Source organism: Rhea pennata, chromosome 5 (genome assembly GCF_028389875.1).
Source record: "Rhea pennata isolate bPtePen1 chromosome 5, bPtePen1.pri, whole genome shotgun sequence".
Taxonomy (NCBI): Eukaryota; Metazoa; Chordata; class Aves; order Rheiformes; family Rheidae; genus Rhea; species Rhea pennata.
Window position 1 is genome coordinate 68,822,751 of NC_084667.1, and position 288,358 is coordinate 69,111,108.

The following is a 288,358-nucleotide window of genomic DNA, read 5'->3' on the forward strand; positions in this document are numbered from 1 at the left end:
AGAACCTTGCTGGGATAGCACTGTTCATTAGTGTTTGTTGTCTCTAACGTAACAACAATAAACCCATCTTCAGACTGCTAAGAAACATGCAGTAGAGTCTTTTGCACGCCAGCTGATGGAAACAGAAGAAACAGTAATGCACCAATAAGACATAACAAGATTCTAGATTCTTCTGCTGGGCTTCATCACAAGGAACAGAAGCTGTGGAATGATACAAGAGGAAATATTTTCCGGTCTCAAGAACTAGTCTGCAACTTCTTATCTGCTGTAGCTTCATTGAGGTCAGATGTGCAAATATCCCCACTTCACTTTCTTGTATCTCCCTTGTGGAAGAACAAGGATGTTGTTTTATACCCAAGTCAAACTAATAGAAAATTGACTTTTACACACAGTTTGCAGGTTTAAATCTCCAAAAAGGGCATAGCTAAAATAAAAAGCTAGAAGCTCATGTTATGATTTTGACTGTTGTGATTGATGCTCAAATAACCACTTGTCTTACTATAGTGTGCACTGTAGGACCCTTCTCAAAGGGACATTCTTAAGAAGTGGATTAGATATATTAGTCTAGCTATTCTTTTCCATACGACTAAGTCTTCCAAAGAAGATAGGCTGAACAGTGGAAAGGTGAAACTTTGCTCAAATATGCTTTATTTCATTCTTTGTAGGATACAGTACCGAGGACACCGCCCCCCGCCAATTTAACATCAGGGCTATGCATGCACCTAGTGAATACATACTGCTCACAGCAAACAAATAATATAGCCAGTTGTTCTGCTTGCTTTGGGCTACTCTGGACCCTGAAAGTGTACCCTGAAAGGCCACAGAGAAGCAAGCCTTCCTTCTCTCTCAGCTACGAGAGGGTGTCACCAAATGACAGGCAGATCTCAACATAGACCATATGTGATTATTGACAGAACTCACCAACAGCTGCTTCTCTTCTGAAATATACTATCGGTTTGGAGACATGGCCCATGCCAATGCTGGCTGCATCATCTCAGAGACAGAAAACATGCAGCGAGTGTGCGAGTATGACTGTCCTATCAGAAAGGGAATGCCCTACCACTGTACCATTATGGGGGGATACCAGTGAGATGGTCACTGGGCAAAGCTGCTATTCTTCAAAAAGCCCCCACAAAACTCCAAACCAATAACGATCCAATAAAAATAAAACCACTGTTGCACTTTTATTTTGGGGTGGAAAGAGAGTTGACAAACTTAAAAGGAAAATAATGATTCTGAAGAACAATGATACGGCAATAGATACCTGAAATGCTAATGATCTGCCACTTACTGTAAACACAGGATGGCTGAGCAACAGTCTCAGAGTAAATTTATTCCCAACACATCACCTCTCCATGTACTTCCCCAGGGGAAAAGTTATCACTGAACTGTAAGAATGAAAGCAAATATTAAACTGCAGAAAAGGGTTTATTATCCTCACAGTTGGAAAACCAATAAACTTCAGAAAGGCACTTTTAGCTTTAGACAGTCTCAGCTGAGAATCTTTACTCTTTTGTCCATTTTGCAAAGTAACTTCTCTCCACGAAAAAAAGTGTTAGATTTCAAATGTTTTAGGACAATGTCACTGACAGGCCAGTTACTCTGCTGCCTATTGTTGTATGCATCAGTGTTAGAAAGTCTGACCGAGAGCACCCCAGGGTCTCCTTCCCTACCTGCAGTAAGGAAATAAATTGATCTACGTTTAAGTTAATCTCTGTTCTATGCAATGATGCTGTTCTGAAGAGGAGAATCTACAGGTACTGATGTTCCTGAAGGATATGCTGTTCATTCAGACATGAATTTGAGATCACAAGATAAAGAATAACTAATATATTGTCCAAAAGAAACTGAAATGGTGCCTCCATCAAGGGAACACACCACATGCATTAAAACAGTGTCATCTGGTGATCATGCACCGAAGATATTAAATCCAGTACGGCATTACATTTCCTGTCTAACCTGATAAATGGGTCTCCTTCTATCTTTAATCTGCCAAAGAATTAAAGTCTCCAAGCTACCTATACAGCCACAAATAAATTACATGTTATTTTAACTTCTTTGAATGTTCCCCTCTGACAAATTCTGAATGTATAAATAATCTCAAAAGTCTTGCAGGAAGATAAACAGTCATGTTTAATAATAGTAATTCACAAAGCAAACTTGACACTTGGGTTTAAATGGAAATGCAGCATCACTCTGCCAAAAGAGAAAATATGGAATATAAGAAGTGTGGTGCTGATGATCCTCTAAGCTAGTCAGGTTCAGGAAGCACAGCATGTACCCTGAGATGTTTGGATACAATTCACAACAGAAGTCCCAGGGGTGGCTCTCTAGCCAGTTCCCCTTCATGTCAAAGGCTTTGCATTTCAGCTCAAGGGGAAGAGCACAATGGGATGGATTGCAGAACCGCATTTCACATCAAACTTGCAAAAACTAATACCTCACCATCACGGCTTGCAGGTATGATTCATAAGGCATTCTCTTGGGAAACACCAGCACCTCCAAAAACACCGCTCTGTCCTTACCTCTTTGATGATGCTACAGCCTCTACTAGGAGGAAACAGAAAAGCAGAGAAAGAAACTCCCTTCCTGGCCTTAAGGCCTTCATTTGTGTGTGGAAGGAGAGTTAGGGCCAATTTGGTCAAAAGGATATTTTTTTCGTGCATAAGAAGATGCAAGGCAGCATACCTCATGGAACAATCCTTAGACATTTCCCTCCCGTGCTGGCTAAACCAGGAACTTGAGTCCAAAACAAGACCATCCTGATAGCGAAGGGGCATAGACTCCAAAAAACCAATCTTGCAGCAATGATGGTTCTTCTAGGAGACTGAGTACCATCTGCTAGTGGAAGACAGGAGCACGTTGCAAAGCAATATACACACCAAATTCCTCCTTCCTTTCCCAGCTTCCTCACAACAGCTCTTTCCTAGTTTTGCACTTGAAGGTAAGATCAGAATGGACCTGACCACTGTAAACACATGTAATTCACTTTTCAAAGGCACTAAAGCCAAGGTGTGGCACAAACACAAGGCTTTCAAGAGATACTGCTATTCAACACAGAGATCAGGGCTGCAGGCTGCTCCTTTCTTCCCTCAGTTCCCGCTGTTGTGGAGCACAGGGGCCTTGCTGTACACCATAAAGGGGGCTGTGTTGCAGAGAAAGGCATTATCCCGTTCCCTGTTCGCATGCTGATCACCCAGCTACTGCACCATTCTCTGGGCAGCATGAGGTGCCCTAGAGCTGGGCCACACAATACAGAAGAATTCAAAATAATTTTCCTGAGGTGCAGCCCACTATTTGCCAGGTCTTTTTGCCAGGTCTGAGCAAATCTTTCCAAGTGTGTTGCATGTCTCTCAGCTGCCACACCACAAAGTAAACCTGGGATCTCCAGAGCTGCAAGACATAAATTTCTACCCTTTGCTATAAGAAATCATCGCTCCCCAAATGAGACCAATAACTGTAGGGACTGAAGATACTCAGCAACACACGAGACGCTCAGACTTACACGGGCAGGTGGAGTCCAACAATTGTTTCTCTTAGAATCCAGCTGTTTGTGGAATGAGTTTTCCCTACCCTCGGTCTCAAGCCACAGTCCTCCTTTCTGTCTTCCAGCTGTGAACACCTGACCAGCTGAAATCAACTTTTATGTTCAGTGAGGAGTTAATCCACAGGCATTAAAATAAAATAAAATAAGCAAGCTTAGTCTTTATGAACAAATAAAAAGCATTTCTTTCACTGTCAATGAAGTCAGTTTATCTCAATGACTGAGTTTTACTAACAGTTATCAGACTTGAGACTAATGGCATTATGTAACTTTGTTGCCTTTTACTTCTGTTTTTGAACCATCAAAAGGCAGAAAGAGAAATGAAAACAGCAGAAAATAAAAACTCTACAAAAGAGATAATGGTCCATTAAGCAAAATTTTAAACCAACTTGTCTTAGGTTCTCTTGCTCAAACACAATTCTTTTCCCTCCCTTCAGGCTGTTATTAACACTTTTATAATGAGTAACTAAAATAAAACTCAAGCGAATAAATATGCTTCAGGCATTTTGTTGTTTCTGCAATTAGAAGTTTACTGCCACGGTAAAGCTAAAAGCATTTGGGAAATGATATTTAGGGAAATCACCATAACTACAGTAATCCATGGGCTGCTCTTTGCAACAAAGAAGCCAGATCTCTGTCATTAGCCAGTCTTAAATTTATCATGTACTATGGCACTGTGCAGCATGGCAAAATTTAACTGTGAAGAGGATCTAAGTTCTACAAAATCTTGTACTGGCAGCAGTAATCACAACTTTCCATGTAGTTTAAAAAATAAACAAAAAAAATTATTTATCCCTCAGAAGGGGAAGACTAGTATGTGCTCAGGTGGAGAGTGCAAGGAGAGAGAGACCATTAATTAGGCCACAGGAGCTGCCCAGGTAAAATCCTTTCAAAGATCTCTCCACCACTCTATTCCTTAGCATCTTTGGTTGAGGTTATAAGGGACCTCTGGAGATCATCTAGTCCAACCCTCCTGCTCAAGCAGGGTCACCTAGAGCACATTGCACAGGACTGTGTCTAGACGGCTTTTGAGTATCTGGAAGGAGACTCCACAACCTCTCCGGGCAACCTGTTCCAGTGCTCTGTCTCTCTCACAGTGAAGTTTTTCCTCATGTTTTGATTGAGCTTACCATGTTTCAGCCTACGCCCACTGCATTTGTTCCTTATCATGTTTACACTACTGACAAACATTGCACCGTCTCCCCCTGCGTTCCTCCGCCTGCTTGATCGTTCACCGCAGGCCTCAAGCCCTCCTGCTGCACCCCAAGCAGATGACTGCCATAACTGCACAGCAGTTTGAAAAGAAAAGCCTCAGCATACCTCTCCTCACAAGGAAAGGTACCTCAGAGCCCTCTGCTATATCCCCAACATTCAAAGTCCATACTCTCAACAAACCCCAATACGCCAAGTATTGATTCAAATTCTGCCTAACCTTGTTGACAATACCTCTTTGATAACCGTAGTGAGGAGAAATAGGAAGAAGATGGCCTTTTTGGCACGGTATTGGTGATGAAGACTTGCCTCCACATGCAGAATGCCCTAACCTCTCAGCTGTGGGAGCTCTGAGGGTGCTCCTCTTCAGGCCAGACGCACAGAAACACTGCATGATGCCATCATAGCTTGTACCAGTCTACACATGGCTTGTGTCACTCTAGGTGACAAGGTCTTAACATTAGACCTCAGAACTCACTCTTGTGAATGTGGTGCTCTATGTCCACTGTACCATGCCCAGCATTGTAGGTAACTATTTACGATATTAACTTAGTAACTATTCATTACAGCAAAACTCAAAGGGAGTTTTTTTCTGGGGAGAAAGGATGGTAGACAAAGGGCAAGTAACAGGCAGCCTGGTTTTATAAAACCTAATTTTCTTCTGTGACAGGGTAACAGCCTTTTGGATAACAAGAGGCAGTAATTGTCATTTATTTTGACTTTTATAATACTTTTAATGTTCTCTTGCATGATATTCTTAGAGCAAGCTAGAAAAACAAGGTCCAAATGAAACTAAAAGAAGGTAGGAAGCCAGACCATCATACTGAAAGAATAGTAATCCATGATCCACAGGGGCAGGCCGAGCGTGCTTCTCCAGGGATCCCTCTGGGTCTGATATTTGACATCAGACATATTGAGATCAGACCCTTAATCACCTGGATGTGGTTAAGAAAGCTTGTGTATGAAATGCACAATTGAGACTTATCTGGGAAGAATCTGTAACTTCCTTGGCCAACCAGACTTAGAGTTCAAAAGGATCATGACAACTGGAAAACAGATTTGGAGGGAGGGAAGGGGCAGCAAACCACACTGAAGAGAGTTTGCAGGGGAGCTGAGAAAGGATGCCCCTTGCTGCTGCAGAGATACAATATTAGTCTCATGTGATGTGACCCAGCACCTGACACCTTTTATTTGGTATGTCGTACTTTCGCTCATGGAGGCTAACAAAAAAATCACAGCTGTCATCCACCTAAATTAAAAATAAATCACTTGACTGACCCTTAACCCAAGCTGACAAGTCCTTCCCTCACCCCATGGCACCGTGTTTGCTCTCCGCTTCCGCTCATGCGTTACTATCGCCCGGCTGGCGAGGCCCCTGCCCTGCTGCCTGTGTTGCCCCCTCGGCTCTAAGGGACACCTGAGAGCTCCCAGTCTGCCCTGTCTGTGTGCCCAATGTGTGCTGCTTCATCCAAATTCTCAAGCAGAAACCTCAAGCTTCCAAAAATCAAACTTTCAAATCCCACTGAAGCTACCATAAAATCTCTCACTAATATGAAATGGCTCTGCATCCATATTTAGATCCTGAATCCCTTTGAGACCACAAGTCAATCCAGACTTAAAACACTTGTCTCCTTGTATCAAATGGAAATATTTCAGTGTTCCAGTATAATACAGGTGCCCATGTGAGAATTAGTTATATAGCACATCCTGCTAAGATCTGGATTATTTCTCACTTTCCCACCGAAGTGGGAGAAACTTCAGCATACAGAAACACGATTATTTATATTTAACTCACCAACCAATCTCTTCCTGCTTGGGTACAGAATGAAGAAGTCCTGCTGCCCCACAGCAAGGAACTGCTTTTTTCTAACAATCTTCCACGTAGAGTTTTCATGTTTCCTCTTTGCTGTGATATATTTATGCAGTAGATGCACAAATGATGCTTTCAAACTGCGGTGAACAAACCCCAGACTGTAATCTATGTGGAAAGTCTCATCCAGGCACCTCTTAGGGCCACGTCTGTGCCAATTAGGAGCGACAGTGAAGTCCTGAGGGTTTCACAGATTCCCTGACCATCTTGGCCTGGGGTTAGAGACTGTCAGCTTTTCTTTCATTTTGTTTTCTCATCCCTGTAACTGTGTGTTCTGCACGCTGACTACAAAGCTGGGAAATGATTCAGGGCTACCATTACACACAGCTCCGAGCTGCCCTAGGAGCCCTCTGAGTCGTCACTGCTGCATACCAGTTCGGTCTCGGGGCAGTACCGCATCCGTCCCGTCCCCTCCTCGTTAGGGGCTCTGCAGCCAGAGCAGGACGGAGGGCACTCGCTCCCCTCCTGAACACAGGTGCTCACACAGCGGGTCCGGCCGGCCAGCCCCAGGGACTGCGAGTGAATATTGCCGTGCCTTCCCAGCACAAGTGACATTTCAATATCCTTACAGGACTTCCAGGAAACATGTAATCGCTACGGAAAAAGGCACAGTGTCGGTCTGTAAGTTGGCTACAACCAACAGAAACTGCTGTTAGGATGCAAAGTTTGGGCCATGGTCAGGCAGGCCAAAATTCGATGCAGGGAGCAGGCCTGAGTGGGGACTTTGGGTCTCTGCTATTAACACTACTGGATTTGATAAGAAAGAAGGCAGTAGACAACCAAGAAGGCAGAATCAACATCTGGAGCAACTGAATCAGAAATTAAATACGTAAAATATTTAATGAGTAAAGATTAGCTAAATTAGGGCTTCTGCATGAACTCCGAATGCAGATAGCACAACCAGCACCCCCGCTTTGTGCACACTCCTACTCTGTATTAACACTCTCCACTACTGCATACAGGATCTCATTTGGTCTATTTGGTGACTGAAATATTTCAAGTTTTAAACTAAGATAAATTGAGGTCTGCAGCATTAGCTCTTTTCCCTTACTCAAGCTTCTGCCAGAACACCTGGTGGCATCTCCTTGATGCCAAGACCATCAGTGCCAGTCACAGCAGAGCTCTACCTTAACACGACTGAAGCGTCACCTCAAGCTGACATAGTCACATAATGGCTGACCTTGGGCTGCATCTGAGGAAAATGAATTAGCTTACGGAGGTAGTCAAGTGGAAAGCTGAAACTATCATTTTCCAAAGATATTCAAGGTAAAAAGCCTCAAGGACAATCTTCTGTCACTTTCTGAGACTTGATTAACTGCCTTAATTCTGCATGATTAATAGCTCCCAAATCTCAGGAGTCCCAAGTCTCTCTACACATTGTATTACCGGAGTGTCTTTAGAAAAGCCTTTCTCCAAAAAATCCCATGAGCTGTTCAAGAGCCATAGCCACATGTGCCCCGACTCCTGTGCATCCTCATGCTTCAACATGCACGTCTGGAGGAGGATCTTCCTCCTCCCATCCCACCCACAAAGCATACAAAAAGGCATGCAGAGATCAGTTGGGAAATGTTTTTCTACAGTGACCAGTCTGCAGCATTACCTCTTTTTGCCTGCTGATATCCCAAAGGGAAATGATGTCTGCTGGAAAAATGACTAGTGACAAACCGTGCAATGGATCCCAGCTTTGACATACCTAACAATTTTCTCTGAGAGCATTTGCAAGCCAAATAGCTGATCCATCGATCATGTATCAGAGCACCATAGGCACAGCAGGATCACACAGTGGTGCACGGTACTGAGGCAAGGAACAGAAAAGGTAGGTATTAACCCAGCTATTTCCCCTAATAGAGCTGAAGAGACCCTCGTAAGTGAGGCTAAGATTGGTAAAAACGTCCAAGATGTGGCAGGGCTAGGAGCTGACGAGTTAAACTCCTGGCCTGCAGGTGAACAGAGAAAGGCATGGGCCAGACTAGAGAATCTGCTGGAAAGATTACCTCCTCGGAAAGGACACATTATTGCCCCAAGGCTGCTGTGGAACAGCTTTGCACCATATGCTGAAGATTGCCCATCACTTCCTTCCTTGCAGTGGTAACAAGGAAAGGGTCCTCTGCATGCTTGTCTCTCCATCTGAGCAGAATGAGCCAGTGCCCAGCAGAATTTGCTCTCTGGAGAGAAAAAGTCAACTGTTTGGCATTTTTGTCCTGAAGCATCAGATGGTTGCAGCTACACAGGGAAAGGGACAGATGCAAAAACTGAATCCCACCTCACGTGGATCACTGCCTATAGCTGTAACACAACTATGTTAAGTAACACCTCGGCATGCTTGGGCTTTGCAGAGAGAAAAAAACGTGTGTTTAGGGACACAGTGTTACCACTGCAGAAACACCAGATAGAATCACAGAAGTGGTGGCTCAGAGAGACCTCTGAAAGCTTCTAGTCCTACCTTACACTTGAAGTGAGACTGTCACCAACACTAGACCAAGTCAGCTGTGCCTTTGTCCAGCTGAGTCGGGAGGGGAAGGGAGGGAAGAGAGCTCTTTCTCCAAGGTTCAGTTTTGCTAAGACATGCAGTGCACTGCAAATGCTATCTCAGCACAAACAGGCTCTGCCAGTGAGATAGCGATTGCAGAGAAGACAGGGCTCTTGTTTTCCTCCATTTTGCCATTTTTTTATCTTGTGTGTGATAGGTTTAGAACTGGGAGACCTGGTTTCATTGCATCTAACTTCAGGCACTTCACTGAGTCACTCCTCTGTCACTCCAGGCTCTCTCAGGGCATACCAAGGTGATTCAGACCATGGGGGCCAGTTGCTCTGTGCAGGGACCACTTTCCCTGCACTATGCACAGAGGCCCATAAGACCTTGGTGAAGACAGGCGCAAAGAAGGCACTGAGTACCTCAGCCTCATCTCCGTATACTGTCACTAAATCACTCGCTCCATTTGGCAATTAGCTCGTTTTTCTTATTCAGCTTTTTACTACTCTTGCAACAGTAGAAGCTCTTCTTGTTGCCCTTGACTTTCCCTCCAAGTCTCAACTCCAGGTGACCTTTGGCTTTCTTGGTACCATCCCCACATGCCCAGGCAATGTTGCTGCATTGCTCCTTGGTAGCCTGACCCTGCTTCCACCCACTGTATGCCGCCTTTTTTCACAAGAGCTCTATCCTGACTTCCCTGCTTAGCCAAACTGGTCTCCTGATGCATCTGCTTGTTTTCCTGAGTATGGGGGTAGACGCTTTTGGGCTTGGTGGGTGCTATCCTTAAAGGCCTGCCAGCTTCCCTGGGACACAGCTCTGAAGAGCAATGGAGTTGCCTAAATAAACTGAAACAATTCCCTAAATAAACTGAAATCTTCTTTCCTGAAGTCCAGGGTCTGTATTCTGCTACTCTTTCCTCACTCTCCTCAGGATCATGAAAGTTTCATGGTCAGCACAGACAAGGCTACCACTGATTACCACATCCACATTAGCAGTAGCTGAGCTCTGTAACACTCTGGTCATAATCCGCAAACCTGAGCAGAGTGGGACTTGCACTGCCACATCAGTGGTTTTAATACGCATAAAGAAATAGTCTTTAATGATATTATCACCCTTTCTCTTGCACAGGATCGAGACTCTGGAGTGTTAAAACTGCAAGGAGTGAATGTTGTTATGTTGCACTCATCTCAAATCTACTAAGTTTTGCTAAAATGCAAACCAAAAAACCATAGAAACACAAATCAAAGACTGTAGACTCTGTAAAATGCCATTGCCTTCCCAATTTCCAGACACAAAGTTAAAAAGTGCATTTCATTTCTACTGGCTGGGGTTTGCAAGTCAAGCTAGGTTCTTCTTGACTCATGCATCTTCAGGGAATCATGACTACAAGTCAAATTCTGCTCTGTTTCACAAGCAAACTCTCAGCAGCCTTTGGAGACACCAGCAGAAGCTGACAGAACACCAATCCTGCACTGCCTGCTCCAGAAACGTTATTTGCAGCTACTTACTGCCTGATTGTGCCTTAGAAAACAGTTACCATAAACTCTTTTTGCAGTTCCTAGAATGGGAATGCTGTACATCAGCAGGAAAATGGCACTTAGTGGACATGCAGAAATATAAAGCTCTTTTCCCCTACAGCCTCTTGCTGACCACAGCACTGCCCGCAGGTTCTCTAAATTAGTCACATCAACAGCTCCAGCTCCTGCAAGAAGATATGGTAAATTCCTACTGTCTTAGGGCACTTTCTAATTTTGGAATGTCAGCTCCAATACAGCAACTGTCTCCTAAAACCAGCTAGACAAACGTTAACCCTTAGGTTTGCTGAGTCTTATTCCCTGTAGTTTGGAGTGAAACTAGAATGTTCGGCATGTCTCGCAATGGCCAGGAAAAGCAGCATTTGAACATGTTCAGGTGTAAACTTGTTTCCCACGCAAGGGGAAAACAAAGGCGTCCCCAAATAATTAATGACAAAATGAAGATGATCAGTGTGGCATGGCGGGAAAGGCAGTAATGTGTGTTGCCGCTGGCTTAGCAGATGACTTTGGGAAGGTCACACGTATCTCTCTAGCTTAGTCTCCTCATCTAAACAGTACTGAAAAAAAACAGTGATACCAAACTCACTTGTAACATGCTTTATGAATTACAGATGGTAAGTACTGTACAGATTCAGGGAGCTCTGTATTATAGAGCTCTTGACACTAAAAAATGCTCGTTACTTTGTGCTGCTGCCAAAATAATTCTTTTCCAATCCAACATTGATCTTACTGAGTCAAAAATGACTGTCCATTCACAGTTTTGAGTTATCACATGCTTTTTATGTCTATTGAGCTTCTTTCTGATCCTTGCACTGTTGAGTTTTAGTGCCAGTCCTAATTAAACTCATTTTACAATATATATTTATCTTCCTGATTTTAACAGAACAATTTGGAAACCTACTGGACACTTAAAACAACAATGCTATTTCTTCTTTATGGCAGTAGAATGGGTTCTTTGCCTGGTCTCCCTGAGGACAGAGTCAGTAAAGGCAGCACCCCAGCTTGCAGAAGAACACACAGATTACACACAAAACCATTCAGGAGTTTAGCATTTTACAAGTTGTCATTTTGCCACACTATTGATTATTAATTACATTTATAATTCCTTGTATGTGGGCAGAGGGGGGAACTGAATATTAAATGAAATTTACCTTGTCTGCCCTGTAGTGACCAAAGTATGAAGACATCACTTTATCTAATTGTAATTTCATGAACTACAACATGAGCTGGTGACAAATTCCACACTGATATTACTTTTCACTAATCACAGAGGGCTTGTTTTTGTTACAACTTAGACCGTAGAAAAGCTGTCTTGAATGCTCCAGAATGCATGGCTGGGAACACTGGCAGTTGCTTCCAAGCTGAATAGTTTTTGCACTGCTCTCCCTTTGCTCCTTTCTCTCCATACCTTAAGTATATCCATGTCTCTTAATTCCCAGTAACTGCTTCTACAGTTGTTTCCTGGTCTTAAAAGTCACAAACACATTTGTGATACTCTAGTCATTTCTAACTGGAACCCCAAATGATTTGGGGAGAGAGAATACACTGAGGATGGTGAGGACTCAAGGAAGAAATGATCTTAGCATTCCAGTTGCTACTGTGAAAAAAGATCTTGGATGACAAAGTATCATTAATGCAGCTTTGGAGATGTTGCCTATGCCAGTGTGCCAGCAGCAGGGGAATGGTTTTCTTCGCTGAGGAAAGACTAAAAAGAGTCAACAAGAGATTTTGGGGAAACAGTTTTCAGCGCTGCTTTAGAAAGTCTGCAGTAGGCTGTACTGATGTTCAGATGCACAGTCCAGAGGCAGTATAACTCTGGGAACCTGACTGGATAAATTAAAAGAAGGAACTTGTCCTATCATCATTACTTCATTCCAAAACATGCTTATTGTCATCACAGCGATGGATGATTCAGCTCAGAGTTCTGCTACACTGATGGCTATAAACACATAAAAAGACAGTCTCAATGGACAGGAATAAGGAAGTGATTTTTGCATTCATTTTACAGAAAGAACTGATGCACCAAGCAAAGAATCATTCAAAAGACACTTGCCTTTATGCATGAAGTTACTGCCTCTGTCTTATAGGATTGCTGATATGTATAAGGCATGCACCCATCCGTCCTCACATGCATAAGGTTATGCCAGTACAAGGAATCGAGTCCAAGATTCAAGAGTCCCAGAACTGCACTATCTACAAACCCATCCTTCTCCAACTTCCAGTCTGTGTAGCAAGCCTGAGGGCAGAGAACCATTTTTAAAAAATGCAAAGAAACTGCTTTGATTTTCCTGTATAATCTCTTGCAAAAGACGAGTCAGAAGATATCCTCTGTAAATCCAGAAATTCTGTTGGAGCAAAGAAGCATTCCTCAGAAAGGCAGTCAGTCCTTATGTAACGACACCCTCAGACAGAAGGGCAGCCACAGCCAGACGAACGGCGACCAGCCCTGGCAAGTGCTGGAAAGGCCATGCAGCTTCACAGCTTCCCTCCTCAGCCTCCCCCAGCAGCACTCTCTCGTGGTTGTGTGCCCAAGGGAAGTGAGGACATTGGCCCCAAGAAGCCACCAAACACTGGAACAGTCAGGGTTTGTCACTTCATCTTCCAGCCACCAGATTTGTGAATATGCTGCTATATGAGAAGAGTTGTTGGCAGCTCCACTTCCACGAGGGGGCTAAAACAGCAACATCATTTAGCAAAGCAAACTTTAGTTTATAGGATAGCAAACGTGAGGCAATCATGAAAAAATCTTTAAGAGGATCACTAACATTCACCACAATGCTAAGCCCTACTGTCACTGCACTACGAAATAAGATGAAAATAGATTGAATCTGGTGGCAGCCAGCATTGCCTGTGCAAGGCAGTTCTGCCTGCACTCTGCACTGTGTGGCTGGAGAGAGAACATGCTGGCATATTTCTGCTTCCTGAGCTCTGTTTCTACCGCTTCTTGTGTTTTGAAGGAATATTGGGAATGAAAGCTGAGTAAGGGCACAGTTGGGGGGTGAAATGGAGATTTCAAGGTTTTTCAGAGCAGTAATTTTAGAGAAAAGCATGTACCATCAAGTTACATGTTCTGAGATCCTTGACAGTTGCAGGGGAAGGTAGCTGTTTCCCCACTTTAAGTTATAAACTGTGAGGAAAGATATCTTAGAAGGGAAGCTCTGCTCTCAGAAGGAAAACACGGAGATTCTCATCTGTCAGCGTCTGTATCAATCAAATGACAATTCGTGCCTTAACTTCACAAGAAGAGACGATTCTGAGTAACTGAAAGAGCACCATCAAGCAAGTTTTTAGCATCTATGAAAATTAAGGCCTTCTTATTGCAAAAGATATCTCTAAAGAAAACAACTACTTTCAAAAAAATAATCTCTCATCACTTCCCAAAATAGAAGTCTTCAGTTCTGCAGCATCTAAAGGACTAAAATTCCAGGATCTCTTTTTATATCATGTTCTAATTCTTAAAAAGAAACCAGAAGAATAATTCAGTAATTTTCTACAGTTTCTCTAATATTAGTGTCTGTTTCTTTCTTTGGTTACCTACTCACATGCAGAGCCGATCTTGTCTGGTGAGAGCGCAAGAATGAGGCATACTCAAAAAAAAAATCCCAAAAGAGAAACACAGATCAGCTGATGGAATGAAAAGGTCTGGAATACTGTTCCAGGCTACTCAGTAAGGAGATTACCCAGGACCGAAAGTGTTTCCTATGCCTACATTTTAGAAGAGCATTGGGCCATGGCCGCTCAAGCTATACATCACGTATTCTCCGCTTCAGAATGCACAACCTCAGCCGAATCTGTAACTTGGACGACTGCTGTTTTTTCTCTATCTATCTAACTGAATAAGCCCCAAATTAAACTAATAACCATCACTATGCTGTTCTATAACAGAAAAATACAAGAAAACCAGAAGATTAGCCATCCGCAATGTACCTGGCTTTAGCAAGGCTCATAATTAAACAGTTCTTCAAAATGCATCTTGTCAGCCTTTACACAGAGACACACACATTTTAAAAAAATCTAATTTCCGCAGAGTAGCTCTATAGTAAGCAATGCAACACTAAAATTTTATTTGGTATTAATCTGATTCATTATAGAATTAAAAGTGCTACATGAACAAAGCTTTTCTGGTCCCAAAGTACAAAATGCTACAGCTTTCAACTGCGCCCATTTTGCAAACATCTTGGACTTCATTTCAGTAAAGAGTAACGCAAGATTAAAGCACACAGATATATTGCCAAGTCATTATTTCTGTCATCATTAAAGTAGAAAGTTGATACTTTTAGCTAACTTAGAGCACCAAAAATAATGACTGTTAAACTGTGTCCAATGAATAATTCATAAGCCCAGTTCCAGGGGGGGGTTTGGCAGTATGCTTGAAACAAACCAAAACACTGCAGGATGGTTACAAAGAGGCATCATCTCTGTTGTTAGGATGTGAGCCTCATCAGCTTAACCAGTTCATCTGTTCAGAAATAATCATTGTCTCATGGATGGTTTGTATTCCCAGTGCCCGCTCTAGGGGCACAGTGTTATTTAGATGCACACTCTCAGGTCTGAAAATAAGATACTACTGAGCTTCACAAATACATGATGCTCAGCCAAGCTGAGGCACAGCAAACAATCCTGCCTCTGTATCTTTGAACCAGACATTTCAGGAGCAGATGAAATAGATGAAAACATCACCAAGGCAAACAGATGTGATTTTGGAACAAGTGAGGCAATTCAAGAATTAGAGAATACAGGAGATTAGAAATGGAAGAAAAGATTGTTCTACACTTCCAGCCAGAAATCCTGGCTCTGGGGACATCAACAGAGGGGTTGCTATCAAATTCATGGCCAGAATGACCACAGCTGGACCACTTACTGATTAGTGACTACAAAATCAGGCTTAATCCTGTGCCCCATGGCTATCTTAGAGCATCTCTAGCACAGAGCCAAGTGCCAACTTTTCTCAGGACTGTCCCAGCTCAGGGAGTCGTCATTGCACAAAACTGAGACCCTTTAGAAAGTAGTTTTTGGGTGACTTCACTGCCTCAAGATGGCTTCCTAATGGGACTAATAGGATAAACGGTACAGACCATTTGCATCATTCCTTTTACAAGGCTCAGTCTTGTAACAAGATCTCTTGGTGACAACAGAGACTTCTAAATGGCTGTCATCTCCTCCCATTCAACTCACTGGAGTGACAAGGACAGGACACCAATGTCACTAAACACTGTCAATATTAGAACCGTAATAAAGTGTTATACATTGGTTCACTGTACAATCCAGCCTGAATCCAACTGACTTACGACATTCTCTGCATGATACTGTCCCAAAAATCTGTGTAAGTTGGGCTCTGTGAATAGAGGTCTATGTTAGTGACATCTTACTGATAGTGTGCATTTTCTGACTACTCATTCAAGATTTTATATAGAACTGTATTATCAAAGTCCTTCTTAGCATTTGCATGGCAACACATGGGACACATGGTGTGAAACAAAAACAGAAATATTCAAACTAGCTCCGAACAAACTTTTCAGCTGAGCAAATTAGCTTCCAAAGACCTCGGTGCTAACATAGCTTCCCTGTAACGTCACCTGAGTTCTCTTATTTAGAGCAGTTATCTTTGCCCGACACTGAACTGCATCTCTATACCATCACCTTCTCCACCTTCCCACCTACTCTGAAAATGCATTTCACCCGAGTTCCTTCTGTCTGGGAGTGGAGAACAAAGAGGAGGGATATATTGTGATGCTGCTGCTTCTTTTGGAAATTTAATAATAATGATAATTAAAAAAAGATTAAAGTGTGTTTTAATCAACTTCAAACAGATGACAAGTGCTGGCTTAATAAAAGTGAGTTAAGAAACAAAAGGGGATAACAAGAATTAATTAGAGGATGCTAAGCAAAGAAAACAAGCCCAGAAACCAGACATTTCCTCACAATAAGTTTATAGATTTGCATTTCATCAGGACAGAAGGTTGTTCCTTCTATACTTGTTTTTAATAAAGACAGTATCTCTGTGGTGTCACCAAACTATGCAAAAACCAAATTGTTGGCTCTGTATTTTGGTACTATAAACATAGCTGTTAAAGCCATCACTCCAGCTTCTAGGAGCTTCTCTTTTTAAAGCCAAGCACACCACCTGCAGCACGCACATCTTCTGAATGCCACGACAGCGGACATCAGTTCTGGTACTTCGGGGGGGGGGGGGGGGGGCAGCTGTAACCAGCAGAGAAAAAAATATTGCCAAGTGCATGATGTCAAGTGGACTGGGTGTCTTTTTTTGTAGCGTTAGCAACAAACCCCATTCTAGGTCTACAAACAGCCTCTTCCAGTACAGTAATTCCTATACAGCTATAGTGGAAGAAGGATCAGTAACAGGCTTTGATGAAATTGTGGACTATGTTGTTCTCCACGTAAGCTGTAATAGCCGCAGCAGTGCAGAGCTCTCTCCTCTGATATGGAGAAGCAGTCCATCACAAAATATTTGTGCAGGAAAACGTGTTCACAATAAGAGTGAAATTGTGTTGAGAAGTACCAGATATAAAAAAACAGTATGGAGAGCTAAACTAACTGCTTGCTCTGCTAAAATAAATGGACTTGGAACAGAATACTGAACAACTGTAAAATATTATGTGTAAAATCATGGAACGTGAGGTGCTGACAAGCCATTCAAAAGTACTTGAACCTCCCCCGATAGTAGGTGGCTTGTCCCACAGAAAGGTAGGCCGGTTTGGGATGACAATACTTGGACTAAAGAATCATTTTGCTTTAAGTCAACTACTGAAGCAGGGAATCCTGGCTGAGCAGCTAGCTATCTACGAACAACCTGCCCAAAACACCCAGGGACTCAACCAGATGTGCCCCAAAAGTGTAAACTGGGAAAAATTCCCACTAGTGAGCACCAGTGTCCTTTTGTTCTCGCTCAAGCACAGACCTCCTGGATAGCAGATGATTCTTTGAACATCCAGGCTTAGGTTCTGCATGGCATTATGTGGCCAGCGACATCAACGGCACTGGAGTAACCAGAACTAAGAGCTGCTAGAAGTGCTTGGCTAAAAGGTAGCAATGAACAGTAGTGCATACATAGGGGAAAACAGAGGAGAGGATAGGCTTACCCAGCGCTGCTGGGACAAGAATACAACCTCACACAGAAGCAGTCTCATTTGGAGAGGTCCCAGCTCAGGTATAAGCACAAGGCTCATTCTAAGAACAATGTTTACCTCCAGCTGAACAGGTATGCTTTCCATCACGAAGACCAAACATCAGTGGCTGGCTACAGCAGCAGTCAGTTACAATGGTTTATAAATGGCACTGAATTCCCTGAGATATAAGGTTTATACAGGCCTGACCTGCTTCACCTTTCGCATCCCAAGGAACTATGCCATTGATCACCAGCAACAGGCCCTGACTCAGAAATCCTCCATTTACACTGGCTGGGTCCCACTGCCAACCACCACATTGCCCTGGTGGATAACTCTAGCTAGCTCCAGCCATTCCAATAAGACCCTTGGAGACTAATATGGATGCTACTGAGGGTATCTCATTAGCATCTTCTGTTAAAAACGAATCAAGTTAAAAGTGTCAAGTTATACCTGGAACTGGCTATCTCAGACACGTAACGCTGTTAACAGTGACCACAACTCTGAAGCCATATAATCTAACTCCAGAATGAAGACATTCAAAAGGACACTGGAGAACAAACGCACCAAGTATCCATAGCAACCCACAATGGCTATCTATTTCCCTTCTTATTGTATTAGTGTTTTCTCCTATGCTACTGATTTTCTATCATACTGTATCATCAGCAGCCCCAAAAGATCTCCAGCCAGCTGAGATGCTAACATTGTTTGAAAATAATTTTATTAACAGGCTTTCTTCTTGCCATCTCAAAAGCACCGCAGTGAGTTTGGATTTTATTTTAAAAGAAGAAAGGGAAAAAGATGCCACCAGTGCTCAGTCTTACTGGACAGCAAGCTGTATAATCATTTATGTTACTCTCCTCGTCCAGCATTCTTGTATAAAAATGACTGGCAGTTTCACCTGGCCGGATTCCTGTGACTTGGACAGCAGTGTAGCTATCGGGAAAGTTTCAGTTTGGCCTTGTACTCAGAGCCCTGACCCCATGCAGCTACAGGCTTCTCCTTTGTACGCTCTGCGACCACCCAATGATCCTGTTAAGAGCACAGGAACGACGGTGGAAAGATTGCACCGAGGAGTGTTAGAGGAGGGCACAGGAACTCCTCCTGGCAAGTAAAGGAAGGACTGCAGGACCAAGCCTTTACACCTCTGTCGGTGGCGGAGAAGCCTCTGGAGCCAGCCAGCTATTTCTAAGCTTCACCCACAGAACTTTCTGGCTCTCTCCTCCTATCTCGTTTCTTCAGTATGGTCTTAGCATATAAAGGTCAGCCTTTATCTGTGGTCCAAGCATATTATTTTAGGATATAACTATGACAAGAGAAGAACTATACAACTGAAACTAAATTTCATTACTAATGGACTGATGAACCTCACCTTCACTTGCCAAATGAAGAGTCCTGTCAGGACTGGCTGCCTCCTGTAGTATCTTAATGCCTTTTTTATTATTATTGTTACTATGTGTGGAAGAGGAGGCAGAGGGAAAAAGAGCAAGAGAAATTTATTTGAAATTTATAATAACGCGTACTCCTTGTCATGCTGCATTAAAGTTTTGTCAGGCAAGCACTAAATTGTGATGCTGTACAACCAGATTTAATTAAATGCAAAGAAACCAATGTGCCATTTTCTATCAGTCATTTTCCATCAGAAACATAAAGTTTTTTTTTTAACTTGTACCTAAAGCGCAAGAATGCTTGCCTCAGCCAAAGCTATGTTGTCAGCACGTGTTTAACACTAGGAGTACACTGTGTTGCACGGAGTGCATGCCGACACTGCAAGAGCAAACTGCCACGTCCCTGAACCTCATCTCACTGTAACGGAACTTAACCCATGCTATCATAAACATGAAAGTCATCGATTTTTTTCTGTATTGCATACTTTTGCTGGAAATGAAATCTTCCATTTTCGGCATAGATTTAAGCTGCTTAGTTCTGGCAAAGAAATTACCATATCTCTACTACAAGGCAGGGGTGTGTGGGGGGTGAAATTCAGCTAGAAGAAAAATAACAGAGCATGCTAACTGGCTGCATGAGAAAGACATGCATGGTAACTGTGAAACCTGTGATAAGATACCAAACAGAATCATGTCAGTGACGTGTGGCCATGGCTAGGCACGTCAGAGAGACAAGGAGTTCTGAGAACTCCATCAAGCAAAACCTCAGAGCCAGACGTATCAGGAGAAGACCATTTTATCACACACTGCTGAGCGTGGCACTGGCTAATATTTTCCAGAGGAGAAAGTTAGCTAATACCATGTTCTGAAAGGGGTCATGAACTGAGTTCAAGAGTTTGTGCAGACCTTCTAACTCTTTACGACTTTAGGGGAATAGAAGCCTGAAACGTCTTTAGATCGTAACATGGGGTCACATTAGGGAAAAGGTTAATAACTACCACCACAGAATCATAACGTTGGTGTCACTGAAAGGAGAGACTGCTATCCACAGAATATTAATTCCCTCAGATACTTTATTACTGATAGTTTCTTTGTGCAGTACCAACGGCTAGTCTTCTGTATGACTCTGGGATCAAATCACATTAAAAGATATTTACATTTGCTCCACAAAGCTGCTTCATGCAGAGTAAATTGCCGAAGAGCATATTAGCACATTCATTTTAGAAACGACTGTTTGTATTCTGTTTCCTTGAAGGAACTTGCGCTCTTTCTCCCTTCCCTTTAAATGGCACTTTGGAATTAATATGCCATTGTGAAGATGAAGGCCATTTGCACAAATATAAAATATTTAATTAATAAGACTCTGGAATATTTAATAATGACATTGAAATACTAAGCACTGCATTAACATTTATTATGCTCTATAAAGGAAGGATCTCCAGCATTCTGCCTGCAACTGCTCTGTAATAGCTCTTTGGAGCTTGATGCGGGTTTTTGATCTCCTTCCTCAACCAATGTTAAAAGGCAGTAATAATGCAGATTAAGCTAAATTTCATAACCACTAGAGTAACATTCCAAGAGAGAGTGAAATTACTAGGTCTTGATTTGAAGAACTGTGAGAAACATTTTTTTTTTTACATTTCCAATTAGCAAAGCTGAGACAGCAGAGAATTATTTAAGAGTAGCTGAGTCACTCCATTACTGTCTTCTGCTGAAGAAGATGAAGAGCTGCTGATGAAGAGCTTTGAAATGCCAAATATTGCATATCTCAGTCAGAGCGGGCTTGTACCAGAGAGACCAGTCTGCTGCATTTCATCAGGTACTTCAGGTAGAGAACAGAATTAGCAGAACACACTGATTCTCCACATGTGCACGGCTGCTTAAATGTATCGCATACATGTTCCAAGCAGCCAAATAATTAGACACTATATAATCAAGGTCCTTGATAAAGCTAAATGTGCCCCCATCCTCATAATTTAGGCCACCAGAGAGAGAACATCAGCACAAGTATTTTCATTTGTGTAATCCAAGAATTGTCTGCCAAAAAAATCAAGAGTGACACAACCCTAGTGCAGGTAATTCTCCAGCGTAGATAATGCAAATGCAAATTTATCCACCTCCTTCTCCCATCTCTGCTCCACTTTCCCACTGCTGGACCTTCTCCCACACAAGCCCTGGCTTTCACCTTTGAGTTTGTCTTGATGCCCTGCAGAAGTGGTTTATCCAAATAACAGTATCCTGACAGGGATTTCTGACTATCTGTGAGACGGGCTATGTGTGGAAATTCAACATTAGTTCTTGAACCACTCAAAAGTCTGATTCTGTTGGTTCTGGAAGGTCACTTTGGAACAGAATTCTCCTAGATAACGCGACAATATTTTATCTTAAAACATGGACAGCAGAAAAGATGATCATCGGTTTCCTTCTAATTAAACAGAAGGATAAACAACAAGTTCATAAATACAGCTCTTGATTGCAAAACTCTGATGAGACTAGAACCCATAACCTAGAAAGCTGAAACACAAGTAGGGAAGGGCACAAGGCTATTTATGAGATAGCCTCTTCAAAAAGGGTATTGAAAATAGAGCACCTATAACTGCTGCTTTAAAAAGAGGTAGGAAAAATATGGACCGCCATATATCTTGGAGGGCAAAAAATACTTGGAAATGTGAGAACTGGAAAAAAAGTTGGTGTAGACCTTGCAAATGGCAGAAAAACAACAGCAAGCACCTCAGATAAAGTACAGGACTAGCCTGAGATAGGGAAGTTCTCATGGCCCAGTCCAGCATCAGGAAAGAACGTTTGACCAGTCTCAAAGCAGTCTGGCCACACTAACATTAATGCCAGGTCCGATCTTCTAAACCTGATTCTTTAGCAGGACTGATTAGCTTTGGGAGCAGTGTCCTGATGGATGAGGGATTTCTGCAGCACACTCCACAGCATGACCTGGGCAAAACCTCAAAGAGCTTGGCTTACTTCGGTTACAAAAACGAAGGCTGGGAGAGGGCATTTTCATTCAATGTGTTCAGGGACACAAATATCAGGGAGGGACTACAGCTGTTTGAATTAAAAGGCAAAAATGTTTGTGCAAGAGCAAATAAAACAGCCATATATTCAGGCTGGAAATCTGAAGACTTATGTATCATGATAGTAGTGGAATTCTGAGACGGCCTCTCAGCACTAGTGGCAGAGGCAAAAACCTCTCTGCCTTATTTTAAAATGCAGTTTGGCTCAGATGGCAAGGAGAATTATATGAGGAGGACTCAGTAAAAAGGCTGGCTGGGATGTACATACCAGAACTATCTTACAACAGTGCTGGCTTTAGAGAGGTCCCCACCTGGATAACAGTTCAGTGTGCAGTTGGTTACCTGTATGTTTACAGGCAGTCCCACTGTAGCAGAATGGCTCACAGAGTTTAAGCCAAGCACCTGCAAATGCCAGCTTTATGCCACCATGTATAACTAAACCAATAATTCAAGCTTACTGTCAAGAGTTTGAGGCCAGGAGGTTGGCTGCTTTTTGGATCACCAAACACCTCTCTCCATTTTTACTTCAGTTTTATGATCTGAATAGAGCTATTGATTGTGAAGGTCTCTCAGCTGCTTCCCGCTTTCATCCCAAGCAACCCAAAACATTTATCCCTGATTTTATTCTGGAAAAGAAAGAACTAAAATTCAGGAAAAAAGTAGATAGGAAAAAAGATGTCAGAAAATCCAGCTTTTAATCCTGCCTCTGCTGTTAACCTGCCAGCTGACTCTGGGAGAATGGTTTCTTGGTTCGTGCTTCTGCTGCTGCTCTGTGCCCGCTCTGCCTACCTAGGCTGAGCTCCTCAGGGAAGGGATGGTCTCCCGCTGTAACCTTGTACAGCAACTAATGGGATGCTGGTTCACTGAAACACACATGAGGAGAGAGCATTGGATGTTGTTTATCTTGACTTCAGTGTAAGGTTTTCAGCACTGTTTGGTTTTCACCAAAAAACATTCTCACAAACTCACAAACTATGGGCGAGACAAGTGGTCACTGAGGTGGACTGAAAACCGGCTGACCTGCAAGGCTCAGGCAGTTGTGATAAGAGGCAGTCCAGTTGGAGGCCTGTCACTAGAGCTCCCAGGTGTCAATACTGAGGCCAACCCTGTTCAATATCTTCATTAGTGACCTGGAAAAGGGAACCAAATGCACCCTCAGAAAGTCTGCAGACAATAGAGATCTAGGAGGAGTGATTAATACACCAGGATGGTTGTGCTGCCATGCAGAGAGTCCTTGAGAAACTGGAGGAATGAGCAGAGGAACCTCATGAAGTTCAACAAAAGGAAGTGTCAAGTCCTGCATCTGGGGAGAAACAACCTCAGGCACCAAGACAGGCTGGGGGCTGACCGGCTCGAAAACAGCTCTGCAGAGAAGGACCTGGGGGTCCTAGAGGACAAAAGGTCGACCATGAGCCAGCAATGTACACTCACGGCAAAGTCTGCCAACAGCATTGCGAGCAGGTCAAGGGAGGTGATCCTTCCCCCCTGTTCAGCCCTAGTGAGGCCACATCTGGAGTCCTGGGTCCAGTGCCGGACTCCCTAGGACAAGAAAAGCACAGACACACTACAGCAATCTAGTGAAGAGCCACAAAAACAATTAAAGGACTGGACCATTTTCCATACGAGGACAGGCTGAGAAAGCTAGGACTGTTCAGCCCAGAGAAGAGAAGGCTCAGGGAGCATCTTATCAATGTCTATAAGTATCTGATGGGGAGGGGGAGTAAAGATGACAGAGTCAGACTCTTCTCAGTGGTACTCAGGGACAAGACAAGAGACAATGGACAAAACTGAAATATAGGAAATTCTGTGTAAACACAAGAAAAAAAATGTTTTACTCTAAAAGTGATCTAACACTGCAACAAGTTTCCCAGAAAAGTTGTGGAGTATCCTTTGAGGTATTCAAAACCTGACTGGACACTGCCCTGAGCAATCTGCTTTGAGCAAGGGGTGGAACTAGACAGTCTCCAGAGATCCCTGCCAGCCTCAACCATTCTGTGATTTGTCAACTCCAGGGCACGGCTGCAATGTGCACTAGAAACTAAACAGGCTGGAGTGTCCCACACGAGGAGCTCCAGAAACACACTGCAGCTGCTCAGGAAAAATTGATCTTCCTGCATGGAACTGCTGGACAGCTTTTTGAAGGAGACTGAAAAAATATGAAATCTGGAAACCCTGAGTGTGATTTGGACCTACGTTGAATTGTAAGTACCTTCAAACTTGAAAGATGTTCCTTCTCAGGCAGATGCATGAGCAAGGCAGCACCACTGGCAAACATCCAATGGACTCGTAAAATGATGTACAAAAAACATTGCAACACCATTTTTAAATTGTTGTAAGTGCTCATCAATGAATAACCTGAAGATAGACAACATCTACTCTGCTAACAGCTTTATAATTTGTGTTAAGAACAAGCATTAGCATTGCCAGATTCCTCCATTTTGCTAAATTAAAATGTCTCCTTAGTGATAAAAATAGAAAGCAGCACTGAAAAACTTACCACTCACTCAAACAAAACAGACATTGCTTTCCCTTTTCTAATATACAACGTACATATTTTTTTAACATTTACAGTTAACATCTATAAATATCAAAGCTATTCCACTTTGAGATTGTTCAAAAGCAGCTGCATATGTTTTACAGGCTGTAAAACTGCCCAAGCATTTTGCCTTTAATTTAAATTGTTCCTGTTTAGCAAAATGCCTTTGGCAGGTTTCTCTAGAGGGCAACTTGGAACAATATCTGAGGAGTGGAAACTTCTCCATCCTTCCTGTGTGACAAGATCGCCAAGACTCATCGCTCTGGGAGCTCCTGCCAGCACCAGCACAGGACAGCACAAGAAGGACACAGCTAGCCACACCAGGCCTTGCTGGGGTCAGCGATGAGAAGCTGTTGTTACTCCTCAGCTAAGAGCGATCCAGTCACTGTTTACAGGGGAAGAGGACGTATGTGTTTTCCAACTCATTTTGTGCGAAAGTGAAACCTATCTAATGAAATGCTGGAGTCATGGAGTTCTGTTCTGCACCTCTTTCTATGCCAAAATAGCAAAGCTTTTGCTCTCCCCAGAGCCTCCACTCCACAGCCCATGCCCACTAACTGGCTGATTGCTTCCCCACGAGCAACACAAAGGCTGTCAGCTCCAGCAGTCAGCAGCATGTGTTACACGCAGTTAATTCCTCAGACCTAACTAGTTTACCTGTGATCATTCAAACATACTTTTCCATTTCTCTTCTTTTCTGAAGTGCATCTCAAGGCCACCCTAGCCCTTGGCCACAGGAGCTTGTGCTGTCCACACTTACCAAATCACAACACTTCTATTCTGGTTGCACCCCAGTCTTGTCCACTTCCCATGGTGTTCACTCTCAGCCTTTTTCCTAACCGTTGCTGCCTTCCCTGGACACCTCACTACCTACAGGGAAATACAGGTGCAGAGAGAGGTGCCTGATGAAGCTCTAAGCCAGCAGCAACTGCAATGCCAAGTCCCATGGGGCTTTCGCAGTTCTAGGAAATAGCTGATCAGTCAGAGAGGGTTCATCAAAGAGCCCGGAGAACCATTAAACAATTTGGAAGCGTGCTTACAGTAAGACACAGTAGGAGTTCATTTATGCAGCTTATTAAAGAAGATTAAGGAGAGAGTTGATCACAGTGTAAACAAATCAACATGTGAACAAAACCTGCACAGCAAACTCTCCCATATAACACAGTAGGAAGGACTACCATCTTGTTAGTTGGACAACTAGACTGTCTGACAAGAACAGCTCCTTCCTGCCCTCAGAATCCACGAAAAAATACTGCCCCATTCTTTGCGCTCCTTAGGAGTCAAAGCCTGAAAGCTGAAGTTAGAGAACTTCAGGACATAAATAGTGGGAAAATTCTACTCTGAGGGACACAAGTAGTCACTGCAGTAGTCATTGCACCCACGGATGCAATGGAGTCTAGGAACATGAGCACTGTCCTGCAGGTTGGGCCATGGCCAACAGCAGCAGGAGGAGATGCTCTCTACAGGGCCAGCAAACCTGGTCACTGCCTGCCATCCACCTCTCACACTCCCCAGCACCTCTGCAGCAGGAGCGTCAACAGCTGGGCCCTGCCTATTGCTCTTTGGAGCAGTCTCTATCACGAGTTATCATTTTTAGGTTGTCTGGATGTGTTTCTAAATAGATGAAGTGGAACAGATCAGTGGCCTTCATTACACAAGAGACTGGGCCATGTGATCAGAGTCACCCCTACCTGCCCTTCGTTACCAGGGGAAAACACGGCTGCGCGGTAAGTGCTCCTCAGTGACAGAGCAAAGCGATTGCGCTGATCTCCCAGGCAGAAGCAAAGTGAACGTTGCAATGCTGCTATACAGCTTACACACACAAGAGCATTCTCCAGAAACTCCCCACTGCCCCAAACCTCCTTTGGTAAGTATTTCTCAAGTGAAAAGAAATTATTTAAAAACACATAAACATAAAAACACATAAACCCATAACCATCATTTTCTCTCTGAGATTTTTGTAGTCTAACTTCTGCCTTTGCCGATACCACTAATGAAAACAGATATATCTGAACAGAAGGAGCTGGAAGCCTTTCCATCTATGCACATTTCAGGACTGGTTCTGGACAGGCAAACTGGTGCTTCAAAAATGTACCAAGCAAGCATCAGTGCATGCTTTTCTTGACATGTATTGTTACCTAAGCATTCACCAATAGATTTAGTCAGACCAAGGATACTGCCCCACATAGATCTTTGCACTGACCCAAAGTAGGGCCATTATCTCCATCTTAAAACACTGGCCTAAGACTTCTGGGTTTTCACAGTCTCAGGAGATCAGTCACTCAAACTCATCCGTACAGTGGGTCATGTTTCTTCTCTTGTTTGATTCAACAGGGCTGGAAGCTATTTGGACTAGGTATTCACTTACTGATCTACTTGTTCAGCATTTAGGACAAGTCAGTACCATGGTACTGAACTTTACTACAGAGGAATACAAGAATCTAAGTTCGGTGTAGCTCAGCACTGGCTCCAATGGTGGCCTAAGCAGATGTCTTGGAAAAAGGACAAACACAGAGGATCCTCGCCACAACACTATCCCAGTCCCTACCCTTTCAGGTCAGGGACTTCTTGAGTCATATGGGTTTTGATATGTTTGTTACTTCTGAGGTGATTTCTCTTCCATGAGCCAAAATACTGCAATATAAGTAACACAGCTAGGAAAGGAATATCACTGCAAAATTCTCATTCTGCAAGACAGCACCAGTCATAAGCCACATGAATTTTTAAACTCTTATGTTATTTTTGCATAATTTCTTGCAAGATCTTGGGAGAGGTTATGACACTGTAGCCATCTAACCTTCTCAGGGACATAACAACAAAGTCTATAATCACAGTGTGTTGTCCTCTAATAACAGCCATCACAAATCTGTCTCTCCTAACTAATAATCAGATGTGCTTCCTTGAAGAGATAAGCAGGATCAGCTCCCAGGAAGGGAAAGCATGAGTCTATGTATAAACATTTAAAAATGTGGTGTGGGAAAAGGCAATCAGCAACTTGGGCAGTGAGAAACACAGGCTAAAAGATACAGGTCATAAAGATATAGCCAGCAGCTACAGACAAAAGCAACTGTTTTCCCCCAAGCCACTGACCTACTGGGTCAGTTGACACCATATGCAGTGGCAGGAAGAATTCAAATCAGCTCACAGGATGGCTCAAAGGCCAAGACTGTAAGCATTTGTTTTTATCCTCCACCCAAGTCCACCTTCTCTAGCTGATTACAGAAAGGCTCTATTGCCACCAGCATGGCCCCTCTGTGCTTCTGAACTCTTTCCTGTTTTACAGCAGCCACCGCTAGCTTGCTGCTGAATATGAATGTGGTCTTCTCTGGAATTTGGGTTAGATTTAATGACACACGTAACATATGGAAAGGCAGAACTGCTTATCACTGCAACTCTGCAGCAGGTGTTTATCTTTAATCACCAGAAGCTCAACAGAGTTTGGTAACAAATATTTTGTTTTTCCTCCAAGACTATGGAGCACTAATTAGGGGGCAGAACTGACCTCAAGCACAGGTAGAAACAGCTATTGCACAGCAACTGTACCTCTTATTCTAGTCTTCCTGCCACTGTTCAACAGAGAACAGCACACATCCCACAGGAACATATGCAGTGTCTTTCCTAAACCCTCCCTTTGCTCAGTACTTAAACTTGTGAGCAATGTGCAAGTAAGTAGCACTGGAAGAGCACTGGTGACGAAGGCTGTATCCGTACTGCAGATGAAAGAAGTGATTGCAATACAGGGAGCACTTGCACTAACTTAGCAAGTACAGGTAACAACCACTATAAAACTAATTTTGCCATTACTCACCATTCTTACTAGCTAGAACGCTGCAGTCGTGCGTTTGTTTAGCTGCATGTGCATGCACGGAGTGAGCTCCGCTGCTTGGGTTGCTTCACATTCTGACTCGCTGCATGTTTAGCACTGTGCCTCATAGGGACGCAGAGAAAAAAGGCTGCAAAATATAGAGTTTTAAACAAAATATGAGTTAATTACAGAAAATAACCTCCAACGCCCAGAAGACTACCATTCTCCAGTGCACTGTTGGCTTTGATGAAGGACAGAGGAGTTAAGGCAGGGTTGGGCCATGTTGCACATGCTACTGTTACTTGCACTGAGGAAACACCTTGGAGCACTGGGACTCCCCTGTGCTGGGAGGTCTACAAAGGAAAATACAGAGACAGCTCCCACCCATCAGAATTATTTTCAAGTCATAATACACTTTGCAACAAACAAGCAGTTTAAGGCGTTAGGGGCACACAACACTGGAGTCACTCATCATTTCACAGAGCTAAGGTCAGCCACGTTTCGTGCTGAAGCAGAAATACATTTTGCCTTAAGTCACGGGCCAGGCAATGAACTCAGGTACCACAGCTATTTCACGTGCAGCAGAGCTCCTAAAAAAAGCAGAAGTTAATCCAGAGGTATACATGGTCCATTACTCTGCTTAATTCAAGAGGTTGGCTGCACTGATTTGTTTTGCCTTTCCTCCCTGTAGAAGAGCCCAAGCAACCAGAATTTGCCTTGAGTTTTTTTTTTCCTCTCCTGTCACCTGCTCTTTATTTTGTCCTAATGAGTACAGCAGCAACCAGGTGTTTTGGAGGAAAACACCATATGCAAACCATATGCTAAGAGCTGGAGGGGCCTGATGAGTGAAGTCATGAATGTGCCTTCCAAGGCTGTCATGTAACCTCAGGGCTTGGGTCATGAATGTGCCAAGAAAACAGGCCTGTTTGGTTGGTATCAGTGAGGACAGCAGGGCCGTGATCCCTGTGATCACCAAACAAGCACTCCCCAAGGTTAATTCCTTCCCTCAGTGAAGGGGAGAAACAAGCAGTGAGGTCGTGTATAGAAACAAGCTGCCATAGATTCTTGACCAGGAAGCAAAGCTGAAACCAGGGATGTTTGGAGAAAGTTTTCAGGGCAGTACCAGGCAGTACGACTCAGAGAGAAACAAAACAAAATAAAACAAAAACCATATACACTTAGCGCATGAGGGAAGCTGTAAGATACTGGAGATACTGAGGTGGATTGAGAACTGGCTGAAAGGCAGAGCTCAGAGGGACGTCATCAGTGGCATGGAGTCTAGTTGGAGGCCTGTGGTTAGTGCCATCCCCCAGGGCTCAGTACTGGGTCCCATTCTATTCAACTTCTTCATCGATAACCTGGATGAGGGGATGGAGTGCCTCCTCAGCAAGTTTGCGGATGATACCAAGCTGGGAGGAGTGGCTGACACGCCTGAGGGCTGTGCTGCCATTCAGAGAGACCTGGACAGGCTGGAGAGCTGGGCGGAGAGGAACCTCATGAGGTTCAGCAAGGGCAAGTGCAGAGTCCTGCACCTAGGGAGAAATAACCCTAGGCACCAGTACAAGCTGGGGGCCGACCTACTGGAGAGCAGCTCTGCAGAGAAGGACCTGGGAGTGCTGGTGGATGACAGGCTGACCACGAGCCAGCAATAAGCCCTTGTGGCCAGGAAGGCCAATGGTCTCCTGGGGTGCATTGGGAAGAGTGTTGCCAACAGGTCGAGGGAGGTGATCCTGCCCCTCTACTCAGCCCTGCTGACGCCTCATCTCAACTACTGCGTCCAGTTCTGGGCTCCTCACTACAACAGAGACATGGAGCTACTGGACAGAGTCCAGTGCAGGGCTACGAAGATGATCAGAGGGCTGGAGCACCTGCCCTGTGAGGAACGGCTGCGAGAGCTGGGCCTCTTCAGCCTGGGGAGGAGAAGACTGAGGGGGGATCTAATCAATGTGTACAAGTACCTGAAGGGAGGGTGTCAAGGGGACGGGGACAAACTCTTTTCAGTTGTCCCATGTGACAGGACAAGAGGCAGTGGGCAAAAACTAAACCACAGGAAGTTCTGCCTGAACGTGAGGGGGAATTTCTTCCCTGTGAGAGTGACGGAGCACTGGACCAGGTTGCCCAGACAGGTTGTGGAGTCTCCTTCTCTGGAGATCAAGATCCGCCTGGATGCAACCCTGTCTAACATGCTGTAGGTGACCCTGCTGAGCAGGGAGGTTGGACTAGATGATCTCCAGAGGTCCCTTCCAACCTTACTGATTCTATGAAAACTTGAGGAAGACCTAGTCCTCCTACATTCAAGGAAGAAAAGAACTGCTGTCTGAGGAACCAGGGACATGAGAACCACAATGAGACTGTCCCAGTCACTGACTTGGTGGGGGATGCCAGGCCCTATGATACTAAACTTGACAGGGAAAACTCCATCACACTCAGGAAAACCCTAGGGCTGAAAATAACCAAACCACTTCTTGCTAGTCCTCTCCTCCCTGAGCATCTGCTTGTGGCCACTACTACAGAAAATATACTGTGCTTAAGGGCGCATGTCAGACGTCTGACAGCAGGCAACAGCTTCCAAATATATTCTTTCCCATATACATTGATTCTATTTATTCTTCATGTGTTCCTAAGCTCATTGAAAATAAAGTAATGATAGATTCACCAACCTGAAAAGATGGTGCCATAAAATATAATGGAAAATAGCCAACTGAAAAAAGTCATACAAAATAAAACTAAAAAATAGAGAACAGGAAAATCAATGGAAATTACTTGAAGTGATCACTTATTAAATACGCACAAAAGATAAGGGAAACTACTGACACAAGTGAAAATAGAGAAACTCTTACAAATAAGGCAAAGGACAACAAGATGTCTTAAAGGGACAGTAACAGGGGAAATTCTAATTGCTTGTGTCCATTACTGGGAATGCACACTGTAACAGTGTTAGAGAAAAAGATTTAACAAGTACTTTTCTTCTGTACTCGTAAAGATATTGAACAAGGTATTCATGTTTTACAGTAATAATGAAATAATTTTTATTCAAAAAATTAATCACAGACAATCTGCAAGAAACTGTAAAGCAATTTTTGTGAGCAGTTCTTTTAAAGCAATTTACTGGCTAATTACATAAACGCTAACAAGTCTTGGCACCCTCATGAAATCATAGAGGAGTAGAGGCTTGGAGAAGCTGAGTGTTGTGATCATATAATCGAAAGGTGGAAGCTGGATAACCCAGAGAGCTCTAAAATAGTTAAGGTGGTAAATCTGACAGGCAAAATCAGACATAATTATGTTGTAAAGATGGCAGCATTCATTAACAGGATATTGTGAAATTCATTGGATTTTATAAAAACTGTACCTGAATAAGCCAAGTACATTATAGAAAGATCTTAGGCCAGAATTGTATTTATTAATCAAACTGGAGATTCATGAAGTAGAATCAAGTATCTAAGGACATGCAGAGAAAGCCACTCCCAGTAAGGGCAGGAAATTCTTACTGCTTCTGTACAAGCACAGAGCTGGTCTCATTAGAGAAGAACTGAGTACAACTCTGATTATCTGCTTCAAAAACAAACTCAGAGGCAAACTGGTCCAGAAGCAGCAGCAAAGCAGCATAGCTTAGTGCTTTCAGCTGAGACAAACTGCGACTGCTCTCTCCAGATACACAAGGCAGAAAGTAACAGCAAAAGAATTCAGTAAGCTAAAGGACAGGACTGGCAGAAGAATGAAGAGCTGTAAATTAGTTATGAATACATTTATACTGGAAATAAGAAGGCAGCATCATTACAGAAGGCAGGCTTTGGAATACTCTTCAGTAACAACAGCAGAGCAAAAGGTAAAATACGCAGCTAGTTTTACAAGTGAGCTCAGTTTATAAAAACAGTTGGGATAGGACTGAAACCTATTATTCAGGATTCTCTTCCAAGTCCACATTCTAAGAAAGAGTTAAGGCCAATCCCAAGTGAAGATGACAGCCAGCGAGCTCAACTGCCCAAGAGGGGAATGTGGACGCATAGGCAGGAGAATCGAGATTAAGGGAAGAGAGTGCTGCTATACCAGTGTACATGGCTCTGGAGACCAATTTTAATGAATGGGCTGGAAACTCAGGATTCAACCTCCAAGTAGTTTCTGAAAAAGTAATAGGAAGATCTGAGATCTAGAAAACCTCCTTAGCGTGGGAAGATGGGAGAAGCTTTTCGAGTTCCATTTAACAGAGTAAAAGGATGTGACCTATTCACCATCTGCATGGGGTGGAAGTTTCTGGTATTGCATCACTGTTCAGTCCAGCAGAGAAAGGCATTACCTATCGCAGCAGCTGGAAACTAAAGCTAAGCAATTTCAGATAAGAAATAAAGCACACATTTTTAACACAGATAGTAACCACCGCTGGAGCAACTTACTGAGGACTGTGTCAGTTTCTTAATCAGATCAGAAATCATCCTAAAGAAGGTACCAGGATTCTCCTACAGCCAATGGGTCCGGCTGAAAATAACTGGGAAAGTAATTTCTATGGCCCGCACTATATCAAAAGTCAGACTACATGGTCATATGCTTCTTTCTCATTTCCAGATCTGTAAAGCACAGAACGGGGAGGAGGCCCGCATTTCAAACTTGAGGGCAAGCTTAGCTCAGCTGCGCACCACACGACACGCTCTCCTGAACCCTCGCTCATGCTGCTGTTTCTAAGATCCACAGAGAGGGGGGCATAAATGTTAAATCGCGTAAGCACTATTAATAACTATGTTTTCACAGAAGCGCATTTCAGGCACAGCGCTGTGCTGGACAGGAAACCTCCCAGCTTCAGCTTTCGGCTTAGCAGCACCAGCACATCACTGCAAAAGGCAGCTCCTGCCATCTAGTGGATGCCAAACCTCCCCACTCTGCTCCCAGGCGCCCTTGGAAGTAGAAATCAAACTGGATTTAACAAAATTCAGTGCTTTTTCCTTCTTCAGAGACCTTATTCTGCAATAAGGTCAGTCAGTTGAGCCTTTCCACCTGGATGCATAAGAAAATGTTCTCTCGTCTTAGACACCCTCCTACCAACATACATACCGAGGACGACGTTGAGGGAGAAATGCGCTGTTAAAGAATTTTGTGAGAGTTAACACAGCCCAGTGAGGCTTGAAAGGTAATACTTGGAAGTTGGTGGCTGATCCTGAAAGCTAAGCCATTTATGCCTCTACACCTAAGACGACAGGAGCGTTTATAACAAAATCCAATTTTGAAATGTTTGTGGAGTAGTTAATCTCTCAACAACTAAATATTTTAAAGACTTTTCTTATATGCTACACATGAAAAATGTTATAAAGACCAATGAACAAACTGTCACCTTTTATACATTATTCTAATGTATCTCTGAAAAGAAAATTATGAAGCAGCTCCTTTTAGTTTAAAATCTTGATAACGTTTGAATAACAACAATAATTTCATTTTAAATACACTTAGCCAAATTACCATGTTAGCAGCTTAATAATGTAGCTGAAGCCATTTAGATCATTAATGGGATTTTAATGTACCAAACAACAAAACTGGATCACAGTCCACATCTTTTTTTTTTTTTTTTTTTTTTTTTTTTTTTTTTTTTTTTTAATCATGGCAATGAATGGGCCTTGGGAATTTTAATCAGTATATTTGTCCAAAACAATGTTAAGGTACTAATGTTTTTGCTTCTTCTTCAAGAAGTTAAAAATTGCCACACTACCCAACATCCCCTTCCTCAGCCTGCTTCTAGCTCACTAAACTTAAAGGATGAGAGGCAACGGGCACAAACTGAACACAGGAAGCTCCGCCTGAACCTAAGGAAAAACTTCTTTGCTGTCAGGGTGACTGAGCATGGGCACAGGCTGCCCAGAGAGATCGTGGCATCTGCATCCTTAGCAATATGCAAAGGGAGTTCTCCACCTTTTGTAGGTGTTGGATCATGGCAGCTCTCTCATCTTCACAGGAAAGGCAACATCCCCTCATTCCCACCTTCCCTCTTCCCTCTCTGCCTGTTTGGTTCCCAACGACACCAGAGCTCAAAGCCATACATCCTCCCGGATCTCTCTGCTCCTGTAGTCGTCATTTGTTGGCACCTCACTGGCTCTGCCTGTGGTCTCTGTGCAACACTAGTCCTATTCAGAAAACCAAATTCTGCTGCCGTTTCTATGCTGATAGCTCACAGGTCAGAGAGCAGATGAGCAACTGCCTAACACCGGGACCACTGGATCAGAGGTAGGTCATTTTCCCCCCATCTGCTCATTCTCCTTCACTCTCCCAACCAGAAACTTGAGTTTCCTGCTCCCTATCAAATGCAACTGAATGAGCCAATGAATCAAAAGTCACTGGCCATGAAAAAGGGTTGAGTTGGGGAAGGAAAAAAGACACGTTATAGGAGACGCAGCACTCAGGCACGTGCTGTTTCTTTACGAAACCAGTCTAAAACCTCTATATGAACATTAGTTTGCAGGGGAGCTGAAACCGCTGCTCACCATTCTGACCATTGCTGCTGCATTGCTTTCCTCAATCCCATCCCTGTTTATTCATGGATTATATGATTCTATAGCACTTTCGTACAGTGCCTGGCATAAGCAGGCCTAACAACTGCATTTTATAGCTGCCATATAAACAGAATTACACAAATACAACACATAAGCTCTAGCATTTTTGAGGACCTTTTTTTCCTATCCCTGGTTTGCTTAGTGGATGACTTGAAACAAGAGTATTTACAGTTTTTATATAATGTAATAACAGCTACCCTTAGTATTCCTCTAGAGGTCACATCTGTGCCTCCATCAGTATTCCTGTGACGATTCACCAAAGAAAACTAGTGAAGTGATGCACATCCAGCAAGTAACACCAGTGAGTATAACAACCTGGTGAAAGCAATTTCAAGATATGGTAGAAACATGTTTCTTATCTCAGTGTGACCCTGCTATCAAGTTAGTCTTACACTATTGCTTGGTTCTGAGATTCATGAAACGGATATTCCTCTTAGAGCAGGCAAAGGCCAGTAATCTGTAAATGTTCAGGCAAGTGAGGCTTCCTGTAGACCACATGTTGGGAGGAATTCACTTCATCTAACTTCAGCCATCTACAATACAGACTTCCATACTTGCACCGGTCATCTCTGCATATCCAGTGAAAAGAAACAGGCATTCAGACACCTACTTTCAGATGGCTTCATTAGTTACTTTGACTGCCTCTCCTTCAACTATAAAGGAAACCTGCAGGAACAGGCTCTGCTGTAGATGTCACTCCAGTAACTTCTATCTGCAGGGACAGTCTCAGTTTTTGAGAAGTCATACCATTAAGAGATAGAAGATATACGTGCAAAAGAAAAGGGGAAGGGAAAAGAGAAGCCTCTTCTAACAAGGGCTGTCCAGGCTTGCACTGGCACAGTGGTAAGGAGTACAAAGGTTTGTAAATGCAGTAAGTATTGATGGGAAAGGTGTGAAAGAGTGAAACACTGACGCAATTCAAATAGAAATTATCAATAGATAATTACATAAATCATATAATCAATAAATCAACAGACAAAGGAACATACTATGGCCATAGTACTAAACATAGAAATACAATCTTGTTATCAAAGGGAAAACTGCTGTGTTAGAAATCAAATCTAAGTAGCAGACCGATCAAGAAAGCATGGGGTAGGGCTATTCTATGCACGAGCTCCCTAAAAAAATAAAGAGCCGAAAGGTACTGAGAAGAGGTGTGAAGTCTTAACCATACAACACCAAACCAGGCTCCAGCCCTCATCCTGAGTCTTCACTTGAGCTACACTGCAGATACACTGGTGCCCAGCCATGTCTCCCGCTGATCACGACTCACAGCCTCAACTTTCCAACTTTACAGTGTAGCCTTGTCACCCCAGATTTGGCTAGAGAACTGGCTTGAGGCTGACCCTAGTTACCACCAACAGGGAGATGAATTGGAAAACCCTTACAAATAAGAAAAGGATCCAGCACAGAATGGGAAGCTTAAGCCAGGAAGTTCCTTGCATATACAGTTTTTCAAAGACTTACTACACAAAAGACTAAAGCACATGCACAAGTTATTGCAGGGTAAGCACAACTGAATTTACATGCATTAGCTGAACCATATAACTGTCTGTGCATAGTCTGACCCCAATCCATCGATGCAGGAAGAACAACATCTTTTCCACAGTATATAAACATGTTTTTCGGAAGCAAGTTATTCACTTGCTCGATTTGATGCTTAACAATCGTCTGCACCTGGTTATAAATCCAATGCTTTTGAGAGATGAATAAGAGAGCAGAAATACAAAACTGGTTTACAAGATTTATTTTGAATTTCTATAGGCTTCTGAAAAATTCTTTACAAAGGTAATGAAGGAACCTCAGTTACCAAAGGCAGTTATCACTGGCTTATATGACAAGGTAGCTCCAGATTCAGAACGTATCGATCAGTTTCACGATGTTCAATGGTTAAAGAAAGAGTCCTGCCTCCATGCACTGCGACTCATGCAGCCTCAGACCTTCTCATTAACTCCATGTACCCCAGTCAGCCACCTCCTGTATGTTTGCATTGTTTGCATTATTTTGCACTTAATTATCTTCTGATATCCCTAAACCATAGCCTCCTTCTCCGCTCTCTCTTCCCTCCTCCTGAGCTGCTGGCCAAGAAAGCAAGTAATATTCAACCATTCGGAAAAAGGCAGAAGAATAAAATAAAGTATAATCTGGCAGCAGTCATCCATTTCCACGTAAAGAAGCATAGTGTTTTGTCAGTGACAAGTACTGCCTTTAGTCAGAAATCTTTGTACAGAAAGCCAATATTTGTTTACTGCTCACGCTGGCAGACATACAGACTCACAGAAGACACTTCAGCTTTTCAGGTTCATAAACCACCTGTGGCAGTGAAGAGCTATTCAGTTGTTGTCTACTTCTGCACCACTCTCATCCAGATGGAATATTAGCAGAAGTTTTCAGAAAGATCAATACATATATTTGAAAACTAGGTAACTCCAAACTGTTGAATTAAACAAAAAAATTGAAAAGCACTCTTATTAGATACTTTATAAGCAGTTTCACGTGGAAGACAAATCTGGCAGACTGTTTCGATATCAAATTTTGGAATGGCTTCTTAAACCTGATTCCTTCCTCCGCTAACGACAAGCCCTTGCAGAATCTCTACTTTAGTCAAGCTCAGCATGATTGTGTCAAAGTTACAGGACTGGAAACTATAACATTAAGTGTTCTAAGAAGCAGTTTGTTTATTTTCTGATAAACCTGATAGTTCCAAACAGTGGAAAGAGCTGTTTTTCTTTTCTTATTTCCCCTTAAGAGAACAGTAATGTTACGCACCTCAAGATACAAAGAAACTCACTGATCTGTCAGTACTTTAGAGATCACAGAAATGTAAGACAGAGTCCTCTTAACACCTTAAAACCTGCTCTCCTATAGGATTTAATTCTCTCAGTTTTGGAGGGTTCTTCAGAATTTGTCTCAAGATACTCTGATTAACACTCAGACTAACTGACTGTTCATAGAGGACAAAAGATACAGGTGGAGCTAGGGGGCCAGCAACTAGAAATACCCTTAACCATTATTTTTAAAATGAGAACTTCAGATCCCAAACAGAAGAGAAAGGCTAACAGAATATCCTCGGAGAGTGTTCTCCAGTTGCAGACTTTCGATTGGATCCAATCCGAGACACTTGACAAGTGTCCTGCTCTCACCAGAAGAGGCTCATCTTTGTGAAAATTAAAACCTATAATGACTGTCACATTCAGGTATACAAGCATAGGAACAACTAAAAATCATCTTATGCTTTTGCAAGTTTTGGGCAACAGCTATTCTGTGTGTTTAAAATACGTTCTGCAGCAGAGCTTCACAATGTTTCAATGTCAGTGCAGCCTGCCCGCCAATTACAGTCAACGTGTGAAAAGCCAAGTAAATGCTGAGTTTAGACTATTCCACAGATTTTAAGGACTGTATGAAATACCAAAATGGCAAAGAAACACAAAACAGAACCATCCCACTAAAATAAAGAGTTCAGTACTAATGCTTGGCTCCAAAGTAGGATTCATCCCAACTAACATTCACACCTAATTGCTTTTGATGATTACAAACAGGTGGAATAACACTCTCCCTTTGGACATGCCTGTTCCTTATTGCACTGACACTAAAGTCTTGGACTAGGGACCAACTTTTAGACAGTTTAGGGAAAGCACTTCCACCTTTCATTATAATGTCACTAGTGGTTAAACTTATGCGTACCTATGCTGAGTAATCCCACTAATTTCTCATGGTTATAAAACTGACAGATACATATTTGCCTAGATTCGGTATTAATTCTGGATCATGTTGAGAAAAACAGGTGGTAAATGAGTTCAGTGGAAAATCATAATGTAACACAAAGCTCTTCTCATCTTGGAAAGAAGGAAAAGAAAACTTCCCTAGCTTTGGAAAACGGAGTACAAGATAATGCAGAGCTTTCCCAGGAATAACCCTTCCAGGGCTCACAGAGCATGTACAACCTTTGCGACCAAGCAAGCTCAGTTGGTCCAACAGCATTCAAGGACCAAAACAGCAAGTGTGATGGCAGGAAGGGCGGGGAGGATGCAGAACTTACGCTGCTATGTCTCTTTCTGACAGATTTAGAGGCATTTTCTGGAGAGCAGCTCTGCAGAGAAGGACCTGGGAGTGCTGGTGGATGACAGGCTGACCATGAGCCAGCAATGAGCCCTTGGGCCAGGAAGGCCAATGGTCTCCTGGGGTGCATTGGGAAGAGTGTTGCCAACAGGTCGAGGGAGGTGATCCTGCCCCTCTACTCAGCCCTGCTGACGCCTCATCTCAACTACTCCATCCAGTTCTGGGCTCCTCACTACAACAGAGACATGGAGCTACTGGACAGAGTCCAGCGCAGGGCTACGAAGATGATCCGAGGGCTGGAGCACCTGCCCTGTGAGGAACGGCTGCGAGAGCTGGGCCTCTTCAGCCTGGGGAAGAGAAGGCTGAGGGGGGATCTAATCAATGTGTACAAGTACCTGAAGGGAGGGTGTCAAGGGGACGGGGACAAACTCTTTTCAGTTGTCCCATGTGACAGGACAAGAGGCAATGGGCAAAAACTAAACCACAGGAAGTTCTGCCTGAACGTGAGGGGGAATTTCTTCCCTGTGAGAGTGACTGAGCACTGGACCAGGTTGCCCAGAGAGGTGGTGGAGTCTCCTTCTCTGGAGATAGTCAAGGCCTGCCTGGATGCAACCCTGTCTAACATGCTCTAGTTGACCCTGCTGAGCAGGGAGGTTGAACTAGATGATCTCCAGAGGTCCCTTCCAACCTTACTGATTCTATGATTTTCAAGTGTTGTTTCTGGAAGTTTGTGAGCAGCTGAAGCACTTCAGGCAAATCCTCAAGCGGGAATCCTTAGTCACAGTTAGGAGGCTGGGAAAAATCTTCACCACCTGTTCCACTGCTTAAGGCAAACTTACTCGTCTACAGAAGCAGTCTCCCTTCCGAGCCTGGCACTCACAATGCTCAGCCACTGGAGGACTGAGTGCTCCTTGGCCACAAAACGGGATGGTCAGCCATGTGACCATCCCAGACAGCTGGTGGCAAGGCACTAGCTTTTCTACAGGAGGACGATATTCAGATATCACTGTTCTTCTAGTAGCTATAGCAAGTGATTGGCATAGGTTATTCCTTCTCTAGTGCTACAGCTGACATACCTTTTTTATTATTTTATGAATGGTAATGGAAACAAAACCCAAAGACAGACACATGAGCACAACAGCAATTAATTGCCTGAGAAACAGAAGCACTAGATCAAAGGTGCAGAAATGCAATGTTATCAGTATGAATAAAAGATCAGAAAATTAGGAAAACAGTTTTTTTTTTAATATGACAGGTTGTCTAACAAAGCATGTCCATTAGTCTCTGGCTTTCTGTGCTCACTGGTGCCATGGAGAACAATCAGGCAATACAAGGAAATATCTAACCAATGAGGCCACTTAATCCAGAAATTTCACAAAACATACTTCAGTAATTCCAATAATAATCATGGTCCTCCCAGCACCACTGCATCATTCGTGAAAATACATGCACCAATACATGCACTGGCACACTGGGAATACATGAGTATACCCATTACACTAAAAATATCTTACGATGATTGCAGAGTGAAACACTTAAAAATTAGACGAATGCCAGGGCATGACTGCCATGACAGTATGTGCTTACGAATTTATTCTCTGTGGCACTTCAGTTTCATTTAAATATTAACGAAGGAGACATTCACAGAATGAACAAGATATAACAGAGCTGCTGAATCGGTAGGAACACTATCCACTGCTGTTTTACAGATTTCTTCAAATTACGGCCACATGCCTTATTTAATGCCCAGTATCTAAGCCATAAAGGATTCATTCCTTTTTTTCCCAATATTAGCCATTGTTATTACATTCAATACAATTAAAAACTTATGCATCTCCAAATTTCCTTTAAGGTCATCCAAAAGCTATAAAAAAGACTCCCCATCCCCACTCTGTGAAGAAGGAATGACAGAAAGGCAAACTGTTGTGGCCAAGACCAGACTGGTGCAGGAGCAGAAGTAGCAGCGACTCTGAATGAACATGTAGCCGTATCTCAGTTACCCCAGAGCACATTACTGCACCTTTGCTGTCTGCAGTAGACTTCAGCAGATCTCAGAAGTGTTTGGGACTCTTAATAATCAGGTTCCCAGAAAATTGAATATTCACCATAGAACTCTGCCCATGAATATACTGCTTTAGAACTTGCACTGACCTCTATCAAAAGCATATAGGAGGCAGCACAAAGTTCTCCCTGGAAATACACACTTGCCCAACCACAAGATCATTTGTGTCTTTTAGGACTCTGTTGGTTCACTGAATACCTTCCAACTTTCTCGAAATAGACGCAAACTGAGGCAAAGATCCTACAGCTTAGAGCCTTATTGTACCACTGATTCACTGACTGCACCAAAATCATCCTAGAAAGGAAACAGTAAAGTAGAACATAGGCTAGAGATTTAAGATGCAATATGGTCACTAATAATTTGCATCAGAAACCAAAAAAATTAAAGGTTTAACCACATTTGATGAAGATTATTCTGTATTTTCTGGATTTTAAAGCCAGTAATAAACAATCCTTTATATCCATATATTTATACGTACATAATTGTATGAATATTTACTTCTGCGCCCTCAAAAACAGGAACTTGTAGGTTTTTTCCAGCCCTATAGGTCTGTCAGTTAGTTTTCTCCCAGAAATGGTAGTATGCCTTTCAGATTAAAAAGAAGGGGGGGGGGAAGTAAAGTGCTATTAGGTAATGCCAGTAAGTTACATACCAGTTAGCTAGGCAGACATGAAGATATGATCAATCTAATTACCAAGCCACCAGAAAAATAGCTCCAGAAAGGAAAGTAACAATAAAAGACTAAGCTTCTTTGCAGAGCTTCACAATAATTATAGGATTCTGAATGGAAACCCTGAGGGCTAGAAGACATTTCCTTAATTATCAACAGTAATCTATCTCAGCTAAATAAGATACAGTAAAAGAAATTTAATTTTAAACAAGCTACCTCACTTTGCCCTATTTTTCCCATTGGAGCCTTTTTTTGAGAACACAGAATATTTGGCATTCTCTCATAGGTGTTGCAGATAATAACAGAATCTACACTGTCTCCTTGGTCTTTCATGTGTTTGGCATCTCTCCAGGACAAAAACATTATACAAAAGAATGACTGCCAGACTACAGTAAGGCCAAACCTCTCAGAGGACTCCAGACATTTTTTCTTATGCTCCTATACATATTATTATACGACAACATAGAATTTCTTCACTGACTACGAGATCTGTTACTATCTAGTTAGAAGGACTCCAAATAAGAGAAATTTATTTCTATTAAAAAAGTCAAAAAGCATGCACATCTAAGCCAAATACCATGCAAACTTTTTTACAGTTTGACCACTCATTTACAGAACTGGCACTAAGGTTATTGGACTTTACATGCACTCTAGAAATTTGGCTTGCTTTTTGCAAAGCTGAGACAGCTTATAGGAGACCACTTGAGACTAGACAGAAGTACATTCAGGCATTTTCCAGTTATGCATAGCATTTCTTTCCATCAGTTCTAAAGGGTCTCTGGTACATAACTAACAGAAGCAAGTCTATTGGTCAAGTACAGTTCCTTTCCATTCAGTGCTACCAGCGTAATTATTTCACCTGCAGATCTTGGCTCTGCAGACGATCACAGCAGGAACAGTAAAGGGAGCCAAGGCTCCCTGGATTGAAGAATCCAGAAGAGCCTGCTTAGACTGTAGAGATCCCTTCTACAACAAAACTCCTTCTAACTCTTTTGCTGGATCTCTCATTTTTAATGCTATACATCACTATATAACAGACAATACTTGCCCAGTTCACTGGCTCAGATTCCTATCTCTGTAGTAGATGCAGTTTGTCTTCACTGATTGGAGAAGTAACTTCGACACATGAGAACTACTCACCAAGAGACTTCAAGGCCAAACAGCCTAGTCTTGCAAAACAAGCTTCTATTTCCCATGTAACGGATGACCCCACTCCCTATACACCTGTCTTTGATTCTTAGCATCGACAACTCTGTATCTGGATATTTATTTTTCCTCTGCATACGAATTCTTAGAAATCCACAGGACTGTTGTCTGTTATATAATCTGGGCCATTAATTAGTGTTCACATTTCCTGTAGAAAGTCTAATTTTTTTACAAAAAAATAATAAGTTGCAAAATACCAAACAGAACACCAAAACACCCAGCACAAACAGAAAGCAGATTTTTTCTTTTTTTGGGTAGCTACCATGTGCTAACAGACATTTGATCAGTTATAGTGGCCCTTAAGGCATTTTCTTGTCGAAACTGAATTTCCAAGCTCACCTGCTTAGACTAATCTAAATACCAGAAACACCTGATTTTACGAGACTCGCTGTGTTTTCTCATTAGCTAGGTGAGCCAGGCCTGCTGGGTAAAAGTGCTAATTTCCATTACAGGCATTACGCAAGTGACTTTCCTCCTTTCCCATGAGAAGTACGGAAATCTACCGCTTCATCCTCTAGGCTAGACGCAGCCCACAGCTGCTCCAGCTCTCGGGGCTCTGAGACACTTCACGCGCCGCTGACGGCTCCGCACTGCAGGCACCGCTGCCTCTGACAACCCGCACGTCGCCACCGCCCGGCGCCGCCCCGCAGGCCGCAGGCGGGCGAACGTCCCGAGCTGCGCGCCGGAGGCAGCGACACCGCCCGGGGCCTCCGGCCGCGCGGGCCGCCCTCCGCCCCGCCTCACGCCTTCGGGTCCCTGCGCGCCTGCGGGGCCGTCGCAGACTCGCCTCCCTCCCCTCTCGGGCTCGCTCAGCTAGCACGGATCGTTACTGCGTTATTACACTCGTTTTCTTCACATCCACGCTTTGCTCCGCGGCGGCCCGCCTGAGCGGACGCGCAAGCTATCCTCGCCGCGGCGGCTCTGCCCTGCTCCCCGCCGCGCTACCGCCGGGCCGGGCCGGGCCGGGCCGGGCCCCCCGCGCCCCCTCCCCTCAGCGCCAACGGCCACTCCGCCGCCGCGCGCGCCCGCGCGGCCCTCAGCGCTGGGGGCGGGGCGCGCGGGCCGGGGGCGGGGCCGTGGCGGGGGGCGGGGCCGGGGGCGGGGCCGTGGCGGTGGGCGGGGCCGGGGGCGGCCCACCCCGTGCGGAGAAGGCCGGGGGGGCGGGGAGGGGGGAAGAGGGCAAACGCCGCCCTATTCCCCCATCCGCCCTTACAACACCGCTCGGCAACTTCCGGGCGCCAGCACCCCCCCATCCCGTCTCCCCGCTTACGTCAGCGTGACGCCACCCGCGCTCGCCGCCAATCCGCGCGGGCCGGCCGCGCTCAAATCTTGGACCAACGGCGCGGCGGGATCGGTGCGCGCGCGCGGGGAGCTGAGGCGGCGGCGGCGGCGGCGGCGGCGGCGCGCGGGGAGCTGGGCGCTGAGTGCTGAAGCGGCGGCGGAGCAGCTGAGCGCGGCGGCGGCGATGCTCGCTACGCCCAGCAGGAGCGGCAGTGGCGGCGGCAGTGGCGGCCCGCCCGCCGGCTGCCGCCGGGGCGCCATGCCCTTCCAGTCGGTGCCGCTCAGCAGCGTCCCCGCGGGCACGCTGACGCCGCTCAAGGACCTCCTGAGGGGCCGCGGCGCCGCGGCGGCCGCCGAGCCCCGGAGCCGCGCCGGGCGGCGGCCGGCGGCGGCCGGCGGCGTGTTCCAGTCCACGCTGCTGCCGGGCGGCGGCGGCGCGGACCTGCTGGAGCTCAGCGAGATCTGGGGCGGCGCCGGGCCCGAGGAGCCGCCGCCGCCGCCGCGGGGCCCCGCGCCGCGGAAGCGCCGGGCGGGCGAGCCGCCGGCCCACGAGTCCCCCGCCAAGGTCTTCCAGCGCATGAAGGCGCGGGCCGCCGACCTCATCGTGACGCCCGGGCAGGCTCCCGGCGAGCGGCCTGCGGCGCGCGCCCGGCCGGAGGGAGGTTTGTTCGCTGCGGCCCCGGGACGGCGCCGTGAGTAGCGCGCAGTTTGTGCTGGGAGTTGGGGGGAGAGGCCGTGGCGGTGCTGGCCGCGAGCGGGCGGGAGCCCGCGCGTTTGGGTGCGAGGCCCTCGAAGGGCGGGTTGGGAACCTCCTGCCCGGGCCTGTGTGGGGAGCTGGGGCTTGGCTGCTCTGTCAGTGTTCATCTAAGGCGTAATTGCAGAAAGCTGTGCTGAGAGCTCAGTCTGTTTCGTCTGGTCAGCTGTAACTAGCTGTGCTCGCTCGGGTTTATCTGGTCTCCTCTCAGAAGAACATGCTAGCGTGCAGACTGCATTGCCCTCGTTTTATGATTAGATACTAAAAAGGCTTCCTAACTGTCCTTGCTGCAACTTAAACCCCTTATTACTTTTACTGCCCCTGTTGGGACAGTATCAGGAAAGATATGGGAGTAAATTGTTGTATACTGGAGTTTAGTATCTTATGAAATACATATTTTGCTTTTTTTCTTCCCCTGCATGAAAATGTTTCTGTTCTCAGATTCATTTTTTTTTTATTTTCCAGAATTACCTTCCACTCAGATTCCTCAAAACAAAACTGTGAAATTGTTAGCAGTAGACCCTCTTGTCGTGGAATCTCCTCAGAAGTTCTTCTTGCGTGTGAAACAGAAATTGCAGCAGCAGAAAGGTAGTTGATATTGCTCTTCGTAACGTTTCCAAAACTTTCTTGGGACGAGGGTTTCTGGTTTTGCTTATGTTCTTTGGCAGAGTATCTTCCTTTTCTTCTGTTGTAGTCTGTGCATGGTTGAAAATGGAGCAAGAGACCTTGCAAGTCTGTCTCTTGGGACCTCAAGTTGGCATTAGACATCTGAACTGCAGTTTAGAACTACTGGCTGCTGACCATAAAGCCATAGTCCTTTTGAGTGCACTGTGTCCTCTGACAAAGAAATCCATTTAACTCTGTGCTCCTGATCTTGTGATTAAGAGCTCTATAATGACTAAATGTAAGATTTCCCTCCCCTTCCCCCAATTTGGATAGGAAATTAAGTGGCAAAAATCTAAATCTCTTATTGCTGGTTCCTGTTTTCACCCTAGATTTTAGTGCATAAAGTGAAAAAGTTTGGTTCCATGAGAAATTCCCTTATGTTTCTTTGGTTGCTTTTTTCTTTTTTTTTTTTTTTAATCCTTTGTATACTTCTGTCCTCCTATAATTTTGCTGGTAATAAGCAAACGAAGAGAAAAAGACGCATGCCAAAATCTTAGTGTTTTTCAACCTTAAAACTGAATTTATCTGAACACTCAAAAAAACAGTGCTTGTACTTCGAATGTCTAGGGGAAAAGGAAGCGTTCTAGACTTTGGAGTTTTTCGTGAAAAGTCTCCCTTTTGCTCTTCAGAGAAGATTAATTTTAAAAAACTGAGACAAATGGCAAAGCTGTAGTATTAATTGGAGTGGTGTGCATTAGTTTAGTTTTTGGGGAAAGGGGGGTGGCTAAAACGGTCTTCAGCAGCAGGAATATTGCACTCATGATGGGGGAAAAGTTATTCCAAACCAATTCAGAGAAATGACTTGCTGTTACTGTTAACAACTGAAATGGGCAGTCTTTTGGGAATTGTTATAATGTTAATCAATAGCAGTTTATTCGTATTAAAGTGGAGTTAAATTTTATGAATATATTTTTGCTATTCCTCCAATATCTCTGACTACTATGTGTTTTTTTTGTTTGTTTTTTAAATGTGCAGATCCAACATTTTCAAACTTGTTCAAGGAAAATGTTCCTCCTTCCACAGCTGCAGAAAAGCTATTAGTCAAATCTACTTTCATTGAGCAGCTCAGCAATGTTAATACAGACTATGTGGCCACTGATAAGGACAATCAGGATAATTTGCTCATGGAATCAATTGGTGCTGATGATGAATTGTCTCAAAATACAGTGACTAATGCTATGAATGTGAATTCCCCCCCTTCTGAAAGTGGAGATGTGTTAGAAGAAAGATGTAGACCTGGAGAAACAGAATGTACTGACTTTCCTCAAGAAAGAAGACAATTGCAGCCAAGTAATCAACAGAGCAGAAAAGGAGCAGAAAAGATACTGCAGACTAATTCTCATAAACCCTCACAGTGCTTATGTAGTATTATGCTCTCTTCTCCTAAAGTGCACATACCAAGGAAGGAAAAAACAAAAGAAGGCTTTAAGGTCTCTTTGGATAAATCTCATAGAGATACAATGACTGGCAGGGGAAACAAAGAGGTGGGAGAACTTAATACTCTAGGAGCATTAGATATGCTAAAACTTTCTGTGGGCTGCTTGTAGCTCACAGTTGTGATTTCTTTTTTTGCTTTGTTTTTTCTGTTCTTTTCTTGACTTTCTAGAAGTCAACATTAAATTTCTGAAAGCATTTTTATAATTCATGATTTCACTTGTACATTAGCTTCTGGTTTGATTATGCTTCTCCATAAAAGTGTTTAATCACTTTTAATTTCTCTGATATGGAGGATTGTGCCTTAAAACTTTTTCAAGATATACAAGACTTTTACATTTCTGTTTTGATAATGTCATGGTGGTAATTTAATTTTTAAAAAGTGATATGTCTTTATTTTTTTTTATCACAGAGAAAAATCTGCCTAACCAGTTGGAGAATTAGAGTGATCATTGGTAACACAGCAGTATGCGTTGAAGGAAAACGAAAGTAAGAAAAAATTGAGATTTAAATGCAATGTAAAACATGTTGGTTGTCCTTATAGCTTTTATAACTCAGATTCAGAAAAGTTTAGCATCTTCATCTCATTGAATATCTGTGGTTTTCAGACCTGTATTTATTGAAATATCTTGGTAACTATTGGAAGCAATTCAACAAGGCCATAGGATTATTTAAGTTAGGGTTGTCACAGTTCTGCTTTCTTCTAGCCCCAGGGAACACGGCCATTTGTTTACCTGCTAGCCCTTATGTCATGGTGAGCCATGATAGTAGCTGATCCAGCTGAAGACTTTCTTTTTGGTTATGTTTTTGGTCAGATTATTCTCCTGCTTCTATAGCTATTTGAATACAAATCTCAAAGGAGAGGATGAGAACATGGTAGCTGTGGATGGGACTGTCCCTTCTGGCAACAGCTTGCACTAAAGTTGCTTGAAGATAATGTGAAAACATAATCTAGAAGAAGCATATTCTGCTCTCTTCCTGCTGTTACAGATAGTTGCTTATCTGCTGAAAAGGTAACCCAGAACCCCACTCAACAGCAGTTGTACTGCAAGAGGAAGTAATTCTGTATGCTTACTGAGAGTTTTCAAGAGACTGTAGTCGAATTTGTAGTAGCAATTGCCATTCGATTCGTGGCTCTTAGAGAACAGTTGTTCTCATCCCTATGCTACTAGCAACGTTCTATTTTCATTTTTGATGCTGCATATCCAATATGCTACTTACATGTAATACATATGATCTGCTTTCTAGACTCTGAATGGACTTCTGTTAACATTTTGTGAAAAGTAATAAAACTTTCAGCCTTTACTGTTTTGTAGCTTAAGCTATTGTAAAAGTTTATTTTAAAATACTCTCTAGATTCACTGTTCTATACTTTAATATTTGGCTCATTCTTTTTTTTCTCACGGAGAAGTCTCTTGATCACTTTCTTAACAATTCTAATTTTTTGCTTGTATCGAGATTCCTCCTTGAGTACTTCTTGACTTTAATTAGGAGGATCAGAAATAAATATAATATTTCTAGGGAGAATACATATTTAACCTGTATGATGGTACTTTTGTAAGTTGGATAGTAGTATCACTGCACTAGTGAGCTGAATGGAGTCCTTTGGCCCCTTTCATTTCTGTACTCTGATGTTAAAATAGTATTTTGTGACAAACGCCTGAGATGTTTATTTTGTTGCCTGTCCAAGTATTAGATAAATCCATAACAGTTATTCTCCAAGATGAGACAATATAGTACATCCACCCAATATTGCTGATGCATGAGATGCAAACTCTCACATTCCATCTTCTGTACCTCACTGTTATGTAATTGCCCTCCAGCCCTCTAGCCTTTTATGCACTGGAAGGTCATTCTTACTGATGTGCAGAAAAAGAAATTGTGTATTTTTTTTCAGAGTTAAAACAGTTAAATATTTAGGAGAATTACTTGTTTTCTACATTAATTCTTTACAATTATGTTCATGTTGCCTAACACCTGTTCCAGGAAGGGGAGAGATTTCTGTTGGCTTCAATGAATGCTGAAATGGGACATCATTTTGTAGTGCTTTTGAGGCTTTATGCTTTGTTCCTTTGCTTTTATCACTCAAACTATGTAATGCTGCCAGTTCAATATAGAATTTTAGCATTCTTGTAAATTCTTCCTTTTAAGAAAACTGTTTTATTTCTTTCCATGTTATCTGTCTTGTCTTAGAGATATGAAAGATCTGTCTTGGCATAGTAATGCAATTGTAGAACGTATAGCACACGACCAAGTTAAAACATCATCTGGCAATATCTACGTACTACAGGGAAAGATAGATTCTGCCTCAATGAGAAAAGAAGGTAAGACATTTCTTAATATTACATAGCAGACTGAGAAGGGCTTTAGAGTTGTGGTTGCTTTCAGAAAAGTCACACATACTGTTCAAGCGAATGGTTTGTAATATTCTGCCAACTGGACTAAATGGATATGCAGCGCATACTGAAAACTGACCCCAGCATCAGATTTTTTTTTTTTTAATACTATCTAATATTAATTGTACCTGGCATTTATCAAAGGCGCAGGTACAGAGAGGACCTTTCAGTGCATGAAGACAGCAAATGGGTACATTCCTTTAAAGAAACTGTTTCTTTTCAAGATTGCCTGTATGTAATTTTTGGTCAGTGTTCTGGTGTTAAATACTTAGACTTTTAAATAGGGATTGTATATCACTGAAAATACTGTAGTGATTGTATTCTATTTGTAGCTTAATTGTTCAGTGGTTAAGCACTAGCTCAACAAAACTGCGTGGAATTTCAGTTTGAAGACAGACTTGTTATGGAGTCGATACTTCAGTAAACTGGACTATCTTTAGGATCTGTAAAAATAAGTGGTATGTTATACCAAATTCTGCAGAACTTCCTGCTTCAGGTTGTTTTGAAGCATGTGGAATTTTAAAGAAAAATAAGTATTACACACACAACTTTAATCTTCTGTTTTCACATGAACTGTGAATTATTTGTAACCAAATTTTCAGAAAAAATTTCCTCTTACTGTAAAACATGCAGCTGGTTTCTAGACTGATGATGATCTGTGTGCATTGCTCTGGTTATGCACCTTCATGAGGAAGAATATTGAGGACTAAAGGAATGGTTGGACTGAGATAAATGTAGTTCCTATTGGCCAGTAGCTAAATTCAAATGGGAAATACTGTGAACACGCAAAAGAACCTCAGGGTTGAGGGAGCAAATTAACACAACTAGGTTTGCCATTTCTTGATGATTTTAAAATCAATAGGTAGCATCTTCCCTTTTCTTTTTTCCTCTCCCCTTGGAAGATGGTTTTTGACCAAAATAAAACTTTCTTAATAGGTGAAATGGCTGAAATTTTCTGCTCTGTTAATGAGGCCATGCTGAGTGAACAGCAGACCCAGTGATCCTGGTCTTAAAACGTGAACTTGGCAAACGTGGTGGGATCCAGATAAGTGTATTTTTTTTTTGAAGAATGCCAGGGATTCTTCAATATCTATATATCGTCAGTGAGGCAGCTCAGACTAAGCAAGCTGTAGGTAAAAGAATATTCCAGTGCCCGATACTGCAGTTGCTTTAGAAGGCAGAAGGAGTCTGTACTCTCCTGGCTGGTGCTTATTGCACTTGTTTCCTGCCTGCAGAGTTGTAGCTGTTTTTCATACTTCACACACATCCTCTATAATAGCTCACCAGTATGTGAAATGAGCTGCTGTATTGGCAGTCATGAGCAGCTCTAGGAACATGAAGATCATCTATAGCATGGATGAAATAACTGCTTCCTTTAGTTCAAGCACGCTGCGTATGCATGATTGCAATCCTTTTTAATAGCCTGCCTGGGGCATATATGTATTCTTTGCTCTCTCAGGATATAGCTGTAGGCTTATTTGATTTTTCTCTTATCACTTGTAGTACTAGGATGAATTCTGATTAAACACCTGATTTGGCTGTTCTGTTTTGAATTTTTGATTAGTTACTCTGCTAAATAAATACTTATATTGGTTTTTATGTTAATGTTCTGAGAAGGAAAAGTGACATCAAGACTTCTGAGCAGAGCAGCTCAAGTACTACAGAGTCTTTCCAAATTTAAGAGCTAATGGACTGGATCAGATCAGTTCCTCTGATCTACAGGCTAAGCACTTACACCATTACATCCTTTATTCCCAGCTTCCTCCTCTCCTTCCAACACTCAAAGTCCCCCAACCCCCAGACCTGTCATAAGGGTCAATGTGGAAAACATCACAGAGCTGGGGAAAGCAACTCACATGAAGTTATCCTAAGAAATCGTCTCTCTCAAGCAACTGACAAGAAAGTTTCATGTAAGCTAATGCTTAACCCCAAGTGCTGTGATGATAGAAGTTTTTGTAACTTGTTCTGTAAGTTACTTCTAGAGCCCACAGAAAGGGGACTAGACTGCTTTATTGTAGAGAACAGCTTTCTTGAAACTGGAAATATCCTGAACAGATTCAATAGTGGTATATGAAGTCAAAAGAGAAGCTAAATGAAGAAAGCTAATGTAGACAGAGAGAAGAAATGCCACGTTAAAATCTAACCTGATCATTTCCCCAAAGCAGTGGAACTGGCAGTCAGGAGCAGCGGGATTGCCAGCAGTGGCACTTTCAGTCTGTAGACAAAGCCACATCAGTACAAAACTACTTGCCCATGAGAAATTTGATACGTACTGATGCTGCCAGTTTCACTTCAAAACACTGGTAAAACATTCAACTGTTTTTATGGTAAAAGCACTGGCTAGGTACTCCCCTGTTCTGCTTCATCATAAGAAATAGTCATTGGCAATCTGGGATTCCAAGTATGCTACCAAACCTGTCAGTGCAAGGACACTAAAGGCATCAGGAAGATTCTACTTACCTGCACAGATGCTGTTCCTGCACAGATGCTTTCTTAGGTTGACTTCCCACCAGCCTCATTTCAGGAATGTGTTGCACCAAACTCGTGGCAGTGCTTGCTTCATTCCAACCCGCATCTATGTAATGGCACTTGCTACACTTTGCCCCAAGCCCCTTCTGATCATAGCAAGGTATTTCATCCAGTTCACTTAGAGAGTGAATAGTACCTACATCCTAGAAGGAAGTGGTTTTCCTAAAGCATTTTAAAGGAATTAAAGGATGAAATAATGGAACTTCTCACTAAAAAAAATGTTTTGATACCTACAGTCTTTTAAAAAATGAGAATGTTTCCCAACTTGCTTGAAACTAAGCAATGTGGAGTTTGGTGCTCATATGAGGCAAACCCATAGAAACTGTAATAATATGACATTAGTGACTGTATAGATACTGAGGTATAGAGGCAGGCATCTACAGTGCTACTCTAGAGGGAAGTAATGTCTCACAAACCTCCTTTGAAAGGGCTACTACTCTTTAGGCTTCTAGAAAGGCTTTGAGGAAAATTTTGAAGGAAACAAAGTAGTTATATGGTAAGAACGAGGAGTTCCTATGGATATAAATAAAAATAGAAAACAATGGGAATAAGAAAAAAATCTGTTTTTCAAGCGTTGAGGGGTTACTAGTGGAATCCCATAATGATGTGGGCTATTCAGCAGGTTTACATACAATATAGAAAATAGTATGAGCAGGGAAGCAGCAACTTCTGCCTGATGTTAATAAGTTATTCTGGGTGATAAGGGTGAAGGATGGCCATAAAGCATCTCATAAGACCTTCAGAGCTGGCATTAAAATGGCAGATGTAATTCAGCCTAAATAAATGTGAAGTGATGCATGTGGGGAGAGCTTGCTTTTACGTGTAAGATGGTGAGATTCTCAGTTCACTGTAAAACCTGAGGAACAGGATTTGTGGGTTTTCATGGATGTTTCCATTGAAATATCAGCTCAATGCTTAGTAGCAGTCAAAACAAATTTGAGTATTGGGAATGAATACGAAAGAAACAAAACAAAAACCTGCTATGACTATAAAGCCTGTGGTACAAAACATCTTGAGTACTGGGTGCCATTCCTCTCCTTTCCCCTTTCTTCTACCTTTCCCCTCCCTGTTCCACCTTGCCCTACACAATAAGAGACCCTGTTCTCAAAAAGTTATAGAAGTTGGATATGCTTTGAGAAGGATGGTGTAAAGTTAAGAAGAGGCTTTTGCAGGACAGGGATAAAATATGCAAAGATGTTTCACCCTGCAGAACAGAAAACTAGGGAGGTGGTGTGGTAAAATGTCTATAAAATCCCAAAGGGAGTGGGGATTGTGAATAAATTGAAATTAAATCAGTTGCGGACTGTATCTTCCAATAGCGATTAAAAAAAAATCAAGCAAACCTAGTAGAGAGAAAATGAAAAAAAATGAAGGGGAAGCTTTTCATGCCATGTTAATATAATTTGTGAAAATCTCTGGATCTTGTGGATGCTGAAGTTTTATGTAAGTTCAGTTGGAGACTGAACGACTTCCTAGAAGACCAGTTTCTTTTGGGTTATTAAATGCATAGAAATCAATATTGATTCCACTGTTGGCAGCTGGGAGACTGCATGGGGAAAGTATCTGTGGATCCCTGTCTTAGTTCTATATTCTTTTTTGGTCTCTGCTGTTACTATTCCTTCTATGGTAGTGGCTAGATGGACATTTTGCTTGTGCACCACATAGACTAACAGAAGAGTGCCCTTTTCCTTACCATCTCACTTAAGGACCTCAGTTATTTGACCTCTTTGGGGTAGGCTGACAATAAGGGCCTTTCTGCTCCCAAGATTAAAAGGTTATGGTTGGGATTTTGATTTGTACTTCAACACTTTCCAATAAATAGATCACTTCCTACAATTTCACATACACTGACTGCTGCTATCTAACCTTATTTTTCAATCGTGTCTTGCAGACCCCTCCTGTGGTAGTCCACAACTCTAATGGTGCGAGGGTCAGAGGCTGAACACTGCTCATTTTTCAGGTGTTCTAAGCAAGCAAGCAATGGTTCAATGTTGCTGTGGTTGCGCAGCCATGCACGTTGTCCCCCTCTCGTGGGGGATTCCTATGTGATACCCTAATATCAATAACAGTTAAATGTCAGCTGTCTTGTTCAGAAAGGCTGGCACTCAAGTGATGCTTTTCTTCCTTCTCTGTTGCAAGAGTATCATGGTATACCTTTGCATCAAGATTTTTTAGGGTGATTTTCCAGTTTCCGTGACAAAAAGAGTCATTCCGCTGTCTCTGTATTACTTGAAGAACTTCTGTGTTTACAGTATTGTTGCCAGATGCTTTGACTGCGCCTGATACTGCTGCAGTTGATACTTGGTTAAGTCTCGTGAACCATCTGTGCCCTCTGGATTGAGCAGCTTCTGAATTGAAGCCAAATAATAATTTCTTCTCAGTGGAGTTTTCTTGATGTGGCAAGTCTTAAACGCCTCAGACCTAACTTAAGCCCTAAAACCTCAAGTTCTCAAGTGTTTTCCAGTGCTCCACAGCCTTCACTTCATTGTGTGGCGAAGCCGCACAGCAGTCCAGCACTTGGGAAAACAATGGTCTTTGTTCCCAGGAAACCAGAACGCTGTCTCCAAATAGAAAGGTGGTTTTTGATGACTCCTTTGCTCACTCTTCTGTTAAATGTGCTATTCTCTTAAACTGCAGAAGCCTTTCTCTCTCTTGTGTTTAAAGATGTAATGAGTTTCTGAGGCATCTGCAAAATTATGATTGTACTTTATTTTATTTCCATCTTTGCTGAGTAAGAGTATTGCCTAGCTGTTGTTAACACTACTTTTTTATTTCAAACAGGATTTCCATATCGCTTCATCAAAAGATTTACGTATGGTTTTTCCAAAAAGTGGAAGGAATATGTTGAGGATTTACTTGAGGAAATACGACGGTAAATTCTTTCAAGATTCTGTTCCACTGACTGCGATGCTCTCTTTAGCATTAATTAAAAGATACTCTGCTTATTAAGTATATGATGCTAGAAGAGGATAAAGGTGTTAAATGAATGCACGAGAACTATGTTTTAGACAAATGCTTGTCACCAGTTTGGCAGGATACACTTTTACCAGTCTTCATTATACTTGCTTGTTTTTGCATCACCTAGTTATATAGTCTCAGGGCAAGCAGAAGAGTTTCAGGCTTCACTGGTTTAGTGGTTTGCACTTTGTTTCTGTGAATACAGCTGCACTATGCAATTGTGCTTTTGCTGGGATGAAGACAAGACTTCAAATTTCCATGAGCTGACATGTTAAAAGATGATTGCCTATGTTTACTATTTTTTTTAATTTTAAATTTCAAATCATTAGGAAAGAACGTAAACAAAAAAATGATGAGGATGAAAATGAGGAGGCTGAAGATGACTTTGTGGATATAGATGCATTGAAAAACGCAGAAGACTCAGCAGGAGCCCAAAAGAAATATGAAACGAGAAACAAAACGTATGAAGTATTACCAAGGAATGATAAAACCAGTTGTGGGTATTTATACTTCTTTTCTCTGAAAATAAAAATTGGAGGTTTTCTTGAGAGCCATTCTCCCTAGCAAAAGATACGTAATATCAGTCATCTGTTTTGTTCCTGCCTTCTTAATTAGGCCATATAGAAGAGGTAAATAATAGTGGTGTTTTTTTTTTTGTTAACGTGTTCACTTAGACAGCAATAATCAAGAGTACTGACTTGCTGCTTATTTATTTTCGGGTTTGCTGATGTACAGTATCTGCCAAAACAGTTTTGTGGCTCTTCTGAGGACTAACCCTGGGAAAGAGGCAGGAGTCTGATTTGGTCTATTTATTGTGAAAAGGCTGTGACTTCAAAGGTGTTTATTCTGATAGCAAATTTGACTTATGGGCTCTGTCCATGGGAGGTCTCTTCCATGCTGCCCCTTTTTGGCAGGCTTGGTTTTAATACTAATTAGTTCCTTGAGCTGATTTATTTTATGGCTTCTCAGTTTTTCTGCCACAACTGAGGAACAACAAGTGATAGTGAGCACTGGAGATGAGCAGAATGGGCTATGAGAACTTCCTTAAATTGGTTTTATTTCCAAAGGAAGTGGTTGTAAAGCCATAACATAATGATCAGCATGCCTTTTCCTTGCCTTGTAGTGCAAGCTTAGTTTTATTTAAGGATCCTAATTGTATTTAACTTTGACTTCTTTTTAATATCTTGTCATAGGCTTGAACAGGACTTCAGTGAAATTTCATCAGATGATCTGTTAATACTGTAATCAGATTTTCTTAATACTAAAAAAAGCAATTTTTCTCTCACTGTCATAAGAATTTGTTCAGTGTGATAACTTGTTATATCAGTTTGCTTTCCTGTATGATTTTTAGATTATTCCTAACCTTCTAAACCATGTAAAAATTGAAGCTTCATGAAGTATAAACTTTATTGCTGTAAAAATTATTACTTCAGTCATATTAAGCTATAATCTTTCTAACCTAAACACTTTTAAAAGAATGTTATTACTTTGTGCTAAGTTTTCTATTTCCATGTAGTCAGTGCAAGTGAACTTCGTTTATATACAGTATTATTCCTATGGTTGGAAATTTTGTAAAGATGAATTTTCAGTGCAATATTTGGGGCAAAATTATATTTCTTGTTACTTTCCCCCCCCCCAGATACTACACCAAAGAATAGTTCTGTATCAAATGACCAAAACAGAATTTACACTCGTAGTGGTCGTCTTGTTAAACCACCATTAAATTTCTGGTGTGGACAACGTGAATTTGTTGATCAGAAGCTAAATGTTACTATAGAAGAAGGTGGAATAGATTATTTGAGCATGGTAAGATTCTTTTGTATGTTGCTACCTAGTGGTTTCAATTTATTTATTGAGGTGCCCATTTCAAAAACAAAAAACCCATGATCTAGATTTAAAATGCCTTGGTCTCTTCAATGAAAACTTACGTTTCCTGGACAGCTTCCAAAGAGTTTCTCGTGGCCTGGCACAGCCTAGTAAACTCTTACGTTCAAGTCTCTGTTTTGTTATAAATATCTTGAATAAATTTGAGTACATGTTTAACTGGCTGAAACAGTCCAGTTCTTGTAAGTGCCTAAAGATGCAGGAACTCTTTAAAACATTTTTAAAAAAATTAAACCAAAAAAAATGAGCCCTGATATTTATATTATCAGTTGTTTTCTGTAAGGTGGGTTAATAGGAAATTGCTTGTGGGCAAAATGAGGATTTTGGAAAGATAAGTATATCAAACAAGAATTTGTGCATTGGTACTGGTTGGGGGCCACAGCAATAATTGACTTAAACTTCTCCGTAATATTGGAATGCTGATTCTCTACTGTCATATTATATTAAATTACATAAGGGAAGTCAGTGCTGCAGGTGAGTTTTCTTGTTAACTTGTACTGTTCTCAGTCCTCCCCTTTCTGCATACATCTTCATGTTCATTAGGACCAAGTATTTCTGCATTCCTAAAAACCATCTGTGATCTGATCTGTCTAGATCACTGCAGTTTTGATTGCCATTCCTGATTTTTTATGACATTTTAAGCAAGTCTGATAATACTCTGATGATGAGTGAGGGAAAGCAGCATTATTTCTAGGGGTTGTGCAAGGAGCTACTGTCTTGTCTTTAAGATTAGTTGGCCTTTTGGAATGAGGAGAGGACTAACACTTGTGATCAGCTGCAGCAGTGAAGATTTATAGTCTGGTTTACCACCATCTCACAGTTCTAAGCCTTGAGATTTTAACCTGCCCTTTAGATTATATAAACTTAAGGGGAATCTGGCTAACTGGCTTTTGTCGCATGCACATTTATATGCATCAATGTGCATCAAAAAGCCTATTATCTACTACGTACTATGTAGGTGACTATTACATCTATCCATCCTGTAAACAGTTGGCATTTTCAGAGCTGATGTCAGTAGGCTTGATATGAAATCTCTAGCAAAAGCTTAGATTAATTGTTTTGTTTTGAAGATGTGTAGTGAACAATCCGAAAGAAAAACCAGTTCCCTCCCTCAGAAGAGCAACAGAAAGGAATCAATGAAGACAGGGAAAGAAAAAACAAAAAGCCAAAATAAAGGTAAAAAAAAAAAAAAAAAAAAAAAAAAGCCTTGTAATTTTACAAGTTATTGACTGGACTTGATGTGATCATGAATATGATGCTGATGCAGTATGGTAATGTTCTATTAATGTAAAAAAGATTAAGTAAATCTTTAAATGTCAATTGATTTTTTTTTCCTATAAATAATTATAAGAGTAGTATTAATGCTTAGTTTTACAGACCAGAATATAAATAATGTTTGTAAACTCCTTCTTTATTTATGTTATAGGAATAAGCAGATTTTCTTTAAATTGAGGTGAAAAGATTGTGCTTTTTTTTTTTTTTTTTTTTTTGAAGTTTCTGCTCCTATACTTTGGATCTCCAAACAAAGTTGTTATGTGTGAATTAAGAGAGCCTGAGTTGACCAGTCTGGCTATCAGTGTGCCTTTACTTTTCAAGCTGGCTGAATTAAAAGAATTGAAATGTCTCTGTGGGCAAAAAGTACATTAGTAGAGTTATAGAGCCTCCATTAAAAATAAAAGTTGGGGAACAATAGCACCCTGAGGTCAGTCAAAATACAAAACAGAACTGTGAAGTTCCCTACAGGAAGTCTCTTTGTACAGCAAATAAAGCTTTTAGAAAGTTAGCCCTAAATGAAGTTAAAAGTTTAGACTGAATTTTCACTGAATCTCAAAGTTATAGCATTTTTGCAACGTTTTTGTTTACATTTTATTTTGCATCTACTCAATACTTCCATGTTCCCTTTTGTTGCCTTGATAATCCTGGTTCTGCTTATAGTTTGGGAGCAGTTTGTCAGCAGGGCAAGGTAGGCAGGAGCAGGCAGTCTCTTGTATTTGAAGCATGCTGTCCACTGCTCACACTGCTGGCTCTCAGTAGATGCCCGTTTGCTCAAAAAGAATTGAATGCCTATAACTAGTTTCATGGAATATGTTCTTCGTGTGATTGTGTAAATGCATTTTCCCTGCTTCTTGACTGCCATGTCTGTGGGATTGTGCTGTTCTGTATCTGTGTAATGTCACCTCTTGTTCCTGAAGAACTTCGTTCTCAATACGTAGGAGTTACATGAGTGAGTGCAGACACAGGCCTTTATTTAATCCATCTAAGATACCTTAAGAGAAAGGAGATGAAGATCCCAGGAAGCTTCACTAGATGATGTTTTCACTCAGTTATGTTTGGCATAAGTTATGGACACTCCTAAGCAGCAGAAATGAGTTTACAGGTATCTGTCAGGTAGATCTTTTGAAATGGGTTGCAAGATGACCTACACTACACTTCTCTTACATGAAGAAGGGGCAGCACAGAATGTGAGTTAATGTTTAACATCATTGATTTCTCACACTTTAAGTGGCGTTTTAGTACGTTTCAGAGGGAAGCAGTATTTAAATTGTCTGTGTAACTCAACGTGACTTCTCTGGCAGACTGTATCCGTGCCCGGTAGATCCTCAGTATTCTGTTACTGAGGGGAGAGGCTCCTGCAGAATGTGGAGAGCTGCATGCTTGAGCCATGCTGCTTGTCTTTCTGCAGGCTGAAGTGCACGTAACAGAAAGGAGTTCGCAGATCTTAACGCATGTGAATTGTGGGATGCACCGCAGCCAACAGCAGGGTGTAGTTCAGTAGCCTGAGACTGCAAGTGACTTGTGTTACTGTATTTGATAATATTGATGTAATCTCTTTCAGGTGAAAACAATGAAAGAAGAGTAAGCTCCAAAAAAGAAACAAAGTCCGCTGGAAACAAAGCAGCTAGACACTGTATTTCAGATGATGATGATGAAAGTGATAGTACAACTACTATCGATAAAGTTAAAAGACAAGTTTCTATTAAGATGATTCCCTTAAATACTGAAAGACTAAGCAACCAAAAATATAACAGCAGAATCTCAGGAATGAGAAAGGAAAAGGAAGGCAAAAAATGTGAAGAATTGGCTATATATAAGCAGTCTTGCAAGTACTCTTTAAGGTCAGCTAAACAACTTCTTCAAGACAAGCTTTCAACAGAAGAATTGTCAAGCAAGGATGAGGAAGAGGAATCCAGTGAAGATATTCCACTGTCTGTCAAAAGGATAACTAAACCCTTATCGCAAAGACAGACTCAAAATACCAAATCTTCCTCTGACGCAGGAAGATCACAGGGGGATGCAAACAAGGCATTAAGTGAAGAAAGGAGAGTAAAACACTCCTCTGCCTCCCATAATGTGCAGTTACGGCTAAGTATGCCTGAAAGTAATGACGGATCTTCTGATTTGCTTATGGAGAAAACACCTTCTACTGGGTCTAGCAGTTCTTCTCTCCCTGGTAGGGCAATGAGGACAAGAAACAAAATCAACCCTCCCAAGTATGTGTTTGAATCTGAAAGTGAGCTTGGAACAAGTGAAGAGAGATTTCAAGGAAAAGAAGAGAAATCAAAAGAAGAGAAATCAAAAGTATCTGGCAAACAAAAAAATTGTACGGTTGCTAATAGTGGCAAATCTTCAGCAGGAAAACCAAGAAAACCTGAGAGAGAAAAGGTCCAGAAATCTCTAGATTTTTTTCCAAGGACCACTGATGATTGGACTGAAAAGGAATTACAGAAGCTATACAGGCAAGTTGTTACCCTTTCTGTTATGGGGTAGAATTTCCTTTGGACATCAGAAAGGATCACATACTTGAATTTTTAGACTGTCTTTCAAATTTGTTTTTTTCAGACTTTTGACTTCCAGATTCATTCTCTTTTGCATTAGTTTTAAAGGTTTATTTTGTTTTAGTTCCATAAAAAAAAAAATGGTGGGGGAAAAAAAATCTAAATAGTGAAATAAAGGAGACGCTAAGTATTTTGTGAGATAACAACAGATTAGGATAGTGTGAGCCCACACTAGTCCCAGCTACCTTCTTTAGCATAAAGAAGGACACAACAAATAGCTAGAAATTCATGTATTAGTACTTCTCCACTGCTTTCCAAAAACATGTATGTATTTTTTCCTGAAAGTAATAGACATTCCCATAAGTAAAATTGAAAAAGCATGAGAAAATGAATAATATGGTAGACTATTGATATTTATGATTTAGACAGCAAAAGTCAGAGGTAGTAATTAAGATGATGATAGGGAAAATGTGCTTATGTATTAAAAAATAAAACACATAAAAGATATTCAAATTTCATAAAGGGACCACTAACCATAAGAATGTTTAATGCATTGTGGCACTACCTGAACCTGCTCCTGGGCACTATTTAGTATAGGCAGTAATAGAATTGGAATGTTTATTTTTTTTCTTTTAGATTAGAAACCTGAAAGGGTGACTTCATGTCTCAGTGAAATAATAGATAACCACTGCAAACAAGGAAGAATTTTTTCTCGAAACTGAGACATTAGCATAAATCGTTCATTTAAATCTTTGCACATTTCAGAGTCTCTGGACAACACACCAGAGAAAAGATTCTCTGCACAGTGTACAGTGCCCTGTCCAAGAAGGACAGTTTGTGTCTGGTGTTCTACTTCACAGTGCTGCACAGGTTCTTCTGGATGAAGACGACTGTGGTGTTGTACTTTGACAGGGCTGTCGCTGCTTTTCCCAAACACAAGAATGGTTTCTGGGTGGAGGTGGCAATGGCCGTGGGGTCACGCTCTGCTGAAGAATGCCACCAGAAATACGTGGAGGAACAACAAGCAAAAGGTTCCAAAACGCATGCCACAAAGAAGACGGCTTCAGGAAAGCCAGAAGAGAAAGGTACATACCTCTCAGTTCCAGGTATCGTTTTTGTCTTTAAATAATTTTAAATTCAGTATTCATTATATAATATAATATATATATAAAAAATGAGTCTTATAATTATAGTACATTATGTATAATTATATAATGTTACATTCTATATTAAATATATATTATATAATGCATATGCCTGTGTGTGTACATATACATGTGTGTTTGTGTGTATATATATATGTATGTATATTATATACACACATTTATGCATATTATAGCTATTTAAAAATAAATAAATAGATTCTATGCTTTAAAATACAGTGTTTGTATCATAGTCCTGTAATGAAGGAAGTTACTGTCTGTAGTACAAAGGTATGTTGCAGAGCTTGGAAGGTGTCATAAATGAGAAAAGCAGTAGCAGGAAGAGAGGAGAGTTTAGAATTTTCTAGGTTTTGGCATTACAGGAAGATTTGAACTGGTTTACCACCTAAGGAAAAATAGTTATTTATATCTTGAGAAGCTCTTGGAGGCCTAGTAGATAATTAACTTCTTGCAGTCCTGTCTATCAAAAAAGGATAATGGGATGCTTGGCTGCACAAAGGGCAATAGGGAATAAGAACAGTGAAGTTACGTTGTTCGATATTTGGCAGGAATGTGACTGTTATTTTCTGTCCAGTTCTGGAGTCAGAAATTCATCCTTGAGGATAGCAAGTGTGCCAAGTCAATCCACCTAACTAACAAAGAGAGGGTTAGTGTGACTTTATCAGCCAGTAAGTGCTTAGAGGAGGAAAGCGATTTGATGATAATCAGTCGGCTCTCCTAGCTGACAAAAATATGCCTTCATTCCACCTTTAGAAGTTGAAGCTTTAACTCTTCTACAATTATGGCTGAAGGTAATTTTGGTAATCTTAATGGTTAAAATTTTGCTTCAGTCTATGTTTACTGAAAACTTTAAAATCCAAGTTTTCTCTGTTCAAAAGAGATGATCTAGGTTACTGGACTTTAAGGACAGGGAAATCTACTGTGATGATTTCACCCATCCTATGTAACAGAAGCTGCAGAACTTGTAGTGTAGGAGTTAAGAAAGTCCTCTCTTCCCTTCAGGTACCTCTCTAGCTCGTGATTTAGGAGAGGCAGGCAGGTTAAGATTTGTGAGGGGTAGAGCCTTCACAGAACTACGTACACCTCAGTCTAAAATCAGCGCTCCACAAAAACCTTGTGTCAAGAATGCTAGATCTGTGTCCGCACCTGCACAGCAGAGCTCTGTTTAACTGCGCTTTATGCCTCTTGACACAGGTGATAAATTACCATGTCTTTTGTCTTTGATACCCAGATGCATGAATATTTCTGTTAAAATGCTAATAAAATAGCTGATGTATAATATTTGCAATGGATGTGTAAGGCTCTAGAGTAAGCTTCTGATTAAGATGTATTGCAGAAATTTTCTTCTGAAAGCATAAATTTCTACAGAAATTCAGAGGGGCTATAAGAAACTTCCTCCAATGAGAGAGACTGAGTTTTGTATCTCTAGCATTGATTATAATTGATTAATTTTAAATCCATGCTACATAACTAATGTGTTTGAATAATACACTTTGATTCATGTAGATAAGAAAGAACCAATTATGGTAACTGCTAAAGTGGGAACCTTCAAAAGAAAGCAGCAGATGAGAGATTTCCTGGACCATATGCCAAAGGACAACCATGATGATATTTTCACTGCAACACCCTTTCAAAATACAAGAGTAAAGGTAAATCTAGGGAAACAGATGCTTTTCTGACTGTTATTTTAGTATAATCACTTCATTGTAAAAGTCTGCTGGTTCAGTTCCATCAGTAAAATTTTAGGGTTTTTTTTTCTTATGATTTTTGGGAGAAGAGGCTTATTTCCTTGATTAGCTATTGCAGTTTTGATTGCTGGCAGTGAGAATGTGTAGAAGATGACTTCTGCAGACAAGTATTACTGCTTCATGGATATGTAGAAAAGAGTCTGTAGCATGGATGTTTTTTCTGCCAATGCAGGAGAAGTTTTATGATGCTTTGAGGTATTGGTTATGCAGAGTGGTATGACTTGTTTTGGGGGTGATTATTGGATATTTAGGATGTGGATACTTTTTAAAGTCATGCTCGTACTTAAACAGGCCTTAACAAGTTTTGAATTTAAACACAGTTTCCTCTTGATGTTGGTGGAGGGAGGGGGCAGAAGTTTCTTTGGGAATGCTGCTGCCCTCTCACTCTGCATGTTGTTTATTTACTGACTCTCCTGGTTTGTTGGCTTGAAAAGCCTTTTGCCAAAGGCTGTCTGCATTTGTTGTTCCGGCATGCATCCAGAAATATAGTAACACATTGAAAAGCGCTAATTAAGTTAAACAGTGGTAACTTGATTGCTTTCTGTAAACTCCAGTGTGCTACAGAGAAGTCCCCATAACCAATATGTGCAGATTGGTTACAAAAGAATTGATGTACGTATCCAAGACATCCTGGTTTTGCAGAGGGATTCTCCAGAAGACTCCTATTTGCTGGAATACAATTTCAGTCATTTGAAAGAACTCTCCATCTCCCTGCCCTTGGCTTCAAATTCATTTTGCCTAGCTTGGTCTGTGCAAAAACAGCTGGGCTCCTGTAGCATATGGTGAGATACTTCCGAGGGAAGCTGTGTGCTTAGAAGTGGTGAGGAGCTTCCTGTTTCATGAACTAGTCCAGCCCCTCCATGAGCCCATCTAGATTTTTAGCAACTGCAATTTCCCGTAGCAGATTCCAGATTCCATTCCATTCCTCTTGTGTGAAGAAACATCAGCCTGTCTTTGTTGTGAACTTGCCATCTGCTAACCCTTGATGCTTGCCCTCTCCCAGGACCCACTGTCCTGTTTCTTTTGCAGAAGTCATTCTGTACTTTTGATCATGTACATTGCTTTTCCTCTTTGAGTCTTTCCAGTTCTGCTATATCTTCTCAAAATGAAAGGGGCCAAAAGCTCTTCCTAATTAGTAATAATCAGCTCCGAGCCTGTAATTTTAATCTGAAGTTATTTTCTGAAGCTGTAGTAGCAGCCAGCAAAGGCCAGCAAAATGTTGGGCATCAACAAGAAGAGTATTAAGAACTAGGCAGAGGTGTCATCTGGATGCCATATGAAGTCCTCGTGTACCTGCCTTCCAAGTACTGTGTGCAGTCCTGGTCTGTACATCTCCAGGAGGGCATAGTGGAGACAAAAACAAACAAACAAACAAAAAAACCCAACCTACCTGAAGTCATCAAGGGCATGGAGCAGCTGCCTGTTGTTGAGGAGGGGTGTCTGGACTCTTCAATTTGGAGAAGAGAAAGATGGGGAAGAGGGATATAATCAAGGTTCACAAAATCACGAAGAGTGTTTGCTATTGCCACTGTCAGAGACAGAACTGTAAAAAGCCTCTTAAACAAATTTTAGCTAAAAGAACAAGCTATTGATTGCTCTGATGTGGCTTTATAGTTGCCAATGTTCCGGGGAAGCCAAGATGATGATGATGACTTTGCACTTACGGACAACAACCCAGTCACGCCTTCCTCAGCTGTCTTCCCTCTGGCGAAAACCCCTCAGTGTGATCACATCAGCCCTGGTATGCTGGGACCTATCAACAGGTAAGAACGCCATACTGCTGGTCCTTTCTAGCTTCCTGGTTAACCGTCCTTCCACAAGAAATCTAACCTTTTTTTTTTTTTTTGGAAAACTGCAGCAAGAAGCCATTTTTTCATGCGTATCTTCTTGCATCGTTCTATTTCTCCTGCTTTCATATACATTCTATGAGCAGTTATTAGCTTAAAAACTTTACAATTGCTGTCTTCTTCTGACTAGCAGAATTAAAATTACTGGCCATGCAAGCTTAACTTACAAACTTCAGGTCTCCTACTGATTCAGATCACAATCTGGGAAAAGGAGAGCTAAATCTTTAACATAAGATATGGACTGAAGTCTGTTTGCATTAAAAAAGTGAAGATGTTGAAAAGTCAGTGACCACATTTTTTGATTTAGAGTGATGACACAGGAAGTCGTACGGGTGAATTCTGAAGTGTTTTAAATAAAAATTCCGTGCTTGGAAGATTAATTCAGTTGTTTTTTATCTGAAATCTGGTCAAGTTAGAAATAGTACAAATATGCTAGCATTTTCTTTTCTTGTGTTCTTTGAGGTCATCTTTTTCTGAGGAAGGTGTAGACCCTTTTGGAAATGAGATACTATCTTACCTCCATGCTCAGAGCATGTATCGTGAATCCTACAGTCACTTAAGTATTTGTTTAGCAGAAGCTCTTCCATTCAACAGTGTGCAATTCAAACTACTCAAGTAAGAACATCCAAAAAATTCTCAATGATATGTCCTTTTATGCTCAGAGAGGATGGTGAGTTGGCCTTCAAACTTGGCAGAGGTTTCTCTGCTCATTTTGAGTATTAAATCTGCTGAGCCTAGTCGCTTCAGGCTTTACTGAAAAAAAATGAATCTTCTTTAGTGAAAAACAAGTGGCATTTTATCCAGTGTGGAAGGAATTAACATCTTTGGTGAGGACCAAGCTTTTTCTGATACTTGCATTAAGAATTATCATAGAATCATAGAGTCATAGAAAGGTAAGGTTGGAAGGGACCTCTGGAGATCATCTAGTCCAACCCTCAGCATTGCCCCATACGGGGATTGAACCCACGACCTTTGCATTAGCAGCACCACGCTCTGACCAACTGAGCTAAACCTGCCCCCAAATTACAGCATGTGCTCTAATCAATCATTTCTATGTTGAGGTACTTTCCCTAAACTATTGCTATATTTGTTAATTGAGCATCAGTGGTTCTTAATGACCATGCTGATTTTCTTCCTGAATTAGAACTGTGTGAATAATGGCTGTAATTTCATCCAACGAGTCCCTAACAAGGCACGCTTGTAACGCTAACTTGTTTATGTTTGCAGGAATGATTACGATAGGCACGTGTTCAGAATGCAGAAGAACACACAGGGCAACAAAGGTACCTGGGACAACATCAGGAAGAAATCGGTATGCTATTTCGCTTGATCTTCTGCTAGTTCCTTCTACAGCAGTGCAAAGTTCTGCTGAACAGCAGGCAGAAGAATCCCAGGATTAGAGTAATGTCTGTATTCAAGAAGGAAAAGGTCCCCTCTCCCCCCCGACACATACATGCAACCCCCTGCATATTTTGGAGAAAAATCTCTTGCTAGACAAGAGCTACTTACTGCTATGATTAAGTATAAAAGCAGTCAGAAACCCTGAAAAAGACAATGACTTTGATCTTTAGGTGAGGTATTTTCCCCAAACTATTATTATATTTGTTAGCTGAGCATCAATGGGTTGTTTTTCTGTGAAAATCTTGAGTTCTAAAAGCAGAAAAATGGCCTGTGCTTCTAGTTTAGTAAAAGATTTTATGGCAGTCAAACCGTTTACATGTTCAATGAAAATGCAGTATAGCAACAGGAAAATTTCAGTTTGCTGTGATACAGAGTCTTTGCCTGTTCCTTCTTCCTCTCACATTGTTTTGACTTTCATACTATTTTGATACTGTAACAGCTGTTTGAGTGTAACCTTTCTTTCCTTTTTATCAGGCTGGAGCTGTATTTGCTACACCAGCTTCACACAGAACCACCAAGTTTACTTTTGATAAAAGTAAGCACTTGTTTCCTGTCTTCATTTCTTTCTTATTCACTTATTTTCAAATCTGGTACTTCCATTGATTTCTTGGTGTCCACAACCTTCATCTTAAATTTTTCAGCCATCTCAGTTCCTCTTAAGCATCTTTGCTTTCTGGAATCTGTGTAACTGCTTTTTAAATTCAGGACACTTAACATCAGGCACATGCATTAACAGTCTCTCCACTGTTTTTCGTATTGCAGATGTGCAGCAGGCCTCTGTTATAGGGGAGCTCTTTGTACCCAAGGCAGCAGATTCCTCAGAAGAGGAGGAGGAAGATTCCTATTTTTCTGCTTAACCAAATTGCTGGATTTTAGTATTGCAACAGCTAGACAACCTCTCTCACAAAACAAAGTTAAAATGAAGGCTTTTAGCCACCCCACTGACCTGATGATACTCTTATGGTCTTACGTTAGTTCAGTTTGGAAATCTTGGTCAGCGGAGTTTTTATGGTGTTAAAATACCTTCTAGTCTTACTGCCCTGTCAGTGACAATGTTTGTAATTTTTGATGTGTACTAAATGGAATTTTCTTTCCTAGACTCCTTTCCTATGCTCAGTATTTCCTGGGGGAAGGGGCAAGGGAAAAATGTATCTATATATCAATTACTGCCAAAGGTTTTGGTTGTTTCATTTTAAGGTAAAACAACTTTTAGAAATATTGCTGTACAATAAATGTATAATAGTACAGTTTGTAACTAATTAGACTTGCTTTTTATTTTCCTCTATTGAGAACTAATTTGAATCTTTTACATTTCGTTAATGTAATAAAAAGGTACTATGTATCTGACAGCAGTTTCATGAATATGTAGAGAAACAAATTTCTGAAGTTGAAAATTTTCAAGGCATTGTCTTGTACACATTTTTCTCTTAAAATTACAGTTCCTACCAACTGTAAGCAATGTCGAATGCTCTGAGGAGTAATATGGAAAAAAAGTTTTGAGCATATATTCTACTGGTTAAATTGTGGATATGAAAAAAATCCTTTGTTGTCTTTCTGTGGGAACTTGCCCTCCAGGCTGTTGCCTAAGCATTTTGAACTTTGAAATGCATAAAATTAGATAAAACCTCAGTTAAGATGAAGCCTCTATGTCTAAGCTCTGCTGTCCCTTTCCTCCTGCTCTGAGGCTAAATCAGACTTTGGGGTCACAGGTTTGTTACTGGAAAACAAGTAATGTTTGAATAATCCCTTTGGGCAAAGGTCTGCTCCAGACCCCCCATTCAGGGCACCACCGTGGGCTGGTGCTGTCAGGGCGGCTAGAAGCCATTTCAGTAAAGGGCTGGCTAAAGCAGAGGGGAGGGTGGATGAGGGTCTGAGGGCACAAATTAAGATGGGCCTTTAAAACAAATAATCAATGTAGGTCTTTCTTTAGAAGCTAGGAGCTCAAAAGCTACCACAGAATGCTGTGAAATACTGCATGTAAAAGTTAACTTTATGCATATGGAAGGCAGTGTCACAGGGGAAGCGAGCCAAGATTAGGAAACGGGTTGCAGTCACTTACTTGCGTAGCAGGATGACTGCGGCATGAGCACACTGACACGTGGAGCAAGAGCAGGCTCGTTTCCTCTGTAGTGGAGAAAGTGCTGACAACGGGTGCAGAGAAAAATGCTCAAATGTTACAAAATTAGCTAACTTGCAAGAGTTACTTTTTGGTTGAACAGCAGCCTGCAGTACCCTCTTGCTGCTTCTGTATCCTAGGTGCTCCCACCCCCTGCAACTACCCGGCTGGGCTAGTGTGCAACAGCACGGGCACACGTGTCCTGCTGTTGGACACCCACAGGCTCGAGGGCCCATCAGCTATCCCCACGCACGCACAGGGCGACCTTGCCCTCCTACTACGACCGCAGCAGGAATAACAGCAGGCACTGGCCTGCTGCGATGTGGACAAGCCTTGCCGTACTTATGTAAGGATCCCCCCACCCCCCAAAAAAGCCTGTGAAAGAGCCCCAGGCCCTTAGTGCACCTGTATTCAGCCTGCTGAAACTGCTCGCATTTGCTTGCTCAAACTGTTAAACTATGGATGCTGCCTCCTCTTCCTGCCCACTCCCAACTGGTTTCAGGCCTTTACAAGCCTTTGAAATCACTTACTAGAAAAGATGAGCTTAAGCTAAAACAAGCCTTATTAAACCATACAGGCCCCTCACAGTTGGGGTACCAAATATCAGCGTGCCTGGGGCTACAGGGTGTCGCTTGCCTCTGCTGCGTCCATTGGCCTCCCTGACGCATCGTGGATTAAACAGATCTTTTTTTTTTGCATCTTCCCTGCTTCCAAAGGCAAAGTGCTTGTTTTAAATGGTGCAGGAGAAAACAGCAAATTACAGAGGAGCCTTAAGAAGTTTTAACTAATTTTTGCACAGATCCAGCTCACTTTTAATCCTGCCAGTGCAAAATGAAGACTAGCTCCCAGTCCCCATAGCGAGGCTTGTTTGGCTAGCTGGACCTGTGTGTTTTCCTTCTGCTACTCTTCTTTTTTAATGGCACCAGTGGCTGACATCAAGTCTTCTGCTTTCCAAAAGCACACGCATAGTCTACCTTAGCTTCATGCACCCTCTCATGGGCTAGCAAGAATATTTGTCTCCCCGTTACGCGCACACAGTCTCTTCACGAAAGCAAATGAGGCTGGTGCTAGAAAGGGACAGGAAGGAAAAAAAAACATCTTTTTCCAGGCGACCACAGTGTGGCAGCAAAAAGCTGCAGCCCAGCAGTGCTCCGGCCTCGCCCTGTGCCACGGGCTGGCTGCGCCGCAGTGACACGGCCTTTCGTTGAGTCACAACCAGAGAAACGCGCAGGGAGGGGTCTATCAACCCACCCAAACCCCCTGACTCTTCTGCAAGGATTTATTTACATATTTTACACTGAATCAAAACTTAATAAAGTGCAGTTAAAAGAAAACAGCCTCCAGCTCTGGAGGCCACATCTCACTCATCTCAGCTCTTGGAAGCTGCGCTGCTTTTCCCTTTCGTGCGGAGATTTTCAGGCAGCATCTGCACGTCAAAACCGTAGCGGAGGTAGCGGTAGATCTCCTCGGCCTTCTGCTGGCTGACGTGGGCGCAGGTGGCTATGTCCCGCGGGGAGCTGCGGGAAGCAAGGAGGGCACCTCGCACGCCGGGCTGGAGTTCACGGGGCGATACCGAGCCAGACGGGAAATTACCAGTCAGGGAGACTGGTACCGAGTCTGCAGCGTACCGAGAGCAGCAGCAATGCCACCGGCTGCTGGCACTCGCCTCCCTCTAGGTTTCTAAGGACGTGACCGCCCCAGACCAAGCAAGCCCGAGAGCACTGCAGAGAACGCAGGGAGCGCCATGAACAGCGAACGGAGAAGCGCAGCAGGAGCAGTAGGAACAAGGTCTGCTCGTTACTGAAGAGATGGAGAAAGGCATAAACAACAGGGCAGGGCCGATGTGGAGACAGGAAAGTTCCCGGGGAGCCCTGGGAATAACAGCAAGGCACAAAGATGACATCTCTGGGCAATGCTGCCTCACCTCTAGCCCAGCAGAAGTCCTGGGCGAGACAGGGAAGAAGGAAAGTGGGGGAAGGCGTCCCCTCACCGTGATGGGCCCAAGCACTGCTTCCCAAGAAGAGGCAGGGACAGTCCTGGCTGTCCCTAAGGACCAAGCAACTCCTCAAAGCCCAAAACAACTACTGAATTAGGGAAAGAAGGGAGGATTTGGCAGTCCTTCCCAGTGGCAATCACTATTTTCCCCATCCCCACCAAGGTCTAGTTTCTGATTCACACTGTTAGCATGAGAGTGAACTTAGAGAAAGGGGAAAGGAGAAGGAAAAGACACTACAATCTAAATCCAGACTAATTCACTCCTGTGAGGCATGAGAGCCTCAAAATACTTGCAGGACACCTTTGCTGTTACCTGTTGGCCATCTTCTTCACGGAGTCAAAATAGTGGCACATGTTGAGTGCAGCCAAGTAGCTGATGTTAGGAATACTCAAGTAGAAGTTGAGCATCTCCTGTCTGTGACCCTCCACTTCGGCTGGCACAAGAATAGCAGCATTTTTTCTTTGCTCCACCAACGCCAAGTCTTTCAGCAAAGTGGCAGATTCCTCTTGGCAAGAGCTAAAAAGGATTCGGATCCCAGCTTGGACCAAGGCTGAGAGCACTCCATCATAGTACTGAGTCCTTTGGAAAAATCTTGACGTTTCTCCTACAGAATTAAAATAGAAGAACTCAGATTTATCTGTAAATCCTAAATTACGGCAAAGAAATAGAATGTGAATCACTTACAAAGTACCAAAATAGAGATGGCCACTTTAATAACAAAGCCAGATTCACTGCCTCCACTTCTCACAACACAAGCGTGATGAGGGAAACCTTCTCGAGGAAAGGTGCTGGGATGGGCCACGGATGAGGAGGATTTACTTGGTTATTCCAGAAGTAGATTTTAGGAATTAGCACCGAGAATGAAAATTAGATACAAAGGTCATTACACAAGAGGCTTGAGAGGAACAGGCGATCAATGATGAATAACCGGACAGACTAAAGAGATTTTGTAAAGCCCCAAAGGTGAGAAGAAAGCACTCGAACAGCGTCAAACAAGGAACAAGCAGCACTTTGTCCAGTCTCCCTCACTGCACTGTTTTCAAGGTGCTGAAACGGAACGATGGTTTCAGCAGCAGCGTAGAAAGGCAACTCAAAGGCAACGCAGTTATCTACAGCGAGGACAGGTGAACGCCCCCGTGACAGTCTGCATCTTCCGTGACAAATTCTGGGATCATATTCACATTCAGACTGTCGCAGATACTAGATTAATGCCACCAAAGCAAAGCTACATCCACAATAGCTTTATTTCCATAGCAATGTTTTATATCCCTGAATGTCTGTAGTTTAATTGCAGCTGTGAGCTCTGGTATTATCTTTTTTTAAAGCAGGTGTAGGATTTCTTTAAATCATTTTCTAGATGGCACTGGGAATAGACAGCATTAGTAAAATCATTTGGCTACATAATCTGCATTTTGATTAAACCAAAAGGGTAGCCCAATCTGTATGAATTAATTTAAGAAATAGCCCAGATTTTCCACGAGCATTTAACAACGTCAGGTGGGATTATAAAGACATATTTGAGAGTCCGTTCTGTGCTTTGTGGCATGAGGTAATAGCTCAAACACAGGTTTCCAAAAGTAACTCTTTGTGCAAGTGCTCTTTTTGTCTTTTTCTACAAAACTGATTACATTCAGCTGATCTTCTAACTATCCAAGTAACAGCTATTATGTGTTTCTTTCCTAATATCTTTTGAAGGAAGATTTAATATGTAGAATGGTTGGCTTCTATTCCCACTGGTTCTAACAGGTGAGAATTTTCTTATGCAATTTGGCAGCTACCACTTGTTAGGTTACCGCTAGGAAAATATTTTTCTTGAGTCAACTACTATTTCAGTGCCAATCACTTTCTTTATTGCAACATTCTTGCCCTCTTTGTCACATTCTGTCTCCAAGCTGATTTTTTTTTCATATTAACTGACCATACTAATACAAGTTAACATGTTTTTCCTTGCTCCAGTAGAGCAGCCCTCTTTAGCCAGTTGTGGACTTCCACGTATGCTAAGTACCCCTCAACACAAAGCAAACTTTAATGTTTGGCTTGTGGCTTTATCAATGTAAAACTCATACAGAGGCTAAAACATAGCTAGTTTCAGACCTTTATCACGCACAGAGCTAGTGAGGCCACTGTAGGCCAGTGCATCCACACGCCACCCCTACCAGGAATACCTACCTGCTTTAATCCTGTCCTTTTCCACAATCACACATATTCTCTCAAACATGCTCTGCAAGCGCTGGATCCGCTGGATAACTTTAGTCCTATTGACAGAGTTCAGTAATTCTGACTGAAATTTCCTTTCCACTGCCATGCGGTTGCTCACAATGTAATCGCTGCTGCTCAGCGAGCAAACCTGCACCTTTACGCCATGAACTGCCTTCAGGGAAGATATTATATCTGGTCCTGAGGAGATCTCACGACTGTCTACCAGAATACAAAGTGAAGCCTTTTTCTCCAGAGGGTCACTTGAAATAAGACTTGTCATTGATGAGGGTTTTCTGGAAGCAGAACAGGATGCAGCTGACAGGTTCATACAGGTGTTCTTCAAAGAAGTTTCCACCTGCAGATGTTGAAAATCACACAGTATTTCTAAGTGATCACAGAAGCATACAGCCAAAGAATGACATGTCCCCCCCAACAAAAAAAAACAACGAAGGATAGGTTTCAGCAATGATCAGCGATTCAAACTTTGTTCACAGTTTTTTGAAAAATCAAGTTAATGAAATCAAATTGCCTTAAAAATGGTGTTAATGTTGCGAAACATTAACATTTTCAGATCAACATTTTAATGCTGTCTACACTTAATCTCTCAAACTAGTTGAGCATCTAATTATTCAGTGGCTTAAATTACAGAAGAACACAGCATTCACTAACATTAATGAGTTCAACAAAAATTGAACATTGTAAACAATAAAAGACAAGCAAAAAGCATAAGCAGAAGTTCAGGAATCAAACCTCAGACTACGCAGGTTTTTAATTTAGGACAGCGAAGAAGTATTTTATAACTACAAAAACAAAATAATCCTGACCCTAGGTTACTGGAATCTCTCTGCTATTTGAAATAGATCTGTATTCCTCCATGATATCAGACTGAAGATAGTATTTAATCCTCCATTTTTATTCATTCATTGTTAAGACATTCTCCAAGTTATACTGCCACTACAAAAGCTTCCTATATCAAGGAAAAAGGCAATAATGTAAAGCAAAAAAAGTAGAACGGACTTACACCTTTATGAGTAGAAGCACGTTCACTATAGCTGCTGCATTCCTGACATCCCTCATAGCAACAGTCCACTAAGGACGAGTTCCCTCACGCTGTTTTCTTTAGCAAAATGTGAGGTGAGATCAAAGTCCTTGTTTTGAATCAACACTCACCTCAGCAGCAGCCTGAAGATCCTCTTTCTTGGAATCAGAACTAGTGACAGTCGATGAGGAACACGTGCCCCTGACTTGACCTTCCGGGTGAAAATCGAGCGTTTCAGATACTGAAGCCTTCAAGCTAAGAAGCATCTGATCCTTACTCTCCATGGGTGGATGAGCACTGATTTCTCTAGCAATTTCCCTGTGCTGTGCTGAAGAGTCTGAAGGCAATGATCTGGGTAACTGAGCATTTTCCTGTTCTGTCCTGAAACAGCCCGTTTTCACAGGCTTCTTGTTACTGACACTCGTTTCCTCCCCACTGGAGTCATCAAGGACAATAATTCGTGACGGTTTCTTCTTTGGCACTGGAGCAGTATAGTCCTCTTCCATTTTGGCCTGGTTCAGTTTTCTTCTACGGCGAGTGAGGTATTGTTTTCTTCCCTTAGCAAAACTCTCATCATCTAGGAGATCAAAATTAACACACACTTCCTCCTCACTAGATTCACTTTTTCTGCAAGTTTCCTCTTCCTCCTCTGCAACACAGAAACTGTCTTCTGCATAAGCCTCGTCCTGCTCAGGAATCTGGCGGTGGGGAAAAATAAAAAACAGCAAGTTTTGAAACTATGTACTAATTTTGCTCTTGCTTTGTATTTCGCTTATCCAGTACATCCTACGCCAACTACTGTAGAGCAAACAGGCGTCTTAAATTCATCATGTGGTGAATATGCTACCTAGTTTCTCAGCTGCTTCCCTGGAAGGGAATAGCTATTGGAGGTACTTGTAGCTATTTCTTGAATCAAGTATACGCTGAGTTTTTTTTGTGTCAGGCCCATGGGTTTTCACTGTACAGCTTTTAATGGGACTACTAGTTGTGATATCACAATAAAAGAGAGTTAACAGTAAAAAAAAAAAAAAAAAAAAAAAAAAAAAAAAAAAAAAAGGGGAGGGGGAAGGTAATTCAGCCTTTTCATCAAATATAGACTTCCATTTTATCATGCTGAATCATCCATTTTTCCAATTTTATTGCTTGCTTACCATGTTTGGTCTTTGTGAAATAAAAAGGGAAAGTTAAAGACTATGTAATTGAAAAATACAGCACAGCAAGTGGTTTATGTCATGTCATGTGTGCAGCATTAGCTGTAAAACAGAACCCCAAGGACAGATCACGGGGGAAGGCAGCACAGCTCAGCTGAACGCAATTCAGCGTCCGCACGGCCGCTGGGGGAACCACGTCAAGCCAAGCAGGGGATCAGTTGTTCACAGTTCAAAGCAAGCACCGCTCAGACAATCCAGCAATGTTTAACGTTGCTGTTACGAGTACCCAGAACTAGTGGCTCGTGATCCTGTAGGCAACGCGGCAAGAGCTTAGCTGAGGGATGTGCTGGGGAGAGCCGTGCACGCTCCGGCATCGCTCCGCGAGCAGGGCACCCTGAGGACGGGTCAGGCCCCTGCAGGAACGCTGTGCGGTGTCAGAGAGCAAGAGGCTCAAGTCATATATAAACTGAATTTCACGAGGATGGCAGTCATTTCATTTCACACCTGTGAGAAAATCTCCGTGCTGTTGAATCCACGGTGAACCATTTTGTATCTATTGCCAAGAGCTGGACTACGCACAGATTTCAGGTAAACTCCTTTCATCTCAGAGTCTGAATTAAAGAAAGAAAAGAGAAGAGAATATAGTATTATTCAGGTTATAATTACTTCTTTCGTTATTATTATATTATGCTTCTATTATAAGTAATTTTATTATAAGTTCCTTCAAACCTGTACTTCAGAAAAGGAAAAAAAAAAAAAAAAAAAAAAAAAGAGAGAATTTGAAGTTTTCCAGGCACCCTAAAGATCCCAGCAAGACAAAGGGCTAGGCCTACACAGCATGCCTTCAGGAAGAGCTGCCATAGAAAAGGTTCTTCAGCAGACACTCATTGGAGAGAGAAGAGTATTGGCACCTGCATGTAAGCCCAAATTACTAATTTTTCCACATTGCAAGCCTCTCCCAAAATAGAAAGGACTACTTATTTCAGAGACTAGGAAAAAGGAGTACTTAAGTACATATAGGATCTTAGAAGGAACAATTGTCAGTGGAGGAGCAAAATCCTCAGCAACAACTTCTGGGAACTTCTTTAACGGGAGTAAGATGATTCCATTAGGCAAATACTCAAGGGAAAGACAGGGTTCATTAATGCCAGAATAAGCAAATCACCTCAGCCAAAAAAAGCATTACTTTCTCATCTCTCACGGTGTCAATGCTAATTTTATCTTTACAAATCATACCTTTATTTCATATCGTATTTCAGGTCTCTCTATACCAAAAGATCTGAAAGTTTTAGAAATTTCAAAGTGAAATGGAAAATTCTGTTTCTGTGCAGTCATAATGGAGTACGTGGGGGTGGGCTGGTCCTTAGAGAAGGTTGATCCAACTATGCAATCCTTGAGGAACTCATTCAAGCTTGCGCAAAGCTATTACAACACAGTGCTCTTGCAACCCAGACTTTCAGGAAGGTATCTAATACATACGAAACTCATGGGAATACAAATGGAGAAGGTACATATAAATAATGGCAAACACCTAATTTACCACAGCTGAAGAGTTTACTGCTTATAAACTGACATATGCAGTGACTGAAGGGATGACCAGGTCTATCATACATCACTACTAAGTGATACCTCTTATCTTAAAACCACAAAAAAAAATTTATTCATTCACCATTTAACACTTGTGTGATCTCTGTATCATCATTGAGAAACTGGGCGAGTGAAGAGCTCAGCTCATTCTCTGAATCGTCACTCTCATCAGATGAAACATCATCTGCATCTTGTTGGGAAAGCTCAGCTTCTTCCTCTAAAAACTGCCTTGCTGCATTCTAAAAAAAAGAAAAAAAAACCCAAATTTTAAGTTAGAGAAGCTGGCTCCCAATTAATGTTACGTACGAAATCTCTGATTAAATCAGTTCATGCATTCAGAAGATAACTTCCCAGATGACCACAGGTATTAGCCTTCCAATTTAGAAAACAGAATTCAGCACATGGGAAGCAACATAAAGAACACAAAGGTCAGTGAAATACATGAAAGAACACAAAGATTGGTCCCACTACAAAAGAAAGACGACGCTGGAGCTAATTTAAAAATGCCAGCCAAAGGTATATAGTGTGTATAGTTTGTGCCAAGACTAGTTAAGAAGTACAGACAGAATTTACTAACACACTGCAATCCAATAATATTATGTTATTTTATAGATCTAGCTTTTCTCATTCTAATTTGGAGCATCTTACAAAAAAGCTGTTCTGAATTAGAAAATCTGGATTACTCTGAACCTAAGCCCATCAGAAAGTTCAGATGCAGACATTATATTGATTTGCCCTTTTCTGTTGAGGATTTAGGATTGTTTCACTAGACAATGCAACTGATTGTTGAGGAAATTTTTTCATGGAATTTGAGACACCTCATGCAGGAACTTCAGTAAAGAAAACATGATTCAGAACTTGAAGTTCCATCAATAACAGACAACGGACCATACCGAAGGATGTCCTGTGAAACAAAAAGGTCAGGAAGACGTCTTTTCAGAGATGCTTTATACTAAGTGTTCTCTTATAATTTCAGCTATAAAGCATTAAAGTAAAATCTTGAAAAAAAGGAAGAATGACTTGTTTGCCTTCAGGATGTTTAGAATATATCACACAAAGCTGTACATTTTGCTTTACCACAAGGAAAAATGAGGCATCTTTTGCATGTAAGTGACATTTCAGATTTTCCAAATTTTCCTAAGTCTAGTCTCTTTTAACTTACTTGCTTACACCAATTAGTAAGCCTGACAGGCATTATTAATAGTTCCTTTCCTAGAAGAGTTTTGATTATTTTCAAACACACAGAGGTCACCTGCTCACGGGAAAGAACACTCAGTGCTACTGCCAGTTAGTCTTAATCCTTCTTATTTGTAGAAGATTATGGAGAGGACAACCTTTGCAGTGACACACTGTGACACCAGAAACTAACAATCAAGCGTCTGGTCACACATCGGAAATAAAACACTACCAGTTCTTAAATTATCTGTTGAACCTCATTCAGCGCCAGTTGGCTATTTTGGTCATATTGACTTTTCACAAGCTCAGTTAATTTAATCGCAGATCACTGTCACGCTTACAACTCCATTATCAGTAATTCTGGCAGAACACTAACTGGTGGCGGGCAATCAGACGATTTTGATGTCTTGGATCTTCTGAGGATCTAGAATTCTGATATATTCATCCATATGATGTTTAGGTAAGATGACACGTAAAGGCAAAGTAGAATTTCATATCAATACAGATAACATACTCTTTTTCATGAACCTTTCAGTCTCTATTCAAAAAAATGTTTAAATAAAATTGAAAATGCATTTTCCACCTCCTTTATTCTTTGCATTCCAGAACATAAAGTACTGAGACTACAGGGAAGTAGTCTCTCCATAATGAAGATGAACCTACTGGCTGGAATTGCGCTTCTGAAAGGCATTGCTCAAGTTAGGAACCACAAGATACTTTTCTGTGTGTGTTGGATCAAGCATTAAAGGTATGCAACATAATATGCCCCAGAGTCCTGATTACTGTAATCTCCTCTAGTGGAACGCACATCGATGCCTATCTAAGAGCTTTTCAACTTACTATGAATATACAATCCCAGTCCTGCATCCTATCAACAAGTTCCTGATGCAGTGACAGATTAAAGTATAAAACACTGAGCTAAGACTTAAGCTTTAGGTAGAGGGAGCATTTACTCTCTTAAGATGTTCAAAGTTAAAACCATTAGAGCAGGTTGTATATTCATATGATCAAATGCCCTAATAGCATAAGCTCTGGAAAAGTACCTGAATTTCCCAAGTCTGACTAATCTTTGGGTATCTCCTTACTTGCAGTGTAAAATCCTTTTTTGCTTCAGAATGTTATTATGTAGGGTCCTGGAGACCCCTTTGAAAGGTAGGCAACAAAGGTGAGAGTTAAAATCATTATCTAGTGTTCCCAGGTTTTATCTCATCTCCAATTTGTAACAAACTTGTGTGAAATTCTACATAATGCCATAAAAATAGAAATATACACACACAGAGGCTCCAGAACAAATGACTCCATGACACAGCATTTGTTCTAAGGATATGAGATCAGTGCTCAAATTTTTTTTCATTTAAATTTAGACAAATTAGAAAATATTGGCAGTTTATTCTTGCAATTTGGACATGAAACAGAATCTCACCAATTTTAGTGTTGGTTCTTTTCTTTGAAACATTTCAAACATCTATACTTACATACATACAGCCATGATAAAGCACTCTAGTTATTTAAATTACAACTTCAGTGCAAGCTGCTCCAAATTTGCCCTTCAAAGTATTAAAAGGGACACATAACCTCATACCTTGCATATAAAGTTGCTCTTGACCTTTTGCCGTTTCACACTTCTTGACTGTTTCTCGTTACAGGCTGCTGAGCTGCTCTCCATGGTCCTCCTGGAGCTCTTCTGAAAATCCATGCTGTCATCACTGGACACATCTGACTAGAGGAACATGTCACAAGCACTTAAACAAGCAAGTCTAAAGCAAGCAAAGCATTTTAATTACACAGACATCCTTCCATATCAGCTTTTTTTCAGCAATATCTGATTTTCACACTTGAAATTACAAAATAATACAATAATGATAACCATTCTATTAAATAGAAAAGTAGCACCTCTTCAGAAAGGAAAAAGAAAATACATTATTTGGAAGAAAAATCAGGTTAAACGTGACACAAACATTTTGTTGTCTCAAAGCTCAGTGGAAGAAAGGCTATTTTACTGCCTCTCACAAAGGGAGGGGCTCAGCTCTTATGTTTATAACAGTCATTCACTGCCAAAAAATTACAAATTCATCTTTGGAGACCTTGGGAAGAATTGAAGGGAAAGAACTGCATTTCAATTTGCTTAGCTCAGATAGTATAACATCTGTTTAGAAGAATGCTTGCCTACTGATTGGAGAAAGATTAAATGTTTAAAAATATAAGCCATAAACAAGCTTGTATTATTTTTCCTCTGTATCACCAAAGTACACACTAACCATGTTAAGCAGGCATCTACGTTTTCTGACAGCGCGAACCGGCGATTCAAAATCACTGTCATTTATAACCTGTATAAACAGAAATAAGTATAATTGCAAAGATGATTATTGCGTCTATGTTTGGTTTTCTTGTCTTTTATTTTGCTTCTCTTGTCTTTTTCTTCCCCCTGCTCTGGTAACACTCACATCAGGGGACTTCAAAACATTTTCTTTTTTCCTATTTTTTCTTTGGATAACAATCTCTTCCTCACTTTCACTGCTTGTTCCTACAGAAAAACAGAAAAACATTCGTAAGAAAACGTATTGTTCAAAATACAATACTGCTATAACAACAACCAAAATCTCTCTCTTACAGAATTACCTACAAAAGAGATTACTTATTGATCTATGTGGCAAATGTTGTTCTCTTTAGCCTTGTTAATCAAAATAAGCAAGCTCCAGCTGAGATGTACAATAAATCCTGCTTCCTTGGAGATTCTCTGAGTGCAAGTGACAACTGCAGACAGTACCGATAAAGTAAAGGGAAGGTGAAAAATGAAACGAAGGTGAAGGAGTCCTTGCAAGTCGAGTAAGTGTTATGCTTCTGGCAGGAGGGTGGGGAGGGAGGCTTGCTTCCAGCTAAATCACTCACTGTTTTGAATTTCTTTATGAAAAAACAGAGTTAAATATTTCACTTCTAAAATAACATATTTAAGTATCAGTAATTCTCATTTCAACAAAAAGCTGGGCTTATCTAGTCTGCAATAAAAATGGCTTAGGGAGAGACCGAACAGGAGCTTTCCAGCACCCCAGGCGAGGAAGCAGACAAGACAGAAACAAGCTGTTCCTGGCACTTCCTTCAGGAGAGCAGCCAGTGGCCCTAACCTGAAACATAGGATGCCCTGCCTGGACCCAAGGCAAAACTTCCACCAGAGGACAGTGAGAATTGGCACAGGAGCCCCAGGAGGCTGCACAGTCTCCGTCCCAGGAGGCTTTTGCATCCTGCCCTGAGCGGTCGGTGCTGCTGTGCTCCCCGTGGGAGGCTGCACCAGACACCTCCAGGCTCCCTTCCAGCCTGAATTCCTCTGTGAGCCCAGATCAGCAGTTCGGGGGAGGAGGGGTTGCAAAATAAATTTAATAAATTATGGGATTATTTTTATTCAGCAAACTGAGGAATGAGCTTGAAGGTATGATGATTCAGGAAACAATGCAGCTTTGGGTGAACCGTGTAGTGGTTGTCACATCTGCTTTACATGCTGAAGGTCCTGGGCTCAAGCCCCAGTGGAACCAGCACCAGGAAGTCTTTGGGAGGTTGGACTAGATGAACTTCAGAGGTCCCTTTCAACCTTACTGATTCTGTGAACAGTAGTATTCAGAAAATCTGGTGACCAGCAGGTTAGTTCAAAACACAACTAAAAAAAAAAAAAAAAGATGCTTTAACCACCAGACAGACTACTTATGCTTAATTCAATGTTTCAGGACAATAACAAAATCATTCAGGAAAACTCAAAATGCTCTGTGAATCAGATTTAGTAATATTAAGCCTGAATGCTTATTATGAATGAAGAAGAATGACAGTCAATTATGCCTTGGCTATATTCGAATATAAAATATGAAAAAAAAAAAAACATTTTTAAAGATTTAATGTTCCTAAAACAGAAAAGGACAGAAGAGTAGAAAGAAAGGAGGAAACAAAAATAGATTAAAGCCTTCAAACAGTTAATATTTTAACATAATCCAGGTCTAAGCAGAAGTTATTGTCAGGAAAATTTCAAACACATGAGTCATTTGTAATGCAACTAAAATGAAAGAAATCCATCAGGACAGTCTCTATCCCTCAGGAATGATGACAGAAAAAATATGAAGGGATGGATTTTGCGATTGAAGTGTAACAGATCAGGATGATTATAAGATATGAGAGGATTAAGAAAGGGTTTTAAAGGCAGCTGTGTTCACACAATTGTCTCACATGGTTGCACTTGCAAAGAGATTTCAGAGATTCAGCCCAGAGTACTTTATCTAATATGTATATATATATTTCAGCCTCAAATGCCTAGTTCGTATATGGGGTATATTAGAAGATGTCAGCTTTCTGAAAAGTTTCCTCATTGAGCCAACTTTTAGTATTACAACTGTTATTCCTTTTTTCTACTCTCTTTCCCAACTAGATCAGAACACTTAGTTGAAGATTAAAGAAATATTGGATTCTACATTCTTATTTGAGTTTGAAGCTATCAACTACCTTTACCACCAAAATTCCTATCTTCAGTAGGAAACATATGTGAAATATGCAGGTTTGCATCTTCTAGGTTTTCATTTCTTCCTGAGGGAAAATCAAGTGCATCCAAGACTGAACTCTCAAAGCACTTTCTAAGCGGACTCGTATTTACTTTTTCTGTAAGTGGCATCTCTTGAATTTCCTGCCTGACGCTAGAGAAAATATTCATAGGAATTCTTTTGATACCTTCAACAGTCAGAGGTTTTCTTCCTGTTGGAGCAGAAAGTGAAGAAGCCAAAGCTTCAGGTGATCCACTTCCCATTCTGTCTCCTGACTTCACAGAAGAAACTGCAGTGGCAGCATCCCCCATCATTTTTGTGTGATTTGTGCTCCAGCTCTGGGATGGCAACTGTGTGAAAAAGTTTGCACTCTCAAGAGTTTTACTGTCCCTTTTTGGCGGTGTTCGAAGCCTGGAGTTACCATTCAGTAATTTATCTTCAGTGGATCTAACATCCGCATGATCACCTGAAGCACTATTTGCTTTTTTGATATTATCAGCTTTCATATCTTCTTCTTCTAAGATTTCATTCTCACCTTCTTCAAAAGAAAACCCCAGATCAAAGGTAACAGAAAACAATTCTTCAGAACACTCATATAGATCTTCATCATCCAGAAATTGCTCAGTCACACTAATATCACCCGATATTTTCGTAGGTGTGATTTTACTGGTTATTGGCAGCTCCCGGCAGGTTCTGTCAGTGTTCGTGCAGCACTCCTCAGAACGTAACCATTCAGAGCCTTCTCCTGCAGCTGGCCAAGTAACATTCTCACCCGCATTTGACAAGTCTAAATGTTTATCATTTGCAGAAAAAAAATCATTATTTATTTCATAAATGGGCTCATCTTCAAATAAATGTATACTCTTCTGCTCATCAGTAATCACTTTTTTCTCGTTCATTGCAAGATCTTTACCTTCCTGAATGAAACATTTTTTTGAAGGGCTATTTGCCAGAACATGATTTATTGTTAGCATTTTCTGTTGAATTTCTCTGAGTTCTTCACTGTCAAACACACTATCGAAGCTGTCACTCCAGTGAAGCTCCTCTTTGGCTTTATCAACAGCAGCCTCGTCAGATAATACAGTTTTTGCAAGACCACTATTTACAGAGGCACACAATTCACTGGTGGCTCTTAGCTCAGAAGGATTTTCAAACGGTAGTATTGAATGATCAGCTCCAGAAGAATCAGGAAAGACTTTGTCCTGCAGTCTGTCTGAAGAACTGTTTGCAACAGCAGTTTGAAAAGGACAGACTGCTTCTTCCTCATTTCCCATAGAGCTTTCAAAATCACCAAGCTTATTCAATGGTGGCGGAGATTGCGATAAAAGCCTTTGTACACAGGAAAATACTCCTTTTAACCAAGAAGATTCCTCAGACGGTGTCACAAGTGCAAATGAATCTAACTTTGATTCAGGAAGATAAAATAAGCCAGAAGAAACAGGTGATTTCTCAACTGTAAAGCTACCATAACCAGAATCTGCATGGTTCGCACCCAGCGAGCTATAAAGTTTGTCCACAGATTTGCATTCCTTTATTATGGTACTTTCATGATTTATAGTACTTTCACTGCTGTCGCATAAGTCAATAAATTCATTCAAGTCAAACGTCACCTTCTCTATTTCAGCATCTTCTTGACTACTCTGATCAGGATTTTCAACTAGTGCAAGTCCCCTTGCTGAGCAAGAATCTAAAGCATTAGTTTCTGTAGGCAACCCAGGCACTTCCTGATTTAACCCATAAGTTCTTCGGAGGGTCTTTGTTATTTTAAATACAGAAGTGAAATCACTCTCAGTATCATTTATGTAAGGCAAAAATGGTTTTACTTTGGATCTGTGTACCATGTTTTTTCGAAACGACTGTGCTTTCTGATCAAATGCAGAGCTGGTCATGGAAAAAGGGCTTTTATTCCTTTGAACATTAATATCTTCAATGTGTAAGTAAGGCTGAATCTCCAATTCATAGCTGCAATCTCCCTGGTAAAAACAAAAAAAAGTGCAATATTTATTATGAACATGTACAGATTTACATGGACCTGTCAGAACAGTATTTTAGATAAGTGACAAGGTTTCTCTACTCCTAAAATTTATTAGGAAAGAAAAAAGCAAAATATTTTTCATTCAAAACTTTCAATCAAAAAGTCTTCTGGAAGCTTAACTGCAAATCCATGCTTCAGTAGTCAAACTCAAATGATTTAAAATGACCAGAAGATACCATGCGTAATTAAAGATGGCATTTTGCAGAGCTGCAATGCACAGAACTCTGCACAATACATCTGCATCATACAGTTAAGATGCAATGCTCAAAATATAACAGTAAGGAACTTCTCTTCGCTAGTAAGAAACATCTTAGGTGTCTTAGCCCTCAGACAGGCTAACACCACAAGGCAGTATTTCTGGAAGGACCAGTAAATCTAGAAAGAAGCTGTGAGCAAAAAAAGTCAAACGCATACCATCACCACCATCACCCCTTACTCAAGCACCAGTGAGCCTGGAGTTCTCTTTTCTCTTTATACTCCCCATTTTTGTTATTGCCATTGATGACACATTACAAATTTCTCACTTGCTTATGCTGAACTTCTTCTTTCCATTGATACTTACTAGTCTTCTGTTCACAAATGCACTGACAAGCCTTTTAAAATGAACTTTTACAATACTGAACTCTTAAATATATGCAGTATTAGCCTTGTCCTGTATTTCTAGGAATAAAGTAATTTGATGTACTAAAATTAGCAGCAAATTTGCAGGCCATGTTTAAAGAGAATCAGCTCCAAAACATATCCTTGAAAAAGGCAGCAGTAGATTTTGACATGACTCTCAATGAGGTACCCATGAGAACTGCCTGGACTGAACAGTTATTTATTTGCTGTCCTTCTCAGTCTCTCTTTTAAATTAAGATCACCAAATTAAGGCATACAATCTCCAAAAGGAACAATAAGGGCAAAAGACACTCTGACAGCATGGTCTGAAACCCTCCTTAATCCCTGACATTATGCAAGGTATTCTGAAAGAATACTGGGTGCCAAAACTCACTCTTCTAATAAGAGATTACCTTCTTCCTATGCAAGAAGCACTCTCCACAGGTCTTACCAGATATAAATAGGAAAAAATAAGGTCCTCATAATCATAACCCCAAACCCTCCTCACTGTCTCTAGAGCAGCAGTCCCACTTCAGCTTGTACTGGCCATGCCAATATTCACTACCCAAAGCCCAAGAGCATCCATATCTTTCACTAACATGTAACAACCTTCCACCCTTCCCTACCTCTTCCCAAGCATGACCTTTCATCCCCTCTCATATGTACCCATGCGAAGAGCAGGCTCCTCTCCCACAGGCATAACCCCTGGTCTTCACTCACGGGGAACACGACTTCTTATTTCTTCAACAACGGCTCTGTGCGCAATTGAGCCGTCAGGAAAGCTTACAGAGCTGTTCTCAGCTCTGACTCTGGGATGGCGACCGACCTACCAATAAACCTGTGATCCTAGCAACTGGTGGGGGATCTTTTCTGAAAGAGACTGTGAAGAAATTAAACAGTCCACAGAGCTTCCACAGATGATACACTTGGAGTGGTGTTAAACTGCCTTATCCTGCCAGACTTCTTACAGGAGCCAGAAAAGTCAACCATAGGAAACAAGATCTGGGAGAAAGTCTGCAAAGTCAGTCTATTCCGTTCCACAAGGCAGAGGACTACATATAAAATTACTCATGTCAATTTTGTCTAAATTGATTCCTGTAAACACCCCACGGCTCAGATTCCAAGCTATCTTCCATGTATTTGAAGACTGATCACATCCTTCCATAGCTTTAGGTCCTCTTTGAGAGGCTTCAGTAGACAGTGCAGACTAGCCAATATCAACACAATTTGCTCAGTCTCACACGTTTTATAAAATAAAACAACAATAAAAATCAATATATAGATTTTAATACTAACTTCACAAATAGAAAGCACACAAAGGATCACATGCAGAATAAAGAAGAAAATCTGTGGACCTGCTGTCTCAGGCCAGGGGCACAGCTGGTTTCAAATCCTATTTACAGCAATGACATCTGTGTCTCAGTGACAAAATGTGCACTTTCTATAACATCTGCACGGTAGAATAGTAGAGCAGGAAGAGGAAGTTAAATTGCCAGAGATTCAGTTCTGAAGACCGTGAACACCTTCTACTCCATTTGTCACTAAAGATGTTGTTACGCAGCTACTGCATACCTATTGCTCATGCTTAGGTTATCTGGTGCTTATAAACGAACACATCCAAAGGAACTGCAGTTAAGATTTTTAACCAAGCGCATGACAAGGAGTTCCCTAGACTATAAATGCTGATTTACACAAAGTCTTAATGTCAAAATAGTGAAGAAAGCAATTATTAAAAAAGGATTAAAAGATGATTTTGATATTTGTAGGTTCCATATGATTATCTTCTTTCAAGCTCAGTCAAAACAAAGAATAAAGATATGGAACTCTTCCTATAAAATAAGAGTAATAGCAAACAGCAATCAATAAGACCTGGACAAATTAACTTCATAAATATCATCTGAGGAGATTACATGCTTTGCTGACAAGGTAGTAGTGCTGGTAATAATATGCTTAGATTTCTCTAAGTAACATGACTGACTATTACACAATGTTTTGATTACAGTGACCAATTATTATAAAAACCAACATATATTAAGTGGATTAAAGATTGACTAGCTGCCAAACCACTAACTCGCAAACTACTGGTCTTCTCATCCAATATATTTCTAATAGGCCCAGCACAGACAATTCTTGGCCCTACATTGTTCCACATTTACATCAGTGACCCAAAATAAAACAAACTCAGCATCGATCAGACCTGGAAAAACAAAAATGTAAGGGAGGTAAGTAGCTGAAGGATAACTGAAATGATGTCTGGACTTGGGGGTGAATTAGAAAAAAGAAAAGAATCTATGTTTTAATATGGCCAAACATTAATTCTGCCAAAATCATTACAGGAACTTAAGTAGAGGTGCCAAAACAGAAAAATTTCTTGCATGGATAAGTAACTGGGTACAAGATAGAAAACAGGAATGAGGAGATGTTGCAGTGAGGTCATGAAGCCACTACACATGCCCATGGTTTTCCTATAGCTTAAATAGTATCTGTAGATCTAGCTTCCTTATCTCAAACTTCTGAGCAAAGCAGCAAAAATAAGCAAAGTATGGAATGTCTTTCTGTAGAAGAAACAATCAAGTAAATGGGATCCTTGAGCCCACAAAAGAAACGACTACTTGTGGATTGAACAGTGGTTTACAAAATCACATGTGGCCTAGGAATAGCAGGTAGGATTTGGCTGTTCACAACCTCTTTCAGTATAAGAGCTGGATTTAAAGGACAATTATCCACCTCCACAGAAGAGAAATTCAGTAAGAGTTACCAAATACTCCCTTCAAAATCACATCCACCTCAGGAATTTCTTGAGACAGAAGAGAGGGTGGGACAGTGTTATGAGGAAGCATGATACATGTCCCCATATGTGTCTTTTTATGCTAAGAACAAAGAAAATTTGCCTTAATTTTAGTACTTTGAAGAGAGAAACCATACCTCCCAGTATAATGTTATAGCATATTACCCTAACCAAAAAAAGCAAATGCAATCATTGCATTTTATTATTAACAAGAAAATAGCAAGTTAAAGCAAGGATACCAGAACCTATGTAACTGGCATAGGTACAGCATCTAGTAGGTTCCCCTACTACCATCTACTTTCGAGAAAGATTGCCAAAAACCTTAGGTGGGTTTCTAGACAGTCAAAAGCTATATAAATTCCTACAAATATATCTTATTGCAAGAGATTCAAGGAGTTCAATCTACATAGTTTGACAGGGCAAGGTGAGGCGTTACTTAACTTTAAGTGTACTAAGTACATGCACAGGAAGAGAAATTTATAGAAGGGTCTTCAATTCAGCAAATAAAGAAGTAAAATATGGCCAAAAGTAGCTCACTAACTGTTCAAGCAGAAGCTGATCCAGGAGAATCCTGCAGACTATTAAGTCTGCTTCATGCAGCGTTTACCAGTATAAGTGAGCACACCAGTCACCAGCCCTTTCTGTTTTGATTAAAAACCGTAACAATGCACAGTGCTTAATCTAGTGAACAATTTATGAGGTCAGCACCATTTTGATATAAGCTCCTAGTATGTGTCTTCAGGGCTGAGATCCCTCCTCATCAATTCTTGATTGGCTATTCTTAGTTATGTACCTAAAGTGCATAAAATTATCTTTTATCCTTAAATTTGTATTTACAAGATTTATGTCTTTTATTGGAAGCCTAATTTAGGTTCAGCACAATCATTTCAACAAACAAGCAAAAAAATCAACAAGTCATATCTAAAAATAAGTATTAGTCATATCTAGCTATATTTGCATATATGAACATTCATTTTCTAAAATTACAAAGGTTGTCAATGTATATTAGCACCGGACTTATAGGGAGAGGAAAAAAATAAAAGCAAAAAAAAGGTCTAGTAGAACTGCTGTGCGTGAAGACAACAGCCCAGAAGACAAATTTAGCATCTAGGGCAAATGTTAGTAACCTAATTTCAGGCTTACATGGGGTTATATAACTGTTCTAATTTGCTTTATTCAACTTAGTCATACAAAATATTCTCTCCTATACAAAATACTTTCTCCCAGAACATCTAGTTACTGTTGTTGGCATGCGAGGATAGAGTTGTAATTATCACATTTTAGCTTGAATGTGTGCAACTTGCAGAATATTAAATTATCTGATCAGCTCTTCCATAAGCCAGTAGGTTCCAGTGTGTATCAGCTATTCAGTAAATAGGTCATGCAGGAGTGGAAAACAGCCCTCTCTCTCATATTATTGTCCTAAATCGATGACCTTGCTTAGAATTACTGGCTCGATTTAAAAAACAATAGATTTCTTAATACAGAAAATAGAAAAAGTAAACCTAAAGATATTAAAAACTTCATCTATCTATCTATCTATATATATATATACACACACACATAAACATGCACATATTATATATATAAAAATATAAAGTTTTGCTTATTCCAATTTCACTCTCTAGCATTTAAATTTAAGGCATCAAATGTCAGAATTAAAATTAACACCACCCTCTCCATCCTCATAAGCTGTTTTGGATATACATTTTTTAACTAGATTCAGATGCGCCTGTTAAAATCTTGGTGGTTTTGCTATCTGAAAACGAAGATAAGTCGGTAAATAGATATTACATCTATTTTAACAATTTGAACTTTCCTAATTTAAAGCTTGATTTAAACTAAAGTAAAAATAGCAGAACGACTGGCATTCAACTCTGGTCTGACCCAAAACAGAAAAATCTATTTTCAGAATGTTTTTTTGGTTAGATCTAGGAAAGAAAGTGTTTGTATTTTTAGTTTTAACACTGAACATTAAACCCTGTGGAGTAAATGCTGCTAACATAGTTAAGTGGGTATTTTCCTGTTAACTTACATTTCAACATGCGTATTAATAATAATAATTACCACACTAAGGCTGGTGGTTTTCACGGAGAAATTTGTACAATTACACCAGATATCAAATCAGTATATTCCTGTCTATCTGAATGACAAAGACTTACAGATTTATCCTCTTAGGTGATCCGCTGATCCCTTCATACTCAAGGCAAAGCCCTGAGCTTGCCCCTCAACACAGCCCTCGATACTTTCCCTTTCACGTACTCTGCAAAACACTCTCCCCTCCTCCCCACAAACACTTCTTTTTGTAGGGCTACAAACAATTTTTAGGCTAGAATTATTGCTTCGAATGTATCAGATGTTTTAACGCACAGTCAATGAGGAATCTAAATTATACTTCAAACACAAATGCAGCTGTAACGGCAGGCTGCTGGGGGATACAGAAATCAAACTGCGTGCTGCTCTTCTCCAGCACCTTTCATTCCTGCGGGGAGAGACTTCTGCCTTTCAGCAATTTGGCGTACCTGTTGGAGAAGCTGGGCTGTACAGAATAAAATACTCCTCCTTTGAAACCGCCTAACATAAAACCTTCACTATTTATTACTGCCTAGTAATAAGATTTAAACAAAAAAAGGAAAAAATATCTGCAATTGTCGGACAACAGTTGCTATAACCCACTGTCTTGCATCTGAGCAAAAGAGAGTATGTGTAAAAATAAAGAAATTATAGTGTGCTCCCTCCCTTGGTTTAGTAAAAACTTATTTTACAAAACTTTTTGGGCTTGTGACAGCTAGTTAGTATTATAAATGTCCAACTGGAACCACAGATTGTTCTGTTACTTAACACTACAGGTATGTTAAAGTTGTTATTTGATTTCTTTTGCCTGGGATATCCCTGTGCAGTACTGCAGAAATAAATAGAAAGATACTCCCCCTGACCCTGAGTTGAAAATTTAAAGGGGAATATAGAGCAATGATTTGGATACCAATATATAATTTCCATCAAAACACAGATAGGAAAAGCATTCTTGAAGCCCAGTGGCCTTAATCATCTCCTAAGCCTCACAGCATTTCTGTATCAATATTAAAAATGCAAGTAGCAACAGTAGCATATCCAAGAAAATACCCGAACTATTCTATCTAAAAATAGTTTCCCAATTACAATAGAGTTTCAGCGTTCTAAACAAATGCCATTATATTGCTCTAGGCTTCATCACCAGTAAGTTATTGTAGCACATTGAAAAATAATGTTGAAACACTATTCCTAATATTATGCCCTACCGCTGCACGGACCGTGGGGAGGGAGATCAGGAACGGACACCCTCGTAATGGAAATCCAGGAGAGGCACGAAGCCGCGTGCCACGGTGGTTCGGGTAACCTAACAGAACGCACGCAAAGTTTCTCACGTCTGTAGATTTAAGTTGGCCACCCTAGGATATCTACTTGATATTTCTATTTGTTTTCCATAAAATGTAATATTAAGGCTTTTTTTTTTTTCCAGAAAACCGAGATCACTTAAGTGGAAATAAGTATGTCTAGCTGGTATGCCTGAAGCTGAGGCACAAGGGCTCCGGGAGGCTTTTGGCAGCGCCGCGCAGGCGCACCGAGTCTCTGCAGACGCAGGCGGGGCCGCCCCAGCGCCCCGCCGTCCGCTCGAGCCCCGGCCCCTTCCACCTGACACCCCAAGCTCCTGCGCCAAATCGCTCGCTCTCCTTCTCTCCCAGGGTGAGCACGAAACCCAAACACCTGCAATTAAGCGTCTGAACAATCTAAACAGAGTCTTAATTAGAGTTCAGACTTGGATCATTTGGCAACAACATCAAAAAAAAATCGATACGGCACAGGGAAACTATTTTAATTGGAGGCCTGAGATTTCTGGTCTTGCAGGTTCTCCCTCCCTCCCTCCGCCTTACCGCAGAAGAGTAAATCCAGCAGCTTCCACCCCGAGGGCGGGAAGCGCGTCCCGTCCCGTGCTTTCTGCTGGAGTGAAGATCCAGCTGGGCCGCCTCAGCGCAGCACCCTCTCTGAGAAGCCCACGGCGCAGCATTCGCTTCCGTTACCCGTCCTCTGCCGACCGAGCCGGGCTCGGCGCCCAGACCGACTAGGGCCGCCCGCAGATCGGGCCAGCAGCCTCGCAGATGCGTTCGCCCCCCTCTCATTAACACCGTAACCAAGCGTCATTTGCTGTCTTAAATTCTTTGCCACCGGCCAGGCAGAAGTCTCGCCACGTTCAGTATCAGGCTGTCTAACCAAAGACATGCTATTGCCAAAGAGGGGCTGCAAAGACATCCTTTCCGCTAGCCTTATTTGAATCGCTTTTAACTTCGTGTTCAAAAAAAAAAGCCACACTCTTTTCCCCCCCAAAATACGTCCAGGTTAAAACTTTGAAACCATGGAGAGCATCTCTGGCTTCATTAGCGTTTGAGGGTACTCGGAGAGCGTTTTCCCTTTGTCAGGCATTTCACCTTACGAATTTCTTCAGTGAAAGACTGATGACAAATTTTGTTTTAGTGGCAGCTGTTTTGGATCCACATTCTCAACTCGGTCTCCCAAGGTGTGCGGGGATCAGAGGTTACTGGAGTAAAAAGGAGAGACGATCCTTCTTATGGGAGCCTCCAGGTTTTCTTCTGCTTTTCTAAGGAGAACATTTGCTTTAGCTATAATTTCCAATTGTCAGCTTTGAGGGGGAAAATGGATACTCACAGTGACACCATCTGACAACATTAAGACTTTTATAGATTTATTAAGAGTTGTCTAATTCCCAGAAAGAAATGTGCTTTAATATTTCCTGTTACTTAGAAAATTGGACAAATATAATTTCAGTAAAAATAATTTGTTTGCTCTGACCTTGTTCCCAAACAGTACAGTTTAATTTTCAAAATGCTTAAAAAGCCACTGAATTATTTTGCATAAGGACAACTTGATTTGTTACCATGTTACACAAAAATCCCTGCCAGCAGTTAGTTGAAAATCCAATCCCATATGCCCTGTTCTCGTTGCTGTAGTAATAAAGCCACACAGGCATTAAAGGCTTTTCTGCAGTGGATGTGCCTGTTCCAGGGTTCATATTTAAGGTCTCTCTTTTCCTTCCTTTCATATTTTTTCCCCTCTTCATGAATGTGCCAATTTAGTCTCTCCTAATTACTAAAACCATATAAATGCAATATAAAAATAACAATTATTCCAAAGATTTTCACTTATTCCTTTCAAAAATACGCAAGTCTTAATTGATTTTTTAAAATCTAATATGCAAAAAAAAAAAATGTAAATGAGGTTTCTTGAAAAGTTATTAATTGAATGAACACAAGGAAAAGAAAATAACACCTCAGGGAATTCCTGAGCTCTCCTCCATAACAGAAAATGCCCATATAAGAACACACAAAATACCTTCTGGGCTAGCCTGTATTAAATTATTTACTAATCTCTGAATGAGACTCTTCCCAAGAAACAATTATTAGTTAAACAAATTTCCAGATCACTTGATAATTCAAAGTAAAATAATGATTCGCCTTTCTTTTTATATTTTATCCCTGAATAGGGAGAGAAAAAAATAGAACCGTAGTTTGAAGCTCAATATCTTGTTTATTTAATGAAATAGTTTTGACTTTTATTTGTCTTAAATCCCTCCACTATATAAATTAACGTCCGACAGAACAGCAGTGGTATATTTGGCTTTAGTACATTTATAGTAGGAACTTGGAAACCCAGTACAAAAAGGGCTTGGAAAAACCTGTGAATCACTGCTAAAACAATTGTTCCCACATGCTCATTTTCATAGGATACAGACTTTTTAGGTAGATTTTTTCAGGCTCCACCTCTGCTAAAGGTGAATTTCCCAGAAGCTGCTGTAGCATCCCGTTATCCCATCTTACTGTTTTAATAATAGTGTTTCCCACAATTTCAAAACGCATCTAAACACTAAGATAAGGCAAAACTTCTGAAACTTTGAACCTCCTACAGAAGGAGTCTTCACAAAGAACCCCTGTGTCCAAGCAGTCTGGAAAACACTGGGCATGTATTAACCACGTCCCGACCCGTGGGCTGTACGTGCCGTACGCTGAGCAAACGTGAGCGCGCAGAACAAGCACCTTAAGCTCACCGAGGCGGCACCGCGTCCAAGAGCGGCAGTCTTGTCCCTGAACTGCCCACGGCTCCAGTGAGCGCCCACGTTTGTGTCATCTCGCGAAACGAGAGAGGACACTGAACACGACAGAAATCAAATTTGGCAGAAAAGCATGGTTTTAAACTATGTGATTTTCCCAATCTTATGCTAAACTGAAGTGTTCACGAAAACATATCGCAAGAGAAATGCACTGGGTCCAGCAGCGCTGGATTTGCGAACTGAGGCATTTCTTCCAATCTGTGCAATTTCTCCCAGCACAGTTACTCATGCATACACAGTATCAGAATCAGGAATATAACCAAGTCGTGCCCATCTAAACAAACTTGATTTAATTAGTCTACAGCAGTTTAAAACATTGCTGACAAATCTCCAGATTCCTTTTTTTACTCTCAAAGTATCCCATCCAAGTCTCCCCTGTAGGTCTGGATATGGGCAACCTGGCATAATCAGTTTTTGGCAAAAATTGCTTAATTTTTGAAAGATTCTAGTTTTTTGAAAGACCCTAATTTGAACGCTTTCATATGAAATATTGCTGGGAATGATGTAAAGTAATATCACATAAGGGAATTATGAAAGCGTGAAACTAGAAATATAAATTTCAAATCAAACTATTAAGAAAATATTCCAGTTCTGAAGAAAATATCCCAACAAGTGTATAAAACACAGGGAATAAATATTTCAAGAGTGCCTTTTATGAAGATGTAACTGGTTTTATGGTCGAGAGAAGAGCACTAGATGTTGTTTACCTGGACTTTAGCAAGGCTTTTGACACAATCCTATAGCTAAACTGGTGAGATATGGTTTGAATAACTGGACTAAAAGGTGGGTAGAAAATTGGCTGATCTACCAGGCTTGAAGTGTTTTGAATAGCAGTATGAAGACTAGCCAGTGGCTGGTTGCTAGCAGTGTTTCTCAGTGGTTTCTGCTGATTAAGGTCTTTCTTACCGACCTGGACAACGGGACAGAGTATACCCTCTGCAAGTTTGCAGATGATATCGGATGAGGGAAATCAGTTGAGACACTTGAAGGCAAGGCTGCTGTCCAGAGGGACATCAACAGGCTGGGAGAAACATCAGGACAGAAAAATGAGACAGCAGTGTGCCCTTGTGGTAAAGGCGGCTGATCACACCCAGGGCTCATTAGCAGCAGAGTAGCCAGCAGGCCAAGGGAAGTGACTATTCCCCTCTATTCAGCATCTGTGAGACCACATTTGAAGTGCTTAATCCAATTTTAGGCCTCCCAGTACAAGAAATATTTTGCCAGATTGTAGCAAGTCCAGTAGAGGCCACCAAGACTATCATGGGGCTGGAGCATAAGGATGCACAAGGGAAGGTTGATGCAACTCTTTGTTCAGCCCTTACAAAAGAAGGATCTTATTGCTATCTTCAACTACTTAATGTGAGGGTATAGGGAAGACAGAGCCAGAACTCTTGAAGGTGAACACTGGAGGGGCCAGAGTTAATGGGCACAACATGCAACAAGGGAAATTCTAATTAAATATTAGAAGGAAATTTTTTTCACCAAGAGGGTAGTCAAATGCTGGACCATGGGCCCAGAGAAGCTGTAGAATTGTCATCCTTGGAGATGCTCAAAACTTGACTTGGCAAGGCCCTGAGCAACCTGATCTACACTGGCCATACATTGAGAAAAAGATTGGACCAGAGACCTCCACAAGTCCAAATTAAATTGTTCAATCATAATAGTCATGACCTTCATTCACAGCAGTGATAACGTTGGTGAGTGTTAGTGGCACTCACCAACAGAAATGGTTTAGAACAGAGATGTTTCAAATAATATTTTATGCTAATAGGTTCCTTGCTCTGGAAATACAATTTACTATACAATTATGGCCACATTTCTCTGTGCATTTTCAGATTCACTGGAAGTGAAGCTGTAGGTAGAGTGAATTAGGAACACTTAGAAAATTAGTAATAATAGGGAGAAGAAGGAGAGGGAGGAGCAAAAGAAAAGGGAAAACCCACACATGCTCTTGTACTAGCAATACAGATTATTTTCTTCACTGGAGTATTCGCAAACTGTAAGGCAGCAAGTTTGTTCTGATGTAATCTCCCTGACGATGAGTACAGACTGCCTCAGTTCAGTGACTGTTCCAAAGCCATGTCACCATAAAAACCACACACCATTCCACAGGGAGCAAGGAACTTTGCTTGGGAGAAAAAAGGCTTTACCTTCACTGGTAGTGTGATAGGCAGGAAGGAATGTGCCAGTGGTAAGTGTAAGTCATGGAATCTAGAGAATTTCACCCCAAACTTGGACTCTGGTTTCACCTCCTTTATCTTTGATGAATGTTAGTGGTAACATACTAAGATCATGTCTTGAAAGGACTGTTAATGTCTTTCTAAGAAGTCAAGGCTAACTTAAGAAAATTATTAAGACAATATTAACAAAATTTTCATTCAAGAAATCACTGTTCAGTGCAGATAAATTGAATTAAGACATATTGTTTCTTTCCTTTTTGTGAAAAATTATGGGAAAGTTTGATGTCCTCGAACCTTGACAATTCGGTCTAACTCTAAGAGAGACCACTGCCATTTGAAAACTGGGTGCCTGTTTTCCTTTCAGCTTCTGCCTCACCAGATGTGGTCAGAGTTATGCCAAGTGCTTTGTTTTTCCCTAGAAGAGTTCAACAGGGTGGAGTGATGTGTCATGTTATAACCTCTCATATGCAGTGTAGTCATTAGAAGGTGTTTGCAGAATGCCAATGACATCCAATCATATATTTCTCCTGGAACGGACAAGAAAGTTTAGCATCTCCACCTATGACAAGTTAAGGCAGATGAGAGAAAGCTTGCTGAAAATCAATTCAGATAATGACTGAAACACTGAGCAGGGAAGCAGCTGAAGAGATAAACAGTTGACGTGAGAACATCAACTACACTATACTACAATTAGGTGGCATTTTACTGTTAGATTATATAAAAAAAAAGTAGAAGTCAACTGTTCACCATTTGTTGTCAATTAATAGACATATCTCTTCCTGATGTATTTCTTCCAACATTTTTCCAAGAAGGTGAAAAGACTTTGGAATACTGCAATGTGATGGACATGAGGCTATTCTGACATACTTGGAGAAAGGAGCTTGTGTTTACTGAGCAGATCCTTACATTGACAGAAAGCAGCACTGTACAACCTGCCCGCATTCCCTGGTCAGTACAGACCTCAGCAATGTTTGAAGTGATGACTATGGTTTATAAATCAAATTCTGGCATCTATTTTTGCACAGTTTTAGGAAAAGATTTAAGACTTGCTTAGTAATTAATGAATTTGCTATCAAAATTATTTTAAGGGTGCCACATAGTGGTTTAGCATCTATGACAACTTTGAAGTTACATAAAAACCTGAATGGATCGCTTGTATTAACACCCTTTCACAGAAGGAACTTAAGTCACAGATACTGAGAGTGTCTAATTGGGTTGTAGGGAGGGAAGCTCTCAATTAGAAGAGTAATTCTAAAATTTTTAAACTATTTCTTTGCCTCCTGGCTTCTTCGTTCTCTGCACCAAAGCTCCCCCAACAGCCTCTCTCTCTGGCAACATACTCCTGATCTCAGCTTGGGGACGCAGACCTCAAAGAAGTTGAAAATGCCATTGTTCTGTGACAAAGTCGAGAAGCTTATCTTAGCTCTAAAAGTCTATTTACAATTTTCCATTAATACTCTTTGCTAGGAAAGAGTACAACTACAATGTTTCTATTCTCTTCCTTGATTACTCTAGTTATTCAGGAAACTGGCAGCTTAGCAACAGATTCTCATGACCTAGAAAACTACAACACACGAAAAACAATGTATGTGGAATACACAAGAGCTAAACTGGAGGAAAAAAATGGTGCGGTGAACAATTAAAGTCCTCAGGTACTGTTGACTGATCTACTTTTGCATGCATTTTCCCATATACGTCTTTCATTATAAATGTATAGATGCTATCTACAACTGTTAGCAAACAAAATTCTCATCTCCCAAATGGTTTTTATCCAGGTTTGTTTGACTATACTGGTCTTATCCCTTAACTTTTAGGAGTAATTAGGTTTTTAATTAAAGCTCATGTAAAAAAAAACCCCAAATCCTCAAAACACAAGCACATTACATGCAACATACATTCATCATTTTTATGGGATGCATTTAACGCATATACACGGTACAAAATTATTTTTGATTCCTATCACACTCTGGAATAATGTTACTATCACTCTTAGTGACTTTACTAAGAGTGTGACTAGTTCTTATATCTTACATCTTTTTGTAAACAATTGGTACTTGAATCCATTAAAACAAGAATGATTCATGTGTGTTTTTTTTCTTTTTAGGAAAACATTGTTTTTAAGCAATTTCTGTAGGAAAGACTTATTATTCCAGAATACAAATGGGAGACATTTTGTAAATAAAATTAAATGAACATTGTTCCTTTCATAATACTTGATTTAGCCCCATGAAAACATTTCCCCACCTTTTGTTTCAGTTGATCAGACAGAAGTAGAGCACTCATTATTTTTTAAATATCCCATGTGTGCATCAAATACACATACATGCTTACAGACAGCCAAACTTCTTACCTTTTCGTGCCTCATCATCTCTATCATTTCCATAACACTAATAAAATGGTGACAGCGATCTGAGTGGTCAACCATAAAGGTAGGAAAAGGACGATTCTGCCAGATTCTCCACTCAGACAAGGAAAGTTCATGAGTGCCCTCCTCTTTAGGCTTCTGCAGTTTGAAATTAAAATTAGTAAGGAGATTTTAATCAAGAAATTGTTCAGGCTTCTGCAGTTTGAAATTAAAATTAGTAAAGAGATTTTAATCAAGAAATTGTTCAGGCTTCTGCAGTTTGAAATTAAAATTAGTAAAGAGATTTTAATCAAGAAATTGTTCAGCAAAACCAATGTTTACTTATTTATCAGAAACAATAAACAATAAATACTCTGAATGCAGGAAAGTTTCTAAACATTATCCCAAGGTTTTAAGGCTGGTCTAAAATGAAACTATTATAAGTTTTGTGTGATCGTGTTTTTTCAAAGACGTTGTTTTAAACAGTGAAATGATGCATATAAACTCATTTTTTTTTCTCTGAATCACAACAGAGCTTGCAGAACTTAAGTTTTTCTTTTAGTAATACCATTATAATTATATAAATAAGGGAATGAAAAACTATGGATAAAATATCATCATAAATACACAACATCGTGTATGAAATTGTTAGAGGCAAAACCAGAACTTTTTGAATACTAGATTAGTCTTTTCAATAGGGAAAAAAGAAGAAAAAAAGATGTAGTATTTTGTTTATCCATTTCTAATTTACAGAACTAATGTCAGGGACATATTTAAGACATCTAATTCCTAAATTTTTAACCTCAAAAACGAAGTCTCAAAATTGCATTTTTAAGATAAGCATCCCTTAAGATTCATAGCTAATTTTGTTACACAGTGTTTCCCCTAGGTCTCCTGTCAAAGGTAACATTACATTTAGATTAAACTCACTGATATTTCCTCCAGGTTTTCTAAAGTTTCAAACTGGATTTGAGGCAGTATCAGTTCCTTTACTCCATCATTTTCTTTAAGCCTGTAAAGTTTGTCCCATATTTCAAATTCCTCAGATGACAGAGACCAGTTCTCATGACAGTGCATTTCCTTTGTGCCTAGTGGGGAAAAAAGAAATCATTTTGGAAAAATAAGTTCTGCTTTAAGAAAAAGAATAAACAATAAGAACTTTGTACAATACCAGTCAAAAGAAAACATACTTCTTTCTGCCACAGCCAAAACCAGATATAGACAATCTGCTGCTAGAAACAAAATAGAGACACAATTCTATGTACTATATTTATGGATAAAGCTACCCATCAAAACATTATTTGGGGAGAAGACTTCATATAAACAAACATATACATAGATACATATGCATGTGTAGAACATGGATATATCCTGCAAACACTACAGCAATCAGTACACAAGGAAAATATAGGGCTTAAATTTGTACATGTGTTTCTGAAAAGCTTTGCAGAAACACTGCAAATATAAAAAAGAATAAAGCTTTTTAAGAAAACTCTTTAAATATAGAAAAGTGTCGTTAATTAGCTATGCCAAAAATATTTTCTTAGTCATTCCCTCAATCACTCTTTTCAATTTTAGAATTGAATTTTCTGTGAGTACACTGTAAGTGCTCAGATGACAGCTTACTGAAGATAAGGCCCTTATGCTGCTTGGCTTGAGGACGGTAACCTCTGGTGACAAAGAGGAAATGGAGTCATTTTGGCAGTCTGACAGCAAGCTTCAGTACACCCACTATCGCCTTTACCAGTTCCATGCAAGAAAAATGTCAGATCCCTCAAAATAGGCATCAACGCAAATATAGCAAGGAACACCCAAAGAATCTGCATAAAAGAGCAGTTGGAACATGACTGCTTTGAGCCTAAATGTATGAAGCTTGGAGAAAAACAATTAAGTTAATTTGGCAACCACTGCAGAAAGGATTTGGGATGAATCTGTAGCCAACACCCTATTCTGAATTAATGCCACTTAAGAGGAATCAGCCTATATCTCTCAATCCACTCAAATTATAATTGCTGGAGAGTATGCTTCCATAGTACAGTCTGCCAGTGTTTATTAGGGACTCAAAAACAGATCCTGAAAGTTTTGAGAACTAGGTTCAAGTCTCGTTGAGAAAATGTCTTTCGCAGCTGGAAAAAGGCTTCAATGTTCGTTAGATTTTAAGGCTATGGTTATAGAAAAAAAAGAGAGAGAGAGAGAGAGAGAGAAGATGATCAATATTGCTACTATAACATTTCTAGGAGATGTTACGCTCTTCATAACCAGCACAGAAATGTAGTAGAGAAGGAAAAAAAGAGACCTGAAAGACCAGAAAGCAAAGAGCATTTATCAGAAAAGCCTATCTCATGGTCTTCTGGCCCAGGCAGCCCCGGTGCTGGGCTGGGTACGCGGCCAGCCCCGATACACTCGCACACACCCATCGCCGTTCAACTGCTGCAAGGCTCGGCGGGTTTCCCCACGCAATTCGAGCCAACGAAACAGAGTAAGAACGCTTCCTTTCCTCAAAGCGCGGGAAGGGAATCTGCGAGACGGAAAGGGGGAGTGGGAGAACGTCAGGGAAAGCCACAGGCGCAATATCATGGCAGGGGTTGCTTTCGACTAGATGAAGAATGAGGCTCGTGCTTCCCTGAGCAGCACAAGCAGCTCTTTTGCCGCAGGCTGGACTACACAAGAAAGATGCATTTTGCAAAGCCATGTCACTGGCTGAAATAAGTAATTCAAAACAGGTGCAGTTGAAATGAGTTTAAGTTAAAAAAAAGAAAAGCACATGCAAACAAAAGAAAAAGCATTAGGAAAGTTTTATGCAGCGCTCATCCTGAAAACAATGGGAAGCAGCAACCCAAAGGAGGCAAAGGAAAATTTGTTTTTTAATTAGCACACACAAAGCAGCAGATGATTGAGTTTTCAAAAGCCAAAGGCTGAATGTTGTCTTCATCAGATGAAGAAAGCTCATTCTTGAGGAAAACCAGAACAAGATAAAGCTGACAGGAGGCTCGTGCCAAGGGTTACACTCTTAGCACAGCGTACCAAGCAGCGTGCCCCCCTACCAAACCAGGGCTATCCGCACAAGAAATCTGCCCATAAACAACTGAAGCACATGTCAAGAACAGTAAGTGCTTGACTTATTTAAACATTCAAAACAGCAGCCTTCTGCAGTCTTCCCATAGAGTTTTTTGCCAGCTGCTTGAGAAGTCAAAGTGAATTACTGTGTACGTTTAATTTGAACAGGAGATGAATGCTGAAATTTTTTCAGCTACCTGAAGGCCTTGCCCCAACTATATTGAAAAGCTAGTGAAAAAGCATCAAAACACTAGAGAGGACTAAAGGCAGCATTGGCATACTTTAGAAAAGGACAGCAGAGGAAGATGACTGTGTGGTTAGGGTAAAAAAAAACGTAATTAAGAAAATCATATGAAGATATTAAAAAACACATAGCTAGAGATGACTCAAAGGTTGATACAGTCTGGGAAGAGGGGAGAAGAGTGAGAAGAATCAGGAGGAAGACAACTCACAAAATGAGAGTTCACCTGGACAAATGCAAAGCAAAAAGAAAAAAAATATTGATAGCTCAAAATGACACTTAAGATACCAGTAACAGAGTGTGAGAAAAGCATGTTTTAATGGACACTAGCTATTGTGTGTCATGCTTATTGTGGCTTCATATCTCTCTCAGAACAGGGAGATCTGCAGAGACTTAGAAGGATTATAACCTTGGAGATAACAATCCAGATCTTTCACCATCTTCACCTTTTCAATTACCTTATGGGATAAATGTTTATTCTTGTTTTATAACCTAAAAAAAGACCAAAAACTCATGAGCTTTCTCCAAAGATACCTGTTCAGAGATTTTTGCCTCCAATATGTCCTAGTCAAATACTTTAAATGCAAAACCACTCTCTTTCGTCTGTGCTTTAGTACACTCCCTAATATGTTCCTCAGCTTTAGCAAGCAAGAGAGAGAAAGAAAGAACATATACAACATATTCATTACTGCTGGCTCTCATTTTTCCAATGTGACAGGAAGCACTAAAATAAGAACAAGAAAAAAAATAAAAACCTTTCTCTTCAAGATTTACGTTGAATATCACCAATGACAGAAACAGATTGCCACTTGCTTCATATAGTAATGAAGATGACTTTGATAAATCCATATATATATAAAGCTTGTGCTCAAGATGAAAAGAGTTTCAAGAGTTTGCACTCATGTAACACTTGCGAGACAGAAGTCAATCATGGTCATCCGCAGCAACTGAGAGATCACCACATACACTACGCACTTCAACTGTGGCAGCTGCTAACCTATTTCACCCAAAAGGAACCTGGTAATTACAGCCTGCAAGGTGCTATGCCCTCAGCAGGAAATGTGTTCAGCGTATTACCTGCTGTATGCACTTACTGCCTCTCATTCCTATGGCAGACTTTTCTAAACATTCTGAAATGATGTTTTTAATTCCGTGTTTTGCTCTGTTCATTTTATTGCAGGTTGTGTGTCTGTTTATACCTCCCCTGGTTTTCCTTACCAGCTGTCATCTGGGTTGTGTGCAAAACCGAGATGAGCAAGCTTTATCTGGGACTCCAGTGGCAGAGTGGGAAGACGTTACATCAGGAGCATCATCCTAGCTGTGCCACAGCTGTGTCTGCAGCCCAGGCATACTCACAAAGGGGGTTTGGGCTGTAGATGACATGCATGGACTCATGGTACTAATCCCTCTGTGCTTTACGTTTCTGCCCCGCAGAACGGGAGATAACAGGAGCAGGCAAAGGAAAAACTGCTTTTTATTCCTGCATGATTTCCTAGCTTGCTTTCTCTTCCTGTGTTCAGCCTTTTGCTTTTATTGGATAACATTCAGAAAAAGATCAGATGTATATTCTGATAATAAAAAAATTAAGCTTAGAAGCCTTTAAGAACATTAACCCTTATAGTCTAACTACATAGATATTGATATACAAAGCTACTGGAGTCTTAGGAGTTTCTTCCTTCAAAATAGTTCCTATTGGTCTTTAATGCTAGTCTAAATCTAGCGTGAAAATTTCCAAGTATTTACAGAACATTAGCTTTTTCCTCCAATTACAAAAGTTATATTTAGTTTACTGAGTATTCCAGTGCCAAATGAGGGAGTCAGATGAGGAGCAATTTCTCTTTTTAGATTCACTTTTCTCCACTAGCGTGCAATTCATAAATAAACTACCCTTGCCTCCTCTTTTCCTCCCTCTAATTCCTTTACTTTTAATGCATTTCTCTACTATCGTCATTTGGAAAGGTAGAAAGAAGCCATTCCTTGTATTAATAAAATCATTAAGTCCAAGTGTTATACCTAAAAAACAAATTTAGTACAGAATTATCATTAAACATTTAGTAACGATTATGTCAACTGACATACACATATTAGATGCTTTCAAAGGCATCACTAACGTTTGCCTCTTCTAGCTGTAGAAGTTGCTGGAGGTTCTGGCCCTTACTCATCGGAGAAAGATGAAACAAATGTCTGATCTGAAGTACAGACATTTAAGGACAGAACAGCAATTTGAAAAACAGAATGTAGAATTAAAGTAGTTGTTGGCACAATATCCCAAGTGAGAGGTTCAGCTGATAGAAATGACACTTTCACTACAGAGCCAGAACTCACGTGAGCACACAGTTTTGATATGCTGTAATATAACATGAAGATACCAGCTTACACAGTGCTTACGGAAACACCATAATCCTCTTACCAGTGACACAGGAAAAAAGAGCAGATTTGTTCTGGAGAGAACTAGATCTTCTCTCTTTGGAAAGCACTCCTGAACTGTTTGGTTCGTATTTTTCCGTAGTGATGAACATTTTATGCAACTTTGGATTTATGCCTTCTGGAATCATACGTGGGCTATGCTGGTAAAAATGAAGCATTTTGTTTTCTGCAATAGCTTTGTGAATGCTCTTCTTGTTAGACTGGCTTTGATTGTAAGTCTGTAAAAGACAGCATTAAGTCATTTGCTGTTGAACTGTTTTTTTGATGTCACTTTATCAAAAGCAAAAGCACACCTGAGTAGCTATGGGGTTTCTCATTATTTCATCATGTTCCAGTACAAAGCTGCAAAATCAAAAACCTAAACCAAAATACGATACAAAGCGCAAACAGCCAACCAGATTCCCTCTTCCATGAATATGGTCAGTTAGGTCAACAAAAGCACTTGAACAAGTACCCAACTTGCAGTATGACTCCACGTTATGGTAACAAAAACAAAGGGAAGGAGCAGAAGGATGTAGATGAAAACAATAAAGCAATAAGATTGCACTGAAAATACCGTAATGATTACTTAAAAAAACAGTTACTAAGTTCTCCTTTTATAAGGAACATCCATTCTAAAATATCTAAGTCAAATTAAATTTGAATGATCATCTTCTGTGTTTAGATAAAACAATCAAAGCAATTGTGGTAAAAGCAAAGAAGTAACAAAGAACAATGATTGTTCTTCAAAATGCAAGCATGTCTTAGAATAAGAAATCCTAAAGATACATCAGCCAAAACATAAACCTTGATATACCCCTATATTTACAGTCTGTAAATAGATCAAATTGGGCACAGCACTTGAGAAAAAAGAAACACACAGCCCTTGCCTAGAGGAATTCACAAACTGCCATAGGTACAGGGATGAGGCAAATTAGATTACAATAGAAACAAAAAAAGGAGGTGATGCAAAATGAGGTGTAGTGTTATTTGTATTTGTCACATATACTTCAAGTTCTTTTAACAACACTCCCTTCTTATTGTGAAACAAAGAATAAAGTCACTGATGGAGAAAGGAAGGAAAGAAAGGAGCCTGCACTTTTCACATCTCTCGTTCCAATGCTTTTCTCTGCACCGCTGCTGCGGGTCCCCGCTGGCGACGGCACGTCGGGGGGGCCAACTAACTGCTCCACATTTGCCAAGGACAGCGGCTGCCTTCCCAGCAGAGACGACCTTTGAAGCTTGTATTCAGGAAGACAGATAAAAGTGAAGGAGGCTAATAGCTAGCTATGTTAAACTGTCCCACAGGCAATCCAGCATCTTATTTTTGTTCCTAAAACAGGTAAGAAGTATTTTTATGGAACAAACTTTATATTACTGAACTCATTGCTTAACAGTATTTTGAAATGTTTCTCATTTTCTTTGTTTCACAGCCAGTGTCAGCTTGGCTGATAACGAGTCTGAGGGGCCTTGTGCTCATGCAACGCCTCTGGGCCTGTATATTTTTGTTGGTCTAAATCTCGAGGTAGCAGCTCCCCTCCATGCTAAGGCACATTCAGAGGAGTTACTATGAGACTACCAACTACTTAGCTACAAGTTATGTGATACAGGAGAATCTACCCATTAACAGGAGAGCTGGAAGGAAACTAAATTAGAAAAGAAAAAAAAAACCCACAATATTTGACCCCTCACTTGGATTTAAATCTCTGCTACCTACCAGCTTAAACCAGAAACGCATCAACTGCAATAAACGAAACAGTAACAAGACAAATATTGAGTCTACCCTTGGCATACACAGGTCTCAGACTTCACTTCATGAAACGGTATCTGAGAACTTACCCAGCCAGCAAAATAAAACCAAAGCCAACACAGAACTAAACGGGTTTGCAGCCCAAGCAGAGGAGCGCACTCGGATGCCCGGCACTCCAAAAGGGGGTGCACGCCAAAACTGCAGAGAGGCAGCTGCGCGTTTCACTGCAACCGGACTAACCGCACGCCGCCGTCAAGAGGGACGGCCTCGCCGCCTCCCGTGGGTCCGGTCCGGCAACGGTGCGACCGCGCGGCGGAGCTGGGCCGTGTGCCGACGGGGCCGAGAGCGGGCCCCAGCCTCACCGCGCGCGTTTCCGCGGTACGCTAGTTTCCCAAGAGGCAGCCTGCAGTCAGAGAAGATTAATTATACCGGAGCGGAGCGCTGAGGTTCAGGAATTTAGCAAAAGTAGATTTCCACTTAAGCTGATCTCTTCAGACCTCACACGCAAGACTGCTGCAACTAAGTACTCGTCTGAAAGCACAATGTCGTCAGCAAATCAGCCCGAGACACTTCTTCAGCCCTCTGCTCTGAGCTTCGTTACTGACTGTTCCGCAGATTGTTCTGCGGCTTTGGCCAAAAGGCCCCAAACAAACAAACAAAACCCCATCCTTTTCTGCATTTCATTTTATCATTTAAAAAATAAGAGGTATTAAGAACAATGGCTCCAAGATCTGAACATTGAGAAAGTGCACAGAGTTTTAAAATATTCCAGGCTACCCAACTTTCCTTCCCTTTTTAAAACGCTGCTATGAGAGGTCATGGTTGTCATGATTTCAAGCCTAGGGTATACAGTTTTCTGCAGCAGGCTGAGCAGTCGTTTTGCTTTCCCCCAGCCTGTGTGCGCGGTAGGGAGGAAAGCGCCACACTCACCCGCTCCTCCCGCCCTTCCGCAAGGATAACTACGATCCTGCCTCGCCGCTTGCGCCCCGTTCGGCCCATTCGCTGCACAAGGCGAATCGGACTTTTCTGAGCATCGAAGCAGACTATGAGATCGACTTCTCCAATGTCTAAGCCTTCTTCCCCAACACACGTAGAGACCAGAGTGTTATATCCACCTTCACGAAAGCGTTTCACCACCTGAATAACAGATTAAAAATAGATTGAACAGGTTAGCTAGAAAGCTCCTTATACACGTGTAGCACTTTTTATTAGCTTCATCCAGAAGCTGAAAAACTGAATGACATTTTAAGGTTACAAATGTGCAATCAGCCTTTCCAAATTTGTCAACTACTTCATTCAGAACTGGTGGTCAAAATGCAACACACTAATACTATCAACACCTGATTCGTCTTTTCTTAAATAAAGGAGAGAAAGCACATCTTATTCTGATTTTTAAATTTATGTTCCCAAGTTCACAATTAGGTACTTACAAATATATATATATTTAATCAAAATTTAAGGATATCTTTTCTCTATTTACAATAAAAACATCCCCTAAGCAAACAAAAAAATATTTAAATATTTTTCCACATTTTCAAATACGTAATATTTAGCATTTCTTAACATTATGCAGACATAAATGTATAAAATATTTCCATTTATACAGTGAGTAAAATCTCAGATACTCTAGAAGCAATTGTGTTACATGGAAATTCACTAATGATACCGTAAGGCTCAGTCACCGCTATACAATCTACATTAATTATTCCTACAATTATTTATACAATGAATTCTCCTTATAACACCATTTCCAAATCTCATCTTCTCTTTACCTCAAGTTGCTCCTTCTGCGTGAAGCCTTTGGTGCTCTTCCCTGTGGAATGGCCAACAAAAGTCATGACTCTGACAACAGGATGGAGCCGGGAAAGCATCTCTGCAATTTCTTGCACGCTATCTCGAAATGATGAGAAGATCATTACTCTGGTGTCCATCGATTTGTTTTCAGTCATGTTTTGACCTGTTTAATTTAAAAAAAAGCCATAAAAGCATTTTTATATGTATTTTTAAAATAATAGTAATATTAAATAACAATAATATGAGGACAGGTCTTCCCACAAATTACAAATTCCCAGCTCTCGACCAACTCAAAGGTCAGAACATTTTGTCCAAATATACTGTATTTTGATTTCTCACTTATTAAAAAAAAGTCAATCCAAAATATCAGTAGACAAAATTGACAATTAGGAACTTCTCAGTCTGTTTAGGCAAACTGCATCATTCTCAGAAAATGCTCTGAGACTCACCTGGCCAAACGACTCCTCCCTGGAATCAAAGCAGTGTTCAAATTTTGCAGAATTTGCACCAGTTATGCTGATAATTTCTTACCTCTGAGGTACCATTATTAATGCTGCTTTGAAAAGCTCAAGTTTGCTGGTAAGGTCTTGAAGAGAAGTTTAAAATGCCTTCTTCCAAGGAGACTATAATGTGATTTCTAAAGTTGTTACTTAAGTGCTCAGAGGCAGATGAGGTTATCAATGCATGGCAATAAAAAGCACTGTTATCATTAGTCCAGCACAGAGCGCGATGGAGCACAAGAGCTGTGTATCAGCATTTTACAATCTACTGCAAAGAGTCATCTCCAGTTCTACAACCTAGGACTCCAGTTCTACAACCTAGGATCCTTATGACAGTAGAAAAATAAATGTCCAAAAACCTCTCTTATCTGCTGGGATCTACTGCATCTGAACAACCTGTCATCATCATTCTTTGTATTACACATTTTAATGGCAAAAATAACAATTACCTCAAAAAAGAGAAGAAAATAACTGGTTTGATTAATTTACTCTGAAGTTGTGGATAGCAGGGCATTTAAATCATCTGAGAAAGTGAAACATTGTGCCTTTTTACTCTACAGATAGTTTATTTTGACAATACTATTACAGTCACACCCAGATGTTGAAATCAGTCAAAAAAATGCAGCCATTTCATTAAATTCTCTTCAAACAACAAAATCTATTTCCTGTTCAGGCATTCAACGATCAGCCAATATACCACAAGGAAAACAGAACTTCATGGAAATCCAGGACATTACTTATAGAAGATTTTAACAAGCCAACTACCAATTTTTAAAGAAAAAACCCTTCCAATTTCCAGAGCACATACTCAAGTATTCCTCGCAGGCGATCATGCTTAGACTCCAGACAAGCCACAACTGCTCCCTTCCCATCACAATACTCCTGCAGCAGTAACAAGCAGAGAAAGAGCTGACACACGATTATCAACTACCAGGCAGGTTTTCTTAGCAAGGTGCCTCTCACCAGACACATATTTCTTGCATTACACTGCCACAGTTCAGATTTTGTCTTTGGGCACTGAACTTTTTTCTTTATGTGTAAGGTTTTCTCTGCCTTCCAGCGCACCAGCAAAGCCATGTGAGCAACGCGCCAGGCTTTTGAACAGTCCGCTCTGTCTGTTCCTCCAAATACTAAAATAACCTGCCTGTAACTATAGTATCAAGCCTGTAACTATTGTATGCTATGCCTGTAACTGTGGTATCAAGCTGTTTCCTGATGTTAAAGCTAAGTATGATTGAAAAATACATACATTTCTCTGACCAGCTAGCAAAAATTCCATTTCATTTTTAATTTTGCATAAAGGTGCACAGACATGCTTTGAGCAGCTTAAGTCAAAGTAGTCTTTGCTGCTTTAAATGGACAAGGTGCAAGTTAATCATTTTCCCCATTTCTTTCTAAGATAAACCTTGAATTCACGGGTGGGTTATGAAAACTGCTGCCTCTAGTCAAAACAAATCTCACTCTTGAGGCTGACAGCCAAGGTGGTTAGATGAGAAGACCTCCAGAGGTCCTGTCCAACTCTTCTAAGCTATTCTATGATTCCCACTACACTGTTTCAGTAAATTGCAGGTGACATTCAAGCTCATCTGTCAAGTACAGAAGGCAGTCCCAAGGAAGGCCTAGAAATCAAATGGCAAATATGATTCAAGATTTTTAACTAGGAACCAGAGAATTACAACACTTCTATAATATATTCTCCACAATTTGCCATGCTTAACAGACTGATAAACCATATATTCTAGAGTAAGTGCAGGCTGGACGTATTCTACTTACCTGAGTTCACATTATTTTCTGCCACTAACTTCATATTAAAAAAAAAGATATGGAATAATGTTGTTCACAATATTGTCATGACTTGAATAGCAGTAATACTCAGTATTATTCTGTTATGTCTGTTTTCATATTGTAAAAGATCTTATAGTGCTGCCCTTTCCTCCTTGACCTTACCTGAAACCAGACTGACAAAAATTCAAGACACTAGCAGCCCATAATCAATCTGACAAGTAATCCAGGTATGGAAGATTAGCCAGGAGAAGCTCATTATGCTGAGCCATCATTTCTTAAGAACTGGCCAGAATGTTATCTTGCACTCACCTGAATTGCTGCTCCTGAAGCAGGGGTGAACATGAACAGGAATCACAACACTTAACCTGATCATAGCACTGGTTAGAAATGGCTCAGATTTTGCTCAGGCAAACTGGCACTACTCGTAGGAGTAATGCATAACTGGAACAAAGCAGAATTAGGTTTGGGGGTTTTCTTTGCTTCTGTCTTCCCCCAGAGAGTTTATCTGTGACTCCCCGCATGAGTTTCCTGAAACAAATGCTGAGTGTATTTCCACTGCTCATAAAATTGTATTAGGTTTTTATTTCAGAGTCTTCTGATGAAGCAAAGATGTATGCACTGAAGTTTGGAATTTTAATAAGTACTCAGGTTTTTATTGATAGACTTGAGACAAATACTTGTCAGGAGGAGGGAGAAATCAGGACATGGGTGTGTTTGCTCTTTAGTTAAGAGTCCAGGAACACAATTTAGGGTGTAGCTACTTTTGTGCATGTGGGTTTTAAGATTACTTGCAAGAAACTGGGAGTCAGGGTGGAAGTACAGGTTTTGCGTTATTGCGCAAAGACATCATCAAAGATGCTATGACACAATGAATAACAAACCAAATAAATAAAATGACAATGTATCACAGAATTTCTGTCCATCACCCAATACATTGGGTTTGGAGATGCATAAATTTAGGATATACAAGCTGGAGCTTACTACATTCCCTTAGTAATTAGGATGCCTCCAACTTTGTGATTAGACTGAATTTTAAAGTGCTTTCTAACCTTGCATTATAGGCACAGACTTCAGGATCAATTGTTTGTCCTTGTTTCAGATTTAACTATACGCATCTAGAGAACTGGTTTCAGGACACAGGTATTCCCTATGGTTGTTCTCCCTTTTAGCCCAGGCAAAAAAAAAAGGATGAGTGAAAGAAGAATGCAATAGAAGGGTTCTGATTTCAAACTGAGGCCTGCGAGGTTATCATTCTTAGTAACTAGTTGTATATCATGAACTTGTCTATATATTCTCCATTCATCTTAAAAAAGAAAAGGAAGTGAATTTAACATTAAGACTATCTGTGTTCCAGCTTTCCTCTATGATAGATGGTGGTGGCAAAATATACATGTTTGCTAGCATTATTAAAAAGTAGTTCTATATTTATATTTGTAGGGGAGGAGGGAATTAACTTCTGGCTTCACAGAGAACTTAATTACATATTTTCCATTCCTATATGCATACAGAAATGACAAAATTGTACAGAATAAAAAATACCAGCAGCACAGAACTTACAAATTTTTCCATTCTCAAAACCTGACTGTCAGCTTAATTCTACATCTTCATTCAGTTATTTTAATATCATATTAAACAAAACACTAGAAGAACTTCATATTTTTATATAAAAGCGTAAAAGGAAAATTGATGCTTTGATGACGAAACCTCTAGCATAAAGTAATAGCTGTAATAATCAAGACATAAAAAATACTGGAAGCATATTAAGGTAAGAATGAAATACTCAAAAGAAACTTACTTTTAAGGCCTTTCTGCATAATTTATTCTAATTTCAGATAAGCACAAATACCCATGTATTACCAGTTGTAAGATATATTTTATGTAGTCATCCAAGTCTCTACTGGATGTTTCAGGAGCAAAACAACAAAACAAAAAAAAAAGTCTTTCCAAGAGTGCCATAGTAGAAGCTGCCTCCTTCGAGAATTCATAAACGGTATTTCAATACTGTGCTGCCCAGTATTTCAAATTCCTTACAAATACCACGAGTAGACCAGGTAAATCACTGGTACCTCTATCCAATGTATTATCTAGTAGTAAATTAATTTATTTAGGTGCAACATTCATCTAGACCTACGCACCATATCTGCAGCAACTACCAAATTAACATTACGTAATTAGCTACGCCACCATCAGAGAAGCTGTAAGGTTGAGAAAGTTTCTTGGTAAAAAGAAAGCTTGGGTAAAAAGATTACCGTAAACTTAGTTGCTGGATTACTGGCAGTATCCTCATACTCAAATACAATATGAAGACAGCAGTAGTGGCACAGACATTTAGTCCATATGACTGGACAGACAAAACACTCTGTAATAATAGCTATAAACTCATTTGTCTCAAGTTTATTTCTTATAGATGTTGATTTTAAGAATTCTCTGAGAAAAAGGTATAAGCAAGACTCCGATATTAAGAATTGAGGGATTTTCTTCCCCCAAAATATTCAATTCATTTTTTCCTTTTGAAATTGCAGGACAGGATCGAAAGAGAAGAGGGACTATTTTGCTATTATAATTTCTCAACACTATAAGAATAATTGATCTACAAAAAATCGTTTTGGACCTTAATTCACTTTAATCATTTAAATTAATCAGAAAATATACTTTAGCAAATATTTTGTATTTGTCCTTTAAGTAATCATACATCTATGCTAATTGACTTATGCCCTTTCATAGAATCTCCAAGCATTTTATCCTTAAACTCTAAGTGAATTGCATCATTTCTCTCCTTAAACAAGATAAAGAGAAGAGTTCTTTTTTTTTTTTTTAAAAAAGCATCTTTTGAAGAACAAGCCCTGTAATCCTCCAAAGTATGCTACAAAAACTAATGCAGATATGTACTCAAACACGCATGTACACACTGACAAAATGAAACCTTCAATAATTTTCAGTCCAACTCAACATTACATTTTCATTATACTGACAAAGCCAAACATTTGAGTTTTTCTTTTCTGATAATTTATCTTTGATGGTTGCAGGCTACAGCACCAACTCACACATTAATGCATTATTTGTAACAGTATTAGCGAGAAGGTCTGACTTTTAAGGAGAGTATAGTTTATGATATCACTACTTTGAGAGCTGGCTTCTAGAGCAAATTCTGTGGTTATAAAAATCACGAGACACTGTAACACCAGTAAAAGTTGGCTATCATAGCTTTACTAAGTGGTTAGAACAGTTAATATCAAATTAATTGTGATAACTTACAAAAAAAAACAATATTTGGATAGTTTTTCAAAAGAAGAGTTTTTTCACATGGAGGAGACACATACATGCAAGACAATAAAGAAACACTTGACTAAATTAGGCAGTAAGTAAGTAGGATATTACTCATTTTCAATCCACAACTTCAACTTTTCAGATACTCTAAGTTTTAAGTACTTACCAGAACATCCTTTATTCCAGGATTCAAAGTGTTTTGTTACAATTTCTTCCAATTTCCTTAATTTTGGATGACTATAAATAAATTCTTTTTTATTTTCAGACACTGGAAAGGACACAAAGCAATTAAAGATATAAGTACACCCGCAGTAAGTATAATGTGTCAGTGAACTTCACTTTCTTGCATCCTAACTCTGAGTCAGACATAAAAATTCTTGACACTAGTTCCAATTCCATTCACCTAAACAAAAACTTCAGTGAATTATTTACAGAAAAAAAAACAAATTTTGAAAATTTATTACTACTTTCATTATGGTCACATTTTAAAGATGTACAGTCAGCCTACTTAAGAATATTTTATCCTTATATTTTGATTCAAATCAACAGCTTCAAATACACGAAGTTCATTTGAAGGTCACTGGAATGACTAAAAAAAAGATAAATACAAAAAATCAGCCCAGTGAAAATTTCATCTTGAATGAAGAATACTAGCCAAGTATCATAATGAATGTCTTTGTGCATCTGCGGACCACGCACAAGTATCTCCTGTTTCATTTAACATTGGCTCTGCTCTATCAGAGTTTGAATTAAGGAAGAAGCAGAAAGTAAATGTTGTGTCTTTAAAAGGGAAATACTGACCTGTTCTTTCCTTGTAAAGACTTCCATTTGCTGAAGTCAGAGATGTGTCTGAAAACATGTCCCTTAGCTGCTGATACAGCTTCATGAAGTCCTCATTACGACCAAGTTCATTTCTTGTACGAGTTAATCCTTTGTAAAAAGTTTAAATATCTTAGTATTCAATCTCCAGAGTGTGTCTAACATTTGCTATCCAAAAGATAGACTTCTTAGAAATAATAAGGTTTTTTGGAGAACTAAAATTTACACATTAGCTTTAGAAAACATAATAAACATTGTGTGGAGTTAATATTTTTTTCAGGAAGGATATCATTATAGAATTTAAACATGAAAATTATGTGGATAAAAAAGCAGCCTTGGCCCTATTGGGAAACCAAGAAGTTTTATGACAGCTGCTTTACACCAGAGAAACTCTACAACTACTATAAATGCTTCCAAGTACCCAAAGAAAAGGGAGTCCATTGCTAAAGCTGTTTCTTGAATAATTTTATGACAATGCTGTAACAAATTTTGTTCTACTGGAACCAGAAACCAAACTTACCAAAACCAGTGCAAAAGAACTAGTTATTAGAAATATTTTCCATCGGTTACTTTTCAGTAGTGAATAGGACCTTAAGGAACCTGAGGAACTACAAAATACATGAAATGCTTTCCAATGCCTCGGTCTAACAGCAGCACTATGAATTCAAAATGATAAATTCTGCACATACAAAAGTAATAAATTGCAAAAATACCAAAAGTATTGTCACAAAAGTCACAAAAATTATTAGCATATGCATACTGTCTACTCTATTACATACTATTCTACTCCACACATAGATAATATACTATGTATAATATACAATGTATACCATACATTCTTGCTTTAGATGTAGGACAAAAGCAATGCAATTTAATGATCAGTGCTGTGGGCACAGTAGCTTTTATAAGCTAGCACACAGTTACATAGCTAAGCGGCCTATTTGCAAACCAAAAGAAAGCAGGAAACATGGAAGCAACACCACGGGCTATTCCAGACTGCTGGACCCTCCCCTCCCACATCCAGTGCTTCAGCAGAAACCTGCAGGTAGACTGACATTGCCAGGCAGAAATTTGCGCCCTCAAAGGAGGCACCAATTCCAAACTAGCTAGCAGTGCAATCCAAGAGGTCTGAAATGACTGCAAAGTGTTGCACAAGACTCACAATATTCAATGATAGAATTGAGAAAATAAAATGAGGCCAAACAGAAAACACTACTGCATCACTGTATGAATTCTTGCTGTATCCACATCTAGAAGAGTGGACACTGTTCTTGCCATCTCATTTTGAAAAAATGATGTAATAAAACTAGAAAAGGTAGAGAGAGAAACAATGACTAGAAGTATGAAATATTCTCTACAAAAATGTTAAAATCAGATGACTTCTGCTTAATAAAGAGACTTTCTATAACTTGATGAGGAAGAGAATAAGAATGTGATAGTTTAATTTTCAGGTGAAGTTGTTCTTGATCAAGTTTGTGGTGAGGATGCACAAACGTCAGTTACAATAAAAGGACATAAAAGAAATGAATGGCTGGAAACAGAGTACTCTACTAGCAGCAACAAAAAATTACGTTGACTAAAAGTGATCATTTCACCCCAAAGAAAAAATTTGCCCCCGGTGATGAGAATAGCATCATGTCCTTAAGGCACAGGCACGTATGAACAGAAACGCACGCCAAGGACTAGTTTAATCATTAACAAGCAGCAGCAGTGACAGCGAACCAGGCAGTACTACAGCTAGTCGGACCTGAGTTAAAGATGGACTTCAAAGGCTTGTATGTCAAGGTCGCCTTGCTTTGACTAAAGAAGTATGCCCGACACTTGAAACCTCCCATATAAGCCCTCCCAAGACTTTAGTCCAGTGAGACTACAGCTGCAGCAGAAAGGCAATTATAGATACCGTAGGTAAGTAATATTTCTACAAGACTACTAACAAAAGCTTTCTAGAATAGTTACACACATAACAGCCCTCATCCTGCAGACAAAGAGAATCACAAGACTAATTTCAATGGTAAAAATGAAGACAATTCTTAAAACAAAGTTCTTCATATCACATGCAAATCAGTGTAGACAGAGCTGTAGATTTCTAACCCATCTATACAAACAAGAGTCCTAACCTCTGTGATATTCTCATTAACTTGGAACAAGTACTTTGCACTAAACTGCTATACAGAGTGGAGGGCTCCAGAAAAATCAGGAATTCTGGATCTACGTGAGATTCAGCAGAAATCAGAATGCTTGTGACGAGCGTGTCAGGTACATACTCCTTCAGGGAGCAGCACAGCAGAGACAGTCAGCAATGCTGGCATTACCCAACAGTTCTAGGCAAATTCAGACACTCAGACACATTCAGTATTTAACTTGCATTGCTTCTTGTTTACCTTCTTCATTGCACTTCCTTTTTAGCACTGAACTAGGCGGGTAGCTTAATCAAGGAATTTTATGTCAAGCCAAAAATGTCTGCTTGAGGCCTATCACTTATGTAATATTATGGCACAAAAGAGAATCAAGCAGTTGCTGTTCTATCAAGTGGCAAACTCCTTCACTCAAATCACTCGCAACACTTATCAGTGCAACAGATGGGCTGGGGAACTTAGACATAGCTAAAACTTAATCACTTCAAATAAAACATATATTTGTCAACTGTACTAGAGCTTCGGTCCAACAAACTTCTCAGATCTCGATGAGGACATGCGTGTATACTGCAGTCACTGGAGAACTTCCTCATTTGATTCGCAATCCAGAATAATGAATCTTACATGCTGGATTCGGTCAACCTAATAAATTGAAAAACAAGTGCTACCTATCCTGGGGCAAGGAACCTTTTCTGTTTTTCATCAGCTTGCTAGGACTTAGATTATTTTTACCATAAATATCTGGGGATCTCAGTCCTCTTTCAATTACACCAAAATTTCAAAGCTAGGCTTAGAGAACCACGTAAGATATGGCACTTGACGCAGCTTACTCTGGACTATATTCCCATAAAGAACAGCAGTTCTCTAGAGCTGATGCTGGGCTGATCTATAGCCAGAGACTCATCTAACTGGACTTGAGGAACCTGTGTATTTGCAGGAGCAGCTTTTGAGAAGAAAGTGAAAGAAATCAGCAAGTACATGCATATTAGTGAGAGGGCAGCTGAGGACATTTTTCATTTTAACCTTGACCTTAATTTTTTAACCTTCCTAATGGGAAAATGTGCATATATATAGAATCCTTAGAAAAAGAAAAGCCTTACATGAGGAAAATGAAGCTCATGTTCTAAACCAGGATAAGACCTTGTCTATAGTATAAAGAAAGGAATTACATATGCACCTTAGTAAGTGGTGAAGTTGTTGCACAGTCACTATAGAAATTCTAGTGATGCATCTAAATTTGTAGTTAGAAAGTCTTCTGGCAAAGATGCTCAAAATTCATGCACACACTGTAACTATTTTTGTTATAATAGGAGCTAAATAAGGGAGGACTTGCTTCAAAAGGTCAAACCCTTTCTTGGTTTAAATTGTTTGATGGTTATTTTTTGCCTCTCCTGAGATACTACTGTCACTTACTACAAATTCTATTTGTGTCTTCCTCTATTTCAAAACTGCTCCCAGACATACACATTTGCTTTCCCAAACATACTATATAACTATTTCTAACATTGAATGACATTTCCAATAGTGATGAAGGGGGATCAAAAGCCACTTACATTTGCAATCTATTCATTAAATTAACTATTTTGAGCAAAAGTAACTATGTATGAGGTAAATTAAATGAGAAGGAATGGGGTCAAAAGAAAGGATGTTTCTGAAGACTTTTCACCTTTTGATCCATCCATAATTCCAAAAAGGTAGATAAATAATGATCGTAATCCCATTTGCAGCAGTAGCTCATAACCATGATATAAACTGATACAAAGTGCAAAATCTCCTTCAATTGTACCTTGCTGTATTCCCTGTGGAAACAAAAATGACTCAATAGGTTAAATTAAGGAAGTCAATAAGCAGCAAGAATCATACTCCAATTCTCATGACAAAAATTAGATTAATATCTGAGAAATGGACACAAAGAAAAAAGTAATGCGCAGCGAGTGTTTTGTCTATCAAAATCTTCAAGAGACAGGTTACTAAATTCCTAACGATCAGTCACAGCAATTTTCTCTTGCCATTCAAATTATTTCCAAAATACTTGCATTATCTTCCAAGATTAGCTCATTACTTTCCAACGCAACTCAAAATTTGACTGTTGGGATGTATAGCTGAACTATCCATCAATATTTGATAAAAAAAGAGATTTGTGTCATGTCTGTCTAGACCACAAAATTTAAGTTAGGAAAGTTGTCTTTCCTACTGCGAACTACACTTCCCAACATTCTTTTTAAGGTACACTGCCTTTTTTTTAAGGCAATATTCTTTCTGTTTTCAACTCAATGGCAGTTCAACTCAAGTTTAGCAATTCCATAGCAAATTACAGAAAAATAAAGGTAGTAATGCAGTTTTAAGGTCAAAGTGTAGTTTGGGCAGTCAGAAAGTGCAATGCAAGTTCTTAGAGTGCTTTCGCTTTGCAAATGAAGCTCTTCGTTTTTTCTTTAACTCTCCTATACTAGCATCAAGAAATCTGGAACAAGTAAGCATACTTTATCCCAAGGCTACAAATAGAATGTTATAATGGAAATACAAGTTAAAACATATCAAGAAGCTTTGTGAACTATGAAGTATTACTATTTATTTGATACTCTAGTAACACAAAAAAAACTATATTACATTTACCGCATTTTGTGAAGAAGGGTTTTTTCTAAACTGATCCCTTGCTAGAATTATCTGATACTTTGTAAGGCTGGGAATATCTCGCCTTGCTAAAACTCCTATTTTAATCAGGCGTCCAGCAAATGCTTCTAGCACCTGCAAACAAAACAAAACAAGGCACACATGAAATGTGAAGGTAAGGATATTTAGCCTTTTTAAGTAATTTTATTTTTACTCTTGATAATGTATAAAATAGAAAATAAATGAACCATTTGTGTTCTTTGAAAGGTATTTTGTAAGCAAGGCAATACTGATTTCTGAATAATTGGTTTCCAAAACTGATGGTACCCTGGTGCTTTGGCTTACCATAATGCTCACTTCATGCTTTGTATCCTATACAGAAAGACCCCTAACCCCCAAAATCACCCCATATCCATCAATCACCCGACAAGCACTATCACATGCTGTGCTTTTGTAGTCCTGCAAGTACTGACTGGCCAGGGAGGAAGAGGGAACTAGCTACTGCACTCATGTTGCAGCTCCCTCTCTCACTGGGAACACTAATTTTGATGTCTTTTCTCCCAGGCCATTAGTTTCAGGAAAACTTGTAGGAACACATTCAGCTTTGAGAACTTTACATTTCCACAGGTAATTTAAACCAATAGGTTTGAAAGTTGTGTGTGCAGGGAGGGGGAATGAATAGAGGAGGAGTGACTGTCAGGCAGATGGACACAGCTGGGAAACAGTACTGTGCCTCGTTTCCTTTGGAAGCCATGTAAAATGCAATTTTGTTTTTATACATCACATGTACCTGCTTTCCACATCAGTGAAACAAGGGAAGTGACCTGCACTAATTCATCTTAATCCTGTTTTTCCTCTTTGTTTCTCTGCCTTATGTGGTCAGGATTTTTTTCATAGACTTAGTTTTGCATGAGTGCTAACTCTGCAATAATTGGACTAATCAGATTTGTACTACAAAAACGAGTGACAATCTGTTGGCCCAGTTGGCTAACAATACCAAAAACATCTTGGTATACTATAGCACAATAACAAGCTTCTCCAGAGACAGTCTTGACTTAGTCTGACAGGAGATAGTTCTTGATACCTGTTTACATGCATATAGCATTTCATAAGTTTCCTAAGCATTTAAACACCAGTTTAGCTGAAACAGTGTTGGTAGGAAAGAAGGCTATAGCATAGTAAAGTCTTGATTTTATTTATTTTTTTTTTTTACTGTTCTTTCAGCTCACTGAAAAACAAGTCCAACTGAAACAACAGTTTGGGACTTCTAACAGAACTGATTTAAGTAAGTCTTCAGCTTCTGAAGACAAAATGCCCTAAAAGGAAAGGAAAAACAATTTAAAAATACAATGCATGTTTAAACACCAAGTAACAACGCTATTTATCCTCTTCATATTTTTAGAGTATTCTGGGTTATTAGAGTCTGTTATCAACAACCACTGTCTATTTGTACCCCTTTGCTACAATGGCAACAGTCTAACTCCTCTCTACTTGGTTTGATTACTTTTACAATCCGGTACTGCTTTAGCTTCTCGCTCTGGTTACGGTGCCCACACAGCCCTAAGTGGGAAGCCCCGAGGAAAGGGGTGGGAACAATCACAGCTGCAATCGCATTAATCCCAAAAGGGATCAACAGTGCAAAGAACTTTGAAACAGCAAATGAGAAATTGGGACAGCACCAGCTAAAATGAGAAAACAATGTACTGGGGAACTTCCACACTGCAGGCTCCGTGTACCCAAATCCGTTAAAAACAACACGCTGGAGTCAACAGACTAAGCAGATTATAACAGATACAGGCTGGTGAGACATAATAGAAATGAAGCCTAAATCCTGACTACCACCTGAATACTCTGGTGCATCTTAGGTCGCTCCTCCTCCCTACTCGAAGGCCTTCAGACTGGGGTACGAAGCCTCGTGCAGCTTGTCATTTCCACGTCAGATGAGCTGACCCCAGCTCACCACCCCCGGTTGGAAAGAAAAGGCAAGCTACGCCTGCGTTAGCAAACGGTACAGGCCAGAAGGAGCAGACCTGCAGGGAAAGCAGTCGGTGCTGAGGATCAGGGCCCACCCCGTGCGTGTCAGCAGACTTTATTTCGGGATTAGTCCCCACACACTGAACGCCCGCACACAGTCAAGGAGCTCAGAGGCAGTTCTGATCTTCAGGTTTACTCTCACCTACAGGAAATGTGGTCCATGGGCTCCCACACTGCTCCGTAATGTAACACAAAGCAAAGCACGGTAAGCAGGGACAGACAAGGGATTTCATCCCAAAGCATTCATCCCCATTAGGACTAATGGACTAATTAGAGCAAATAAACCACTAATATAAACACAGCCACAGGGGCCTGAAGGCAAAACAGAAACCCGCAGCAGCAGCACAGCCTGCTTCCCCCTCACCCCCCAGGGTTTCTTAATTTTCTTATGACACACAAAAGAATGATTCTGTTGATCCTTTTTGAGATGGTTCATGGGTTACACAAAGTATATTGAGAACTGTATGCATCCATCTCTACAGGATTTTTGGGTTGATTCGACAGACTAGCACCAATTAGAACGTACACCATTGCTAAGAATTTCCAGAGGAAAGGAAAAAAATCCAGTATCTTTTATTTAAAATGCAGTCAGAAACATTCAACAAGAAAATAGTTTCTCATACTTGGTTTAACCTTAAAGGTTGAAAATTCAAAATTTTGTTTGTTGTTGTTACGTTGCTTTTAAATCTAACCTGTATCTGATGAGCCACTTTAAAAGGAACAAACTAGTAACATCAGTTCCAGCCTATAAAAAAAATGTATTTCAAAAAATTGGTCACCATGCAAGGCATAACTCAGTGAGTCTCATTTTAATGAGATGCCATTAAAATCACAATTTACCCTCTCCTCAAACAGTTCAGTGATAAGGATACTCAAGCTACTGAAGATAAAGCTTAAATTATTTCTCAAGTAGTAGAAATGGAGTCAGTCTCTGAATACAAAAATGTTTCCTTAAAAAAGAAATTAGTGTTAAAAAGCAATATCCACGTAAGTATGATATTGCAGTGCACACGTATTATGTGTCATACTGGTTGCACAGCTCTTTTTTAAAATTTTCCATTACATATTTTTTTGTTCATCTCTTGACCTGGTTTATAACATTTAAGAAAATTACATTGTCACTGTGTGTTCAATGTACAACCCCTGTCTGATTTAATCATCTTCTACAAAACAAACCAAGACAGACTGTTATGAAAGACAGCAGGATCCAGTCACCTGTAGCTTCAAAACTAATAAGGAACGGTAAACATAACCTACTTAGAAGAGATACAGAAACAAGCACTACTCAAAGCAATTACATTTATCTTGTTTCTAAACCTCTATTTTTAATTAAAAATATAATACTTCTGGAAAGTCTCTTCAGTCTTTCCAGAATGTTTAAGTGTTACGTTACTCATTTAAAAACGGAACTGTAGAATTCATTTATATGAATTTCTTACTAGCACTAATGACTTTTTCTATCTCCCTTAAATTAATTGATAAGCTGATAGATCTACTACTAATAATATATGAAAGGGAACCTGTGTAGTTATCCCGTACTACACTAAACTTGCCAAAAACCTAAAGTATTTGCTGCCCAAGGTATTTTTTCCCCAGCACATCACACTGACTTTTCAAAGCTTGTACTTGAAATTACCCTAAAACCTGTAGCTTGGGCTTACAACGTTAGCCGAGAACAGAAACGTGTATTATAACTAGAAACGACAAGGCAAAGAACTGTTTACTGCTTCAGCTACATCTCACTAATAACAGTTTTTAATTTATTTTCTCTTAGCACAAATAGAAAACAAAGGCTCTAAATTTATTCCCTGGAGACTAACTGGAAACAAAAGATCTGGCCTAGTTATTTCACTGCAGACTTGCAAACTTTCTTTGCCACAGGAAAGCAGTAAAGAACTCAATTCATTCTCTTCTCTAGAAGTGATGCAGTATGACAGGTTTGAAAGAAACTAGCTATGAAATAGATCGTATCTCCACAAAACAAAGACTAATTAGATCTACTTATAAATCGTTTCCTCATAACCCCAAGAAATCCAAAGTGCCAGGGAGCTTTCTGTAGCTCTCTGAGCTGCGAGTAGCAGCAGCACCGCATTTCAGACAGCCACACTGAGCTCAGACAGACGAAGGTGCCTTTTCCTTCATCTCCCCCGTTTTCTAACCCATCCAGCTCCAGTGTTTTCGGCGCACAACATGCTACAGTTCACTTCCAAGCACGTTGTGGCAGATGTGGAATTGATGTGGAAGGAGACAGGGCTACACTGCGCGATGGCGAGCGGCACCCGCCGCTGCGCTGCATGCTCGTGGGCCTGCCGGCTTGCCACGGGGCTGCTGGAAACCGGGGGCGAAGCGACACGAGCAGCTCCAGGACACAAACCCGGGCTGCTGCTGCTGCTGCGCACCATACCAACCTTGTGCTGCTCCCACTGTCTGCTCCACATTTGCAAACTCCCAACTAAGGGAGCGCAGAAAGGGAAGAAGGGGAGAGAGGAGACTTCTCCCAGGCTCTAGTCCCCCAGACCACAGCTGAAAAGGCAGGCCGGAAGGCGGACTTCACGCAAGCGCGAGGAGCAGAGCGCTGTGATTGTACCGTCCTGGCGGAGAACAAACTGATTCAACACGGCAGGAAGGCATGAAAGCAGCCAGGGCCTCTGGCAGCTCCAGGAAAGAGCCGCCCCAGCGAACACAACATGAAGAGGCAGAGCATTCCTTATTCTGTTTTAGGACTGAAACTAAAAAGGTTTGGGTTTAACAGAGTGTGGTATCCTGAGAGGGGGTAGGTGCAGCAACCTAAGACTCCTGAACGTGTTTTCCAAGAAATCGCCCTAGGAACGATACAGCCGACAGAGCACAGACTGTGTTCAAACACTGCCAACCACAGCTCAAGGCTGAGAGAAAGTCTTAGGACTCTATCGAAGAGTACCGCGGGGTGCGAGAGCCCAGCAGAGCTCAAAGATGCAGTCAGTCCGGTAACGGTAAGAGCCCGTCCCTCAGAGGAGCCGGGGCGGGTAACAGGCGTCCTTTGACCAGCCCTCAGAAAGCCTGAGAACATCCTGTGCACAGCGAGAACAGTTTATCGTCACGTTTGATGAAGCTTAAATCGTAACAAAGTACAGCGAAAGATGACAACTATTCACACGCACAAGATGTTGGTTTATGACGGAGAAGACAACTGAGAAGCATGTTAGGAACTACTATTAGTGCTGAATTTCAGTTATTCTCCTCGTATAATCTCAGAACCAAGACAGAATACGAGGGACAGAAGTGATATTTTATATAAGCTTTGGCCTGACATTTACCTATCTTCCCAAAAATGAAAAAACAGAAAAAAAGACACAGAAGGATGCAGTGGGTTTTTGTGTACAAGGTTTTTTTTTAACTAACTTTTTAATTCTTCCACATTAACACTGATCAATCTAGCAATGATCTCAGCTCCTCCGCAAGTTTTATTGTCATGAGTCATTAACTCATTGAGACCTTCAGAGTCTGTCCACTCTCCAGGAATCTTTTATACACATTTAAAATATACTGTTCTTCCCTGGAAGCTGATGTTATCAGAATTTCCAATATTTCACAATATTTTACAACATTTCATCTTCTTTCGACATTTTGTTTTTCTCTTCTTGCAGCACTTTTCACCTAAAAGTTGCAAAGAAGATGGTCTACAGCTTTTACTTTTCAATTAATTTGACTAAGAGTGTTTTTACTTTCTCACTTGAGAAGTTATAAAACAGAAGTGGCATTTTTATACTGAACTGCAGTTCAGTAAGAGTAAATGTCATCACTTTATCACATGATAGACTGAAGCTTCCTACTGAGGATGCTTTGTATCCTCAATTTGAAAGACTAAATATTTGCTTTTCTATTATATCCAGGGATATAATCGGCCAGGAAAGCACCCAAAATATAGCATTTACAGAAGCATGTTCTCTCCAGAGAAACTATTTATTAGCCGACAGCCACATACAAAATTAACAAGTAAGCAAAACCAAATAAAACAAAAATCAGCTTTTTTCAATTGTAATTAGTAGTGACCAACTACTGTATCAGCCAAAGCTGACAGCAGTGTCTGGATACAGACCGTAACATGTCTTCAGTACTATATCGAGTTTAACTCTTCATTATAAGCATATTACAACACAAAAACAAATCAAAATACACAAGTGGTTATCTGTTCCAGTGAATCATTCAAGTAAAATCTCAAACTCCAGTCAGTATTTAGTGGCAATTCCCACAAACTGAGAAGTTTGGCTGTGATTACAGACAAGTTTTCTCCTTTTTTTCATCTCCAGCAATGACACTTAGCAATACTCCAAAAAGAAATAGTCCTATTTAAGCACCTATTTGCTTAAACACTATTTAGAGAATAAAAGTTAGGATTATTTTTTGTGAGAAAGAGCTGGAGCTCTTTCTGCAGGACAGGCAGAAGAAGAGCCTCTCCACACTGCTTCAGAAAGTCAGCTCTTCTTAAGAACAGTTTCCTGCAAGAAACCTCCAAGAATCGGGATGCCCTTGCTCAGTAGCAATAACCCAACTTTCAAAATTACAGGAAAATTCTTTGCCTACAAAACCGAAATTAGGGAATTTACACCATACTCGTGTGTAATTTAAGTCATTACCAGAGACTTTGACTGATACATGTTGTGACTTTTTTTCCAGGAATCTACCCACAATAATGTAGCTGCTGCATGAATAAAGTTTAATAGCATCTTTGTTAAGAAAGTCTGGTAACTACAAAAAAATGCAGCCCACTTCAGCACATTTTCAGTAAATCTTGTGGTTTTATACACTAGGTAGTTGACTATGAAATCAAATCAAGCAGATAACCAAAACACTTAAGGAAGCATCATCTTCAAGCACTTGCCAAGGATTTGCCTTCTCTGTGGACTTTCAGATTTGCCAGTTTAGCGCAACCAATGACTGCATTCCACTTTTCTTCAAACAAAACAAAATAAAAAACTCCAAATGCTAAATTCACCTGCTAAGAAGTGTGCTTTCAGGAAATTCCCGTTGGTAATTTTTCCTCCATTTTCAAATTTTCAGAGAAGCAAGGTTCTTTGGCTAGTCATCTTTGATGGGTAGAAGGAACACTTTATAGAACAGCAGCAACCCCAGTCTCTAATGTCAGAGGTTCGCAGTGGGGGTCTCTCGTTTGGAAGGCAGTTAACGCTTCACTGTCACGCCGAGCTCTGCACCTGGGGTTGGGCAACAGAAGCTGCGGCTGGGAGAAAGATGCTGATCGGGGCAGCGGGGGGGGAGGGAGGGGGAGGAGGGGGCAGAATTTAGCCTCACATCCCAGAAAGCCAAGAGTTTGATCCCTAGACCTTGGACTCTGTCCTCTCCACATCTCCTTCTCAACAGTGTATGGGAGAGGACTGTTTTCCTACTGAAAATATTAAAAGCCCAGAGGCTTCCCTCTTCTCTCTGAGAACGAAGGCTCACATCTCTTCCTCATTAAGTTTCACGTTGGGAACCCAGAGCAAGACAACTGCAGACAGAGCCACACGCTCCCCACAGACCCTGGGTTCAAGTTCGCCTGCTGTTTTGCTCTTCGCAGCCTTCCACAGAACAACTCTGCTAACGCACCTCTTCCTGGTAAAGACTTCCCATAGCAATTACTAAATCACGCAGCAGCTAGCAGCTTCCAAACTTCCAAAAACTAACCGACCCTGGGCTCTCGCGCTCCTAACTGCAGTCAGTTTGGACCGATCTTGCAGAACAAAATGAAAGATCTGACTTGCAATCACTGTTTAAAAGACACAAATGAAAAATCACAACGAAGGCAGTCCGCCAGGCGAGGAAGAGTAGCGGGGGGGGAGGGAGGGGGGAGGAGGGAGGGGAGAGCCGCCGGGCGGACCCCAGGGCGCCGCACGAAACGCAGACCTCTCCGCGGGCAGCGCGCAGCGGCGGCGAGCAGCCGAGCCCGCCCGCCCGCCGCGGCTCGGCTCGGCTCGGCTCGGCGCAGCGGGGCTGCTCCCTCCTTCCCTGCCCGCCCCCGCCCGCGGCGCGCCGGCCCCCGCTCAAAGCCCGGGGCAGGGCGAGCGCTTCATAAGGCGGCGCCGCCCGCCGCCGCGGCACTGCGCGGCTCGGCACGGCGCGGCTCGGCTCGGCACGGCCCGGCGCGGCCATGGAGACGGGCGGCTGCCGCATGGGCGGCGCGGAGCCGGGCGCGCCGGCGATGATCACGCTGGAGGACCTGGACGGCATGGCCGAGGAGAGCCCGGACTCGGCGTACCACAGCAACGGCAGCAGCCTGGAGGAGGAGGCCGAGCGCATGGAGGACGAGGAGCAGGAGCGGCTGCTCAGCTACTGGCAGAGCGTGGGCCGCGGGCACCAGGTGGACGTGCCCCGGGGTAAGAGCCGCCGCCGCGCCGCGCCCGCAGCAGCGCGGCCCGCCCGCTGCCCGCCGGGGGGCTGCCCCGGGCTCCCGCCGCCCGCCCCGGGGAAGGCAGCTGCTTCGGGACCGCCGGGGCTCTTCTCACAGCAAGCCTCCCGGGCTGACGTTATTAAACAGCCGATTATTTTCGATTTCCAGACAGGCATACTCTTTCAGGGACTTTTGTAACAAGTCAGGTAACTCCCAACAAGCTGCAAAGGGTAACTGCAAACTTACTTTATTCAGAAAACTTATCTGCACTATCTCATGGTGAGAAGTGAGATTTTAGCATCTCCACTGTTCAGATAAATTGTTTTCAAAGAGGGAGGGAAGGGGGAAGGATCCTTTCCCCCTCCCTCCTCCCTTTTCCCTACTTGAGGTCTCCAAGACTTAAGCAAAAACTTAGACTGCTTTAGACACTACCAAAATGAAACAAGCGGTTATTTTAAAAGTTTTTATATCCCAGAGTGTACAACTTGATTTTCTCCCTCCTTTTCAAGTCATGCTGGAAGTCTCATCTTTCTAATATTTTAACCAGGAAAATTAATTAGTGATTATCCCTTAGGCTTTTAAAAAAGAAATGGCCCTAAGAAATTGCATGCGAACAGAGTTCACTGCTTTGCCAGTGTTTCCCCTTCTAGTAGTCTTTGAACGCAGTGCACCGGAAGAAATGTAACCCCGTAGTTTTGATACACACCCCAGCAGTCACACCGGTTTGCCTCTGTGGCAAGTGCATTAAAATCAGGCCTCAGATGCTGCAGAGACGAAAGGGAGGGAGAGCAGAGAGCCTCCCAGGTGAGGCACCAAGACATGCAGGCTAGCCTGCTCCAAGGAGCTGCTTTGTGTCTATAAGGAAACAAGATTCCTTCCCCTGAAAATATCCAATACACCAATTCCTAGAGATTTCAAAGTCCTGTTTCAAAGATTTAATAAGCAAGATACTATGTTTAGGAAATGTGGCAAAACACTGTTTTGTCACATTTTAGTTACTATGTTTTTTTAGTTACTATGACTTTATATAGCAAATACTTAAGAAAAAAAAAATCACCTGAAATAGTGTTTCAGGTATTATCCAGGGCTCTTCACAGTGATGTTTATTACCAGATGCAACTCTTAGTTTGCATTCCCAAGTATAATAAGGTCAAACAGTCTTATTTTTTTCTTAGACTATTTCCTGGAATCAGGAGCCAAACAATACTTAGGAGCAAACCTGAGCAGGTAAGGCTCTCTTCTAGACTTAGGCGAAAGGAAAGAGATCCTTTAAAAATAAAGGGAGTGGATATGTCAACAGTGGATTGCATCTCAATTAGAGCAGCCTAGGAGTTCATCTGATTAGTTTACATAGCCTATTTAAAGTTCAAGTTAACTCTTAATATCTGCATTTAGTACTCACTACAGTCAACTAAAGCATCACTGAGCCTCAGGAAATACAAAGAGAAAGCACAGATGATGTCCGGTGAAGAGAAACCCCCTCCCCTTCAGTAGGGAGCAAACTAGGTCTCTGCTTCCCACACTCCATTTAAGCAGCTGGCATCACTACAGCACAGTTTAAGAGAGGACAAGACCATTACTTGGCCAGCTATTTACAGCCGTACAGGCAGCTGTGGAGACAGGACACTGCAGACCTTGGCAACAGAATGTGTATTTTCTGTAGTCTAATGAAACAATCCGCAAAATGAGAACAGTGCCATCATTCTCATCAATAGCTCTCCACTCCCACAAGCTCTAACACCTCTCTGCTGTGGTGACAACATATCTTTTGAAAAGATTTGCTTCTTAGCTTTTGTTACCACATTTTTGTGAATAACAGGAATATCATAAGCCTTCTAAAAAAAATACAAGATTTCATGAGATTGACACCAGCTTATCAATTATCTTCCAGCCTATCAGTTTATCACTGTTAAGGGCTTAATGCTATAGACTGACTCACTGGACTATGCCAGACTTATCAGCAAAAGGGTGAAAGAAAATTTAAGATGCAGAAATATATAACCTAGCTTTCTTTCCTTGAAAACTCTATTTTATTTTATCTTCTACCAGTAGAAGCAAAAGATGTGCTACAATACTTTAAATTTCTCAATTCTAATTTCAATAAGATTAACAAACAAGCTCAGAAAAGTTGCCACCCATCAAAACCATCCACTTGCTAAAGCATAAAATTGTCTAAGATACTCAGTGTACAGAGCAGCATGCTCTGAGACCAGGTGTCCTGGCTCCAGATCAAACTTTGGATCCTGAATAGTAGTTTCCTATCAACTCAAATATTCCTCTCACGCAGAGGCTGCCACACAAGCAGCAGCACAGCTGTGTGGGCACAGAGGCTGCTGGAAAGCCTTAGCATCTGGCTGCCAAAGGGCTTGTGCAGGGAAGGACTACAGAGGCACCATCACCGGGGCATTCCAGCAGTGCAGGCTCACAGCCAAGCCTAGCCTGAGTCAAGCACTGCAACTGCTGGCAAGACAGTGCTTGTAAACACCTCCCAGAGCTGTTTCCCAATTATTCTCTCCAAGGTGCACGGTACACTGTCCAGTGGTTCTTTTCGGTATGGAGATTTGGTTCCTAGTATTGTAAAGGCTTTCTCCTCTCTTCTGGAACGATAAGGTTTTGTGGGCCTCTACATTAAGGCAGGTCTGGTCAGGTACATTAAGACATGCAACATTTCAAACTCCACTTAATCTTGCTACTACATACTAGTCTTGTCAAATGCGCGTTATCACTATAAATCCCTTTGTAAAGATTTGCCTCTTTTGTAACACCTATCTATAGTACCAACTGTAATTACAAATTTAAGGTTTAACTAAACAGTCTTCACCTAGCTACACTGCTACAACTCATTATCACCTTATTCTTTGTTTTTTTCACAGTAGTATTTAAGGTAAAAGCTTTGACTGATAGAGGACATGTAGCTCAAGCAACTTGTTTGTTTTGTATTTGTTGCAAATAATAATCCTAAGTACTATGCAAGTTAAAATATGTATAATACAAGTGTTAGAATTGAACGATGCAGTGAAGCTGAATGCACGTTTTACCTGTGTGCGTGTCTCTGTCCTGGACACTCAAGTCTGAAATGGGACATCCACAGTGGAAGTATGGCATCTGATCCTCCCCTTCTTGGCAAGGAATATACTTTTCTTTTGAAGTCCCAGCTCAGCCTTACACTTCAGTTTCCCACAGGCCTTTGTACTCTAAGAGTACTTGGGGCAGTAGTGACAAATATTCAGAACCTTTTTACTGGCCTTTTTTGATCTGTAACTAAGAGTGATACACTGGAAAAACCATCCAGTTCTTTTCAGAAGCTCATCAATAAATATGATGAGACCAGCCAGCCGTGGATGAGGGCTGCATGACCTTCTCCTGACAGGGCAGCGATTCTCAAAACCTTCTCCTACTTCAGTGGTTGAGCTCATCCTGAGGCATCTCCCTGCACAGACACGGTGGCCCTCAGTAGCAGGGAGCTTCCTCTGGAGAGATCTCCTCAGCCCAGCTCCTTGCTCCACCTTTTTCTGTTGCCACAGCCACTCACTCCCCCAGAATTTGCCAGAGAATTGATTGAAGTAGGTAATGCAGCCAGGGTTTCGCCCCGCTTCAAATGTTGATGCTACTTCCTCCTTGTTTTCTAGATGCCAAATTTAATGCATGCAGTCTAATTCTAACATTTCTAAATTCTCAAATACAAGACAACTGAAGCTGAACTTGGAGCTACCTGAAATCCTGTAGAGCTGGGCTCTCATAATTAACCAGTAATCAAAAATTAAGTATTTTTAACTTCTACTGCTCCCAAGGTAAACTAGCTAATTCCACCACTGTATGATCCTTTTTGTAACATTCAGTGAAGGCTAATGAAGCAAGCACTCAAATGGAAATGAAATAAAAAACTAGCTTGCAAGAAAATTAATTTTGAATATAAAGATGGGCTTCAACAGTGCACTGACAGTCAGGCATAGATCCATGAACTGAAAAATAAAACACCTGAAAAGACTTTTGATAATTGTAGCCTCGTATTCTCTACATTAACATGCAAAAAAAAGTGATCATATTTATCAATAGAGAGTTAAACTTTTTAGAGTCCTAATATTTCCTAACTTTCAAGTACTCTGATTAAAATTCAATGTTGGATGTCTAATTTATTTCTATTTTTACTTTCAGCCTCTGAAGAGATCAACTTTAAATATCAGTTATTTTTAAATTTATTTCTCAAAGACTATTTTAAAAAATGCTTAAACTACAGTATAGCGTTCTCCCCTCTATTAGAAAAATCTCTCACTCCAAACAGTCTTACAGCTGAAACCCCTGCACTGCATGCCAGGAGATGTGGGTTTGATTCCTAGCTCAGTTATAGATTTACTAGTGATCTAGGCTAAATTAATTCTGCATCTTAATTCTTGTTTTCTCTGAAATGTGGGTAATATTTTCTTCCCCACATCATGCTGCTTTTTCCACTTAAGGGAGTGAGGTATTTAAAATGCTTGAGAGCAGGGATCTTATTTCAGTTGAAGCTTCTACTCCTTTTCAGGCATGTGTTTTATATATATGACGTAGAATGACAAATTTATATGCAATTATCAAACACTGTACAAAAATAGATTTCTAAATCCTTATCAAAGTATATAAATGCCTATATCATCCCTCAAATCCCTTGAGAGACAATGGATCTCCTTTGAAAGAGAGGCTCCAAAAACAGAGTGGGTTCAGCCTTCAGTTCCTAAGACTAACCTTATATCATAGAATTTCCAAGCCTTTCTGTCAGGGATCAAATTCTAAGCAGAATATATTTATGAATTGCAGTTAGAATCGATGCCAAGGCAACCACAGCAGCAAACACCTAACCCCGTCACATTTAAACTACCAAACCGTAGGAGAACAGAAGTACTAGGCTATGCACTAGCTCTCTTCCCCGCTTTGAGCTCGTCTGGGGAGCGTAGTGATTGCTACAGACTAGGGTGGCTGCTAGTGGCACTGCTTCTGCAGAGAAGAGGGTCACTACAGAATTCTTACAAAATGTGAAAATCATAAAAAAATGTCCAAGGATGTTTTAGTTTCATCTCCATGTTGGTAAGTGGGCATGCAGGTACTTAAGAGCTCTTCAACCAAAGTTAAGCATTAACATTTAGTCTGCTTCACTAAATGATCCCCCACTAGCAGTGTCAGAGCTCAGATTTAAGGCCATACTCAATGCCCTTCTTGTTCAGACAGAAGAAAGGGGCAAACATAGGCAGCATGCAAAATACAAGGTGTTCCAATTAGTCAAATAAAACTGGTACATTTTGTGTAATCCATACTAGTGCTTTATGGTAACTACGACTAATCTGAGAACACTGAACCACTTTTTTTTTTCCAGCCAGGTGTAATGGAATCTGACAAACAGAAAACAAATTATGAGACTTGCTTTACCCTACTCCTATGTAATTTATTTTTCAGTTATGCCATAATCTTATGAGAGGTTGGAAGGAGCCTCTGGAGGTCTCTAGTTTAACCTCCTGCTAAAAGCAGAGCTAGATTCCAAGTTAAGCTGCTAACTTTTAGGTTTCGGGTTGATCAGGGCCTCACCCAGCTGAGTGTTAAATGCTTCCCAGGACAGAGGATTCCACAGCATCTCTGAGCGCCTGTCCCAGTGTTTGACTACCTTCACTGTGGGGTTTCTTTTCCTCCCAAATACCTACTGAAAATTTTCTATGCAACAACTCACATCTGCTGCCTCTCATCCTGTCATCATCTGTCTTCAGGAAGAGCCTTATCCTTCTCTGTAACTCTTACGTAGTGGAGACTCCAATTAAATCCCATTCCTGCCTTTGCCTTCTCTTCCCCAGGCTGAAGGCATCCAGTTCTGTCAGCCTCCTTCTATGCCTCACGCCCCCACTCATCCTGGTGGCCCTCCACTGAAGTATCTCACGTCTGCCAGTGCCGCTGCTGTACCACGGGGCCCCAAACCAGGCACAGCACACGAGGGGCAGCTTTATAAGCGCTGAAGAGAACAACCACCTCCCTTGACCTGCTGGCTGCAGCCTTGCTAATACAGCTCAGCAGGCAATCTCATTGCTGCAATTGCACACTACTGACTCCTGCTCAAGGTGTCCACCAGGACCCCCAAGGCCTTTTCTTTAAAGTCTCTCTCTTAAATGATTTTTATCAAGAAGTAGAAAAGATTGTGAACTTTTCTTTGCAACTTGTTTGCCTTTTCTCTTTAAATCCTGTTCTCCTTTGAGGACTTATTAGAAAGGCTTGCATAAAGAAGTCATCATTATATAATTCCCGTTAAGAGTCAGAACTCCACTTTACCTACACTGAATCTGGATCATCACGGCATCACAGCTGGAATGCACTTGCTATGAGTTTCAGCAATAACGCTCCCAGGGATCATTGCTAGCAATGATTCACATGTCATAACTGGGTATCAATAACAAGAGCTAGCCAGGACATGAGTCCAGCCCACGGCTGTAACCCATCCTGCACGGCACCATCTGCTTAGGTGCTGCAGCTGCTGAGGGACAGCACTGGCTTCACACCTGCAACCATTCTGATTAACAAGTAGCACTGAAATTTGCATAATTTCAAGCTTAAAAGTAAAATATTGGATGCAAAACATCCAAATAATAGTTTCCACAGTAATGTTTTCTAGAATGTGTGAACAGGAAGAGCCAGCTTGATATACTACTTAGTGCAAACACACATTAATCCAACATAGAAAGAGTTGCTAGAACTGGCAATATCATCTGCACTGAACCAGAAAACTGCCAGAGGCATCTCTAGGTTAATGTTTAACATCAAAAGCCTTTAATAGATACTTGTACAGTTGAAATATATGAGGAAAGAGTAAATCTGCTCTATTAAGCAGTATAAACAATAGAAGTCAATTAGCTATTCCTGTCAATATTGGAAACCAAACCAAATTTGTTCTAAATACAAAATTCCCAAAAATGTAACAGTAAAATGAAACATTTCATTATTATTTCTATAGTCTTACTTCTGAAATTTAAAACACATGATTTCATTGCAGACATGGCAGAGCCAATTCAGCAGCTGACTAGAAATAACAGTCCCCAGGAGAGACAGACCATCCCCTTCACTCTGATCCAGCGCAAAGAAAAGGTAATGTTTTCATTCTCAGCACTTTCAGCACTCATACCTAGCTCTCAAAACTATTTTCCTTTATAAAACCATTTTTATCTGTACAACTGGATAGGTAGTTGGGCATTTTGTTTTTAACACCTTGCCATTTTTTGTGTCAATTTTTCTTTTTTTATGTAACTAGAAAGTGGCAGGAAGTTCAGAAGATGGTCAGAAATTGCAGTGTTTGTGATTATTTTAGAATTTAACAAACTAAACTCACATTTTGACATTTAACATAAAATGCTCATTTTGATCACTAAAATCAATGCAGTTGCCTCGTTACTGAATGATAATTAACATGGCTATGTAAAAAGTAATCAAAAGAGATTAATATCTCAATTTAAAACCAAACTTGTCCTTTTGTATCATGGATCATTATCAATGTGTAATTTACAAAAACGTCTTATTCTCTAATAAAAAATGAAATTAATGTCCAAAAAACTGTTTATAGCTCAGAAAATGTGCAATTAAGTGTCCAACTTTAACTGACAAACCAAGAAAATCTTTACTAACCGGGTATATGAAGAGGTATAATGTATAACATATAATATCACATTAAGTTGATCCACAAAATTCAAATTTATCATTATCACTATTTCAGTTGAGTGTATTTTATCTAAACAGTTTGGGACTCCAAGCTCAATTCTGTTGTAATTAGATAACTAGATGTCCACTAACGAGGTCAAAGATAGGAACTGCTTGGAAGCATTTCCTCAGTGGTATTGTAATAAATGCAGATCAAAAAAAACAAAAACAAAAACAAAAACAAAAACTTTCAGTGTTAATTTCAACTAAATATTTAGTACTGCAAATGCAAAAGCTGACAGCTCCTTATTTTTCAAGGAAGACCATCTATATTAGTCTGCTGAAAAAAATATTTTTGACCAAGGTCAGGAGCACATCCTTTCTTGATTTATACAGAAAGGATTAAAACTTGCACATTCATTTCAAGGTCATTTCACTGACAATTTAAAAAAGATGTAGTTATTCTCATATTCAAATAAGATGCATACACACAAATTTTGCATTGTTTTTGTATATTATTATATGCCAACTTAGACCTTGAAATGAAGTGCTTCTAAAGCTCTACACTGTGAACTAAATACTACATAGAATGCACTTAAGCTGACACTCGGACTTAAAATCATTCCTATTGCTTGCCATTCTCTACATTCAGACAAGCTGATTTCTATATGTTATAAGCAAAGCACTGAAATACTGTGTGAAGTTTTTTTAAGTGATTATCTTAAAATACAAAATTATTACCTTACTATGTTTGCAGCTTGGAGATCTGCTTTATGAAAAACGTCAGTATGGAAAAGCCAAGTGGGCTTGTATAAAAATGAAAGAAAAACAGTATGAACAGAGCATATGTCTGGGATTCATGAAGCTTATGAGGTACATCTGTGAGCAGAATTCCTCAGGTAATTGGCTACCAAAATTCTATATTAAAATTAAAAAGTGATCATATTTATGAATCAGTTCCTTCTAATTACAGGGATATTTTTATTAATCTTTTCCAAATATACTGCCCTCTCTATATTTTATATTTTCCTGCAACATAGCCTTTCCACTAAAATTTAAAATGAAGTATGTCTCTTTCTGCATATGTGTTAGAAGAGAACATCTAAAGGCAAGTGATCACTGAACTGATTTCCAAAGGCATTCTGACCACAGCAATGGCTTGGGAATGGAAACTGGCTGTTTCTGTAAACTCTCAGCAATAAACAACATTTTTGCTATAGAAGCTGAGTAATTTACTTTTTACAACAGTATTTAAAAAGCCTGTTCTAAGAACGTGTTCAGAGTTTAACGCTAGAAGAGACCATAACGTCTTGCCTCCCTGATTTTAGCTCTTAATATGTAATTTGTGCATGTCTCAATGGACAGCAAACACTTGTGTGGGTAATACATTTTCCAGAAAGCTATTAAAAAAAAAAACTCAAATACTTTAAAAGGATGGCAAATCCTCCATGTTCTTGGATGTGCCTTCATCAAAAATATGTAACTAGTTTCCAATCTAAATTCATCTGGTTTCAACCCTGAGCCATCAGCCATTCTCCAGTGGATTAAGAAGTACTGCAATCCCAGTGTGTTGCTCTGTAAAGGTCCTTATGTGTCATTATCAAATGAATTTTAATGCTTTTTTTCCAACAAACTAAAAATATCTTAAATTTATTTTCCTTCTTCAGGTATTTTCCCCACTCTCCCCATTCTGTTAACACTTTTAACGTGGCTTAAAAATCATTTTGGCCCCAGAACAGTGCACTAAAGTTGTTTCCAAGTTGCCTACAGAAGTTCTCACATCAGATCACTACTACTTGCACTATCAAGTTCATAACCTTTTACTACAGCATGTAAATGTATAGCTGCATTTGTTAACAGCACTTAGACAAAGCCACAACACAGCCCCTTTGTGTAGCAAATGCCTACATTCTTTGTTCTCAAATATTTTAAAAAATGAGTTAACTGCAGTTTATAAACACAGCCCTCTTAGAGGAGGAAAGAAGCAGTTATCAAGTCAAACTCTGCCCTACATGTAGAAGAGCTCACCAAATACTGCATTTCAGACAGATGTGCCCCATCGATTTACACATATGCACATGTAGCTTATATATATATGTATATATATCTATATATATATATATATATATATATAAAAATACACTCACATGCACATTAGAGACATAATCAAATGCTACTTCCAACTTGGAATACATGAAGACATTTTCTAAACCATCCTACTGAATTCCAGTTAGCAATGAAAGTCTCGTCTGCTTTGTGGTATTCACTTTATATTACTCGGTAGGAGTTCACGAGTTCAGAAGTCGAGCACAGTACGCAGGCCTCCCTTGGTATTTTCTAAAAGTCCCGTATGTCTCCTCAGGACTGTACTTGGGGATAACAATACCTATTGTGACCATAGTGCACACAAACGAATCTCAGTCGGAGATCACCCAGTCAGTGACAGTAGCATACTACCTGCCTGAAGTACTGCAGGACCAGCCACCTCATCCTTTTGACTCTGACATAATCATTGAAGAGTGGCCTTCTACTATTGTTTATAGTAGGTAAGAAACATTTTAATTTTGTTCTAGTAGTAACTATGAAAAATGCATAGTTTCAATTTGGACAAATTATGTATTTTAACTTAAATTCTAAAAGCTGACAGTAACACTTGTTTTTCAGTAACTGTTAAAAGCTGCATGCTTTATGAAACTGGGATATTCAGGAAATAAGTTACCAATTTACTTGGGAAAAAAATGTTTCTGTAAATGTGAAATGTAAAAGCATCTCAAAACACAGAATATTCCATGGAGCCGTGAACAGAGTGCCTGACATACCACTGAAAATGCTGAGTTAATAATAAAATGTAATCTCGGAGATAAATCATAGTGAAGTAGGATCATTTGTGAATTATGACTACATAACTTAAGAGGAGGAAAAATTTTTAGGCTCTGGAAAAATTGTGAATTTTAAAAAGATCTTGATATGAAGTTGATTGTTACAGGAGCTTCAGAGGAATCACCAATGAAGACTCTATAATGAGGGAAATAAACCTGCTGGCAGAAATTCTGGAGTCTCCCGAGTTATGTTTGCAGGATACATTCATCATTGCAGGATATACAAATCCAGCTGCTGCTAACCGACTTAATGAAATATGGTTCCTTCAAAGACCATAGTCTCCCATTTCTCTCAATTACAAGATTCTGTTTTGATTTCATAGCAGAATACTGCAAGTGAATCACATGAGACTAGAATACAAATACTCAAAGAATTTAGAAAAGTGGCTTTTAGCCATTTAGCAAGACAATCAATAAAACTTAATAAACGTACAAAAGTAACACTTGAAACATACACAATTTCCTACATCAAATTTTACATTTTTTAAATAATTGCCTAAAGGTGTTAAAAAGCTCCATGGATTAGTTCACCTTATCTATTTTTTTGAACAAGATAAGGGACATAGAGACTTCTCTCCCCACCCACTTACTAGCATCCCTAAACTGCTTGTGGCTTGGGACTGCTTATGGCAGATCTTGGAGTCTCTGCCCTGGGGCAGGTAGTGCTGCACCAGCTCCAAAAAGGACTCTTTAGGGGCTTTAAATGGGGAACATACTAAAATCACCTCACGTGTAGACTACGCTTCAGAAAGAACTTTCAGATCTTCATTTTTGAAGAAAATTGCTAGATTTAGGCAACTGGGATTAAACCAAGAAGCAAAACTAGGCCAGTGCTGACTAGTTTTGGTAATGTCACCCACAGAGCAGAGATTCTTAATGCTTACCTCAAAAAGCATTTAACCAAAGTACTTTTTAACCATGAGAAGAAACCAAGAAGTCAAAACAGTCCTAGCGCTCATTAAACTTTTGACAGCCAAAGTTAAGGTATACCTTAATCACACACTCATAAGCAATCTCATCACTGTATGTGGTATCCTCAGATAGAAAGTATCATGCTCAGTTGATCATCTTTCTGAATACTATGGTCTTATAATACAACTTTGCTGAATGTTAATACGCTGCAACTGGAGTAATCTGTTAGTTAATTTTTAGGCTCAACTTTTCTAGCAATACTACATAATTAAAGTTATAAATAGGACACATTTCATAAAATCACAGAAAGATTTAGGTTAGAAGTGACCTCCAATAGTCATTTGGTCCTACCCTCTGCTGAAAAAAGGCCAGCTTTGATGGTAGAGAGGCAGCTCAGGGCCTCACTAGGTCATAACCCCTCTGGGCCACTTTCTAGTATTTGACCACTCTCACTGTGAGAATTATTTTCCTAACATCTAATTTTCCATGTTGCAACTTGTTTCCTTTATTCTGCATCCATGTGATATATGGTAATTCTTCAAGTTAGAAAACTGTTAGTGTAGCATGCCATTTTTCAAAGAAGAGCTTGTATAATTCCAAATGCGTTGGAAAGTTTGAAAGCACTATTCAAATTTGACTATATATTACAATTAAAGAGCATCTAATGCACTTTAGAACTGGATTAGCAAATATATAGATATATATATATTTTACTAGAAATCCCTTAACCTCCCCCCTTAAAGATCTGATAAAGTTTAATCATATTACTTAAATTAGTTCACAAAGTATATAAAGTTTCAAGAATTATATCATCAGCATTGTTTATCAATTACAAGATTTATGGCTTTTGAGCTTGTGTTCAGCGGTTAAAACAACACAAGCTGAGCCACTGTCTCTTAGTGCACAGTCCCATTAATTGTCCAACAAAATGGATTTATATAGTACTTCTGAAAAAAAAAGTACAAATCAAGAATTTTAAGCCTGCTAGCACCACAAGGCTTTCTACTGCACAAAACCCATCTTATTCTCCAAATTAAAACCTCTTACTGTGAAGCTCAGTCAAAAATACAGGCTGGAAGCTGGTTGATCACACTTAAGCATGATCAAGATGCCCTCTAGTGCTTGCTGTCCACAAAAGATGACTTCAGTAAAACAGCAAGCAGGAGAGGGGGGAAAAAATACCCTTGTTTTGAACACAATTAAACTGACAGCATTTGTGGAAGAAACAAGCAGTCACCTCTAATTTCTCCAGCTCTTCAGACATTCTCCACTCAACAACACAAACATTTGCATTGCCACAAATTAACTAGATTTTAAAACCGATCTCACTCAAAAGACTGTGGTTTGTTTTCTGTTTTCTTCCCCCCGAAAGCTGTCTGATCTGGTTTGCCAGGAAGCTACTCTGGTTTGCTAGATGGCAATACAGGTGCTTGTGTCAGTTGTGGCCACAACTAGGAACCACGTTCTTTGATGAGGTGACAGTGTAAATGCATGTCAAGGTATCCGTTACTTAACGGGACAAGACGGTGAAGATACCAGTCATGCATCTTTTATTCCTCTAAATCTGTTAAAATCATAGATGCTCACAGCCAGAAAAAAACACTCAGACTTCCTTTTCAACATGTTCAATAGTTTCCTGTCTGAATACCCCTGAATTTACTGACCATCGGGAGTAGCTATTTTAGCTTTGCTTTTTATTTATTTTTAACATTTCTTCATTTTGTTAGAAACACCAGCCAGTATTAAAGTAAAAGCTAATAAGTTGATGGAAAATAATAAAAGCTTTATTATTTGGGATAATAATGCATCCCAGGTTGCATAACAGGTTTTGTTTTGGTCAAAAAAATATATATAAAGGCAAATAAAAATACATTTTGACCTTTAACAAAATTCTATGGCACATTAAAGAAGTTTTTGCAAATTGATTGTTTTTGACAGTTATAGAAATAATATGGATGTTTTTGTAGAAGAAATATCTAATAGCTATAAGGAAGCAACTAACTCCTCGCACCAGAAAGCATTGATTTGTATATATTTTACATAAAAAACTATTGAAAAAAGTGGTTACTATATGGTACATCTCTTTTCATAGGCAACCTTCACCTGAATATTTCTGTGACTCAGCTGCTTATGGTATGGTATAGAAGCATTTTGTTACTAAAATATAAAAATGAGCTGTTTATCTGAATGTGCTGATATCCTAACCACAGCGAAGCGTTCAATGTTGTTTTACGTAAAACTGTGAATTCCAAGATAGTATTTATTTTGATTTATGTTAGACTGCTTATGCTGCTGAGAAAGAACCAGTTAATCTTAAGTTTGAAGATACACTTCATGGCTATGGAACACTACTAACGTCTATAAATGGCCCTCACAAAGAAGGGCACTAAGAACTGCATTTTGTTTTTCATTGAGACACAGAGCATACTTAATAGCTACATCACTGAATGTTATAGAAATGCTATTATTCAAAAATAACATTTTAGAAAGCTTGAAAACTTTTTCAAGCCTGCTTACCTAACTCCTGTTATTGGAATCAGTATTTGATTATCCATCTATTGCTGTGCTTTGTAAGCCATTAGTCAAAGGATTCTCTTTTTTAATTTGAAATATTTGATTTGCACTATTAAAAGGAAATAATAAAACATAATTCACACATATTTTGAAAAATTAAATAAAGTAGCCTTAGAAGAAAAACGTTGCCCTGCATACTGTGTATTTTTCAAACATGTGTTAGTGCCTAAAAAGTTTATTCCAGTTATTGTGATACTCAGGGCCTTGCTTATTGTATGTATACAAATATAAACATAACTAATTTTTCCAGCATTGTTGAGTTGTGCTATTTTACACTGCCCTCCATTTTCACTGAAATGTTCTTGTATTGTTATTGTTTGTTAAAATTAAAGCTGATTCTGTTGTGCAGAGAGTACGCCTGAATTTTATTTTTCTAACACTGACATACTTTTCTTTAAACGTCTGTTTTAGAATTCCATGTCTCAAAATCTCTTTATTGCCATCTTTCCTTTGAACAGAAACAACGTAAGTCACAAGATACTATTTTGAATTCACAAAACCCACTTTAGCCCCAAATTTGAAATGGTCACCATAAACCCCAGAAGTCTTAAATTTTGAAAAAAAATTATTTGAAATTAACATGCCTATGTGGAGCTGCACATGTGCATGCTGCAGGCACACCCCGTTTGTGTGAAGTATTCAGCACGGACTTGTGCAGTTCTTACTGGAGTCACAGAATGAGTTAAGAGCCATTTCAGAATCCAGCTGTAGAGAAGCAGTATTTAATACAGTGATGTATGTATTTGAGTTTTCTCTCTTCCCAAACCTAGACCCCTTTCAGAAGGTACCTCGCAACCGATTCCTTTGGGAAGGACAGGATCACAGCATGTGCTCATTACTTCCTGTGGCTGCACTCCCATACTCTGATATCAAGGTAAACGGACGCCAAAACACATGAGCATGTTAAACACTATAAAAGACAACTTTAAGGGCATGGCTGAGGCCCAGCATCATTCTGCAGGAAACAGCACAGCTACAGAAACACCTCTGTAAAAAACGAGGTATAGAAGCCACTTTTGAAGGTGCCAAAATCTTTAAGATTTGGGCATGGTTTGCCCATGTAGTCTGAAAACAGAATGCTGGAAAAGACTGGGTAACCTCACCTTCACTGTCTGTTATCAATGTGCGCACAAGAGAAGTCTTATGTTCCAATTAAAGTAGCAATTCAAATGCAAATGTCAGATCAAAGAAAGGAAATGGAAACCACCGAAGCCACAGTGGCAGCCATTACAATTAAAGGTTTGTCTATACTCCACAATTACACTAGATTATTCAAATCTACATGCTTATTTCAGTTTTAATATAAAAGCAAAAAAACTCAGACTATCTCACCAAAATCAATATGAGCATTGATGTATCTGTCAGGACGCAAAACTAGTTTTTAAAGACTTTTCTAGCTTATCAGTGGAACTTTTTCATTTAAATAAGCTCTAAAGTTAACAGTTTGAAAACAGCTGATCTAAAAAAAAATCTAACTCTAAATACAGAAAATGAAGGTGCAGATTTGCCTTCCAATGGTCTTCACATTGATTACAAGCAAAATCATTATACTTTTTAACCTAAAACACACTTCAAGGGCAACAGTCCCCTACAAAACTTACTTCTATTTTTTAATTTTTCTTATCCAAAAGTACCTTTTCATTTTGAACTTTTCAGAGTGATGGCTTACATAACACTATGTGTCTGCTTATACCTAATTCCTGAGTAGACACAGACCGTTACCCATCAACTGCCTAATAGTTCTGGTACCTGCTAATCTGTCCTATATTTGAGCAGTAGCTACTGGTAAAAAAAACTCACAAGAAAAAAAAAGGAGGAACTGTATACACTTACAGAGGAGTTAAAAAGCTCTAATGATTATTCTTAACAAGGAAAAAAACATTTTAACCAATATACTATTTATGTAAGGGTGACAATAACCTGGATAACACAAATGCAGCAACTCCCAACCTCTCCACACTACTGAATTCCAGCCAAATTAGGAGAAGCCCTCAATTTAGGGCTCAAATACCATTTTTACAGGGAGTCCTGAAAGCAGATAAGAAAATTAATTTGATAGCAAATTTCCCATCAGAGCTTTAAGTTATTGCAAGGTAATACATAGCACCAGTGCAAAGTGAACCAGTAACTGCTGTAGTTGAAACCATGTTTTTTTCTTTGCCTTCTATTCAAAGACAACATGAATTGCATAAGAAAGTGTTAAATTTGGAAGTTATTACTAGACTAGATAGAGATGTTAAAGAATCACTATTTCTTTAGTGATGCTAACCATTAAGCAATAAAGAAATCCAACAACTCACCCGGATATAAGCATTCTGAAATTCTACTAACTCTTCACCAAGTGGAACAACAATTTTTTCCACACACCGTTCATGTGAATAAGGCTGAATTTCTGGAGAATCTTCAGAACACAGCTCTATCTTCGCAATGAGTAAGTTGGTAATAACTTGCTGCACAGCCTATTTGAGAAGTCACAAAAAAAAGAACCTAATTTCTTATCACTCCAGTGATGCAAGTCCACAGCACAGGAAGGCAACTATTTCTGTATTTTAATAGGCTTTGAACATAATAATAAGAAAAAGGTACTTACTGTCTATATAGATGGATGAAAAATAAAAGACTCTCCAATTAAGAATCTTAAGTATGTATGTAAACAACCTATATAACCAATTTGTGAATGGAAAAATCATGCAATTGCCTTTGCATTTGGGTGATAGAACTCTCTTCAGGCTTGAGAGTGCTGTAAAATATCTCAAGAGACATTACCAGGAGCTAGGTGGCAGATGTACTAATACTGCAACAGTTGAGAAATCTGGTAGCTACTGGACATGTCCAGCTGGTACTGGGTAGCCTAAATATACACTGCCTGTACCATGACAGAGCTACAGCCACTGCCATACACCATCCCAGAAGAACACGAAGTTTAGGTCTTGCTGATTAAGACCAAAAAAGCCTAAAAAAAACTCTTTAAAGTTTTCTCCATTTAGCTCCTCTTTAACATTAAAATTTCTGAGCAGTAAACAACTCACATCGCACTTATTTTTGTCAAGTATTAATGTCTTGAAAAACTCCATATAGAACTCAAGCTACACAGCTTTTCCTCAGAGTGAATTTGGAGGTCCACCTGCCTTAGACTGAAAACTTCATCCTTATTTATAATGATCCAATAAACGGTACTCAGTGAGGCCATTTTGCATTGAGAATATATTCTTCTTGGTTCAAGCAGGTGTGCATTCTCAAACAGCAAAAGGCATGTTAGCAGTTTCACTACATAATCTTACTCCTTTTAAGAAAAGGCATGAAAAAAAGTAATAAAGTCTATAGCAATAAAAGGCAAACATTCAACATCCATTTGCAATGGATTGTAAAGCAGTATAATTTTTATTTGGAACTCTAATAGACCTCATTATCCTCCATGGTATTCACCTTGGTATTAAACATAGCTTCTGTTAAAACCATTACTCTAACCATGAAAGTAGGTTCAACCCACCTTTGTATCGCTGCCTGGTGTGGCACTGAGGGCCAAGATCCGAAACTGATTTGTGTATTTGCTTAGTTCCTTCACAACCTAAGAGGAGGAAAGTTTCATGTTAATATCATTACAGGTGATGATTTGCAGGTACAAACTATACTGATGGAAATATCAAGTAGTAAAGGCTCACAAAATATTCTAAAAAGAGCACATCTAAATTAAAGTGGGAACCAGAAATTCCTCAACTGATATTTTTATCCAAGAACATTTCATTTTGATTATGTTAGCCTTTGGTAACAGAGTGAGTTTGGTAAGTTATAGGAAATGATTTTTCACTTGATTTAACCAGAAGATTAACAGCATAATAACCCAAATAAGCCATCAAAAAAGAGTTTTAAGAACTTCTCTAAAAGTAAATTGCAGATGGTTAGTTCTATCTAATCTGAATCTTGATTAGATGAAAGCTGCTGTGAAAAATCACCTGAGCCTCACTTCAAATTTTTCAGTAGCAATTAGGGAAAAAATTGAAAATTCCTTAGAGCTCCCAAATTCTCATCCTACAACCTTCCACAAGAACAAAAAGGTGACAATTATCTTAGTTGCTGAACATTCAAGCAATAGCCAAACTGCCTCTCTATTTCATTTTCCTGCATAGCTCAACTCTGCCAGTACTACCAGGGAAAACACTGTTCCTTCTCACCAACTGCCTTGCACTGCACAGATAGAAATAGAAAAACAATTACAAATAATAACAAATATAAAAGCAACAGAAAATAAATGGAGACTAAAGAATATAGAGGAACCCAATTTATGCTTATAGTAAAAGGCAAGAAGAAAGCCTGCTAATTTCACAGGTACAGGGACTGAGAAGAGCTGATACAAGATTTTTTTTCCTCTGTAATTAAGATGACTCAAATGTCAATGAATACAAATCTTGGCTGTATGTCACTGAGTGATTAACATAATAGCAAGAAAGTTTTAAGAAATGTTTTATATAGTGTTTTGAAATAAAATAACCAATAAGCTTAAATTACTTGAAACCAAAGTTACTATGCTCTAAAAAATAAGAGAATGATAAAAGAAAAAACTGCAACAATTGTAAGCCAACATATATAAAAAACACCTTTTCTGAAAAATACCTCCCTCCATTTAGGAGTTACTCAAACATTACATAAATATACCAGTGTACACCTGCAAATATGAACACATCTGAAACAAACAGCATATTTGTTTCTATTTTCATAGCCTCTGTTCAAAAAACATTTGAAAAAAAGAATATGATTTTATTCAGACATTAATAACATTTCCATCTCATCTAATCTAGTTTTAACATAGCTTGTACTTAAAATCAAGGTGTTTGAGCACTGCTCTTTTTCCAAAGCAAGCTTAGGAACTAAAGAACAAGATCCCTACAGCAACGATACCAGCAACACTTCCAAGAGAACCTGAGATTTTTTTGTTTTTTTTTTGTAATCACATGCCACAGGTGGCATTCATCCCTCCAGTATTACCTGACAGTAGGCGTGATTTCCAAGAGCTTTGTGGGCTTCATCAATAACCAAACATTTAACCTCTACAGCAGGGCAAGTTCCACGGGAAAGATCATTCACCATTATTTGCGGTGTGAGAAAAAATACTCTTTTGAGAGTCCATAGTTCCCTCCGATTGAGGACCTGGGTTCCCCCTGAAAATAAAACAATGTTACTAATGTGTTTAACTGCAAACAAAGCATGCAAAAAAAAAAAACCCAATGAGCTGAGAAGGACCAATGGGGCTGGCAGATCAACCCCAGCCTTGGGAAACGAGTGTATTTTAACAGCACGATGCGACTCCTCTTTGGGGGGTGGTGGTGAATGCAATGAATGGGGAGATCATTTGCAATAAAAGAGCGAATCCAGAGCTATGGCAAACAACTGAAAGGAAGACGGAGGCGTCGCCCCATCAGCCCCTGGACTCCAGCCTAGCGCGTCACCCCTGGCAGCGGTTTGCCCTTCGGAAGAGGCTACAGGCGCAGCTGTCGAGGCCGTTCCTGCCGCCAGCAACCACCTGCAGTGCATAGGGCGGGCAAAGACCCTCAGAAACAAGCTAAGCGCCAGGAGCCCGCCAGGCCGCGGCCCCAGGGGCCCCACGCTACCTGTCATCTCGGCCATGTGGCGGGCGGGGATGCCCATGAGGCGGGCGCAGGCCTCCATCTGCTGCGCCACCAGCGGCTTCGTGGGGGCGAGGAAGAGCACCTTGCCCGAGGGGAACCAGCGGTAGAAGTTGTACATCACCACGGCGGCCACGAAGGTCTTGCCCAGCCCCGTGGGCAGGCACACCAGCGTGTTGGCCAGCAGCGCCGCGCCGGCCATGCGTAGCTGGTAGCCGCGCACCGGGCAGTTGGTGGGGTAGATCCAGAGCGCCCCGGCCGCCGCGCAGAAACCGCCCCCCGCCGCCGCCGCCCCGGGGGCCGCCGCCGCCTCCAGCTCGTCGGGGGCCGCCGCCGCCGCCTCCAGCTCGTCGGGGGCCGCCTCCTCCGCGCCGCGCGGCCCCCGCCAGGCCTGAGGCAGCGTGCGCTGCCGCCCGCCGCCCCTCATCATCCCTCAGGGCGCCGCCGCCGCGCGCGGCCCCGCATCCCCCGCCCGCCCCCGCCGCCAGGGCAAGGCCGCGCGCGGCGCCGCCTCTTAAAAACCCCGCCGGCCGCGCGGGGCACGCCGGGAAGCGTAGTCGTCGCGGCCCCGGGGCACGCCGGGAAGTGTAGTCGTCGCGGCCCCGGGGCACGCCGGGAAGTGTAGTTGTGGCCCCGGGGCACGCCGGGAGGCGTGGTCGTCGCGGCCCCGGGGCACGCCGGGAAGTGTAGTCGTCGCGGCCCCGGGACACGCCGGGAGTCGTAGTCGCGGCCCCGGGGCACGCCGGGAGTCGTAGTCGTCGTGGCCCCGGGGCACGCCGGGAGGCGTAGTCGTTGCGGCCCCGGGGCACGCCGGGAGGTGTAGTCACGGCCCCGGGGCACGCCGGGAGGCGTAGTCACGGCCCCGGGGCACGCCGGGAGGTGTGGTCGTTGCGGCCCCGGGGCACGCCGGGAGGCGTAGTCACGGCCCCGAGGCACGCCGGGAGGTGTGGTCGTTGCGGCCCCGGGGCACGCCGGGAGGAGTGGTCGTCGTGGCCCCGGGGCACGCCGGGAGGCGTAGTCGCGGCCCCGGGGCACGCCGGGAGGAGTGGTCGTCGTGGCCCCGGGGCACGCCGGGAGGTGTGGTCGTTGCGGCCCCGGGGCACGCCGGGAGGCGTAGTCGCGGCCCCGGGGCACGCCGGGAGGTGTGGTCGTTGCGGCCCCGGGGCACGCCGGGAGGTGTAGTCACGGCCCCGGGGCAAGCCGGGAGGTGTAGTCACGGCCCCGGGGCACGCCGGGAGGAGTGGTCGTCGCGGCCCCGGGGCACGCCGGGAGGCGTGGTCGTCGCGGCCCCGGGGCACGCCGGGAAGGGCGGGCGGCGCGCGAGGCGGCGGCGGCGGGCGGGAAGATGGCGGCGGCGGCGGCGCCCGCGCAGCCCTGGAGCGCGGAGGAGCTGCGGAGCGAGGCGCTGCCCAAGAAGGACATCATCAAGTTCCTGCAGGAGCACGCGGCGCAGGCGGTGCGCGGCGGGCCGGGGGGCGGGCGGGGCCGGGCCGGGGCCGGGCCGGGGCCGCGCCGCGCCGCCGTAACGGCCGTGTCTTGCAGTTCCTGGCGGAGCGCAAGCTGCTGGGGCAGGTGAAGAACGTGGCCAAGACGGCGAACAAGGAGCAGCTCATCGCGGCCTACACGCAGCTCTTCCACACGCAGGTGCGGCCGGGCCGGGCCGGGGGGCGGCCGGGGCCGGGGGGCCGCGGCGGGCGCTGACGGTGCCGCCGGCCTCCCCCGGCAGCGCTTTAAGGGCACCGAGGGCGCGGAGAAGGCGGCGGCGAAGGCGAAGCCCGCCAAGGCGGAGGAGGCCAAGGAGAAGGCGGCCAAGCCCGAGGAGGCCGCGGAGGAGGTAGGGGGCGGCGGGAGGCTCCCGAGACGCGCGGCTGCCCGCGGCGCTTCGGCCTCGCCCGGGTAGCGCCGCGCTGCGCCTGCCCCACTCCGTGGCTGCCCTGCGCTGCGCCGCCCTGCTCTGCCCTGCTCTGCCCTGCCCTGCCCTGCCCCGCACTGCGCTGCCTGCCCTCCCTTGCCCTGCCCTGCCTGCTCTGCCCTGCCCTGCCCTGCCCCGCACTGCGCTGCCTGCCCTCCCTTGCCCTGCCCTGCCTGCTCTGCCCTGCCCTGCCCTGCCCCGCACTGCGCTGCCTGCCCTCCCTTGCCCTGCCCTGCCAGCACGCCTCTCGCTGCTCCCTCGTGCCCTGCGTGCTCCTCCGTCCCCGAGCTGTGCCGTCCTCGACGCACTTACACTGCAACCAGGTAACAGAACAGCCATAACGCTTGTTTTTGCTTTTTATAAACTTAGGGTCCACCAAAATACACTAAATCAATCCTAAAGAAGGGAGATAAGACCAATTTTCCAAAGAAAGGAGACACCGTTCATTGCTGGTATACAGGAAAACTACAGGACGGAACAGTCTTCGATACCAATATTCAAACAAGTAAGGTCACATAAACATTGAGCGTTTGGCGTTCGTCTCGGGTAGGTGTGGAGGAAGTTAGCAGGACTCATCGGGCAGTCTTGGGCAGGGGATTGCTTCTCGAAGGTTTGTGTGGTCAGAGTCCTGATAAACTGCTTTTACCCCGACCACCTTAAGCTGACTGGCAGTGTCCTTCCAGTCTGTTCTGAGAGTCAGTTTTTCCGTGAGAGATGGCAGGGTGTTATTTTAGGACTGGCTTGTGTAAAGTGATACCTGCTCTTGCCAGAGCTCAAGTTTGGTATTTTCCAGGCTACAGATAATGTGAAATACGGGCGTTTGGTCAGCCTTGAGACTTACTTAAGAGGAAAGATGATTCCTGCTCAGGTACTTTAGCTTATTTTTAGAACTCATGCACTAACAGTGTAGCTACCTTCTCCTTACCTACCTTAAATGTGGAGGCCTCGGAATAACAGTGTTCTGAAATAGCCTGGTATACCGTATCCACTTCAGACAAGAATACTAGTGTTTTTGTCGCTATTTTGATCAGAGGATTTAGGTTCTGAGGTAAATAATAGAAACTCCTTTCTGCCAGCACTGATGTTTGACACAGTTGACAGGAACAAGAAAGCTGTCACTGGAATACTGTGTCTGATCCATCTTACTTGTTTAAAGTCTGTTTTCCTACAGCATTGAAAGCAAAATTGGTTCCCCGTTGATCTTTTTTTGCCTCACTTCTGCATTTGCTGCATGTATCTGCAAGTGGCATTGCAGAAATGAGTCTTCTAGGTTCCGTTTCTGCAGGATGCAGATCAACTTTAGCTCTTTGCAGAATATTTAATAAAAAAAACAATCACCGCATAGCACTAAAATTTCACCCAATATGCTGTTTTGAGTGAAAGAATAAATAATAGGAACCATCAGGAAATCTGTCAGTGTGCTATAAATAAAATACTTTTATGTAAATAAATCATGATCATAATAGTCATTTTAGATGGAAATATGGTGTGTGCTGCTGTGACGTTAAAGTGAATGAACATAAAAACTGTTTTTCAGGTTCAAAGAAGAAAAAAGCAGCCAAACCTTTAAGTTTCAAAGTTGGCATAGGAAAAGTTATCAGAGGTGTAAGTAAGCTATTAATGACTCCCTCAAAAACCAAAAGATTTTTTTCAGTCTGCAGAATTTATCACTGGGATGCAAATTTTGAGCTGCTGTTCTTGTTTCTTCTGGGGCTAACAAGGCAAGCTGAAAGCTTTTCCATCGGCAGGATGTAATATTTTTACAGATGTATTCATCCATCTTCAGTGTCATTTCTCTCATTGAGCAGAATTTAGAAAACAGTTTTACAATTACATATTCCTCAGGATAAGTAGAGTCTCTTATACATTTGTGTGTAGCACTTGGTGGACAAGACCTTGTTTTCCTGGGGCTCTACCACTGAACACATGCACAGTATGCATGATTAGGCAATCAGAATATTTTTTTTCCCGTCAGCATCTTTCCGTATTTACCTTAAGTGCCTCCTCCTGCATATAGTTCATCCATTAACTCTGAACTGTATGCTGAAATGCCATACTCTGACTGCTGTCATGTATTGGAAGTAGGTTGCATAGTGTCTGTTCTCTGAATTTTTCTTCAAAATCCTGAAGAGCTAAACAAAAGAAAACCCCACTACTGAAATTCCTCTGCTGTATCCAGCACTGACTTTTACAGTAGTGCAAGAAGCAGCTCTGTGAGGGGGTTATCTAAGATAGCCTGAAGTACTAAGCAGAAGCATCAAATTTTCTGCACGTTCATCTGCTTGTTTAAATCCTGAAGTCTGTGTACTGGTGTAAACTTGGTATCTCGGAGAAATCATCTTGGGCACGAATGAGGTGCCTCACTGTGCACCTCGCTGCTGAGCCAACAGGGAAATTGGTGGCTGTTAGTACAAGATAAGCTCTTATGCTTGCAAAGCTTTTTCTTTTGTCTTTTTCTAAGTATATGAATATATATATATATATATATATATATTTTCATATACAGAATTTCCCACGCTGCTGCTATGCAGCAAAAACGCCTTTACGTCTGACTCTGGATTGGAGTTGGAAAGGGGAAAATGTTCCTGGGCTTATGCCTAGTGCTGCAAAAGACAGAGTCACCTGGGTTTCTCTTTAGTCTTGGTGCAGTGCTCCTGTTTTGTATGGTTGCCAGGTATGTTCCCTGCGCAGCCGCAGGATGCGAGTAGCAGCTCTTCATTGTGAAATGCTGAAATAACGCTAAGCTGAACAGTAGCTGTGAGGCAGTGTGAGTATGGAAAAGGGACAAGTGCCAAAATAAAACTAGTCCTTAGGCATCAGCTTTAAAATAAGGCTAATCTGTTGACAGTGCAGACAGGTAGGGACACCTGAGGCGAGGAGAGAGGCAAACCAGTTATATGTGTCGGCTACATGGGAAACGTGATTTGAAACTGGATACTTGCAGTGAAACCTTTACTTGATCAGTTCACTGGTATCTTTACAACACAATTGTGAACCAAGAGTACGTTGTACAGTCGAGATTAATTTGGGAGCAAGGAACATGAGGCGGGGGTGAATGTTTCCACACGTAAAAAGAATGTGCAAAACCACCTGACAGTGTGTACTCTGGGGTGGGTGAACACGCACAGAAGACTTGCATGTTATTGCATGTGTTTTTAGAGAAGTTGGGAAAGTATATAAAATGCATTTTCTTCAGTGCATTAAGACTCTTCTTTTGTTTTTTAGTGGGATGAAGCTCTCCTAACAATGAGTAAAGGAGAGAAAGCTCAACTGGAAATTGAACCTGAATGGGCTTACGGCAAGAAAGGTCAGCCTGATGCTAAGTATCCTTTTGTGATCAATTACTCATTACTAATTTAAGTAACTTGGAAATGCTCAGCAGAATAAGCTGCATTGCAGAGCAGGATATAAAGGGGGCATGCTCATTTTTTTGCTAGTAGCAGGTTTCAGTGTTAAGGAATATACACAAATGCAGTGAACCTACTTAAGTGATGGATGCAACCGCACATTTGTCTTGAAGAACAGCTCCTCTGGGCATACTGCATTTCCGCTGACAAAGTTAGTTGAGAACAGGGATAACTTTCCATTGATGCCTGCCAGCTTTTTTATTCTAGCTGCTTCTAATTGCTCATTTCCGCAGTGCAAATGGAGATACGTAGTAGGGAAATGGGAGAAAAAGATTTTGCTGCTATTTATAGAGAGCTGTTAAAACCGACTAGAAGCACTGGTCTCCTAGAAGATTCCAGGATACAAATGAAGGAGGGAATTGAATTGAGCTGTCCGTGCAGACCTCTTTTCCTGCCGTCCTGTTTTGTATTTCCTGTCCACCCTTCCTGCTGGTTTCAGGAGGAGGGGAAGTGATTTTCTCTCCTGTTTTTATCTTTTCTGCTGATAGATTTTTTTTTAAGACAACTATTTAGATTATTTCATTATTTGTCTTCAAATAAGACATTCTGACTTCACAGAGAAAGACCAGTGATAGTGTCCCAAAAAGGGAGACACCACTTAGGCAGTTAATTTAAAATTCAGCTGTTCCTCTTAAGAAGAATTAGAATAATGAGAACTATGTCTCATGATAAAAGGCGTATCTGTAGATCTGGTACTGAATGTCCCTTATGACCACTCATGTTAAACAGCAGCTGTGATTCATACTAAATACAGGATGTTAAAATGGGTCAGTGAAATGTAAAACTGACACCTGAGAAATGGAACAGGTGGTAAATCATTTAACTTCAGTTTATAAACTAAACTTAATTATGTTTTTTTTACAAGCTTCCTTAACTTATGCAAACAGGATACCACCAAATGCAAAACTTTTCTTTGAAGTGGAATTGGTGGATATTGAGTGAAATGAAGAATTTTTTTTGCTGCTGGGAATTCATTTCTGAGCAAGAGCTTCCAACAACTGCAGTTTTGCTCTTGTAACTTCAGGATATAGTAACAACTGTGGCCTTGTATTGAAATCAAGTTTTTTTCCCCCTCAACTGCTGTACAGTAACTTACCACTAAAGAAACATAGTTTATACATGCAAGTGATTTGACTTCTTTTTGTGTAGGCTCACCTTAAAAATTCCTTCTCTTAGTGTGGGGAAAAAAAATTGCAGGAGTTTACTGGAAACAGTTAAAGCGGAAACAGACTCATCCTTCAAATTCCATGATTTTTACCATTGCTTCCAGTACTGACTAATCTTTTACTGTAACATATTTACTTCAATACTTAGCTCAAGTCTTGGATTACTCATTTTTCTTTCAGTTTTACATTCTATGTAGCTGCTAAGTTTTACCACAGTAATTTTACCCAACAATTTTAGTTAGACCTAGAATATTAGGAGAATGTGAGAGGCAGAAGTGAAGAAAAATTGGTATTTATATGCTAAGCATTGTTTAAATTTAAAAAAAACTTCAGGTCACATGCTACTAAAATTCTCCTTTAAAGGCATGTTACAGAATTGAGAGGCATGATGCCTGTCATGAGCCCTTTCTGTAACACAGACACAAGCAGAAGTTAGTTTGAACAATAGTTGTTGAACTGAAAATATGAAGTTCTTATTCTCAACTGGAATGAGGAAATCCAAGAAAGCTCAAAGAACTACTGAATTCCTTGCTTTTATTACGAAAATGAGAATGATCACTTTGATCAAAATGAAAAAAGTTTGCTCACACTGTGTACATGAAAAACTCTAGATACAAAAATCCATTCCAAACACAGTTTGTGCTTTTTTTAAAAAAGAATGCAACATCATTTTGCACTGCATTTTAATTTTTGACCCCCACATAAAATAGAAAATACATATCACAGCTTACAAAGGCTGCCATCTTCATCTGAAGTTTCAGTCATGACAATATAAACAGTGGTCTGGGGCATGGGAAGAAGTTTCATGATAGCAGGGTATGAATTTTTGGTTGGAGAGGAGCGCAGGTGAAAGGACAGCCTTGCTCATGAACTGGCAGCCTTCCTTGACCTGCTTGTTTCCTGTAGCAGCCACTGCAGGTAACACCAGTCATCAGAAATGCTTTAAAAAAGGCTACAGATTAACTGATTTTCTTTCCTTTTTTTTTTCTTTTTTCTTTTTCTTTTTTTTTTTTTTAAGTCTACGGAATCATTATGAAACAGCAAAAAATTCTTCAAATAATATCTCCTTAAGTTAGTGCAGGGAAATAAAGAAATGCATTTATGGTAAACTAGCAGTATACAGAGATACCATTTATCAGTTACCAACACACAAATCTTGCTTCACACATACCCTGTGAACATCAGCTCATTTCACATGCAAAAGACCAAATAGCAGGTATTACAACAGTTCTTTCACATCCCTAATTTAGAAAAATATATTTTTTTACTCCATCTTTGTTGAAACTGCACAATGAACTTCACTCACTCTTCTGATCAAGGAGGAGGAGGATAATACTGTCCGTAATTCCATGCATTCTGATAGTTGTACTAAAAAAAAAAAGATATTAGAACATAAGTCAGAACACTCCTGTTCCATGAAGGGTATCTGATAAACTGTCATTCCAAAACATCACATGTCAGTTTACCCTTTTGTGATTTTAATTGATCTAAACACACTACACAGCTTGACCATACACCAGTATCAACATGCTCCATCCCGAATATTCATATCTCAATACCTTTTCGTCCAGGCTTTAAGTGCATCCTGTACCTCAATGTGATATAAAGGGCATTCCTCAAATTCTCCCTTTGGTACTTAATCTACAGCTCCTTGTCACTTCTCTATTCAACAGAATCTCACAAGAGGAAGAAGGGAATGATCAAAAGGTAATGAAAACATGAATACTGCATCTGTGGGAGATTCTAGGTACTAGCTCCATGTCCAGTATTACAGCAAACCCCGCAAGGTGGGAGAGGAAGGTAAAGTCTCTCAGTGCCGTAACACTACTCCCATCAAATCTATTGGTTTGCAGCTAGCAGAGACCATGAGTGGGGCAGTTCCCTTGTATTCAGGCTTGGGAGATGGCACTGCCACCACTTGCAGCCCCAGCTGTCTCACTTAGATTATGTAGGGATTTAGCAGCATAGTGTTCTCAGGTGTGGCATGAAGAAACGTCCCCATCCCCTCAGAGCTTCCATGGTGTCTGCTAATCCAAAACAGACTTTGAAATGCGTGGAAGGCATCCAGTGCTGAAGTTACATTTCAACCACAGGACTGATATCTTTATAGAGAGTATAATTTTATTGCTCCCGTGCCTCCGAGTTTTGAGAATCTCTCTCATTTTTCCTGGCCTAATATCTATAGAGTTCCCCATGTTGGGTAAGACACCTTTTACTGCCTGGCTTTGAGATGAGCATTTTTCTGTGATACAGACACTTCTAAAATAGGGTTATAGAGCTGCCTGCTTATGTCACATCTGCAACCACTGTTGTCATTTGCCTGATAAGATGCCTGGCTCCTGACAGTCTAAACAAAAGCTTTCATCAACTGCTTCCCAACGTGTTTCAGTTGAATCCTGCAGCTCTCAATGAGAAAAGCCTTCCAAGCCCAAAGTACAAGACTCATCCCAGCTGAGGGGGCATCACCAGTGCCCACCTTTAGTCTATTAATCTCATGCAGAAAGATGTTGAAGCTCAGACTTTATGACATGCCCCTTGTTCAAAGTCAGGATACCAAAAGGGACCTGTCTTTCTAGAAGCAAGCAGAGCACGCTAACTCAAGAGAGGAGGAAACCTCTTACATTACTGATTCAGCCTTTACGCCCCTCTAGAGCACAAAATGAAATAGCATGCAAGAATAGCCCCAGACAAGCTATTTAACAGGTTGATCTTGCATGTATGTACTAGTGCAGCAGAATCCATGCTGTTGTGAAAGGAGCTATTACTCTGGTGGTGGTGGTGGTGGGGGGAAACTATGAAAATACTTAGTATTAAACTGGCATCCCAAGGTGACTTTCCTGGGTAAAAAGTTTCAGCACAAAATAATCTACTACCCTTAACCAGGAACGTCCTCAATTGCATTACACTTCCTTTTATATACAAAGAGCCAACCACAAAAATTTCTTAATTTTTGTCCATACTACACAGGGATTTTGTAAGTTTACATAGAAGCACAAGAAAAGAACCAACAGAAGCTAAAATTTATCGCAAGCCTTCCTTGCCAAGTAACACTTGGCTGTAGACAGAAGAAAGTCACTGATAAAACAGTTTAAATATATTCAGCATGTACATCTCAGAGGAAGCACTCAAAGCATACCTACCTGATACCAGGCATTGTAATTGTATGCTGCCTGATTGACTTGCATGTCTCCATCCATCATCTGTGCTGATGCCAAAGCTGGGTCATCTGGATGCATTTTTTTTTCATCTGGCTCCTCTGATCTGCAAAGTTAATATAATGCTTCTAAATAGTATCTTAACTTCTAAAATTGTCTTTTTTTAATTACATTTACTACACAAATATAAGTACTATTTTCAAAAGTGGTGATCTACCCAAACAAGAAAGTAAGATTTGATTCGGAGAAAGACTGTATATGGTGCTTCAGAACAATGGTCTCATTTTTAAGTTGCTATGGTGCTTAAACCTAGACATCAACAAGAAGCTTCTGCTCAGAGATGGTTATTCTTGGCAGTATTATTTAGTGTTTCTGTGATACATCATTTAAAATGTTATTTTCTCCAATAAGTCTGGTTCCAATTATTGAAGCCTGTTGTGTAACCCTATCTGAGGTATACTTTTAAGTGGTTAGAGGAAAAAAAAAGTCAAAAAACAAAACAAAACAGCAGCGCTGTTCCTGCACTGGATGCTTGCATTAAGGACTGTCCAAGGCCATTCCTGTTGAATCGTCAGACAGAAATTACCTAAATAGTTACTGCCAAATGACTGAAGAAAGGCAATTTGCCCACAGTAAGTTTCCAGAAGCAGTTTCCTACAGAGCCATTAGTGTCAACATTTCTTGTTTAGATTTAAACTAATTGCATATACAGATGTTTTACAGAACTTCCGGAAGGGTAAGACTGAACTGCCATTCTGTTTAACGTGTGCATGTACGAGGAGATGGTGTGGGCTTTTTAATCAGTTGCAGCCATACTGCCTCAGTATTTTGATAACTGTACAGTAATACTAAAGATAGGTTTATTGCCCACCTCCTCCTCTTGAGTTGAGACCTTAATTCCAGCTGTTGCCTAAAAACAGTTCAGACAGTTTTACTTGCTGAATTTTGAGTAACTTAAAAGTGTGTTTCTTTGTATGAATTAAAACTCCACATTTCAAAGTCCTCGTTTGTACTTCATCTCTATCCTCCCCCATGTTCTGTTAGTCTATGCTAAATCATAAATTGTCTGTATAGGAACTATTTCTGGCTCATAGTTTTAAACACCTTTAACAACCTGGAATGCCTTAAGACCTCCTACACATAAACCATAAAAGAAGCTTGAGACTTTAAAAATAGTTATTCCTATGGCTGGAATAGACAGCTTACAGAATTGTAACTGATGCAAGTTCTAACAATTTCTCCTTCTTTACATATTAAATAACAGCACTTAACTTGCTTCAAAGCTTTAAGTCAGAGACAAAAAAGTTATAGATTACTGTAAGTTAGAAGTGTTTAACGATTCCTGTTTCTACATGTAGGGAATACAGATCACAGTAATTTTAAAACCCGCTGAAATTCAAATGTTGTAAGAAATGCAAAAGTGTTAGTTAATTATTGTACCCATCCTCTCACCATTTCACAGGTCCTAAAGAACAGTCTCTGATGATCATTCTCTGAACTATTTTTAAAGCATTTCCCAAATCCTTTGTATTAGATACAGTCCTGTATAATACATGCTCCTGCTACCAATACTGCAAAACCCATTGGGTTAGTTTAAACTTTCAGGGGAAGATATTTCCTACCCATTCTCTGCTTTCCTTTTTAAGGAATCCTGCTCCTGTAGAAGTGCCTGATGTTCATCATAGGCATCCAAAAGCCTGAAACAAACAAAGAAAAATATACTTTTGTTCACAATTTCCATGTAAACATTACATGAAGCATAAATACATGAGCAACCATTTTAAAATGCATCTTTCAATTTGAAAAATATAAAAATATTTAAAAGCAAACAATTATAACCAAATTTGAATTTTAATTGAAATCAGATTGATCCATCATGAAAATACAAAAGCCAAAAACTCACTATTAAGGGAGATTTCACCCTGCATAAAGATGAATTTTATCAGCAATGCTAGCTCTGAAATCCCTAACTTGCTAAACTTTTAGCATACTTAATGCACTTGTTCCATAAAGTTACTTCATGAAGAAATTTTAAGACTTGTGACACACAGCTGCTCCTCCCAACGACTGCACCATGTAGTCTAGCTGTTGATACTGCCCATAGCAGCACTAATGTTTAGGATGCACATTTACTCAAATATCAGAAATGAGTGTTATACAGTACTGTAACAATTCCAAAGTATTACCTACAGCCTTTTCTCAAACATCAATGCAGCATGACAGAGTCATATTATTATTCATGTATCAGTAATATTTGCATTTTCTAACTAAAGTATCTAGATTACTTTTATGCTGCATATTGCAATTTATAAAGTATCAAATGAAAACTCAATACTTATGATAAGTAGGAAAGGCTTTTTTTTTTTTTTTTAAAAAAAATCTTATTTTAAGTGAATACTTAGTTCTATCCTCTAGATTGTTTGGGAACATAAAATTGCCTTTTGTTTGGTCTGCTTATGATCCCAAAGTGGCATGCTTGGCTGCCATGCAAGTTAGTATGTTAAAGATAAGCAGAAATTATGGACAGCTATTCCTAAAAACATACAAAACAGGAAAAGAAAACCTAACTCATGGCTGGTCTTCCTAAGAAAGTTAGCTGTAAAATGTAAATAAGAACAAGGGCTTATTTTAGTACATGGAATTAAGAAGGGAAAAAGGCATGTCTAGTATTTAATTAATAAATCGCACTTCTAGTATGTGATCCTCCTGCACAAGAGTACCTTTTCTTAAATGTTTAGAAACATTAACAAAGTTGATGTGATTTTGGGAACTCAAGCAGCAGCTCTGAGGTTACCAAAGAATAAGATTTTATCTGCATCACAGAACACTGCCCCTTTGAGAGGCATCCTCCTTTTATATAAAACTTAGCAAGTTAAAATTTTAAGAGGTTAAGGGTAACAATTCTGTCCTATAAAGTCTTAGATATTTCAGAGAAAAGGAGACGCATTTTTTTTTCAGAAAAATTTTTTTTTTAAAGGGATGTGGATCTGGCATCTATCTGCCAACAGAGAATTTGTGGCACAAAAGAAAGTTTAATGGATGCCCAACCTCTTTCCCACCAGTTTTATAAGCACATCTTGTGGTGACCCTAATATGGCCATTGCACATATTAAATCTTACTGGTTTACATCAGAACCAAAATCCTCAAGAAATTCTACTTTTCGCTGAGAAAATGTAATCCTCATTTTTATAGACAAAGCGCCATGGACAGCTTTATCAAAACAGCTCAAGATGTTTTCTTCATTTTGCTTGAGATCTCCACTGTACTCCATTTCAAGTAAGTTGAGATAAAGTTTCGTATTTTCCTGTGGGAGGGGGGAGGAAAAAAGACTTGTATTGCACGTTGTTCATCTGTCATGTTATGTATTTAACACTTACTAAAACTATACATCAGAACTTTTGCGTCATAAATATATGCTACAAAATAGTAAATACAAAAGTCATCTCTTTATATTGGTCATCTTTGACCTAATTCTGGTGTTGTTTCTTAATTAAGTAAAAAGCAATCTAACATTACAAAAACAGGCATCACAATTAATAATAAAGATTGGAGGGGCAAATATTTCTATGGTTATACAGAATGATTCAAGAATACTGCCTACACTATTCATATCTGCCTTGAAATGTAAACACTCCATACTCTTAATTTTTCCTTTCTGGAAATCATATAATATAGAAGTATACCGTGCCTCTGATAAGAAAAGATTTAAAGGTGTAAACTTGCAGCACACAATATGGCAACATCAGTTTAGAGGGACTAGTGTCTCCATGCAGTAATAAAACATTACATACAGTTAGAACATCTGTCATCATTGTTGCCGTTTTTAAAAATACAGTTCTGAAAAAAGAAAAAAAATACCACGAGTCTGTTTTTATACAGCAATAAGGAAACACATACGGGGTCATTTTCTATGGCTTCTGACAGCACTTCTCTTGCCTTTGGGAGATTCTTCTGTACTTTGAAGAGATGTCGAGCTAACTTGATGGCATAAAATGACGATTCACTAATTGATCTGGCACTCCTAACAGCATCTTGAAGGAGGTGTTCAGCTTCTTCCATGTTTCCATGCCTGCGTTCTAAGCTTACTCTTCGCAAGCGAACCATTGCAAGTCCTAGAATAGACTCTTCAAATGTTTTCAAGATTCTTCTTGCCTCATTGATGTTGCCTAAAATACCAGAAAAGATGCTTTAAAATATGACATATCCAACAGCTAATTTAAAACAGAATCCCTCCCAGGAAAAAACAACTTTGCTCTTACCCTGCTGTTCCTCAAAGGCAGCCCATAGCATGTGAACCATTGGTTTCTTAGGAAGATGTATTGTGCAAGCCCTGCTGTAGACATGCCTCACTCCTTCAATACTATGATTCTCCATGTATTTGGCATACTACAGTTGAAAACAGAGCAGAGATTGTATAATTTTACAGCTTATCTTTGGTCTTTAAATACATGACAGAACGATAAAATTCTTTTGTTTAAACCCATTCAGCACCTTTATTGAACCACTAGACTAGTTTCTGTAAGGAAGGACGTAGAGAGGCAACGAAGTTGGCATATGCAGCAGTCAAATCTGGTTGCAAGCAGACCATCTCCTAATGCAACAGATATAGTTATATATGAACAACATTCAACAAGAGTACAAAAGGTTAGTCACTAGATCAATGTATGCAATGAGTAAGAGACCATTGGTAAACTACTTCCCTTACCTTAATCCAGAAGTCCTCATAGAGGGCACATGAAATAACACATCTTTCAAAGAGGACCACAACTCGTTCATGAGTTCCATTTTCTATCTCAAATTCTAAGTATTCTTTCCAATTTTTCAGCTGAGCTTTCTCCAGAGGTTTTACGTGGAAGTAAGGCCTCTTTATCTGCAAGAATCACAGTATGGCAATGCATGACTAAAGCCTAACACCAAGTTGGATTAAAAAACTAAAATTAACCACACACCACTCAAGTAACACCATTTCTTTAGATTGCACTTCAGAATCATACTTCACTATCTATTCAAACAAGTCAAATGGGATTATCCAAATATTGCTCAAGAAGTGTTGCTGCCAATTAATTTTAAGCTACTTTCTGTAGAAAACTTTTACTCAAAAGTGTTTACAGAATTTAAGAACTCAATGCAAACAGTTTTTTCCCTGCAAATCTGCAGCTGCACCATGACAACAAAGAAATTGTAAACAACACTGAATATTGTACACACATATATACAGCCAACTAAAGTACTTACTGTTGTACTAACATCCTCCAAATTAAGTTTAAAATTGTGTTGAGAATCATGGGAAGGAAAGACAGAGCATTTAAATGGACTTTATTATAAATATTTACATTAAGTTGATTAGTCAGCAGCTGGCAAGATCACGTTTTTACTTCTGATGACCAGAAGAGTTCAATGGGACAGTTCAGAAGAAAAAGACTAAAAACTGCTCTGAACTAAATGCAATAAAGCATCCCTCCAGAGCTCTTTTGTTTTTTCTCTCTTCACCTTCAATTTACTTTACTATTTCTTTCTTGTACCGCAATTCCATCTCAGAAACATCAGTATAAATGTAAAAAAAAAAAAAAAAAAAAAAAAAAACAAACAAACAAACACTTACAATAATAATTAAGGAGTAATAGGCAAAAAGCCCATCATCCCCCTTCACGCTCCTCAGTGAATTCTGTTATGGAATCCATTTTTTTTCCCTTCCATTTTGATAAATTCACAGGTATATGATGCCACTAAAACAGTAGTAAAGCAGGTCTAAGTGGCTAAGTGGCCACCATTACTTACGTCTGGCATCTGCCATAGATCTACTTACTTTCTGTCCATTATAAAGACATGTTTAACTTTATATTCCAAATTCCTTAGATATCCAACATGCTGGTATCTACTGAGCAGCCATACTCTCTTGGTAGAGCAAGTATTGATTCTGGCAATCAGCAATAGCAGATATCCTGTTTCTGATACATTTTCTGCAACATGTCCACAGTTTTATCATTATCCCAAGCTAGAGATCCTGAAGCTTAAGGTTTTCCTTAATGGTTTTACTCCCAAACCATTTCGTACTACACATCAGCATATCCGAGTCCTCACCTGCTCTACAGTCATACTTTGTAAGCTTTACTTCCTTCTAAGCTAGATATCTGCTGCAAGAGTGTTCCTGCAATATGTAGAACTAGTAACAGTTCTTTAGGCTGTTATACTTCAAGAAAAATAACTCTCATGTACTAGTAGTCTATGATACTAATGCTGACCAAATAAGTTTTTGAGTTTCTCTGGCTTGTAAGATGTCAGGCCTACTCCAACAAAGTGCAGTAAGAAATATAATGAAGTTCTGATTTCCTGTACCACATTTAGGTACCTCTAAAAACCTGTTCCAACTCTCCCACACCAGGTCCTCTTTGAAAAGAAAGTAAATCTAAAGCAAGAACAATATTATGTTTGCCAGAAAAATCAGTTGAGAATTGAAAACTCAAGTTGCTTTTTCAACAGTAACTGACCTTAATTCTATATGGAAAAAAAAATTTTTTTGCCTTGATCAAATGATAAATCAATTATTATGTTATATGTAGGAGTATGTTGCTTATGGAAAAATGGAAAATGCAAATGCTAACTGTTTTCAGATGCAAGCGTCTAATGCAACAATATATACGCATACATATGAATCTGTGCATTTTCCTTTCAGGACAGGCTTATCTTTTGGATCAGCACTGCCTTCCTCCCCTTATTGATTCTGTGGTACCCCAGATGCATAAGGTAGTACCACCTTACACAGCATTTTATGTGTATATACTTAAAAGCTACTTAATAAAAGGTATTCTTGCACCACCTTGCCTCTCTCCAAATATTGCTTAAAGATTGTTATACCCTCAGATAAGAGGGTTCACCTCACAAGCTGCTTTTTTACAGGAAAAGGGCAGAATAATGAAACTACATCTTTGTTCTAAGCCTCAGAGCAGTTTAGATTGTAAAGCTTTAACTGTTACTCAGAATTCCTAGTTCCCGGTCTTATGTTCAAGACTTTAACGCATGCTGCCTTACATAAAAATACACAAACTTACCCCTTCTTCAAATGTCCACCTCTTGCTGACTTCATGTTCATTGTGATTGAACATTTCTTGATGAATCTCGATGATTCTGTGCCTCATGTTTTCAATTTCAGTGATTAGCTAAACAATAATTTTTAAAAACGTAACAAAATGAGATAATTTATCAGCTTTGTAAATGCACTTTATGTTGACAGCAATACACATAAATTTAAAAAGTGTAATTAGTGAGTTACTCTTAGTTACTTTTTGTGAGTAAAGGCATATGAAATTTGGCCTTATCTTAAAGCTTATTTAGATTCAAATGAATTTGAACCCAAGTAAAATGTGGTTTCAGTATGTGTACATTTTCATAGAATGGTTAGTATTTATTCCAAAAGTTTTACACACCATTTCTTTCAACTTTGAACTCCATTTCTTTGATACCTATTTAAGTGTTCTACAGATAAAAGCAGTAATTACTGAGCAATCACTGATACGCAAGAGAACTACAGAAGAATCTCAGCTACAAACATACTATACTTTCTGCAAATAAACTCTTCTTCTAGCAGCAGAATAAGGCAAGAAGTGCTGGGGAACATCAGCTACGTATGTACCTTAGCAGGGTCGGTTATATCTTCAGTCCCAGAGGGCAGATCATCTCCAGGTGGTGCATCTTCTCCACTATGGCCATTTACAGATGCCAGTTCTCTGCGAAGCTGAACAAACTGCTCAGGAGACAAAAGGTCTCGGGGCAAGTTGTTCTGTACGTGTTCTTTAAACCTAAGAATAGTTAGAAACAAATCAATACAAACTTATGTTTTATATTTTAGTAAGTAATCTGCATAACCAGAGCACAAGAATAAATACTAGTGTGGTTCTGTATTAACCTAGAACAATACTGAAGACACAACTTCTGATAACTTAAGCATAAAATGCAACTTCTGCTGTTTATCACATTTCAGAAGCTTCACATTTCATAAAGAAATTAAAGAATAATGAACTTCAGTGATGCATACAGATCATTTGTCATGTTAAATTGATAGCAAAGAATAATCTAAATTTTCTAAGATTCTTTATCTCCAAAAAAAAAACAGATCTGCAGAAATTAACAGGAAGGCTACTGTATAATTTAACTAGTGCTTTCAGGTCCACTTATCCTGCCCGTATTAACACTGGATTTTACTATTTAAAACTTTACCAAGTATTTCTCTTTAGTAAGTCAGTTTTAAAAGTTCAATTAGTGTTTCACTACAAGTGAGCACTACAGTATGATGTAAAGTTCAAAGGCTGCTCATTCAGCTTTTTCAAAGACATCCTCTTTTATGACAATTTCAAAGCCATCTTTTATTCTACAATAAAATTTGTGATTTTTTTTTCTAAAAATAAATTTCTTAAAATGTGTTTCCGTACCTATAAAAAGCTAGCAAAACTATCTTATCTAGTTTGTATTTTCAAGCAATTCTGTAATAACACTGTAAATCTGTAAAATTAATTAAATCTTTTTTTTCCTTTTTACCTCTGGAAGTGATGACTGTAGAGCTGTGTTGGAATTCCAAGGATACGATCATATATAGATGTAACTTCTTTTAGGTTCCCTTGTTCATTTTCCCAGTTTATATACATTTCCCACAGTCTGTCAGAACGGAAATCTGTCCCAGCTGCCAAGACCGCATGTTCATAGGCTCTGAAAAGTGATATAATTTCACAGTTGTTTCTCAATGCAGCAGTAGACACTTAAATTCATTACTTAAATGCCTCAAAATATTTTCTACGTATCCAAAGAAAGAACTCTAGAAATTCATGTTTGCACTGTTCCCTTCTACCCAGCACTATCAAAACAAAGCGAGTAAAGACGACACAAAAAGTCACAGGCAGGAATGCAAGACATTACGAAAACACACAATCTTTAAGGCTGCAAAATTCTTGTAAAGAAGCTTCTGAAACAACTGCTTTAGTTGTTTACCAGACAAAAACTACACATCAGTCATGAAGCTAAAAGCTACTTTGATTTAGTTCAACTTATTTCATGTAAAACTTTAGTCCAACCTCTTACTCAAACCAGGACCATCACCAGCAACAGGTGAGGTCAGATATGCTCTGGCCATACCTTAAAAATCTCCAAGAAAGGAAATTCCCAGACTTCTCTGGGTAACCTGTTCCAGTGCTGCACTACTATCCTAGTGCTTAATTGAGTATTTCCTATCATTTAGTCTCAACCTCCGAATTCACAATTTGTGACCCTTATACTACATTATATTATCTGTCCCTGCTTAGTAGAATTTGGCTCCATCCTCTTTTTTAAAAAGCCCTGTAAGTAACGGCAGGCTGCTATTAGATTGCCCTTTAGCTTATACTTTTCATCTGATTACACTGTTATGTAATTTTATGTTTCATGTATCACTTATCTTGCTTTTAACTTACCCCCTTACAGTACTGTTAGTCTCAGGATCATCAGGGTCCAAGGTCTCTTTCAAGAAGTTTATATAATGTATCCAAAGATCAACACTAAGAGGAATTGCCTGAAGCCCTCTGCGATAAACCTATGAAGAGAACATGAACTGTACTTCAAATACTTAATGGTGTCCTAATAGAGAGGCAACACTGTGTTATCCGGTGAACCTTAGAAATACTAATTACTGGAATTTTGTTTAAATAATCTACCATTACCATTTGGGTGGAGGTTGGATAGAACATGGCAATGTTCTGATCTCCACGTGCAGAGTCTTGATCTTCAAAGCGCAGCGGTCCCTGCATTCTGACCAGGTTGTGTGGGCAGGCTTTGGGGTACAGACCATAGGGCACAGACCCATTAGAGCATCATTGACAGCGTCTGACCAAAAATGCAATAAGATGTAGCAATTGTGACCAGCAAACCAACTATACTGTTTTGAAAATGAGCAATAAATGTAAGTGACAGAAAAGCCCTGCCCTACTTGTTAAGCTGCAGTGTAATACAGAGGCTTGCACTGCAAAGCTTGACAAACTGTAGAGGTTTAACGCACCTGCCAACAAAGAGAAAAAACATTAGCTACAAATGCCACAGAAGTGACAAATGCAAACAAAATCCCTATAAATCTGACCATATATGGTAGGGTCTGGCAGCCAAATGACTTGCAGTAGGTTAGTCATTATTTGGCTAACAGGACCAATGGCAATAGCTATATCCAGCTACCTACATACCTCATCAGATTGTTTAATGTTGTCATGTCTCTTTTCAAGGTCTGCATACTTTTTCCAGTATCCATAGCAATATGGATAATGTGTGAAAAACTTGTCAAATGCTTTCCTGGCAGCCGGTAAATGATTCTGTCAGAAATACACAACAAAAGATAATGAAGCATTTTAACGTGCAGCTCAAAGGACAAAACAAAGAGCTAGCTTTCTTCTCAAAGAACAATGGTGCAATCAGACCAAAAGTCCATCTGATCCAGCAAATAGTCTCAAAGAACAACCAATAACAGTTGACTACAAGAAGTATAGGAGTGGGGCAAAAATACAGCAAGTCTTCCTAGTCAGGAAATCTGCAGCTCAAGTACCTCCTCCGACATAGTAAGTATTTTACATTACAGCCTTCCACACTTTTTTCCCCATGATTTTGTCCTGCTGTTTGTTGAGAACCCCTATAAACTTCTGCATTGACATATTCTGCAGGAAGGAGTTCCACAGCTGAGTTACATCTCACATGAAAAGCCATTAGTTTTTGTTTGCTTTTACACACATAATTAAGGAAGACTAAATAAAAACTAACACTTGGCAAGTCGTGTAGGTCACGTTTCTCTGATTAAAAACAGAAAACAATAATACAACATAAAGCACATTCAACAAGTTTTGAGTATTCTGAACATGCCCAAGTATGAACAAGAAAAAATCTTGAGACTCTGAAATAGCTGGCTGACCTCTCAGCCTCCAACTTAAAACCATTTAAGCGAATCCAATGGTCAGTTCAGAATTTCAGTAACAGCGGTAAGTATCAGCATCTATGTAGATCTATACAGGTCATGGAAAAACACAAATATTCTTAATTTGTAAAAACAACTACCTTTTTAAACGCTAGTGAGACTCTTGAACTGTTCGAGTTGCAGCTGATCATTTACTACCAAAAAATTTAAGTGCAAAACATCGTCTCTAACAATTGGCAAGTATTAACTATATTTTTCCTAAATGGATTACAATCTAACCACAAAAGTCCAACTGGACAGGTTTGTTTTTACAAACTGGAACAAATTTTTTGTAAGAGATGGAAGCTCCACAGTATTAATGCTTTCAAAAGAATTATTGTTTTGATTTTGTCTTAAATATTGCTTTGCGATATCTGCTGACGATAACTGGTAAGTGCTGCTGTCTGAAAATAGCATCTATGAAATCCTGATGTAAACTTGGAGTTTGGTTTTGACTGGAAAGCTGAGGGTAAAAAGTAGGTACATACTAACCTCTTGCTCTACATATTGTAGAAGATACACCCATCCTGTGAAATCCTGCGGATTCTCCTCTACTACTTTCCAGAACTTCTCATAATCTGGAGGGAAGCAAGACTCAATATCTGTTGTCTGTAAACTTTCAATATTCGAAATTTCACCTTCTTGCGTGTTCTCTTCATTCAGGTCAGCGGAACTATCAGGTGATTGTTCCATCTCTGTTACACTCATAATTTCTGTACTGAAGTCCATATGCTGCTCTTCTGCTGTTGTCTCAGCGCCATTGTCTGCATTGTCACTGCTCACGGTCTTCTCCTCCTCTGTATTCTCTGAGTTCTGCATAGCTGAGGCTAATACTGAGGTTAATGCTGTTTTGTAGTACTATATCCTGTGGAGGGGAAAAAAAAAAAAAAAAGGATTCAACATTCAAATCTTCAACAAGAACTTCACCATGAGTTTTAAAATTATCAGCCTGCATAGACATTAATTCAACTACAGTATTGAGAGAAAAAAGCCTTAAAGTGCTATAATTACTCCTGTTTAACTAGGGAAGAGTAGGGGGTGGAAGAAAGCACCTATTCCTAATAGTTAAACTTCACTTAAATCAAAAAGCTGCCCATTGTCTTTGATGGTTACTAAAAGTAGATGTGTCAATCTACAAGTAAACAGCTTTAGATTGTCAGGTGCATCCAGCCTTGTTACATTAACATCAATGAATTCATATTAACCTTTGATTGTTTCAAGTTAAGAGTGTGAAAAGTTCAGAAAGGCCTAAAACTTTCAGAAATTGGGCTCTTACCTAAACAACCAAACATTTCACTAGATGCATGAGCTGAACAGATTATTCCAAGATTAAGCAAACAAGGTTAACTCTTAAGCAAAATTTGTTTCCCAACTTTCAGCCATCCAAGAATCTCCTGAGTGTCTCATTCATCTATTTATTTCATCATGAACTTCCAGCAATTAGATCTGCTTCATTCATGAGTCTCATTCACAATTATAAAAATGTTAATAACCATAAATTTTAACTCACAGACACACACACACTATTGTGAATCTTCCAAGTAATTACTGTTAGTAGTGATCAAGATATAAAAGTCAACCCATATGTTAAAATACACCCTCAATGTCTAGCTGAACTAGCTTAACTATCAGCAGTATTCTCTGTCCATATTAACTATGTCTACACAAATTAGCATTAGAGGGCCACAAAAAAGTTTAGGCTAGCTCCTTACATGTAGTCACCTGCTTCCACGTAAAATGACATGGCAAATGTTTCCGCCTGCCCCTCAGGACAGACTCCATCTTCCTCCCACTCTTCATTTTGATCTTCCTGCCAAAAACAGCTGCCCAGCCCTACTGGCCGCCATAAATTCTATTCTGGCACAACTTGGTTGTACATCACATTGCCCAACATTGCTCAGTCCAACTCATCTTGGCCTGCAATGCCTGAATCCTACGTGTAAGGATACTAAACTGAACTTACTCTAATTCTTCCTCTTCACGCTCATATCAACATCCATTCTTTTAAAGCAGCTGTAGATTCACCGTAGTGTCAGATTAGCATACAAAGCCAGACTTCACTTCTAAATACAGGGTGCAGCAAAGATTCATGTAAAAAAATATCTGGGACTAGGCCTCACCAGCACTGGCAGGCTTGTAGATTAGGTATGTCAAATTATACAGAATGTTTTGTCTACTTCTTACAGTCTCACTGTTTCATACAACAATCTGTAAGCTTGGATCACATCTGTATCATATTTGCAGAACCGTATTACAGTAGCTATCTTGCTACAGTAATGTAATAATCAGGTTTATAATAAATCTAGAATTCAGCAGTTCTTAACTGTGACTATATTTTGAAAGAAAGATGTCAAGTTCAGTTGTTTCTATAAGACTGCTATTCTCAAATACATTTGCCTCTCTTATTACCCTTAGGCTCTCCTCAGAGAAGATGGTAAGCAAGCTTTTTATTTCAACAAAGCACGACAAAACAGCAACATCCTGTCCCCTCCTCAAGCCCCCTCCAATTTATATCTCCAGAATTCATTCCAGTCAAAAGCCTGAAAAGAGGACAAACAGATATTTTTGCTTTCAATTGAACAAACACATAGAAAACTCAACAATAAAAAGGTGAGGAAAAAAAAACTACAGGCAGAAATGAAATGTTTTCCATCTCATATAAAAGGTCAACTCCCATACTCTAGCTTCAGAAGCTTCAAGACAGGACACAACAGCTCCTATTTTTGTAACAGATCATCAAGTCACATGACTTTACGGTAGTGTAAAAACGTCTGCGTGGTTAATACATGCTATACAAGTCCTACTTTGAAAGCAGAGCCTTACTAATAGCCTCTTAAAAGTAATTACTTTGGTTCTCCATTTTTTATATCACCTGGCAATCTCAGTAATACAATTTCTTTCCTTTTTATAAGGTAAACACTTTATAAGTATGTAAAGCAACAGCATTCATAAACAGATGATGCTGCTATTTAAGCCATACAAACACGATCTGACTGCACAGGGTACGTTACTACTTTTGTCCTACTGAAGAGGATGCCTGTATAAGATGTGCACTTTATCTCTTTAATGACCAGTTCTTCCTCACATCTTAGGCTATTCTTTAAAAAAAGCAGTATCCAAAGCCAGTTTCCTTAGTGAATTTTGGAGATGTGTCCTCAGTATGGATCTCATTTATAAACACCCATTGGAAATCAGAAAATATCAGAATAGCATTACTATACCTTTGCCAGTACAGAGTACAGAACAGATAGACACCACCAAAAATGGTTACTATTACTCTGAGCTAATCTATGTAACTCTTATAAAATCAAGGTAGAAGAGGAGTGGGTTATGCAAAACAGCAGCCCTGATATTTACAGCTTTAAACTTTAGAAAGAGCTAAATGCAATTGTGCTTACACACACAACAATTAATAACCTAAAATTGTTCTGAGATATGCCTTTCTTCCTTTCTAGATGATTCAGAAGATGCAGTCCAGCTTAAAAAAAAGAGAGAAAAAATGCAACTATTATATCTCAGAATGAAAAAAAAAATCAATAAAAATGGAGAATAAAGTACTAGTTGATCACCTTTATGCACATACCATGTACATTTCAAACGGGGTCTAAAATCTGTTTGACAGGTTCTAAGCAAGTTATCCTAAAATGTCTCAGATTGAAACACTCATATGCTAGATTCTTTCAATAACTGAAGGTTATATCCAACTTTAAAACCCACAAGCAAAATCCATCCCACCTAGTAAACAAATACGAGCCTATCTACGTTGCTACAAGATAACAGGCAAGAAGTTTAAGCAGGTATGCCACTGAGAGCCCCGTAAGAGAATAAATTAACTGTAGGAATCTTTATACCGCTAAATAACTCAATCCGCATATGGAAAACCGCACTCAGCTGCCTTAGGTAACTCAGAGCGCCATGGATTATTTAGCCTGCTTCAATTAAGTACTTACTACGCACGTGATAATACTGTTTTGAATTACAAATGTATTCATCGAAGACGTTTAGGTCTGCCGGCTTCCTCACGGCCGCCTCCTTCCCCCTTCTCTTCTCTTCTCCCCCCTCCCGGCCGCCTCACGGCCGGGCCCCTCCCCCCCCGCCTCGCCAGCCGTCTCACGGCCGGGCCCGCGCCCCGCCAGCGGGGAGGCCGCTTCGCACGAGGAAGGACGATCCTCCCAGAGGAGGATCCCCACTCCCGGCGCCCCTCCGCCTCGGCCGCCCTCCCCTCCCTTCCGGCCGCGGCGGCCGCCGACCTGCCACGGAGCTCGCCACCATCTGCCCGCCGCGCGCGCGCCGCCGCCGCCGCCGCCGCCAGGCCCCAGGAAGAGCGCCCCGCGCCTGCGCACAGCGTTCTGCGCCGCACTGCGCCTGCGCGCCGCGCCTCCCGCCTCACTGCGCCTGCGCGCCGCGCTCCCCGCCGCTGCCCCGCGCCTGCGCACGGCGTCCCGCTTCGCCGCACTGCTCCTGCGCACGGCGCTCCCCACCGCCCCGCGCCTGCGCACAGGCGCCCCTCTCGCCGCACTGCGCCTGCGCGCCGCCGCCGCGTGGTCCCGCCCCCGCCGCCATCTCCTGCCGCTCCGCCCGTCTCCCCCGGCCGCGGGCAGGAAAGGCAAGGAGGCGGCGGCGGCACGTTACAGAAATAAATCCGTTTATTCTCGAGCGGTTCCTTCGCGAAACGAGCACAGTACCGGGGGCCGCGGGGCGGCCCGGCCCCCTGTGGCTGCGGGCCGGCCGCCCATCCCCGTCCCCTCGGGGCTGCCCCGCCTCGCCCCCGTGCCGGGCCCACAGCCCAGTACAGACGTGGATTAAAAACATACGTGTTTTCCACAAGCATCACACACAACCCCGTTCTTCCTCATCACCTCCAGGCTTTTCTTAACAGGCGTAAGGCTTAGCGTTAAAACATGTCAAAACGTGATTACGCGATTAAAAAGTGTATTACTCGTTACAGATCTCACATCCGGTACTACAAACAGGGTGCTGGGCTGTAGCTCCTACGGCAAAGCGCGAGCGGGCGGGGAGGGCTGCTGCGCGAGGGCTGGCGCGGCACGGCACGGCATGGCGCGGCGTCGCCGCCCCGGTTTTCCACGTGAAAGGCGCGGGCGCCGCGCGCCGAGCAAGGGCAGCGTCGGCCTCCTCGGCCTCGCGTCAGCGGCTGTCAGCGGGTCGGGGCCCGTCGGCTGAGCGGGTTACGCGCGGGCAGACGCACGAAGGTCGTTATTTTAGGTTATTATCTCAAGAAATTCTTCTAAACTCTTCTTGATGTGTGGCGGCTGAGCGGCAGCGTGGATTAACAGGCTCTGACCCATCTGTGCAAAGAGCGCTTTAGACAGCTTAGCGGTGGCCGTCCGAATGTTCCCGCCAGCGCCAGACAAGGAGCCGCTGTTGGTCGTATTTCCCAGGAGGTGCCAAAGCACGGCTAGAACTTTCTGCTCCACTGCGTGAGGCTTGCGCGGGTAAAGCTCTGTAACGAGGTCTGCGAGACAGAGAACAGGTTTTCAGGCACCCTTTGAAGACTATATTTAAATACTATTCACAAGTCGTCCCCTGCTTTCAGAGGCGTTTAAAAGCACTGAAGCATCAAAGCATCTTCTCAAAGCAGCTAATGAAGGAATGCCATGCACAAAAGCGTCCTGGTTTTGCAGCAGCATCAGCGGTCTAATAAAAGATACACCCGCCTTCCCTACAAATACTACCCCTCCTATCCTCTCTCAGGACTTTATTGTACAGCAACATTGCTACTGCTAATAATTACAACTCTCCATTAAATTAAAATACAAGCAAGTGAAACAAATTTTTTTTAAAGTTTCTTTTTTGATAGGATTACCATAAGGACTTTCATTCCTCACAGTGAACATAAGCTATTTTATGATTTCCCATTTATCTCAGAAATATCCAGTATGCACTTGAGTTCAAGGAACAATATAACCTTATTTTATAAATATATACAAGCTGGAATATTTTCCATACTTAATTCATGATGTATTTGTCTAAGTATTTACAGGCAAATACTTGTCTTTCTACTAGAATATATATGCATGTAGTCTTCTGTTATTTCTACTACAAACTTCTCCAAAAAATCCAGAAAGAAATGAACTGTTTAGGGGTTGATAATTAGTACTGTCCAATAAATCATGTAGTTTAATTTCCTCACTATTAAATATAGACCTACCCTCAAAATAAATTCAATGATCTCTGCTTGGCTAATGCATATTTCCCAGAAACACATTCCTGGTTCACATCAAAGGAGATTTCAACATGTCTGCTATTAATTTCTTTAAAGTTAAAATTATTAAAATATGTATATAAATTCTAATAAAATTTGTCTTATGTTTTGTAATGATTTTTTCTTTAAACTTTTTGCGCCAGTTTAGGAAGAACATGATTATGAAGTCTGCCATTTTTATGACGACTGCAGCTCAGCTTGCCTACTGTGTCTCCTTTAAGACTGATCACCAGTAAGTAGTATCAAGAGCCTTATCACGAGAGTGAAACCAACAGGGAAAAGTAAACAGGCATAAAAGTAGAACTGTAGTTTTAAAAATCAGTCATTCCATTCTTTTCTTCCTGACAGGGGTACAGAGGAGGAGGAGAGAATACGAACTAAAACAAATAAGGGAAGTAAGCAAGATGACCCTCCACAGTGAGCCCTAGTCCTTTGGCTCTCTGCATAGAAAAAACAAATCATAGAATCACAGAATGGTAAGGTTGGAAGGGACCTCTGGAGATCATCTAGTCCAACCGTCAGCGTAGCCTGTACAGGGACTGAACCCACGATCTTGGCATTAGCAGCACCACACTCTGACCAACTGAGCTAAACCCGCCCAGAAATGGTTGCCTGCAAGGCAGAAGTAGGCATGTCCAGAAACCAAGTCACAAATATCTGATAGAATGAAACTCATTACAAAACAGCACTTATTCTCTCCATTTCTGTATTAAAGCTCTGCTAAACTTCAGGTAATTATGCAGCTTGCAGGGATATCTGACCAAATCATAATCTTTTGTTTTGTCAGTAACAGCTTCTGTTTGCATTGGGAGGGACTGAAATTTGATACTGCTGCATTATTAATGCTTGCAATCTACTCTAGACTGAAGGGCAGATTTGCAGCAGGCTACAGCCTTGTCACCATGGTCCTACAGTGAATTTACATAATCAGAATGCCATACAAATAAACAGATAGACAAAGCAAAATAAAACTTTACCAGCCAGCTTTTCTGTCATATCTTGTTTTGCTTTTCCATTCAGAAACTGGGCTTTTGTGCAGAATGGCTGGAGAAGCAAATACTTATCTAAATTCAAAGAAGAACACATGTTAAAAATCTTAAGCAGAAAATTAAACACTTTAGAAATAATCAGAATATCAAAAAACGGAAATAACATCCTTACTTATGATATAGTAACTCCAAGAAAACAAAGCAATGTATTCAAGGGCATAAAAGCATAAAGGAAAACTCTTAACAACCCTGAACCTCTTCAACAATCCGGCAGTATGAGGCATTTTCATTTACTGAAAATATTCAGATTCTGCTCCCAAAGCCAAGAGAGTTGAGGAAGGAAATTAGCTGTGGCATGCACAAATCAGCAAAAATCTAGTTCTCTGATCTGCATAAGAGCCTCAGCAGTTTGACGTGCTTCTGAACAATGAAACACCAGCTATGAAATTATAATAAAAGCACCTACACACCTACGACTAGTCCAGCTAGCAGTATTTTTACTGGACTGGCAAAACACTGAAATAGTAAGATGACTTGTCTGCTTTGTGATGTGTCAGAATAAAAAATTATTACACAATACAATGTCCAGATGGAAATTATTTTAAAGAGCAACCCTTTACATTCAAAATTTAATCAATGAACTCTTGAAAATTAACAGTGAGTACATTACCTAAGTGTTGACATAGAGCCTGAATAACATTTGTGACAGCTGCATAAATGCCTGGATTTTTGGAGTTTAGGTTGTTGTCTACCATGGCAGGAATCAGCATGTTGATCACAGGTGATAAATTGTCTTTCAGCAATGGAATCATCTTGTGCATTGTCTCCAAAGCAACCTGATTTACTTTACTGTTGGAGTCATGTAAGCGAGACTTGAAAGCATCAAAAATCTGAAAAGGTATCCAAACAGCATTCATCAGAATTAACAATTAACGTTTGAAGTGGATATTATATTTCCTGCTTTATATTTGCATTTTTATTGTCCTTCTTCTCAAGAGACAGCTCTGATATGCAAAAAAGGGGATTTTAATCTTTTAGGAAGTAAAGCAACATTTGTTATTTGTATTCTGTGTATGATTCAACTAGTTTCAGAAACCTAGTTTCATCTGAATTTGAATCATTCTTATGCAATATAATAGAAGTACACTAGCCATATGTAACTTTCAATATGACTAGTATTTTCTGCAAAGAAAGTATTTTTAACAAGACAAAACCCTATTGGGCAAAAAAAGTCCATTTATAGCATCTTTGAGACATATGTTTTGTTTCTGCGTCCCTCACAGCACATAGTGAGATGGCTCTAGTCTCATAATCTGTACATGTCATTATGACATGCAGTAACATGCCTAAATTTGTTTCTGCCTTTCGGAGGCATAACTAACAGATATCCTCACAGAAAAGCTCTAGCCTGAACTTCTTAAGATTTGTTCATATTTTGAGTATCACCTGACAGTTCCTCGATCAAGCCCACAATTCTAAACTTCACCTCTTTTAGAATGATAACTGATCTTAATTTATAGATTTCAAAATCATTCACAAGTAGGACACTGGAGAGTTTCGCAGCAATATTTTATAGCTTCAAAGCAAAGACACTGCACTGTTAAAAGACAGTTTCAATCTGTCTATGCTTAATTTACAACTATTGGATCTCTTAGCAGTATTTTTCTTCTAAAGAAATTGTTTTCCCATCAGAAACAATATGTTCCTAAAGCAATTAAGACATTTCCTCACCTTCTCCTACATAAACATGTAGGCAAATTTCAACCGCCTGTTTCCAGAGACGGATCTTGATTTCTCCTTGCAGATCTTTTTGTAACCTGTTCCAGTATTTTAATCTTTTCCCCACAGACACATATGAAACTGCACACAGTACTCCAGAAATAGTTCCATGAGTTTTATCTCTATGTGAAAGCTTTCAAGCTCCTCCTATTTACTTCCAACTACCTTTGTAGCTCATGTTATCTCCCTTTAAGCATAACCGATCTGCTCCTCTGTGTTTTCCCATTAATCAGACATACTTATTGAAAGAGATTCTAAGATTTTCAGCAGAAAATTTTGTGACAGAACTTTCAAGACTGTTGAAATAGAATGTTTTTGTAGTTACCTTCACAATGTTTGCAACAACAAGGTCTTGATTGTTCTCTGTATCTGATAACAATTGCTTAATTCCATTTATTCGATCACGGAAGTCTTTTGCATTCAATAAATCTGTAATGACTTTAACATATTCTGCAGTTTCTAGTGAATTATGAGCTGTTCTTCTTGGAACTTCACGAGCTTCTGCAGATTCTTTACTGAAAAGGAAAACACATTATTCAGCATACACATAAGCAAGCTGGAACAGGAGTCTTTAATCTAAGACATTCTCTTTCAGTAGAGGTGCAGATACCAAGAGTATACAGAAAATCTTGTGATGAAGGAGGTCTCATGTTTAAATATGGTTATTTTAAAAGAACTCATGGACTTATGTGAAGTCCAGATAAGTATCTTGCATTTACAGACCAGTTCAGACAGATTCCCTAGCTCACTCCTAATGCTTGAACAAAGTTTTTTGATGGAACATGGAACAAGCATCTTTCTTCTTGCATCTTCAAGTTCAAGCCTGTTAGCTGTGAGCATACAAAACCTGACATCGATATCTTCTGTCCTTACAGTGTATCACAGGCCACTATAACTACTCAAATCAAGGATATGAGGGCCATGGGCAGACTCAGTACAGAGCATCTCTTATATGGAAATGGACAAGTAGCTTTACATGCCAAAGCAGAAATCCATCATCAAGCCTAAACTTGATTACTATCTTGAGTAGTAGAGAGTGCGTGACAGAAATCTGTTCCTGAGTAGATACCTTCCCCCAAGTTCAAAAGAAGACTTATTAGAAGACAAAACAGGAAACCAGAAATGGAGACGGTATGTTCTAGGATCACTGTCATCCCAGTTAAAAAATCTATCTCATTCCCTAGTCATCCAGGTAAGTACACAAATGGTTAATCTGATTTCTCAAGTGTGCTGTACCTGCCACCAGGCATTTTGTTTCTATAGAGAGTTTGAATAGCAACATCCGGACCTGATAATTGACCTGTGAATTCCAAGTGCTTGTGTGCTGTGTGTATTTTCATACATAACATATTGATAAACAAATTTGCTTTAAAATGCACAGATCAACTTTAATATTAGCAGCTATCCCATTTATCTGGGAAATGTAAAGTTTCAACGTTTTCTTCAAGTATGTTTAATTTTCACAAACTTGTGAATGCTTAGACAGTCTTTTCTTGTGGAGAGGCTATTCCCTCAGAGGTCAGTAACTAACAGGGTAAAACATTCAGTGATATCATTACCTCTCAGTGATGTTGAGAGCATCTCTGGAAGTAGATGATGACCTCGAATGCCCAACACTACTGGTATGGGAACGTCTTCCTTTTGCTGAAGGTGTATCTAATGGCATCTCCCCCAGACCCTGCACAAAGATAAAACTATTTATTAGCATCACTGGTATTCTTCTGCACTGCTGGAGACTCTTTAAAGGCAAGTCTGACAGCTATGCAAAGTATAATAGCAAAGCAGAGTTGATTCAGCGGATCTGCAATGAGTAAGGGCTTACAGAGTTTGGCTCATAAGCACTAACTTGCTCTGGGGCTGTCACTCGATTACTTGCAGTTCTCTGAACATACCTTTCCCATTCCCTGTAGATTCATTGCCTGTACCTAACAGCTACTAGTACAAGTTTGTATCTCTCAGCTGTTCAACAAAATCTTTTTTCCACATACCTTTTGACGTAGATTGCTAACAGACTCCTTAATGTAAGGCAAATCCTTGGCTGGCACATACTTTTCAAGCATTTTACCAAAATCAGGATGAGACATCATACTGAAGAGCATCTTTCGACCATAATACCTGCAAGGTAACAGACCATGACATACACATCTGTAAACACTGATTTACTCTGTGACTCCATTGCTAATTAGACACTTGTAATTTCAAAATACAAAAGTGCAAGAAGGTTGTTCTAAGCGTACCCTGACTTCCTTTTCCTGCTCCCACAAAGAAACTTTGCCTAGCAATTATTATTTAAACAACTGAGCAAAATGAGGAATAAGAACAGTCCTCCATTTCAATGTTGAAGTATCTGCTGTCTTTAAATTGGGTAGTCCAGCCTGCCAGTCAGAGCATGGCCCATGCCATGCCTGTGCCCTGGAGAGCACGTCCCTGGAGCCCCTCTCGTCCTGCCACTGTGGCAGGCACAGCTGCGGGAGGCATTCAGATGATTTGGCTATGCATGCTGTCCTAACAGCCATCCTCTGTCACTGCTAAGGAAAACACGGAGCTACACAGAAGCTTTAGCTGCTTGGAGTGGGCTTATCTGAATTATTGTTAGCTTTACCAACCTTGTTTCTTGTGAACCATCCTGCGCAAACCTGGCTATTGCAGGCAAAATCCTATCAGTGACATCTTTGGCTCCAGACAGTATCCGTGCAGGACCCATACGTTCTACAACATCCGACAGGTGCTGGGCTGTACATCTCCTCACCGCGGTATGCAGATGGCTTAAGAAAACACAACTGCTTAGTAAAAAGCCATGACAAGATTTAAATTACAGTATTCATCTGCTCTACCAAATGTAGTGTACAAGTTTTTATTCTTCATCTTTTACATAAAATGCAACGAGGATACTGCTGCTATGCAGATACTTATTCTGGTTTTATGGAAAAAATGTTGTGAAGTAGAAAGGAGAGGCTGAACTTTTTTAAAAGGATAATCCATTGAACTGATTTCATTTCTTCACTTAAAATATGTACTAGAATGCAGAATGAAAAGAGAAAATGAATGTCCTTTTTATTTAAAGTCGTTTTCATTCTCCTACCTTCTGTGGGGCAAAGTACTGCAGCTTTAAGATTGTTAAAACTGGAAATTTTCTTTTTTAAGGTGAAGCTTTTAGTTTGCTTTAAAATAGTTTGTTTTAGAAAGAACACTATTAAAATGTTCTTTTTAGATATTTTATGAAAAACAAATTCCCATGCACTGACCCATATCTTGTTTTATATCAATTTAAAATTAAATAAAGCAGTATTTTATTGACTTCTAAGAATCTTGCTGAAGTTTATTTCCTACAAAAAAAGAGATCATCGAATACTTATGCTGATTAAAATGAGAGAAATGATGGAATCAATTTTCAACTTGTGTAGCAAACTAACCCTGTACATAAATTAGGCTGCTGATCCCACATGAGTTTGGAGCATACGATTCAATTCCCCAAATTCGGAACATTCCAATTTTATTTTCATCGTTAGGTTAAAAATGCTATTTTAAGCACATTTTACTGCACAGTAAATGAGACATTTGTAAGGTTTACCTTTCATAGTGCAAATGGAAAAACATGTCTAAAGGAGAGAGCTAAGGAAATGAACTGCTTTGGTAAGTCGCACCAGTGGCTCCCTAGCTTTTCAGACACACATGAAGATCCAGCATTCTTCCTGAATGATTGTGTTCCCATTTCATCAAGATTTTAGTTTTCTGTAATCCCACAGATTATCATGGCCTCACTGGAAGTAAAGGTACCACTAGATTATACTGCAGTCCAGGACATGCTGGTAGCTCATATAGGTGGCTTCAGTCTGCGTAAAGACAACTATCTAGGTCTACTGAAACAGCAAAATGTAGCAACTCAGAATACAGTTCAGGCTGTAAAATCAGGGCAGCAACTTGGCTGCTAGTATGCTAAACTGTGCAAATACAGTGATACTGTTGGCCATTACTGAGCAACGTAATAGCTTTGACTAGTTTGCAGGACCCGCATTATATCTGCGGAGCAGTCACATGTTTCTGTAGCTTGGGAGAAGAAAACAGTAACAGAAAATTCTTAGTGTATGTACAGACAGTAAAACAACTATGAAGTTTAAAGATCTCACTAACCTGATGCAAACAAGTCCCTATTCCCCACAAATGCCTGCTGCCCATGCAAAATAGTAGGAAATCTCAGTGTATGCATAAGATTCTACAATTAAACATAACTGATACAGATAAGAAACATGACATTCAGATCTCTGAAATACTATCACTGTGATTTCAGATCTAGTCCTGGAATCATAATCACATGGATTCCTGGAATTACCTGGAATCACAATTTCACAGCTGAGCAAAAATCAGTATAGGTACCTAATCAGAGTTGAGAGTGCTTTACTTATGATAACAGTAGACTTAAAATGTGTAAAATAGAAAATACACACATTTTAAAATAAGATCTTACGAGTTTGTACTACAAGTTAACTTGAATGCAGAAGCTGTGGTGAATACAAAAGCTAAGAAACTCAATGTATAAGCCACATTTAGTACAATCATGCAATCACGTCAAACAACCTCAAGTTTTCCACATTATACTGAAGAAAGATATCATTCTTCTCCCATATTTCATCTTTTGAGTATAATTCTTCTATTCATTGTTCCACTCTCAAGAGATGATAGCTCCACAAGTCCCACATAGGCTTTTTTCCTAAGAAAGGCCAAATTTGCCTGAAGCCAATACTAGAAAAGCTGCAACTTGCAGGGCTACTCAGGCCAGCAGCTGACGTGCCACACATTGGAAACATACTGTATTCCGGGATTCAGTCACCTCTTCCACTAGAGGCTTCTTAGCTGTGAAGTCCCTGCTTCAAACACTGTATTCAAACTCACAGTTCAGACAATTTTTACACCTTATATCTCTGAAAATGTATTTGAGTTCACAATTTGGAGGGGTCAAATCTTCATAGGTCTAGAAATCTCAAGATAAATCAGTGTGTTTGAAACTGCTACTGCAAAGGGGGTATCAGATTTAGCCAGTTGTGCTCACGAGTATTGCCTAGCCTAGCATTTCTGAAAAAACGGTGAGAGTATATAAACAGATAATTGCTGAACCTTTTTACATAGCTTCTGAGTAAAAGCAATGTGTGCCTGCTGTCTGCTGCTCTTAAATTCAGAAAAAAAATTAATACATGTGGGCATGTTTCATAAATTATTTAACTCCCAAGGCTTATATTTGCTTTTCAGTTTAATGTTCAAATGGAAGAATAGTTCTTACTGCCTTTCAGGAGACAGAATCAATATATTCCATAACCATGAACTTCCCAGGAAACAAAATAGGAAGAAAAACATTTTGAATCAAGAATAACTTATGAGTTCCAGCTGTGCAGCAACTCTAAAGTTTGTTTTGTAACACTGTGTCTGATGCCCCTAATGGAAGGGACAGGCTACACGAAATTCATATGTGTCTAAATGATGGCACATACATCAGAGAATAAGTAGAACTAAGTGTACACCTGACATATGGAATGCCTAATGGCTCGGTTAAGTATTGCTATTATGGTGAATGAGGATATAAAAGGAAAAATAAAAGCATTCTTTACAGGTAAGGTGAAAGAAAATACTACATCTACTACAGATTAAAGTGAGCTAAAGGAAAGAATCAAACTATGAAAACAAGAATGGAAGCTTGTCATCTGTGAGGTACTCAAGAAAAATAGTGGCCATCACCGCTCACAGGAAATTAAAATGCAGACAAAAGACTACTAACAAGTTAAGTGTAAGAGAGTAATATAAAATGGACCAACATGATTGCATCCAGAGATAGACAGTTGTAAATCATTTTGCTATGATTTCTGTTAACTGTTTTCTATTAAGAAAACATAGTAGTGAAGAATTGATAAAAGAACTTTTCGAACGCAGAACAAATGGCAAATGAGAATGCTATCCGAGCTTTGCTAGACAATGCAAAATAGTTTCTTAGGACTATCATATTACACTGAATAAAACTACTGAATTCTTGCAAAACAACAAGAAAATATACAAGATTCCCAAATCAACAGCCACATTTTTATACAACACAAAAAGAAAGGTGTGTGTGTAGTGGGGGAAGACCTGCATTTTACTCATATGCCAAAAAACATATGCCCCTGGACAAAAGATGTGCAGAGTTAGATCACTGTATTTTTAATTCATTCTGCTTATCGTTTTTTGAAAAAGATTTAAATAATCACTATACTTGACTGTTTAATCTATTCAAGGTTATTTCTCCATAAAGTCTTAGTAGGAATTACCTTTGCCCTCCATTTATAAGAGAACAAAGTGCACGTGCTGGAGTCACATTATTAACCATAGCCTTCAGTGCTTTGTCTACATCTTCCCTTATAAATGTGTTGGATTCACCAGCTTTGTGCAAGAGGACTTTTACTGTATTATCTAGTTCTTGATCCATGTTCTTTTTCAGGTGGGTGAACAAATCCCCTAAACAGACCACAGCAGCTCGAGAAACACCTGAGCGTAAATTCTTGACCTGCACACAGAAAAACCCAAACAAACAATGAATATTGCTTATAAATATACTTAAAATTAAGTAAAGCTTTATGTTTCCCACTGCAATTTTTACATAATTTTAAAATTGAGAAATAACTTTCTTATTTGATTCACAATGTGTGAGAATTAAAATACATATACATTAAAATGCTATAAAGTACAATCTAAATGTTTTCAGTTTCTTTGGAAGTCAAATAACCTGTTGGTAACTGAAGTATGAGCTGCTTCACTGAACTACAAACTCATCCTTTTCAGGATGTCCAAAACAGAAAAATGAACTACAGATGAATATACCATTTCATGTCCATGTATCTCAGAGCTATGAAATACATATACACACACAAACACACACGTATAGTCAGTGAAATACTGTGATACTAGAATTTAACCTCTTGAGCCACAGCCAAACTTGTCTCATGCAGTTTTACAGTCAGAATATCCACATGATAGGCAGACAAACATCTCACAAAGTTCAGACCTTCAATTTTCTTCTCCCTATGTAAAGTAAATATTTACATTAAAAACATTTACAAATTTCTTGCAGAAATATGAAGGTAGAAATACTAAGGAATCAAATAGCAAACAAATTAGATTGCAAACAGCAATGACATTTAAAACAGAAAATTCTTTCACAGTAGGTCTATCCTTTAATGTGGGAGTAGGGCTGTGTTAACATACCAGCCTCTAAATTCTTTCCTACAATTCTGTCCACAGATAAAGAAAACGATTACTTTCCTTCACAAAACTGAAAAGGCAGCGTTTTTCCCCCATTAGAGCAGCAGTAAAGCCTTGTATTCCACAGAAAATAAACAAGAAGGTATTGGTGGAGGCCCTACACAAAACAGGACTTAGACTTCAACAATACTGCAAGTTTCTGAAAACACTAAGCATCATTTTACAGCAGTTACAATTTAAACTAGATTCAGACTGAAGAATAGCTTTTTCCGTTTTTCATCTGTTACTTGGAATCCTTTTCACTTACTTTTATGTTACCTCCATTTTGCCAGTTTGTTAAGTTATCAACATAAATGTCTTCTACATTATGTTCAGGCTCTGAATAGATGTTTACACTCACCAGTCATCATCAGCTAAAAGTCTCAGGGCTTCTGTCAGTGCTGTTTCTGGTTTTGAAAAGGGTTGTAATTCTGATGGATCCACTATTTCTGGACTGTGAGTGACTGATGGGGTCCGATCTTTATACTGTCCTCGTGCTCCAAGAGAAATGTCATCTGTAAAGTCATAAAGCATACCAAATAATTAGCATAATCTGAAGAAATCAGTTTCTTCAAAGGAAGAAAATATAGAAAGTCTGAAGTTTATAGACATTGCTTCTGCTGAAGGACCAAGTTTACAAAAACACAGCTTCCTCTGTTACCTTTCAAGGAGGTAACATCCTTGAAAGATGAAAATCTTTGCGTACAATTACCACTTTAAAGTCACAAACACAAATGTATTTTTTCTAACATAAAAATATATGAACAATGTGCTAAAGCACAACATAGTAAAACTTGAAAGAGCCTAGGTATGAATTTATCTGAAAACTGAAATTGAAAATCACTGCATAAAGTTCAACACTTTTTCAGCCTTCAGAAGAAATTTGACATACTAATCTTGTGATACAAAAAAGATTATCTAGCTTCTGTTGTTCGAGGAGATGGAAAAAATCATAATTGTGAGTAATTAGCTACCGAGAAATAATTTTATAAGGTGTGCAGTCATAAGAAAAGAACCCCAGAGTAAATGCTGTTAACAGAGAATTTTTAGTCCAATGAATCATTCAATTCCATTTTAACAAGATAATAATCATGTTCAGTTTATTATAGCATAAAGTTCTTATTATATCTGGAAGACTATTTATTTTCAATTCATTTTATTGTCATATTAAAACCTGTACTTTCTGTCATATTTACAATGTATTCGTATTTTTCCAATATTACAGACAACTGGGAAACTCTCAAGCCTATGACCATCATCAACATTCGTTTGTACTCTGAAGAGGTTTCGAATGTATATCTTAAAAGCATCTCAGTGAAAAACGTATCTAGAAGAACTTTTTCTTGGGGCAGGAAGGGGTTGGAAGAGAGCCAGTTTTCCAGCAATACTTTACATCATTTAGGTTACCGATCAAGAAAAAAAAAACTCTAGTGTTTCAAACATTTCCCTAACAAATTACATTTGAAGAACGTTTCAAGGGAGCAGTGATGAGTTCTGTCCCTCTTCCTCATCCCCTGTAATTTTCTAGAGCATCTCAGGCCAATTAATTTTACAAATAAATCACACTAAACCTGACTGTATTTTGGAATTTTCACACACAACTCATCTAAACATTTTAACATAGTCTCTTACATTTGGTTCAGTCATTTATGTTCAGTAACAGCCTACCAGAATCTAGCAAGGTTGAACACTGCGTCTTCTTCAAACTGGATGTTCTTTTTAATGAAGGACTCGACACAACGTTTTCTAATGACGAAGATTCATTTCTTGATGATGCTAATATATCCCCATAGAGACTTAAATCTAGAAAACAGAAAAAAACATCTGAACTACAACAGCAAAATCAGAAAAAGGGAAATGACTTGTATTTTCAGACCTAATTTGCTTTTTGTAATTTTTATTAACTGTAGCGTTTCAAGTATTTCTCATAAGCACTTTACTTTTCAGTATTTGCACTATAGGACTCACAACAAATGACTGGAGAGCACACTGCAATGTGAAATGCACTGAAATCATACCTTATGTCATACTAACAGTCATCATCTTTAATAATTATCCCAGAATTATAATTTCAATTTCAGCAACATTTAATAGAACATTATTCATTTAAGACAAACACTAATCCTCACTTTTTATTGTTATTTTCTCTGGTTCATTCAGCTTGAGTATCACCCAGGGATTTTCTTCTTTTTCTTCGAGGTCTTCGTGTTGTTCTTTGTGACTCTGTTCTTTTTCTTCTTTTTTCTTCTGCCTCATCTTATCCTGGGCAGATTTTGACATGGCAATTTTTAACTGCAGGAAATTAATCCAACCATTAGGAGATATAATAATAATAAAAATAATCTCATTTTAATCTAAAATATAATAGGATGAAAAAAGAACTTCAGATAACCAACTTAACTTGGTATCAGCAGTATTGTTAGTTGGTGTCATTAATAACAGCCCTTTTAAGAAAAGAATGCAAATTCCGTATGGTCTATGCCAAGATGATCAAATTTATTTCATATGCATTTATCAATTAAAAAATGCTAATCCATTCCTGTCCTTATTTACACTGCATGAACAATCTGCAGTAGTCAATTTACTGAGAAAATGTAGCCTCTTTTTTATTTAACCATTGTTAGAAAAATAATGCTGAACTACAAGAAACTTCTGGTTTAGGCTTAATGCAACATTCTGCAAACTTTGGGAGAAAGAAACTGTTCTCATTACTGTTTGCACAAAAAAAAAAAAAAGTTAAATAAGCCATTCAGATCAAAAATTTGCACATAGCCAACCAGATGTTGACAAACGAGTTCTCACTACTAACCCAGCTTTAGTCTTCAAAGTATGATGGAACTCAGCGAATAACATAAACAAAGGACTTGTATTCTATTGCCAGCCACCTGAGCTATGATTTAATATTTTTTAATCAAACTCTTGTTTACCAGAACATAGAGACTATAAAACTATATTCAGCTGTGTTCATGCCTATTAGAAAACACAAAGCGAGACAATAAAATTGTTCTGAAATTACCTCTTTTTCATTTTCAAGGTGAAGATAAGCAGCACTGTTCTGCCGGATGCCTCTCCCACAGATCCCTGACGATGGCTCAGTGTCTGGACTGACAGCTTGGTCACCTCCATTCTCTACACATGTTATGGACTGGCTATACGTTAGTGCAGAAGAACTTCCAAAAACACCTGAAAGGCATATCATGTTGTGTCTTCATCAAAATAATCATCTCAGCCAGAAGAATCCAACAAAAACTAATGCAAAACAAAAGTAATTCCAGAAGATAAAAACATTGCTATTGTAATATTAGTGCTAATTTCCATCTAAATGTATTCTTCTATAACTCTACCGAGTACAGTGGATGTTTGTGCACGTGTAGCCAGGTGCACCTGGCTACAAGGAGCACCTAACCGTCATCATTTGCTACCGTTCTGTCATTTATGAAAATAGCGTAGTAAAACGGATTTCTCAAAAGGAATGGAGCAATGTAACATGCAACTGCAAAACTTGAAAGGATAATTCTTTATATTTACTGTTGAAGCTGGAGATTGTCTACAATTTAAAATGTTTTAAGGAATCTACTTAGTTCCCCTTCTCCCACTCTGTAAGAAAAACACTTTTCCTCATTTTAAAAATATAAATAAAACACAGAAGATAATTTTGGTTTTGTAATACCTTTACCAACAACTGCTACTGATTCTTCAGATAGGATCCTTGGAGAAATGAAATCTTGGTTGTTCATTTGTTGAAAACTAGAAGTTGACCCTGTAAAACCTAAAAAAACCCAACAACCAAACAAATAAAAAAAAGAAAAAGCCAAAAAAACCCAAACAGATTGTGTAAATCATGTAGTTTACCCTTTGGTAGATGTTTTGTTCTTCTACAATGTCACCATACACTGACATCTGAATTGTTTATCACATTTATAAATCATTGTTTTTTCAAGTCACTGAAATTCATAAGATTTACCAAATACTGATATTAACAGAATACTTGTAAGCATGCAGTAAATACAATTTCTGCCAAAGACAGTAAAGATAACCCATGTTTGTAAGAGGAGGTAGTATCTGTTTAAACCAACATATTCCACAAAAAATCCAGAAGTTTTAAACTAGTTTAATGGAAATGTAGAACTATTTCTTACATAATTCAGAAGAATTGAATCAAAATAGTATTTGATAAAGTATTTTTTTTTGTCTCAAACGGCACTTAATGTTTTCTGTATAAATTAGCAGTTTTTCAAGTTCTTCAGTTAAATGAATGACGTATTTTATGTAGTTCTGTTTTGGCTACATGAATAGCAAATAAAAACAGATAACTACGTGTTATTAATTGATAATTAATAATCTACATTTGCTTTTGCTATTTAACCTAAATAATCTGAAATTTCTAAACAGAAAAAGCTAAGCGTCTACTAGAAAGCTTATTAATAGAGCCACTGGATTACTGAACTGTCTCAGTTGAGAAACATTCGGGCGACGTGACAGCCATACGTTTCCTTCTATGGTTGCTGTAAATCTTTCACAGTTACATGAGGAACCAGACACACCAAACTGGAAGTTGCTCTCTACTAGGCATGCCGAAGGATAACGAGCGGGGACTCATCAGAGCTGCTGTGCTTAACTGCCTTTACCTCCACCAGAACCACAGAACGATTACAGGTGCAAGATATGAGACACCTCTTTCCCTTGCAAGGGATCTGAGTATCACATAGTTTTAATTTTGGACCTCTCCTTTTTGTGCTTTATGAGAAAAAAAGATCAACTGAAAGAGTTTCTAAGGAAAAAATATGCTGTCCTCCCACAGAAGCAATTATTGGCTTCTGGATGTTCCAAACTTTAATTTCTGAGAACTGTCAGAATTGGTCTTTTGTCATTTTCTTGAATACAATCTCCTTACCACAGATCCTGGCTGGAAACACTTACAAATTCCCATTTTACTTGTGGCATGGAATAAGCAGGTGTTAAAAAACAAAGGATTTATAAATGTGATTATATATTCTACCTCTATTCTACCTCTATTCCTCAGTTTTGTATCTTTTATATAAAATAGCACTTGATTATTTGTTAAAAAAAATAACAAAAAAAAAACACTTTTGAGGACAGACAAATTATCCATTTTAATCACAAAATCACAGCACAAAAAATCTTATCAGAACACATATCATTTTATGATTCAATTTCTATTAAAACTTGGAATATTGCTATTTGCTGTCATATTTGCCACTAAAACGCTGTTACTTGATGTTTACTTTAGCCACTACAAGGGAGATCTAAACAAGAGGAGACAGTGAGGACATGTACTCCTTAAACTGACTTCCACAATTTACATTTGATGTTCAAAAAAGCCTTTTTTTGTTTGAATATCCCTTATATACATCTGTGTCATATACACAGCAGTTATGATGCAGGGAACAGTAGGAACACCGAACGGTGGATTATTCCTAGTATGTTCTCAGTAAAATGATCCAGTTAAAACAGAAATTAAAAAATGTAATGGCTTAAGTTCCTTAATTTTACCAATGAAAAACAAAGTAATTTAAAACCTCAAACTTCTAAAGCTATTAATATTCAGACTGCGATAAATAACATTTTGAACATTTACTGTCTCCTGATCTTTAATTTTAACTGGCACTTGTTTATGTTAAAACCCCCCAACAATTAGAATAGGTATAAAGACTAGATGAGAGAGAATAAAGGTAAGTACCTTGAAATGTATTATCTATAAAAACTAATTTTAAAAAAGATAAATAGCCTTTTTGTCATAAATGAGAGGTCAGATGAACAGTAATGTAGCAGACTCACAAACCTTTTGAATGCTTAAAACTTCTTCCGTGTTCTATGTTTTGACTTTTAAAAATAGTAGGTGACACTTCACTTTGCTTCTTGTCTTCAAAATCACCACATCCACTGCCACGTCTCAAACACTGACCAACTATGCTGACATTTGAAGTCCCTTTATCATGAAACATTAGCCCTGTAAAAGGAAAAATAGCAAACATATATATAAAAAATTCTAGGTAATACAGGACTCTCAAAAAGTCACATTTTTAGAGACTCTCAAACTGTTTTTCTATATGCAATATGAGTATTCCTTCCTAGAGAAATCTTAACATGACAGCAAAGATGCTCAGGGTCTGTTCACCCTTCACACGCAAAGGCTCTTATGTACAGACACTGGTTGAAAATCTAACTCAAAGCCTGAAAATTTGTTTTTATTTAAGTCTTTCAAATATGAATATTTAAATACTAATTAATTCATCATTAAAAGCAAAACTAAAATATGATTAAATTAACTGAAAATAATAATAATTTAAAGCACAAGAAACTACAGTTCGGCAAGGCGAACCCCAGCTACAGGCATGAATAATCAGTCATAGAAAGAGAGCGGGAAGTAAGTGGTAAAAGGCAAATATACTGGGATATATAAACAGCTGCATGGGTACTTGTTGTAATCCTTCTACTCCATTCAACTCTAAGAGCACAACAGGTATTGCATGGGTGCTGCGTTTCAAAAAAAGAGGTAGATCTGTTGAAAAGAGCCTAGATGACAACAACAGGAACAATTAAAAGTCTATCAAGTGTAACCTATGAAGGGAAGTTGGAAAAAATGGAGGTTACTCCAGAGAACAGAAGACCAAAGAAAAAAAGGAAGAATCTTCTGATAGATAAAAGGTTGCTTCTTGGAAGAAAAAAACAGTCCATCCTTGGTATTAAAACCAAAAAGTAATGGGATTAAATTACAGTAAGGAGGATTTATGTTCAGTGTTTGAAAACTTACTTGGTGAGAACAGCTACATGCCAAAATGATTTTTACAAGTTCTACAAATTCTGGTATAAAAGTTCAGAGCCTTGTGAGATTTGACTTGTGTGATGGGTCCAATCCAGTCAGTAGTTGGGGGAAGCTATTCCAACCTAGCCAGCAATGGAATTTTCTTTATCAGTTAGCTGCACATGTATTAAGATGACCTTATCAGTAAAGTATGCTGTCAGCTCTTCACAAGAGGTCTGGGGCTGTACATTCTTGTTGATTAACTGGTTCAGTAAGCAAAATAATTGTGCTGCTCATTATTTTACACTTAAGGTCAACTTCTCACAAAAGGTCTTTTCATGGAATGAATCTAAAAGGGTTAGCCACAAAATTTATTATTACGTATCTGCAGTGTTTGCTTTCCAACTTGTTCAGTCTTTTCAGACATCCTCCAATCTTAATAGCACCGAGTTTTCTGAAAAAATACACAGCTGCTGAGGCTCCAAGAGGGTGCTTTAGAGCAGTCATTGGGAAGAGGGGCCAGAAAAGATCTTTGTGGGCTCTGCTCCCTCAGTTCTTTTCCTCTAAGAAATATCTCCATCTAGTTGAGACAAACTTGATTAACTATAAATAATCATAAACAATCAATTTTTGCCCATTACAGAAATCTGTGCTTGCAGTTCACTATATGCATAAAATAGAACAACATTGCTGAATTTCAGCTATCTATGAGGAAATTAACTGGTTGCAACCGCCTGATTTTTTTTTTTAAGTCTTATTTAGCTGGTGCCCAATGAATTTTCAAATAATAGTTTTGAATTTTGAAGAGCATATACTCACAAGTGTCATTTGTATTAAAACATTTTGTCGTGACACAGAAAGAAAAAAACCCTTGAATTTCTTCTTACCTGCAGAACCACAGTATAATCTCAGTTGGATCAAATAAAGTCTAGCAATTCTTTTTTTAAGCACTCAAGGGACAAATCTCATTGAACAAGTAAGAACAAAGTCAAATCAAATACTAGCCAAAGTGATAATTCTGCCATATCTATGAAGAAAGTTATCTATTTATAAACTCAGTAAAATACCTGTGCTAGAGGTATGTTCTGTCACATTAGTGTCTCTATTTCTTGCTGAAGTTATTCTTGCAGGCTGTGATTTGCTGCCAAGTAGTGGAAAGATGTCTGACCTGTCACAATATAAAAAATACTTACATACGTACAATTATACACACTAGTCAAAGCCCATCTGAACAACACTTCCTAGCAGAGACACTGCTATATTTCACTTCCTCTTCTTCAGTATATTTGTGGACAAATATTTCAAGTAAACTCCTACAAATGTTCACACTGAATAGAAAAAGAAAATTAATTCAGTAGAAATTATTTCATTAGCTGTTCTACTAAGAACACCACCATAAAGACAAGCCTTAAAAGTACACTTCACAGCAGTAGTAAAATTAACACACATTAAAAAAATCTAAGGAATCATTTGTCTGGGGGACTGACACTGCTGACTGCAATCTGGCAAAGAATGGCAAATGACAGTCACCAAAACTACTGACTTCTGATTTTCAAAATTAGCTGTGCTTTCAGCTCAGCTTCTAGCAGATAGATATTCACCAGGAAAACGTTGTTTTATACCAATCTTGATACCTCTTTTTTTTTTTTTTTTTTTTTTTTTCCAAAATTATGTACTCCTGGTCTACATTAGAGTTACAGACAAACAGCAGCTCTTCCAGTTTCTGCTAGTATTGAAAACCACAAGACTGGCTTTTCAGATCCTGCGGAAAGCCCATATACATCAGCCCACATACATAACCAATAAAGAGAAACTTCATTAACGCTTGTATTAAGTTTTCATTATTTATGGTACTATATCAGTGGATACAATCCTTCTAAAAGTAGATACACAGAAGAAGGCTGCATTTTTGTTGCCCACTGTACCTATTTTGTGAACAGACAATGCCAATTTCCAGTGCTGGTAAATTAGCATCTGAACTAACCTCTCTGAAGATCCAGTATCTGTGAATCCTGTAAAATATTAAACTTGTGTTGTCACAGAATAATTGAAATGGTACGTGCTACAGCATGTATCCTTATCATAGCTGTTTTGGTCAAAACCTTGCCTCAAAGAACATTATATGTAGAATTTTGTAATCTTGATTTTGGGGATATTCTTTTATTTTCATGTGTTATTTTAAAGGTTATTTTTACAACCACAATTCAGCAATAATACATATGTGGAAGACAGAAATTACTCCTGAGACTCAACAGCTGTGAAAATCCCATTTCTGAACCATTCTAGGCTCAATAACTTTCCTTCTGTATGTCTCTTCTCTTCTTTCCTATTTTATTAATACAGCTGTATGCCAGCTTTAAAAGGATGCAGTTAGTATATACAAAAATACAACACATTCTTAGGATCAGAGCTACAAGCAGCTTTATCATGGGCTTCCAGAGTGGAAGGAAGATTGTGTACTGCAGAATTTTCAAAATTCCACAGAACTTTCCACTTAATTAAAAAAAAAAAGGTCATACTGCTTACAACCAATTGTATCATTGCACTGCATAATCAAAATAACTTGTATCATCACACAGTTTCTTTTCAGAGGAGCTCAATGAAGGCATTTTAGGTTAACAATAGTCTGTCAGTAATAAAATGGAAATCATTCACAATTTGCAATAATAAGAAACTTTTACTTTGTTTTTTTTCTTATCTCTCTCTCAAAAAAAAAATCCAGTTTAAATGTACAGGCTGCAGTAAGCAAACCTTATCCTTCCTCTTAACTCCTCCTTCTTACTCATTTGTTTTGGCTATGGTTCACATACCTTCTATGACAGGCTAAAATCATCATGAAATATTTACTGCCACTGGCAGGACTTCAACTGCACGGTGTTACTATGGCTACACCTCAGGACTTTTTCTAGTTAAAAGCTGCAATAAACTGGAATAATGTAATTAAGCAGCTAGAGTGTAGAGCAAAGTATTTTCAAGAAGGAAAATAATTCATAGATAAAATTAAGTATCTAAAAGATAAACTAAAGATTACACCCCTTAATGTCTAACTAGCACCAGCAGATTTTCTGCGTAAGAATTCCAACTCAGAGCTTACAAACAAGTTACACTCACATTACTCTCCTCCTGTGCGGAGCTGCGGACACTGGTGAAGTCAGAGACTCCTGGCTGCAGACTCCACTCTCACTACAGGAGCTCACACTTGGGGAAGAAGTGTGGGAAGGGGAATCCACAGACAGATCATGTTTTAGAGCAGAATCAGGACTTTCAAGATCTGAAATGCTGCTGCTTAGCTTTGCCCTCTTCTTAGCTGCACTATTTCGTAGAGATCTAAGTGAACTCTGCATCTAAGCAGGATCAAAAAGAAAACATCAGTATTTATTCACTGCACAGGAAAAAAGGCTTTCTTAAGCAAAAGCAAGCATGTTTCTAACTGTTTAGTTCAATTCACTAACAGGAGTTCAGCATGCACGTGCCTACTGGACAACATCACCGAACATTTACATAGGTTATGCAGTATCCTAATGTATTTTACTTCACAAAAAATAATTATAATTTATATAAATGCAAATATTGCACAGACAGGTTATGCAGTATCCTAATGTATTTTACTTCACAAAAAATAATTATAATTTATATAAATGCAAATATTGCACAGACACTGTATCCAACTTTGTTTTGCAAACCACAAGAATAGATTCCTTGCGATCAGCTGCTCTTACTTTTTTCAATAGGCTTGAATAAAGAAAGTGTTTGATGGCTGCAAGTACACACAATTGATATGTAGGACCTCAGTCTTTTGCATTCTGAACTGTGCAAAGCTGCAAAATAGGCAGAAGTGAATCTTGAAAGCTATGCCTAGCAAGTGCAGCTCCTACTCTAAATACACAGGAAAAGCTTTGCTACCTTCATGCTACTGCAGATTCTATCCTCTTCCAGCAGAAAAGATGTAAAAAAATGTGGATATTACTATGTGACATTAAAGGGAAGGTTTGAGAAAGCAGAGAAATGTTGGGACAAAGTTAAATTGTTATATTGCACTCAAAAAAAGCAATGTTTCTTCTCCAACCTGTTTAGCATGTCAAAATATTTTGAGTAGTGACTATGGGATGGAAGGAAAAGATTGCAAAGCAGAGCCGTTAAATCCTACTGCAACTGTTTCAGATCCACGGGGACTAAGGATAGGATTTGAGATTCAAACAATTCCCACGAGCTGTGACAGAAATAAGCACAGGTTGCCTCTGACCAAGCTGGAAGATCACAGAAATCCAAGCAAATGCAATACCTGTGCTTCTCACATAATTAAGATTGCAATAGTTTCAGTTTGTACTGGTGAGGATAGTGGGGACACCGTTCCACCTTCCCACACACTCTGAAAACATCAGGCATGTCTGTGCAATATTTGCCTACGTCCTATACCTGTGCCACTAATTACTATTTCTCAAACGTTGCGGTGACTTGAGCAGCACAGTGAGTGACAGTTTGTTAGCATGTATTGGGTGCAGCAGCAGGGACTGGCATAAGCTCACCCCCATATACGAGTGCATCTTGGAGCATCACCAGAAGATTCACGTGGCTGAGAAACAGCAGTGGGGGGTACACAGATACACTGACTGCAAATTATTTAGTGGGCTCAAAATTAATAAAGGGACATGCTAGAGTAAGTCTATTTGCGAAGTGTCATGAGTCACAGAAGAGACAGATTTGAAAAGATATTAACTATTTCAACTCTTTCCTAAGAAATCTGCATGCTGACTGGCATACTCAAGACGCTGGTCATTGATTATATGCAGTGGGCCCAAACTACCACTAGTGGATTTCCACTTCCAGGAGAGATGACCTGACAAGCCTAATGTCAAACATTTCTGTGTTATATCTACGTTAAATGGAAGAAAGTGAGACCACATTCATCCAGCTCTACATCAGATTTTCTCATCCAAGAATGACTGAATTCTAAGACAGCTAAGACACACTGGAGTATCAAGACAAATTTCAACAAACCTGGAAGACTAAGGAAACTCAGAGTCAAATGAACCCTTCAGTAATAAAGTTACTATTCTGGACCTTTCGCTGTAATCAAAGAAAGAATTATTATTTAAATCTGACACAAAATTTAAACTTAGGTTTACATAGTAAGAATATAAACTGTACAAATGCCTATAATTCCTATCTTGATACTTGAGAGCCTTGATTTCGGCTCTCAGGAAGAGAAAATAAATTCACCATGTATGGAACAAACATAGGAAGTGTGTTTTGACATGGACATTTATTGCCTTAATTAGTTTCTATCAATTACTCTGTTATCGAAGACTTGTTGTAGTGATGATAGTCACAAAATTTAAGTCAGCGAACATTTATTGTCTTCTGACACTTAAAAAAAGAGAGAGAGAAAAAGGAAAAGAAAAAGCCAAAAACTTCACCAATTCCTAAAAGTGTGTAAACTCATATTTAAACCAACCTCTTCTTGGTCGACATCCTTGTCATCAACATTTAGCTCTGAAAGATCAGCAGCAAGCTTCCTACCCACTTCATTCATCCACACGTCCTCACACTCTTCGTTTCTCCACTTAGTCGCACTGAATTCAATCTTATCCGGCAACGGGCTCGCGACGCGAGGTATGGGGGGGACGGGTCTGGTCCCGTTCAGGCCTCTCCGGGAAGCTGGATGTCTCACCAAGGCTGGTTTCAGCTGCAGAGGAGAATGTTTCTCCTGCAAATTCTCCCCTGAGTAAGACACAACCACACGTGAGTGTGTCACACAGCACTGACCAGAACAAACTTCATCCTTCATTTGTATGTGAGGAAAAAAAAAGTCATGATAAAATGAGGTGACATTGAGTGTTATAAATCACATTTGTGAACTCAATTGCATTTACTGTTATAAGTAGACTCCAATGACATGGTACAAGCAAACTGTAATAAAAACAGTAAGAATGTAAAAACAGCCGCGCTGAGCCGGATCAAAGGCCTCTCCCTGACAAGGCAAGGAAAGGGTGCGTAGAAGTGTTCAGAAAGGAGTCAGAGGCTTCCTCAGTCAGAGGTCTGACACTGGCTGCCCCACTCTCCTGGTATATGCCCAATTACTCTTTCAATAAACTCTTGCTTTTGGCCGTGACAGCACCCGGCAGTTTTGAGTTCCCCAAAGGCATAGCAGGCGTACTTCCTCGCAGTTAAAACCTGGTGTCACGGAGCCCCCTTTGCTCACTCAGGTACGCACACAGGCATGCACACACACACACACACACACACACACACAGAATTCGATTTCCTATATGAACAGTAAATAATCATTTCCTATCCAACTGTATTTTTATACTAAGCGTAATGTGAAAAACTTTCAACATCCCTCCTCCAGCATCTGTTTTCCAAATGCACTAAAACAAATCTCTGAATACTTACTTGTGCACATTTTCCAACATTTAAATTCACAAAGTAATTAAAATAGTACCAGACATGACTTCTTTTGTGGCTTCTTCTCTAACTTCCTGACTCTACTTTCTTCATCTCTCTGCATTTTAAGCTTAGTTACCATTCACTTCTGCTTTTAGTGTCTCCTTTTTTAAAAAATATAAATCAGTCTATTTCATGCATGTGGGTACCAACATATACTTAATACCTTTAAAAAGTACTGAAATTTATCTTAATTCAGAAAAAACAGTAGCACTCTAGCAAACACTAGTGTAAGCTATGTAACAACAATAAAGTTATTCTAAAGAGATGGAAAAAAAAAGAAAATCATATGGAAAAAACACAGAAAATCAGCAAGTGATGAACACAAATTTCCAGGGTAAAAATATATGCATTCAAGGTGCAGACAATTTCCAAAGAACTAATTCAGAGAATTTCTACATACACACAGAAATACGAGTTTCAATTAAGATGAAATTTAAAACTAACTTCTTTAAACTAATGCAAAACTTGTGCGAAAAGGCTTACTTTGCTTAAACCACCTATGCTTCATGAATAATTAGGAATCTGTTTAAGCTAAACTGATAGTAAAGTTATTCTTAACTTTAAGTAAGATTTCCTTTAATAAGTATTTGAACCAATTTAGCTAAGTGTATTTATACAATTATGATTAAATAAGTTTAAAAACTATTTCAAGTTAACTAATGTGTACATGAGGTTTTTAAAGACAGTGGAAATCAGACCATAAACAGTAGTCTTGGCCTTTAGTCACCAGTGTAAACTGAGATGAAATTAGCATAGATTCCACTCATTAGAAGTGTGGCTGTTTGTAACCAGATTTTAAAGAGCTCTTCTGAGAGCTAATAGTTTGATATATAAGTTTCAAAATACAAATAGAAAGGTGAAAAGGCAAAATGCAATGAGTAATATTTTCTACATATGCATTAATGCGAGTACTGGAGGTAACAGGTCTTTTCATATTGGCTTTCTTTGAAAGTGCTATATTTTGGGGTCTGTTTTTGTTTTAGCTTGATGACACATTGTTCACTAATATGTTATGAATAAGAAAAATAGTATTGTTGCATATCATACTTTATCCCACATACTTACAAGACAGAAGGAATGAAACACGCCAGTATATAGAACTACTAAATCAGAAACATCTAAGTTTTTTTAAAAAGCCTCTAGTGGTGTGACTACTGAAGTGCAGGTGTGAAAGTCTCACATTTGGGCATTGCATAATTCCAACTTTACCTGCCACCACAGGTCTTTGGACCAGCTTTTGAAGTCACTCAAAGTACAAACCTGAGATCAGTTTTCACTGCACATGGCAACACTCCTACCTGCACTGTCTCCTGCCTTCTGACTGAGAAGCTTCTTCTGTGAACTTGGCTTAGGCAATCCTTCGAAGCTCTTCAGCGGCCAGGAGTTTGAGAAGTTAACGGCGTTATCTTGTGACTTCTTCGGAGGGTCAGCAGGAGGGGAGACGTGCTTTGGACTGTTTTGGGGGGACGACAGAGGATAGGACGGCAGGATGAAGGCCCCCTGACTTGCACTAGAACCTTGAAAGGACAACATATGCTCTGCTTGACTGCAAAAAGTTCTCTGTGTCTTGCTGGAAAAATTTAGGCTGGCACAAACTGAACAAAGACAGAACAGTATTTAGGATAATTAGCCTCTCTGACATCTCTTATAATAGTAATTTACAATGAAATAATACACTCTCGGTACAATAAAAAATGAAGGTTAGCATTTAACCTGAGTGACAAACTAAATTCATTCAGCTGTTATAAAGCCATTTTTCAAACTGCACTGTCTCTCAAAATATTGATTTCCTTTTTCTGCATTTGATGAAATGAGTTTGAGCCTAAGCTATTTGGCAGTGATGCTTTAAGGAAAATATATTTTTAAAAAAATCTATAAATAGATAGAACATAGTTCTGTTGCTTGCTCCTCCACATTCCAAGTCTGTATAGCAGAAGATTTACAAACACTATTCTCAAAACTTGGTGATATAAGAATACAAAATAAAAAAGAAATACAAATGTTACCAATTCTACTTCCTTTAAAAATCTAAAAATACAAACAATTATTTTCTCCTAAAAACTAGTAGATCGAAAATGGAAAGAAAAATGTCGATTTAGAGTTAAATTGTTTTAGTTGTTTTCTAGAAAAAGCAGATGCTGAACTCATAAGAATATAGGGAGCAGAACTGTTTCCCACATACACTCAAACTTTTAACCATGCAAGGGCATAAGAGGACAAGCTTTAGCAATGTTCCTGACACATCCTGGAAAGATCTCTTTAAATAGGACCATTTCAGTGACCTGATGGAGACTACAAACCCAGAAACGATCCCACCGCAAGCAGGAAAGCGCAGCCCAGGAGCGAGAACAAGTGACACAGCGAGCTGGACTTGGGTAACCTACTAACTGCCATCCCCAAGAAACTCAGGCCGTTAGTTACGATTAAAGCATAGAAAGCTCCTTTACAAACCAGGTAGCTCCAAGGTCTCGGCCTCTTGCTCCTGCCTGCTTTCCAAGGCAGCAGCACCCTGACACTCCCCAGGGCCATCCTTGGGAAACGAAACTGAGAAAACTAGGTCAGGCATAGGGTGGCATTACAGGAGAAAGGCTTGAGTAATGATAATAGCTGGCACAAAAACTGCTGGCAGAGAATAAATTGGCAACTACCAAGCACCTGACAGCATTTTGAGGACAGAGGGGAAAGGACAGAAGATTGACTTGGCAGCTGTGGAGGCAAAAAACAAAGAAGCAATTTCTCTTTTCTTTCCACAGGTATTAGAAGAACGCCGCAGCTATAGCCCACCACCAGCTAGGAGTACAGTTAGCAAGGGAAGTTCCTAGGTATCTTCCAAGAAGGATTCAGCATAACCACTTGTCCCACAGCTGTAGCCAAGTAGCCGGAGCCACTCCAGCAGCTTTGCCCACAGATTTGGTATCGCTACCATCTATTCCTCTGGACAGCGAGTTCATTCCTTCACTGAATGTACATCTGGCATTATTATTATTTACGAACAGGGAAGCTTGTACATGCTGCCCTCCTGATTTATCCCAGCCTCCATCTCTTGGATTAGAGCACACTCACTCAAGTCCTTAGCCTCGCTTTTGAAACTAGCAGCAAACACTGCCTGAAAGAGCAGTGCCCTGGACGTCTGTCTGGCAAAAACTGTACGGAGAGCGCCAATCAGCCGTCAGCTAACAGTGAGTCTGAGACCACATTAAAACAAGGATATGAGAATTAAAAGCTTTACACAAACCAACAGCGTCTCTGCAGGACACTTGTCTCCAGCTGCCGTCCTCTGAAGAAGCGACAAACCTTTGCCTCCGCCTGCGCATGCACATGTTAAGGCTCTTCCAGCCCTGCATCTCTGCTGCCCTCACCACAGTACAGAGCACCGAAGGAAGTGTATTAACTAGCGCCAGAGAGGCAAGACTCGGACCTGGCTCCTGCCGGTAAGCAGGCTGGACTGACCTGACACATACTACTGGAACTCTAAAACACAGTTTTTCAAGAAAAGTTCAGATTCTGTTACACTGATACAGCCAGATATCAAAAAAGATGTGGGCTGCAAATTAAACAATCATGAGTGAGAAACAGGAGTGAGGAGCTACCACTTCGGTATAGCTATTAAACAACATTTTAGTTATAGTTTAAATAATCTAACACAGAAAAAAAGAGATATGTCCACAGTAACATGCAATGATCTACAATAGAGTTACTATCTATATACCTTTGTCTTGCTGACAGTTATTTAATCCTAAAAATTGTAAATCAGAATCCACACTACCACTCTTCCCACGTGTTTGCGTGTATCCAAGTTGTCCACACTTCCCTGAAATATGTGGCTGATGAGAGCCCATAGCACCTTTCAAACGGAAAACATAAAAAGCAGGTAAATACTTAACATACAGTATTTAACTCAAAATATAATTCATCATTAAATATGATTGGAAGACTTTTTTTTCTAACTCGATGTGTAAAATCTAAGCAGTTTGAAAGCTTTTAATGCTTCATTCAAGAGTTTCTAAGCAACCCTCGAATACTGTTCATAGGCACAAACTAGAAAAATGGCTGGTCGCTCATCCAGGGCATTGCTCCAACTCCCAGAATTGTGTGTGTGTTGGGGGGGGAGGCGAAAGAAAAAACAGAACAATCTCTTCTTTCAATATATGACAATAAAGCGAAGACAACACCTCAACCCCCCAAAACACAATCAGTTTCTTTAGAATGATGCCACTCCTAGCATAATAATAAGTAAACTTTGCATGCCACACATGTCGGCCCTTTCCAAACAAGGCAAAGTATACAACATGCTGCCAAGCAAAGAGAATAAATCAAGTCTGGTCTTGCCCAGTTTCTTCACATGCCTTTTTGCTATTAAGATACAAATCACTGAGTCTACACTGGTAGCATAAATTAAGTATAGCACTAAATCTACAGTCCCATATAAAACTAGTTTTGAAAAACACAAAACTTTTTATCCTTTAAAGCAATCTCCAAAGCTCACTCTTCAGAGAGCTTTCTACCCTAACTGATTATATAAAGCAAAAAAGAGAAACTATACGAACCAAGAATAGGTATGTACTTACCTGCTTTCCTGAAGCACCTGCAACACATAAATATCACCTTCCCTACAGCTGTTTATATAACCACATTATTTCCTTTTGGTCATGCCTTAAATGGCCAAATCACAATAAATGCTGTGAAAACACAGTGCTGTCTGCAAAGATGCTGATTTATAAGCTCCTAGATCTATCTAAACTAATGAACATCTGTGTGCTTAAAGTAGGATTGAAAAACTGTGGTTTAAGTTTTCGGAAGACCTACACTTCTCCAAAAGCATGAACAAACTACTGCAGTTCACTTCAGCTGGAAACACAGTCCTGTGCCTACTACTCAATTACTCGTAGTAAATGAAAATAGATATTAAAACAAATAATCAACAAATGATAAATCATGTCCATCAAACTACAAATTTATGTTCTTCTAAATCTATTTCATAAATGGCAGATACTACCTGTTTAATAAAACAGCTACGTCAATACTTACCAGCACAAACAGAAGAATGCTCTGAGCTAAAATCTATACTATTCTGAAATAAATTCCTTGACGATCTTTTTCTACTAAAAAATAACTCGTCACTAACTGGCATTCCTTGAGAGGGTCTTAACTTTGGAGACTGAAGGAAGTCATTGGGTGGAGAAAACTGTAAGAAAAAGGAAAATAAAGAAACATGTATGTGTGTGAACACAACCTTCAATTCTTTACAGACACCAAATTATGCAAGCAACATCGTTTATATAGGCCCCATCACTGCCCATAACTGCCTCCATTTACACTAAAATTACACAAATCACTGTCAAGAGTGACAAGAAACGTGCTGATGTAGGGCTGGACTTTCCAGCAGGTTTCAGAGAAGATTAGATTCTCACTTACACTGTTAGTGGACAATTGCTTAGTTTAAAGCTTTTGACAACCAGGGAAAACTTCAGAAGCCTGGATACCAAACGGATCTGTCTGGATCCCATTTCTAATGAAAGATCACATAGGAAGCCAGCAGGTAAGAAATGCCTCCGCAGGATCAGAGCAGAAAATCTCAACACTAAGAAATGAAGAGAGGGTTCTGATTGCTAAACATACATTCAGAACCACGACTTAATTACAACAGTAGCAATGATATGGTCTCTTTTCACCTTTAGGATGCCCTAAAGGGCATTAGCAAAGAAGACGCAGCAGCTAAGTGACTTGTTTTAGGTTATTGCAAAGCAGGATAAAAGAGGAGATGAGAACTGCAGGTTCCTGGTTCTGTGATCAGGCTGTTAGAGCAAGCACATCATTTTCGATTTGCACATACTTCAGTCTGCAGAAAGATGCATTCCTTAATGCAAAGTAAGTGAAAAGTGCTTAACTTTTGTTTTTCCATACAGACAAAACAACGTATGCAAAAAGAGAAAGTTATTCAACAGTGACATGTTTGTACAACTTTGCTCAGGTGTTCAAATTCCAGCTACAGGAATAACTGGATATTCCTATAATATAGGAATAAAAACTGTCTGCTTTCTTATACGCAAATTTTAATTATAGAGGTTATAAATTTGCTAAACACAGGCATACAGGGTGGTGGCAAATAAGAAATGCAAACCTAAAGTTGCCAGATTCTTCACTGAAAATGGATGACAGATCCTAGCAAACAGAGTTCTCAAAGGGTTCAATTTCATTTAATTTCCACTCCCTTTTCCAGTGGTGCCAGGAACCATTTGGATCCATACACCAAAAGAAATATTAACCTGGCACCGGACCCCCCACTGACACAGGTCGCAGGTCACTGGAGCACTGGGTGAGTTGGAAAGTCCGTCTAATCAAACATCCCTTCTCCAACAGTGATCTACGGTATATTCCCAGGCAAGAGATAAAGCGTAGCGCAAACATACAACGGCATTTCCGCAAAACGCGCCCTCAGCCTCCTGAAAACCGTGGCTCGTCTCCCAGAGACCTCCACTTCCACGTAGAACGAAAGAACAGCTTTTATCACACACACAGGCCGACCTCCACTCTCCTTTAATCCTTGTTATCCACCGTGGAAAACAAGACTCCCTGTTTCATAAAACTAATTTCACAGATCATTTCAAACACTTGTTATGGTTTAGATAAAACCCAGCTATTAAGCTGTCCAGTTAATTTTTACATTAGGAACTGAAGTGCATCACCAGACAATGAAGTTACAGGGACGTACATGCAGTTCACGCACACCTCGCGACATTCAGCTTACGACACTGGCTAAAACTTCAGTAAAACGCTCAAATGTTGTGCTTTGCCCCGAGGGCACGGTTTTGGCAGCGTGTTCGGTGATCCACAACGTCTATATTTGACAGGGGAAAAACCCATGAGGTAACTCTTATCCTGCAAGAGTTACCATCCCTGTTAGGTACTCTGTGCAGCACACACAGTTTTCAGTGTAAACACAGAAACACTTCCCTACCAAGAGACCAAACAGGAACTTAAAGCATAGTATTAGCTTATTTAGCAGCAATTGTTTAGGAGCTTCATGGAGCTAGTAATATTTACAGAACAAGTTGCATCTGGATTTTTTGAAACCTGCTTCTGTACTCCAAACTTCAGGCAGCGTTTTTTTTTCTGACAGTTTACCTAAATTGGAATTATAAGCAATTCCAGTGAAAAGGGAACAGAGCCGGTGGGGATTGCTAACAAAGACAGACATTGAGGTGTTCCTACGCTCATTTGTGCAACCTCTCAAGAATGGCACGACAAGCTGGGAAACATGCTTGGTTAACAGCAGGTTACCTTCAATTACTCAAAATGAGCACCTAAGAGACCAGTAAGACTGTATCAAGTCCTACAGAAAATATTTATATTTATTTCAGGATAGGTATGATCTGGTTCCATTAAGGTTGGAATTGTTTACCTCTTCCAAGACTTAACCCAAGGAATGAGAGCAGGCCTAACACATCAGTGGCTCCAGGAAGAGAACATTAACTTCAGCAAATTCAGACAACTTCATACATTTAATTTACAGATAGAAAACAGAGTGTGATAAGCGTGGCTCTGCCAGCTCAGGACAAAAACAGAACTAGGCCTTACTGAACTACAAAGGAAAAAATCTACAGAGCTATGACTTCATTAAATCTCTTTTTGCAAAGATTTAATCTCTCTAGAAAACAGTGTTCCACAGATCCTGTTTCAAGGTTCCTGTAAGTATATGCTCCAGAACGTAAATTTGCAGGTGTTAAGAGCAATTGATGCAACGTCCTTAATTCCGCTAGGAACCAGGAAAGTTGTAGCCTACTGATGCAAAGCGAGTGGTGATGGCAGCCAGCGTCCCCCAAGGCAAGGGCCGGGAAACCAGGACTACTAGAGCCGGCTGTCGAAGAAGCTGGAGTTCAAAGGCAGAGTTTCTCCTGCAGCTTTGACAGATGTGCACAGCTGTCAGGAAGGAGACCAGTACAAGCACAGTGAATTATGCTTAATTTGATGAACTCGTGTTTTGCTTTCAGGAAGAAAAATAGAAAGCTGTGGTGCTATGAACAGCTATAGCCGTCAGTTCTAGCATGTAAAGCTCTGAAGCGTGAAATCATCCAATTTTACCACAGAATACTAGTCGTCAAAATAAACAAAACATGCAGATTAAACAAACGCCGGTGTTAAGCGATTTATGCAGCGAGCTCTAACAGCCGCGCGCTACGCGACCTGCGAGTGCCCACCGCGGCGGGACGCCCCACGGCGCAGCGTTTCCGAGTGGCACCACCGATGCCGGCCCCACAGAGTGCAGAACCCCACGCTCCCGCGTCTCTCCTGCCATGCTCACGACTTCTCCAGGCCTTTGGTAGCGTTTGCCAGCTCCAACTTGCATTTTCCTCTGCCGTTACGCACGCGAGGAGCGCTGTAAGATTTAGCATAACTAAGGCCTCATGCAGAGCTGACAAATGAAGAGAAATCCTACGCTTGCACCCGTAGTGAATATGCAACCACCGTTAGCCGGTGACATCTCCAACGCTGAGCGTGGCAGCCGCCTGTACTACTACAGTCACACCCCAACTTTGCTGGACAGCACCCTGCACAGAACAGGCACCCTTGCTCACGGTATCAGTGCAGTCAGGCTGGTGCAGTACTCACTCACTGGAGCCCAGCCAGCGTCGCTGCACCTTTTTGGCTGGGTATGACACAAAAACATATTCAGAGCACTTCAGAGGTGACGAGAGTAAAATTTCATCAACAAGCCAATTTAACATCACTGACAGAAGCTGCATTTAGAGAAACCCTGAAGGCAATGTGCTTTATCTACATTACATTTTAGTACATATTAACTTATGCATGTTTAACCTCACATCTTATCAGATAAGCAAAGTCTACGCAGGGCCTTGGACAATCACTGCATGGCATGCCCCTAAAAATACTAGTTAAAAATACTTTTAAACATTAAGCTCATTTCATGCACCCTTTCAGCCACAAAATAACTCCCAAAGTTAATTTTTAAACAAATTCATCTCAAAGGAATGTCTGAATTAATAATTAAGTTTTTACATTCACATGAACAAGCCAGCTACCCAAACTTTCTGCAGGACATGCCTTACAAAAGCAGGCAGTTATGAAGACATACTGGGGGCAGCTGGTTTTTTTTTCCTTTGATTGCCTAATGTCCCAAGGTAAATAGCTTTACTTGTACAGCATACAGTAATCTCGGTTAACAAGGAACATCTTCAAGTATAGGAAACACTGTCCAAGTTTAGGCCATATATAAGCAACTACAGCATCCTGAGTGAAAACACAGTTCACCTACCTGCATTATAGACATGTTCTAGAGGACAGGAGCAATTTCTTTGTACCAATGTAACAAAACAAACACCATCACAAAATCAGCAAATATTATCCTAAAAATCAGAAAGCCAGATAAAGAGATGGTCCCCAGCCCAACAGGGCTTTACAGTCTATTCAACGGCTGCAACAGTAGGACAACACAAATGATCGGGATGTGAAGACAGGGTAACAAGGTTGTCAACCCAGAGTAATCAGCTAAACGCTTCAATACTCCAACTGCTCTTGTTGCTTAAACTTCCATTACAGTAAATGAGGATATAGTCAATATGATTCAGGTCTTGAGAGCAATTCACCTTATCCCCACTTAGGTAGCGGGCCACGAGAACGGCCCTCTATACGGACTGCCCCGACTAGCTCTCCGTTGACAACGAGACTGCTTCAGCAATTACCGTGTCGATACTAAAATGAATCCCCACTCCATTTCTCCCCTTAGGCACACATGGATGCCCAGCAGCATTTGGCTTGCTTTCCAACAGAAAGACTTCCTGACACATTTTTTTTTAAAGCAAGGCTGCTCCTTTACCTCGAACAGAGTTCAAAGATGTGGGACCTACATTAAACTATGCTTTTGTCTTTCACAGGAGAACGGTTACAGGCAAACCTTGGCTTTAAGGATATGGAGGAAGAAATTGTTGGAATCTGAAAAACTGAGTGCCTTCCGATTGGCAGACGAGCGTAGCCAGCACCAGCTAAACAACTGCTGCTGAAAAGATGCATGATTATTACAGAAGTCCATGCAGACTAAATTGGTATGAGACTGACCACAGAAATGAAGCTACTCCTTGAGCCAGGTTCAGTTTACATTTGATTTAGTATGTCTTGGAAGAGCTGGGCAGGTCAGCAGCCGTTAATCCAAAATGATTTTTAAAATGACAGCTCCCCCAAGCCATTTTTTGAAGGGTATTTCTAAAATCTTGTTTGCGGCTAGCATGCTCTTCTTAATGGTCCACTGCTAAAGAAATAGTTTGCTCTTTCACAAGGACTGAATCAGACTCTTCCAACCTGTTGAAAGTAAAACCTTCACTGCTGAACTGTATCAGATGTCAGGTCACTTTCCGTAACTGGAGGAATAAGGCTTTTGACATTTTTTACATCAGATGAACCATACCACTGAAGCAGGTCAGTAATGCAGGCATGATTTTCATACTGTGTTCATTTATATCTAAGTCAAAAATGGCAACTTCCAAATGCTATCAAATATGATACCAAACGTTAATCTTGTCAGTACTTACCTGCAAGTAAGCACAAATCTATGTGGAGAGAGGTTATGCTTCAATACAAAATGATTTCTGGTTTACAGGAGGTTTCTAGTTATTCAGACGTCTTTGAAGTAAGTGTGCAAAAGAAACACTAACATTTTTTCTTTTGGCAGAGTGCAGCTGATGATGACTTCAAATTCTGACAACTCAAAGTTATCAGTCTGCTTTCTAAACTTAAGTATGCAAGAAAACAACATAAAATGGAAGTGAGGGGTAAAGAGAACAAAGTCAGAACGTAAAGGGAAAAGACAGGAGCAGACAGCATTTCCAGGAGGCACAGCATGCCTTAGAAAAAATCATTAGATACAAAAAAAAAATAGTTCTTATTAAAAAGGAATAAATATAGAAAATGTAAACAGTGTTTTCTCTCTGTAATATCTGTAAAAGCATTTTCATTGCCAACCACTGTATACTACCTGGCAGCAGTGAAAGCAAAGTCAGACTGGTTAACTTCAGCTTGAGTCTCTGACTCAAAAGGAAAGAAAAATAAATTCAGGAAAAGAACCTACACAGATATTCACATACAGTTTACGTTCAAGATGTTTTTAACAAATAAAGGCTGAAAATGATTCTGCTCTAATTTTGCAGAAATAGATGGCACAAATGGAAGTGCTACATCTATTCATAACTAGAAATAAAGTGGAACATTCAGCATAATGTACAATGATGTAAGAAAAAAAAAAAAAAAAGATCATCCTGAAAGGAAAGTGCTAATGGAAGTCCTTGCATGATGTTATACAACGGGAAAGGTCTTCCAAGGAGAAAAGAAGAAAAGCTATCATCCCACACAGACAACTTTGGGGACTGAGGAGAAGAGACAAGCCAAGTGGTTGGGAGGGGAAAAGAGTCAACCTGAAGGTCTTTCCATTTTTTCACAACAGGCTTTACAGAAAAATGGTAACTAGTTCCGCTGTAAGAGGGCTTCCTGCAATTCACTCCCAATCTGCACTCATTTGAAAGGGATACAAAGACAAACCAATCCCCCCCCACACACACACTCTTAGCACTGGTAGTTTTCTCAGTTTTCATACAAATTTTATGAGATGGGGTTTAGACCCATGAAGTTTACACAGCACACATACACTAAAAAGCTTTTATCACATCAGAGTCCAGGATGTTACTTACTGAACAGAGTAACTCATTATTGCTGAACTGAAGCCATGAATATGAAGCTATGTCTCCACGCCAAATTTAAGTTCGCTTTTTAGCCATTCCTAAATGCACTTTACACATGCAACAAAATAGATATTATAAACCAACTGCTTTCTCTTTCTCCACCCAGCAGAGCAGACTCTGTGCAACCCTCTCAGTTTACAGGAAAAAATGTAACTGCATGTGCAAAAATAGTTAAAAAGATTAGAACCATTTCCACCGCAGCTGTGAGGTCAAGAGGGGATTCTCTCTTAAGGAACCTTCCACCATTCCACGTAGGAATGGGGAGGCTTTTGTTGTGTGTGCTGGCTGGCTTGGCATTTGCGTCCCTCCAAAAAAAAAAAAAATCCAAAAAACAGAAAACAAAAAAACCAAAAATGAAACAATCAAAACCTACCCAAACCCCACCAACCACACAGTATACAACACAACTCAATTTACATAGGGAATGCTGCCAGCTAACCATTATTTCTACCTTTTGTTCTAGTTAATAGTGAAAAGCTGTTTCAGAAAGAATACTCTGTTTATAGAGTGTTCCCTGTACACTGACCCTATCCAGTATAAAAGAAAGTTACTCAGCTGTCCAGTTCCTAACTCAAAAAGATCTTTAGGAGTCTGAATAAAGATAATGTATACACCAACTACACGTGACGTGTACGCACATACAAGCATGAACATGAACTCATTCAAGATGTATACTGTGCAGCAATGTTAATTAACATTCCCTTATTAAGGGACTTTATTAAAATTTAGTCTTCACTAGACAAGAATGCATTGCACTGTTGATGAATGCAGCCAACTCGAGAGCAAGTTACTGAGTGACTAAGAACTAAACTCTGAATACAAAAATAATTGTAGTGAGGAAATATTCTATGCAGATTCTAACCTTCTAGCAAGAGCCACTTGCTTACATTGGTTTACTACAGAACAAGTTATGCTAAATTAAACAACCTGTCCCATTAAAAAAAAACCACACATGTAGAAACACACCAGAAGGTCTTAAATGCATGGATATCCAAAACACGTCATGGAACAGAGCCACTGCCAAGATTAAAAGGACCTGAATAATTTTTCGGAAGTCTCTTCTGGTCATGGTTGCCGATATGGTCAGTAAGCAGTAAAATCTAAACTGAGGTCAATCAGAACCACTATCTCAGCCTGTCCTGCACTTTTCCTAGTCAAATCAGATTAGGGAACATGAGCCACATACACATTTGTCAATTCACGGATTTTGTTACAGGTCAGCGTGCTGCCAAAAAGTGCTAGCTTCAGACACACTCCAGAGCTCTGCCTTCAGTCCCTGAAATGAAGCAACTTGTCATTTTTCCTTGAAATAGTGTCTGTATCTAGGAAAGTCAAAATTTTTCCTTAGTCCTTTGTTGCTAGCAGGTCCTCTCAAAGACAAATGTATAAACATAAGCTCTGAAATACTCTCCCCCCCCCGGGTTTCTGCTACCTGTAGTGACCTATTTCTGACAGTGACTAGACATAAGAAGTGGCTTGCAGAGCCCACCTAATTTCAAGATTAATATTGCTTTTGCAAGCGATAAGTTTTCTGGTTTCTACTACTGTTAAACCTGTCACAAGGAGTTCCTGAATTAGATTTCCTACATCAATGTGTTTGTAGAAATCCTCGTGTGTAAAACATTAGCAGTATTAGCTGTACCTCTAAACACCTTTCATTAAACCTTAGACACCAACTTCTGTGCCTTCCTCCGCAGCACCCTTTGGAAGGACAAAGCCCAGGATCCAGAAGCACATACCTGCTCCGTGCCCTTTGGGAGAGGCACCTTGTGTCCTGAGCCGCCTTCCCTGTCTCCAGCACTCTCGTTCTCCCAAGGCAGTTTGTTCTTCCCTTTACCCGCACTTAAAACTCTTCTTGGGCACGCTCCCAAGTCAGCACAGGCGCTGTGAGAGCCGGAGCTCTGCGCAGCGTCCCTTGCGTGATACCCGCAGTAACTGTGCGCGCTCTGGGACCGGTTGCCGGCCAAGAGCCAGTCCGTGTCTGCTCCGCGGGGCAAGCACGATCCCCTGCCGTGCCCGGAGCAAGGCAGAGGCACGGCATACTCCACGAGCCCCTGCTCCGTTAGCTTCGGCAAGGTCTTCCTGGCCAGCCTGGCCTGCACGGCGTGCATCACGCCGTCCCCATTGTCCTGGAGCTCCACAGCATCCACAGCCTTGAAGAGAAGGCTGGTCTTGCCCGGGCCCATGCAAGACGCCAACAGGGCAAAAGCCTCCAGGGCCGCGTGCCGCACCCGGCGCTTGCTGTCCACCAGCGCCGGGGCCAGGTCGAAAGCCAGCTTGGACAAGTCCAAGTCCTCGCTCGGGTAGGTGAGCAGGGCCACCATGCAGGCGTTGAGCACCTCCTCGCGGACGCGGGAGTTCTTGTGCTGCAGGTGCTGCGGCTGCAGCAGCAGGCCGAGCACGGGCCGCGGCCCCGCCGCCTCCATGAGCCGCGCCAAGAGGCGCCCGTTCTCCAGCCGGACGGCCAGCTTGGTGTCCCCCAGCACCTTGGCGGCCGCCGCCACCAGCGGCGCCGCGAAGGCCTCGACGCGGCGGCCCAGGCGCAGGGCCAGCACGTGGGTCGCCTCCAGGGCCCCCAGCACCACCTGGAAGTTGGAGTCCTCGAGCAGGGCGTGCAGGAGGCCGAGGAGCCCCAGGAGGCCGGGGGCCGGCGCCGAGGCCACGGCGGCGGCGCCCAGCGCGGCCTTCAGCTCCTGCACGGCCCGCGCGCGGCCGCGGTAGTCCTCCTGGTCCAGGAGGCGGGCGCGCAGCTCCGGCGGCACCAGCCCCGGGCCCGGCTCCGCGCCGGCGCGGCGCGGCGCGGCCGGCAGCCGCCACGGCCGCCAGCGCGCCCGCTCGGCGCCGGGGCTCCCGCCGCCCGCCGCCTCCTCCTCCTCGCCGCCGCCGCCGCCGCCGCCCTGCTCCTCGACGGGCCCGCGGAGCGCGGCGGCCCGGGGGCGGCCGGGCCCGCGGCGCCCCCCGCGCGGCCCCCGCGCCGCCTCGGCCCCGCGCCGCGGCAGCGCCCGCCGCGGCCCCCCGCGCTCAGCGCCCGCCGCCTCCTCCATGGCGCGGGCGGGCGGCGCGGCGGCGGCGGCGGCGGCGGGCGCGGGGCGGCGGCGCGCGCCGGTGCCCCCCCCCTCCCCCCGCCCCGCTGCGGCGACGCCGCGCGCGCCGCAGCATCGCCGTCGCCAGGGACCGGCCCCGCGCGCGCGCGGCGCCTGCGCGGCGCGCACCAACCGCCGCCGCGGGCGGGGGGGAAGGAGGAGCGAAAGGGGGGGAGGAGGGCGGGGCTGCGCCCTCTCCCCCCCCCCCAGCCCGTGCGCAGTGGCACGGTCCGCGCGCGAGGGGCGCTGGGTAAGCCGCACTTCCCGCCCCTCCGCCCGTCACCGCCGCCGTTGCCCGTGGGGGCGGGCGCGGGGCGGCGGCGGCGCCCGGAAGTGACGCGGCGGCGCGGTGCGGGCGCAGGGAGCGAGGCTGCGGCTGCCGCCGGCTGGGCCCCGCCGCGGCCTGGCCGCCCCCGGCGCGCAGGTGAGCACGGGCCCGGCGGGGAGCGCCGCCCGCCCCCTTCCCTTCCCTTCCCCGCCCCGCGCCGGGCGCGTCTGGAGCCGGAGGGGCCCGAGCGCCTGCGGGGCGGCGACTCCGGCCCCTCTCCGGGGCGGGGGGGGGACGGGGGACGGCAAAACCCGCCGGGCGCTGCCGCGGCTGAGCGGCACCCCGGGAGCGGAGGAGCCGCCGGGGCTCTTCCGAACAGCTCCTCAGTAAGCGAGGAGGGCGTCTGCCGCGCTGGGCAGGGCTCTCGCGCCCTTCCGCCGCCTTGCCGCTTCCTGCGAGAGCCAGCAGCGCTCAGCCCGCGCTGCCGGCGCCGCCGCCGGCGCTGGCGGGGCCTCTCGGGGCTGCGGAGCCCGCCGGCGTCTGTGCGCCTGCCCGGCGATACCGTCACCGCCGGCAGGTACGCGGTGCGGGCGAGCGCTGCCGCGCAGGAGGCCGCTGAGGTGGAGCGGCAGGCATCTCCATCGAGTCAGTGCAAAAGCACTTATTCCTGTGGAGTAACTGGAATGTAGCTATTTATAGCCGTGCTTGTAGGATTTGCACCTGAACTTTAACCGTTCCTTTTTCTTTCCTCTTCTTGTTACCTTATGTTCTATGGTACATACATACACATATGATAAAACTGTGAACTGAGCGCAAATGCAAAAGGAAGATAAAGTTTCAGCTGTTTAATATCTCTTTAAATGCAATTAGTGCTGCAAAAGTGGTGTTGTAAGGAAAATGTTATATAGAATCTTGTTCTTTGCAGATATCTACAAAGATTTTTTTGAAGATATATATATATATATATATATATATATATACACATTTTCTAGGATAGGATTGTACTAGGAAAGAGTTTTTTCTCTAGCTGTAAGTCTTCACTTTGTCGGTGCTATTATGTTCTATATTTAGATGTTGGTAACTAATTTTGTTCTTTTGGATTAACCACTTTGTAAGTAGGCCTGTTGCAAATTAAGTGTCAGTTAAGGAACTGTAAAAATGAACTTCTTAATAAGATAAAAGAAGTGAGATTTTGAAGTTCACGTAGTCATTTAGCAAAATAAAATTAAATCATCTTGTCAATTCAGAAACTGGATGGTTGCTGTGCTCTCTGTAGAGCAATAGTTACGTTTCTTCATGGCCTAGGATTCTGACACATTCATGTGCTCCACTCTTTCACCAGGAAAATAACTCTGACTGAATAAAGTGAAGAACTGATTCTCCAGCTCTTAGTGGTGGGCAGCAGTGTTTGAGTCTTAATGAGTCTGAAATTAGAGCAGGTATCAGTGCCATCAGGTGTCATGGTGCAAACTAAAACTTTGGGGGGATTTTGTGGGGCTATGGCAGGAATGAAGTTCATTCTCTTTGCTCTCACTAGTGGTGTCATGAAGCTGTTGGCAGCTGCTGATGCCGTGGGGCTTGGAAATGGTGATACCAGCTTGCTCGATCTGTCCGTCTGGATGATCCTGAGCTGACCAAGGAAAGCACCTCGCCCTGCTCACCCCAGCCCTCCTGACTGCGGAGGCAGGCCTGGCTCCCGATCCTCCATCGACCTGATCCCTTGCAGGATCGGGCTGGGGCTTGTCCATCGCGGACGGAGCGCTTGCCCCTCCTGAGCGATCGGGTGCTGCCTGCAGCACTACTCCCCTCTCCCAAAGGGCTGCGGCGCTCAGGAAAGAGGCACAGCAGAGGCTGGCTGTACCACGATGGCACCAAGCAGAGTATAGCTGAAATTATGGTGATCCTTGTACCTAGTGATTTTGGTATTGTGCACAGAGAAGTGGAAGGTATAGCAGGTGCTCTGTATTGCCCATCTATGGACTAACAGTGATGTGGGATTATACCCAAGAAAGATTATTTTGGTGCCTGCCCTTTAAAATGGGTACAGAAACAGACATCTCAAGTCATGAAAATATTGTTCTTGTGCCTTTTTTAAGATGATTTTTTTCAATAACAATACTTAAAATATTTTGGAATACAGCAATAAAATATTTTTACCCATGTTGGAACTTTACTAAAAGTTCAAGAACTTTCCCTTTTCTTTTAAAGCACTGCATTCTTGTTAGGTAGTTGATCCAAATATGTCTATGGAAAAAGGTGGAAACACTGAGTCTTGCCAGAGATTTTTTTTTTTTTTTTTTGAGGAGTTCAAAGCACCTGTTTCCTGTACAGGCACAGATGTAGTAGTTTCCTCTTTGCCTAGCATTAATTTAAAAGAATTATAAGGACAGTTTATTGACTTAAAGCTCAAAGCATTCAAGTGATGACATTTGAGCTGGTTTCTTCAAATGTGGACATTTGCATATCAAGCTGATATAGGACATCAGCGATTAGTGGCGCAAATTAGTTTAAGAACTTCTTAAAAACTTTGTTTCAATTAAACCAATTCTATTCTTTCTTTATTCCAGTCACTGTGTGTTTCTCTTAAATATCCAATGCAGAATCCCATCAGGTAGTCTAGACTCCAGACAACATCATGCGTTTTATTTCAGAACAGAAAAAACCTTTTTTTTTTTTTTTTTTTTTTACTTTTTTTCTTAAATAAAAGCTTAAAATAGCATATGCAGTTAATAAACATTGGATTGTCCTTGATCTGTCTTGCATAATAAAAGCATAGTGCATAAGGACTTAGTAAATTGGAAAGCAATATACTAATTAAGATAAAAGCCTAAAAGGAAAAATAGTTTTTAAATGTTATATGTAGCATGCTAAGCGATGTGAGTAATGAAGCTTCTGAAAATGAAACCCTGAGTAATGCGTTAAAATTTTTGTTTATCACAGATGGACCAGTCGTCTCCAACCTACATGCTTGCTAACTTAACCCACTTGCATTCTGAGCAGCTTTTGCAAGGCTTGAACATCCTTCGCCAACATCACGAGCTGTGCGACATTATCTTGAGAGTTGGCGATGTCAAGATTCATGCCCACAAAGTGGTGCTTGCCAGCATCAGTCCGTATTTCAAAGCCATGTTCACTGGGAACCTTTCCGAGAAGGAGAATTCGGAGGTAGAGTTTCAGTGCATTGACGAGGCAGCCCTGCAAGCCATAGTAGAGTATGCCTACACGGGGACTGTGTTTATCTCACAAGACACTGTAGAGTCTCTTCTTCCAGCTGCAAATCTTCTCCAAATCAAACTTGTGGTGAAGGAGTGTTGCACGTTTCTTGAAAGCCAGCTTGATCCTGGCAATTGCATTGGGATTTCTCGTTTTGCAGAGACCTATGGCTGCCATGACCTCTACTTGGCTGCTAACAAATACATTTGTCAAAACTTTGAAGATGTTTGTCAGACTGAAGAATTTTTTGAGCTTACACATTCTGAATTGGATGAAATTGTTTCCAATGACTGCTTGAATGTGGTGACAGAAGAGACAGTTTTTTATGCACTAGAGTCTTGGATCAAATATGATGTGCAGGAGCGACAGAAGTACTTAGCACAGCTGCTACATTGTGTTCGATTGCCACTGCTGAGTGTTAAGTTTCTTACAAGGTTATATGAAGCAAACCATCTCATTCGCGATGACCATACTTGCAAGCATCTACTGAACGAAGCCCTAAAATATCACTTTATGCCTGAACACAGACTTTCCCACCAGACCATGCTGATGACAAGACCTCGCTGTGCTCCTAAAGTTCTTTGTGCTGTAGGAGGAAAAGCTGGACTGTTTGCTTGTTTAGAAAGGTAAGTAATAGCAAAAAGTTGTAAGCCTGACCATTTTCATTCTGTTGGTTGAGAGTCTTGATAATAAATGTGGCTATTTTCAGTTTGTATATTGCTTTTATATCCTTTGAGTTTTTTCCAATTTACATAATTTTCACTTACCTAGTATTGTAGACTATCAAATCATAACATTTTGACTAAAAATTTTTTTGAAAAATATTGGGAGGGGGCTGAAAAACATGCTTCCTGATAACTCAAAAGTGCTTGGAATTAAAATGAATCAGAGCTAAGAGGAAATTCTTAGTAATGTTAAATTCTTGACTGTAATGTAATCATGACTTTAATCCTTGCTACTGAGCAAATACTCATCTGTGCTGGCAGAAATCAGTAAGTGTGCATCTCTCTTCTTTACCCCGTTCTCAATGGAACCCAGTAGACTGTTACACCAGAGACACTCATCTAAGTAAAAGAAATGAAATGCAGAGAAAAATAACTTTAATAATATTGTTGAGTTTAGTTATATCACTATATTAACATTTCCAGAAATGATGCTTAAACTTTGTGGGGGTATGCATGTTTACACATATTTACAAATACACGTACAATACTTTGCCATTGAGCGTACTCTTATGAACACAAAGTAAAGGTTTACTGTGCTAGAGTAGACTACCTGAAATGGCTCTTGAAATCTTGGATGATATTCTAGTCTGAAGTAGTCTTTTCCATGATGCCATTTCACATGTGCGTGTTTGTGTGTCTGTATGTGTATATACACATGTATACACACGTACCTTTAAAAATCTGGGAATATATATATATATATATATATATGTTTTCCTATGTTTATAAAAGTTCCCAGCTGCTGTCTAAGTTGTTAAATTTTAGCTTTTCTGATCAATAGTGATCAGCAGTGAACTAGACTTTGGGACTGGGGATTGAGTTTATAGATTAAAAGAAAAGATTTTGTGAGTTTAATAACAAATCCATTTCTGTTTGAGTGAGTAAAGTAGTCCTCACATAATGATGCTTCAGCTCTGTTTCTTTTGTAGATTCTCTAATTATTGTAACAATATTACATTCCAATGTGTTTTTTAACCAGAAATTTTCTTTATGACTATTTACCGTTTGCTAATGCATACAAAATTTTCTTTTCCTTATTATTCATATAGGTCTCTCTTAAACTGTCATTTTAATAACTTTAAACAGTTGTTCGTGACATATAGAAATGTCACAGATCAGTAAAAATAGTTTAAAATAGTTTTGGTCCACAGTTTTCTTGCAACTGAAAGTGGCAAAGTAGGAAACCTTAATTCCACTATTCTGATGTTAATTTTCATTTGTGCTTGATTTTCATTTGTGCTTACAGGAAGGCTGATATTACACGGCAGTGCTTGAAAATAAGTGACTAACAGAATTACTTGGAATACATTTAGTCCCATTCTTTTCTAACTGGGCCACTGCTATCAAGAGCCAGTCTGGTGTTTCAGCAGTCTCTGCTTCCAGACTCTTAGTCAGTGGCTTTCATCTCCAGTGCCTTCATTTTCTTGGGGCTTTTTTTGCACAGATACATTTCCTTGAATATTAGACATTTATTTAAATTAACTGTAAGTATTAACCAAACTGTTCAGAGGTAGGATAACTAGATTATAATGACTGTAGCAGAGATTCATCCTGTTTTAAAACTGGGTATGATTTAAAAAGAATGCATGTAAACTTAGTTTTTTGGAAAACAAATATTCCAAGCTGAAAATGTTCTGCTTTATGACATTTCTTTAAATTACACAGTGTATTCAAAATATATAATCAGAAAGTTTACAAATTATACTTTCTAAATGTGTTTTTGTAGGTGTGTATATATAGACATGGGCTTCTCTCTCCCCCTCTTTCTCTCTCTCCCGCTCTGACTGGTTTTTTTGTTTGTTTGTTTACCCCTCTTATCCCTTTGGTTTATATTTTTAGCTTACCTTGATAACAACCTACTTCCAGAAACTCCTGCAGCATCAGCACTGTCTTGTCTTCCCTTGAATTTCCGTGATACTGTTTTGCCATCTCCCCAGTTTGCCTGTCTTGTACTTTTAAAATTCATCTTTTCAGGTCTTGAACTTGATGCCATGACTACTTGCTGTGTTACTGCACGGTGCTTCACACTGTGAGGCCCAGTTCTTTGACCTTTAGACCACTAAACAGCGTTTGTTTGAGCTTACATTCAGCGCACCAGAAGGAACTGCAAGTGTGGGAGGGGAAATACAAAATACTCTCTTAAAATCATGTTCCTTTGTTCAGTTTTCCTCACAAAGCTTCAGAAGCCTAGGTTTGCTCGTATAACCTTTGTTTCTCTATTTCAGTGTTGAGATGTATTTTCCCCAGAACGACTCCTGGATAGGCCTGGCACCTCTCGGCATTCCACGCTATGAATTTGGAATATGTGCCCTAGACCAGAAAATTTACGTTGTAGGAGGGATTGCAACGCACGTGTGTCAAGGCATCAGTTACCGCAAGCACGAGAATTCAGTGGAGTGTTGGGACCCTGACACGAACACTTGGACGTCCCTGGAAAGAATGTTTGAGAGCCGGAGCACTCTGGGAGTGGTAGTTCTGGCAGGAGAGCTCTACGCCTTAGGTGGCTATGATGGGCAGTCTTATTTACGAACTGTGGAGAAATACATTCCTAAAGTGAAGGAATGGCAGCTAGTGGCCCCCATGAACAAAACCAGAAGTTGTTTTGCTGCAGCTGTCTTGGATGGAATGATATATGCTATCGGTGGTTATGGTCCTGCCCATATGAACAGGTATGTGCTTTCGATGTGTGTAGCTCTGTATCATAAGCTAGAAATCAGCAGAGCTCGTTGTTAAGCTTGTGTTCAGCAGCCAATTAAAAAACATTCTAAGATCGATTAGTGATAATCCACAGTGGGCCTCATCATTGCTTGCTCTGCAGCATCGGTCTGATAATTCAACTGGGAAATCTTTATATGGACATAACTTTGTGTTCTAGCTCAGAACTTTATTTTTTCTTAATCCTTAAGAAGGGAAGATGATAAGCACTAAGGCATATCTGCATAGCACTGAGCAAGGTACTACAAAATAACCAGCTTGAGTTAACCAAGCAAGATAACCAGCTAAGGTATCTCAGCAGATCAGTATTTTCTGGGTACATATACTCAGGCCCCAAGGTAGGATAACTCTACACCATGGTGCTTGCCCTCAGTTAACAAGCTCTCTGGAGAGACTTGCATGGCACTATGCTGGTGCTAGGTAAATCTTTGCATCTGAAGTCTGCAAAATATTCGTATGCACAGTTAATTTAAATATGTAAAACTGATTAGAAATGAGTGCTCACATGCTTAATATTCACAAAATAAACATATACCTGAACTGGAACCTCAAACTAGTCTTGATGGTAATCCTGAAGTTCAAGATGCTGATGATTGGCCTGGCTCCTGGGTAGAAATGAGCTGGCTTCAGACCTTTTACCCACAAGGAGGCTTCCTGGCCCCAGCATGCTATTTAATAGTCTTGTTCCACATTGGTCTGGATTGTTGGACTGGGGCATTTAGCTATGCAAAAAAATTTTTTTTTTTTTTTTTTAACTCTACATTTTAAGCAATGGGAACAAATCAGCCTTGTGTTCCTTCAGGAAGCAAATTTAGGCTGAAGTCTAAATGGCTAAATAAAGGGTGAAATTGAACGTTTTGCTTATAGGAAAGCAAAGCTTATATTTGATAAATAATGTGATGCATCAATTGTTTAACAGTGTAGTATAACAACATTGCATTGGTGATTAATTCTACCTATCTTTTCATACTTGATGTGTTTTTATCTCCTTCAGAAATACTTTAATATAAAACAGTTTGTGAAACAAAGGATTGGTTCCCAAATAGAAAAGTATAACTAAGTAGTTTTCAAATGAAAAATTAAGAGTATTTTTTAAATTACTGGAATATAAAATACTGATAACTTAAAACTGTTTGGTATAGTTGTGACTGGATTCTATAAAACCCAGTATGGCTTTTCTTATTCTAATTTCTTGTACTTTAGATTATAAGATGTAGTAGCAGCTGAAAGTACTTTCTAGACAAGCAAACCATCTCTGAAATGTTTCCCACTGACTTCGGATTTCTTCACATGGGAAGTTAGCCGTGAATAATTAAACGGCACTGCTTTCCTATGCAGTCACTCTTAGCTCCACGCAGTCCTCGTGCCATACAGAACTATCCATGTTAGTAGCTGATTAGACGAAGCAAAATCGGTATCGGAGTGGAGTAAGCGTACCAAGCGCTCATGCAGCTCTCCACGGCGCTCGCTGCACTGTCACTTTGTAGCACAAATGGACCTTAAAGGAAGGCAATTGAGCTCTAACCCGTGACGGAAGCGGTGCCCAGATGATGAATGCTCAGTGTCTACGCAGGTCTTTGAAGGGCAAACTCAGGTACCTCCTTTCAGGAGATACAAGACATTACTGGGAGAATAAGAAATGTCTTTAACAAACTGGTACCTTTAAAGGAAAAAGTCTTAACAACATTAAAATTCTACAGCAGCCTTACTCTTTGTATCGTGTTTTTGTCTTCCTCAGTCAGAAAGGAATTGCCAGCAACTCTATAATTACTGTTATTGATGGATATTTCAACATTTTCCTTTTTATTATTTTTATTGAATAGTTTTTGTTATCAAGGACACAAGTAACTTGCCATATCGTACACTCTTGAGACTTGTACAAGCTCTAGGACTAGCAGAAACCTGACTGCACCTTTTCTCCTACTGTTGAGCGCTTCTGATTTCCTCTCCCCTCCTTCCTCCCCGCTCACGCCACCAACACGCACTTGTGACAGGGATGGCTGTGAGCACGTTAACAACTGACCACCGGTCCAACTCCAGGGGTAGAAAACGTGTTTTCTGTTAATTCATTTCCAGTCTGTCCTGAGGAACTCTTCTGTCCTTAGTGTTTTCGTCAGCACCCTCTTCACAGCTTTTCCTGAGGGACATGCTCTCCAAATTTTTTTTTCCTCTCTGTTGTTTTTAGGCAAGCCCCAAGGAAGCTTTTGGTTTGATGTGTTACCCAAATAAATTCACTTTAGATCTGCATTATGTATTAAAAGCTTTTCATGGGTTATTTTTATAAATAATAGCAGTACTTTGTCTCAAAATGTAACCTGAAGGTATCTGGTAGTAGCATCAGAGAGGAGGCTGACCTGTGATTGCTGTATCAGAACAAAACACGTTCAAACTTTTTTGGCAACACGGTTGAGACCTGCAGCTGCACGGGCTTCGTGTTGCTGAAGGATCCTGGGATGTGACTGATGCTTCTGAGTCAGCAACGCTGGCTTTAGTATTTTGTATGCTTTGTATGTAGTACAAAGCATCCATGCTGCTGAATTTTCTGTTGGCTTAAGCAATTTTTCTTTGCATTATATTATTCCTTTGTGTAATAATATTTGCTGGCAGAACCGGATGGATCTCTGACAAATGTAGATTTCTTGTGGAGTAAAATTCAAATGTTGTTGAAATCCAAATCTTACAAGTTGTTTGCTTGTGTTCACAGCATGGAGCGTTATGATCCGAGTAAGAACTCATGGGAGACGGTAGCTTCGATGGCTGATAAACGAATAAACTTTGGTGTTGGTGTCATGCTGGGCTTCATTTTTGTAGTAGGTGGACACAATGGTGTGTCACACTTATCAAGCATTGAGAGATACGATCCTCATCAAAATCAGTGGACTGTGTGCAGACCCATGAAGGAACCCAGGACAGGTAGGGACATATGAAACCGAGCAGTTAACTCGGATATCCTTACAGAAATAAACTACTATTTGACTCGATAGAAGTTGCAATAGTTCGAGGTTTTGGTGATTTGTCTGTAGAGCATTTTTCATCTGTGAATTGGAATGCAGATCACTTAATCAGTTCAATGAAAGAATGTATAAATTACTCAAGTATGTATTTCTTTAATTATTTCAATTTGTTTTTATTCATACAGAGCTGTACATAGTATAATATTTTTTATTCTATTTTCTATTTTGTTTTTACTAATTTTGAGGGAAATTCACCAATCCTCTGGTTACTATTTTATTGTACTTTGCGTCGAGACTCAGTAACACATCGTCCCTTAGCTCTGCCTGACAGTTTTGGGACAGAAGAGCGTTGTTTTGGTCATAGGCAAAAGGGTGCAAGATGAGTTAAAAAGGAGAATAAGAGCAACATGATCCAAGTTAGCCCTGCTTTGAGCTGAATGGCCAGCTGGCATCCAGAAGTCCCTTCCAACTTATTCTATGGTTTCATTTAGGAACAAAAGTACTATTTATTTCCATACTTGATGATTGTGTATCTTTTCCTTTTTCATAGGAGTCGGTGCAGCTGTAATTGATAACTACCTTTATGTAGTTGGAGGTCATTCAGGGTCATCCTATCTGAACACTGTACAGAAATACGATCCTATCTCAGATACCTGGCTGGACTCTGCTGGTATGATGTACTGTCGATGCAATTTTGGCTTGACTGCACTTTGAAAAATATGAATTTATGGACCTGATGCAAAGATGGAACTTAATCTGCTTGGAAGGATACCTTGCTCATGTAGACCAGAAGCTACTTTTTCTGAAACTGGAGAAATGTGGTGACGTTGTGATTGAAATGAGGAAGGGTTTTTTTTTCTTCCAGGAATTGGCCTTTGTTATGTTAGTAACACAAGCAAAAGGAATGCAAGACTTATTGCCAGCTGGGTTTAGATAGCATCCTGTTAATGGCAGTGAATTTTAGTGAGTACTGTACATGCCTGGGTTATGGTTAGAAACCTTACTGTATATCTAACCCATTCACTTTCTAGAGCTTTTCTCTCTTCCTCCTGCCTACTATGAAAAATGAAGTTTACTGTGCTTGGGATGAGAGATGTTTGAATGCATTGTATGATTGGACAGTTTGCTGATAGTTGTCTGGTTGTGTCCTTATATTAAGAAAATGCCAGTGCTTCATAATTTTTTATAAAAAGTAACTAAAGGGCTGCCTTGTTTCTGTATCTCAAGGTTTGTAAATAGTAAATGCCATAGTATGTTGCCTGTACACTCCTTTGTTACCCTTTTACCAATATGGGGGCTGGCAAGATAATTGCTAACTACTTAGAAAAATAAATTTACAAGGCAAATTTATTGCCTCTTATGAAATTTTTGGACTTAATAAAGGGAAATCACATTTTTAACCCTCCCTTCTATTTTTGTGGGTAAATAAGTAGCAGATTAAGTTACTTAATCTTGCTAGACTGCTGTGTGGTTTTAATTGTAATGCAGAGGAAAATTATCAACAGTAAGACATCAGAAAATGTCACAGCAGCATTCATAGCATGATGCAAAATACTGAAAAAGGAATCCGTCCCATCCTTCACCCAAGCGTAATTGTGCCCATATTCTGTACAACTTCCCTTTTTAAAAGAATGTATGATTGCTTTTTTGAGTGTTCAGATATAAAAATGGTGCTAAATGTAGGACTTACAATAAGGCTGTTACCAGTTTAGTGCAGTATGCATAAAGCATGATTGTTTTGATTGTTCTAGTGTTTTTGTTTATTTGCTTGATACATTTGTGCCTATGAAAACTGTCAAGAATAACACAGTGTACTCAGTGAGCTCTACATTTCTTTCTTTCTTTTTCTTTCTTTTTTTTTTTTTTTTTTTTTTAATAAGATCTAGTTTTATTGTTCCTAGTCTCTCAAATACAAAAGTATGGAGCGAATAGTAAGAGCCCTTCTCTGGTTCTTTAGGCAGTCTTGCCTTTGACGTAACTTGCAATGAATGAGAAGCGCAGGACATAGCGACTTATCCTAAGTGCATATCCTGTGTGACGGAGCATTGAAGGTTGGTTCCTGTGATTAACCAGAATCTGAAGAGATGTGTCTTAGTGATAGCCCTAAACTTAGTGAAAATTTGTGCAGATGCATAGAAAGTGATGGTGCAGGTTATAACCATTATTAAAAATACGTGATTAAGTATTAGTTCTAGCTAATTTAGCATGTTTTTTTTTTGTCTTCTGACTCTAACTAGGAATCATGATTGTTTTGAATTTGTTTTGATGTCTGTATCCGTATTGCCAGACCTGGTACTTAAGAAATTTTCTGCCTTGAGTAATTTTCCTCTTGTTTTAGCATGTTAAATTAGTGTTTGTTTCTCCTCATTTTTCAAACTCATATAGTATTATTTTTGAAGGTGCAATAATATTCAAAATAGTTGCTTTAAAAGCCATTTCTTTACAAGTATGCTAAGTGGAGGTTTTCTGAGTGTACTTTATTTATTCTAAGTTCCTGCAAAACTAATTGCAGCCAGGCAGACAGTAATTTTCCTTGTTCTTCCATAAGCTAACATTCAGATTTTAAACAGTGAAGGAGACAAGGGTGTTTTCACCATAAAACATTATAATTATATAATAGATAATGGGCGTTTGCACAGACTATATAAAAAAAAATCCTGCATATATTCTTCAGGTTTTGTAGAATGAAGCAGGACTTTAAAAGCAATTAAAATTAACAAATTCAGCATTTTATGCTGTTTATTTGACCCACTAAGGATTCTAGTTATATAGCAATAATAGCATAACTTAATTATTCCAGTAAATCTGTTGATAGGACACGAGTAGCTGCATTGTTGTACGTTGCGTGTTTGTGTGCGGGGAGGAGAGGGGAAGGGAGTGGTTCTGGGGTTGGCCCTTAATGAAAATGGTTTGGTCTGTTATATAGATTGCCTTCTCATTTCCGTTCAGGTAAATGTGCAAGTTGAATATTTACATGTGCTATTTTACTTTTCACTTGCAGTTTCACAGAGATGCCATTGATTATCATCTTTTCCAATATATACTGGGGGTAATGATGCTTAACAAGCTAATATTAAAAAAAGAAAAAGCTTCCGTACTTAAAAGACAGTTCTTGCCTTTAATTGGTAGGAGACTTTTCTTGCAGTTCAGTCTATACTGCTTAACTACAATGGGAGTCTGTGAATGAAGATGCTCATGTGTGTTTTGATTGGAAGCATTAGTAAACAATTTTCAGCATGTACAAAGCGGGGCAAGATACAGAAACCACTTTGGCATCAACAGAAAAAAAAATGCTTTGTTCAGAGGTTTGTTGATGGTTTTTCAATATTGTATAAACATCTTACACTTATGGAACTTGAGACACTTTTAAGAGTGCAAAATATTTACTCCCTGTAGCTAGGCAGTAGCAATGTTAAATTAGGCTATAGAGATTGACCAAATATTTGTAATGTGGTATTGCTAAATTTAAGATAGGAGCATAAACAAGTTTTTAGTAAGTAGGATTGGAATTAAGAATCGGAAGAATACCTAATGAAGAATACTGCTGTGTTTAGATGAACTGTGTGTCACTTTAATTATGCCATCTTTAGTTTCTGTTTTGGGTGCTTGTTGTCCTCTTCACGGAAGTGCTTGGTTATAGGAAGATCAGACACAACAATCAGTTTAAATCAGCACTTAAAATACAATACTGTAATGTCTGTCTTGCAGTTTAAAAATTAAGGATTTTCAAATAAGATGTCATACAACTATAAATTATCATCCAGTTCTATTTCTTACTCACTCAAAATTATTTGTAAAGCACTTTAAAATGGGTATGAGTTTTTATGTGTACATATAGTTCCTGGATTTCTGCTTTCTTTTTAATTAAGATACTCATGTGTAAACTTCCTGAAGTCTCTCCTATTTGGAATGCTTTTCTTTCAGAAAGTCTAGTTGGAATTTCTAAAGAGGCAAATGTGTCCAGTACGCATTATAAATAGTTTGACTTTTACTGGGAGATAGCTTAAGTGTTACTTTTGTGAATTTGCCATCTGTAAGTCCCCATTCATTATATGAAACAATGCAAAATGTCCAAGCTTGCCTTAAATTCTTGGTATTTAACTGCAACTCAAAGAACTGGATGATAATTCCTATTTTTTGCCTTATGCGCTGTGCTGTATCTTAAACCCAAGGATAACTCTAATTTTTAGCAGGATTTAATAATTGTACAGAGAATACCAAATTGTACTCGGACTTGACCAGAGTGCTTTGGTTGGAAGTATAAAATGATGTATGTAGTTTTGTGTATGTAGAGTGTTTTTATGTGTACATCTTTTTTAGCAGCAATGTTCTGGTTTTGTTACTGTTTACAAAAGTGGCATTTGAGTTCAACAGGAAAATAACTGTAACTTGCATTCTTGTTCTTTACTAGTGTTCTCAATGTGTTTGCTATTGTGATAATGCTCTGTAATTATTGTTGTAACAATATTTCATTGAATGTGAAATAATTTAGTAAATAAACCTGGGGAAAAACTTATTTTTACACTTCTGCTGGATGGTGAATATAAATATACTGCAGCTTTAATTTCTTTTCTAACGCAGTAATCTCTGAGTTTTTATTCAAAAGCAGCACTACCCACACACAGCACTGCAAGCTGGACAGCTAGAGCTCCAGGAAGGTGCAGCAGGATACTTGCCCTCTGCGGGGCAGGTTGAGCTGCCTGGAAGACCCTGATGTACCTTTTTCATCATCAGTCAGTAAGCTTTGTAGCAGCTGGTTAAGTCATCCATCACAGATTATCAAAGCCACCCTAAATCCTGTGCAGGTAAAAGCAGCGTGGTTCCAGGAGACATTGCTTCTACCCAAGCAGAGCAAGGTTTTGGAGCTTTCGTAGCTGCCAAATGCAGAAAGGCACAAACCACCCCAAAGCAAGCCAGGAGAACCCCCTGCGAAACAGCTGTGAGTGTAGTCCTGAACTGCTGGGACCTCACTCTCTGTTCTTGTTCTGCGGGGCAGGAGGAAATGGGAGACTGTGCACACCTTTAGCGGGATTGCAAAGACCCCCCCCTCCCTGTTTCCTCTCCCCTCCATTATCAGTTTCTTCTCCTACTGAAAACAAACTGACCATGACTTAAATGCTTGCCAGATACTCAAGTCTCAGTGCGCCAAAACTGTGTTATCCCATGATGAAAATCAGAGAGTATTTTCCGATGATCTGTTCTTGTTTTCTCTGCTCTTTTTATCTAAAGAATATCATAATATCCTGAAGCTTGCTGATTTAATTCTGTTTCACCTTATGTATGATAAGAAACCAACTGCATGTTTTTCACTTTGTAGCAACATTTTATATGTTTGGAAATGTGTATCATTAATTGTTAGCTGAATAATTCATGAAAATGCTAAATTCAATCAGCCAAGAAAATCTGACTTGTAACTTACTAGTTAACATTTTTTCCTTAATTTCAAAGCAGCTGGGATATGGGCAATAAATAAATAAATTTCAAATAAATCTTCCTTATGTAGGTCGGAGGGGACATCTGGAGGTCAGTCACCTGGTCCAGCCCTCCACCGCACACGCTCCAAGCCCAGAAGACTTGGAGGTTCAACTAGGTTACTCAGGGTGCTCTCAACTTTGGAGCACAGGTTTTTTTTTTTTTTTTTTTTTTTGTTTTTTTTTTTTTTTGTCGCCTCTGCAACCCAAGAACAGATCAGATGAACACATCAGTAACGCCAGGGATACGACTGATGCTGCCCCCAGGAACAGGCACAGCCCTCCTCACCAGGTTGGTCAGCTCTGCCCTGCTTTTGCAGGTGGATCCCATCTCTTCCAAGCAGCTGCTGTCCTCAGAGAGTCTCGTGGAAACCGAAATCCTGCTGCTGACACCAGCCACGCAGCCGATTGCTGTGCAGTATGCAGTGGTTTAGAGTGTCTTTCCATCACATAATGAAGATAACATAGTGCCGGGGGTTCTTGGCTTTTGTGGATTGTTCGTGTGGGTTTCGGCAACTTGTTTCTGCACTAATTGCTACTTATGTTCCTAAATGTTTTTGGTCCTAGATTGACATTTCTCATGGGCAATGCCAATGAGCAGGGTGGCTCCTGCCTGCTGCAGACCCTTAGATTTGGGCCCTGACTGGGTCCCAGATTTTTGCCTGTGATTCTGGACAGCTTCACTATGACAGCTTTGGTGTGAGTGAAGCGGAGGGAGGTGGGGAGCAGATACGGAGCAGGACCAGGACTAGTCCCATGCATGGATTATGCCAGACTGAAGTAACCGTGTAGCTGTCACTTCAGTTATTCTTCCTCCCAAAGCAAAAACATTTTTTTTTTCTTAGCTTGAAGGCTCATTTAAATACCCTTTCCTGTGCTGATGTCCTTGGGAGACTAATGACAGCCGAGGAAGAGCAACAGTCCCTGCTTCCCTGAAGCTCCTCGGTGTGACAGCACGGGGTGGCACATCTAAATACATTGCACTGACTGATCCTTGGTCTGTGCTTTTGCAACACGTGCAGATAAAGATGCCAATTTTATTTCATAGCTTGTTCTGATAAGAGGTTATCATACCATGTTTTTGATATTTTTCATTTTGTTGTAAATTACCCTTTTTGATTACAGTGTTCACACTGCCCTTCCCTACCTCACACTCATGACCTTTACGAAGATAGGTAAGTCTACCTGAAGCATACTGTCCTAGCCCACAGGTGAAAATCTTGCAGCTTAACTCGGTGGTTTGCTCTCCTTTGCTCTCTGGTGCTCCTGACCCTGCAGGTTAGCGAGAAGCCCATGCCTGAGCGCCAGAGCTGGCGCGGTTCCTTGCTGGCTTGTCTCCAGCGTTGACACACGGGGGGGTGAAGATGTGTTACGACTAGTGAGAGCTGTTACAGCTAGTGGAAGGGGCGGCGAGGGTGGAGAAGGGGAGAGGGAAGCACTTAGTTTTCACAGCCTGGTTTCTCAGAACCTGTAGAGCAGCATTCAACTAGAAAGGAAATAGATCGTGCCTTTTGCTTCAAAACGAGGGAGAATAAACGTTTCATTCCCGTCTCGTGCACAGACAAACACACAACAGGTTGTGTTCTTAAATTATTCTATTAGAAATTCGGCTCGTGTGCATTTTGAAGTACAGAAATGGTATTGCTTTGCTGAAGGACGGTGATGTTACTTGTGAGTTAGAGTTAAGTGCATGCTTGAGTGCTTTGTTTAATTGGAGCTGAAATTCAAATACCAACAGCTTTGAGCTGCAAATTTGGATACTTATTTTAGTCCTGAAGCCTCCAGGCTGCAGTGCAGTTGTTCAGCCCATTATACATATTAGGATACACCAGGTATTTAATTTTGGCGTGGTCCTGGATTTGCACGGCAGATTTCCTCCCTGCTTGCCTCCATGCTTGAACTGTGCAGTATGAAGAGATCAAATTCTACCGTATGAATTAGTATATTTTAAAGTTCCTGGGTATGCTACACGAAACACAGTAGTCTCTGTCTTAGCTGCAGGAAGCAGGGGGACCACGAAGAAGAAAGCAGGCGTCCTGGCAAATCTCCACGGGGCTCTATCCTGCTCCCCTCCAAAGCGGGAGATCCCCGATGCACGCGGCAGCAGCAGAGGAGCTGGCCGCGAGCGCCCATCACCGCGAGACGCGGCTGCAGCAGGTTCATTTCCAGTGTCGCCGACGGTGCGAACAGGGCGCGGGGGGAGCGGGACCAGCCCGCGGCTGCAGCCGGCGCCCGAGCCCGGGGAGAGGCGCGGGCGGTGCCGGTGCCGGTCCCCGCGCCCGGCGGGCCGCGGCGGGGCTCCGCGAAAGGCGGGGGGCGCTGGGGCCCCCCCCGGCCCGGCGCGGGGTGCTTCGACCTCCAGGTGGCAGCAGGCAGCCGCGGCGCGGCGCGGGAGGTGGCCCGGGGCCCGCGGGGCCGCCGGAGCTTCCAGGGGCCGCTGGAAAGCGGCGCCCCGGGGGCTCTGCGGGGGGGTCCCCGCAAGCAGCACCCGCATCGACCCCTGCGCCCACCTGCGCTCGGAGCCTTTCCTGGCGGAGCGGACGGGGCGCGGAGGCGCTCCGGGCTTTGCGAAGGCGGGTCGGGCTTAAACTCGCGGCGGCAGCTCGCCGCTTGGCTCCTTGCCCGCAGCGAGCCCCAGCGCACCCGGCTGCTGGGGGCGGCGGGGGCGGCGGCCGGGCGCCCCGCTCCCGCCCGGCCCGCGCGGCGCCGCGGCCCGGCCCCCGGCCGGGGCTGCATCGCCCCTCCGCCTGCGCGCTCTCAAGCGCTGGCCCGAACGGCGTGCTGACCCGGGGGCCTGCTGCGGCGGGGCTCGGAGCGGCGTGTGCTGCAGCGGCTCTCCAAATCAGCGCTGGGATAAACCTCGCCGCTCTTCTCCGCTGGTGACAGGCCTGAGCCGAAGCAGCGGAGTCGCCCGGCCGAGGCTCTGCTGCGCTAACGCGCGGAGCAAGCGGGCAAATATTGCTGGAAAGTCAGCAATAAGTGGAAATAATGCAGCATCAGGCACGAGCTTTCCTGTAAGCAGGGGGTTTGCTGTAGCTCGGCTGGAGAAACTATCAGATTTCTGCCTAGTAAAAATGGAAGGGAACTCCCAATCAGCAGGCATCGACCTGATGCCTTGTCCAGTCCGCAGAAGACTTCCCTTCTCCCACCACAGCAGGGAGCTGGAGCCCGACCGACTCGCTGCGAGCAAGGCTGAAGGTGGAAGCGAAGTCTGCAAAGGAGATCTTGGTCTTGCGCTCTGGCGAGACCCGGGCTGTGGCAGGCGCCCGTCGCATCGCCCTGCGCAGAGCGGGGGACTTCACCCCGGCAGGTCACGGGCGTTTCTGCAGCTCTGCTGCAGCCCCCGAGACATGTTCTTCTCCAGCGGGTTTTGTTGACTCGTTGCAGCTGTGAACCGAGCTCCTCCACGCCCTCTTCGGGCAGTCCCTGCGGAGCACCCGTGTCCCGCGCGGTGGTATCCGCGCTGGCTCCGCTGCCAGTGGGGCGGGAGGCGTCGGTGGGGGCCCGAACGCGAGCTGGGCCGCTGCCGGGGAAAGGCTGCGCGAGCGCTGGGGCGGGCGCCCGTGGGCAGCGGGAACGCGGGGATTTCCCACGCATTTTGCAGGGAATTAGCATCAGGAGTCGCTGCTCTTGCCAGGCGCCTGGCCCGAGAGGGGAGCGTGGCTGGGGGTGGAGAGGGTCAGGATCTGGCGCTCGAGAGGGCTGGGAAGTGCGAGGGGTTGTTGGCAATGAGCACAAACAACCCTGCGCGGGCTGTTGTGGGGGATGCAGAGCCCCGTGGGGGTGCGGGGCAGGCACAGCCCTGCGCGGGCTGCTGTGGGGGATGCAGAGCCCCGTGGGGCTGCGGGCAGGCACAGCCCTGCGCGGGCTGTTGTGGGGGATGCAGAGCCCCGTGGGGCTGCGGGGCAGGCACAGCCCTGCGCGGGCTGTTGTGGGGGATGCAGAGCCCCGTGGGGGTGCGGGGCAGGCACAGCCCTGCGCGGGCTGCTGTGGGGGATGCAGAGCCCCGTGGGGCTGCGGGGCAGGCACAGCCCTGCGCGGGCTGCTGTGGGGGATGCAGAGCCCCGTGGGGCTGCGGGCAGGCACAGCCCTGCGCGGGCTGTTGTGGGGGATGCAGAGCCCCGTGGGGCTGCGGGCAGGCACAGCCCTGCGCGGGCTGTTGTGGGGGATGCAGAGCCCCGTGGGGGTGCGGGGCAGGCACAGCCCTGCGCGGGCTGTTGTGGGGGATGCAGAGCCCCGTGGGGCTGCGGGCAGGCACAGCCCTGCGCGGGCTGTTGTGGGGGATGCAGAGCCCCGTGGGGCTGCGGGGCAGGCACAGCCCTGCGCGGGCTGTTGTGGGGGATGCAGAGCCCCGTGGGGCTGCGGGGCAGGCACAGCCCTGCGCGGGCTGCTGTGGGGGATGCAGAGCCCCGTGGGGCTGCGGGGCAGGCACAGCCCTGCGCGGGCTGCTGTGGGGGATGCAGAGCCCCGTGGGGGTGCGGGGCAGGCACAGCCCTGCACGGGCTGTTGTGGGGGATGCAGAGCCCCGTGGGGCTGCGGGGCAGGCACAGCCCTGCGCGGGCTGTTGTGGGGGATGCAGAGCCCCGTGGGGCTGCGGGGCAGGCACAGCCCTGCGCGGGCTGCTGTGGGGGATGCAGAGCCCCGTGGGGCTGCGGGGCAGGCACAGCCCTGCGCGGGCTGCTGTGGGGGATGCAGAGCCCCGTGGGGCTGCGGGGCAGGCACAGCCCTGCGCGGGCTGTTGTGGGGGATGCAGAGCCCCGTGGGGCTGCGGGGCAGGCACAGCCCTGCGCGGGCTGTTGTGGGGGATGCAGAGCCCCGTGGGGCTGCGGGCAGGCACAGCCCTGCGCGGGCTGCTGTGGGGGATGCAGAGCCCCGTGGGGGTGCGGGGCAGGCACAGCCCTGCGCGGGCTGCTGTGGGGGATGCAGAGCCCCGTGGGGCTGCGGGGCAGGCACAGCCCTGCGCGGGCTGCTGTGGGGGATGCAGAGCCCCGTGGGGCTGCGGGGCAGGCACAGCCCTGCGCGGGCTGCTGTGGGGGATGCAGAGCCCTGTGGGGCTGTGGGGCAGGCACAGCCCTGCGCGGGCTGTTGTGGGGGATGCAGAGCCCCGTGGGGCTGCGGGGCAGGCACAGCCCTGCGCGGGCTGTTGTGGGGGATGCAGAGCCCCGTGGGGCTGCGGGCAGGCACAGCCCTGCGCGGGCTGCTGTGGGGGATGCAGAGCCCCGTGGGGCTGCGGGGCAGGCACAGCCCTGCGCGGGCTGCTGTGGGGGATGCAGAGCCCCGTGGGGCTGCGGGCAGGCACAGCCCTGCGCGGGCTGTTGTGGGGGATGCAGAGCCCCGTGGGGCTGCGGGCAGGCACAGCCCTGCGCGGGCTGCTGTGGGGGATGCAGAGCCCCGTGGGGCTGCGGGGCAGGCACAGCCCTGCGCGGGCTGTTGTGGGGGATGCAGAGCCCCGTGGGGCTGCGGGCAGGCACAGCCCTGCGCGGGCTGTTGTGGGGGATGCAGAGCCCTGTGGGGCTGTGGGGCAGGCACAGCCCTGCGCGGGCTGTTGTGGGGGATGCAGAGCCCCGTGGGGCTGCGGGGCAGGCACAGCCCTGCGCGGGCTGTTGTGGGGGATGCAGAGCCCCGTGGGGCTGCGGGGCAGGCACAGCCCTGTGCGGGCTGTTGTGGGGGATGCAGAGCCCCGTGGGGCTGCGGGGCAGGCACAGCCCTGCGCGGGCTGCTGTGGGGGATGCAGAGCCCCGTGGGGCTGCGGGGCAGGCACAGCCCTGCGCGGGCTGTTGTGGGGGATGCAGAGCCCCGTGGGGCTGCGGGGCAGGCACAGCCCTGCACGGGCTGTTGTGGGGGATGCAGAGCCCCGTGGGGGTGCGGGGCAGGCACAGCCCTGCGCGGGCTGCTGTGGGGGATGCAGAGCCCCGTGGGGCTGCGGGCAGGCACAGCCCTGCGCAGGCTGTTGTGGGGGATGCAGAGCCCCGTGGGGCTGCGGGGCAGGCACAGCCCTGCGCGGGCTGTTGTGGGGGATGCAGAGCCCCGTGGGGCTGCGGGGCAGGCACAGCCCTGCGCGGGCTGCTGTGGGGGATGCCCAGCCCTGCACAGGCTGAGGGGGGATGCCCAGCCCCACATGAGCTGTTGTGGGGGATGCCCAGCCCTGCACAGGCTGTGGGGGGATGCCTAGCCCCACATGAGCTGTTGTGGGGGGTGCACAGGAAAGTCGCCGTGGTTTAATTCGCAGCGGCCAAGCTTAGCCCTGCACGACAGCCCGCGTTTCCTGGGGAAATGCAGACACGGGGTGCGAGATGGCAAAGATCAGCGCTGGGCCGTGGGGGCTGCTGGCAGCCAGCTCGTGGCACCCTGCCGCCCCGCTGCAGCCCCAGCCAGAGCCGGGGGCTGCAAGCACCCGGTGCCCCTGGAGCAGTGGGGCTGGCATGTCCTGGGGTCCCGAACGGGCCTGGGATGCTCCCGGTCCCGCGTGGGGCCGAGATTTCCCATGCTCGCACCCACGGGAGGGAGGACAGTAACTGAAACCCCCAGGAACTTTCTTACATGGCTTCTGGGAACGGGCAGATTTCCCAAAGTGTGGGTCAGTACCTGACCGGGGATCAGACTCTGCAGAGAGGGGTTTTTCCTAATTTCCTATAAATTTCGTACAGAAAAGACAGAAACAGTGACACTGATTACTTGTTACATCATTAATATTTAACAGCTTGCCATAATAAAATATTTAAACTCAGATATATTGATTTTAGCCCTTTAATACAGTTGCAGCATAAACAGGATTAGCGAGGTCTCGTAAGCAGTGCTTTAATTAAAGCCATAAACCACGCTCCGGTAACGAACTGGCACCCAGCGCGCGGTGTCTGGCGAGCTTGGCGCCGGTTCTGCCACCCTGCAGCGCCGAGCTTTTTGCAACAGCCCGCTGGGGGGGGGGGAAAGCAGAGAAAGGAAGTAAAACGGTGTGGTCACTGCTCCTTCTCCTGGGTGGGACCTCCTCCTGGATGGGGTCTCCTCCTGGACAGGACTCTTTCTTGGAAGAGTCTTCCTCCTGGATGGGAGCTCCTCCTGGATGGGACTCTTTCCTGGATAGGACCTCCTCCTAGATGGGATCTCCTCCTGGACAGGACTCCCTCCTGGACGGGACTCCCTCCTGGACGGGACTCCCTCCTGGATGGGACTCCCTCCTGGATGGGACCCTCTCCTTGATGGGACGTCCTCCTGGTGGGACCTCCTCCTGGACAGATCTCTTCTTGGTGCTCTTGCTGACTGCAGGGTCACTTCATGTCTGTCACTTTTGCCAGGGCTTTCCCCGTCCCCAGAACCACCTGCCCATTCCCATGTGCTATCCATCTCCTTGCTTGTGGCTTCTCGTGTCCCTGGGGACAGTGAGCCGACCTGCAGGTGGCACGTGGGTTGCCATGATATTCAGAAATGCACAAAATGGATGAGAGTTGCTCCTTGCTCTGTTATCTGTGCTAGGCTGCTGCGGGAAGGAACAACAACAACAACAACAGATTTTGTGAAAATTAAAAGAATTTTTCAATATGTTAGATAAATATCAGCGCTCTTGAAGAGGTGTTTGAGCAGGCTGCACGCCGGCGGCAGCGAGCAGGCTGCTGTCCCGCTGCCGGGGCGGCCGCGGGCGACGGCTGCCGCTGGGAGCTGATCCGTGCGGCCCCGGGGTGCGGGGGCAGCGACGCTGTTCCCTGCGGGGAAGCGCCGCGGGGAAGCGGCTCGGCGTGCACAATGTCCGAGCGGGTTATTTTAACCAGGACACTTTTCTTTTTTCCCCAGAAAAAACAGAGAATGCAGGTAACAAGTTGTGGGAAACTGGAGCTCCCTTGCTGCTTCTGGTGCGATGCTTAAGCACTCGGGGAAGGGGCTGAACTTGCAAAGTGACACCGACTTTGTAATTTTTGCATATCTAATAAACTGTAGCTTCTTTAACTGAAAAGTGGAGATTTTCATGGAATGCTACCCTTTTCATTACTGCATACATCTTAGATTTAATTTGGCATGGGACGCATCGACCTTGGGAGGCAAGGAGAGGGTCTGCGGAGCATGGAAATGAGTTCTTCTCAACGCTTCCCTTTCTCGTCATTCGCTGCTCTATCAAGTGCTGCTTTCAGAAGGACTCAGGAAGGGGAATTACTTTTTGCATGGTCTGCATGACATCACTCCCGGAGATGCATTTCCTGTTTGTTCTGCACCCGAAAATGTCTCACATTTCCCCAAGAACGCAGAAGGATTTGGGCCGTAGCCTGAAAGAGTAGCTGTTACGTGCATGTTTTACTGAACGTGTTTGGAGATGCTCTCTTGTCCCAGAGGGCTTGCAGCAGACCTCTGCTCCTCTCTGCAAGATATATTCTTTTAGTTATTGCCAGATTGTTGTTCAAAAGAGACATTTATAATGCTTTAAAATGCTAACATATATAAGGGTTAAAACCATGCAGTTTGCGCGTTGTGCCTCCCGCCTTGGCCCTTGCAAAGCCAGGACCTTGGGGGAAAATGCATTTAGCTCGTTTGGAGACAGCACAATAGAAGCCTTAGAGAAACTCGAAAAATATGTGAATAATTAGGTTATAAAAATAAGAATGAAGTATGGCGATTTTCCCCCTCTCCATTTGATTCTGGTAGGAAATGCCTGGTTTTGTGCCAATGGGAATGTCCAGGGATTTGTTAGCTCCCAAACCCGGGAATGCAAGAGGCCGCTGTCGCTTACAGTTGCAGCAGCGCGGAGGAAAGGGAAGCACATTCCCGTGCCCTGGAAACAAGAAAACAGCAGAACGGTATCTCGGGCAGTCCTAGCGCTTTGCGCTGTCGTCCGGGTAGGGCGTGCAGCGTCGTCTGCCCGCTCTTGCAAGCCCTAATGCGCTTTCGTCCACATTTTATCACTTTACACGCTTCGAATTTGGGGATTTTCTCTGTATGTTTTATGGCCAAGTAAGTCATGTTACAGGCTCTAAATGTTGCTACTCCAGAGGTTTGCCTGCTGTGGCTTCTTTTACAGAGTACCCAAAACCAAGGGTTGCCTCCACAACAGCCGTACTACATACAAGGCTGTTTTTTTTCCTTCTCCTTTTGCTGATAAAATGTGGCAACTGAGTATTTATTTGCAACATGAGTATAGGTATTAGTAGCAGGTGTAATATAAATTTATGGGGAAACAAATATGTTTATTTTTATCAGAGCCGCTGTGCACTGCAGGAAGATGCATTGCAGCTGGGAGACTCGCACGGAGGTTTATGCCTGACCCTCCAGACGTGTCTCTAGGCAGGGCTCCCGCTGGGGGCCCTGCGGTCACCTTTTCCTGTGGATTTGCGCGCCAGGAGGGTGATATCCTCCAGAGTTACTCCAGTCCATCTTGCCCCAGCAGCAGCGGAAAGGCTTGAGGGTAAAACAAAAATCTACCTGCCAAGGCTTAAGTTCAGACTTGCAGCTTCAAAACCAAGAATTTATCACCTGTAAAACACGAGCTCAATCCCGGCCTTGCTTCTAGCTGCTTTGGGAGCATGTGGTCTGCTGGCACATCCAGCTGCCAGGGTGGTGGTGTGAGAGTCCACCAGACATTTCCTGAGCATTGCCGCTCTGGGGACCTTGTGGTGCATCATGCCACCCCAGTCTGCACAACCACACAGTCTGCTCAGTCCCACAAGGACGTTTATGCACCAGTAAGATGTCTCCATTTCTTACTGGGTCTAAGAAAGTGTCCAAACAAAAAGGTCCTCGAGTTAAATCACCCTGTTCTCGGGGTGGTGAGGAAAGGGGGTTGCGGTGCCCCTCCCGCAGCCTTTCCCTTGGGAGGTTTGCAGCCATGGGGCAGCCCGGGAAGCTCGCTCTGTTCCCCATGGCTTTACCCAGCCCAGCCCCGCCAGAGGTGTCAGTCCACCTTTCCCATCACAGCAGAGCTCCGGGGGCTTCTTGCTTCAATTACGTGAGTTTTTTGTTTGGAGCTGAGAACTTTCTCTGCTGAGAAGTGCTTTTGGTTCGGAGAGTAGTCCCAGGCTCCTAGAGCATGTGTTCCCAAAGTGAATTCAAGAAACATTCCTTCTTTGGATAAACATCAAAGTCTAATCCTTAGAAGTATTGACAAGCTCAGGATAAACTAATCATGTCTCCTGAATGGAGATTTGCTAAATGGCCAAGTACCTGCAGATAAATAACTTCATCCGACGCCTCTTTGGGGCAGGCTATTTGCATACAAGTCTTCCTCGTGCTGGATGTCTCAACATTTAAAGAGTGATAGACTTTCCATCCCGCAGGCACACAACTACAAACACCGTTTTGTAATGCCTCTGGGAACCCTAGCACATGGGAAATATGAATACACATTGGTGCTTACCTGAAAAGGCAACCAGCGTTATGCCTTTCCGACTGCACCCTGTGCCAAACCGTGGCACAGAGAAGTGGGCCAGAGTTTTGGAGAATGACTTCAGGTCTAATGCTCTGTCCCGGCCAGCTCAGTCAACGGTGAGAAAAGGAATATGTATTTGTGTTTGTCTAAAAACTTCCTTCCTTCAAGGGATAAAATCCATGGAAAGGGATAAAATCCATGGATCCATTACAACAGGTTTGGAGTGTGGAAACAGAAACAGTCATTGGCAACCAGGGAAAACCACATCCTCTGAATTCCTTCTGGGTGAGTTTCTGGCTGGCAGTATACACAAGCAAAAATATGTATTTACATAACAAGTAGCTGCGAGAAAGATTAACCATCTGCCGATGGGCTAAGGCAGAATTCCTGGTTCCGGATCCCCGGAACAGACATAAACCAAACTGAGATGAGTGGAGGTCCCAGTCCATCACCGTTTGCTTCTCGTGAAACTGAGCGGGAAAGGAGACCCCTGCTAGGCTTGGGCAAGAGAAACTGCAGCACCTACTGCCTAGTGCTGTGTCCGTGCCATTGGACGTGAAGGTGCAAATAGTTCTCTGCGTATTAGCGAGCGGTCGTGGTCATCAGCACTGCGACGGCACAGAGGTCGTGGATGCTCGCTGTGCAAAAAGCACACAGCAACATTCATGATTCTGTCTCAGAAACTGTTATGAAGCAAACACATTTATGCAGTAACATGTAGAATGACCATGGCTTACAAAAATAAATACATATTCACGGACATATACCCATTTGTAAAGTATCTGTGCGTGAAACCTCTCTCCAGGCATGCCTCGTCTGGTCACCTCCCGGCCCTGCAGCTGCTTGCCATCAAAATGGGCTCCTCTGCGGTTGCCTGACCGGGAACTGACTCCAGTCCGGGCCCAATCTTTCATTTCCAGGCTTGTGTTTTGGCCTTCTGTGTTTGTAGATTTGTTTTTCAACGATTTTGATCATTAGTTTTGCAGGAAGGTGGTCGCCAGATGCGTCGCCATGGGAACCTGAGGCAAACGGTAGCTGCTCCGCAGGCCTTTTCCCCTTTCTGCTCGGCTTGAAATGGCTGCTGGCTGTTCTGCAGGAAACTGTTGATTCTATAAACTTTTTTCCTGTCGCCTGATGAAAAAACATTTTTAACCATACACCACCTATAAAACGCTGTGCTTATTTATCTTTCAGTCCAGTGGATTTAATGGAGACTTAATGGATGTGGATCAGAGGTGTTTATGAACGTATTTTCCAAAACAAGCCCTTCAGCTAAGATGCAGAAAAACAAGCAGGAGAAAGTGTGCCATGCTTTAAATAAAACATGCATGTTTTCTCCGAGGCTGGGAGAGGTGAGAGAAGGGAGGATTTGCCCGCGCGAGGTCAATGATTTGTGATTTGTTCAACCACAGGCGCTGGGGCAAATTCAAGTGACAAAATGAAAGCTAGGGAAAGAAACACGCATTTCCTTAAAAGTTAATAATTATCAGGGCAGACAGCTATCGGGTAGGGAGGAGCAACGCCAGCCCCGCCGCGGCGTTTGCAGCGCCGAGGAGCGGCGTTTTGCGGCACGGCGGTGGAAGGCGCCGGTGTGCCCGCCGGGGACATCTGGAGCAGCGATGAGCTGCGAGGAAGACCCATCTCCGAACCTCGAGCACCAAAACCGTGCGCTAAGACACCCGCCCGTGCCGTGGTCCGCGCTTCCTGGGCGCTGCCGTTCATCCCGCGTCGGCTTTCACGCAACCTGCACGAGACGGGAAACGGGTTCCTCTCGAGGGAGAGTTTTGGTTGATGTGCTCGGCCACCGAGCACGGTTCAAGCGGGGAGAGCTGCATCCCCTGCCGTGGCTTTGATCGTTTCTGGCCGTGAAGGAGGAGCAGATGCCCACCGTGATGCTGCTGGCACGTCCGTTCCGCCGGCAGCGGGGACTGAGGTGCTCCTGTTGACTCACCATCATTGCTTTCCTGCTGGGAGACCCTCGAGCACGACACAAGGCGAGCGCGTCGGTGCCGAGGCCGTATGCGGCGCGCGCGCTCATCGCCCTGCTTGCTTCGTTCCCACGCGAAGCTTTAGGATGGCGGGAGGGGGAGGCAGCATTTTCAGGTGCTTCCAAGGTTTTTTGTAGTTTGTTGAAGAAGACCCTTCCACAGACTGTTCTGGTGGAGGTTGAACGTTTTCGTTGTGTTTTTCATGGAGCCCGTCGAAGAAGAAGGAGCCCCGACCTGGGGAAGCGCGGGTCTGAAGCTGTGTCTTCTTGGAGACGTTGCTCCTGCTTTCTTCTGCCGGGCGAAAGCGGCCCCTCTCTCAAGGCAAAGGCCTGCGGGAAGAGCTGGGCGATGGCGAGAGGGCCGCGAGGAGCAGAAGGGCTGAAACAGCCCCGCAGCCTGGAGGGAAATTTTCACCTTTAGTTATTTTGTCTGGAAAAATGCAGATTCAGTGCCACAGCAAGTGCATTCTGAAGGCAAAAGTTTTGGCATTATTTCACATTGAAGAGGGCCACTTTCAGTGTTTGCAAAATTAAACCTCTGATTCTTTTCAGTCTGAACTGAATTTTCATTTCCAAATTTCTTACAGTTATATTTTAATCATTCCTTTTTAATCACAGAATAATTAGATTTTGTTTAAAACGGCCATTGTATCAATCTGAAGTAAAGTTAAAACGGTTTGACGTGTCAAACACCAAAAATTCTCATTTTCCTCGGGGCGCCGAGGAGCAGGTTTTCCCATTACACACCCGCTAAAGAGCTGGAAAAGGCCGTTCCCGATGCGGCCCGAGTTTCCTGCAGCGAGGACTTGTACAGTCACCGCGTGCTTTCCAGCGCAGCGGGCTGCCGGCTGCCGCCCCGGGAGAGCAGGGACCCTCCTGACAGGCGAGGTTTTGACTGCAGCGAGAGGCTGACACGATAATCCGGGGGGAAGGAAAAAAAATGCAAACTTCATTTCGAGCAGAAGAGCTTCAGAGGCTTCAGAGGGGATAAAGGTTTCCGTGTGTCCGTGCCCCGAGGTGCAGGAAGAGGCTGCCGGGGGTCACGAGCTGCAAAACGTCCGTCAGGGACAGGCTTTCCCCAGTGCCGTGAGCTGGGTTAAATAATCTTGAGGGTTTTTTTTTTTCAAGATTTGTATTTCTAGATTCTAAATTGCACAAAATGTCTAGAAGTGAACAAAATTCCGTAGAAAATGGTTTTGTACTTCCCCGCCACTACGCATTGCACTCGGAGGAATGTGTTGTCAAAAAGCAGATGGCATATTATTCTAGAAATAACCGCGCAACATATGTTTACTTTGTACATGAAGACTACGCCTGAAATATTCAAGAAGCATTTCATGTGTGTATAAAAAACACTGTTTTCAAAAGCCTTCGCTCCCAGAGGGCACAATTAGCAGATTCAAATATGTAGGCGCAAATCAAAGTTTTGCATCTCTACCTGATTTTCACTCCTTTGAGTTATGACTGTGTTGTGCAAGAGTTTTCTTGTTTGCTGAGCAATTACTTCGGGTTAGAAAAATTCCCTTTCTTCATATATACTGTTTGTATGCCGCCTGCTTTTATCAATCTCCGTACTGTACTGTTGCAGCAGGACGTAAAATCCACACAGTGCCGATGATCAGATGGTGGTGGGCCTGAGCTGTCCGGGAGGACGTTCACATCCCGGGGGGACACAAGGGTTATGTAGGTGGGGACCATGAGGGAAGGGCGAGAACCAAGGTGCTGTTTCCACTCTGCGCTTAAGCTTGAATTGCAGCTGCAATTTGCTCCCGCCCCTTGTTTCTCCCCTCCTTAAATGAAGTGCAGTGAATGCATTTACAAAGAGAATACGTCAGCAATAGAGAGAACTGAATGTGTGTCTGCTGAGGAGTAGCTTTAATGTGCCACACTGGGGGTAAGGTACGACTTCCCCCTTCGCTTGCATGAGCTACGTGGGAGGTGGGCTGTGGGGACGGCGTTTCGGACCTTCTGGTCTCCAGCTCCACCGAAGCAGTTTGAACATCTCAGTGGCTCTGTAGTTGGGATTTGGTTGAGTGTGTTTCTTCTTGTGCTGCTTTTCAGTGATAAATATCAACAGGATCACAAGCTTAGGAGGATTCCTAGCCACAGCAGATTTTTCTTTTGTGCCAGCAATGTGTACCTAGAAGACACGTTATTCTCCCTGCCCTGCCAGCTTGCTACGCATGGGCATGAGTGCCCTGGCAGGCAGTCACGCGGTGCCTCTTCCTTCTCTATTCCTGAGGACTTCAGGGCTTATTTTATATCATCTCACACACGTGTCAGGCAAGAACCATTTGTTAGCAAAAGAAAACCATAATAAATAACCCCGATGCAAACCTTTTGGTTTCGCTCAGCTCGTTTGCAGAGATGCAGTGCAAATACAGCTGGCAGCGAACCAGCTCTGCGCGAGTGCTCGGCTCAGCGCGTGGCCGGCCCGGGGCCGATCCGGGTTCGTGGGGGACGCTGGGCCGTGCCGCTGCCCTGGCTCCGGGGCTGCAATCCCCAAGCCTGGCTTTCCAACAGGTATCCACTCAGGACTAGGAGGACAACAGCCAGGTAGCCGCCAGCTGGCAAGCCCAGACCTCGCCGGCTGTAAGCTTGAAGGACGTCCTGGATGTTCAGTTTAGCACCATTTCAGTATTCTTCCCGCAAAAGGAAACCTTTGAGGAGGTGAGCTGACGTGATGGGTCCTTCTGCACGCCTTCGCTAGTGGATGTCCGGATAATTGAAATCTCCATCATCTAGTGACGTACGCTTCTAGTGACTCATTGCAATTTTCCTTTGGCCCCAAATATTCTTTTTAATAACAGTACATTGTGGAATAGACAAATTATATGATCTGTATAAAGGGTTGTATAAACTTCTGTCTCTTACGGATTTGTCTCTGAGGCATGCTGTTTCTAGCAGATACTTAAATGAATAAGTCCCTTCCCCTTGAACAACTGTCTCTGCATGCTGGGAGATCCCCCCGGCTCCTTTTATAGCTCTGTTTTGAGCAGTGGTCCGGCCGCAGGCACTGGTTATGGGTGTATCGGCAAAGGTGGCAGTTTCCCACAGCTAGCTACTTTTCTTGCATTTCTGCGGTAGCTTCTCCTCATGTCAGTAATCTGATAAAGAGAAATTAGACTTGGGAGATTCTTGCAGAGCCCGATCCTGCTGTAACCCTGCTGCTTATAGATCACAGAACGAGGAAGGTTGGAAGGGACCTCTGGAGATCATCTAGCCCAACCTCCCTGCTCAGCAGGGAAACAACAGGTCCATACAGGGATTGAACCGATGACCTTGGCATTATTAGCACCGTGCTCTAACCATCTGAGCTAAACCTAATGCCCCTCTTGCGTTCTTCTCCTCCAAAAGCCCCGATCCACATCCCCTGTGCTGCTTTTCTCCACCTTGCTGTTTCAAGCTGTGCACTTGCTGCCAGCAGTTTGGCTAAGTGTTCAGTGGGTCTAGATTAATTCTAGTCCAAAAGAAGCTTTTTCAGGTCACAGGCAGTTTCGTAGCGTGCCTGCCCTGGTGTTGGCAGATGTGGAAACACTGGCTGTCATTTCTGGGGAGAATGCGAAAAATCCAAGCAGGGCTCAGTCAGGATCATTCTTGATTGCTGCAACAGTTTACTGAACCTCATGTTTTTACATATAACATTTTGTACTCAGACAACTGGCAAATGATCATGTTGGAAAAAAATAGAATGAACTATAGTCTAGAAAATAGAGGCTTTGAATGCAGTAAGAGTCATCGAAGGATAGAAGACTATTTCATTTCAATTTTTTTGAATAGGCAAGTGTAGGTTACGTGAGCTCAGCGTTATACTATGTTTAATACCCATCAGTGGATCTACCCTCCACGATGTTGTCTAGGTCTTTGGAAGCTACTTATAATTTGAATTCTGCAGTATTCTGTGGGAATGAATTCCACAACTTAATTATGTGCTACACGATAAATAGTAGTCTCTTAGCTTTAAACTAGCTTTAATGCCTAATAATTTCGTAGGAATACCCGTAACCCATGTAATGAAAGATTGTTCTTACTCTGCATGTTTTCCCAGGCCGCAGAGCTTCTCTCTCCGTGCTGTCGTGTTCCCTCCCCGCATCATCCCTTTTCCAGGCTGCAAAAAGCTGGGCTATTTAGTCCCTCAGGAGAGCACCAGGCAAGACTTCTGAGCCCCCTTGGCGAACTTTCCCGCGTCCCTTTCCCGTCTCCTCTCGAGGCGGGCGGCGAGGCTCGGAGTCGGTGCCGGGGACGGCCGCTCCTCCCGCCTGCCCCGCAGCACCCAGCGGAGCTTGCCGGGGGACCAGTCCCAGGGACTCAAGCTCTCGTTCCTCAGCAGACAAGGCTGATTTAGAGCCCAGTGTGTCACGGTTAATTTATCCAATGTGCATTACTTACCCTTACCGCCACTGGACGGCATCAGCCTTCCTGCTGCCCAGTCACCTTCTACTGCGAGACGTTTGGTTAATGAACTTCGGTTTTGACGGTGAGTAGTTATGTTGCTTTAGCAGACTTTGCCCCCTTGCCCTTCTCCTTGGCCAGACGTCAGTGGCAGGGCTGAGGAGCTGGCTTCCCGGAAGGCAGCCCGGGCGATTCCACCGCCAACCTCGACCGTCCTCAACCTTCATTTTCCTAGAGCTAAGTATTGACCCAGGAAAGACCTTTTCGCCCTTTCCCTGTGATAGGTTCGTTCTTACAGCCCTTGGTGAAAACCTTTCCAAGGCCAAGTGTGCTGTACTGACCAGCTCACCTCTGTCCACAGAGTCGTTGGCTTCTTCCACGGACCGCAACACGCTGTTAAGGCAGGACGTCTCTCCGGAAAAGCTGTGTTGACGCCTCTGCAACAGTGACCATGAACCAACTCATTTTATTCCCTTTTATAATTTATTCCATTTTGCTTTGTTTGCTTGTTGGGCCAGCAGCCACCCGTTTCCCCCACTTTGGCTTCTTCTGTCACCCGCTGCAGCAGTGAAGGTTCGTAACTCGGCTGCACTCCCGCTTCTAATCAGAGCAAGAGAGAGGTGTGAACGAGAAGGTCGTATAGGTCTTCTCTCGGCACTGGGCTGCTTCACTGGCAACGTGAGCACCGCAGTTGTGCTAATCAAGGAATTGCTCTTGTTTAAAGCCCACCTCACCACGTTTGGGGGATTTCTAGTCGAAGCACCTCAGGCCTTGATTTTCTTGACTTCAGCGAGGTTAGAATTAGGTCATAAGGTATTTTCTCAGTCTGGCTCTAGGAAAAGCAGTCAGCTCATTTCTGCACAGTTTTCTTAATATACAAGCTGCACAGTTTTGCAAATACAGTACCGAGCTCTGAATGTGGCCTTCTGCACTGCAGTTGTAATTGGATTCACAAATCCAATTACAGTGGCTTATGGGGAGCACAGCTCGAGCAGAGGTTTCTCTTTCATCGTTTTTGCACTTCGCATCCTCCACGTGCCGGGGTCTGAGACTGCCGGCTGCAGGCGCGACGGCAAGAGCGGGCGGGCGGCAGCCCGCCGCGCCGCGGTCGCAGCTCTTCGGGGAACCTGGGGTCCCCACGCACAGGCTGCGTCGTGCACCAAGGCCGTGCCAGCGCCGCCGCAGCCGAGACCACCGAGCGCGCCTGCCCCCGGATGTCTTCAGACTGAAATGGGTCTTTTTCCTCGCGGTGAAGCTGAAATGCTTTGGTGCTTTCGCTGGGAAGATCACTGCTAAGAGCCGCGTGCTTGTTGTGACTGGTGCAAAGGTGAAGTTTCCTGCTAAAAGTTTGGAAGTTTTTTTGTCTTCTAAGCAATGGATGGCTTGGAGCAGCTCGACTTTGGGTGCCTAATACCCATTTGATAAGGAGCAGCATGATAACCAGATATATTCCCGTTTATTCGGTAGAAAACCCAATCTAACCAACCCAAAAAATCCAAACAATACCCAAAGGACCCTGTCCATTCCTTGAGGATATTCCTTTCTCCTGTGCTTGTTGAAGAGAAAACCCAAGGCGGGTTTTCCTGCAAACATTAGATTTAATTTTCTTGGCATAACTTGAAAGTAGAAAATTATTGTAAGTTTGAAATCCTTTACATTGAAGCTATTTCATAAGTAGATGAGAAAAACAGATTTTGTTGTTGGCTTAGTTTCTAAATACAAAATCCCAAAGTGATTGATATATATTTCATATACACATATATACATATATATAGCTGGCTCTAAACTAAAACAGTAAGTAATACTAGCTCTAAAGAGAATAGAAAGAGAGGAGGATGGAAATATTCCTGATTTTATTCTTTTTCTACGGGGAGAAAACACCAACTCGGGACGGCAGTCCCAGCAAAAGCATTTTTCAGAATTCCCTAGCTGAGGAATTGAGATTTATTACTCAGCAAACACAAACTAATTTCTGCAAAATGTCAAATGAGAAGATGATGTCAGTCCCCATAGGACTACTGAAATATAAAACAAGAGACCAAATAAGAGGGCATTTAAAAGCCCTGCTCAGCGTGGTGCGCTGAGATTTTGAGGCAGGACGCTGGCGACAGGGGCCCCTCCGGGCCCTGGTGCTCCCGCTTCGCAGGGTGGTGCCCAGCAGCGAGAACGGCTGGGGCGCTGCTCCGAGCGCGGGGCCCGGGCGTCCTCCGGCCGCTCCAAAGCAGCAGCTGCGGCCAGGTGGGGCGAGAGGAGGCACAAAGGGCTGCCCGGTCCCAGGGCTGCGACGCCGGCCGGGCTCCCGGCGCCGCTGCGGCACGGCTCGTGGTGCGCGAACGCGGCGGCCGATCGTACCGTACCTGCGCGCACGTGGGCTGACGCGGGATTAATGAAACCTTGAACGTGTGCCACGAGCAAGGAACGCGGTTTTGTTTGCTCTAGGTGGAAATTGCTTTCAGTACTTCTTTTATCCAAATTATTTTTTGTCTTACTGCAGTAAAAGATGTTATATGCAGTATGAGCTGCAATATTTAACTGTGACAGAGCAAATTAAAAAGGGAATTTCAGCTGTACATACAGCACAAATGAGGTACACAGTTCATCTACATCTTGGTATGCAGCCACAGGGCTCTTATTTTATATTTTTTTTCTAAATTATGTGCTTAAGAGTGTGAGATTGTTAAGGAGCAATATTGGGTCATGAATTACAGCTTCCCTGTCAGCCGCAGCTTGCGAGAAGCATTCTCCGCTGAATAGCTGCAGAGCAGATTTTTCTCCAGAATAAGCCGAGCGAGACAAACTAGCCAGGCCACGTGCTGGAGTTTTTCAAAATCTGAACTAATTTTACAATTAAACTTAAATGTGAATTTTTAATGCAGCCTTGGGCCTGCGGCTGTGGCTTGCCTGGGCAGGTGGGGAGTGTGGGGCAGGCTGCGGGTGGCATGGGACAGTGAAGGCCATGCTGTGGGGCAGCATGGCTCAAGCTGTGGGGTGGCACGGGCCATGCTGTGGGGCAGCATGGCTCATGCTGTGGGGTGGCACGGGCCATGCTGTGGGGCAGCATGGCTCATGGTGTTGGGGTGGTGTGGGCCATGTTGCAGGGTGGCATAGGCCAGGCTTTGGGGTAATGTAGGGCAGTGTTGACTATGCTGTGAAGTGGCATGGGCCAGGCTGTGGGGCAGGCTGTGGGGCAGCTTTGGCAATGCTGTAGGGCAGAGTGGGCCAGGCTATGGGGCAACGTTGGCCATTCTGTGGGGCAGCCTGAGGCAGCTGTGGGGCGGCGGACGGTGACCTCACAGGTGCCGTTGGCTTCTAGATGGTGGGTGCCATGGCGCCGTCCCTGGCAGCAGTCCCTGCACCGCCCCACAGCCTGCCGCTGCTGCGGCCCTGGAGCTGCCGCCATGGGGCCGCCCCCCACCCCCTGTCAGTCCTGAGGGACGGCCCGGTCCGGCCTGGCCCGCGAGGGGACGGCCCGTCCAGGACCAGCAGCACACTGGCCCCAACCGGCCATTGGCCAGCAAGGGGCTGCCCTGGCGCCATCGGCCATCAAGGGTCTGACCAAGCACCACTGACCATCAAGGTCCTGTCCCGGCACCACTGGCCATCAAGGGTCTGACTAGACATCATTGACCGTCAAGGGTCTGACCAGGTACCATCAGCCATCAGGGTTCTTCCCCAGCACCATTGGCCATCTAGGGTCTGGCCAGGCATCGTTGGCCATCAAGAGTCTGACCGGGCATCATTGGCCATTAAGGGTTTGTCCCAGCAATATCAACCATCAAAGGGCCTGAGCTGGCACCACAGCCATTAAGGGATTGCCCCAGCACCATCAGCCACCAAAGGTCCTGTCCTGGCACCATCAGCTGTCAAGGGGCTGCCCAAGCAACATCAACCGGGGAAGGTTGTGCCCCAGCACCACAGGCCATTAAGGTGAAGACACAGTGGGGGAGATCAGCAAGGCGCCCAGGCTGAGGTGAGGAACCAGATGGGTGACGTGGGGTCACCACAGCACCACGAGGGGGATGGAAATCAGCAACGATCTGGCACTGACAGCATCGGTGGAGCTAACGGTAGTGAGGTGGAAGCTGAGGTGGATGAAGGACAGCGTGCAGTGAACCCCGACAGGGAAAATCCTGGGGCACTAGAAAAAGAAGAAAGCTGGTCACAGCAAAAATGGGGGAAGGAAAAGAGGAGTCAGGCTGAGCAGACAGCCAGCTCCATCAGTGTTTTTAAGAGCAAGGAGCTGGTGGACCATATGCAGCAGACGGACCAGCCGGGCAGCGAGGCAGCGAGCAGCCCGCGCCCCCTCTCCCAGCAGGGCCAGCCCAGCCCCGCTCCCTCGAGGTCTGCCATGGAGCCTGCCACGGCGCTGGGCCAGAGCCCTGAGGAGGGGACCACCTGGATCAACCCCCGCACAAACGCGGAGGTGACTAGCAGAAGCCAGCAGACAAGTCTCGTGTGGAGCAGGAAAGTTCTTGCGGAAATCCTGAGGTCTCCTACTGAAAAATCTGAGAGCAGCATCGATACTGGGAATGGACCAGGAAAGCAGGCTGAAGAGGAAATTTCAAATCTACCTCCTGAAACAGCTGCACAGGAGGGGCAGCCAACAAGATGGGAGTCACGGCGTGGCAGCGAGCAGGTCCCGGGACAGACATCGCGGCGTGGCAGTGAGCAGGTCCCGGGACAGGAGTCACGGCGTGGCAGCGAGCAGGTCCCGGGACAGACATCGTGGCGTGGCAGCGAGCAGGTCCCGGGACAGACATCGCGGCGTGGCAGCGAGCAGGTCCCGGGACAGGAGTCACGGCGTGGCAGCGAGCAGGTCCCGGGACAGACATCGTGGCGTGGCAGCGAGCAGGTCCCAGGACAAGAGTCACGGCGTGGCAGCGAGCAGGTCCCAGGACAAGAGTCACGACGTGGCAGCGAGCAGGTCCCGGGACAGACATCGCGGCGTGGCAGTGAGCAGGTCCCGGGACAAGAGTCACGGCGTGGCAGCGAGCAGGTCCCGGGACAGACATCGCGGCGTGGCAGCGAGCAGGTCCCAGGACAGACATCATGGCGTGGCAGCGAGCAGGTCCCAGGACAAGAGTCACGACGTGGCAGCGAGCAGGTCCCGGGACAGACATCGCGGCGTGGCAGCGAGCAGGTCCCAGGACAAGAGTCACGGCGTGGCAGTGAGGAGGTCCCGGGACAGACATCGCGGCGTGGCAGTGTTGAGGCAGGGAATAAAGTGTTAAATAGGGCTGAAGTGGAAACTTTGGATGCATGTCCTGAAACCAAAGAGCAGCCAACAAGACAGGCATCGTGGTGTGGCAGTGAGCAGGTACCAGCAGAGGAACGCCAGCGCAGCAGCCAGCATGTAACTGGAGCAGAATTTGAGGATAATGTCCAAGGAATCTGGGCACAAGAAACCAAAGAAAGTAAAAATTTCCTCGGTGATATGATTGACAAGGTTCAACAGACAGACAGTAACGTGAGTGTTTTTCCAAGGAAAGAATTTATGGATCGAGTTTTTCAGACGGAGACTCCTGAGGCAGAGAGAACTAGCACGTCAAGCCTGGCGCACGACTTCCAGCGTGCCAGCAACCAGGCGCTAGGGGAAAAAACCGAGCACAGCAGCCAGCAGCTCTTAAGGCAAGAGTCCCAGCTCAGCACCCAGAAGGCTGTACCGCGGGCATCGCAGGAGGACAACCAGCAGTCCTGGAGGCAGGAAAGTCCGTACAGCGCCCTGGAGGGGCCAGGAGAGTGGTCTTGTCAGAGCAGCAGGCAGTCGCTGCGTCGGGAATCGCCACTAAGCGCTGACACCACCGAACGAGGGGAATGTCAGGCTCTAAGCTACTGCCCTGAGGAGGGTGCAATCTGGGTCAGCCGAAGAACAAGCAGAGAGGTAATAAACAGAAGCCAGCAGACAAGTCTTATCTGGAGCAGGAAAACTCTTGCAGAAGTCCTGAGGTCTCCTGCTGAAAAATCTGAGAGCAGCATTGATACTGGGAGCCAACTGGGAAAGCAGGCTGAAGAGGAAATTTCAGATCTACCTCCTGAAACAGCTGCACAAGAGGGGCAGCCAACAAGACGGGAGTCACGGCGTGGCAGTGAGCAGGTCCCGGGACAGACATCGCGGCGTGGCAGCGAGCAGGTCCCGGGACAGGAGTCACGGCGTGGCAGTGAGCAGGTCCCGGGACAGACATCGCGGCGTGGCAGTGAGCAGGTCCCAGGACAGGAGTCACGGCGTGGCAGTGAGCAGGTCCCGGGACAGACATCATGGCGTGGCAGTGAGCAGGTCCCAGGACAGGAGTCACGACGTGGCAGTGAGCAGGTCCCGGGACAGACATCGCGGCGTGGCAGTGAGCAGGTCCCGGGACAAGAGTCACGGCGTGGCAGCGAGCAGGTCCCGGGACAGACATCATGGCGTGGCAGCGAGCAGGTCCCAGGACAGACATCATGGCGTGGCAGCGAGCAGGTCCCAGGACAGGAGTCACGACGTGGCAGTGAGCAGGTCCCGGGACAAGAGTCACGGCGTGGCAGCGAGCAGGTCCCAGGACAGACATCGCGGCGTGGCAGTGAGCAGGTCCCGGGACAAGAGTCACGGCGTGGCAGCGAGCAGGTCCCAGGACAGACATCGCGGCGTGGCAGCGAGCAGGTCCCAGGACAGGAGTCACGACGTGGCAGTGAGCAGGTCCCGGGACAGGAGTCACGGCGTGGCAGCGAGCAGGTCCCGGGACAGACATCGCGGCGTGGCAGTGAGCAGGTGCTGGGACAGGTGCTGGGCCAGAGCCCTGAGGAGGGGACCACCTGGATCAACCCCCGCACAAACGCGGAGGTGACTAGCAGAAGCCAGCAGACAAGTCTCGTCTGGAGCAGGAAAGTTCTTGCGGAAATCCTGAGGTCTCCTGCTGAAAAATCTGAGAGCAGCATCGATACTGGGAATGGACCAGGAAAGCAGGCTGAAGAGGAAATTTCAGATCTACCTCCTGAAACAGCTGCACAGGAGGGGCAGCCAACAAGACGGGAGTCACGGCGTGGCAGCGAGCAGGTCCCGGGACAGACATCGCGGCGTGGCAGCGAGCAGGTCCCGGGACGAGAGTTGCGACATGGCAGTGAACAGCCTGTAGGACAGGAGTCAGAGCAACCTGACCAACAAATTGAGGGCCCTGTATTGCCTTGTGACAATGAGCTGCTCCTAGTGAAAGAACTGGAATTTGCTAATCTCCAGGAAACAGAGCTTGTGATGGAGGAAAATAAACAAAACAATATATCACTTGAAGGTTTGACTAGTAAAGCTCAGCAGACATACAGTTTTGTCTCTCTAGGTGGAGAAACTTGGCTAAGCAGACGAACAGGTAAAGTAATGATGAGTCATGGCCAGCAAACAAGTGACACCTGGATAAAAAAGGTTCAGGCTACAGGAGAAAACCATATACTGCAGCAGTCACGTTGCTCCATAGTTAGAGTAGAGAAAGCTCAGCAGACGTACAGCCTTGTTTCTCTAGAGGGAGGGAACTGGGTCAACAGAAGAACAGGGAAAATAGTGGTCAGCCATGGAGAACAAACCAGCGACATTTCAATTCAGAAAAATGATACAACAGCTCAGCAACCTGAAAGGCAAAAATCCCAGTGCAACAGTGAGATAAGCAAAGAAGGGATGGAGGGCATCCCAGAGACGTGTGATGACACAGATGAAAAAGCACCACAGGCGGTGGGACACCAGTCCTGGCATGATGTTGGCTTAGAGAAAACTGCAGAAACTGCATCTAGGCTGTCAGCTGGCTCTGAAAGCCTGAAAGATTTGCAGAGCACAGACTCATCCATAAAAGTGTTCGATGAGGCTCAGCAGACATACAGCGTTGTTTCTCTAGAGGAAGGGATCTGGATCAAGAGAAGAACAGGTAAATTGTTGCAGAATAAAAGCCAACAGACAAGCGTCACTGCCGTTCAGAAAGTCAGTGTCACTGCACTGGAGTCTGGAGGACGAGGATCCCCATGCAGCAGTGAGGGAGTTGAAAACCATACGCTGGAGGACCGCGAGGGAAGTGAACCCGTGAAGGACGCGTCAGATACGTGTCTACCACAACTACAGTGTCAGCACAGCAGTCAGCAGCTGACTGGGCAAGACTGTCACTTCAGCAGTGGCACTGGCAAAACAGAAGAAAACTGCACCTGGTCGCTGAGTGTCTCTGTGAGCAGGGGAACACTGCAGAGTTTGCCCTCATCCATAGAAGTGGTTGATGAGGGTCAGCAGACATACAGCATTATTTCTCTAGAGGAGGGGGTCTGGATGAACAGGAGAACATGCAAATTACTGAATAGTAAAAGCACACAGACAGATGAGACTATTATTGCCAATGCTGGTGAATTTGAATGCTTAGAAGAATCTGAGCCAGCAGGGGGTCTGGAGTAGACCTGATAGAAATTCCCAAATCATCTTTCTGTAGGTGTGATCAAACAGATGCAGATTGCAGTAGCCTATAGGACACACATTCCTGAGCAGCAGTGGTACAGCAACGGGGCAGAGGACTGAAGAAACCCCAGAGTTAACCCTACCTATGAATGGTGAGCTAGGGTTGGAATTACAGCAGCTTGGAGAGCAAGACATCCTGGGTTGCAACAAAAGCACCGATGACTGAAGGATCTGACACCAAAGAGCCAAACTGCTCAGCTGGTAAGGAACCAGGCAACAAAAATTTGTAGCCTGAAGAGAAAGAATCATGCAAAAAAATTCCCTCCAGAAAGTGAGAGGTCTCTTCTCACATCAGCCGAGCCAGGAGGAGAGGGCTAGTAGACTTACAGATAGCAGGTTGGAAGATGCATAAAACAAAGGGTCAGCATTTCCAGATGCTCTGTGCTCCTCACCGCCCAGCTGGATACCCTGATTCCCACACACAGGTCTGAGTTTGTAACATCTGTTATGTTTATAAGCGTAGAAGAGCCTGAACTTGCGCTGTTAAGCTGTTATGAAGGTCACCATGTCAGCGGAGTTTATCCTGCTGCACAAGTTTCTCCAGATTTACTTTAGGAAGAGAGGAGCTGTATTCCTTCTGGCTTTAAAGTGCTCATTAGAGGAGTCAAACGATGCCCGTTGCTGCGCACGCCTGGGGTTTCCCGCACACCCTTAGCTGAGCCGTGCTCGTCCGATGCCCTGCCACGGTCTGAGATGCTGGGCTAGCTCCTTCTCACCCTCGTGCGGGCTTCGGACGCGCCGGTGTGCGTCACCTTGCTGACTCTCCCGAGCGTGTCCCCACTTTGCTTTGGTGCCTGCTAAATTCAGCTGCAAGGGATGGGCACCCGGAGCTGCTTCCCGACAAGAAGAGCCAAAGCGCCGGGAGGAGCAGGAGCGGAGAGAAGAGACAGGGGAGAGGAGCCAGTGTGGGGACAGGAGACTGCAACCACTGCTGGGACGTGGGAAGGAAAGGAGGAAAGGTAAAGGGAGAAAATAATGGTGTACAAGGAGACGAAGGACAGATTGACAAGAAAGGTGCCAAAAGGAATAAAAAGCACACAAGGCAGAAAAAAACAATAAAAAAGCTGAAAAATCTGGCCTACGTGCTCATTGTGGGTGCAGGTCCCCGCTGCAGTGCCCCGGTGCCGGCCACGCCAGTGCCCCCTCCAAGTGCAGTGGTGGAGGCGTGGGGGTCTCCTGTCACTTGCTCTGGCTTCTCCTGGCACTTTTTTTTTTTTTTTTTTTTTTTTTTTTTTTGCGGTTTTGCAGTATTTAATATTTTCCCAAAGCACCAGTTGCCAAATTCTTAAGACGATGTAAGCTTTTCACCTCCCAGGTTTTTAAAAGGTAGTTTTTTCCTGTCTAAATCCAAAGCGAACCCTCTGCTTGCAGCATCCAACTGGAAAATACAAATCCTAGAGACTTAGGTTCCAGAAGGAAAGCAGAACGTCCCAGGAGCTGCTGTGGTTTTTTTAGGGGTCATGACCTCAAGCCAATTTCATGATTTTGGCAGCCTTTTGACTTAATTTCTTACACTTAGATATGGCTGAACTACACCTGACTGTATTTGTAAAAGTCTGCATAGTGCCTTTGGTTTCCAGCCTTGAACCTGGATTTTTCTGTTTTCATGGATTTTAAGTGAAATGTACACCATCACTAAGCCATTGTTTTTTGAAGTGGGGATTTCAGAGCGAAGTGAGATTAGAAGTGTATTTTGTGTTGGAAATCTACTTCCTACTGTAAAATACAGCTCTGTTTGATGTTTTGAAGTTTTATAAAAGACTAAATGTTAGAAATCTGTAGCACAAAATGAGAGTAATTAGAAATAAAAACAAAAATATTTCTTAATGAGGTCTCCCAGGTTCTCTGGCTTGTTGCCAATCTTCCAGACCCCCTGTGAGCCACCACTGCTACCCCTTGTGCTCCAATTTTAAGCTGAGAACTCTGTTAACAGGGTATTTTTTACTCTGTTGATGAATTTTGGGGGCTTTGGGACCCATTTGTGGTGGGTTGCAGTCTGGGAACTGGTGCCTTGACCTGTTTCCCATGAACTCACCTAGTTTTCAATCAGGGGTAGTGCCTAAAGGGTGTACTGCACACTCATTCCTCCAAATACTGATTGAGAATAATATTTCTATGGAGCTTAAAACAAAAATGAAAACAAACAGCATTAACGAGAGTTACCGTAGCCTAGATGATGAAAGTAGAGATAGCTATAAAAAGTACAAGAAAAGTCTCAGGTTTAGGTAAAAACAACCTTAATTGTTGTCTGAGTACTAACAGATTTCTTGTTTTCTAAATTACCAGAAAATTTAGAATTAACCTTTGTACACAACATTTTCATGCAAGTTCCCAGAGTTTCATGGACGTCACCTAGGCACTTTGCTGTGAAATAAAGCGGCCAGCTGCCTGCACTTGGCGTGAGGCAAGAGCCAACGGGACACAGACATCTCACGCGTCTTCCTCATGTGTTACCAGCCATTGCTTGAATACGGAGGCCTTAACCATTAATAGAAAGTCCTGGTCACTTGGTCACGTGCACAAAACATCAAGATGTAACTCATGATCAACAAGGGGAATTACGAGCAATCTCCGCCTTTGAGAAAATCTCCTACAATTTGTATGTGATGAGGAGGCCAAGCCTCCACTTTGGTGGAGGGTAAACCCATTCCCAGCTGGCTCAGTGGAAGAGCTGTGCGAAGAGCCTCTTCTCTTGAAGATGAGGGGGATATTTCATGGTGATTGATATTCAAAATGAGGAATTCAGGCTCAAACAAATAAAGAGGGATGGATTAAAGTATCCATGGGATTATTCCTTTGCAGCTGGCAATCTAAACTTATTAACTGGCAATGGATCAGACTTTGATTTGAGGGCCCTCTTGCAACTGAATTCTAATGAAAAGTCTCCAGCTTAAGTTGAAATGGAAGTGAAAGTTGGAGACATTTACTGAGATTTCTACAAAAATAAGGAGGTCACATCTAGCTAACGGGGTACTGCAGGGATGAACCATAAAGGGTGGCAAACTCTTATTCTCTGTTCCTACAAATGCCAGCTAAATACACCCTGCCTTTTCTGAACATCTCCCCCGTTCCCTGCGCAGACCTAAGCCACCCCTCTGAAGCAGGTGTGAAGACACGCTCCCTGCAGCTTGCTCCAACGTCATTAGCCCCAGGCTGGTCTCAGTCGTGGAAGAGCAGCTTCTGCTGGTGAGAGCTGGAGCTGTTCTGAGCCTTTTCATCTGGCCAGAAGCTAAGCATTAACGTTTGCACGGATGAGACAGGTATTCAGACTTCAGATTTTTTTTCATCTAGAAGTTTTGTTTTGGAAACTTGCAGGTTAGTGAGATGGATTGAGTTTAAATCTTTTTATATAGTTAGAATAGTATTATATTATCTCTTTGGAGCAGTTTTTCTGAAGCTGTGAGGAATTTATGTTTCTGGAGGGCTGCTCATTTTAATAAATACATCTGCCATAATAGTCAATGGTCTTATACTAAACACCATGAAGAAAAAAAGCAAACTACTTAATAGTATTTAGAGGAGAAAATCCGTGCTCGTTCTTTCGCTTGCTTGAACTCTGGAGAGCATTTGCAGACCAGATCTAATGAGCTTTGCACGTGAGGCGGCAGGATGAGGCATTCGGAAAGCGTGCTCTTGGATGAGAGGCTCTCAGAGCGCTGTCCCACTCAAAAGCAGGTTAACAAGCTGGCTGAGCGGTGGAGCTGGGCTGTGTTTTGGAGAGGGAAGGAGAGAAGCCTGGGCACGCCAGCAGGCAGAGCGAGTGGAGCGGAGGAGTGCCGGTGTCCTCAGAGCGACGGCCTAATGAAGGTTGTTTGAGGCTGGAGATTTTAGATTTACACATGTAAATCCATTTGTGAATCTAATTCCTAGGGGACCAGAAAAGCAAAGTATTTCACTGGTCTGCTATATTTATTTATCCATATTTAAAAATATGGATTTAACACTATTATTCTGATGAGGCAGCTGTCTACATTTTTCCTCTATCTTGCCTTCACAGGATAGTCAGAGGGATGGGAATGATCTCTAAAATGTTTCTGTGGAAAACACGGCGATGCAACTGCTAGACAAAACTTCCCAGATTTTCAGTAGCATAATTTATTTTGCAGAGCAGGATTTTCTACTTTGTTGTACTTGGCACATGAAGATGTAACACAAGGCATCCGACTTTTGCTGACGTATTTGGGTCTTGCGGTTTTCTTAGGCAGGAGCTGATTGCTAGCGAAGTGCAGTGCTGCTGTCATTAGCTATCTTTGAACTTTTCTGGATGGAAATGAGAAAGGAGTCACTGCATGTTTTGGAAGGTGGGAAAGAAAAACATTAGCTATTTTGTTTTCTTTCCATAATATTTCAGATTACAGCCCATAAGCAAGGGTGGAAATTACTTTTCCCTTCCTCCTTCTGAGCACTGACAGAATGCAAAATCCTGAAAGCAGCTGTAAATCGTAAATTAGCATGCCTGATTGCCAGAGGAACAAAGTGCATGGCAGGACTTCAGCTCATGTGGGATAGCAGTGCAATGCTCTGAAGTGAGTGGAAGGTGGAGATGTGCTTCATCGAAGGTCAAAGAAGGACCAAACTGCCACAATCGGTCTGTATAATGGTTTAACGAATTATCATTCATTAAGCTTGTATCCATTTCAATCTCCAACCATTTATTCTGCTCATGCTTTTTTTTTTTTTTTTTTTTTTTTTTTTTGTGTGTGTGTGTGTGTATGTGTGTGGAGAGGAGGAAAAGTGAGGGAGTATTTGATGATGAGACAAGGAAAAATACATTATTTATTACTGATACAGATTTCTGAAACTTTTGCACTTACTGCAGTCTTGCACCAAGCTAGAATTTGGGAAAAGTTTCAGGAAAGCCCCTGGCAAACATTTCAATTCTGTGGAAACTTTTTTGGAATTTTTGTCCTTTATTTCTGCCTGTGCTGGGCTTGTTTCAGCCTGGAGCAGGAGGATCTATGCAACGCCTGTCCCGCTGTGGCAGTGCTTGGCTGGGCTTTGGCTGGGAAATGCATGCTGCTGTGTTGAGGGGTGCTGGAGCGGCCATGGACCCTCATCCGCCTGGAGCGGGAGCCCCTGGAATAAAAGGTACATGGCTGAGCAAGCAAAGATGGACTGCTGGATTGCAGGAAACGGTAGAAAAGAAGAGAAGCAGTGACTCTGCTGCATATTGCAAACCCATTACTCCTTAACTTCTGGATGTTTGAGCTTACAAATGATGGTGTTGTTTTGAACATATGATTTTCATGTGCATTTATAAGATTCTCTACAGCGTGATTAAAGAATGATTCTCGCATTCAGGTTCCCACAACCAGCACTCTTCTAATCTCGGAAATGGCCTGAGGTACTGAGCTCTGAGACTGTAGCAATTTCATGCTAAGAGGAAGTTTTTCAAGGAATTGTTTAAAATGTTTCCTGATTCTTTTTCTGACGTGTTCAAGGGAAAACAGTGGCTTATCAGACTCTCAACACCCAGCAGTCCCAGGCCTGCCCTCAGGCCTGTTGAACTTAAGAAAAAGCAACATTTGATTTCATGAATCTGGGCCATAGGATTCCTTAGCTACTTCAAGAGTTTCTTGAGTAAACTACATGGCTAATACATCAGGAAGACTTAGAGATGTTCACATGAGATGACCTGCATTACTCAGTTACTGGTTTTGTTGCTGGAAAAATAGAAGAGCACTGGTAGAAAGGTATATTGGATGCTGCTCCTGCCAAAGGCCTTGACCCACGCTGTGTCATCCCTGACCTCCATGAACAGGCACGTTGTGTGTGGAGGACAACACACTGAACACCAGTAACTCCATATTGCTGTTGTACCTTCACCAGCTGTTTCAGTCCCTCTCCTTGCTTTCCAGTGCATTTAATATTGCCTTTCAGACTGCAGGCCTTTGAGGACAAAGATTATCCTTTAGATGCGTTATATGTCAAAATACAATCTTGAAGAAGTCTCCCGCCTTTATAGATGCTCCAGAACAAATGAGGTAGGTAGCGATCTCGGGGACGGTTATTCATTATGGAAGACTGCCTTAAGTGCTAAGCACACAGCTTGCAGTACAGTCATTTAATATGCTGCAGATTAAGAGCTCCTAAGCCCATTTTTCCTGCTTTTTCCTACCCAAATGCAGCCTAGCATTGCCTGTCCTTCCTGCGTAGGATGGGGTCAGACATTGGAGGCCAGACTGGAAGCGTCGCTCCCGGAAGAGGTGCGGGATGCAGGGGCAGCGTGCTCCTTCCGGCTGCCCTGCCTCCCTGTTGGGACCCTCTGCTCAGGGGGTATTGTGTCTCCAATGTCTAAGAAAACCTCTGAAGTCAGTGGGAATGTGACCTGCGACCTGTGAGGGTGACTGAGCACTGGAGCAGGTTGCCCAGAGAGGTTATGGAGTCTCCATCCTTGGAGATAATCAAAAGCCGTCTGGATGCAATCCTGGGCAATGTGTTGTAGGTGGCCCTGCTGGAGCAGGGGGCTGGACTAGATCATCTCCAGAGGTCCCTTCCAACCCCAACTGTTCTGTGTGGTTCTGTGAAGAAAATATTATAGAAGTTAACCCAGGAGAAAACATAATGATGGGAACAGATAAAAGGGCAGATGGAAGCCAGATGAACTGCAATATCTCTAGTGGGGAAAAAACATCCAGCCAACCTCTGTTAGGCAGTAAGTGAGGCAGTAAGTGAGGATTTCAGACAGTCCGGTGTCTCTGCAGTGCCCTGAAGTGTTAAACTAATCAAGGTTGTTGAATAATTAAGGACAGATTTATTTTTCTTTTGTGATTCATTATCGTTCCATGGTTTCTGATCTTCCTGCCTCTGGTTCGGACTGAGGACCAGATAATTAATTACAAAGCAGGAAAGGCTCAGGGAAAATCCTCGGGCTGTTCAGAGTCTGGAGGTGTTTTGCGCTGACAACTGCTGCTGGTCTCTACACGGAGGAGGTCAGCCCGGATTAATAAAAAGCACAGACCAACACTGAGATGGACACCTGGTCCCAATCTGGAGAATGAGACAATCGACCTCATACCGCAGCAAACTCAGCTCTGGGAGCCTGGGTAAACTGGACAGTTATAGGAGGATGTTTTGACCAGAAGGTCACAGCAACATACTAGTTGGACAATCTGAAGACCCGGAGAGGTGCTGTCTGCTGCTGGCTGGTTCCAGAGCAGAGGGTGCAATATTCCCTTATCCTGCTTCATGCCAGCAGGGAAGGGCAGAGACCTCTCAGCCGCTGCCACACACTGCTCCCGTGGAGCTTGTGCAACCTACCAGCAGAGGCAGGTTGGTCTGGTCGGCATCATGCCTTGTCCAGCCCTTGTGTCACAGTAGCTCTTCCAAGGTGTATTTTTTAAGCGTTAATTTTATTTTTGCAGGCTTTCTGCAAGAAAGGCAGAGAGAAAAGGGAAAGAAGAAAAGTTTCTTTCTCTTTAGTGTGGAGCACTTTGCTCGTAGTTGCCAGCTGCCAAGAATATTGCTGCTCCTAATGCAGCAATTAGCCCAGAGCCTCCTTCTGCTTGCGGCTGTGAGCCATATGCTTGCAACGGCTGGGTAATGAGCAGTGTTCCCGGCACAACAAACTGCTGTGAAGTTTCAAGCAGTTTTGGTGAGAGGCCTCTGTTGCAGCCAATAAAGCATATTCTGCTGTCTATGGCCTTGCTGGTGCTAAGTAAGTTCCAGCACAGGGTTTCTTCTGATGGATTAGCTGTGCTGCAATGGCCAGCAGCACTTGGTTGCCATCTGAGCTGAGGTTCTTCTATTTAAAATTTGCCTTTTGATGACTTGAGCTTGCTCAAAAACCTCTGGTCCCGTCAGCGGCAATGATGGGCACGTAATGCACAGCGAGCAGCCTCGTGCGTTGTTCTCCATCTCATCCTCTGCTTCAACACTTTCCCATGCTTGTGGGCAATGGATAGGTATCATGCTGCTAGACTCTCCAAAGGCACCCATCTTTGCATCTTGGTTTACCAAAACATTGTTTGCATCCTTCAGTGCCTTGCGTCCTGCCCTACACCCGCCGCTATCTGCTTTGTATACAGTCATCGCTTTTCCTGCGATCATTGCATCTCTAGCCCAATGTTCATATAGACTATTACTCTGTGCTGTCCTTCTGGCATGAACCCCTTCACTGTGTTTACATGGGCGAGATTTAAAACGCTGTCTGATCTCCCATTTAACTCAGTAAACAAGAATGCAGTTCTTTACACAGCTCGTAAATTGAGCCAAGTGCTATTTTCCAGTTGGAAAGATTTTACCCATCTTTGTTAAATGGTTTTAAAGGGTGTTTATCTGTAACATTACAATGAGTAATTAAGCCATAAAGAAGATCCTACCTGCTGGTCCCCAGAGGCAAGTCTCTCTCTTCAGGCTACAACCCTTGCAAGCAAAGTTCATGTCTGCTGCCAACTGGAAAGGTATAAAACCTACTGTGGGCTGAATCCAGAACGTAGGGAAGGAAGGAAAAGCGTTGCAGAACCTCCTGAAGTCCACAGGTCCAGCTCCCCCGACCACTCAGCATGAGCAGAAGAGCCATGGGTGAAGAAAAGGCAAAGCCCTCAGCTCCTCCGTAGCGAAGCAGCCATTCGGGGAGTTATCCAGGGGAGGAGCCCTAGCGATGTTAGCTGAGTGATCCGGCTGATCATCTTTGGCACCGCGAGCCTGATTTTCTGAGGCTGTTGAGCCCTGCGTCCAGCCTGCTGGAAGGGACGTGGCAGGATCGCGCTTGTCCACGGGCGCCGAGATCCTCGCTTGTTGGCGTTGCTCCATAAGAGGTTTTACTGCCTACCTAAAAGGCTGCAGAAGATTTGGAAAAGAGAAACTTCACGGAGAAATCGCATTGTAGTTTCAAAAAAAAAAAAAAAAAAAAAAGAAAGAAAAGTGGGAAGTTTAAACTCCCTCTCTGAGAGTGCTTAGCCCTGGCGGCCGTGCGTGCGGCGGGCAAGCCCAGCTCCGCAGCGAGCCGGGCGCAGGCCGGCTCTCCAGCACGCAGCGCGGGTGCCTGCGGGTCGCGGGAACGAGCAAACGGTGGCGGCCGCTGCAGCCGGGATCGCAGAGCTCCTGGAGAGGGAAACGCTGTTCCGTGACGTATTTTACTAAGAACATTTCAGAGTGTTTGGCAAGCGATATCGGCGGAGTTCAGTGGCGATTGCCCCCCTCCCCGCTTCCCGTTTCCAACGGAAGAGGCTAATTCAGGAGGGAGAGGGCATCTCGTGGCGCGTCCGGCTGCCTGGGAAGGACGCTGCTTCCAAGAGCCCTAACGAATCTGCTCGGCCAAGCAAACGTCCTGTGCAGATGGTGGGAAAGCAGACCTCTCTCATCGGTGAGCTGACAGATGCACAGGTTTACTCTTACACATACGTGCTTCTGGAGTAATTTTTTTGCTTCTTTGGGTTATAATTCACTGTAATTATAAATATGCCCCATTATTAGAAAATAAATATTCATTTGCTTCCTTCTTAGGAATATGCAAACATGTTTCAAGCTGGCTTGCAGGCAGCAACAGGCTGAAAAGCAGTGATTTCCCTGAAGTCTCACAGTGAATCTGCTGGAGACAGAAAATGGATCTTTATTTCCCAAGTCCTAGTTCGATGCCTCAGTGATGAATTCTCAAAAGCTTTATATCCAGACAGAAAAAATTACAGAAATGCCAAAAAATTACTGGGGCAAGGTATTTTTAAATATGCCTGTCAGACGCTCCTGACCCCAGATCCCCGGAGGCTAGCACGTGGGGAGCTGTACCTGCCTCCTCCCTGCCCGTCTATTACCATCCCAGCCAATTTCAGCTGCAGTCTCATCTGCAATAACAGGCTGAGCGCCAAAGGGGAAAGAAAGCTGAGTGTTGCTTTGATGTTTTGGAATAATTTTTCATCTTGCCTAATTTAATGTGCGGTTCAGATGTTCCTGCTCGAGAGCTGTGATAGATCTGGCCTGTAATATATAAGTGCTGTACGGTCTGCACTGCTTGGAGTAGCTTGTAGCATCCACGCCTTGAAATCAAATATGAGTACGTTTGAATTCTTCTATTTTGCCCAGCAGTTATTAGTGAAACCAATGTATTTTTCAGCAGTCTTTGCTATTACATTATGACTACTTGTGTGTAACTAATCGCCTTTCCTTTCTCCCCAAATTCTTCTGATAGTCTGAGGCTCCCACAATACTCAAAACAGCAGTTTGCCGTAATGACGCGGCCTCATTAGGCTGATGCATTTGAACACACATACCTACAAGGGCTGTCTTAACAAGAAAGGGTATTCTGCTCTTCCGAGGTTGCCACTGACATAATACCAGCGGCTGACAGTGTGGGGCGCATTTCGGGGGGAGCTCGAGGACGAGGCGAGGCAGAAGTACAGAGGGTTTCGCCGGGCCCCGGAGGAGCTGCGGTTTGCACGAGCAACGCTTCTCCCTCATCTCCCCATCCAGCTATTTGCTCTGCATAAGAATGAACGTCTCAGGTAACACTTCTAAATTCGTAATTAACTCCAAGCCCATGATTTCCGAGTGTGGGCAGATGAACTGCTGCTCAGCTCAGGGAGCACTAAAAATAGATCTGCAGAGAAACCCCATGCTAACTCCCGAGCCCTGCTACATTAAATGTTTAATTAACAACGTTTTCCTGCATTACTCATGACTGTTGCTTCAATCTAGTGCTGTGTTTCATGAATGATACTAAGAAGTCAGCACTTGTTTTGTCATGTTTGTCATAAACCTTAAATTAGATTTTTTTTTTTTGTAGAGCAGGCGACAATGATTTTTTTTGTAACAGACTCTAAAAAGGCTTTTCTTTCTTTCTCGTTATAATAGAGCCTTCTATTTCTTTTGAGGATTTGACTGCGTAAGTCTGAAAGCACTCATAATGCCTCATTTCAGCTTTGATAGTCAACCTGACTTTTTGTTTAGACAATAATGGCGATGCAGAATTGCAGTTACCGTAAGCGTGTGAGCGGTATGATAACCCTCCCCGCTCGCTGTGACGCTCCTGCGAGCGCTGTCGAGGTCCTGCTGTCTCCCCGGGGCTGGATGCTCCCCAGCGGGAAGGCAGCGGCCTCCTGCATGGACTCCTCTTTGGTTTGTGGTTTCTGCAAGCTGTCCTCGCTCCGGTGTGTGGGCATTGCCTTAGGGCAGCTGTGGCTGAGACATCGAGAAATTCCTTATTTGAAGCCTGTTTCTTCTACAAGGAAGACTTTGAGTAGCAGTTTTGAATATAAGCAGAGCAAAATGAAGAATGGAAAACTGCAGTTTCATTGTATTTGGGTGAAATTTAGAAATATATCTATATTTGATAAGCCTTTTGAAAGCTCCCCTTTCCTTCTGCAGACAATTTTCGATCACAATGGTAAAAGCTTTTCCATTTCTTTCTGAAACTTATAGGGGACTCTTGCTTAGAGCTAAAGAACAATTTATTCACCAATAATAAATATGACCCTCAAGAAAGCTAATTTTACAAATCAGTAGCGTTGGCTATATATAACTTGTCTTCCAGGGGCAATAAATTCCCTGCGGGTGCAGCCGAGGTGGCCGTCTACCAGTGGGCTCCTTGCAGTGGGTCTGTGTTTGGAGATTTTGCCCCATAGGACGGGTCGGAGCTTTGCAGGACCTCATTGCAGCGGTCACGGCATAGCTCAGGGAGCTGGTTGTGGAGCTTTGCTCCATTACGTTGTCTTTCGGTTCTCCTTTGAGAAGTTCTTCAGGGGTGACCACCGGCTCTCACGGGGAACCTGGGCTCTGGCTAGCTGCTGACCTCCCCTTTCCCGTGTCCATAGTGCTCTTCTCTTCCTTCAGCTGCGGCTGCTTCCCACCACAGTGTGTCCTCCCCCCGAGATGGGTGAACGCACGAGGACCATCGACTCCTCACACTTCTCTCAGGTTTCTACTCCGAAGACTACCAGCACTGCAACTGCTTACAGGCAGATTCCTGGATTTTTTAACAACTCATTTTTGCACAGATGAACCATTTTGAATTAACTTAAAACAAGCCCTCTTGTGATCGCACATCCAAATGACAAGCCAAAGCCAACAAACAGAACAGCTGAAGGCAGATACTCAGCAAGGGAGGTTGTAATTACAATTTAATAAATCTATGAAGAACAGAAAATAGGGACCTGAGAGCACAAGGGTGGGGCGGCTTAGGCGGTGGGCAGAAACAGTAGCCTCCCTTATTTTATGTACTCATTACGTTTCTATAAAATACTAATATTTTAAGTTGTTTTAGTTCAGGAAAACAAAGTATCCCTCCTTACCAGTGGGTGCCTGGTGGATGTGGGTGCAGTAGCAACAGGCACTCTAGTGAAGAGGACTTTTCTGCCAATACCCACATCATATTTCCCCATCCTTTCCGAGGGAATGACAGCGAATGGGGATTCACCTGAAAATTTCAGGTTTCATCACTCAAATGGGTGTCAGAACACTGAAACGGAGACATATCTGGTTTATCTTATGTGGTGTCCTTCTGCGGGAGTCAAGAACGTGCTTCAGTGCCACCTGAAGAGAAAAACGAACTCGCAGGGCAAGACCGCAGGCAGGGCCGGGCAGCGCCGCGCCGGGGACCCCGCTTTCCTCCGGCAGCGCCTGGGGCACCCGGCGTTTCGGGGAGAGATTTTTTTCTCCTGTTATTTCACGTTGCTCCATTTTAAGGTATACGTTGCCTTAAACTCGTACACTGCAGTGTAACGTGTGCTGGGCATTGTGAGCTGTGCTCGAGATGCATTTTGTGATATGATTGATTCCTGCAAGCTAACACAACCATTAATCCATCATAGCTACAAGGGGGCTGAGATATGCCCTCTTTCCTCCGTATGGATGATGCTGATTTTTTTTTCCTGTTTCCTTTTCTTTTTTCTTTTCTTTTTTTTGGGGGGGCCCTGTTCTGACTGATTGGAATTGCTGTAGTATCAAAAGAAAATCTACTTTTTTTTTCTTCCTATTTTTGCAGGGGTTCCTGGAGAAAGTGGCATGCCAAGGTCTTATACTCCAGTGCTAAGGAAGCATCTGAAATATAAGAGCCCATATCCCTGTGATCGTTTTGTACTTAGGGCAGCTTTCTGCTGCTCTGGCTTCCCTTGAGGACCAGCTTAGAATAATCATGATATAACTCATGAGCTAGTATACCAGTCTTAAGCTGTATTTTTATTCATTTTGTAGAAGTAGTTGTGTATTTTAATGAGGATTTGGTGCCTGGTGGTTAGCGACAGGCAGGCCGGGGCTCCGGCTCTATTCCTGGCTGTCCCCGGAGGCGCCCGGGAAGATGCAGGCCACCAGCATCTCCATGCTTGTGAACTGAGGACGTGATCCTCATCTGCCTCACGGGGAGGGGAGGTTAATTAACATCTGCGATGGTTTTTAAGCTCCTCAGATGAAAGATGATGGCAGAAAGGAGAATCAGCTACCTGTCCAGCTGCTCTTTTCCTTGAGTACCCCTGGATTTTCTTCCCATAAAAGTAACACCAGTTAAGAAGAAGTGGTCTGTCATAGCTTAGCAGTGATGTACTCTACTTAACAGAAATAACCTTGTTCACCCACTTTACTCCTTCGCAGCCTCAGGACCACGACAGCATGTCCTGTTGACTGTCGCAGAGGCTGTCAGCACGTGTCCTTGAGAAGAACGTGCCGTTCCTGCTATCCGTGCGTGCCAAGCAGCATGTACTGCACCTTAATAATATATTAAGGTTTTAATAATATTATTAATATTAATATATAACATTTAATAATTAAATAATATTAACGTATTGCTGCTTAATAATATATTATAAGGTAGTCAGTGCAGACAAGAGACAAAAATGAACCGCATGGAGCCTTTGGCAACAGTGGATGGAACAGAAGCAAGCTTGAAACTCAGGCTGGAAGCAGCTCGTGTTCTGCACCCGCTTGCTGGGGCTGGCAGGGCCCCAGGTGCGTCCCCTCCACGTCTCCACAGTTGGGTTCATACTCAGCACCGCAACCGGTTTTCTGAGGCTGGCAGCGCGTGCTTGTTGGAGCTCCTCAGCTAGTGAAGTTTATTTTATACGATAGCGTTTTTCTCCTGTGAGATGGTATAGGTTTTGCTCCTAGGCTTGCTTCAGTAAAGTGCTTACAGATTGCTGTTCTGAAGTGCTCCCAGCCTGCTCCTCATCCTCGCTTTGTTTTATACACACGTGTATTCTGCAGATAACACAGCTCTGAGTTCAGCTTGTCTCATTAAAAGCGAAAGGCAGGAATCTCGGCGAGGCGCAGTCTGCACTCAGGAGTAATGAACTCGGTGCAAGCGAGGACAGCCCGTTCGCTCCGCAGTTATTTATTTATTGGCTTGTTTGCTCGATGGCTGATGACTATCGGCGTGTGCTGGGCTCAGTTTTGCAGTATGGGTGCAAAAGCCACAGAACACCACTAAATCAGAGCAGGTGAGTTTTGCAGTCACGTTATCATGCTGAAAGGGAAGAAAATGAAGTTCCAGGTCCTGAGCTTTAAGGACCAGCTCAGAGCTTGTAGATCCAGGAGACTAGAGGTGGGGGCCATCCTCCAGGACTACCACTTCTTCGCTAGGTCTCTTGTCTTTTGGATGGGTGAAATGACCAAAAAAACCCAAATGATCCCAGCCTGCATCCCTGCAGGAATTTCCAGGGCGGGAAGGGGGTAAGTAGTGGAGCCCTAAAGCAACTTACGTGTCCTACTTCTGTGCAATTCTGCACGCCCATACAATAAAAATTAATTCTATCAGAAATAAGTTCAAAGAAAGTGGATTAGGAAATGGAGAATTTATCCCCTGATAAGAGGCTAAAAGTATGGCTTAATTAGACTACCAAAACAGGAAGCGAAAGAGGATATGTTGCCGTGTAGAAATACACTGAGGGCAAAACACCAGGGAGGGAAAAGAAATATTTAACCTGAAGGACAGTGCTGGCACAAGGACAAGTGGATTTTAGAATTTCCGTGAATAATGTTAAGGCTGGAAAATAGAATAAAGTTTCTACCATTCAGAAAAATGAATTATAGAATAGTTCCCTACAGGAGAACGGAAGAAAAGAGCTATTTTATATTAAGATGAAGCTTAGCAGTTCATGAAAACTCTTGTGTAATGCGATTCCATAGGAAATGCATTGAACACTCCTGGTGGCTCCTATGTCTCCACCAGGAGGTTGACTGGGCATCTACCATCAATGGTCATGGGGTCCTAACGAAATTATAATACATCATAATCACTCTGCGTGCTCTAAGTTAACAAAATTTTCCCAAAGACATTATTTTAGTGAGTAATTATTTTCAGAAGTAGCTTAGAGTACAACTAAAATATTGTCAGCATTGTCCAATAGTACGTTTTTTCTTTCATATACATGAACTTTTTTCTTAAATAAATATTCTTTCTCATATATGCACAATGTTATAACAGCATTTTAGAAAAGACTGAATATTTAACTGAAATTTTAACTTGTCATTCAATGATCTTATATTAAATGTTATCAGTTATTCAACTTTAAAATTTAATCTTTGAGCAAATGTTTTGAAAGAATGTGCTGATTTGTCAATGTGCACTACTTTATTTGCTGGAAAAATTCAATAACTAAATCAGAGCTCTTCTGCACAGAACATTAAATCAAGATTTTTCATTGACAAGATGATATAGTAATATAGGTTGATGAAGATGGTCTCATGTCCTGAATATTGAGTTATTTTATAGTGTTTTATTTTTCTAGTTTTGAAATTGTCTCTTACCTACTCTCTAAATAGCCATTTTTTATTGTGATGGGATTTTATTTTCAAATATTTTTGCAGGTTATTTACTGTAAATGAGAATGAGTTTTAAAGCAATATGATGGGTAAATGATGTATACCCTTCCTGATTGCTTTTTTTTCCTTTTTACAGTTAAAAATAATAAGTAAAATTTTTTTCTAATAAAATCATAATAAGAGATGTACAAGGATCCCTCTCTCAGAATCCCTCAGGGCAACAGTACCTGTAAGCACAAGGAAAATTTGGGCTTCAAAAAACAGGCCTGTCCTCTAGTCATGTCTTTTGCATACATTTTTAATGGTAAAATGTATGCATCTCTGGTTCCAGCTTAGAGCAAGGGAATGGAGACCCACTGCAGTTAACTGCACAAGCTACGTAAGGATCTTTTAAGTGGGAGCCAAGCTTTAAGATGCTACCCAAGTCCAGTAAGCAGCGGTGCATCGGCTTTTCTGACCCACTGCTCGCCGATTCCTTTTATCTGCTCCTACACACGTGTCCTAGACCAAGAAGGCAATTTCCTTTACAACAGCCCGGGACGTACGAGCCTCAGTGAGCCGGCGGTCATCTTAGTTTTACAGGATCAGTGCACTACAAAGGGAAAAGAAAGAAAACAATTTAATAACATTTCTTTTCCACAGGTTGCTTAGTCTAGGCACGCTGTCTCTCCTTCCTCCCTTCTGTTCCTTATTATACGCTGCTTTTCCTGCCGGATGCAAGGAAGTTTCTTAGCTGAAAGGTGAGTCTGAATATGAAAGCATTTAAAGGAAGTTAAAAACCAAAAAAGTTCCCTTTTACCCCCTCTAAAATTCATAAGAAATGTGCTCAAACCAACTCATCATCATCTAGGTAGCTATGTTAGGAGGCTGCATGCCACCCCGGGTTCCTTCTTGTCTCCAGTGTCTATATCACGAAATTCAAAAGACTGACAAAAAGAGGAGTGTAAAAAAGACCTATTTCAAGTTTAAACACTTGTTTATCATTCAGCGTGGTACAGCACTGAGCACTTTTTATTTCTTTTTTGCCGTGACTGCAAAAAACACATTTGCAGTACTTTTTCTCCCCGGCGTTAATATTCCAGTCCTGGAGCTGCTCTGCAGCAGACACACAGTGAGTTCCCCGCACCTTTTGGAAAGACCCATAGAGACTGCAGAACGCATACATCAGTCGTCAGCCTTGCTCTCCAAGCCTCTGGTGGTAGCATTCATCCCCACGTTTCTCCGCTGCGGGTGGCCTGGGGATCCGTGGCAGGCACGTGTTCGGCTGCAATTCTGGCCAGCCCTGGGAGTGGTGGGGAACTTCTCCCTGGGGACACCCCAGGCAGCCCAGGCCTGCTGCAGTCCCACTGCTCTGCAGTCCCCCAGGAATCTCTAGGGACATCTGACAGACATTATTCTTACAGTAGTTGATATTTGTGAGGTTTGCCTTTTCTGATGTTCTTGGTTGCTTTGGTGGCCAAAACACCACGTTGGTGGCTGTGAGAGCTTAAGAAGAGCCTCGTCCTCCTCCCTGATGTGGATTCAAAACTTCTCAATTTCACAGCTCTTCCCAGTGCCACAGCTTACACAATGGGTGTTTAATCTCTTATGTTTTCAAATAATCTGGGTTTTTTTGGAGTTTGTGGGGGAGGCTGAACTAGAGGAGGGATGTTAACAAGAATTTAGCCACCTCACTGGCTTAAGTCACCTTTACCAACAGCTGTGGTCTGCTATTGGCATGGGCATGTGCTGCTAGCTCTTTGCTGCACTGTAACTTTCCACTAACTTATCCAAAGATGGAGAAAATCATTGAGTCTCAATTGCTTCAGCAAAGTACAAATCAAACTAATCAAGGAACCAGTAAATAGGAAATTGATTTCAGAGTCTTCTGCTTTTGGGCTGATGGATTTCACATTATACAAGTCACAGAAGGAGCCTTTGATGGATTGATACAATATGACACCGATGTACGATGTGACCTCATCTACTTGGATGCGAGGTCTTCAGCTGTTGGGAACATAGAGATATCTGACGAAGAAGGATATACGAAGTGAAATTCTGTGTCTTGGATGCTTCAAGTAGCAACATTTTGCATGGAAAGAAGTATATATAGATACGTGTATGGATATATGCACACACACCCCCATATACACACGTTTACACATATATATGGATATCAATGAATATATGTAGACTGAAATTATTCCAAGAGCTTTGCGCCAGCAGACCGATGTGACATAGCATAGACTCTCTGGTATCAGTGATCTCTGTAGATGCAAAAGAGTCTGCGCAAGGGGGAGGCTGTGCAGGGTCAAGACCTAAGTATCTGCCAACAGCCACGAACATGTATCCCCATGCAGGCTGCAGAGCTAGAAGCTGAACTGCATATTTTGAAGTTTACTGGAATCTGCTTTTCTGAGAACTGCAGAACAAACATTAAGCAGTAAGAAACATTTAAAACAACTTAGTGAACTTATAATAGTACAAGGCATGAAAAATAGCCTGTTTAGTGAGTAGATACAGGCAGTTAAGGAAGAGACATATTCTCATTTTAATATGCATTCTTCTCAAGGTGAGTTAATGGAGGCTTTTTGTAATGACCTAAATAAAACCTCAATTTCTCGTGCCTGTAAGCACTCTGTAATTTTTATAATTCATTTGAGTTTGTTATGGGGAAATCAGCTGAGCCACAAACCAAGCACTTTGCAATGCATTCTCTTGTAATTTCAGCACAAATAGCAAGATGTTTGTACAGTGTGAAACGAAGCAAACTAGAGAAGCAGTAATGACTTGATAAGAATTTCCTAAGTATTCTCAGACTTCTCTCTGCTATTAGCTAATTTGAGACTGGACCGTTGCCATGGTGATATGGCTAAGCAGGCAGGAGAATCGATGCTAAACGAGACGCAGTTTGCGAGAAGAGGGAGCATGGGGTGCGGGATTTGTTGCGTCCTCTGCTGACAGTCCATGTTCACATGCACACCTGCGGGTGTACACGGACCCTGTTAATCAAGATCGGATCGTTCTTACCCCTTTTTAATCTGCAGATGGCCGATCATGCTGCGTCCCGCTCCGTGCGTGGCTCACGAAGGTGCGTCGCAGAGCGCAGCTAGCCCTGCTCCGAGCCCTCAGAGCTGCCTGGTGGAGGCAGCGTGCTCCACGTGCAATCCACGATAGCAATAAGCCTCCTTACTTGGTGTTACTAGTCCTTGATTAATTCATTGTTGTCTCGTGTTTTTGCTCCCCATCAGTCCAAGTTTTCTCCATTTAGTGAACATCATCCCAATGGCCTCTTCTTAAAGTATGTTTTACATGTTTTCTACCCATGAAGCCACATGTATCTGTTGTCTTGATGAAAGTCACGCACCAAAGAAATGATACCTTTGGGGTGAGGCTGTGCCTCTGATTAACGGTGCATGCTCAGCTGGCAGAAGTGTCTAGGATATTGTTTTGTAACAGGCAAAGAAAGAGAAAAAAGTGAAGAAGAGGCAGTATAACAAAGAGTGAAGCTGCACACTGGTGGGGTCAAGCTGGTAGACCCCTGAAAGAAGACCTTCTTGGACCTGCAGGAGGAAGCAGTCCAAAAGCTTCATCTAAGCATCACGGAAAGAAGACAACTTTATTTTGTATGAGAAGCAAGTGGATCTGGTACAAAAGGGAGGCTGTGAGCCCACTGACATCATCGGCAGGGGAGGGAACAGTGTCATCAGAAGAGGCACCTGCCTCTAAATCCATGTTCTGAAACCACAACTTTCCCCACAGACAGTACAAATTTAAAGACTACTTTGATTTACATGAAGCATGAATAGTCGAGACAACACCTCTCCAGGGACTTTGGTCACTGGTAAGCAGCTCATTTCAGTACTAAGCTATTCTAAGTGATTGTTTGCCCATTTGCTTTACTCTTGCTGTCAGTTCCTAGCTGGAGTGTGGCATTTGTGTTGACATGCTGCAGCACCTCCCCTAGTCGAGGTGCTGCTCGGTGGTGTGGTGCAGCCCTGACCGCTGGGTTTAGGACCACCAAAGGTGCACTACGGAATGGCCCACAGGCACCACAGCCCTGCCTCCAGAGACTGGGGGCAATACTGCTCTATGTAGCCTGGAGTTGCAAGAGGAGGCCCAGCATTGCCTGTGCAGCCTGGGACATGTTTTCTTCCATGCACCCAAATGGCCACGTCCAGCCTGGGGATCTCAGAGGGCTTTCTTGCTGCAGTGAACTGTACCAGCAGTCCTTTTAGCTGTTAGCTGTCATGGACTGCGGTCTTCTGATGAGCCCTAGAGGTGGAACACAAGACATTTCAGGCAATCTATTGCAGAGTCGTAGGTATTTTGGGGGCTCTAGTAATTAATAGAGCTTTAACTACCTGCAATTATCACAGCAGCTTTTTTACAGAATCAAAGGCTATTCCTGACCAAGCACATTTCTGTTGACAATTTGGTTTCATTTAAGGGAACAGCAGCTGGGTTTCAGATGAGCTCATTTTAAAGAAGTCCAGGAAGGATTTCAGTATTCATCATGGAGATGTACAGCGATAATAAAGGAACTTGCTGACTCAGCTAATTTCTGCTCTCCGGTTTAATCTAGCTCACAGGTACATCACAGATTGTCTTTGAAATACCTCTCTTCCTTGCTAATTGATATGCCTCTCAGACTGCTTCATGCTTGAGTTCCTATTTAGCTAATAAGCATGATAACCTAGTTCCTTAACACAGAGTCAGGTAATTTGTCTAGCGAATGCTATAAGCAGCCACTTGAATCTGCCTAGGAATGCCTGGCTGCGGCTGTATTCTCCATGGACTGAGGCCTGGATGAAAAGCCAAGCTTGAAAGTATTTCTGCAGTTAAGCATTATTTGGAAAACAAGTTCAGTCAGGAACCTGCCTAGGTCTTATTTTGAAGAACGTGTCCCCTGCAGAGCTGTCCACCCAAGGGAGCGCAAGGCTGCCAAGGGAGAAGGAGCCATAAAACATCTGCTGTTTCTAGAGGATGTGTGAACACAAATAGTACAAGAGTTTGCAAATAACAGGGTTTTGACTTTTCTTTAAATCAGATAACTTTTGCATGTATTAAATAAACAGCAAGAGGACTGCTTCGTCAGCTGTTTAAATAACAGAGTTCCATGATCAAAAGAGCCTCAGAAGAACAATTATACTACAGTTTCCATGTAATTTATAAAACAATAATGATCTGATAATTTTTTCAGGTTTAATCTTGTTTTTTAAACTGTTTTCCTGGAAGCCAGGGCCAAAATCTGTGTTGACTTACTTGCAGGAACCACTTAATGCACTGGAGTAGTACCTACAGGTGATATGTTCTTCTGTGCAGGGCAGAGCAGAACCTCTGAGCTGCAGCAGAAAGTCCTGTGCATCTTTCTGCTGCTCCTCTGCCCAGTGAGTCAAGACTACCAGCCTGGCGTAACCTTAGCCCTGCCTTCAGCTTCAGCGTGGCTTTTCAAAAGTTCTAATTTTTGTAGCTGTAATTTCGTGACTGCACAGGAGAGTCATAATAAGATTGGATGGGAATTCATATGTCTGTCTGGGGAAGTGCTGGCGTTTCTGAAGGCACTTCAGGGGCGAAAGTGCAAAATTACACTATGTGATCAAATTTGACATATTTTTTAAAAGCCTGTGAATTTAAATTAAGGACCTGAAAACAGTACTCTACTTGGAATGGGGTAAGAATCTCATCTTCCCAGCGAAGCCGAGCAGTTGAGGGTTAACTTCATGAAACAGACTTACAATCAAATGCTGCAAAGTGCCATGGAGCATTTTAATGCATATCACTGCCTAAGGACCAGGGACCGACTCAGAAGCGAAGGGTTCAATGCCGCAACCTCTGTAGGGATCATGAGGATCAAGTCTTATTTCTCAACTCCTAGTTACTTTCTAGTATTCCTAGTTACTTTCTAGTGAGCCTTTTTGGTCCTCACTGGTAACGGGAAGATGCTTCTTGTGACCACTGTTGCACCAGTTCACAGATTTATCGGTGCAGCTCGTGAAGATGCATGAGGCACAGAGGAGCAGGGTGTTGGGGACCGGAGGATTGCCAAAGCTTCTCACTGCATTTGGGCGATGCTTGCAGATGACACTGCTTTGGCTGCCTGTGACGGCTGCTGCCTTCTGCGCCTGATCCTCTCCTCCGGGGGCGTTTGGGGTTGGAGCCTAGAGTGAAGACCGACCCTCCCAGCCCAGCCCACCTGCCTCTTACAAGACTTTGCTTCTTGCAACTGGACTTTTTTTGCATCATTTGAGACCACAAGGAGATTACAGAGAGTCCTTTCCTCTTCAGGATTTTTTAATTAACATTTCTATTATCAAACTTAATTAGCACACCTCTGGCTTCCATCTGCTTTTCTCTGTTACAGCCTGCTGAAATCACATTGCTACAACACTATACATCATATCATGAAGAATAGTAAATGAACATCATTGTCTTCATATTCCACAGCTTGAGCTGAAAGATCAGTCTTTCAGGTCACGAGGTAGACATTTACTCCTTTAGCTCATAGTTTATTTCTGGATTAGAGTAAAACTTTGCTTATTTCCCATATGCTGGTCAAACAAATTACTTGTGCTGTAAGCACTGAGTCAAACAAACTGTCAAGCACTGGGAGGAGAGATGTTCATTTTTTTTCTGAGTGCTTGTCCAGGCTGGTTCCACTTCAGATGAATCCCATCAGGATGCTGAATGTTTTTACTGGCAACATCCATGGGTTACATCTATATCATCAGATCTGGTGATGTCCCACTGCAATGGCACAAAAGAGGATGGAGCAACTAATACTCAGTGACCTTTTCATGGTCTTCAACGAGAAATGGGACTTGCCAGTTTGACTGCTTTGAGCCTAGCAATTGCTGACACGTTAGTGTAGGTATTGGCTCCCCTTTCACCTCCCATTAATGACAAACAGCTTGTGCGCGCCGCAGGGCATCCTTCTGCCTGTTCCTGGCATCCTCCGCGCAGCTTCCCCCGCTCAGCCAGCAGCGAAGGCTTCATCCACTGCTTCACAGGCATCTTCCAACTTTATTTTCCCCACAGAAGGAAGGCTGCCTTAGGACAGGTCTTGGAGGCCCATCCTTGCTCCCAGTGCCTCGGCAGTGGTCCATATGGTGGGAACCCCTGGCAAAAAGTTCCAGTGAACTGCAGCAAGGGAGGGCCTGATGATCAAATATAGCAACAGCTATAACAGCCCACGTGAGCCCAAGCCCCTGCTACCCTGATGCTCACTGTGACTGTCGCCTCTCTCCGGCTGCGTCGGCTGAGCCGTTGTGTCACCTGCTTGGTGTTTCTGCACCGAGGATGTCTGCACAGCATCACACAGAGCAGGTTCCTCCTCACCACAGGGGCACCGCAGGGATCCCTACAGCTGCCACCAGAGAGGCTGATGGATGAGAAAAGGGAACGCGGACAGTGAGGAAGAAATCCTCATGCTATCCCGTGCTGCAAGAAAATGTATAAGCGTAAGTATTTCTGATCACCACATGACGGGACCGCAGAGGATCCTCCGAAGAGCTCCTCCATCCATCCCCGGCACGCGGCTGTCTGCGCAGCCCCTGTCCTCCACTCTCATGGTCCAAAACAGGCTGTTCTGATTCAGCCACGCTCTTTGTATGCGGGTTCCTCTCACAAGGCTTCAGGCAGGAGCCCTCTTTCTATGGTCTGTTTTGGTTGTGAATCAGTGACGACATTATGCTTAAAGGGGAGCAAATTTAGCTGCTTATTAAAACATTTGCTGTGTTCGTCTTTCCTGCTTTTTCAATGGTGGGAAGAAGCAGCACGGAGATCGCACTTTCTTCTCTTTTCTGTTTGAGGATCAGTCTTGCACAAGCTTTTCTAAGAGCCACCGAGTCCTTTGTTTCAGTTCAGGTTGGCTCACACGTTGCCATTACCCACGGTGGGGGGGGCTTCAGCTGCAGAGTCCTGCTGAGCTCCCACATTTTCCATCAGAAATACTCCAAGAGTGTCGCTTCTCTGCTCACTTCCAGGGTGGTGAAAACGCTGTAATGTTTCAAACAGGCATTGCAGTGTGAAGACTGGCTTAATGTGTGCCCAAGACCAGGGGACGTTTCCCATTTCCTTTTTACGTTGCAAATGCTTCCCTGCTTTTGCGGAGGTAAGAATTTACATTTACACTGTTGTAAAACGTAACAGTTTGAAAATGCATCACTTCCTGCTGTAAGTGGATCTCCATATTTGTACGTACATGTATTTATGTATATATACATGTAAGTGTGTACATATATTTGTGTGTATATATACATATGCAAATGTACATAAGTAGTAAGAATTTTCTTAGTTCTTGTAGCTCACTTTCAGGGTCCAATATCTGTTGAATCTGTTTTAATTGCTTGTTTCACATATGAAGTTTTTTCGCTCTGCAAACTTTAAATTGAGTGTCTCTGCTCATTTAAAGTGTCTTTCAACCAAGACAAATGAACCAATACCAAGGGTCATATACTGATTATACTTCCCTCTGCTTTCTGGCTTGATGAAAGCTCTTTCCTCTCTGGGAACAAGCTGTTCAAGATCCCATCTGGCAGGTGCTCGCCCTCTCTGGGGTGCTCATGGCTCGAATTATTGATCTCCATACTCGTTGTCTCTCTCCACATCTCTTGATGAGGGGCAGGGACAGCTCTGTCTCATTGTGGCTGATGTAACTAACTATGCAAATCACCACTTTTCCTACCCTGAATATTGCCATCAAACATATAATTCTTAAGAGATTGTCTCTTGATATATTTTTTTGCATATCTTCACCAGTTGTTTATCTTTTGCATAATTTGTTACAGCTATATCAATACTGTATACAGATAAAGAGGTCTCTTATAATTAAGAAACATTCTTCAAAGCACATGAAATGACCCCCTGCAGAGGTGAGCTGAAACTAAAGCTCCAGATGAAACATGCTTAGCATTGGTTGCCAAAGCTGTTTCCAGAAGGAATCAAACCCTCGGATCCTGGGCACAAGGGAAGACCTGTGTTTGCATCAGGATTTTATACCTCCAGCTGACCCTTGATGTTTATCCTGAGCTGTGAAATAGCCTACTGAGGAGACACGAGCGTGTGCCTGAGATTGCTCTTTGGACCTTCAGCCCTGAAACAGTTCTCCTGTAATTTATCTCTTGGATGCTGCTGTGTCTATAATTTAATAATATTTTCTCATGCTGCTGCTCTGTCCTTTCACACTGCATCCAGTAGACGATGTTTCTTGCTCTTTGGACCTGGGGGAAACCAGAGCAGTTGCTGATACTGTCCTGCAGTGAAGGGGAGCACCTGGCTGCTGTTGCTGAAGTATGGATGTTAATCTGGCATGGGTCCTGGAGGTGTAATTTTGAGTTTGGTTGCCCCTGTTCCTCACAAAGCTTAGCATGGACATGATAGCCACTAGGTACATCTGTGCCTAAAATGGGCTACAGCCAGCATTGAGGTGGCCTCACTCATGCTGTCTTGTAGGAGCAGCCCCATGCCCACGATGCCCTCAAGCCATGCCCTGACACCACGTGGCATGGGCTGGATCAAGTCAGGAACAGCGAACTGAGCCAGGCAATGAGGCCAGTGCCCAGGCTGCTCTCTGGCACTATCAAATTAACTAGTCCCGGTGTAGCCCGTGGGCAGCAGCACAGCTGTGTAATTCTAGGCAGGTAATGTGCTTCCAGAGCAGCAGCGCACCAGCGAGGTAGGTCTGCACGGGAGGAGGCGTCGAGCTGTCTGCTGGGTACATGAGGCCACTAATACATGCTATTGGTCAGATGTCTGACCAAAAACCTACTTTTTGGCTTTGATGCTGTATCCTTGTTTGGTTATGGAAATTACATGATCCTTAAATAGTTCACTAGCCAACTTTTTACTACATCTCCTTGTCCTGTGTCATAAACCAGTATTTAAAGGAATGTAGTGTTGCAGGAGCCTGATGATTGGCTGCTTCTTAAAAAACTTTATATTCTGCTGAAATACACTGAATGGATACACTGAAAGCCTCAGCTGATCATCCTGGCATGACTGTTGGATGCATTGCCTCCTCTGATATGGGGAGCTTGGAAAATGGGGAAGGTGAGGAGTTTTTTTGGTCAGATATTTACTTCTGTGAAATGACATGTGCCACAATTAGGCAAAGAGGCAAGTCTGATGTTAAAATCAGCCTGCTTTCTGGTGCATCCCTAACAGGGACAGAGAGGCAGCAGGTACCACCGTGTCTGGAGCAGGCAGTGCTGGAGACTCTTGGTAAGGTGCCCTGAACTCTGCTCCGGAAATTATAATGTGTAATTCCTTCAGTTCTAACCATTTTATTTGTATTCTGACATCAGGATAACCTGAGGGCTTTTTATTTCTTCCTCTTCAGCAGAAACTAATACATTTCGCTGTGATATCAAATATTCAGTATAACTAAGCCAAGGGAAACACCTTTGCGTAAGATAAAACTGTTGGACTGGATGACAAATACAGCACAGAAGACATTTCTTATTAAACAGCTGGCCAGCGTGATTTGTTTCCCACATTAGTGATGATGCATGGTTCCTATTCACATTAATAGGCAACCATAAAGTATTTTTGTCAGCTGAGTTTTACTCAGAGTTAAATAAAATATAATAGTTTATGATGAATTTAACAACAGGGATCAACTTTACGGCATCCTGTTGCTCTTCCATAGCAGACTGAACATATGCTTTTTTAAAAACGCCTCTAATGTATCGCATAAGCAATCGCGTTGTTGTGATAACATGACTTTTTAGCTTGATCACACTGCGAGATGAGCTTTTAAGGTTTTGAGAGCTCCATAAAAGTCAATAGTGAGATGAAACACCGAAAGAGAGAGCAAATACCGGTCTTTGCTGAACTTTATTAAGGAATGAATGCATGCTGTTAAGCTTGCCGTAGCCCTCGCCGGATGACAGACGGGGAGCCTCCACCAGAGCAGACCGTCCCTCGATGGCAACAGGCAGCCGAGCCGCCGGCCGCGACGGGGGACGATGCTCCACCAGGGCTGGAGCCGCGGGCACGGTCCGGCCGCCCGGCGGGGCGCGGGCAGCAGCGGCGGCGAGTCGGGAAGGAGGGGCCGGGCGCTTCCCGGCGAGGACGTCGGGAGGACGCTCCCACGCTCCCACGCTCGCTGCGTGCGGTTGTCGCCTGTCGAGGTTTCACGTGACACCCGGGGGCGCGGGAGTCTGCTTGCTTTCCTGCACAGTAGTGCAAGCTGCTCTGGGAACACGTCTGATGTCCTGCTAGGTGCTGCTGCGTGGCCATCAGCGTCTGATGAAAGCGGTCTTGGGGAAAAGCCATGCAGACAGTTAGAAAAATTAAAGCCTCTGAATAATGTTCTGAAGGGAGTAGGAATAAATTAAGTGAAGTTCCCTTCTGGCTTCGAAGCTGCGCGGTGAACCGCTGTGCTCTGTCGTTATGTTCTAGCTCCCCACGGAGGGTCCAGCTCGGTGTCTGCTGGAGAGAAAGTCCCACGAAAGCAGCAGGTCTCAGTCCCGAGGCGGAGATGCTGCGTGGCCCTCGCCTCGGAAAACGTTCGTGGGCAGGTTGTTATTTTTCTTCCCTCACAGCATTCATGATGAAAGCGTTTCCGTAACGATACCTGCAGCTGCGCAGGGTGCTTGTGCACAGTTAAACTGCACGTAGACAGCATGCACGGAGAGCTGCACTCTGATGCTCCGTTTTCCTTTCTTCTTTTTTGCTTTTAATATCTTAAACGTGTCTTACATGACTAGTTTGATGGAAAACTTGAACTGGAATATACCTCTGTTCTGGGGGCAACTTTGTTCTGCTTTTTCACCCTCCTGAAGCCAGTCAAGATTGCGCTGATGAATCACTGCTCGGCACAAATCACGGTTAATATGCTTCCCATAAGTGTGCATCCTCCCCTTGCATTTCTAATGGAGTGTGAAAGTTTGCGGCGTTCAGAAACAAGCCGTGTAATTGCTGGGCACAGGACATATTTTGTTCTTTTGCAGGAAAAAATGAGTGAAAGCGCTGTTTCATTTGCAAGTGGAATCAATAAGATCAAAACAAATTTGGCATATTTAAGCGGCATTAATTTGGAGGAACACTGCTAACAGCCTCTTCTCCCTCTGTTTAGAACATTATTTTCAAAGTATTTAAAGAGCATTAGGGATTTTACTTTTTGTCACTCCTTCCTGTTAAGTTATATTGCTTACTGATATCGTACTGCTCGGTTCAGCGATAGAGACACAGGGTAATCAGGCTGCAAAGCAAACAGGAATGGCTAAAGAGCAAAGGGCCAGGGGCTGGGGGACAAGGACAGAAAAGGAAGTTATACTGCAGAAGAAAAAGACCTTAGAGAAAGGAATGAGGTGAAAAAGGGAAGAAAAGAGAAAGACCTCATTTTGGGGTCAGAACTGCTTTGAGTAAGAGTGAATAAAGTGACACTGCTGAGTAACACGGGAATCTGCTCCAGACCCTCAGGCTGTTTTTGGAGGTGCATAGAAGTAATAATATTTATCAGCCTCGTATGGCTAAATGCCATAAATGATTTTATTTCATTTATCTTCCCAGAGATAAATATGACAACAATTTTCACTCCTAATGGCAAGTCCATATTGCTTCAGAGCACAGTAGTCAAATGATTTATTTACCTAGCAGTCAATTGATCAATAAGAAATAATGATATTTTGAGTGGGTAATTAGGGAGAAGAGCCTTGTAAAGAACTAACTTTTTTTTAAAAAAATACAAAAGCTGTGAACTGAATACTCATAAATTATTTCCATTTAAATAATAGTACTTGAAAAAATCAAAAGGATAGGCCGGAATTACACTGCTAACTAAGAACTCAAGCTTTCAACTAAGCTTTAAATTTCAAAGGGGCAAACTGAAAAAATCAAGAGGGTTTGCTGGTAAAGGTATGTGCCTGAAGACCTCAGGGAACGGAATATGGGTAAAACCTGAATTTGTTTGAGTCCACAGTGCCAAAACTATGAGAAATTGTATCTCAAAAGAACAAATGCAGATCCACCTCAGAAAGGAATTAGGATAAGCAGAGAGCCTTCAAGGAGTTAAAAAAAAGAAACAATCATCAAATCCAGTCATTCTGAGAGCAGGAAATGTAGCGACAGCATGACAAGACCCTCAAGACAAGCTCGGCTCTGTCTCATTGAGGATATTAAACACTAAATGTTCCTATAAATAAAAAATATAAAAGGAAGAGGTGGCAATTCTGTATATTGCAAAAGGACAGGATTTAAAGATCGTTTACATATTGGCCAAAGGTAAGTACCTATATTACCTCCCTTTTCAGTAATGATGTTGCTTTAAACATGGGGACTGAGGGGACAAAATAATTGGTACTGTGCCACATGGGCTGTTACTGCTTAAATTGGAGAAGATGGGTAATAATAAAAAGTCATAGTATGTCCAAGCAGATGAATAACTGCCTAGAGAAGAGATGAAAAACATTGTGTTGGTGAAAGTTACGAGTTGGAGGGAATTACGGGTGGATTTTTTGAAGTTGGACCAGAGCTAGTATCAGTTTTATTTAATATTTTCATTAGTAACGTTGGTACTAAGATCAGAAATATGCCTTGGGTGTTTGTGGGTAACAGAGAGCTGGAAACCATCAATACAATACTTTTTATAGAAGAAGAGTTAGAAGATCTTGAGAACTGGAATAATAGAAATGAGGTCAAATGGGCTAGCATAAGGTTTAAGGTTATGTGTTTAGGAAACGATGATAAACATGGCTTTAAGCTAGAAAGCCACCAGCTAGAGCAGCCATGCTGGTGGTGGGATGTTCCCCAAGGTGCCACATTTATCCTGATTCTCTGCATTTCCCTGTGTAGGTGACCAGCATCATGCTGCGATAAGGGGGATTTTATACCCTGTCCATGCGCCTTTCTTTTTTAGGCCTCCGTGATTCTTATTCCAGTTGGAAATCAGGAATTTCTTTTCCTAATGTTATACAGGCATTTGTTAGTCCTGGCCTGTCCTTTTCCCACATCCGTCCTGACGATCTGAAAGGCATCAAGTACCGAAACTGCTGGGGCCATCTCCTGCTAGATGAGGCAGTTCTGAAGTCACAAATTATTATGCTCTTCATGGTCATCCAAGCTGCTTTCAGTGCAACGTGGCATGGTTTCCCAAACTGCCCTAATTCTTACAGCTCTGAGCAAAAGGGAAATGAAAATACTTATTTTACACTCTCTAACTGGGCACTTCTTTTTATTGACAAACACAAATATTTATCTTCATATGTATTTTTGATGTATCCAAATATGGAAATAGAATTAGGCCAATGGAAAACTGTTGAGTTGGAGGCTTTGCTTGCAGACGCAAGTACCCTCCTGTGAATAGCCTCGCAAAGCATCCTCGGTGTGGATTTAAGCAGGTCTTTCAGTGCTATCCTGTGCCTCTACTTGCAGGGTAATTGCAAAGCATCACACTTGCTCAGTTTCTTGGCAATTTTCCACTTATATGAATTAGCAAGGAAATCTATTAATAGCAGTGCCGACATAATCGCTTTCCATCCATAGGCGTCTAGACCTCTCTGCAAGGTTACATCAGTGTCAGCATCCCTCTCCCTTCCTATCATGGATAGTGAAGGGGAAGTGATTGATACGTCTGAGCTCTCCTGCTGAGTCAACAGCAGAACTGGGAGCAAACTGGGTTTGGGTGGATCAAATGAGTTAGGAAGAGTCTGTTTTCTTAACTGTTCAATACCTGTTCTAACCTCTCTTGGGGTGAAAGCTTGTGTGTAAGAGGGAGCTGGCTTTGGGCATCGTGGTGATGTCTGTGTTGTCCCCGGGGTGCCCGGAGCAGAGAGGAGGTTGGTGAAAGGTGCTGTGCTCGCCCTGGCCGTAGGATGCCTTTGGCTTGGTACCGAGCAGCCGAGCGCAGGCTGTCTGCAAATCCGGCTGTCTTGTGCAGGTGACACACAAAATAGCCAGAACTGAACTCACCATCGACATGAGACTTTGGTGGTGGCTCGGCATTCCTGGGGAGCGTGGTCAGCCTATTTCAGCACGAGAATGTATCTCACCCGGCTGAGCAGCCAAAAGAAGCTGTATTTTGCAGGATGTCTTGCAAAGAGCCTACGGCTTCCTGCAGCAGCGACAGCCTCCAGGGCAGGTGGGAGTGGAACATCCTTCAGGGGTGACCCGACCTGCTGGAAAGGTGCTTCTTGATCAAGCCGTGTGTCACTTGGTACAAGTGGTGGCTGGCTGGTGAGACCTGCCACGACAGTGCTCTGCAGCAGAGCAGCTTGACCCAAACCCTGCTGAGCTTCACCTGGAACAGAGGATGAAGAGCAGGAATAGGTGTGATGTGGATTCAAAGTGGTGTTTCACTCGTCCCTGCAACCTGCATTTACCTTTTGGTGCTTTTCTGGTCATTCTGACCTTGTCTGGACGATTTTTTCCTGAAAATAGTGCGTCCTTTGCACCTCCTGCTACAGGTACATGGACAGAGGCAAGAGCCAGGATACTCCTCCTTCTCCTAGGAAATGGAGTCCCTGTAGACATGTTTCATTAATTAGCCTAATCAAATCAGCATGGATTGCACCACAGACCCTATAAGGCTTTTCCTGAAAGTTTTGTCTCTGGGAGACCCTCACAGCTACTGGGCATGCTTAGTGAAATGGCTTTTCCTGTCATTATATTCACAATAAGAGGACAGAAAAGGGTCTTAAATTTAGCAGTGAATTGGAGTTGACTGATAGTACTGAATTCTTTGCAGGCCAGCTTTCTAGCATAGAACTAATTTCTCAAATGCTGTCTTTTATTTAGAGAAAATTTTAATTTGTCTTCTTTAATAGTATGTGTATTTGACAAGTGACCTAGATTTTGATTAATGAATTGAATAATATATAACTTGATTTTCTCTGGAAGCTACTGGCTTATTTTTGTTTTCCTCTTTAATCCTGAAAATGGGTTAGCCATTATGTGGATATATAGATTCCAAAATATCAGGCTTATAATACAATGGAGTTATAGTTGAAGGAAATTTCTATGCATGCTTTTTTGGGTTTTTTTGGCTGCACAAGGCAGATAACTCACAAGAAAAGGATCAGAGAAAGTGCCTAAACTGCATATGCATCCATAGATACTTGGGGATTTCCAATATATCCGAACTTATTCCAAAGGAATGCTGTCGCTGGGGGTGCAGCCTGCCTGCACGCAGCGCGAAGCATGCCTGGATAGCCCCGGGGAGGTAGGGGCTGGCTCCTCTCCCTGGGCGAGCGCCAGACCCCGCACGTAGAGACCGCGCAGAGCGGGAGCAGACACCAGCCCACCCTGCACTAGCACCCGTTCGAATGCCCAGACCGTGTCCAGGAGTCCTCGGTGCAAATCAGCGCCGCGCCGGCAGCCCGCTCCTCGCCCTGGAACGGGGACGTTGCACGGCCTGCAGAAGACACTGCTCGCGCTGGCTGGTCCCCTCGTGCGGTCCTGGGCAACTCCTCGGCAGCCACGAGAGCCTCGGAGAGCCTCGGCGCTCCTTAGGAGAGGGGTGCTCTACTTTTGCTTTGCTTTCTTCCTGTCTTATGTTTGATACGGCTCGTCTGCCGCTGAGACTGGTGAGCAGCGGTGCTGTTACGAAGGCACCCGGGCACTGGCTCGTGTGTTTCTGGGCACGCAGCTTTTGCCCCGGGAGGCTCCGGGCTGCAAAGCACGCGACCCGGGCGAGAGGGACCACGGCACTAACAGCCCTTTTCTGCTGTGAACAGCTGCGTGTGCGACTCGCGGCCCATCCAGAGGAGTAATTATGTTTGCCACCGACCCAAATAGCAGTAAACCAACGCATTTTCCCAGCAGTAGCAGAAACACCAAACAGTATATCATGCTGCTCAGTCGGCAGTAAATCCAGCGCCCGGGGTAACAGGCAGTGGGGAATCACAGGCTCTCCATCCTCCACATAACTGAGTGGCAACGGTCGTAAATCCGCCGAGACTGACTGCAGCCTGGTGCAGACATGATGCACAATAATTTTGGGATGCGACTGCTGTTGAGTGAGATCAGTCCCTGGAAACCTCGCTTCTAGGGCTGCTTTCTTCAACTGTGTGTTACATTACTCATCTTTTCTTGCCCACTGATCCTACGGTGGACCATTGGGTTTAGCAATGAGGCAGACTTTTCCTCAATAAGCTCTACCTCTGCTCTAGCTGGTCCCCTGTGGCCATCTGAAAAAGCTCTAAAAAGCAGCAGACCAAAAGTGGCAGATGTTCAGTGCTGATGCAGCAGGTGTCTGTGATACAAGTACCAAAATGATCCTTTTTAAGTACCACTAAGAAGTTCTTTATTTCTGACTTCTACTACAGCATGATTGAATCTTGCACATTTATTATTCACTGCTGGAAATAAAGGGTTCTGGGGAAGATTGTAATATGAGCTCAGTACAAAACTCAAAAGAAATAGTTTTTTTGTTAAACTAACTCTGGAGAATTAAACAGCTGCTGATTTCCTTTTTATTTTCATGAAAAAAAAAAGCAAAGCAGGCGATGGCGCATTCTCATCTTTGAGGGAATTTTTATTCTGAAAGGTCTCCACGCCACGGCTGGGGATGCTGTTTGCAACGAAGAAATGACTGCCCGTGCACTCAGCAGCGCTTTGCACAGCTGCCTGCACACACATCGCCCCGCAGGAGCACGGCAGCTGAGCACAACGCAGCAGTACCTGCACCCTGGTGCCTTCCACTATGCAAAGGCAAGGTGCGCGGAGCACCAGGAAGTTTGTGTTGGGGCTAAGGGTGCCAACGGCTCTGATGATTTGCACCTGAGACACCCACCCACCCCTTCCATCCATGGGCCTGGCTCTATTTAAGCTCATGCCTGGCAATCACTCTGGTTGGAGAGGTGGTATGGGGGTGCATGTGCTCAGCCTTGCCTCCTGGCTGCACCTCAGACCCTGGCTGCAGGTAGTACTGACTGCTCTGGCCCTGGTGGGATGTTCTGGATGGCCCCTAGATGTGGCTGGATATCTGTGGTGGGGTATTTGTGTGTAGCCTGCTCTCTTAGGTGCATCTTGGACCCTGGCTGCAGGTAATCCTGTGTCCTGCAGCCCTACACCTGGCTGATTATGTCACCTTGGCCCATGGTCACCAGACTCTTAATGACACCTTCTACTATCACCAACCTGTCCTTGTTGTGATGCTGTGGAGCTGCACCCTGGTTGGTGAGGGCACTGCTTGCCCTGCAGTTATCTTCATCCCCTGGCTTGTCTCCCTCATTGAGCAACCTGCTTGTGCTGCTTCATGATAGTGTGGAAAACTGTCCCACATCTTGTGACTTGTCCATAGTATACTTTGTGCAGGGCTCTCTGTGGCTGTCTCCACACTGCTGGCTGAAGTGAAATCCCTTGTTTGGATGGCAGGGGCCTTGTCACATGGCTATCTGCATGGGTCAGCAGGCTGCTATCTCTCCTCTGCAAGGACTGTACCTCTTCAGATGAGCCTCTCATTGTGCTCTGTGTCCCCTGCACCTCCTCAGCTTTCAGGAGAGGGTTTGGTAGAGAGCTGGAGCTCAATGATGCTCTGCTGCTCTACCTGGTTCTCCCTGATGCCTTGTTCCCAATGTTTGGTGCTACAGAAGAAGCAGAAATTGCACCTCAAGGACTCCTAGAAGACTTTGCTGTGACCATTCTCCAGAAGGATCCCACCACACTCAGCAGCCGTCTCTAGCTGTGGCTTCATCAACAGAAGGTGGAAGGAAAGAGGTATCTGGTTTTGTTATATGGCCTGGTGTGCAGCCCTGGGTGGTACTGGTTGTGCTGAGGAGGGGCATCCTGCCGTGAGCCCCTGCTTGAGATGGGGCTGAGGGAGCTGGTCTACATCCTTCTGTAGAAGGTGTTTTGCACTTAGTTTCTTGAGCTCTTAATTTCTCACTAGTCCAGCCAATGGGTTGAATGCTTTTTGTGCACGTTATTGGAAAATGAAGATTTGGTCTTTTGGGGAAGCTTTCAGCAGCTCACGTGAGTCCTTTGCTACTAGAGACCACCTGCAGCTCAGCATCCTTTTGTGGAATCCAGTCAAAACTCTGTGGTGAAATCCTACTTTCTGCAGCGCCATAAGTAAATTGCAGCTCTCATATTCCCCTGAGTGACAGATTTCCTGCTGGTCCCCATGTGCTCTCAGCATGAATGCTGATGCTTAGAAAAACAGTCGAAGTACTGTAAATGGCAAGAAAGCAAAATATTTAGGTAAAAGATGAAGTAATGAGTCTAGTGTCAAACCTCCAGGGTTTAACTGCGATTTGCACACCTACAGCACCTGCCTGGCTTCCCTTGCTGGTAGGATTTTGGGCAGCACCAGGACAGCAGTGCAGCTGCTTTACATGCTGAAGAGCTCAGCTAGCTCTGACCTGCACTGATTTTAAGTGGGGTAGCTATTGGCAGCTGTTTTAACAAAAGCAGCTGAATGAGGAAGAGTTACAAGGATTTCATTGTAATTTGTTTCCCTCCCCCCCAACGGTCCATTTTCTTTAGTACTTAAAAATAATGGGAATAAAATGCTTTCATCAAATGCTACATAGATTGTGCTGTATTGGCATCTGCGATGCGTGAGGATTCAGCAAACAGCAGTTGCTGTATTACCAAGGCAATCCGAAGCCGCTTCGTAAAAGGCTGCTGTATGATGCACGAATCTTCCCAAGGAGCGTTTTGCAGACCTGCACACCATTTTGGCTTATGGGACAAATGTTCAAATTTTCCCAACTTGTTTTTCATGCACTGCTTCTTAGGTCTAAAAGTAGGACAGAACACAGCTTTTTCTGACACTGCCAGTGGGTATTTCTAGCAGGTTGACAGCTAAGACAATTTTTCTACCTGTGCTTCAATGCAAATTAGAGCTGCTCACCCAGAAGGGATGAGCTATTTCCCGAGAGAGCACAGCCTTTAAAGACAACTTTTGAAATCAGCAGCTGGGCTGGTAACTACTTCATCTGAGCTTTCACTCATCTCTAGGGCCTTTAGGGGGAAAGATGACTGCAAAAACTGCTACATGAACACAAACAGCAAATAACACTTAGAGCTACAGGGTTTTTTTTTAACTGGAAGGCTTAGGAAATGCCTGCAAACCAGAGCATGTGGAGGTGTAAAGTTTTCTTTCCTGAGCATACAGTATTGCTGGTATTTTAGTTGGAGTTTTCTTACGTAATTTACTTGGCACAACGTTCACTTGCCCCT

At 42.3% G+C, this 288,358-nt stretch overlaps 7 protein-coding genes and 1 non-coding gene across 16 annotated transcripts; 4 read left to right on the forward strand and 4 right to left on the reverse strand.

Annotated features, from left to right (window-relative positions):
• Positions 1 to 44,491: 44,491 nt before the first annotated feature.
• On the forward strand, positions 44,492 to 68,227 carry MIS18BP1 (MIS18 binding protein 1). Of its 2 annotated transcripts, none has more exons than XM_062577857.1 (16): positions 44,492 to 45,016; positions 45,544 to 45,666; positions 46,720 to 47,228; positions 47,591 to 47,667; positions 49,372 to 49,502; positions 54,885 to 54,975; positions 55,391 to 55,557; positions 56,701 to 56,867; positions 58,016 to 58,121; positions 59,782 to 60,682; positions 61,634 to 61,827; positions 63,391 to 63,533; positions 65,247 to 65,395; positions 66,707 to 66,791; positions 67,355 to 67,415; positions 67,643 to 68,227. In XM_062577857.1, exons 1-16 carry the CDS (start codon positions 44,509 to 44,511, stop codon positions 67,735 to 67,737), a joined length of 3,507 nt encoding a protein of 1,168 aa, XP_062433841.1. In that variant the 5' UTR covers positions 44,492 to 44,508; the 3' UTR covers positions 67,738 to 68,227. The 2 variants fall into 2 exon arrangements, with proteins under 2 accessions (XP_062433841.1, XP_062433842.1); XM_062577858.1 differs by having other exon boundaries at positions 44,492 to 44,986.
• A 1,118-nt stretch (positions 68,228 to 69,345) lies between these two features.
• FANCM (FA complementation group M) lies at positions 69,346 to 147,581 on the reverse strand. The gene is made up of 23 exons (XM_062577708.1): positions 147,140 to 147,581; positions 146,517 to 146,689; positions 145,024 to 145,101; positions 143,834 to 143,992; positions 119,133 to 119,264; positions 118,186 to 118,318; positions 114,367 to 114,495; positions 113,732 to 113,833; positions 107,992 to 108,176; positions 107,150 to 107,356; positions 104,474 to 104,708; positions 99,696 to 99,853; positions 98,772 to 98,924; positions 82,846 to 84,631; positions 80,589 to 80,668; positions 80,403 to 80,471; positions 79,727 to 79,864; positions 77,051 to 77,207; positions 75,886 to 75,992; positions 74,362 to 74,928; positions 73,162 to 73,546; positions 71,305 to 71,596; positions 69,346 to 70,513 (listed from the first exon to the last, which is right to left on the reverse strand). Exons 1-23 carry the CDS (start codon positions 147,579 to 147,581, stop codon positions 70,366 to 70,368), a joined length of 6,015 nt encoding a protein of 2,004 aa, XP_062433692.1. The 3' UTR covers positions 69,346 to 70,365.
• On the forward strand, positions 127,256 to 141,885 carry LOC134140927 (heme-binding protein 1-like). Of its 2 annotated transcripts, none has more exons than XM_062576673.1 (5): positions 127,256 to 127,513; positions 134,531 to 134,622; positions 135,926 to 136,067; positions 137,531 to 137,714; positions 138,155 to 141,885. In XM_062576673.1, the coding sequence occupies exons 1-5, from the start codon at positions 127,288 to 127,290 to the stop codon at positions 138,324 to 138,326; spliced, it is 816 nt and encodes a 271-aa protein (XP_062432657.1). In that variant the 5' UTR covers positions 127,256 to 127,287; the 3' UTR covers positions 138,327 to 141,885. The 2 variants fall into 2 exon arrangements, with proteins under 2 accessions (XP_062432657.1, XP_062432658.1); XM_062576674.1 differs by having other exon boundaries at positions 141,052 to 141,885.
• Positions 147,582 to 148,458: 877 nt separating the features above from the next.
• FKBP3 (FKBP prolyl isomerase 3) lies at positions 148,459 to 153,598 on the forward strand. Its single transcript, XM_062577865.1, has 7 exons — positions 148,459 to 148,610; positions 148,697 to 148,798; positions 148,881 to 148,988; positions 149,436 to 149,571; positions 150,604 to 150,671; positions 152,292 to 152,389; positions 153,361 to 153,598. Exons 1-7 carry the CDS (start codon positions 148,500 to 148,502, stop codon positions 153,413 to 153,415), a joined length of 678 nt encoding a protein of 225 aa, XP_062433849.1. The 5' UTR covers positions 148,459 to 148,499; the 3' UTR covers positions 153,416 to 153,598.
• A 558-nt stretch (positions 153,599 to 154,156) lies between these two features.
• PRPF39 (pre-mRNA processing factor 39) lies at positions 154,157 to 172,086 on the reverse strand. 5 transcript variants are annotated; one of them, XM_062577861.1, is made up of 14 exons: positions 172,000 to 172,086; positions 168,242 to 168,614; positions 166,992 to 167,117; positions 166,233 to 166,351; positions 165,328 to 165,495; positions 164,426 to 164,591; positions 163,845 to 163,952; positions 161,501 to 161,665; positions 161,055 to 161,181; positions 160,693 to 160,961; positions 159,915 to 160,099; positions 158,417 to 158,491; positions 156,780 to 156,900; positions 154,157 to 155,007 (listed from the first exon to the last, which is right to left on the reverse strand). In XM_062577861.1, exons 2-14 carry the CDS (start codon positions 168,566 to 168,568, stop codon positions 154,954 to 154,956), a joined length of 2,010 nt encoding a protein of 669 aa, XP_062433845.1. In that variant the 5' UTR covers positions 168,569 to 168,614; positions 172,000 to 172,086; the 3' UTR covers positions 154,157 to 154,953. The 5 variants fall into 5 exon arrangements, with proteins under 5 accessions (XP_062433845.1, XP_062433844.1, XP_062433847.1 ...); XM_062577860.1 differs by lacking the exon at positions 172,000 to 172,086 and adding an exon at positions 170,159 to 170,180; XM_062577863.1 differs by lacking the exons at positions 168,242 to 168,614; positions 172,000 to 172,086 and adding exons at positions 166,479 to 166,641; positions 166,745 to 166,813 and having other exon boundaries at positions 166,992 to 167,073.
• Positions 160,530 to 160,615, reverse strand: LOC134141724 (small nucleolar RNA SNORD127). The gene has a single exon (XR_009958707.1). It is a non-coding gene; the product is annotated as a small nucleolar RNA SNORD127 (small nucleolar RNA).
• Positions 172,087 to 172,377: 291 nt separating the features above from the next.
• Positions 172,378 to 214,062, reverse strand: TOGARAM1 (TOG array regulator of axonemal microtubules 1). Its single transcript, XM_062577709.1, has 23 exons — positions 213,976 to 214,062; positions 210,703 to 211,740; positions 202,245 to 202,401; positions 200,926 to 201,060; positions 198,515 to 198,811; positions 196,222 to 196,487; positions 193,878 to 194,110; positions 191,834 to 191,934; positions 189,804 to 189,971; positions 187,671 to 187,769; positions 187,017 to 187,183; positions 186,130 to 186,292; positions 185,669 to 185,803; positions 184,362 to 184,515; positions 183,676 to 183,781; positions 183,031 to 183,266; positions 179,347 to 179,505; positions 178,729 to 178,855; positions 178,300 to 178,418; positions 177,066 to 177,255; positions 175,632 to 175,851; positions 174,950 to 175,036; positions 172,378 to 173,222 (listed from the first exon to the last, which is right to left on the reverse strand). The coding sequence occupies exons 1-23, from the start codon at positions 214,060 to 214,062 to the stop codon at positions 172,969 to 172,971; spliced, it is 4,698 nt and encodes a 1,565-aa protein (XP_062433693.1). The 3' UTR covers positions 172,378 to 172,968.
• On the forward strand, positions 212,407 to 226,429 carry KLHL28 (kelch like family member 28). Of its 3 annotated transcripts, XR_009958655.1 has the most exons (6): positions 214,116 to 214,211; positions 215,255 to 216,153; positions 218,478 to 218,921; positions 221,672 to 221,880; positions 222,472 to 222,884; positions 223,879 to 226,429. XR_009958655.1 is itself a non-coding variant. In XM_062577879.1 (5 exons), exons 2-5 carry the CDS (start codon positions 215,255 to 215,257, stop codon positions 222,633 to 222,635), a joined length of 1,716 nt encoding a protein of 571 aa, XP_062433863.1. In that variant the 5' UTR covers positions 212,407 to 212,470; the 3' UTR covers positions 222,636 to 226,429. The 3 variants fall into 3 exon arrangements, 2 of the variants coding, with proteins under 2 accessions (XP_062433863.1, XP_062433862.1); XM_062577879.1 differs by lacking the exon at positions 214,116 to 214,211 and adding an exon at positions 212,407 to 212,470 and having other exon boundaries at positions 222,472 to 226,429; XM_062577878.1 differs by having other exon boundaries at positions 222,472 to 226,429.
• The last annotated feature ends 61,929 nt before the right edge of the window (positions 226,430 to 288,358 follow it).

Bases quoted from the DNA above. Each gene is read 5' to 3' on its own strand.
- TOGARAM1 (XM_062577709.1), bottom strand. From the start codon at position 214,062: ATGGACAAGCCCCAGCCCGATCCTGCAAGGGATCAGGTCGATGGAGGA. The intron at 196,488-198,514 runs GTAGGAGTGTTG...TGTCTTACTCAG, and splicing joins GAAGGCAGGAGACAGTGCAG to GGGAGAATTTGCAGGAGAAA. The intron at 184,516-185,668 runs GTAGGCTGTTAC...ATGACTTTACAG, and splicing joins TTCAACCTTGCTAGATTCTG to ATGACATTTCTCTTGGAGCA.
- FKBP3 (XM_062577865.1), top strand. From the start codon at position 148,500: ATGGCGGCGGCGGCGGCGCCCGCGCAGCCCTGGAGCGCGGAGGAGCTG. The intron at 148,799-148,880 runs GTGCGGCCGGGC...CTCCCCCGGCAG, and splicing joins CGCAGCTCTTCCACACGCAG to CGCTTTAAGGGCACCGAGGG. The intron at 148,989-149,435 runs GTAGGGGGCGGC...TTATAAACTTAG, and splicing joins CCGAGGAGGCCGCGGAGGAG to GGTCCACCAAAATACACTAA.
- FANCM (XM_062577708.1), bottom strand. From the start codon at position 147,581: ATGAGGGGCGGCGGGCGGCAGCGCACGCTGCCTCAGGCCTGGCGGGGG. The intron at 79,865-80,402 runs GTTAGTGTGTAC...ATGTTCCTCTAG, and splicing joins GTAGATGCCTGCTTAACATG to TCAGATGTGTCCAGTGATGA. The intron at 77,208-79,726 runs GTATGAGGTTAT...TCTTTTTTTTAG, and splicing joins AGAGCAACTTTATATGCAAG to AATGCAGCAAGGCAGTTTTT.
- PRPF39 (XM_062577861.1), bottom strand. From the start codon at position 168,568: ATGCAGAACTCAGAGAATACAGAGGAGGAGAAGACCGTGAGCAGTGAC. The intron at 165,496-166,232 runs GTAAGTTAAAAG...ATCACTTTTCAG, and splicing joins ACTAACAGTACTGTAAGGGG to AGCCTATGAACATGCGGTCT. The intron at 164,592-165,327 runs GTAAAAAGGAAA...AACTATTCTTAG, and splicing joins TACAGTCATCACTTCCAGAG to GTTTAAAGAACACGTACAGA.
- MIS18BP1 (XM_062577857.1), top strand. From the start codon at position 44,509: ATGCTCGCTACGCCCAGCAGGAGCGGCAGTGGCGGCGGCAGTGGCGGC. The intron at 47,229-47,590 runs GTGGGAGAACTT...TTTTTATCACAG, and splicing joins CTGGCAGGGGAAACAAAGAG to AGAAAAATCTGCCTAACCAG. The intron at 47,668-49,371 runs GTAAGAAAAAAT...GTCTTGTCTTAG, and splicing joins TGCGTTGAAGGAAAACGAAA to AGATATGAAAGATCTGTCTT.
- KLHL28 (XM_062577878.1), top strand. The intron at 216,154-218,477 runs GTAAGTAATAGC...TCTCTATTTCAG, and splicing joins CTGTTTGCTTGTTTAGAAAG to TGTTGAGATGTATTTTCCCC. The intron at 221,881-222,471 runs GTAGGGACATAT...CCTTTTTCATAG, and splicing joins CATGAAGGAACCCAGGACAG to GAGTCGGTGCAGCTGTAATT.
- LOC134140927 (XM_062576673.1), top strand. From the start codon at position 127,288: ATGGAGACGGGCGGCTGCCGCATGGGCGGCGCGGAGCCGGGCGCGCCG. The intron at 136,068-137,530 runs GTAATTGGCTAC...ATGTCTCCTCAG, and splicing joins CTGTGAGCAGAATTCCTCAG to GACTGTACTTGGGGATAACA. The intron at 137,715-138,154 runs GTAAGAAACATT...TGATTGTTACAG, and splicing joins TCTACTATTGTTTATAGTAG to GAGCTTCAGAGGAATCACCA.